At 40.6% G+C, this 253,773-nt stretch overlaps 2 protein-coding genes and 1 long non-coding RNA gene across 8 annotated transcripts; 2 read left to right on the top strand and 1 right to left on the bottom strand.

Moving 5' to 3' along the window:
- Window positions 1-34,093: 34,093 nt before the first annotated feature.
- cenpe (centromere protein E) lies at window positions 34,094-203,199 on the top strand. 6 transcript variants are annotated; one of them, XM_073024413.1, is made up of 53 exons: window positions 34,094-34,408; window positions 38,438-38,541; window positions 40,966-41,055; window positions 43,083-43,201; window positions 43,679-43,795; window positions 44,024-44,105; window positions 45,402-45,469; window positions 47,310-47,360; window positions 57,556-57,607; window positions 58,091-58,178; window positions 68,230-68,356; window positions 75,122-75,241; window positions 75,817-75,966; window positions 80,696-80,816; window positions 83,556-83,709; window positions 87,090-87,210; window positions 89,950-90,177; window positions 90,599-90,673; window positions 92,501-92,629; window positions 94,381-94,488; window positions 95,649-95,826; window positions 101,113-101,267; window positions 103,996-104,199; window positions 104,798-104,975; window positions 106,247-106,386; window positions 107,006-107,197; window positions 109,622-109,747; window positions 112,208-112,348; window positions 113,303-113,560; window positions 113,764-114,021; window positions 122,308-122,565; window positions 128,397-128,657; window positions 130,241-130,501; window positions 131,225-131,485; window positions 139,873-140,133; window positions 140,848-141,108; window positions 142,273-142,452; window positions 144,397-144,618; window positions 153,811-154,041; window positions 159,931-160,146; window positions 160,466-160,687; window positions 169,083-169,340; window positions 170,406-170,585; window positions 172,527-172,748; window positions 173,701-173,931; window positions 178,200-178,415; window positions 178,735-178,956; window positions 181,633-181,836; window positions 196,815-196,924; window positions 197,020-197,117; window positions 198,486-198,651; window positions 199,630-199,994; window positions 202,628-203,199. In XM_073024413.1, the coding sequence occupies exons 1-53, from the start codon at window positions 34,311-34,313 to the stop codon at window positions 202,723-202,725; spliced, it is 9,036 nt and encodes a 3,011-aa protein (XP_072880514.1). In that variant the 5' UTR covers window positions 34,094-34,310; the 3' UTR covers window positions 202,726-203,199. The 6 variants fall into 6 exon arrangements, with proteins under 6 accessions (XP_072880514.1, XP_072880551.1, XP_072880531.1 ...); XM_073024430.1 differs by having other exon boundaries at window positions 34,095-34,408; window positions 106,247-106,377; XM_073024439.1 differs by having other exon boundaries at window positions 34,095-34,408; window positions 113,474-113,560.
- Window positions 203,200-221,854: 18,655 nt separating this feature from the next.
- LOC140737569 (uncharacterized) lies at window positions 221,855-230,884 on the top strand. The gene is made up of 2 exons (XR_012101193.1): window positions 221,855-222,070; window positions 230,705-230,884. It is a non-coding gene; the product is annotated as an uncharacterized lncRNA (long non-coding RNA).
- LOC140737561 (serine protease inhibitor Kazal-type 1-like) lies at window positions 230,726-246,165 on the bottom strand. Its single transcript, XM_073064003.1, has 4 exons — window positions 246,094-246,165; window positions 234,011-234,045; window positions 233,794-233,909; window positions 230,726-230,811 (listed from the first exon to the last, which is right to left on the bottom strand). The coding sequence occupies exons 1-4, from the start codon at window positions 246,098-246,100 to the stop codon at window positions 230,745-230,747; spliced, it is 225 nt and encodes a 74-aa protein (XP_072920104.1). The 5' UTR covers window positions 246,101-246,165; the 3' UTR covers window positions 230,726-230,744.
- Window positions 246,166-253,773: the final 7,608 nt, after the last annotated feature.

The raw sequence follows: 253,773 nt of genomic DNA, 5'->3' as shown, positions 1-253,773 counted from the left end.
CCCCGGAGACATTTGTGTGGGAGGCAGTAAAGACATACCCTGAGACAGATGGGGAGTCAGGTGAGGAGGAGAGCCAGGACAGGTGGAAAGGAGCAGGAAGAATGATGCCGTTGTTAGTTAAAGGATCAGGACAAGTGCAGTATATCCCTTGGGGATCCCAGGACCTAGAAGGGCTGAAAAACACTCTGCCCAATCTACATGAAGGAGCAGGGAAATGGATTAGAGCCTTTGAAGAAGAAACGGCGGGATGATTATTGGCTATGGGAGATTTGAAGGCACTGTTGATGAGGTTGATGGGAACCTCCAAATTTAACGAACTAATGGAAATGGCTGGCAAAGTAAACTCGAACGACCCAAGAACTGATGGAGACGGGTTTGACAGAGTGAGGCAGAGGGTATGGCAGGCCCTCAGGAAGCTTTATCCACCCACAGTGGACCCCAAAGCCTTAAAAGGGCTGACACTGACACTGGGAGACACTGAAAACCCAGCAGCCTACGTTGAAAACCAGTTGAAAAGGTGGAGACTGGAGACTGAGCAAGAGGTGGAGAATAGCTTATTTATGACCTCACTGTTCCGACATAGCATTTTGGACGCAATGCCGCCACAAGTAAAATCCAAACTGGAGGAGGTGGTTGGGCTAACGTCAAAGACCCCACAAGAATTTAGAGACCACGTAGTCCATGCGGTTGAGAAATACCGGAAAGACAAACAAAGGTTGGCTGAGCAGCAGGAAGAGGTGCAAAGAAAGTTAATACAAATGCAGCTCAAAGAACTCAAAAAGAAGGAGAAAGAGAAAAACAAAAAGATGCTGCCAACAACCACCGGTTCGAGTACAGCCATCAAGCTGGACAAAGCACTGCTATATGGAGGGACCGATCATACTGTAAGACAAGGGCTGGAAAACCCCATGCCAATAATTATCTTTGAGGGAGCATTCCCACAAATGCCCTATCAGGAACAGACTAAATTCAAACAGCCCAGACAGGACTGGAAGTCCCAAGGAGGGGGACAGAGAAGCTATGGGCAAAGGGGAGGCAGATGAGGAACCTATTGTTCAGGTTATTTTAGAAGGGCAACTGACACCAATAATGATAGATACTGGAGCCACGTACACTTGCGTACAGCCACAGTATGCCCTTCACCTTCCCATGTCAGGAAAGTTTATTAAGACGGTAGGGTTCTCGGGGAAAACACAGTTAACACAATGCACGGCTACAGTGCGGTTGAGAATGGGAAATAAGGAAATTGTTTTGCCGGTGCTAGTATTTAAAGGAACTCCGATTAATTTGTTAGGCAGAGATGCCTTGTTGAAACTGGAATTAAAATTAGAATGCACCAGAAATGGGCTGAGTGTGAAAAGAGCAGGGGCTCAATTGATAGTGCGAGAAGACAAGAAGGCCAATGTCTTTTGGATAGGAGACATCGCAGATCAGATTCAGGAAACCTGGGAAAAATGGAAAAAGGGCGTGCAGGCTATATTACCTAGGGCTGTAATGCCCAAATCTGAGCTACATTGTACAGTGATTTTTGACGAGACTCAGAACAGGGAGTTAGAGGAGAAATGGCACCTGGAGGCATGTACCCAGCAGCACCTGGAAGGGGAGGCTGTGATAATTGGAAAGCAAGGGGCAGCTTTACAAGTTAAGTGGAACACCTTTTTAGAAAAATGGTACAGGATACTAGAGGCTGCGCCCCACGTAACGTTGTTGGTAAATAAGGGATATCAGTCTAAAGACTTAGGACCTTTAGTTAAGAGTGCTGAAACCGTAACAGTGTTGAGGAAAATCACGCCAGAGGTGTGGATATTAAAATAATGGTAAGTGTAGATATGGTAGGGACAGTGAGAGAGGTCAAAATAACTCCCCAACCACACATGCCCGTGCTGGGAAAGGAAAGAGGCCAGCAGAAAGATAGAAGGTTAGATGAGTTGCCGTCTATTCTGTGGTCACAGCATGACACGGACGTAGGGAAAATAAAAACTGCTAGTCCGGTGGAAATAAGGCTGAAAAGGGGAGCAATTCCACCCAGGAGACCACAATACCCTCTAAGACCAGAAGCAGAAGAGGGAATAGCGTCGACAGTGCAGGGGTTGCTTGAAATAGGAGTGCTTAAAAGAACAAACAGTTCATGCAATACCCCGTTGTTGCCGGTATTAAAAGCAGATAAATCTAAGTGGAGATTGGTGCATGATTTGCGAGCGGTAAACGATGTGGTAGAGGACTGGCCAGCGGTAGTCCCCAACCCACACACGCTTTTGACTAATGTTCCACCAGAAATTACTTTTCAGTGATTTGTGTTCGGCTTTCTTCAGCATTCCTCTAGCCGATCAGTGTTAGTATCTGTTTGCATTTACTTACAGAGGTGCTCAGTATACCTATACCAGAATGCCGCAAGGATTTAAACATTCACCACACATTTTTAATCAGGTATTGAAGGCAGACCTAGAGGGCATGCCATTGGAAAGTACATTGTTACAATATGTGGATGACCTGTTGATTTGCTCCCACAGCGAGGAACAGTGTGAGCAGGACACTATAACTCTGTTAGAGAAGCTAGCGCACGGAGGACATTAAGTATCCAAAAAGAAACTGCAATTCTGCACACAGCAAGTGGAGTACTTAGGCAGGGTAATATCCAAGGGAGTGAAGGCGATAGCACCAGATCAGATTGAGGCAATAGCTAAGGCCCCAAAACCCCAGACTGCAGGGCAGATGATGACATTTTTGGGAATGGCAGGGTACAGCTCAGATTGGATAGGAGAATATGCTGAGATTATGGCACCTTTAAGAAAGATAATGAAAGAAGCAGGACATACAAATTTGAAGAACGGCTTACAGTGGAATGGAGAGGCAGAGATAGCTTTATACAGAGATGCACTACCAGTAATATAGCCGATTTTGTCCCTTTGGGCTATGAAGGAGAACCCCATGATTGTGTAGGGAAGACGATGGCATTTGCCAAATTGAGAGCAGATTTACGGTCAGAACCACTAGAGGATATAGATAAAAAGGTTCTGTTCGTAGATGGCTCTTGTTATAGGGATTATGATGGAAATCACGCAGGGTTCTCAGTAGTGCAGCAGGATCAGTCGAGCTATAAGATTATTAGGATGGAGTCCTGTCCCCAACCGTGTTCCGCCCAACTAGCGGAAATCAAAGCCCTGACAGCTGCGTGTGAAATGATGGAAGGGGAGAAAGTAGACATCTATACTGATTCGGCATATGCTCACGGAGTATGCCATTTGTTCGGGGTAGTGTGGAAGCAGAGAGGTTTAAAAAAAAAGTAGCGGAGATCCCATACAACATTGTCAGCAAATTCTAGACTTGATAAAAGCCATAATGAAACCTAAAGCATTGGCTATAGTAAAATGCCAGGCACATAAAAAGGGAAACGATGTAATAACAAAGGGAAATCAAGCTGCGGACGAGGCAACCAGAAAAGCATCTGGATGTACATCAGCCGTCATTGCCTCCCAGGTAAGCCTAGCTTCAGAACCTGAGGTAGAGGACCTAATTGAAATACAAGGTAAGGCAACTTTGGCAGAACAGACAATGTGGAGACGAAGGGGGGCCAAGCAGAACCCGGAAGGCTTGTGGAGCACGGAAGACAGTTTGTTGGTAGCACCCACCCTTCTACTGATGTTTCTGATTTCAGAAGCGCATGGGATTGACCATTGTGCAAGGGGGGAAGTGATAAAGCAAATAAAGAAGGATGGTTTTTGGTCACCTTATTTACAGGCTTCAGTGGACTTTGTCTTGTCACAGTGCGAGGTATGCGCACAAAATAATGTTCGGAAGGGAATTACAACCCCAATAGGTCACATTCCTGTACCTGAAGGACCATTTAAACATCTAGTGATCGATTACGTAGACATGATAAAGACAGTGAGAGGGAAAAGATACATGCTGGTAGTAATTGATAGATTTAGCAGATGGGTGGAGGCGGTACCTTCAAGAGATTAAGGGGCAAAGACAGTGGTAAAATTTCTGATAAATGAAGTGATCCCAAGGTTTGGAATACCTACAGAAGTTAGCTCAGACAATGGTTCAGCTTTTATCCAGAAAGTGGTCAAACTGGTACTACAGGCGCTGAGGATAAAGCAAAGGTTTGGATGTGTATACCACCCTCAGTCGCAGGGCATGGTAGAGAGAATTAATGGAACCCTGAAAGCCAAACTAAACAAAATTTGTGCAAACACTAAACTTAATTGGGTCGATGCTTTACCGTTAGCATTGATGAGTTACCGCATGCAAACTAATCGAATGACATGCCTGACACCGAATGAGATTGCTGCAGGCTGGGAAGCTATCATACCTGTGATAGGGGTAAGCAAAAATGTTGAATGGATAAACTATATATACTACAATCAACAGAGATTCATCAACTACACCGATGATGCACTGGAGACCTTAAGGCAACAGCTAGATGCAACTAGCAGGGTGGCGTGGCAAAACAGGTACTGAATTGGCTTTTGGCAGAGAAAGGGGGTGTGTGAGTATGTTTGGAGAACAATGCTGCACTTTCATACCGAACAATACTAGCCCAGAAGGGTCTTTCACCAGAGCAATGAATAAATTAAAGGATCTGCGGGGTTCGGACATCAGTTCTTTGATTGGTTAGAAAGTAGACTCAGAGGATGGGGAGCATGGCTGACTAAAATAGCAATAACTGTCGGTATTATATTGTTGAGCTGTGCGCTTCTGCTGTGCTGTTTTCTTCCTTGTCTCAAATCTCTTGTAGTGCGTGCTGCAACCAAACAATTTCCAATGCTCACGGCAATTACTGAAGCAAGCTTAGTGGAGAAAGAAACACCGAAAATGTATCGTTACAGTCTACAACACCTGCAGGATGAACAAGAGCAAAACGACAGTGTGGGAGTAGATTGTAAGGGCTTCTGAGTCTTTTTCCCTGTCTCAGATACGTAGGGACAGGTTTTTGGCTCAGCGGCCCAGGGTAACAGGGAGAGAATACTTTGAGGTCTTGGCGCAGAAAATTATAGTTTAACCCGAGATTTGGGAATAAGTGCTTGAGTTTATTGGGGCTTTTGTGCGCAGACTCTTTGTCTTCTTTTTCTGTGTGAGACCCTCTGGGTCTCAAAGGGGGGATATATTGGAGTATAAAAGTATAAACTTTAACTATGAAGTCAGTTATTTGCTATGAATGTACTCAATTTAGTAGAATGAAATCTTAGGAATGTAGAGGTAACTAAAGAGCTAAAGAAATGTAGATTAGAACATTGCTCAGTTCTGAGTTTCCTATTTGCTATGCAGGTACCCAATTTGGTAGGAGACTGCAGTCTTAAGATGACAATGGTGTGTTAAAGAAAGGTAGCTAAGAGATGTAGATTAGAACATTGCTTAGTTCTGAGTTTATTATTTTCTATGCATGTATTCAATTTGGTAGGAGACCGAAATCTTAGGAATGTAGAAGACAATGGTGTGTTAATGAGAGGTAGCTAAAGAACTAAAGAAATGTAGATTAGAACATTGCTCAGTTCTGAGTTTATTATTTGCTATGCACATTGTACGTGCAGTGCAGCACGTGTAAAATGCAACTAGAGATTGCTTTAAAAAGCTGCTGTGTCCGAGGACCGGTGGGCAATCAGCGACTAGCTCAATGACTGTCTCAGCTTTGATTTGCAAATTAAAGTTTAACCCTTCTTGAAGAATCTTCTGCGTCTCCTGGTCATTTGTAAGGCACGAAAAACCACGACATGAGCCGGTTCGAGTGCGCTGGGAAGTGGGTCACCACACTACAGTCTTTTCCGAAATTATGTCCAATGGACGTTACGGAAATTTTTTTAGCTCTGAATCCTTGCCAGAAGGGTTTAGTAGCCATCATTTATAATATGATCATGAAAATACAGCCAGGAGTATCAGAAAAAATTAAGAAGGAATGGGAAAAAGAACTTCACTGTCTTATACCCACTGAGCAGTGGGAGAAAATTTTACAATCAGTCCATTCTTCTTCTGTTTGTGCTAAACATGCCCTAATACAATTTAAGGTTGTACATAGGGCTCACATGTGCAAGGATAAACTTGCTCGATTTTATTCTTATGTTAATCCAACCTGTGACAGATGTCATTCTGAAGTCGCTTCATTGACCCACATGTTTTGGTCTTGTCCTTGTTTGCAAAATTATTGGAAAGATATTTTCGGTATTATTTCAACAGTTCTGAATATCAAACTGCAACCGCATCCTATTCCTGCAATTTTCAGTTTACCAATGCTGGATAATAGTTGTTTATGCCCCTCAGCCCGGTGGATAATTGCATTTGTTACATTAATGGCTAGAAGATCTATCCTATTGAACTGGAAAGAAATTAATTCTCCAGTTGGAGGATATTTCAGTGGTTTTCTCAAACTAGTTCTTGTTTGAGTTTAGAAAAAATTAGAAGTGTTGTCTTTGACCCTTCAGTTAAATTTGAAGAGACTTGGAGACCATTTATTCAACATTTTCATATGAACTAAACTGACGTTTCCTAAACCTTACTTTTATTATCCTTAATTATTTGGATAGAGGTGCAGAGTTATTGACGCTACTGTGTATATTTGACATAATGCAATGGCCCATGTCAGTTAGGTTTTTTTTCTTTTTGGGGGGGGGGTTTCTTATTTACTCTATTTTTCGTAATTACTATGGGTTTGGGAGGTTATTATATATGGATTATCATCTATTTGTATTTATACCTTAATCTATTAATGATGTACTCTCAAGCTCTCTGTATTCATGTTTCATTTATGTCTGTTTAAAATTAATAAAAAGATTTAAAAATGAAAAGAAAAGAGAGGAAAGAAAGAACAAGCAAAAGGAGAAAGCTATGTACAAGTAGGGAGTGATTTTTTAAAATAACATATTCATTGATTTGTGAGAATAAAATCAGGCCTATGAGGTGTTATGTAGTTAAACCATTTTTCCCAGTATGAATCAAATTGTTCCAACTTATGATTAACAGATGCTGCTATCTTTTCCATTTTGCAAATGTCCATATTTTCTGGGAATGCCCCATTATCAAAGACTATTGGAGTGGGATACACAAATCCCCATAAGACACCTTTAAATGTGAAATACCCTTAGAAAATAAGACCATATATTTTGGGTATGTACCTCAAGAATGGTTGAAATGAATATACTGCTGGTGGCTGGTAAAAAGACTCTTACCAGGAAATGGTTATCACAGGAGAGCCCAACCTCAAATGCATGGATGAACAAATGCAGGTTTAAAGGTGAAACTTGCAAATAATGCAACAATGTAGGGCACATACAAAGAGTAGGTTGGGTGGACAAAAATAAATGGACTGCACAGGGAAGCAATAAAAATAAAAAGTCAAGTTGCAGTTTCAAAAAGAGCGCTAACCTGCATGTGATTGATGAAAAGTCTGATAATGATGAGAGTGACATAGCACTGCATAGCCTTATGATTTACAATGTGAAAATTAACAATGGACAAGCAATATGGCTTACATCAGAAGTGAATAGCGATTTAATTAAATCGGAATTGAACACTAGCTCAGCTGTTTCAGTCATTAAACAAAAAAATTTTGAACGGCATTTTACAAATACTGAACGGAAGCCTGTAGATATTCAACTAAAACTTATACCAGAGAAAAGATAACTCCTGTAGGAATTATATCTGTAACTGTGAAATACAACACCAACAAGCCACATTAAGCTTGTATGTGGTAAAAACAGAAAGACCAGCATTGTGGGGACCATGATTGGCTGAGACAACTACAACTTAATTGGGGATCCATCCATAATTTACATGCCATATCCCCTGTAATGAAGCCATATGAAAGCAAATTATGAAAGGCACTAGATGATGTCTCAGCTGTTTCCATGCTGAACACCATGAACTGTTGCCCGAAAGAGGACAAACAAGTGTTGGTGCCAACCTCTCTGCCTCTGGTTGGAAAGCATATTGAACTAAGCAAGGACCATGCCTTTCACAGGAAGTGTGAAAGTGACGAAAGTAGAGGTCCAGCTACAACAGTTTTTGTAGGCAACCTACCTGAGAAAGCTCCTAATATGTTAATCAGGCAGTTACTTGCAAAATGTGGCTTGGTTTTAAGAAAAAGAAAGGGATCAAAGAAGATCCAGAGAGAGAAAAGGAGAAGAAATTTGTCTAGAGCTATCAGAAAAGATGTTATTTCACAAGAAATTCTCTGCAGTGATTAAATCCTTAAGCTTCAACAGGACAATTTTAAAAATTACTATGCAGTGGATGTCTGTATATAGCTGTTGTATTATATAGTATACTATGTACTGTATATAGTTGAGATGCATTCTGTTGGAGTTTATAACTAAGCAGGTAGGAGTGTTGTGTATTTAAAATTTCAGTAATATTTGAGTAATCTTCCATATATATTAGTTGATTAAGCCTTCTTGATCATTTAAATAATTCATCACAGCTTATATGTAAAAATGCATTAATTGCATATATCATCACAATTCCTCAAGGTAAGTGGGTGCCTCACTTAAATTGAAGGTGAAGTTACACTTTCAATCCTAGACTCCCATGTTTTTATTTGAATTAATTTAATGTTTTGAGATTACAAAACATAGCTGATTGGTTCTAATGAGATTCCCCACATTCTTCTAACTTCCAGGGAGTACAGGCCTAGAGTCATCAACTGTTCCTTGTACAATAACCCTTTCATTCCCAGAATCACTCTCATGAACCTCCTTTGAACTCTCTCCAATGCCAACACATCTTTTCGTAGTTAAGGAGCCCAAAACTGCTCACAATACTCCACGTATGACTTCAGCAGTGCCTTACAAACCCTCAGCATTACATTCATGCTTTAGTACTCTACTCCTCCCAAAATAAATTCTAACATTGCATTTTCCTTCCTCACCACAGACTCAACCTGCAAATTAACCTTCAGGGAATTCTGCACAAAATACTTCGAAGTTGCTTTGCACCTTGGAGTTTTGAATTTTCTCCCTGTTTATAAAATAGCCTACTCTTTTTCTCCTTATATTGTAGTGCGTGACCATACACTTACCAACACTGCATTCCATCTGCCACTTCTTTGCCCATTCTCCTAATCTGTCTATGTCCTTCTGCAGCTTTCCCACTTCCTCAACACTACCTGCCCCTCCACCTGTCTTCATATTGTCTGCAAGCATGGCCACAAATCCATCAATTCCATCATCCAAATCATTGACAAGCAATGTAAAATGAAGCAGTCCCAACACTAACCCCTGTGGAGTACCATTCGTCACTGCCTAATCAGAGAAGAGTCTCTTTATTACCACTCTTTGTCTTCTGTCAATCAGCCAATCTCCTAAACAAGAGAAAATCTGCAGATGCTGGAAATCAAAGACCCACTAAATGCTGGAGGAGTTCAGCAGGCCAGGCAGCATCTATGGAAAAGAGTACAGTCAATGCTTCAGGCCGAGGCCCTTCATCAGGACTGGAGAAAAGAGTTAGAAGGTGGGGTGAGCCTATAATTTCATTTCTTCTGCCTCTCTCCCTTCTAGAAGAGTGGAGTGACATCTACAATTTTGCAGTTCTCTGGAACTATGTCAGAATCTAGTGATTCTTGAAAAGGTATTATTAGTGCCTCCACATTTCTTCAGCTTCCACTTTCAGAACCCTGGAGTTTACACTATCTGGTTCAGGTGATTTATCTACCTTCAGTCCTTTCCATTTCTCAAGCACCTTCTCCTTAGTAATAGTAACTGCACCCACTTCTGCCCCCTGACACTCTCGAACTTTTGGCATACTGGTAGTGTCTTCCACAGTGAAAGTTGATGCAAAATACTTACTCAGTTTGTCTACCATTTCCTTGTCCCCCATTACTACCTCTTCAGCATCATTTTCCAGTAAATTTTCATTTACTCTCATCTCTCTTTAGCTTATTTTCATACTTCGTATTCTCTTCACATGTTTTTTTTTTCAGTTGTCTTCTTTTGGCTTTTAAAAGTTTCCCAAGAAATAAACAGTTGACATTTCAGACAGAGATCTGAAGGGTCTCAGCCCTAAACGTCGGCTCTTTGTTCATTTCCATAGATGCTGCCTGATCTGCTAAATTCCTACGCTATGTTGTATGTATTGCTCTGGATTTCCATCATCTGCAGAATCTTTTGTGTCGATGATTTACAAACACCAGATCAAATACAAGGTACAGTAGATTAGATTATGAGGACACTCAGTCCTCGTTTATTGTCATTTAGAAATGCATGCGTTCATTAAGAAATGATACAATGCTCCTCCGGAGTGACATCACAAAATAAAAGAAAAGGACAAACCAAGACCCACACTGACAAAACCACATAATTACAGCATATAGTTACAGCAGTGCAAAGTAATTCGATAGACGCAGACCATGGACGCGGTTTAAAAAGTCTCAAGTCCCGATATACTCCAAACGTCCCGATATCAGGCAGCAAATGGGAGAACTCTCCCTGTCATAAACTTCCAGGCACTGACAATGCCTCGGAAGCACCCGACGACAGCAGACTCTGAGTCTGTCCGAAAACTTCGAGCCTCCGACCAGCCCCTCCGATACAGTCTCCCGAGCGCCATCCTCTGCCGAGCGCCTTTGACCTCGCCCCGGCTGCCGAAACAAGCAAAGCCGAGGTCTCGGAGGCCTTCTCCTCCGGAGATTCCGGACCGCACAGTAGCAGCGGCAGTGAAGCGGGCATTTCAGAAGTTTCTCCAGATGTTCCTCCACGCTCTCATGTCTGCCTCCATCAAATCAGGATTGTGCACGGATCCCTACTTAACACGTAACAGATATCCATTCGCTGGAGAGGCCGCGCGCGCTGCGTCATGCTGCCATCTGCTCCTCCTCGCAGTACTAGGAAGGTTGATGATGTGAGGTCAGTGAACACCATCTAGATAGACTATAGTGATGAATTGCACAAGCAGGCTGACTCAGAAGTTTAAGGTACATGACATTCAAGGTGAGCTGGCAAACAGGATCCAGGATTCATTTTCTAACAGGAGGCAGAGGGTGGTGAAAGGTTGTTTTTCACTGGTCTGGGACCAGAGGTGGACTTTAGGTATTGTAATCTGTGTTATAATAGTGACTTGGATTTCAATGTTGATTAGTAAATTGCAGATGTCATGGAAATGAATGCTGATTTGGAGGGTAGGTTGTCTAAGGCTACAACAGGATTTGGATTAGATGGAGAGTTCAGCAGTCTGTTGCTGAAGGAAATTAATCCCAACACATATGAGTTCATGCATTTTAGAAAGTCAGATCTAGGTAGAACATTACAGCAAATTGGTAAACAGAGTTACCATTGTTACATATACTCAGAGTACAGTGAAAAACTTGATTTACATGCTGTTCGTATTAACTGTTTTAAATGAACGGACTGGATTGTATTCAGAGATCCATCCTCATATGTGAATGAACATGCCAAAGTTACCACCAACTTCACTAAGACCTGTGAAGATGAGTGTGTTCCTTCAAGAACATATTGGACATACCCAAACCTCCTGACGAAGGGTCTCGGCCCGAAACGTCAACAGTGCTTCTCCCTATAGATGCTGCCTGGCCTGCTGTGTTCCACCGGCATTTTGTGTGTGTTGTTTGAATTTCCAGCATCTGCAGATTTCCTCGTGTTTGCTCAGAAGAGATTTGCAGTCTGCTGAGGACTAGATCTGTGGCAATCAAGACTACTGATCTAGAATGCTACAACAAGTCCAGGTAGGACCTACGGAAGGTTATCTTCTGAGTGACATTAGAGATGGAATCAGATGCATATCAGCTCTGGCAGGATTTGCAGGCTATTACAAGGCAAAACCTAACATCATTAATGGCTGTGATGTTTCACTCCCAATGAGCTGAATACCTTTTATGCATGCTTTGAAATGAAGAATAAAGCTGAAGTTGTGCAAATCCCTGCAGCATCTGGTGACTGTGATATCTGTCTCAGAGGCCGACATCAGAACATCTTTCTCGTGGTGAACTCTCACAAGAAGGTGTACCTAGCAGGGTACTGAAAACCTGTGCCAATGAACTGGCTGGAATATTCAAGGATATTTTCAGTCTCTCACTGCTGCAATCAGAGGTCCCACCTACTTCAAAAGAGCGTCAATCATACCAGTGCCCAAGAAGAACAGGATGAGCTGCCTCAACAACTATTGCCCAGTAGCACTCATATCTACTGAAGTGTTTTGAGAGGTTGGTCATGATTAGAATTAACTATTGCTTAAGCAAAGACCTGGACCCGCTGCTATATGCTTACTGCCACGATAGATCTAGAGTGGATACAATCTCACTGGTTTTCCGCTCGGCCTTGGGCCACCTGGGCGGCAACTTACCTACATCAGGCTGCAGTTTGTTGATTGCAGCTCAGCGTTCAAAACCATTATCCCCTCTGTACCAATCAACAAGCTTCAAAACCTAGACCACAGTACCCCCTCTGCAACTCAATCCTTGACTTCTTCATTAAAAAACCCCATTCTTTTCCTCACTTTCAATCAACACTGGTGCAACTCAAAAGATGTGTTCTTAGCCCGCTGCTCTATTCTCTCCACACCCATAGCTGTTTGAGTAGAGACAGCTCAAACACCATCTATAAATTCAAAGTTCAAAGAAAAATTATTAGCCAAGTGCGTATGTGTCACCCATGCTACCCTGACAGTCATTCACATGCAGGCATTCACATGAAGAAATATAATAGGATCAAGGAAAAACAATCCACAATACTGACAAGCAACTGAAGCAGAAAAGAGGACAAACGGTGCAAATATAAAAACAAATAAATAAATAAACAAACAAACAAACAGTACTGAGAACACGAGCTGTAGAGTCATTGAAAATGAGTCCATAGGTTGTGGAATCAGTTCAGTGTTGAGATGAGTGAAGTTATCCACTCTGGCTCAGAAGCCTGATGGTTGAAGGGTAAAACTGTCCCTGAATCTGGTGGTGTGGGACCTAAAGCTCCAGTACCTCCTTCCCAATGGCAGTAATGAGAAGAGGACATGTCCTTGATGATAACACTCACATCTTCAGTGATGAAATGCTTTGAGAGGTTGGTCATGACTAGACTGAACTCCTGCCTCAGCAAGGAGCTGGACCCATTGCAATTTGCTTATCGCCACAATAGGTCGACGGTAGATGCAATCTCAATGGCTCGCCACACGGCCTTAGACCATATGGACAACACAAGCACCTATGTCAGGGTGCAGTTCATCGACTGTAGCACAGCATTTAATATCATCATTCCCACAATCCTGATTGAGAAGTTGCAAAACCTGGACCTCTGTACCTCCCTCTGCAAGTGGATCCTTGAATTCCTAACCGGAAGACTGCAGTCTGTGTGGATTGGTGATAACATATCCTCTTCACTGGCGATCAACACTGGCACACCTCAAGGGTGTGTGCTTAGCCCACTGCTCTATTCTCTGTATACTCATGACTGTGTGGCTAAGTTCAAATACCATTGATAAATTTGCTGACAATACAACCATTGTTGGTAAAATCTCAGGTGGTGATGAGAGGGCATACAGGAGTGATATATGCCAATTAGTGGAGTGGTGTCACAGCAACAACCTGGCACTCAACATCAGTAAGACAAAAGCTGATTGTGGACTCCAGGAAGGGTAAGACAAAGGAACACATACTAATCCTCACAGAGGCGGAGAGAGTGAGCAATTTCAAGTTCCTGGGTGTCAAGATCTCTGAGGATCTAACCTGGTCCCAACATATCGATGCAGTTATAAAGAAGGCAACACAGTGACTATACCAGGCTGCATCACTGTCTGGTATGGGGGTGGGGGGGGGTGGCTAGTGTACAGGACCAAAAGAAGCTGCAAGGGTTGTCAATTTAATTGGCTCCATCTTGGGTACTAGCCTACAAAGTACCCAGGACATCTTTAGGGAGCGGTGTCTCAGAAAGGCAGCGTCCTTTATTAAGGACCTCCAGCACCCAGGGCATGTCCTTTCCTCACTGTTACCATCAGGTAGGAGATACAGAAGCCTGAAGGCACACACTCAGCGATTCAGGAACAGCTTCTTCCCCTCTGCCATCCGATCCCTAAATGGACATTGAACTCTTGGACACTACCTCACTTTTTTAAATATATTATTTATGTTTTTTGCATGATTTTTAATCTATTCAATATACTTATACAGTACTGTAATTGATTGATTGATTTATCTATTTATTTTTTCTTTTCTTCTATATTATGTATTGATTTGAACTGCTGGTGCTAATTTAACAGATTTCATAATACATGCTGGTGATAATAAACCTGATTCTGATTGATTTGTTATGGTAGTGCTCCACAGAGATGTGCTCAATGGTCTACAGGGCTTTTCCTGTTAAGGAATGGGTTGTATCCATCACATGTTGTAGGCTATTCTGTCACTTGGCATTGATGCTTCCATAACAGTCTCCACCATGCATCTATTTGTCAAAGTTTCAGATGACATTCCAAATCTGAATAAACCAGAAAAAATAGAGGTGCTGCTGTGCCTTCTTTTTAACGGTTCTTGATTGGTTGTCCCAGGTCAGATCCTCTGAAATGATAATACCAGTAATTTAAAGTTTCTGACCCTCTCCACCTCCAATCCCCATTGAGTACTGGCTCATGAAACCTCCAGTTTTCCCCTCCATTTGTTGTCAATGAACAGCTTTTGCTTTAGCTGATGTTGAGTGAGAGATTGTTGTTGTGGCACCATTCAACCAGATTTTCAATCTCCCTCATCTTTGTAAGTAATTCATCACCTTTGATTTGGTCAACAACAGCGGAAAACTTTACAATGGCATTTGAGCTGTACTTAGCCTCACATCAGTGCTAATGTGATCATGGAGGAGATGTTGTTACCAGTGTGCATTGCCTGAGGTCTGTGTTGTGTTCAAAACTGAGGGAGAGTGTAGTGCACACCAAGATGCCAGCGTGCAGGATACTCACTGAACTTTATTGATCCCTGCTTGTCCAGCATGTGAACTCCTCCCATGTGGAAGTGGATAACTGAGTGGCACAAGAATAGCACTAATAACGACCACAGCAGCTCCCCTTCTTGAAAAAAGAAAAAACTAGGTATGTGCTTCTTGTCCATAGAACTCCATTGAAATTATTGTCACTGAAACTGACTGATTCTGTTCACTTTACTTATCTCCTTACATAAATATAAAAAGGAATGGTGCCAGGGTACAGGATGTCTCGGATCGGGTGCAGAGTATCCTGAAGGAAGAGGGTGAACAGTCAGAAGTCTTGGTACACAGGTAGAAAATGCGAGGAGGTTCTGAAGAGAGAATTCAGGGAGTTGAGTAGGAAGCTGAAAAGCAGGACCTCCAGGGTAGTAATCTCAGGATTGCTGCCTGTGCCACATACTAATGAGTGCAAGAATAGCATGATCAGGCATATTAATGTGTGGCTGAGAGACCGGTGTAGGGGGCAGGTCTTCAGGTTCCTGGATCATTGGGGCCTCTTCTGGGGGAGGTACGACCTGTTCAAAAAGGACGGGTTACACCTGAACCCAAAGGCATCCATTATCCTAGCAGGCAGGTTTAATAGAGCTGTTTGGGAGGGTTTAAACTAATTTGGCAGGGGGATGGGAACCAGAGTGATAGGGCTAAGGAAAGAGAAACCAGAAATAACTCAAAGATAGTGTACAACAGAGACAGGAGATGAGGAATCATCACAGCCAGTGGGATGAGTTACAGGACAATAGAGGCGTGGTGCAGTTAAAACAGAAAGCAACAAATACTGGACTGAAATTATCATACATGAATGCACACAGCATAAGAAATAAAACGGATGATCTTGAAATTCAGCTACAGATTGGCAAGTATGACGTTGTGGCCATCTCTGAAACTTGGCTAAAGGATGGCTGCCATTGGGAGCTGAACGTCCAAGGATATACAGAGGATCAGAAAGGTAGGCTAGTAGGTTGAGGGGGTGGTGTGGCCCTGTGTATAAGAAATAATATTAAATCATTAGAAAGGAATGACATAGGATCAGAAGGTATAGAGTCTCTATGGGTTGAATTAAGAAATGGCAAGGGTAAAAGGACTCTAATGGCAATTGTGTACAGGCCTCCGAACAATCAGCCAGGATATGGATTTCAAGTTACAGCAGAGGATAAAAAAGGCATGTCAGAAGGGCAATGTCAAGATAATCATAGGGGATTTTAACAGGAAAGTGGATTGGGAAAACCAGGCCAGTAATGGACCTCAAAAGAGAGAATTTGTAGAATGTCTAAGGGATGGCTTTTCAGAACAGCTTGTTGTTGAGCCCACTAGGGGATTGGCTGTGCTGGATTGGGTGTTGTGCAATGATCTTAAGGTGACAAGAGAGCTAAAGGTTAAGAAATCCTTAGGGAACTGTGATCACAATATGATTAAGTTCACTTTGAAATCTGAGAAGGAGAAACTAACTTCTAGTGTGTTGGTATTTCAGTGGAATAAGGGAAATTACAATGGCATGAGAAGGGAACTGGTCAAGGTTGACTGGAAAGGGACACTAACAGGAAGGACAGCAGAGCAGCAATGGCTGGAGTTCCTGCAAAAAATGAGGGAAACGCAAGACAGATATATTCCAAATAAGAAGTTTTTGAATGGAAGAAGGACATTGCCATGGCTAACAAGAGAAGTCAGAGCCTAAGTAAAAGCAAAAGAGAGGGCATACAAGGAAGCCAAAGCTAGTGGGAAGATAGAGGATTGGGAAGCATTTTAAAATGGGCAGAAAGAATCTAAGAAGGTCATTAGAAAGGAAAAGCTGGATTATAAAGGAAGCTGGTGACTAATATCAAAGAAGATACTAAAAGCGTTTTAAGTATATAAAGAGTAATACAGGGTTGAAGGTAGATATAGGACCAATAGAAAGAGACACTGGAGATATTGTATTGAGTGACAGAGAGATGGCAGAGGAACTGAATGCGTATTTTGCATTAGTCTTCACATTGGAAGACATTTGCAGTATACCGGACATTCAGGAGTGTCAGGGAAGTGAAGTATGTGCAGTGAAATCTACGACTGAGAAGGTGCTCTAGAAGCTTAATGGTCTGAGGACCCGATGGAATACACATTAGGACCTGAAGGAAGTAGCTGGAGAGATTGTGGAGGCATTAACTATTTTCAGACAGCCTTTGACAAGGTGGTTAGCAAGATAAGAGCCCATGGAATTACAGGGCAGTTACTAGCTTGGGTAGAGCATTGGCTGATTAGCAGAAAACAGAGAGTGGGAATAAAGTTATCCTATTATGGCTGGTTGCCGGTTTCTAGTGGAGTTGCACAGGGGTCGGTGTTGGACCACCTCTTTTTATGATGTATGTCAATGATTTGGTCTATGGGATTAATGGATTTGTGGCTTAATTTGCCGATGATACAAAGATAGGTGGAGGAGTGGGTAGTGTTGAGGAAACAGCCTGCAGAAAGAAAGATAGTTTAGGGGAATGGGCAAAGAAGTGTCAAATGAAATGCAATGTTGGACTGTGTATGGTCATGCACTTTTGTGGAAAAAATAAACGGGCAGACTATTATTTAGATGGTGAGAGAATTCAAAATGCAGAGCTGCAAAGGGTCTTGGGGGACCTTGTGCAGGATAGCGTAAAGGTTAACCTCCAGGTTGAGTCAGTTGTGAAGAAGGCGAATGCAATGTTGGCATTCATTTTTAGAGGTATAGAATATAAGAGCAGGGATGTGATGTTGAGGCTCTATAAGGTACTCGTGAGACCACACTTGGAGTATTGTGTGCAGTTTTGGGCTCCTTATTTTAGAAAAGATATACTGACATTGGACAGAGTTCAGAGAAGATTCACGAGAATGATTTCAAGAATGAAAGGGTTGCTGTATGAGAAATGTCTGGCATCTCTTGGGCTGTACAATATTCCCTGGAGTTCAGGAGAATGAGTGGGGATCTCATAGAAACATTCAGAATGTTAAAAGGCCTAAAAAGATTAGATATGGCAAAGTTATTTCCCGTGGTAGGGGAGACTAGGACAAGAGGGCACGACTTCAGGATTGAAGGGCGTCCATTTAGAACAGAGTTGCGGAGAAATTACTTTTGTCAGAGGGTGCTAAATCTGTGGAATCAGAGAGTGGCTGTGGAGGCCAAGTCTTTGGGTGCATTTAAGGCAGAGATAGATAGGTTCTAGATTAGCCAGGGCATCGAAGTGTATGGGGAGAAGGCAGTGGAGTGAGAATGACTGGAAGAATTGGAACAGCCCATGACTGGGTATCAGAGCAGTCTTGATGGGCCAAATGGCCTACTTCTACTCCTATATCTTATGGTCTAATTGCCAAAATTATAACTGTCTTTCTCTTCATTTTTTATGGGCTGTCACTCTCATCGTTTTCCTCCATTTTTTTACCAATTTTTTTTTTGCAATAACAGTTTCAATTTGTGAAATGATTTCAACATTAGAACTCTTTTTAAAAAACACAAAATTGAATGGAGGTCAGGACTCTGCCTCTTTAGTCACTTGCCCTGAGCTATAAGGTTATGGAGTATATTTCTGTGGTGAGACAGATAAGCAATCTGATCTGGTATAGGCTCCTGAAAGTGTTGAAGCTAATGGAGATTTTTGAACAGGTGTGTCCACCTCAGGTAAGTGGTTCTGGTCATAAGGATCAGGCCACTCTATCCCTTTCACTACATTTTTAGGACTTTGAAGGCACACAAGCACACGGCTGTTCTGCCTGATTGCCCCTTGTGATGTCCTGATCGCAAACTATCATGGTGCATGCTGAGCTATTGTTGGACTATTGTTCCTTTGGTGAAGTGGTCTGAAACGCAAACAGTTTAACTACTCCTGAGCAGGGACAAAGATTTTGCTCTGTATCTGAGATCATTTTTGTATGCTTTGTTGTCTCAAAATCTCTTACGTTGTCCAAGTCTGGTAAGCAAGCTTGGAGTTGTTCTCGGTCTCTGGCCCATTTGTAGCTCCGGTGGACTGTAGCCATTCTCAAGAGATGTGGAGTGATAAGCTAGCAGTGCTTTGTGAGGGTCTTTTGCCTTCAGTAGGAGACTATAAATAGTTTGCACTGCTCTTTCAGCTTCTTCGTTTGCCTGCTTGTTTATTTATTATTTTCTTTATTTGGACTACAAAAGTCTTTTTTCTCCCTGAGAGTTTGACTACTGTGTCTGTATCCCTGTGCACTTCCCCAGGCTGGTGGCTCACAGAATATTACAATGTATCCACTTTTGGGTGCAGCTCCAAGGTGCAGCCCTGGCCAGTTCTTAGCTCATGCCTTATGATGCATACAATTAGCAACCAGCATAGTCAGTTTAGGATAATTTTCATAGATATATACAAACTAAAACAGTATTACTGTAAATTCTTTTTTGTTGGAGATTTCAATAAAGTTCAGGAATATCCTGCATGCTGGCATCATGGTGTGTGCTTGGTCTGTACCACCAATTCATCGCTGATCAATTACTTCTGATACCATGTTGTGTTTGTTATTGAGGGATAGTGCAGAACACACCAGGATGTCAGCATGCAGGATATTCCTAAACTTTATTGATCCCATACTTATACAGTATGTGAACTCCTCCCGTGTGGGAGCGACTAACTAAGTGCCGTAGGAATAACATTGATAACTACCATAACAGTCTGCAAGTGAGGAAATCAAGAATTAGTTGTACAAGGAGCTATTGAGGCCTAGGTCTTAGAACTTATTAATTAGTTTTGTGGGGTTGATAGTGTTGAATGCTGAACTGTAGTCAATGAAGAGCATCCTGATGTATGCATCTTCACTGTCGAGGTGTTCCAGGACTGAGTGAAGAGCCAACGAAATGGCATCTGCTGTTGATCTGTTCTGATGCAAACTGACGCGGATCCAAGTCACTTCACCAATGACACAACTGTTGTTGGCAGAATCTGTGATGGTAACAAGGAGGCAAACAGGAGAGAGATAGATCAGCTGGTTGAGTATGTGACAACAACAACATCAGTAAAACCAAGGAACTGATTGTGGACTTCAGAAAGGGAAAGTTGGAGAATATGAACCAATCCCCTTCGAGGGGCCAGTAGTGGAGAGAGTGAGCAGTTTCAAGTTCCTGGCTGTCATCATCTCTGAAAATCTATCGTGTACCCAAAATGTTGATGCAGTTATGAACAAGGCATATCAGTGGCTATTATTCATTAGGAGTTTGAAGGTTTGATAAGACACCAAAGATTCTAGTAAATTCCTACAGATGTTCTGTGGAGTGAGTTCAAAATGGTTTAATCATCGTATAGCATGGAGGTGCCATTGCACAGGATTGGGAAAAGCTCCAGCATTGGCATTAACCTCTCCACCACTGAGGATACTTTCAAAAAGCATTGCCTCAAGAGGTGGAATCCATCATTAAGGACCCCCACCACCCAGGATATAAGACCATAATACATAGGAGCAGAATTAAGCCATCTGGCCCATTGAGTCTGCTCCACCATTTAATAATGGCTGATCCTCTTTTTTCTCCTCCTCCTCCCCGACCTTTACCCATAACCTTTGATTCGATGTCCAATCAAGAATCTATCAATCTCTGCCTTAAATACACTCAATGACTTGGCCTCCACAGCTGCATGTGGCAACAAATTCCACAAATTCATCACCCTTTGACTAAAGAAATTTCTCCACATCTCTGTCCTAGACTCTCCCACCATCCCTTCCACATCTACTCTGTCTAGGCCTTTCAACATTCGAAAGGCTTCAATGATATCCTCCCTCATTCTTCTGAATTCCAGCAAGTACAGACCCAGAGCCATCCTTATATGATAACCCTTTCATTCCTGGAATCATCCTTGTGAACCTCCTCTGGACCCTTTCCAATACCAGCACATCTTTCCTAAGATGAGGGGCCCAAAATTGTTCATAATACTCAAGGTGAGGCCTCACCAGTACCTTATAAAGCCTCAGCATCACATCCTTGCTCTTGTATTCTAGACCTCTCAAAATGAACGTTAACATGGCATTTGCTTTCCTCACCACCAACTCAACCTGCAAGTTAACCTTTAGGGAATCCTGCACAAGGACTCCCAAGTCCCTTCGTATCTCAGATTCCTGGATTTTTTCCATTTATGAAATATTCCATACATGTATTTTTCAACATTGTATTTCATTTGCCATTTTCTTGCCCATTCTCCTAATCTGTCTAAGTTCTTTTGTATCCGTAGTTTCTCGCATGCAGAACAACTACCACACAAATTTGTGATACACTGAGATAGGATGCTTTTTATAGTGCTTCCATAAAAACAGGTGAGGGTCAAAATGGCCGCATCAAATTTCTTTAGCTTTCTGAGGAGGTACAGGTGCAGATGAGCTTTCGTAGCCATGGCATCTACATGGTTCGACCCAGTACAGGCTATCAGTGATGATCACTCCTAGAACTCCTAAAACCTCTCAGAACTTAGGACCTCAGCACATTGATGTAAACAGGACCATGTGCACCTTCTCCGTCCTTAAGTCAATGAGTAGCTGTTTTGTTTTGCTGACACTGATGAAAAGGTTGTTGTCATGACACCATGTCACTCGGTTCTCTTATATTCTTCCTGCCCTCAGTCTCATCAGTATTTAAGATTTGTCCCACTCTGGTGGTATCATCTGCAAACTTGTAGGTAGAATTAGCATTATTTGGATTAAATATTAGGATGTCACGGATTGCTATAAACAGAATGACATCAGGTTTAAGTCCATAGAAACATGAAAATGGCAATGCAGGTACTTAGGGTGGTGGAAAAGGCATGTGATATTCTTGCTTTCATAGATCAGGTCATAGAATACAAAAGTTGGGATGTTCTTTTTCAACTTTTCAAAACAGTGGTTAGAGCATATGTGGAGTATTCTGTGCAATTCTGGTAGCCACACAGTTGGAGGATGTGACTGCACAGGAGAGAGTGCAGAAGGGATTCACCAGGGATGAGGTTCTTCATCAAGTCCAGTCGACTGTTTTCATTTCCATAGATGCTGACTGACTGACCTGCTGACTTCCTTTGGTATTAAGTTTGTGGTTTACCAGTATGTTGTCTGGAACACAGGACTTGAGTTAAGGGGACAGATTGTTTCCCTGAAGCAAAGGAGGCTGAGGAATGATGAATGAAAGAAGATGAAGGTGGGAACAAATCGGCGTATAGGAGGGGAAATTGAAAATCTGGCTGTATGATGCCTGAATAATAACCTCTCGCTCAGTGTCAGCAAAAGCAAAGAGCTGATTATTGATTACAAAAGGAGGAAACCGGAGGTCCGTGAGCCAGTCTGCATCGGGGGATCAGAAGTGGAGAACGTCAGCAACTTTAAATTCCTCAGTGACATGATTTTTGATTATCTGTTCTGGATCCAGCACATAGCTGCATTACAAAGAAGGAATGGCAGCACCTCTACTTATTAGAAGTTTGTGAAGGTTTGGCATGTCATCCGAAACTTTGGAAAACGTGCAGAGTATCCTGACTAGTTGCATTATGAACAAGAGAAAATCTGCAGATGCTGGAAATCCAAGCAACACATACAAAGTGCTGGAGGAACTCAGCAGGCCAGGCAGCATCTATGGAAAAGAGTACAGTTGACGCTTTAGGCCAAAACCTTTTGGCATAACTGGAGAAAAAGGAGCTGAGGAGTAGATTTAAAAGGTGGAGGGGGGTGCTGGCGGGAGGAGAGAGAGAAACACACGATGATAGGTGAAACCAGAAGGGAGAAGGATGAAGAGCTTGGAAGTTGATAGATGAAAGAGACAGAAAGCCATGGAAGAAAGAAAAGGGGGAGGGGTACTAGAAGGAGTTGATGAGCAGGCAAGGAGGTAAGGTGAGAGAGGGGAAAGCAGATGGAAAATGGTGAAGGGGGACGGGGATGGGAGGCACTACTAGAATTTTGAGAAATCGATGTTCATGCCATCAGGCTGGAGGCTACCCAAATGGAATATAAGGTGCTGTTCCTCCAACCTCACAACAGTGGAGGAGGCCATGGATAGGCGTATTGGAATGGGAATGGGAAATGTAATTAAAATGGAAATGGGTGGCCACTGGATGGTGCTGCTTTTTCTGGTGGATGGAGCATAGGTGCTCGGCGAAGCTGTCTCTCACCATTCCCTGCAAGAAAGCAGAAAGTGGTGGGGGGACTGGGGGAAAAGATGTGCTTGGTGGTGAGATCCCATTGGAGGTGGCGGAAGTTCCGGAGAATTGTATGCTGGACGCAGAGGCTGGTGGGGTGGTGGGTGTGGACAAGAGGAACCCTATGCCTGGTAGACTGGCAGGAGGTTGGGGTAAGAACAGATGTGTGTGAAATGAAGAGCTATGATCAAAAGCAGCGTTAATGGAAGAGATGCGATTGAGGGTAGACATTGGTGCTACTTCCTGCACCCATGCAGAAATTGTCTTCATCCACTTTACCTCCAAGTCCCCCCACCCTCAAATTTACCTGGCCCATTTGGAACACCTCCCTCCCCTTTCTCAAACTCAACGTCTCTATCTCTGGAGACAGCTTATCCACTGATATCTATTATAAACCCACGGACTCTTGTCAGCTACCTAGACCATACCTCGTCCCACCCTTTTACCTGTAAAAATGCTATCCCCTTCTCTTGATTCCTCAGTCTCTGCTGCATTTACTCTCAGGATGAGGCTTTTCAGTCCAGAACGAAGGAGATGTCCTCATTTTTTAAAGAAATGGGCTTTCCTTCCTCCACCATCGACATTACCCTCAACCACATCACCTCTGTCTGCTGTTACCCCATCCTCCCACCACTCTACCAGGGAAAGGGTTCCTCTTGTCTTCACATACCACCCCACCAGCCTCTGCATCCAGCATACAATTCTCCGAAACTTTCACCATCTTCAATGGGATCCTACCACCTGGCACATCTTTCCCTCCCCCACCCCCCACCACCACTTTCTGCTTTCTGCAGGGTTCGCTGCCTATGCAACTCCCTTGTCCATTCATCACTCCCCACTGATCTCCCTCCTGGCACTTATCCTTGCAAGTGGAACAAGTCCTACAGCTTCTCCCTCACGACCATTCAGGGCCCCAAACAGTCCTTCCAAGTGAGGTGACACTTCACCTGTGAGTCTGTTGGGGTCATCTACTGTGCCCGGTGCTTCCGATGTGGCCTCCTGTACATCGGTGAGACCCGATTTAGATTGGGAGACCACCTCGGTGAGCCAGAAAAAAGCAGGATCTCCCAGTGGCCTCCCCTATTAATTTCACTTCCCATTCCAATTCTGATATGTCTATCCATGGCTTCCTCCACTGTCGTGATGAGACCACACTTAGGTTGGAGGAAGAACACCTTATATTCTGTTTGGGTAGCCTCCAACCTAATTAGTGTGGACATTAATTTCTCAAACTTTTGGTAATGCCGTCCAACAACCCCGCCCCTCTCCATTTCCCATCCCCTTTTCCCTCTCTCACCTTATCTTCTTGCCCATCAATCACCTCCCTCTGGTGTTCTTCCCCCCTTTTCTTTCATCCATGGCCTTCTGTCTCTATCACTTATCAACTTCCCAGCTCTTCTTACTTCATCCCTACCCCTTCAGGTTTCACGTATCACCTTATGTTTATCTCTTCCCCCCCCCCCAACCTTTTAAGTCTACTCCTCAGCTCTTTTTCTCCAGTCCTACCGAAGAGTTTCCACCAGAAACATCGATAATACTCTTTTCCATAGATGCTGCCTGGCCTACTGAATTCCTCCAGCATTTTGTGTGTGTTGGTTGCATCATGGCCTGGTATGGGAACACGAATGCCCAAGAATGGAAAAGCCTCTGAAAAGTAGTGGATTCAGCCCAGTCCATCATGGGTAAAGCCCTCCCCACAACAGAGCAGATCTATAAAGAGTGCTGTCGCCGGAAAGCAACAGTCATCATCAAGGACCCCACCATTTTGCCTATACTCTCTTCTTGTTGCTGCCATTCAAGAACAGCTACTTTGCCTCAACCATCAGGCTTTTGAACCAGAGGGGATAACTTCACTCACCCCAACAGTAAACTGTAGACTCACTTTCAAGGACTCTACAACTCACGTTTATTTATTTAGGTTTTTTTTCTCTTTGTATTGCACAGTTTGTTGTATTTTGCTCATTGATTTGTTTGTCCATCTTTGTTGTTTGTGGTTTTTCATTGATTCTATTGTTTCTTTGTATTCATTGTGAATGCCCACAAGAAAATTGATCTCTGGGTAGTCTGTGTACTCAGGGTAGTTTCTCAGGCTATGTACTTTGATGCATATAAAATAATAGATAGGGTTGATGATCAGAATCTTTTTCCCAGCATATAGACTCAAGGTGAGGGGAAGGAGTTTTAGAAGGGAATTGAAGAGGAACTATTTTTTCACAGGTTGTGTATCTAAACTCAGAGTCAGATGAAATCACTACATATAAAAAGACATTGAGACAAGCTTTCAGGTAGACAAGCCATAAGAGAATGTGGACCTATTGAGGGAAATGAGATCGGGTGAGCTTGGACGTCATGTACTGAGGAGTCTTTCTCTGTGCTCTACAGCTCAATGTTCTAAATTAATCAAACAGCTTACATTTATGCGAAGATTACATCTTTAAGTAATGCTTGAAGATTGTGCATTACTTGGCATCAGTGAATAACACACCAATTGCATGATCTGCAAAACCTCCCAAATGAGCGTACACCTTGTATCACATTGATTGCAAAATCCCACCATACCAGATCATTCTGCCTTGTAAATTGCACCCCCCCCCCCCAGGTGAGATCATAACCAGGCAATATAAAATCATGCCAAGTGTTATATATCAGAACTGAATTAGATTGCATTAGTACTTTGTTTCAAATAAAGATCCACTTGCAGATTGTTTGTTGGTCTAGGATAGCATCTGCCAGCTTTTATGTGTTCATCTAAATTGTGGTGTACATAATTGCCGTAGCTTCTGTGGGGTCTGTGGTTTTTACTGCTTGAAAAACCTCACTAATATATTAAAGGCAGTAAACTCTCAACCCACAGCAATGTATTGAATTGGGGACACAAAAGATTGTAGCTGCTAGAGTCTGGAGTAACATAATAGGTGAAGAGTTTGAGAGAGCCATGGTTTTCAAGGGATATTGGAAACTTGGCTAGGAAAAAGAGAGATATCTACAATAAATATAGGCAGCATGGAGTAAATGAGGTGTTCGAGGAATATAAAGAATGTAAGAAGAATCTTAAGAAAGAAATTAGAAAAGCTAAAAGAAGATACGAGGTTGCTTTGGCAAGTAAGGTGAAAATAAATCCAAAGGGTTTCTACAGTTATATTAATAGCAAAAGGATAGTGAGGGATAAAATTGGTCCCTTAGAGAATCAGAGTGGACAGCTATGTGTGGAGCCGAAAGAGATGGGGGAGATTTTGAACAATTTCTTTTCTTCGGTATTCACTAAGGAGAAGGATATTGAATTGTGTAAGGTAAGGGAAACAAGTAGGGAAGTTATGGAAACTATGACGATTAATGAGGAGGAAGTACTGACGCTTTTAGGGAATTTAAAAATGGTTAAATCTCCAGGTCCTGATAGGATATTCCCTAGGACCTTGAGGGAAGTTAGTGTAGAAATAGCAGAGGCTCTGACAGAAATATTTCAAATGTCATTAGAAATGGGGATGGTGCCAGAGGATTGGTGTATTGCTCATGTGATTCCATTGTTTAAAAATGGTTCTAAGAGTAAACCTAGCAATTATAGGCCTGTCAGTTTGATGTCAGTGGTGGGTAAATTAATGGAAAGTATTCTTAGCGATGGTATATATAATTATCTGGATAGACAGGGTCTGATTAGGAGCAGTCAACATGGATTTGTGCATGGAAGGTCATGTTTGACAAAACTTATTGAATTTTTTGAAGAGGTTACAAGGAAAGTTGACGAGGGTAAAGCAGTGGATGTTGTCTATATGGACTTCAGTAAGGCCTTTGACAAGGTTCCACACAAAAGATTAGTTAGGAAGGTTCAATCGTTAGTTATTAATATTGAAATAGTTAAATGGATTCAACAATGGCTGGATGGGAGATGCCAGAGAGTAGTGGTGGATAACTGTTTGTCAGGTTGGAGGCCGGTGACTAGTGGTGTGCCTCAGGGACCTATACTGGGTCCAACGTTGTTTGTCATATACATTAATGATCTGGATGATGGGGTGGTAAATTGGATTAGTAAGTATGTAGATGAAAATAAGGTAGGTGGCATTGTGGATAATGAAGTAGATTTTCAAAGCTTGCAGAGAGATTTAGGCCAGTTAGAAGAGTGGGCCTCTATATTAGATTGACCCTATATTAGATCGCTCTTCAGGTAAAACCCCTGTCACTAATAAATCAGTCCTACTTTTTAAATCTTTTCTATTTCAATGTGGTATTCTCGATGTGTGGCATTTTTTGCACCCCCAAGAAAAGGAATATTCATATTTCTCTCAGGTTCATCATGTGTACTCTCAGATTGATTTTTTTTTATAGATAGAAACTTGCTTCCACTGGTACGATCCTGTGATTATAAGGAGATTGCTTTGACTGATCATGCACCGGTGCTTCTGGCTTTAAGATTACCTGTTTACTCTGTACCAAATAGAAGTTGGCATTTTAACTTATCATTGTTATCTGATAAAAATTTTCTAAAGTTTTTGGAAAACCATATTACTTTTTTCTTTAAAGAAAATTTTAAAGGAGATACTGCTGGTACTATAGTCTGCGATACTTTTAAAGCATATATTTGTGGAGAAATTATCTCTTACTCTACCTATATAAAGAAAAAAGCTGACAAAGGTCAGACCTAGCAGTGATATTAAAAGATCTTGATTGAAAGTATGTCCTATCTCCAGATCCAAGTATATATAATAAGCATATTGAAATCCAATCCAAGTATAATCTTCTGCTAACTTACCCAATTGAACGACAGCTGTTGAGAGATAAAACTCAATTTTGCATTCACAGGGATAGAACAGGTAGATTATTAGCCAATCACTTAAAATCTTTTACAGTTAATCATCAAATCACAGAAATTTTTAAAGATAATGGTATTAAGATATCCAACCATTCAGAAATTAACAACGTATTTAAAGACTTTTACCTTAAGTTGTATCAGTCTGACTCATCTTCAGATGATACCTATATAAATGCTTTTTTCAGTAATATCAACATTCCTACATTGTCTGCTGATAGCCTAATACAGTTAGATCAGCCTATTTCCAATGAAGAAGTGGCTGAGGCTATACGTGCTTTACATTCTGGTAAGACCCCAGGACCTGATGGCTTTCCTGGGGAGTTTTACAAAACTTTCATTACGTTACTTACACCTTATTTATCCTCTGTTTTATCAGAGTCCTTTAAATCAGGTAAACTCCCTCAATCTTTTTATGAAGCTTTTATTTCTCTTATTCTTAAAAAAAATAAAAATCCAGCTGAATGTTCTTCATACAGACCGATTTCTTTATTAAATGTTGATGCAAAAATTTTATCCAAAATCTTAGCTTGAAGACTTGAAAGTATTTACCATCTATTGTATCACATGACCAGACAGGATTTATTAAAAATTGTTACTCAAATTTTAGTATACGTCGGTTATTGAATGTGATATATTCACCATCCATAAAAAAATCAGAGTGTATATTATCCTTAGATGCAGAAAAAGCCTTCGATAGGATTGAGTGGAATTATCTTTTTAAGACTTAGAAAAGTTTAATTTTGGGCCTAATTTTATTCGTTGGGTTTGTTACGAATGAGGAGCAACCCTGAGGGGCAGAAGGGTGCAAAGTCGCCCCCCCCCCTTTTTGAGAATCGCAAAATCGCTACTATTTCGGGTCTGATACCAAGGAAATGAGAGAGAGAGACAACGCCGAGATACACAAAAGTGGAATGTCTCCTCCTAACAAAAGCGGAACGGAACCACTGATTACTGCTATTGTCTCTTGGAGAAGGATTGTGTATTGAGTACTGTTCTATTCATTGAAACCCCTCAGGGGGCAACCAGAGTGGTCTGGTTGATGGGTTGCATCATCCCAACCTGATTGACATCTGAGACCCCGTGAGTGAGGATAAAAGTAAAGTCTGGGGAACACCCCTCAGACGCACCAGGAGAGATGCTATGAGACCGGTGGGGGCTTGTGTGTGTGTCCACCCTTGCCTGGGTGATGAGTCCACCACGGAAGAACAGTCTAGCTAAAGGACGGAGGGGTCATACGTGAATGGCCACAACAACAACGCATCGACGGATCAAGATCGTAAAAGGAAAGTCGGCAAGTGAATAGCTGTTACTCTCTCTCTCTCTCTCCAACAATTGCAACAATGACCAACAACTACCGCAGCCTGCATGAACTGAACTGAACTTTATATTTCCATCGGACAATTCATTATCCCCTAGACAACGATAGAGCTTATTTTTTATTGATTATTATTATACCCGCACTTTTAAGTTTAGTATTGATGACGTATATTATCTGTATATTTGCATTGATATTATTTTTGTGTATTTTTACTAATAAATACTGTTAAAAATAGTATCATCAGACTTCAACAGATACTCCTATCTTTGCTGGTAAGACACCCAGTTACGGGGTTCGTAACAGGTTAAATTAATTTACTTGTCTCCTACCGCTCAGGTTATTACTAACTCTCAAATTTCTGAGCCCTTTAAATTACAGCGGGGAACTAGACAAGGTTGCCCTCTTAGTCCTTTACTTTTTGCTTTAGCTATAGAACCCTTAGCAATAGCATTTTGAGAATCTAAGGACATTTCTGGTATACTAAGGGAAGGTATGACTCATAAAATTTCATTATACGTTGATGATATTTTACTTTTAATCTCTAACACTGAACCTTCGGTTCTTTCTTTAATTTCCCAGTTCAGCTCTTTTTCAGGATATAAGCTGAACTTACATAAAAGTGAGCTATTTCCTTTAAATGACCTAATGTCATCAAATGCCAAATTTCCGTTCCAAGTTGTTACAAGTCAATTTATGTATCTAGGTGTAACAATTACTAAAAACTTCAAGAATTTATTTAAAGAAAACTTAAACCCCTTATTGAATTATGTGAAAAAGACGCTTTCTAAATGGTCTCCTCTTTCTTTATCCCTAATTGGCCGAATTAATTTGATTAAAATGAAGATTCTTCCTAAATTTTTATATCTCTTTCAGGCCTTATCTATTTTTATTCCTAAGACCTGCTTTGATTCTTTAGATTCAATTTTAACATCTTATATTTGGAATAATAAACAAGCTCATTTAAGTAAAGTTTACCTATAAAGAAATAAAGAGATTGGTGGATTAGCCCTACCCAATTTTAGGTTTTACTATTGGGCTGCCAATATAAGGAATATTACTTTCTGGTCCTATTATATTTATCGTAAAGATTGCCCATCATGGGTCTCCTTAGAAGTTAATTCTGTAAAAAATTCCTCTATTGTCTCTCTTCTTGGATCATACTCTTCTTTTTCAGCAAATAAAACAACAGATAACATAATTGTTAAGCAAACTTTAAGGATTTGGGCTCAATTTAGGGAATTTTTTGGTTTAGCGAATTTTTCATTATCATCTCCCATTTTCCTTAATTTTTTTTTATCCCTTCCATGACTGACAAAGTCTGTAAGGATTGGGATGAACTAGGTATTAAGTGTTTTTGGGACCTGTTTATCTCAGGATCTCTTGCTTCATTTGACCAATTGTCAACAAAATTTGCAATCCCAAAAACACATTTTTACAGATACCTTCAAATTAGAGATTTCTTATGTTTCCAATTAACTATTTTTCCTATAGGTCCTGATAAAAATTTACTGGACGATCTTTTAAATTTAAAACCTTTTGTTAATGGTTCTATTACTGGTATCTGTAACTTGTTGATTGATTCTAGACAAGACTTTTTAGATAAAATAAAAAAAAGCTTGGGAGGATGACCTAAATTGTCAGATTTCCGATGATAGATGGAATAAAATTCTTAAATGGGTTAATAAATCATCTTTCTGTGCTCATCATTCTCTTCTACAATTTAAAGTGGTTCATAGAGCTTACATTTCTAAACAGAAGCTGTCCAGTTTTTATCCAAATGTTTCTCCACTTTATAATAAATGCAACTTTGCTGATGCCTCTTTAATTCATATGTTTTGGTTTTGCCCTAAAATTGAAAAGTTTTGGCAGGAAGTATTTCATACCTTCTCACAACTTTTTAGGGTCCAATTTGACCCAAATCCCCTTACTACCTTGTTTGGTATTTTTGCAAATGAAGATATAACTTTAAATACTCCTAACCTACAGGTTTTAGTTTTTACCTCTCTTTTAGCAAGAAGAGCAATCTTGCTTAAATGGAAGGAGTCTACCCCTCCTACACATCTTCAATGGCTACGTGATATTATGTCTTATTTAAATTTAGAAAAGATCTGCTGCTCAGTCTTAAATTCGAGACAATCTTTTTATGATATCTGGGGACCTTTCCTAAATTACTTTTCCAATTTATAAAGTTTAACAGTGCACAGACTTTTATGTCTATTTTTATCTTCTCTTCTTAAGTGAATATGTTTTTTTCCTAATTATCCATTATCATCCATCAGCTTTTTTCTTTGGTAGTTGGTAGGGGGTTGACTTTTTTTAATATAAAAAAATTCTTTTATGATGTATGACCTATCTTTAAATTTTTGATTACAGAGTGGTATACCTTTATGTGTTATGCTATAACATTTTGATCAATTTTATTACAATATATGAATGTACATAAGTTATGTTGAGATGTATCTATGTGTTGCACTCTGTAAATCTTGTTTTTTTTTCTTCTGCATAAAAATATTGTAAAAAGAAAAGAAGAGTGGGCTGAACGATGGCAGATGGTGTTTAATGCTGATAAGTGTGAGGTGCTACATTTTGGTAGGAATAATCCAAATAGGACATACATGGTAAATGGTAGGGTATTGAAGAATGCAGTAGAACAGAGTGATCTAGGAATACTGGTGCATAGTTCCCTGAAGACGGAATCTCATGTGGATAGGGTGGTGAAGAAAGCTTTTGGTATGCTGGCCTTTATAAATCAGAGCATTGAGTATAGGAGTTGGGATGTAATGTTAAAAGTGTACAAGGCATTGGTAAGGCCGAATTTGGAGTATTGTGTACAGTTCTGGTCACTGAATTATAGGAAAGATGTCAACAAAATGGAGAGAGTACAGAGAAGATTTACTAGAATGTTACCTGGGTTTCAGCACCTAAGTTACAGGGAAAGGTTGAACAAGTTAGGTCTTTTTTCTTTGGAGCATAGAAGGTAGAGGGGGGACTTGATAGAGGTATTTAAAATGATGAGGGGGATAGATAGAGTTGACGTGGATAGGCTTTTTCCATTGAGAGTAGGGGAGATTCAAACAACAGGACATGAGTTGAGAGTTAGGGGGCAAAAGTTCAAGGGTAACACGAGGGGGAATTTCTTTACTCAGAGAGTGGTAGCTGTGTGGAACGAGCTTTCAGTAGAAGTGGTGGAGGCAGGTTCGGTATTGTCATTTAAAGTAAAATTGGATAGGTATGTAGACAGGAAAGCAATGGAGGGTTATGGGCTGAGTGCGGGTCAGTGGGACTAGGTGAGAGTAAGTGTTCGGCACGGACTAGAAGGGCCAAGATGGCCTGTTTCCATGCTGTAATTGTTATATGGTTATAATAAAATTAGAGAGTCAAAATTAGGTCCTGCTGAAGGGTTTCAGCCCAAAACATCGACTGTACTCTTTTCCATAGATGCTGCCTGGCCTGCTGAGTTCCTGCAGCACTTTGTGTGTATTGCTAGGATTTCCAGCATCTGCAAATTTTCTCTTGTTAGGGACATAAAAGACTAGTTGTTAACATCTACAGCAATACATTACATTTGAGTGAGTGAGTGTGTATGTGTGTGTGAGTGTGTGTGAGTGAGTATGTATGTGTGTGAATGTGTGTGAGTGAGTGTGTATGTGTGTGTGAGTGTGTGAGTGTGTGTGAGTGAGTGAGTGTGTGTGTGAGTGTGTGTGAGTGAGTGAGTGTGTGTGTGTGAGTGTGTGTGTGTTTGTGTGTGTGTCTGAGTGTATGTATGTGTGTTTGTGTGTTTGTTTGTTTGTGTGTGAGTGTGTGTGTGTTTGAGTGTTTGTGTGTTTGTGTGTGAGTGTGTGTGTGTTTGTGTGTGAGTGTGTGTGAGTGTGTGTGTGAGTGTGTGTGTGTGTTTGTGTGAGTGTGTGATTCTGTGTGAGTGTGTGAGTGTGTGTGTGTGTGAGTGTGTGTGTGTGAGTGTGTGTGTGTTTGTGTGTGATTGTGTGTGAATGTGTGTGTGTGTGAGTGTGTGTGTGTGAGTGTGTGTGTGTGTGTTGCTTTTTGCGTGTTACCGTGAAAAAATAGCAAAGGCAATAATCATGAGGTGTACACAGTTCTCAAAGGTTCATTTACCCTTGTTACATTATAGTTAGTTTGTTCTACTATTCCTAAACTACTTTGATTTGGGTGTTGTGAGGTCAACCTCAAACAGTTAAGGCTTGCATTTAGATATTGGATGGAGATAGAATATTTACTGTTGGAATTATTGTCTGGATCAGGGGGAAAAAAAGAGACTGTGGAAAGACATGGACGGTTAGTTTGCGAATGAGCTAAAGTGTTGAGATTAAACAGTGGGATAAAAATTGGCAAAGAAATAATCTGCACCACAATAAATCATCGCCAGCTCCGCCTTCCTTTGGTTGCACCTCCTGGCTCGCGCCGGTGACGTCATCAACAGCAGTTGACCAATCAGGTCGAATCTGGGAAATTCAAACTGGGTAGAGACGGAAAGGGGTTATCACGCCGCTCTTCTAGTCCCGCTGCCGGGAGGCCCCAGACCCGAACCCGGTCCCGGTCCCGCTGCCGGGAGGCCCCAGACCCGAACCCGGTCCCGGTCCCGCTGCCGGGAGGCCCCAGACCCAAACCCGGTCCCGCTGCCGGGAGGCCCCAGACCCGAACCCGGTCCCGGTCCCGCTGCCGGGAGGCCCCAGACCCGAACCCGGTCCCGGTCCCGCTGCGGGGAGGCCCCAGACCCGAACCCGGTCCTGCTGCCGGGAGGCCCCAGACCCGAACCCGGTCCCGGTCCCGCTGCCGGGAGGCCCCAGACCCAAACCCGGTCCCGCTGCCGGGAGGCCCCAGACCCGAACCCGGTCCCGGTCCCGCTGCCGGGAGGCCCCAGACCCGAACCCGGTCCCGGTCCCGCTGCGGGGAGGCCCCAGACCCGAACCCGGTCCCGCTGCCGGGAGGCCCCAGACTCGAACCCGGTCCCGGTCCCGCTGCGGGGAGGCCCCAGACCCGGACCCGAACCCGGTCCCGCTGCGGGGAGGCCCCAGACCCGGACCCGAACCCGGTCCCGCTGCGGGGAGGCCCCAGACCCGGACCCGAACCCCTTCCCGGTCCCGGTCCCGCTGCGGGGAGGCCCCAGACCCGAACCCAGCCTAGAGAGCTGGGAGGCTAACGGTTAGGCCCCGAACCCGAGGAGCGATATGGATAAAAGGCAGGAAAGCGCGGGTGTGAAGTGCCCTGGAATGGTGGAGGAGAGTGCGGTGCAAGTGTGTGTCCGGCTGAGACCTCCCAATGCCAGGTGAGTAGGATCTTATATAACACTGAGAAATAGCGCTGATGCCGAGCCTTGAAAACGGGGACTCGGTTTAAATAAAGCCAAGAGGTGCTGGAATTCCAGAACAACGCACACAATGCTGGAGGAAACAGGTCGGGCAGCACCCAACAATCAACGTGTGACGCCGGATTCCCGACTGGAAAGGAATGGGGTCAGCCTAATAAGAAAGCTGGGGCAGGGGGAGTAGTGCAGGTGAGGGGTAATTGAATGGGCGGGGAGAGGGAGGTGATAGGTGGGAAAAGTTTAGGGCTGACGAAGATGGAATCTGATAGAGGAGGAGAGTGGACTGGGGAGAAAAGGAAGGTGGAGGTAATATTGGGTAAAGAAATCAAAAGGAGAGGGGAAGAAATTACCAGATTAGAGAAACCACTGTTCATGCCAACAAGCTGGAGACTATGAAGATGGAATATGAGGTGTTCCTACAATCTGAGAGTGATCTCATTGTGGTGGTGAAGGAGGGCATGGATCGACATGTCAGATTTGAAAGAATTAAAATGGGTGACCACCTGACAATCCTGCCTGTTGAGGCGGACAGAGCAAAAGTGCTCAAAGAAGCCACCCCCTAATCTATGTCAGTTTTCACTGATGTAGAGGAGGCTGCATTGCGAAGATGGGATATAGATGTGAAGGGTTGCCTCACCTGGAAAGACATTTTGGGGCCCTGAATGTTGGTGAGGGAGAAGGTGTAGTACTTGTTCTGCTTGCAGGAATAAGTGCAAGGACGGAGATCAGCCTGAGTAGCCTTTAGGACATTGAAGCAAGGGGAGCAGAGAACAGGATCATGAAAGTAAGGGATAAATGGGGTGAGGGTATAGAATGAAAGGATGGCTTGGGAACAGGGAAAAAAATACAAAGGTTGAACCCAAAACAGGATGATAGAAACACTCAGGACACTCCTTTGATAGAGAAACAACCAGTTGCGGTTTCCTTGAGTTAATGTACAGATTTTGCATAGCGTTGTTTGTGTTGATTCTCGATCCCATGCAATTTTCTGTTTCGAACATTGTGAAGGATGACTTTAGTCTCTTTGTCTGGGTACCTTTAGTTGAACAGCTCTTGCACCACCTGTCCTTCATAGAACACTTGATCCAAAGCACTTTTGGTGACAAGTCATTTAGTTGATAGATTGCCCAAAATGACATTAGAGTCCTGCAGGAAAAAGAGAGGGTGAATTCTGTGACATTATTCCCCAAGAGGATTGTCAAAGTCATTTGGCAGAATGCCTGATCAAAGCTTCAAAACAACCACTAAGACTTTGAGAGGCCTTCAGTCAGTTCTATCCTGCATGTTTTCCATGCTAGCCACACCATATTTTCCATTGTGACAACAGGACAGGAAATGAGATTGACTATCACAAGAAGCAACTGCTATTGGAAATTATTAATATAGCGAAAACAGCAAAAAAGCTCCGAGCAAGATGTGATTGATGACATACTACTTCAAAAAGGGCCATTAAAGATACAGGACTATGTACAAAGGGGCAAGATAAAGTTTGGTACAGCCCGTCCAATGGCTCTGGAATGTCAGAATTTGGGGTTCTCCTACCATTGCACATTAATTAGTTAAAATCTGTGTTAAGCTTTCCATGAACTTGGACAGCACAGTGGCCGGTTTGTAAAGCCACTGCCACCGCTCCAGCAACCTGGGTGCCATCCTGACTTTGTGTGCTGACTGTGGGAGTTTCTCACTGTGACCATGTATGCTTCCTTTGGATGTTCAGGCTGCCAATTTCTTTTCATAGACTGTAATTGAACAAAATCTCTGCCTAGTGCAAATAATTGCATCCTGCAAATCTTCATTTTCATTATATTGTTTAAGATGATTGTTGATACCTTAAAATTCTTTGTAGTTCTTAATTTGATGAAGTAGTGAAATTGTTTCATTTTCACTCCTGAATATTTCTGGCATCTCCAAGCCTGAATGTTTGGAATTGCAATGAGCTAAACAGTTCTGAGTAGCCTCACTCTTTATTTCTCACCAACTATCAGTGACAAAAATCACTTTTTTTTAACCCAAGCATGTGCTATTTTAAAAACTGTTCTCTCTGAGCACAGTGTAGGACTAACCGCCATACAAGTGCACGTGACTGACACCAGTTAGAATCCATTCAAGGATAGTCTCCTCACCCAGTTAAGTGGCATAGTGTCCCAAATAAAGGGAATCCCCCAACTTTTGCTTTAGATGTTTCCTTTTAACCTGCAAAGACCACCATTTTTGTAATAGTTTTTTACATTTATTTCTTCATGAAATGCTTCTGGATGCTTTGTGTTTATTTCTCTAATATATAGATAATTATTGATATTTGAATAGAGTCTATCACAGATTGTGTTACAAAGTTCTGTATAAATTAAGTTTTCTTTGGTTGCTTTTCTGTCCATGCCTCAGTTTTTGGTCATGCCATTTCCCATTATTGCCCCATGACATAGCAGACTCTTTTCCTTCCCTGCCATTTCCAAAAATTTCATTCCCCATGGATTTCTTCATCCAGCATCTTCCTAATAACCATCAATGGTCTATTTAACCAAACCCCTGAACTTGCAACATTACAGTCATATTTATTATTCATTAGCCTGAACAAATGAATGCTCTTGGCCTGAAATATTGCTATCTATTCCTCTCCATAGATTCTGACTGACCTGTTTTGTATGTGTTGCTCTGTTGAATTTCTTGCATATAAAGATACTGCTATTCTTTAGCTTTGCTCAACTAGAATCTAGAATCTCAAATTTTGGGATCGAGAATTTCAAGTTGTCCATGAATCAGCCTATTCTTGGCCCATGGAAGTTATTGCTATTGCTTGATTTTACTTTCTACTTACATGGTATGAAAGTAAGAAGACAATGGACAAATAAAGGGGTAAGCTAAAATGTCCCTCAATCCTTCACCATCCTTAGTTGATACTGTACATTTTTACTAAAACACACCACCACTTCCTTCCAATATTTTTGTATTCCAATATTGTCAAAATGTTATCACTCTTAGATAAAGGTGCTGTTTTTTCTTTGCATAGCAATAAGTTATTAGAATAATGGCACTCTGGGTTGAGGAGGGCAATGTGATTACCCACTCTACAAAAGAAGGTCCTTCCAGGGTTATGCTGTCTGGAATTTGCCCAGTAGAAGTGTAATTTTATAGCTGAATATTCCAGATCGATCTGGTTAACGATGATGGAAAGAAATGTTTCTCAGCAGATGGCCTTGGATGACTTAATCCCTATTTTCTCTATTAGGTTTGATGCCTTAGTTAATGTAAATCTGATCATTCTTATGAAACGTAGAATGCAAGTAATAATACTTTATTAAGCCCGAGTGGGAAATTCTTTCTATAGAGCAGCATTATTTAAAAACACATTTAGCAGTGTACAAACTTGACTATTAATAAAGTACAGAATAATAATATACCCAATAATAATTTACCAATGTGCAATAATAGTGTACAAAATAATAAAACAGACCATCGTATGTTGATGTGTGCTCTCCTGTTGCATAGAGATAAACTGTTGCTTCTGCTTATTGCACTTGGCAAGAAAGATTTTCTGTAATGATTCTTGAGACAGCCCAGCTGAATGAGTCTGTTCAAAAGGGGGCTCCACTGCTTATTCAGTAGGTCATGGAGAGGATGTGCCAGATTGTCCATAATGGATAACGGTTTGTATAGTGACCTCCTCTCCACCATTGACTCAAAGTTATCCAGGTTGTAGCCAAGGACAGATCCAGCCTTTCTGGTGAGTTTATTTAGTCTTTTGACATCACCAGCACCGATACTGCTCTCCCAACATAAAGCCCAGCATGTGATAACAGTGGAAGACGACTGGACAAAGAGATAAGTGGTAGAAAGAGAAGTTTGAATTTTATCTACAGGTTACCACTGTAGGAGATTTTTAACAATGAGATGTTCTCTTGTTAATATTCACTGTATGAATTGTATTTCTTTACTTGACTAGTAATGATGATCAAGTCTTCCTACAATCTTAAGACTCTTATCTTCCATCAGAGAGAAATCTTTACAAGGAGGATCTGGTACACACCCAGAAGTTCATTGGAAAACTGAGAACCAAACTATTTCCCAGATTAATGGGGGCAAATCATTCAGTTTTGGTAAGTTCCTGAGATAATTTTGTTTTTTAAGGGAGCAGTAGCTTGCTAGCTCTTAACTCAGTAATTTTCTGATTAGTGAATCTAAACACAGGAGATGCTGTTGGTAGACAGCAAAGAGTGTCAATATAACTACAAAAGAAATTGCATTTTCAGTGCAAAACATTAAGATTATTCAACAGTAATGCAGGAAATGTTTCTCTAATTTCATGGTAGTGCATTATCAGACTAAAATAAGACCATTGAATCGGATAATGACATTATTGGGGAGTGATGTGCTAATAACACTAGTCATAGAATCCTACGGCACAGAAACAGGCCCTTTGGCACATCTAGTCCATGCAGAACCATTAACCTGCCTAATCCCATCCACAAATTTATCTAAGTTTCTCTTAAATCTTGAAATTGAGCTCGCATCTACCACTTGCACTGTCAGATTGTTCCACACTCTCATCACCCTCTGAAGACTTGCTCCCCTAAACATTTCACTTTTCACCCTTAATCCATGAGTTCTAGTTGTAGTCTCACGCAACCTTAGTGGAAGATTTCATGGAGGTATACAAAATTATGAGGGATGCAGATTTACCCTATCAGCATACCTCCATGAAATCTCCCCTCAATCTTATATATTCTAGGGAATAAAATCAAGCTGTTCCTATAACTCAGGTTCTCAAGTCCCAGCAACATCCTTGTAAATTTTCTCTGCATTCTTTCAGTCCTATTTACATTTTTCCTGTAGGTAGATGACCAGAATGCACATGATACTCCAAATTAGGCCTCACCAATGTCTTATACAATTTCAACATGCCATCCCAACTCCTGTACTCAATACATTGATTTATGAAGGCCAATATGTCAGAAGTTTTCTTTACCACCCTAACTACCCTTGACACCACTTTCAATGAATTATGGACCTGTATTCCAGATTGCTCTGTCTACCACACTCCTCACTGAGTAATACACCCTGGATGGTCCTTCAAAAGTGCAATATCTTTCACGTGTCTGCATTAAATTCCATCTGCCATTTTTCAGCCCATTTTTCCAGTTGGTCAGATTCCACTGCAGTTCCTGCCCTCATCAACTTTCTGGGTAGCTTCCTCAAAACTCTACAAGTTTGGTTAGACACTATCTACCACACAAAAAAGTAATGTTGATTATTCCTAATCAGTCACTGTCCAACCAAATATGTGTCTATCCGGTACCTTAGAATATCTTCCAATAACTTCCACTACTGACGTTGGGCTCACTGGCCTATAATTTCCCAGCTTATTCTCAGAGCTTTTCTTAAACAATGGAGCAACAGTAGCTATCATCCACCACCTCACCTGTGGCTAAAGGGATTTTAAAGATCTCTGGGGTTCTTGGAATTTCTGCACTAGCCTCCCACAGATTCCAAGGAAACTCCTTGTGAGGTGCCTAGGATTTATCCACCCTAATATCCGTCAAGGCAATAAATACTTTTTCCTCTGTAATCTGTTTTTGCTTCACTTCCATAGACTCTGTCTCCCAAGTGAATGCAGATGCAATCTCGATCTCCCCCATCTTTTTTGGTTCTGTGATTAGATTACTATTTTGATCTCTCAGAGAACTAATTTTGTCCCTTGCTATCCTTTTGCTCTTAATATATCTGTAGGAGTCCTTGGGATTCTCCTTCACCTTGTCTGCTAGAGTAATTTCGTGCTGCCTTTTTGCCCTCCTTATTTTCTCCTTAAGCTTTCTTTTGCATTTCTTGTACTGCAGGTACCTCATTCGTTCCTACATGCCTAAAACTATTGTGTACCTCCTTCCTTTTTCTTAACCAGGATCTTAATATCTCTTGAAAACCAAAGTCCCCTAAGCCTGTTATCTTTGCCTTTTATTCTGACAGGAACATTTCCTCTCAATTTCACTTTTGAAGGCCTTCCACCTACCAGGTATACCTTTGCCAGAAAACATCTGTCCCCATCCACACTTGCCAGATCCTTTCTGATACAATCACAATTGGCCTTTGTTCAAGTTAGAATCTCAACCCGAGGACCAGACCTATCCTTTTCTGGAATTACCTAGAAATTAATGGCATTATGATCACTAGATGCAGTGTTCTCCTACATAAATTTCTGTCAGTTGCCCTGTCTCATTCTCTAAAAGAATATCTAGTATTGCACACTTTCTCATTTAGTCCTTTAGCAAATTTGTAGAGATTGCAGACTATATGAGAGTCCCAATCAATATGTGGAGAAATTAAAATCACCTATTGTCACAATTTTACGTTTCTTGCAACAGATCTCTCTATGAATTTGCTCCTCTAAGTCCTGTGGACTGTTGGTGTAATAGTGGTAATAAATTGGCAGTGATAGATTACTTAGTTAGCTGACTTTGTCTGAGATGTAATGGAATTAGAAAATTTTTGCTGATTAATAATTTTTTTGCTGAACAATTATTTTCCAGACCGTGTATTCCATGAAAATGAGACAACACAAACTATTTATACTGAAGTTGCACATTCTATAGTGTGCTCTATAACTGAAGGCTATAATGGTAAGTCTAATAAACATTCTAATGTTCAACCTACAGTCTGTTATTACTTGACTTCTACCCCTTCGTGGTTATAATTTTATCATTAGTTTTGAGGCTGGACTCTAACCACTTGTTTCAGTTTTTGGATAAGATGTCTGGAATTTTGATGAAACATAATGACAACTCAAATCCTCAATTTGCTGAGGTGAGGGGGAATCTTGTCAATAGATTTGATGCAATCATTTACATTATAACATACTTCTATTGTGTAGGATATTTAAAACATTTTCAAAAAAACTTAGGAGCATCAAGCTGAAATCACTGGAATAAAGTTCAGAACTGTAAATTTGTTTACAAAGTACCATACTGTATGCAACCTTGAGGCTGAAGTCTTGGCAGTGGAAAGAAAACCACGGGTACAAGGTATTGGAAGAAAAAACAATCTTTGGTATGATATTGATGTTCATAAGTTGTTTTTGTTCACCTTTTCACCATTTCCTTGGATCTTTTGTTTAGTGAACTGTTCAAATAAGGAAAACTGATAACATTTAAAATGAGACTTCCACAGCTCCTGATGAACCTGTGCTTTCAGTCTTTGAGGCCAACATGAGAGGACGGTGAACCCACGGAAAGTATCCACTCCAGGGGGTACCTGGCTGAATATTTAAGACCTGTGCTGATCAACTGGCTGAAGTGTTCACCAATATCTTTAACCTCTCACTTCGGCAGTCTGAGGTCCCAGCCTGCTTTAGGCAGGCTTTAATTATATCAGGGCCTAAGGAAAGCATGGTAACCTGCCTTGACTTATTGCCCAGTCCAATGTGATGAAGTGCTTTGAGAGGGCGATGAAAAATATTAACTCCTGTCCTAGAAGCAATTTGGATCCAGTCCAATCTGCCTAGCGTCACAACAGCTCAATAGCAGATACCATTTCATTGGCTCTTCATTCAATCCTGCAACATCTGGACAGTGAAGATGCACACACCAGGAAGCTCTTCATTAACTACAGTTGGACATTCAATACCCTCAAAGGTAATGAGCTTCAAGTCCTGGGCCTCAATGAATTTCCTAATTCCTTACTTGCAGACCCCAGTCAGTTCAGATTGGCAGCAACATCCTCTCCACAATCTTCCTCAGCACATGTGTACCACAAGGCTGTGTGCTTAGCTCCCTGCTCTGTTCACTATATATTTGTGACAGAAGCTAAGCACAGCTCCAATGCTGATAACACCACTGTCATTGGCTGTATCAAGGGTGGCAATGAATCAGCATATAGGAGGGAGATTGACAGTGTCACAACAATAACCCCTCAGTATATATCAGCAAGGAGATGATTATTGATCAGGAGGAGGAAATCTGAGGTCATTAAGCCAGTCCTCATTAGGGAATCAGGTGGGGAAGGCTCAGTAACTTTAAATTCCTTGCTGCTATCATTTCAGAGGAACATCCTACAAAAGGTAGTGGATATAGCCCAGCCCATTTGAGCACGGCTAATTGGAGAGCTGTTGCGGGAAAGTGGTGTCCATCATCAAGGACCTCTACCATCAAGGCCATATTCTTCTTGCTGCTGCCATCAGAAAGAAGTTACTGGAGCCTCAGGACCTGGACCACCAGGTTCAGGAACAGTTTTTACTCAACCATCAGACTCTTGAACGAGAAGGGATAATTTCGTTCAAACTTCACTCACCCCATCATGGAACTGTTTTCACTGAACTGGATTCACTTTCATGCACTCTTCATCTCATGTTTTCTGTATTTATTGCTTATTTAATATTTTTCTTTGTATTTTCACAGTTTGTTATCATCTGGACATTGGTTGTTGCTCAACCCGTGGCTGTAGTCTTTCATTGATTCTATTGTTTTCCTTATTTTCTGTTAATGCCTGCAAGAACATGAAACTCAGGGTTGCATATGGTGAAGTATATGTACTTTGATAATAAATTTACTTTGAACATTGAGACTGGAATAGGTTAAGGTGCAAAGTGGTAATCATTGTAGAAGATGGGTTTGATGCTACTTTTAAATATTGTCTGCGTTTTGTTTATCAGGCACTATTTTTGCATATGGACAGACCTCATCTGGAAAGACTTATACAATGATGGGAAATGCAAATACTCCTGGTCTTATTCCTTTGGCAATCTGTAATTTATTCAAAGTTATTAATGATGTAAGTAACATTGTGCTTTTAAATGCTGACAGATGAAAATTTATTGTTTGTATTTTAAAATTATAATTTAAAGATTGCGGAAGACTTCACTGTGATTATGTACTATTATGCCTTGTACTTTTGTAATGGATTTGCTTGAATATCCTATGTTTATAACTCCCAAGTATTTAGATTTAATGCTCTTGTTTCTTTGCCAGTTGCAGAAGTATTTTCAATTTTCAAAAACTTTCTATGCATAGCACAGACTGGCTGCCAGTTCTGTATAATATGACTGCAATTTACAGCACTGATCTGTAATGTCCAGATTTAAATTAAAAAAAAAAGTTGATTAGCTAGAATCCCAGGAAGATTTGTAACAAATTGCTTCACTATTTCCAATTTTCCTATTTGTTATTTTGCTTCTTGTGCATTGAGGAACTGGATGTTTTTCTTTTCACAGCTGACCTGCACTACTAATTTGTTTTTTTTAAATCTTAGATGCAAAACAGAGAATTTCTGTTGCGTGTCTCTTACCTAGAAATTTATAATGAGTCTGTATCAGATTTACTTAGTGATTCAAAAGGAAAACCTCTGGAAATTAGGGAAGATATGGAAGTAAGTACATCTCATTGTAATTTTATGTGCTGCTTGTAAATCTACCAGTATTCACTTTTATTTGCACATTGAGCATTCCATGCAAAAGCTTGCACATAAATTTCCTCATTTCAGTTGGAGACCTGAGAAGCTTTGTGTAACTGTTATGAAAATTTTATTATCTTATCTTATAAATGAAATAACATTAAGTCTCTTTCTCATGTCAATTTTCAAATGCTTATTTTTCAGAGAACCATTTATGTTGCTGAGCTAATTGAAGAAGTTGCTGTAACTTTTGAGGATGTAATGAAGTGGGTCAAAAAAGGAGAAAGTAAGTTTAAAGTTGTAATTACACTTTTGTGTAGTTAAACTTCATGTGTATATGTGGTTGTAAATTTAATCTAACTTGTGTGCTTAAGCTCATCTATCTGTCAGATGCATAATCCTACTTTACACCACCAAGGTAATACTGAATGATCTAATACTGGTCCTTTAGGTGGGATGTTACATTGATATTACATTTATCTATCTGGGTGCAAGTAAGGACTCTCATCATCCCATTCAAAGAAAAAGAAGCTTATGGTTAATACATCTCCCTTAAATGAATGACACCAAGATGCATGTTAACTGTATAATTAATTTGTAATGATACTATGCTATTTGCAGATAAATTGTTTGTACAGAAATGACGAAAATATGCATTAGTTCCAAACTTCTGCTCAGATACCATTTCTTAGATATGATTTGCTTTGGTTTATGCTCAACTGAAAGATCTGAATTATCACAAGTGTCCATTGTTGGACAAATGTTGGCCTGCAAGTGGAGATTCCCGATTCATCAAGTAACACTATTGAATATTTCTACCTACCCAAAGGGTTGTAGTAAAGCAGAACAGGCTTTAGTTACCTTCAAAGCTCAGACTAAATGGTTGTCACAATTATCTATAGCTAATGCAGCCTGCATATTGCAAATAACATTCACTCGTCTGTCAATCGCACAATAACCAACACATGTTATGGCAGAACAACCTGTTATTCCATTTTAAACTATGCAAATTTAATTGTTGAATCCAAGATTGTTCCCTGCGTAGGCTTGTTCTAATATTTTATGTTTTAGATGTGTTTGAAGCATATACTCGAGTATTTGAAAATAATACTTCTTGGAAATTATATCCTCTATAATATAGCTTCTATTTGACTTTTTTCCTTGTGGAATCAATTATGTTTGGACTAAAAGTTGTTTCATTTTCTGTCAGTCTTTCAAATTCTGTGTCGAGATGTTCCAAAAATACAGAACTCAACCCAATGTTCTTATTCATTGTCATATTGTACTGTGCTGTAGTGTTCTTGTTTTTGATGTTTCTTTTCAATGATATTTCCTACATTTACTAAATCTTTTACTCCAACTATTTATTTTTGTGTTGCATTTAAGCTGCTTTAATTCACTATGAAGGATTTCTATGCTCATGACATTAACAAATACTGTGCATATTGCTATGATCTATTTGAAAAGAGAATCATTTGGGGGGAAAAGCAACATTTTTAATAGCTAGCTGCAATATTGTGAATTGATATTCTATTTCCAACGGAACTGTTTTGTCAATTTTAAAATTTTCTTTTCTTTGTAGGAAACCGGCATTATGGGGAAACAAAGATGAATGAACGTAGTAGCCGATCACATACAATTTTTAGAGTGGTAAGATAATATTATCTACAATCTAGATTTGTTGGTTCAGTTGTGGAAAAGAATATGCGTTGTAAGTCAGAGTTCTATTGATTATTGAAATCCATTTGAAATGTGATTGTAATTCTAAAGTAGGACATGTCTGAAGCTGAATGGTGCAAACCAAATTCAATAAAATGATCACTGATTTTATATTCATAGTTCTATGAATGGCAGGTGGTCTACTAGAGCAAGATACAAATATCAACAATCTGGGATGTAAAAATAATTATGCTGTCTATTTTTAAGAACCTGAAACAAAAGGATTAGTTACGGCAATGTTTCAGTTGAAATATGCTGAAATGTTTACTTTTGAATGAATTAGAAAAGATGATTTAAATATTTGTAATGACTAAATAGAATTTCTCTGTCCATTTACTGCTGACCATGATACACTTTTCTATTGTTTCTGCTGTGTAGATGTGTTAATGTAATCATAAATAATATTTGACGAACTGATTTGCTTACTGCTCTCTAGCAGGTAATCTGAATCTCACTTATTTCTCTAAATGCTCTAGAACAGTGGTGTCAAACTCATTTTAGGTCATGGGCCGGATTGAGCAAAATGCAGCTTCATGCGTGCCGGATCAGTCGGACGCGTGCGAACGCAGCTTTCGTTGCCTCCGTTTTTTCAGCCTGCTCTCATGTGTCTCAGTCTCTGCTATAACTACAAAGTGTTTCACTTTACAAATTCCGTTTCTTATGAAGAAGACTGCCGAATAAACACTAAAAACCCTGAAAACCTGGTACCTGAATAAACTCAGCATTAGCCATATCATACGCCATAGGCGCTTCAATTACTGGGGCCAGCTTTAATAGTAATTAGATATTATCTCGCGGGCCAAAGATAATTCCACCGCGGGCCAAATTTGGCCCGCGGGCCTTGAGTTTGACATATATGCTCTAGAAGGTTTTAACACAGAATATGGCTTTATTTTTAATCTATAACTGTCTTGCGCAATTTAGTAGAACTTTATGTCGAGTGCATAGTAGTTTATGGTACTACTTTATGTTTATAGTACATACATGTTTATAGTTTATGTTTGTGGTGTTTATGTTTATAGTACATAGTAGTTTATAGTAGTTCCAAGCGAGCCATCCTTACATTTTGTCTCAGAAAAATTAGGGCACTTTGCTTCTATAGTAATAAAAAAAATCCCACTTGTTTGTTATTCCTGACAAGATGGGAAGACAATACTATAAAATACAGAAGTGATTCAACGCTGGAAATATGATGCAACGCAAGTACTGCAAATGCCTTTGACTGGCAGCATCAATGAACCTTTTATTTTGATCTTGTGGTGTCCCAAAATTTTAGTGTTTTAGTATCAATTAGCATTGATGATTTGGATTGGTTTTTTTTACTTGGGATAACCATCAAACTATGTTTCTGACTTGTTAGGAATGTATAGGTAGTCTACTTTAACTGAATTGATACAATTTATGCAACATCTTTCAATAATGGCCACTAATTTTAAACAGAGGCTTTTGAGGAAACCCTATCTTTAAAAAGTACAACTTCTGTTAACTGAGAAACGATGCAATTGTTGCTAAACCATGCTCATGTTCCAATGCCATGAATACGTTACAGGTGTATCCATTTTACTTGAAAGGAGAAATAATACAAATTAATACTAGATTTTCAGATAGAGCTAAACATTCTGATTGAAGTGTTATTCTGCTGTGGAATTTTAGATTTTCATACTGTCACAGAAGGGTCTGGAACCTTCTCTAAAGACATTTGTATATAAGGATAAATTGAGGATTGGTTGTTTTTGAAGTGCTCTAATTTAATGACAATCTTCCATTTCAGATTGTGGAAAGCAGGGATAAAAATAATGAAGCAGTTAAGGTTGCACATCTGGTGAGTTCTCTACCATTTTCTGAACTTAATAGCTCTGCATTTTGATTCAATTGTTTTTATATTCTGGTTTAACCAGAGATGTCATTTTCCTTTGGGCCAATATATTTCTGGTTGGAGCTAGCGTTCAGCAGACCACTCCATTCCACATGAAATCCAGCAGTTGTGTCTGAAATCTGGGGTTGCTGGGCTTTCTTGCCATTACCTTCTATTATTAAGCCAACTCTGACTTGATGTGAGGTTGGACATTATTTTCTGTTTTCATTTATAAATTGTATGTTACTGGTGCATTTTCTAAAATACTTATTTCCCTTATTTCCATTCTCAAATTCTTTAAAACTGATCTAAATGATGCCTTGAATGTCAGGGCTAAGTCCAGGAAGATCTGCCTTTCATCTTACTTAGTCCATATTAAAATTTTTTCATTAGCTGTTATCAGGTTGTTAAGATTGATTTTTGGAGTTCTTTTCCATCAAACTTGTAAAGCTAAAACATGAGTGTGTGACCCAGCAGAAAGTGTTGGTTGTTGTTTTCTGACAATGACAAACTTGTGTGGGAGGAGTTTTACAGTGAAAAATCCGTTGCACTGTGACAGCTCCACTCACTTGGCCTCAAATCTTGGTCCAATGGTACGAAAAATCATCATGACTGGAGACTTCCTCGGCTGCAATAGTGCCTTGTCTTGCTCTTTGCTCTCCATGAAGCATTGCAGCATCGCCTTCTTGGCCATTAGATCTTGTAGTTGATCTCATCCACCCAGGGTTTGATGTGTCAGGAGACAATTTGCTCACTGCAGGATATACACCTCCTGACTAGCTCTTTTAGTCATGGCCACTAACCTTATCTGTTTCTGTTCAAAACAGAGCAAGACTCGTCAATACTGAATGTCAGAGGTGTAAATCACTTGTGGCAGTTAGACTCCTGTGTTATAGGGGACCTTTGCCGCTTTTGTCGGCATATTATAAGCCACTTATCAGCCCAGGCCTGAATGTTATCCAGGCCTTATAGACTATCTTAAGAATAAAAAAAAAAGCAATTGAGTGAAGTTGGAGATGAACTTGGATGAATGTGAGCTCTGACAGAGTTTGCAGGCCATCACTTCCTACAAGGCAAAACCTTTGATTCCCAGATGATCTCAACGTCTTTCATGCGCACTTTGAAAGGAAGAATAAAACTACATCTGTGCAAATCCCTACAGCATCTGGTGACCATGTGATACCTGTCTCGGAGGCTGACGTCTGAACATGTTTGGAGAGGGTGAGCCTTCTCAAGGTGTGAGGCCCTGATGGTGTACTTGGCAGGGCACTGAAAACCTGTGCCAACTAAGTGTTGAAGGATATCTTCAATCTCATACTAATGCTGTCGGGGTTTCAACCTGTTTCAAAAAGGCTTCAATCATATTGGTGTCCAAGATGAGCAGGGTGAGCTTCCTTAACAACTATGCCCAGTTGCATTCATCTATGGTGATTAAGAGCTCTGAGGAGTTGATCATGGCTAGAATTAACTCCTGCCTAAGCAAGGACCTGGACTCTCTCTGCAATTTATACGCATAAGAAAGTTTGCAGATGCTGGAAAGCGCACACAAAATGCTGGAGGAACTCAGTAGGTAGCATCGATGGAAATGGATAAATAGTTTTCAAGATTGAAAAGGAAGGGGGAAGACACCAGAATAAAAAGGTGGGGGAAGGATAGCTTGAAGGTGATAGGTGAAGTCAGGTGGATTATAAAGATAAAGGGCTGGAGGATAAGGAATCTGATAGGGGAGCAGAGAGGACTATAGGAGAAAGGAAAGGAGGAGGGGATGCAGAGTGGTGATAGGCAAGTGAGGAGAGTTAAGAGGCCAGAGTGGGAATAGAAGAAGAGGGGAGGGGGAGGAATTTTTTTTACTGGAAGAAAACAATATTCATGCCATCAGGTTGACTTAATATAATGTGTTGCTTCACTCTGAGGGTGAATTTAGAGCAAAATTGCTGTCCCAGAGGGACATAAGGGGCTGCTGTATACTTGGCTTCATGAAAACATGGCTATCCCCGGCCATTTTAGACGCATTGCTGCAGCTCAATGGCTTATGATTCTCTGCAAAGGCAGGACAGCTGAGGCTTTTAAAAATAGATGACATGGAGTATGCGTTATGATTAACTCATGGTGCATAAATGTGGTGGTTTTGTCTTTGTCCTGCTCACCTGATTTGGAACAAAACATTTAGCGATCAAATTGTCATCTATTTTATCTGCCAAGGAAATTTTCTGCCATCCTGGTAGCCGTGTACATTCCACGTCAGGCCAAAATCAAGCACACACTAGAGGAACTGAGCAACGTAATCAGGACCAGGAAGGTATGGTTGAGGGAGGCGGAGGGATGCTGACAGGACTGCCTTGAGTGGACAATATTCAGGGATTCATCTTAGAGTCTGAATGAGTATTGCACATTTGTCACTGATTTCATCATGACTTGTGTGGATGAGTATGTGCCTTTGAGAACATACTGGATATACCCAAACCAAATGTTGTGGATGAACCAGGTAATTTACTCTGCTGAGGGCTAGATCCTGTGCCATTCAACACCGGTGATTAGAATGATACAAGAAGTTCTACAGAAGGCTATTTTAAGGGGATAACAATTCTAGTCCGAGGCTGAATTGGATGCATGTCAGCTCTGGCAGGGTTTGTAGGAAGGTGGAGTGATGATGGCACTAAATGATGACTCCTTTGCTTGCATCTTTGGCAGCAGCTCTATTTCCAGCTTTACTATCTTTATTTTCCCCTTTCAGGGTTCTTTTGAAGACCCTGAACTGGAGTTACACGCTGACTATGGTTCTTTGTGAGAATGGGACCCGCTCTCAGGGTTTCATAACCGGCCGTTGTTGTTCGGCATGCCAAGGGCTCGGCCTAAGAGTCAGGCTCAGATTGGGATGCCTAGGATCTTGGGGCTCTGGAGACGGGTGGATTGAGGGTCAGTGTTATGACAGGAGATCGGGGGAGTCAGAATATCTGCAGTTGTGTGCCCAGATTTTTGGGCACAGAATTCAAGAAGCAACGTGGTGGACTTTTAACATCGTAAACCAGCGAGTTGTGTGTTATGTCTCTCTGCTTGCTGGGAAAATGGAGACAGCTCTTTCTGCCTTATTGGGAAAGAGAGAGCCTATGGTATGTCAAATACCGGGTGAATTGTGAAGACTTTGTGGTAATTGCAAGTCTGTGTTTTTGCTGTTGCTTATGCTTGAGTCCTTGGTGGCAGGTGCCGGTGTTTTTTTTGCCGGTGGGGAGATAGGGGATTGTTGCTTGCTGTCATTTGTGTGCGGGGGGGGGGGTGGTCTTTGGGGTTCTGACATTTGACTGTCATTTGTTCTTTAGGGCACTTCTCTGTTTTCGGGGATGGTTGCAAAGGAAAAGCATTTAAGGATGTATATTGTATACATTTCTGACATTAATTTGTACCTTTGAAACCATTACTTCCTACAAAGCAAAAGCTTAACACCATGTATGGCAGTAATGCTTCACTCCCAGATGAGCTGAATGCTTTCTATTCATGCTTTGAAAGGGAGAACAAAATGACCCCTTTGCGAATCCCTGCCGCATCTGGTGACCCTGTGATCTGTCTTGGAGGCCAATGACAGAAAATCATTTAAGAGGGTCAACATTCATTCATAAGGCGTCTGGCCTGATGGTGTACCTGGTGAGGCTCTGAAGCTTGTGCCAACTAAATGGCAGGAGTCTACAAGAGCATCTTCAATCTCGCTGCTGCATTCAGAGCTACCCACCTGCTTCAGAAGAACAGCTGTCATACCAGCCCCTAAGAGTGAACTGCCTCATCAATGATTGCCCTGTGGTACTTCAATCTTAAATACATCTAGCTCTGTAGATGCTGGAATTCCAGAGGGACACAGACAATATGCTATAGGAACTCAATAAGCCTGTCAGCATCTATGGAAATGAATAAATGGTTGACGGTTCGGGGTTACCTAGATGGAATATGAGGTGTTGCTGAGACTGGCCTCACGGCAAAAGCAAAGGCCATGGACTGACATGTCAGATTGGGGATAGTAATGAAACTATTTGGCCATTGGGATATTTTGCGCTTGGTGGTTGCAATGGATGCGCTTGGAAAAAGTAGTCCACCAATTTACGTCAGTCTCATTAATGCCGAGGAGGCCGCATCGGGAGCACTGGATACAAAAGACGATACCAACAGATTCATAGGTGAAGTGTTGCCTCACCTTGAAGAATTGTTTGGGGCCTGAATGGAGGTGAGGGAGGAGGTAAATGGGTACACAAAAATACAACTGCAGATGCTGTGGATCAAAGATTACGTACACGACGCTGGAAGAACTCAGCAGGTCAGGCAGCATCCGTGAGAAAAGAATAGCTAATGTTTCGGGCCGAGACTCTTCATCAGGAAGGGTCTCGGCCCGAAACGTTGACTACTCTTTTCTCACGGATGCTGCCTGACCTGCTGAGGTAAATGGGTAAGTGTATTTCTGTTGCTTGTAGGAATATGTACCTGGAGGGAGCTTAGTGGGACAAATTAGTTATCTTGAGGGATGAATGGACAAGGAAATCATTTAGGGAACAATCTTTATGGAAAGTTGTGGAGGTGTTGGATGTGGAGGCTCATGGGGTGGTAGGTGAGGAAAAGAGGAACTCTATCCCTGTCAAGGCGGAGGGAAGATGTGGTGAACATGGATGTCTGGGAAATGGAGGAGGTGTAGGTGAGAGCAGCATCAATGGTGGAAGAAGAGAAACCTACTCTTTGAAGAGGGAGGACATCTCTGATGTCCTGGGAAAGAAAGCCTCATCCTGGAAACAGATGTGTCAGAGATGATGGAACTGAGAAGGGATTAGTAGTTTTACAGGAGATTGGGTATAGTCAATATAACTGAGGGAATTGGTTGTTTTATTAAAAAATCAGTAGACAGCTAGTTGCCAGAGGGATCGAGAAAGGGGAGGAAGGTGTCAGAAATGGACCAAGTGAGTTTAAGGGCAGGTTGGAAGTTGGAGGCAATGCTGATGAAATTGATGTGCTCAGCATGGGTGCATGAAGTAGCCCTAATGCAGTTGTCAATGTAATGAAGGAAGAATTGGGAATTATACTAGTGAGGGTTTGAAACATGGACTGTTCTACAAACGTTTGTACATCACCAATGAAGATGCAAGCATAGCTGGGCCAATGAGGGTGCCCATGGTTATCCCTTGAATCTGAAGAAGTGGAAAGAGCCTAAAGAGAAATTGTTGAGAGTGAAGATTCAGATTTCCTGTGTTAAAGTGTTTTGAGAGGTCCTAAGCAAGGACCTAGACACACTTCAATTTGCTTATTGCCACAATAGGCCATAAGACAAAGGAGCAGAAGTCGGCCATTCGGCCCATCGAGTCTGCTCCGCCATTTCATCATGAGCTGATCCAATCTCTCCTTTAGTCCCATTCCCCCGCTTTCTCACCATAACGTTTGATGCCCTGACTATTCAGATACCTATCAATCTCTGCCTTAAATACGCCCAATGACTTAGCCTCACTGCCGCCTGTGGCAACAAATTCCATAGATTCACCACCCTCTGGCTAAAAAAATGTTTTTGCATCTCTGTTCTGAATGGGCGCCCTGCAATCCTCAAGTCATGTCCTCTCGTACTAGACTTCCCCACCATGGGAAACAACTTTGCCATATCCACTCTGTCCATGCCTTTCAACATTTGAAATGTTTCTATGAGGTCCCCCCCTCATTCTAAACTCCCAAGGAGTACAGTCCAAGAGCGGTCAAATGTTCCTCATATGTTAACCCTCTCATTCCTGGAACTATTCTAGTAAATCTTCTCTGAACCCTCTCCAATGGTCTACAACAGGTCTACAGCAGATGCAATCTCATTGGCTCTCCACTTAGCCTTGGATCACCTGGTCAATAGCAATACCTACATCAGGATGCTGTTTTGACTACAAGTTCAACACAGTCATACCTTCAGTTCTCATCAACAAGCTCCAAAGCCTGTTACTTTAAATCCTGTTACTTCCTCTGAAACTGGATCCTTGACTTTCTCACTGAGAGACCAGTCTGTGCAGATTGGAAAGAACATCTCGCTGATAATCAACCCTGGCGCACCTTAAGGGTGTGTGCTTAGCCCCCTGCTCTACTCTATCAACACCCACAGTTGTGTGGCTGGGCTCAGCTCAAACACCATCTATAAATTTCTTATTATAATTTACAGTGTATTTTATGTATTGCCTTGTTATTTTGCCGTTTAAAAAAACAAATTTCTTGACATATGCCAGTGATAACAAACCTGATTCTGATTCACTCAGGCACAGACTGCTTTATTTTCTGAGTAACTGTGAGGTGATTGAGGATTATGCAACCATCAGCAAGTACTTCCACGCTCTCTTAATCTGGGAAGGAAGGTCATTAATAGTGTTTCCTGATCATAAGGGGGCCTGGCACACTGAATTGAGGTGCAGTAATACTTTGTACATAATCACCATAAGACATGGAGTAGAACTAGGCCACTCGGCCTGTCGAGCCTGCTCTGCCATTCCATCATAGCAGCTTTATTATACCTCTCATCCCCATTCTCCCGCCTTCTCCCTGTAACCTTTGACAGCTTGACTAACCAAGAACCTATCAATCTCTGCTTTAAATATACTCAGTAAATTTTCTTTCACAGCTGCCCATGGCAATGAATTCCACAGATTTGCCACTCCCTGGCTAAAGAAGTTCCACCTCGTACATGGACGTTCCTCTGTTTTGAGTCCGTGCTCCTGGTCCTAGACTCACCTGCTTCTAGGAAACATCCTCTCCACCTCAACTCTATCCAGATTTTTCAATAGATTTCAAAGAAATCTTACCCCCCCCAAACCCATCCACCCACGCAATTCTTCTAAACTGCAGCAAGTAGAGGACCAGAGCTGTTCAACACTCCTCATATGTTAACCTTTTCATTCTCATTATAATTCTTGTGAAACTCCTCTGGTCCCTCTCCCCTCACTGCTTACCTTAAATAAGGGGGCCCAAAACTGCTCACAATTCTCCAAGTGCAGTCTGACCAATGCCTTGTAAAGCCTCAGCATCACATTCTTGCTCTTGTATTCTCGTCCTCTCGAAATGAACGCTGATATTGCATTTGCCTTCCTTACTACCAACTCAACCTGCAAGTTAACCTTTTGGGAATCCTGCAGGAGGACTTACAAGTCCCTTTGCACCTCTGATTTTCAAAATTTCTCTCTGTTTAGTAAATAGTCTCTGCCTTTATTGCTTCTACCAAAGTGCATGGCCGTACACTTCCCTACACTATACTCCATCTTCCACTTCTTTGCCCATTCTCCCTATCTGCTCAAGTGCTTCTGCAGCCTATCTGCTTCCTCAACACTACCTGCCCCTTCAGCCATCTTTGTATTGTCTGAAAATCTGGCCACAAAACCATTAATTCCATCGTTCAAATTGTTGTCGTATAATGTGAAAAGTGGTACCAATGCTGACCCCTTTGAAAACTACTTGTCGTCGGCAGCTAGCCAGAATAGGCCCTCTTCATTCCGACTCTTTGTCTTCTGCCAAAGAGTCAATCTTCTATCTATGTGAGTATCTTTCTTGTAATACCATGGATCCTTATCTTGTTAAGCAGCTGCATGTGCAGCAGCGTCTTACAGGCCTTCTGAAATCTAAGTACACAGCATTCACTGACTCTCCTTGTCTATCCTTCCTGTTATTTTCTCAAAAAATGCCAACAGATTTGTAAGGCAAGCTTTCCCCTAAAGAAAACCATGCTGACTTTGGCCTACTTTACCATATCCTCCAAGTGCCCTGAAATCTTATCCTTAATAATGGACTTGAACAGCTTCCCAACCATTGAACTCAGGCTAACTGGCCTATAACTTACTTTCTTCTGTCTCCCTCCTTTCTTGAAAAACATTTGCATTTTTCAAGTCCTCCAGATCCATTCCAGAAACTCGTGAGTCTTGAAAGAGATTCATTTGCAATCTCTTCAGCTACCTTTTTCAGAATGCTGTCACGTCGTCCATCGGGCTCAGATCTTTCAACTTCCCAAGCACCCTTAGTAATAGCAATTAAATCTCTCTACCCCTTGACACTCCAATTTCTGCTATACTGTCTTCCACATGAAGATTGACACAAAATTCGTCTGCTATTTCTTTTTCCCCTATTCCTGATATTCCAGTGTCATTTCCCTGTAGTCCAATATCAACCCTCTTTTATATATCTGGAAAAAAAAATTACATGCCCTCTCTTTTGCTTTTATGCTGTCTTTGTTTTCTCTTGTTAGCCACAGTTGCCTCATTCTCACTTTTAGAATAATACTACTTCAGGATGTATCTATCCTGTGCCTTCCAAATTGCCCCCAGAAACTTCAGCTTTGCTATTCTGTCATCATCCCTGCTAGTGTCCCCCTCCATTCAACTTTGGCCATCTCTTCCCATGCCTCTGTAATTCCCTTTAATCGCCTGTAATGCTGACACAGCTGACTGTTTCTTCTCCCTCTCAAACTGCATGGTAAATTCTATTATATTATAAACACTGCCTCCTAAAGGTTCCTTTACCCTAAGCTCCCTAATCATATTAGTTCATTACACTAAATCCAATCCTGAATTGCCTTTCTCCTAGTGGGCTCAACAATGAGCTGCTCTAAAAAGTCCTCTTGTAGCATTCTGCAAATTCTCTCTTGGGATCCTGCACCAACCTGAATTTTTTTTAATTTTTTACCCAATATATCTGCATACTGAAATCCCCCATGATTATTATAACATCGCCCTGATTACATGCCTTTTTTACTTCCTGTTGTAATTTGTATTTCAAACCCTGATTGCTGTTCAAGGGCCTGTATATAACTCCCATCAGGGTCTTTTTACCTGTGCAGTTTCTTAACTCTACCCAGAAGAATTCTACATCTTCTGACCCTATGTCAACTCTTTCTAAGGATTTGATTTCATTTTTTACCAGCAGAGCCACCTGACTCCTGCCTACCTACTTGTCCTTTTGATACAAGGTATATCCTTGGATGTTAAGCTCCCAACTATGATCTTTTCAGCCTTGACTCAGTGATGCTCGCAACATCATATTTGCCAGTCTCTAAATGCACTACAAGGTCATCTACCTTATTCTGTGTACTGCATGCATTCAAATATAACATGTTCAGTCCTGCATTCATCAGCTTTATTGATTTTGCCACCATGTTACACTTCACCTCATCCAACTGACTGCAATTTTGCCCTGCCTGTCCTAACCCAGTCTTACTAAACACTGTGTCAACTTGTATACCAACAGCCTCATCTTCAGTCTTATCATTCTGGTTCTCATCTCCTTGCCAACTTAGTTTAAAGCCTCTCCAATTGCCCTAGCAAACCTCACCACAAGGATATTGGTCTCCTGCAGGTTCTGGTGTAACCCATCCTTTTTGTACAGGTCCATACCTTCCCAAGATGACATCCCAATGATAAAAATCTGTAACCCTCTACCCTGCACCACTTCTCAGCCATGCATTCATCTGTATTATCATTCTATTCCCGTCCTGACTAGTACTTGGCACTGGGAATAATCCAGAAATTGCTGCCTTGGAGGACCTTTCTTCAGTCTTTTCTTTAACTTCCAAGACTCGTGCAGGACCTCTTCCTCCTTTATTCCTATTATTACTGCACCATGACCTCTGGCTCCTCATTCTCCCTCTTGAGAATCTTTGCAGTCTTTCTGTGACATCTGGATCATAGCTCTTTGGAGGCAACATCCCTTCCTGACGTCTGTTTCACAGCCACGGAATCTGTTTGTCTCCCTAACTATTGAGTCTCCTATTACTACCGTCTGCCTGACTTGATGCTTCCATGCTGAGCCTTGGAACTGGCTGTAGAACCATTGGCCTGGCTGTTGCTACTGCTCTGCCCTCATAGGTCATTCTCCCCCCCCCCCCCCCCCCGTATAAAGAGGGGGTATTCTTGTTGCTGTGTGATATTTTGTGGATGGGATAATTGAGCTTAAATCATCTTATCCACAAAATATCATGAGCTCAATCTGCAGATTACATATAAAGAGAAGAGGATATTGTCACAACTAGTCAGCTGCAGTTGAAAGAATTTTTTAATCATTTGCAAACTGAATATTGAATGAGCACTTGTAACTTCAATTGATCACATTGGTGAATAAACTGCTTTGTTTTTACCATTGTATACTGTCTGCAGCACTGAATTGAGAATTAAATAGGGAATTTCTTTCATAGAATTTGGTCGATCTGGCAGGCAGTGAACGAGCCAGTCAAACAGGAGCAGAAGGTACTTTGTAAAATTTTAGTAGTATACTGGATAATTTACCTCCATACTCCAATTTACTTAGTATTATCACATTTTGTAATATTTTAAACAAGTAATTGTATATTTCTGCCTCTGAGTCTCGCTACAAATATCCCAAGTATTATGTGTGAAATTTAAAATTTAAATTTTATATGAAAACATTGTTCTTGAAATTGTATAAGTTTTAATCCAAGCCAGAGAGAATCATTAGTTAACTGGACTTGGTCTTTATTTTTATTTTTATTGACATTCTTTGTTAATTATTTCCCCCAGGTATTACGAAAAATTTATTGCTAACGTCCAATCTGAAGTTGTATGTGTATTCCCCATTCCATTGCAGTTTCTCCTGCAGTTTTCATTAAGCTTCTTTGTATTGCTTTTCACTTTTTGTATGAAGCTTATTGTTACTTCAAACTGCTTGCTCATTTTCCTGTGATGAACAAATGATTTCTCTTTATGATGTAGGTGTCCGTTTAAAGGAAGGATGCAACATCAACCGTAGTTTGTTTATACTTGGTCAAGTTATTAAGAAGCTTAGTGATGGACAATCTGGGTAAGAAACATCTCAATTTAATATAATGTAGATAATATACAATGGCATGCAAAAGTTTGAGCACCTCTGGTCAAAATTTTTGTTACTGTGAATAGTTAAGTTAGTAGAAAGTGAACTGATCTCCAATAGTCATAAAGTTAAAGATGAAACATTCTTTTCAACATTTTGAGCGAGATTAGTGTATTATTTTTGTTGTGTACAATTTTAGAGTGGGAGAGAAAAAGAAAGGAGCACCATGCAAAAGATAGGGCACCCCAAAGAGATTTGAGCTCTCAGATAACTTTTACTAAGGTATCAGACCTTAATTAGCTTGTTAGGGCTATGGCTTGTTCACAGTCATCATTAGGAAAGGCCAGGTGATGCAAATTTCAAAGATTTTTCAATACCCTGACTCCTCAAACCTTGTCCCAACAATCAGCAGCCATGGGCTCCTCTTAGCAGGTGCCTAGTACTCTGAAAATTTAAATAAACGATGCCCACAAAGCAGGAGAAGGCTACAGGAAGATAGCAGAGCGTTTTCAGGTAGCTGTTTCCTCAGTTCGTAATGTAATTAAGAAATGGCAGTTAACAGGGACGGTGGAGGTTGTCGTGGTTTCTTGAAATAACCAGGAGACGCAGAAGATTCTTCGAGAAATTTAAGCTTTTATTTGCAAACAAAAGCTGAGACAATTAATGAACGTGTCACTAATTGTCCACTGAGCCTAGTTCATAGTATTCTTTATAGTTCTTTCTTATCTCAGTTACATTAGCATATACTTGTTCTAGTGCCTTGACTGGTTCTCATACCATCACACCATCGCATTATCCTGTCTAGTCTACTCCTTGGAACACGTGTCCCCCTTCCCGGCTTTGACTAGTTTTCATACCATCACACCACTCCACGACCCTGTCTACCACTGTTATCTCTACATGCTTACTTTCACTGTTAGCTACATTCTTAAGGCACTGAGCTTACTTTCACTGTTAGCTACATTCTTAAGGTTAGCTACATTCTTAAGGCACTGAGCTTACTTTCACTGTTAGCTACATTCTTAAGGCACTGATGCATTCAATAGTACAGAGACAATACAGAGATTACATTCTGGCCAATTTATTGGATACATAGCAAATAGCAAACACAAGGCTGGCCACATAGTTCTGGCCACACAGCAAACGTTGCAACTTTATTCTCCAATAAGGTCAAGTTGAGGCCTGGAAGACCAGGAAAACTTTCCGAGAGAACTGCTCTTAGGATTGCGAGAAAGGCAAATCAAAACCCCCCGTTTGACTGCAAAAGACCTTCAGGAAGATTTAGCAGATTTTGGAGTGGTGGTGCACTGTTCTACTGTACAGTGACACCTACACAAGTATGACCTTCATGGAAGAATCATCAGAAGAAAACCTTCCCTGCATCCTCACCACAAAATTTAGCGTCAGAAGTTTGCAAAGGAACATCTAAACAAGCCGATGCATTTTGGAAACAAGTCCTGTGGACTGATGAAGTTAAAATAGAACTTTTTGGCTGCAATGAGCAAAGGTATGTTTGGAGAAAAAAGGGTGCAGAATTTCATGAAAAGAACACCTTTCCAACTGTTAAGCATGGGGGTGGATTGTTCATGCTTTGGGCTTGTGTTGCAGCTAATGGCATGGGGAACATTTCACTGGTAGAGGGAAGAAAGAATTCAATTAAATACCAGCAAATTCTGGAAGCAAACATCACACCGTCTTAAAAAAAATACTGAAGATGAAAAGAGGATGGCTTCTACAAAAGGATTATGATCCTAAACACACCTCAAAATCCACAATGGACTACCTCAAGAGGCACAAGCTGAAGGTTTTGCCATGGCCCTCACAGTCCCCCGAGCTAAACATCATCGAAAATCTGTGGATAGACCTCAAAAGAGCAGTGCATGTATGATGGCCCAAGAATCTCAAAGAACTAGAAGCCTTTTGCAAAGAAGAATGTGTGAAAATCCCCCAAACAAGAACTGAAAGACTCTTAGCTGGCTACAGAAAGTGTTTACAAGCTATAATACTTGCTAAAGGGGGTGTTACTAAGTACTGACCATGCATGGTGCCCAAACTTTTGCTTCGGGCCCTTTTTTCCTATTTTGAAACTGTAAAAGATGGAAATAAAAAATAATCTTGCTTAAAATATTAAAGAAATGCGTCATCTTTAACTTTATGCCTGTTGGAAATCAGGTAATCTTTTACTCATTTAGCTATTCACAGTAACAGAAATTTTGATCAGGGGTGCCCAAAATTTTGCATGCCACTGTATTTACTATTTAGATGACAATGTAATGATAAAATGTCCTACCCATCATTCATTGGTTCCTTTTAAACATTTTACAAATTAAAAACCTCAAATCCCAATGAGGAGCATTAATACAGTGCAAAATGAAGCATACAATAACAATATGCTACAAAGGAAGAGAATTTCACAAAAAAGCACCCAAATTAAAGACAAGCAAGCCTAGTGTCCTCCCCAAGCCCCACAACACAAGAAAAAAAAACAACTCCAGACCGACCACAACACAATACAAAGAGTACAGGTCAGGACAGTCAAACTCCCAGACTGTGAATACACTTAGCAATAGAGGACAACAATGCCCACTACCAGAAAAAAAAAGGGAGCTGAAAGCAAGGGACCGAAAAGAAGAAGAAGAAAAAAAAACCCTAGTCAAGAGGAAGGCCATGAAAGCACTCGACAAAAGGTCCCCAGACCCTATGGAACTCCAGATCCGAATCAAGAACCGAACAATGAACTTTCTCGAGGTCCAAGCAGGCCATAATGTCGTTAAGCCACTGCGCATGAGTGTGCGGGGCAACATCTCTCCATCCAAGGAGGATCAAGCGTCTAGCCAGGAGAGAGGCAAAGGACAGTATTCGGCACCCGGTCGGACCCAGACATAAATCTGTCTCGCCCCAAAAACCGAACAGAGCAATCAAGGGGCTTGGCTCCAGGTGCTGATCCAGAATACCCGACAATGTAGTGAAGACATCTTTCCAGAATTTCTCCAAGCTAGGACAGAGCCAGTACATATGGATGAGAGAGGCCACGCCCCTCTTGCATTTATCACAGAGCGGACTAATGCCAGGGTAGGATCGAGATAGTTTAGATTTAGACATATGGGCTCTATGAACAATCTTAAACTGTAAAAGGCAATGGCGAGCACAAAGAGAGGTTGAGTTAACCGATTTGAGAACTGAGTCCCAGCTCTCCTCGGATAAGGAGATATTTAAATCCTGCTCCCAGGCCATTTTAATTTTATCCACAGGGGCCTGTCGTAAGGCTGCTAGTTTATCTCGGATAATTGATATTAAACCTTTACCTAGTGGATTAATGGAAAGAAATAGGTCCATAGCATTTTTCGCAGGCATTTCAGGAAAGTTAGGAATTAAAGGAGCAATAAAGTGTCGGATTTGGAGATATCTGAAAAAGTGAGCGTTAGGCAGGTTGAACTTAACAGAGAGCTGCTGAAAAGAAGCGAAGCGATTATCAATGGAGAGATCTTCAAAATGTCTAATGCCCTTCCTATACCAAACATGGAATGCTGAATCGTACGTAGTAGGTAAAAAAAGGTGATTATGTGCGACAGGGCTAGAAACGGAAAACCCCTGGAAACCATAGCATTTCCTGAACTGAGCCCATATACGCAAAGTGTGTCTAACAAGAGGATTAGCTATTGATCTGGGCAGACTGCTAGGGAGTGCAGAGCCAAGAAGTGCAGATATAGATAATTCTTTAGTGGAGCTCAACTCCATTGCCACCCAGTTAGGGCACTCGGGTTGGCCGTGGAAGAAAGACCAGAAGGTAGCACAACGTATATTAGCTGTCCAATAATGTAAGCGAAAGTTAGGTAAAGCCATGCCACCCTCTTTTTTAGATTTTTGGAGGTGGATTTTATTAATTCTAGAGCGCTTATTCTGCCACAGATATGACAAAATAATAGAGTCTAAGGAATCAAAAAAAGATTTAGGAATAAAAATTGGGATAGATTGAAATAAGTATAAAAATTTGGGGAGAACATACATTTTAACAACATTAATACGACCTACCAAAGACATAGATAGAGGTGACCATTGTACCAGACTCTGTTTTATAGCATATGAAAGATTGACAAAGTTTTCCCGAAAGAGATCTTTAAACTTCCTTGTGACTGTAATTCCAAGATAAGTAAATTGATTATGGACTACTTTAAAAGGGAGATCACGAAATATTAGTTCTTGTGCTTCTTTATTAATTGGGAAAAGTTCACTCTTATGTAAGTTGAGTTTATAGCCAGAGATCTGGCTAAACTGGTCAAGAAGTGAAAACATTAGAGGTAAGGATGTAGACGGATTTGAGAGAAAGAGTAATAAGGCATCAGCATAGAGAGAAACTTTATGCTCAACACCCCCTCTCCAAATCCCGGTCAATTCAGGACAGTTTCGAAATGCTATCGCCAGAGGTTCTATAGCCAAATCAAAGAGAAAGGGACTTAAGGGGCATCCCTGACGGGTGCCACGTTTGAGATTAAATACTTGGGATTTCTGAAAATTATTTAAAACAGAAGCAGTAGGACACAGGTACAGCAATTGGATCCAAGAGATGAAACTTTGGCCGAGGTCAAATTTTTCTAAGACTGCAAAAAGGTAGTTCCACTCTATACGATCAAATGCTTTCTCCGCATCAAGGGAGATAACACATTCAGGAATCCCAGTTGGAGCTGAGTATAAAATATTAAATAGACGCCGAATGTTTAAAAAAAGGGAGACGGTTTTTAATAAAGCCTGTTTGGTCATCAGAGATAATGGAGGGAATAACGGTTTCTAATCTATGAGCCAACACTTTAGCTAAGATCTTTACATCAACATTGAGCAGAGAGATCGGCCTGTACGAGGAACACTCTGTTGGGTCTTTGCCCTTTTTTAAAAGAAGAATAATAGATGCCTCATTGAAAGAGGGTGGCAATTTGCCGTAATTAAACGAGTCAGATAATACTGAAAGTAACTGAGGAGAAAGAAGTGAAGAGAATGATTTATAAAATTCTACAGGGAACCCATCAGGTCCAGGAGATTTCCCTGAGGACAGTGCAGAAATTGCAAAAGATATTTCTTCTGATGATATAGGTGCATTGAGTTTGGCTTTGAAATCAGATGAAAGTGAGGGGATATTCAGATTCTGTAAAAATTGATCCACAGAGATATTGTCATTCAGAGATTCAGAGGAATAAAGCCGAGAATAAAAATTTTTAAATGCGTCATTAATTTCTAAATGATCCGATGTAAAGTCTCCGTTCTCCTTCCGGATCTTTGTAATATGTTGTTTGGCTTTGGAACGCCTCAGCTGATTGGCTAGGAATTTACCAGACTTATCCCCATGAATGTAAAAGCGACTCTTGCTTTCGAGAAGTTGGCGTTCGACAGGTTGAGTGGACAGAAGGTTAAATTTAGTTTGGAGTTCAACGCGCTTCTTGTATAATTCAGGGTTCTTAGTTTGGGCATATATTTGATCCAAATCTTTAATCTGGTTAATGAGGTCTGCTCGATCTGCATGGGATCTTCTGTTGAGATTTGCTGTGTAAGAGACTATTTGATCCCTCAGATATGCCCCCATGGCATCCCAGACAACCTGGGATGGCACTTCAGGTGATGTATTAGTGTTAAAATAAAAGGTTATCTGATCCTTAATAAACTTTACGAAATCATCATCCGATAATAAAGTCGAATCAAACCGCCCGTGCCCACTCCTCTGAGGGAGACCAGGAAAGTTCAGAGAGAGGGCAATCGGGGCATGGTCAGAAATCAGCATACTCTGATAGTCACAAGAGTGGGCAAATGGGATAAGTTGGTTATCGAGTAAGAAATAGTTAATTCCAGTGAAGGCATGGTGAACATGTGAGAAAAAAGAACAATCTCTCTCCGTAGGACGGAGGAAACGCCATATAGATAGATAGATACTTTATTCATCCCCATGGGGAAATTCAACTTTTTCTTTCCAATGTCCCATACACTTGTTGTAGCAAAACTAATTACATACAATACTTAACTCAGTAAAAAATATGATATGCATCTAAATCACTATCTCAAAAAGCATTAATAATAGCATTTTTAAAAGTTCTTAAGTCCTGGCGGTTGAATTGTAAAGCCTAATGGCATTGGGGAGTATTGACCTCTTCATCCTGTCTGAGGAGCATTGCATCGATAGCAACCTGCCGCTGAAACTGCTTCTCTGTCTCTGGATGGTGCTATGTAGAGGATGTTCAGAGTTTTCCATAATTGACCGTAGCCTACTCAGCGCCCTTCGCTCAGCTACCGATGTTAAACTCTCCAGTACTTTGCCCACGACAGAGCCCGCCTTCCTTACCAGCTTATTAAGACGTGGGATACCAAAATTAGAGAGAAACGATTGAATAGCTAAGGCAGATCCAGTAGGTGATCCGGTAACAGAGGACGATCGATCCAGTCTAGGATCCAACCAACAGTCGAAGTCACCACCCAGTACAAGAGAGCACGAGTTCAAGTCTGGCAGTGAGGAAAAAAACCGCTCAAAAAAGTCAACATCATCAAAGTTGGGGGCACACAGGCCCGCCAGCGCAACTCTAGTGCCACATAGTTCACCAGAAACAACAACAAAACGGCCATTTGTATCAGATATTTCACTATGGAGTTCAAAAGGAACACCTGAGTCAACAAGAATGGAGAACCCCTCCCCCCCAGCCCTAGCGGCAAAGGATGAACGAAAATGCTGATCCGCCCACCCCGACAGAAGCCGGGAGCCATCAAAACAACGAACACGAGCCTCCCGAAGGAAAGCAATGTCAGCTCCGAGCTGCCCGATATGTGAGAATACCCTCCTCCCTCCAACAGGGTGACTCAATCCCCCCACATTCCAGCTCACGAACTCAAGTGCACCAGCCACCATCAACTACCAATGCATAAAAGGCAGCAGGCATATAAAAAGTCAAGCAGTACAACAGCAGTCTGGGAGCAGAGATGCAAACACAGATTCGTAAAGTCAAAATATAAACATGTCCTGAGCAATAAAGAGAAACAATAAATACAGTGAGTGATGTTGGAACTGGAAAACCCACCCCACCCACACAACCCAAAACCAGACGGCCACCAAAACGAGCAGCTAGCTCCACCAAAAAAACCAACCCAAATACAACTTCCAGATCTGTGTCATTAACAAGTTCCTTTTCTAATGACAGTTTCATTTATGTGTGCCCTGTCCAAAGTCTGCTTTTCCTTAAGTGGCCTCGTGGGAAATTAACAGTCTCTCCCTCTGGCAATACCTGTCATGCTGAGATTGTTTTCAGAAGGTTGTGTGTCTGACCATTCTGAACTTGTGCCAGATGTAACTCACTCCACAAAAATTGTTTTCAACCTGACAAGTAAACATCCAAATTTCTTTTAAGGAACATTAAAGCATGTGGGAATAATGATTATATTGCTGTGTTTTACTACTTCCCAGAACATGAACAAAGTAGAATATTTATAAACTACATTGCAATGCACTATTGATCTACATGTTGCTCTAAATCAAATTGCGGGGCTCAAATAAAATAATTTTAAATGAGATCTGAGTTGTTTTATTTTTGCCAATATTTTCAAAATGGCTCTTATTTTGATATTTTGTTTTCTAACTGTTTGAAAGCGGTTTTGAATTCCTTTAAGATTTCGTCTCGGAGGTTTCCCAGCGCAACCACCGTCTCGTCCGACGGGGTCATAGTTTCTTTTCTCCCGGATTTAGAACTCTTGCTAGACATTGTAAGTTAGATATATTCACAGGCAAGTAAGAGATACCGAAATAATTCCTAACTAAGGTTTAAGAAATGGAGACATTTAATGCAAAGGTAGCGACAGTAACGGAACAAAAGTTCGGAGCAGCTAAACAATCGCCATCTTACCGGAAGTCCCCTATTTTGATATTTTGTTGATAATTTCTTCAATCCTTTCTGTAAATCGATGTCCTTTTGTTTGTCTAGGATATGTATGCAGATTTAAAATTCATGACGATTTCTGAAATTGCACAGTATGATAGTACAGTAATAATGTACAAGGCACTGGTGAGGCCAAATTTGGAGTATTGTGTACAGTTCTGGTCACTGAATTATAGGAAAGATGTCAACAAAATAGAGAAAGTACAGAGGAGATTTACTAGAATGTTACCTGTGTTTCAGCACCCAAGTTACAGAGAAAGGTTGAACAAGTTAGGAGCGTAGAAGGTTGAGGGGGGACTTGTTAGAGGCATTTAAAATTATGAGGGGGATAGATAGAGTTGATGTGGATAGGGTTTTTCCATTGAGAGTAGGGGAGATTCAAACAAAAGGACATGAGTTGAGAGGGGTCAAAAGTTTAGGGGTAACATGAGGGGGAACTTCTTTACTCAGTGTGGTAGCTGTGTGGAACGAGCTTCCAGTGGAAGTGGTAGAGGCAGGTTAGATTTTGTCATTAAAAAAAAATAAAAAAAAATTGGATAGGTATATGGACAGGAAAGGAATGGAGGACTATGGGTTGAGTGCAGGTAGGTGTGACTAGGTGAGCGTAAGCGTTCGGCACAGACTAGAAGGGCTGAGATGGCCTGTTTCGGTGCTGTAATTGTTATATGGTTATATATTTTTCAGTGAGCTAACAAAGTTGGAAGGCCATGGAAAGTGGGAGGGTAAATCATCTGGATTTCCAAATCAGATAGCAGCTTATCAGTGTTTTACAGTATCTTGTAAGTAATAAATTCCTCAGGTTGTAGTTACTTCTGTTTTTCTTTGGCCCCACCCCTCAAATTTCATTGAGCTTCAGTGTAACAAAGGCTTCATGTGTCATTGACACCCGTGAACATCTGTCCAACCTGCTTTCCTGATCTCCAAATTGCAGGTGCTTCATACTCCTCACCTGTGGTTCCACGTTCACCTCCATTCCCTCCCTGGAATGCACCATAAATTTAAGTACCTCTTTTCCTCCCCCCCCCCCCCCCCCATCCCCACCCACCCAGACCTCCTCCATGCACATATAAATTATTTTGCAGTGGTGCTGTTGCTCACATTTGGTTGACTGTAGAACATAATATTTCTGTGAAGATACTTAATCTTCCCATTCTTTTTTACTTCGCATAAACAATGTTACAATTTTCTCAGTCCTATTTCCCATTTTGCAATATTTGGTTTAATAAAGCAGCCTTTTAACAAAGTAAAAATATTTTTAAACCAGTAGACATTAAGTGCAATAGAACCAAACACTTTATCTGCCTATCCATTGTTACCCTTTTGAATAACTGCTATATGAAAGCAAGCACCCTTGGGGTTATGGTATTATGAGAGTCTGAAGAAAATGTGTAAAACACCTGGTTTAATTTTCATGTGACATTCATTAGATGACTGAGGCCAAAATGATAGGAATAATTAGTGACTATCCATTACCCAAGATTACGGTATTGTTATAAAATGGAAGGAATGGTGTTATAAACTACAATCATACTGGATTCAGCAAATTGATTTCTATAGGTTACGCAGGGTCTGTATGGAGAAAGGAGGTCTGATCTTATTGCATCACTTCCTGAGTTTGCTCTTGATTTAGACAGTCTATACCCTGCCGAGACATGGAGTATTTCGACAAAGGCAGAAAAGCAGAGGAGATTGCTTATTTTGCCCGCTTTGACCTGGCTTACCCCTAGTGTGCACAGTTTCCTGTATGAATACTGGATTTTACTGAAATATTGTCTGGAATTCAGAGTGAAAGCATCTGAAATCACCAGAATAAGTTGCGAATTGAGCTAGGATGTTTGTTCTTCTCGGGGTCTCCCACCAAGCAATAATCCATATGTACTGAAAATTCTCAGTGCATTATGGAATGTTCCAACATGGATCTCCAGCTAATGCAAAGGTGACTCCTTGCTCTGTGATGGAAAGGACCAGGAATGAGTTGACAATTGCTGCCTTAATTTTATGTGATTGCTGGTCCAGCAACCTTTGAACATGAAAAGAAGGGGAATGGCAGAAGCTGCGCTAATGAAGCAGTTCACATGATCTGGTTGTGTGCTTTCATTCTTATTGCTTGCTCATTTTAATTCTCTTTATATTTGTATCAGATTTCTAAATTATAGGGACAGTAAACTGACTCGAATTCTGCAAAACTCATTAGGGGGCAATGCAAGAACATTAATTATTTGCACAATTGCTCCATGCGCCTTTGAGGAAACTCTCAGTACTCTTCAGGTAAGATGATCAACTTTACTATTCTGTAGTGAGCTCTTTCAAATAAATCTAGTGCATCTGATCTTTTAAACTCTTCAAAACTGTCTACTTAGCAGTTAGGGGAAAATACAATTAATACTACAGTATGAAAATACTTGCGGATATTGATATGACAAGTTTAGTCTTTTCTGTCCCATCGAGAATTTGTTAATATTTACTATCAATAACTTGTGATTCTGCTACTGACTGATAATGAAATGAGCAATAATGATAACAGCCAAGAATGTTACACATTTTTTGGTAACAGCATATTTTAAAATGACTGTAATTTTTCATTAATTTCAACTCTTATAACCATATAACAATTACAGCACGGAAACAGGCCATCTTGGCCCTTCTAGTCTGTGCCGAACGCTTACTCTCACCTAATCCCATTGACCCGCACTCAGCCCATAACCCTCCATTCCTTTCCTGTCCATATACCTATCCAATTTTACTCTAAATGACAATACCGAACCTGCCTCTACCACTTCTACTGGAAGCTCATTCCACACAGCTACCACTCTGAGTAAAGAAATTCCCCCTCATGTTACTCTTAAGCTTTTGCCCCCTAAGTCTCAACTCATGTCCTCTTGTTTGAATTTCCCCTACTCTCAATGGAAAAAGCCTATCCATGTCAACTCTATCTATCCCCCTCATAATTTTAATTACCTCTACCAAGTCCCCCCTCAACCTTCTACACTCCAAAGAATAAAGACCTAACTTGTTCAATCTTTCCCTGTAACTTAGGTGTTGAAACCCAGGTAACATTCTAGTAAATCTTCTCTGTACTCTCTTTATTTTGTTGACATCTTTCCTATAATTTGGTGACCAGAACTGTACAGAATACTCCAAATTCGGCCTTACCAATGCCTTGTACAATTTTAATATTACATCCCAACTCCTATACTCAATGCTCTGATTTATAAAGGTCAACATACCAAAAGCTTTCTTCACCACCCTATCCACATGAGATTCCACCTTCAGGGAACTATGCACCATTATTCCTAGATCACTCTGTTCTACTGCATTCTTCACTGCCCTACCATTTACCATGTATGTCCTATTTGGATTATTCCTACCAAAATGTAGCACCTCACACTTACCAGCAATAAACTCCATCTGCCATCGCTCAGCCCACTCTTCTAACTGGCCTAAATCTCTCTGCAAACATTGAAAACCTACTTCATTATCCAGAACGCCACTTACCTTAGTATCATCTGCATACTTACTAATCCAATTTAGCACCCCATCATCCAGATCATTAATGTATATGACAAACAACATTGGGCCCAGTACAGATCCCTGAGGCACACTACTAGTCACTGGCCTCCAACCTGATAAACAGTTATTCACCTCTACTCTCTGGCATCTCCCATCCAGCCACTGTTGAATCCATTTTACTACTTCAATATTAATACCTAACGATTGAACCTTCCTAACTAACCTTCCGTGCGGAACCTTGTCAAACGCCTTACTGAAGTCCATATAGACAACATCCACTGCTTTACCCTTGTCAACTTTCCTCGTAACCTCTTCAAAAAATTCAATAAGATTTGTCAAACATGACCTTCCACGCACAAATCCATGTTGACTGTTCCTAATCAGACCCTGTCTATCCAGATAATTATACATACCATCTCTAGGTAGCCAGAGCACCACTGTAATATTTTCTGTGACAAGCAATGCAACACCTCCCCCTCTTGTCCTTCCGATTCTATCACACCTGAAGCAATGAAATCCAGGAATATTTAGTTGCCAATCACACCCCTCCTGCAACCATGTTTCACTAATAGTTACAACATCATATTTCCAGGTATCAATCCATGGTCTAAGCTCATCCACCTTTCTTACAATGCTCCTAGCATTAAAATAAATGCATTTAAGAAATTCTCCACCTCTTCCTCTCTGTTTATCTCTAACAGTACAAAGAACTTTACTCTCTTCTTTTTCTTCCTTCTCCCATACATCTGTTCCTACACTCTGGTTCCCCTTCCCCCCCATATCTAGTTTAAATCTACTGGAGCCTCTCTAGCAAACCTACCTGCTGGAGTATTTGTCGCCCTCCAGTTCAGATGTAAACTGTCCTGTTGGAACAGGTCCCACCTTCCCTGGAAAATTGCCCAATTATCTATAAATCTGAAGCCCTCCCTCCTGCACCATGTCTTCAGCCACGTGTTGATCTGCACTATCTTACTATTTCTTAACCCACCTGCAAGTGGCACTGGTAGCAATCCTGAGGTTGCTATCCTGGAGGTCCTGTCCTTTAACTTGGCACCTAGCTCCCTAAACTCGCCTTTCAGGACCTCCTCACACTTCCTACCCACGTCATTGGTCTTTACACGGACCACGACATCCAGCTGCTCACCCTCCCTCTTGAGAATATTGAGAACTCAATCCGTGATATCGTGGACCCTGGCACCAGGGAGGCAACAGACCATCCGGGATTCTCGATCTCTTCCACAGAACCTCCTATCTGTCCCCCGACTGTCGAATCCCCTATCACTACTGCTCTCCTCTTTTCCCTCCTCCCCTTCTGAGCTGAGGGTCCAGTCTCGGTGCCAGAGATGCAACCACTGCAACTTGTCCCTCGTAGGTCGTCCCCACCAACAGTATCCCAAACGGTATACTTATTGTTGATGGGAACGGCCACAGGGGTGCTCTGCTCTTCCTGTCTATTCCCCTTCCCTCTCCTGACAGTCACCCAACTACCTGTCTCCTGACTCCTAGGGGTGACTATCTCCCTGTAACTCCTGTCCATTTCTGCCTCTGCCTCCCGAATGATCCGAGGTTTATCCAGCTCCAGCTCCAGTTCCCTAACACGGTTTGTCAGGAGCTACATCTGGATGCACCTTTCACAGGTGGTGTCATCTTGCCAACATAAATAAAACTTTCCTGATGTAACAAAATGTAACCTCTTGTGAAATGTGATGAGCTGAACAAATCTTTTCCAGGATTCTTTTCGCGTGAAAATTTTTTTTTAAGGCCTAAGGCACTGTTTTATCCTTGTGATAAATCTGTCCTGTTGCTCAGGAACTTTTTGAGACCTCTGTTGGTCGGGGTTGACCATGGATTTTGCGTCTATGTTTATGGTGCAGCGCTGCCAGTACACGTGCCAGGGCAGTACAATATGGAGAGCAAGCTGTTGCCTCTGCAGCAGGCTTCTCTTCTCCACCCAGCTGATAAATCCTAAGGAACGGCAGATTGGCACTAGTGGTGTCGCAGGAATTGACAGTCTATGTTGAACTCGGTATAGGACTGCCTTACGGAGTCCAGCTCCAGATTTTACTCTGGGATTTGCTCCTGAAGCCTTCCCCTTGAGTGGATATAACCATAAGGCAGCAGAGCTTTGAAATCAGAGTTTTCTTTCTGCTAGATGAGTTGTTAACCATGGCTGATGAGCCCACCTGCCCAGAATGTTTAGTTTTAAGATGATGGTAACCCATCTTTTTCCCTTTAAGTGGGGAGCTATTGTAGTCTGGCACACTGACCTCTACCTGGCCGAGGCACAGCGACAACTCTCTGATACCTCCTCTTATTTATCCCTTGATCATGACCACACTAAGGAGCACCAGGCCACTGTCTCTTATACCATCACCAACCTTACCAGCTCTGGGGATCTCCCATTCACTGCCACCAACCTCATAGTTCCCACACCCCGCACTTCCCGTTTCTATCTCCTACCCAAGATCCACAAACCTGCCTGTCCAGGTAGACCCATTGTCTCAGCTTGCTCCTGCCCCACCGAACTCATTTCTGCATACCTTGACACTGTTTTATCCCCCCTTGTTCAATCCCTTCCCACCTATGTTTGTGACACTTCTCACGCTTTGAATTTTTTCAATGATTTTAAGTTCCCTGGCCCCCACCGCTTTATTTTCACCATGGACGTCCAGTCCCTATATACCTCCATCCCCCACCAGGAAGGTCTCAAAGCTCTACGCCTCTTTTTGGATTCCAGACCTAACCAATTCCCCTCTACCGCCACTCTCCTCCATCTAGCGGAATTAGTTCTTACTCTCAATAATTTTTCCTTTGGCACCTGCATGGGTCCCAGTTATGCTTGCCTTTTTGTTGGCTTTGTGGAACAGTCCATGTTCCAAGTCTATACGGGTATCCATCCCCCTCTTTTCCTTCGCTACATCAACAACTGCATTGGCGCTGCCTCCTGCACGCATGCTGAGCTCGTTGACTTCATTAACTTTGCCTCCAACTTTCACCCTGCCCTCAAATTTACCTAGTCCATTTCTGACACCTCCATCCCTTTCTCGATCTTTCTGTCTCCGTCTCTGGAGACAGCTTATCTACTGATATCTACTATAAGCCTACAGACTCTCATGGCTACCTGGACTATTCCTCTTCCCACCCTGTCTCTTGCAAAAATGCTATCCCCTGCTCACAATTCCTCCGTCTCCACCGCATCTGCTCTCAGGATGAGGCTTTTCATTCCAGGACGAAGGAGATGTCTTCCTTTTTTAAACAAAGGGGCTTCCCTTCCACCATCAACTCTACTCTCAAATCCATCTTTCCCATTTCCCACACATCTGCCCTCACCCCATCCGCCCGCCACTCCACTCGGGATAGTGTTCCTCATGTCCTCACCTACCACCCCACCAGCCTCCAGGTCCAACGTATAATTCTCTGTAACTTCGGCCACCTCCAACGGAATCCCACTACCGAGCACATCTTTCCCTCCCCCCCCATTTCTGCTTTCCGCAGGGATCGCTCCCAACGTGACTCCCTTATATACCGGCTGGGTAGCCTCCAACCTAATGGCATGAACATTGACTTCTCTAACTTCCGTTAATGCCCCTCCTCCCCTTCTTACCCCATCCCTGATATATTTAGTTTTTTTTTGTTGTTTTTTTCCCCCCTCCCCTTTTTGTTCTCTCTCTGCCCATCACTCTGCCTGTTCTCCATCTCCCTCTGGTGCTCCCCTCCCCCTTTCTTTCTCCCATCCCATGATCCTTTCCCTTCTCTAGCTCTGTATCCCTTTTGCCAATCACCTTTCTGGCTCTCAGCTTCACCTCACCCCCTCCAGTCTTCTCCTATCATTTCTCATTTTCCACTCCCCCTCCTACTTTCAAATCTCTTACTATCTTTCCTTGTAGTTAGTCCTGACGAAGGGTCCTGGCCCGAAATGTCGACAGCGCTTCTCCCTAGTATAGGTGCTGCCTGGTCTGCTATGTTCCACCAGCATTTTGTGTGTGTGTCCCATCTTTTTCCCTGTCTAGTCTCACTAGAAATGGTTCCACTGGGCTTGGTATCTATGCCACATGTGAAGGCCAGGAGCTGGACTTGGTTGTCAGAGGCTATTTGTAACATACTCCATTGAGACCATTTAATAGGTTGTGGGAGCTTATCCATTTCCCGCCTCCCCCACCAGCTGTGACAACCTTAAGGAACCTGCTCAGTGATTTAACTTGATGCAAATGTCAACATTTTTACAGTCCCATGTGACTTGATGTGGTAAGACTGACAAATAACGTAGGCTGGGCTGGAACTGAAAGAGAAGCAGCATTATATTTTCACTGATTAGCGTGTGTTTTGACATTTAAGGGACATTTCTTTGATGTTGCACCTTGTGGTGGCAAAATTAACTCAGTTTTATGTACGAGAGCAAGTTACACTCACTTTTCAACTAATGCACACTAAGATTCATATGATCCCTTCGTTAATAAATTTATTAAGAGAAAGGGAATATAACATGGGTGTGATGTTGTATAATGAACTAACAACTGCTTGTATTGCACTTCCACTTGCTTTCTTATAAGAGTTCTGTATTGTTCGTCTATACTTGACCTTCCCATACTATCTTCCATCCAAATGAAATGTCATTTTTGGTCCTCAGTTATAGATTCCCTTTATTGTGATTAGACAATGTCCTTGGTTATCTCTTCATTTTCCAAGTTCTTGCTCACCTCTTTTTTTCTTTAAATCACTACCTTTTGTATCATTTCTTGTTGATGGCTGTTGAATATTAACTTGATCCTCTTAACTGCAAGAGAACTTTTTGCTGTAGAATGAGATATTAATGTGGGAATGATATCTACTTTTCAGACCTGTTTGACATTCCTATTACAATGACAGCCATAAAGAGCAAACTGATGGATTATTTAAGGGGTGTGCAATGAGTTACTCACCACCGAGTCTGCTTGATTTCAAGACTGTAAAGACAAAAGCCTTGTCCTTAAATCTTTGAAATGCTCCAATCTCTTTTGATTATTTTTCATCAATAAGACTTCAGTATTTTCTTTATTTCATTTAAATATTTAAAAGTCTTGATTTATACTTGTGTAGTGTTTATATTATTCTCTCCTTTTAGAGTATTAATGAACGGCATTTTGTTTTCCTAGCTCTTTGGCTGTAGCTGAAAATTTAGCTTTTCAGTTCTCTGAGGTTCTTAATCTGGGTCTTTTATGTATTCTGTGGTAGGTGTGGGACCAAAGAGGAGGAAGAAGATTTGGAGCCTGATTATGTCTTTTCAGTTATGTACTGTATTGAAAACAGGGGAAAGAAACAACAATGCTTTGCATGCTCCTAACTCTGCAAGGTTGCAGAATATTATTTTAACGTAACTATTTACAGAGCTATACAAATTGGTTTAGATCTTGTGAAATCCTGCTTGCATTTCTCATCAATAAAAGTACTTAATTTGTGTTTGAACAATTTTGTGAGGGCATGAAAATTTCCCAGTTAACAGAAACCGGCCAGTTACTAAATGTGTAAATTATTCTGTCCTATTAGTTTGCAAGCACTGCCAAATTCATGAAGAACACACCTCATGTGAATGAAGTGTTGGACGACCAAGCAATGTTGAAACGCTATCGCAAAGAAATAATGGATCTGAAAAACCATCTGGAGGAAGTAAATCATTCAATATTTTATGGAATTATGTTATTTTACTTGTTTTTCTTTCATTTACACTCCATGAAGCTAGAAATGTCTTTGCGATCTTGAAAAATAATTCTATTTTTAACACAATTTGGAAATGATAACCAGAACAAAATTTGTGAGTGAAATGCATTTTTTTGCTCAATGGCCATCATCTGAACATTAACTGCTTTTATTCCATCTAATTGGGTGATTTTTGGATGATTTATTGGGTGATACAGCGTCATGTCATAGGTTTACCTTTTGGAGTACATTAGCTTTATATTATATATTAAAATTATACTAACTTTAAGGTTTATGTTTTTACACAGGCCTATAGTCAGCTGTATAGTACAGGATCATGTGTGTTCCAAGGGTGATTGTAAAATACCATGATTGGGCAGAAAATTACTTCATCTAATCTTTGACAGAGGTTCAAATCCAAGACTTTTATTTGTGCAAAATTGATTTTTGCAATGCAAAAAAATGATGCCTGGAAAGAGTATGATACAACACAAGATAAAATTGAACATTACAGAAAGTAGCAAACATAAAATTATGTTTTTCAGCTTACTTCAGAAACTCGTGTTCATGAAATGGAGAAAGCTCAGCTTTTGTCAGAAAAATATCATCTTCAGCTGGAGCACGAACAAAAAATAAAGAACTTGACAAGAATGCTTGTCAGAGTCTCGCCTGATGAGGACCAACTTTCTGCAAAGGTAAGCCAAATATCTATTGCAACAATCAATTTGTACTTGGTGAAATTAATTTCAGTAACTTCTGTGATTATGTATCAGTGCAATAAACTTAGGGACCACATAAGTGGAGATTTTTTTTGTATTGGAAGAATTAGTGTAAATTCTATTTAATTTTTTTGTTTCCAACATAAGTACAGTTAACTTTAATCTTTAGAATGTTGGAATTAGAAGTTTAAAGGCACTATTTGGTGAAGAATGGGTCGTTAACAAAATATATTGTCTATGAAGTCTGTGAACAAGGCACAATTCAATCAACTCTCAAATAATCAATTAACAACTGTTAAACATAATGACAATTTAGTTCTCCTTTACACTTGTGTACTAGAAGTTACATTAAACAGTTGTGATTCTTGAAAGAGAGAATGGTTATTTCTTTGATTATTCTGTAAATGGTGCTGAAATTGTATGTGAATTGGATTTTTTTTGGAGCTACACTTAGAATATGCCCCAGAAGTAAAGCATTTCTTTTAATTTTCATCTCAGTTTTTGCATTCCATATTGCTGGAAGGCTATGCTGGAAATTAAGACAATGGGATAGCAGTGACTGGAGAACAATACCATCAAGTGTTTTAATGGGATTAAAAGATTGAGGAGAAAGATTGGTGGAAAAAGAAATGGGTCAAATTCAGATCTGAAATGAGATAGTACATCTGGTAGGAAAAATTAGATTTTAGAACAGCAATTAATTAGAAACAGGAATTGGTTGGACAAGGGGATTACCATCCACTTGTAGGACTCCCAATTTCAAGAAGAAATTGGATGAATACTTGGGGAGGTGGTGGAACAGGCTTCAGCAAAAAAGCTGGAGCTTGTGACGGACCAGAGTAATATAGAGACTATGAGCTATATGACTTCCAATTACATTTGGTAATTCTGTACATTTGTGTTTGACTGGCACATTGATAATTTGGAGCATAAAAAAGAGATCATCTCAATGGGTTATGAGACGTCTGTGATGGCAAATGGGCAGTCAAAGTTTCAGTTTGAGGCATCAAGACAAGGAGAATAAACTATAAAGAGATCAAGAGCAGGGTGGGGGTTTGTGTGGTGAGGCAGTATCTGGTAAGTATTGGTGGATACAAGTGAGAAAGAATTGATAAGCAGATGTGCCAGGCGAGGGGATGGGATGGGACACAGGAGGTAAGGGCTACCTGAAATTTGGAAGACTGTAGAAAATTACAGATTATAGGTGGAATATGAGGTGTGTACCCCTTGTGTCTTGCCTTGACAGTTGAGAAGGGAGAGCATGGACAAGTCAGTGTGGGAATGGGAAATGAAATGGCAAGCAAGTTGGAGCTTGAAGATTAATGTGGATTGGGCCTAGGTGTTCTGTAAATTAGTTACCTATTCTGTGCTTGGTTTCACTGATGTTGAGGCCACATTGGAAGCACCAAATTCATTGGAGGAGGTGCACATGAGTCTTTGTCTTAGCTTTAGGATGTTCAGGTCCCTGGATTGTAATGAGGTAGAAAGTGCAAGAACAAGTGTTACAGGGTTGGATTGGGATGGATGGAGATGGGTGAGTCGATCAGGAAATTGTCAGTGCATTGGCCTTAATATTCCATGTTGTCTTGTCTGGATATTTGAATATTGAGTTGAAAAATTGCACCTCACTCAGTTTATTTGAGGTGGTGGTGGCATGAGACTGCAGTTGACTACAGAGCTAGCATGGTTTAATAGGAGCTTAATTAGAAAAAATCATGAAGGCCAATGATGAAGCATTTAGGCTGATCACTTTGCTATATGAATTGGTGAGGGAGTTAGGATGGATTTGTAATACTCTGCTTTATTTGCTTATTCTTGTTGAGTTATTCAAGGTGCAATCTGGAAATGTTCAAGTTTCAAATGATTAAATTTGCATTGGTAAGATTTGATTTCATTTCCACTCCTTTTATATCCACGCTATCTTCATAAATTTCCACAAGTATTTTTGCACAATAGATTGAAGAATCTGTATAAGAATACAAGAAGCACTGGTGTTCTTTCCCGTGCCAACCAAGATTCCCCACCTGAGCCTGTCCCCCTGCCTGTGTTTGACTCATCTCCCTCTCTTCTCTCTGCTGCCACTGGGTGGGAGTTGCAAGAGTCTTCAAACTATCTTCCAAACTGGATTGGAAATTGGTTAAGTAGTAACAGAATAGTAGTTGAAGGGAACCTACTCTACTCAGATGTGATATGAATACACAATACAAGAAGATGGGCAAAGTTCACCACCTGGCCCCTCAAGCATGCATTGCTTTTCATGACCATGGCTGATCTGCCCCAAGCCTCAGCTCTTCTACTGTGCCATTCCCCCCATACTCCTGAATTCTCAGATTTAACTTTCAAACATTTATCATCCTCAATGGTCTAGCCTCCACAATCCTCGATACTACAGAGTTCCAAAGATTAAACCATTAATTGTAAGAAGAAACTCCAATCTTCCTCAGATTAAAATGATTATCCCCTTTAACCGTGTCCCCTTTTACGGTTCTCTCCTAGTGAAAATGTCTGAGCACCTATCCTGTCTTGCTCTTTCAGGATTTTAAATCAGGGAGGGAAATTTTGGATTAGGTTTCCAATGGAAAAGAATCCCCTGAAATGTAATCCTCGTGAAACCGTTAAGCACCCATCGTAATCTCGTTAAAACATAACACAGGGTGGCGGGATCAGTACGTGTACTCAGTATTGAGTTTGCAACCACCATGTATAAAAGATTAAAACGAATGCGATATGAATGTTCAAGCTGAAGGTTGTTGAATTTGCTAAAGGAACGAATAATTCTGCAGCTGCTAAGAAGTTTAGTGTAAATGAAAAACGTGTGAGAGAGTGGAGAAAGGCAGAGGACACACGGAGGGAAATGCCAAAAATGAAATGTGCAAACCGCGGGAAAACATGCCTGTGGCCAGAACTGGAAGAAAAAGTTTTAGAGTGGGTGGATCACCAGCGATCGTCTGGATGCATTGTTACCAGAGAAATGATTTGAGTTCAACCATTGAAATGGGCCAAAAAACACCTTGAGATCAGCGAAAATTTCAAAGCTACGCGAAGTTGGTGCACCCGATTTATTAATAGACGTGATCTTGTATTGAGACAAAAAACAAAGATTCCTCAGAAAATTCCCGCGGGGTGTTGTTGTTTCGAGAACGCTGCTGGATGGACAAAACAGGTTGCTTGAAGTAGGTTAAGGTGTGTGGCGTCGACGTCCTGAAGGTTTCGGGAAGGAAAAGTCGCTACTTGTCTGGGCGTGTTCAAAGTGCACTTGTCAGGTGAGACAAAAGCAGCATTGAAAGCTGAAAATACGGACATTGCAGTCATCCCCAGTGGTTTGATGTCTGTGCCACTAGATGTGAGTTTAAACAAACCATTCAAAGAATTCATGCATCGACAGTGGAACGAATTTGACTCAAAAACAGACAATAAATACGACCTGTCTTCCGTGTATTTGTTTTTCCAAAGTTGGCACCCTCTGTATAAGCCGGCCTGTGGCGACCCACTTTCTGCGCAGGCGAACCGGCTCACAAACAGCCAGCGCGCGGGGGGAGACTTTGGTAATGCACCCCTGACGTCATTTCCGCCCGGAGAGGGCGGGCGCTAGGGATTAAATGCCAGCGCCGCGAAGTTTGAATAAACTAGTCTTGAAACGACTTACCGACTGCGTGTCGTTATTTCAGTGCTGTATGTAGCACATCGCTACAGGCCCTCTAATTTTAGGACCAAAACTTAGGGCCAAATTCACAGCTTATACACCGGAATTTACGGTACTTATACCAGAGTGCATGACCGTGCATGTCCCTACACTATTGCATCTGCCACTTCTTTGCACATTCTCCGAATCCTCCAAGTCCTTCTGCAGACTCGCTGCTTCAACTGCCTGCCCCTCCACCTACCTTTCTTTTATTCACAAATTTGGCCACAAAGCCATTGATTCCGTCACATAAATCATCGACATGTTGTGTAACGTGCAATGAAAGGATCCCAACACCAACCCCTGCGGAACACTGCTAGTCACTAGCAGCCAACTGGAATGGCTTCCTTTATTCCCACTTTTTTTCTCTGCCAGTCCGCCAGACCACCTGTCCATGCACATATCTCTCCTGTTATACCATGGGCTCTTATCTTGTTTAGCATCTTAATGTGCAACACCTTGTCAAAGAATCATTGCTAACATTCTTAGCAGCTCCTTGTAAAACAACCTTCTCATTCCATTGAGTTAATTCTTGAAAATGGGAATGGAAACTGCATGGGTGGCCTCGTCAGTACCTACACAATGGTAGCAATAATCTTCTGTTTCTCAACCCCAGCTCTTTTTTTGTCTTCCTTTTCCATTACAGGATCATTCCAGGCCCCAGGAATAATCCTCTTCTATTGCTATGCTTGCATTTAATTTTTGAATGTCCTGTGCTTTGTATAATGTTTATATTTGAGAGGTTATCAGAACTGGGAGGTTAGTTACTTTAATACAGCTTTCTACCTGAGTTGTCAAAAGAAGCCATATCTTGATCTATTTTTATATGTCCTGCTGGGTTTCATGCAGTCATGAAATGATTTTAGCAAAGTTTATGCAAAACATTGGAAGCCAAATACAGGATTGAAGAACTGGGTCAGTAATAAATGCAACGGAGACTGATTTGTATGGATGCTGGGAGCTGATATATAGGTCTGCATTCATCTCAGAAGTATGCTGTACAGGTTGTTTCTGTCTCTTAAGGCCAGAAGAAAAAGGAGATTTACCTGGGCTCCTGGAAAAGTGCGAGCCAGTTTGACTACTGCGACAGATAACGCTACAAAAATGATAAAACTGGATGAAGCCTTTCAAGAGCTAGATGAGTGTAAGTTGAAAATATGTTTTCAAATAAACCCCAAAATCCTACTGAAATTTGGTAGTTTGGTTAGTTATGTATTTGAGCAGTTAAATGTAAGAGAAAAATGTAATCATGTAAAACATTAGTTACCCTTGTTGGAAGAATGAACAACTTGGATTTAAAATGAAGTCAGAACTACCTCAAAAATTTCAAAAGGTGTAAAAATGCTTCTAAGATTTACCTCTGAAATATAGACAACCATGAGTGAGAGAACTGTTACTCTACTTCTTATGGAACAAAAAAAGAGCCTTTTTATGTTCATATAGACTATCATGTATCCAGATTTGTATTATTCCCATGCTCCAGCTCTTGGCCTGTAGCCTTCTAACCCTCAGCTATTTGCGTGCTTATGGAGATACTTTTTAAATATTAAAACTCCTATCTCTCCTTCTCCCTCAGTTCCAGATTCCAATGATCTTGGTCAAATAGTTCTTCCACTAGTTAAACTTGTATCTTCTAGCACCAGCATTAGATTCACTGGCTACAATTACTGCCATGTCCCTGCTACCTTCCTTGAATAAAGATAGCAAACTTTCTATCTTTCAGTCATTTGAGTCCTCACCTGTGACCTCTGAAGATATTTTTAACATTCCTGAGACCTGCACCTCCTAAATTGGATGGGGATAGATCTCCAAAATCCTGGACATTTATACACCTTTAAGCTTGTTAAGATGCTTTTAAATCATAACATGCTCTTTAATTTCACTCCTCCCATCCTTGAATTCTCCAACTAAAAGTCCTCTCAGTGAAACAGATGAGAAGTACTGGTTTTAAGTCACCACCACTGACTTGGTCCTTTGTTGGTCTCTATCAGACCTGCCTCTTTCCCTAAAACGATTTGGTGTTCTTTAATTTTGTCTGCTAATGATATTTTCTGTATTCTCTTTGCACTCTGAAGTTTTCTTTTGTGCCTCCTTGAAAAACTTCCCTGTTTACAATTTTCCATACCCACAACATACTTTTTTTTTCTTTTGTTTGTCCGCCCCTCAGTATCACTTGATATCCAGATTACTTTACCCTTCAGCCCTGTTTAGATTGGACCATGTTTAGCCTTGAACTTATTCACTTTTGAAGGATTCTGACTGTAATCTTCTTGCAGTCCATTTTTGCCGGTTCTTATTTTTAAGATTTTAAATCCACTTTCCTCAATTTAAGGGCAATTTCTAGTCCATCCTTTTCCTTTCATTCAATTACTGTCTTAAAAAAAAAATTTATGATGACCATCTCCAAAAATGTTGCAAACAGAATATTCAAATCACTTGACCAGCTACTACATTGTCAGAGATTATCCTCATTAATGCCCTTGTCCAGTAGGATTACCTATGTATCAACTCAAAATCTCCAAGGTGCACTTAAAATGATTCCAGAATTGAAAGGCTTGTCTTATGAGGAGAGTTTGATGGCTCTGGGCCTCTACTCATTGGAATTCAAAAGAATGAGGGCAGGTACCTTATTGAAACCTACCAAATGTTAAAAGGCCTCAATAGAATGGATTTGGAACGGATGTTTCCTATAATGGGGGAACCTAAGATCAGAGGACACAGCCTCAGAATAAAAAGGCATTCATTTAAAACGAAGATGAAGAAGAATTTCTTTATCCAATGAGTTGTGAATCTGTAGAATTTGTTGCCACAGGCAGCTGTGGAGACCAAGTCATTGGATATATTTAAGGCAGAGGTTGATAGATAAGCCTCAATATTAGATCTGTTTGTAGGAAATTCGTACAAAAAAAAAACAGTAACGGATTCAGATCAATACATCACGGGTAGAGTCCATCTACATGAAGTACTGTCATAGGAAAGTAGCTTTATTAACTATTTCCATGAAACTGCAGCTAATTGGGGCCGCCAGTTAATTGGGCCAAAAGGTACTGATTCCGCCGTATCCAATTAACCAGAATTCATTGTATACCAGACCATCTTCACTTTAATTTCAGAATAAACCTGTTAAAATGTGATTTTTATGTTTTAGCATTTTGCTGTATAGGAAGTCCATTTATCTAAAGGAGATTGATAGGCAATGTAAGAGCTTTTGAAATTTCTCTATTAGTTTTACTCAGCAACCTTACTCAACAAAATACTGGAAGCACTTATCAGTTTTGGAAGGGTGTCTAGTGAGGAAAAGAATAAAAACATTTATTCCATAGGGTAATATACTCTGGCTTCTAAAACATGCTTCATAACCTGAGTGCTTCTGGCATCTTCTGCATTTCTTTAAAGTTTTCAGCATCTGAAGATTTGTGTTTCAACCAAGAATGGGTTCTCCCTCAATAAACAAAATTAAATTGTTTCTCTCTGATGTTAGTTTCCAGTGATTTGGAATTTGATTTTTTGAGTATCTTTCTGAAGTGCAAAATTCTGGATATGATGTTTCTTGACGTGGTGATTTCTAAAATGTCTTTCTGCTCGATTTACCTAACCTGTTATTCAGCCATGTCTCTACAACATTCCTTCATCTTCCTTGATTTGTCGTCGTTTAGTTTGTGACACTTAACAATCTACACCCTACAGTGCTCATAAGGATTGTTACATGTCACACAGAAGAACTCTACTAACCTGAATAATCAGATCCTCTTCGGTACCAGCTTCTCCTGTTCTGTCATCTACTCTTGCTTTCCTTGTTTGGCATCATTAGTGACCCAGTAGTTGTAAAAGGACTCAGATTATTTTTGTTATAAACATTGAGTTTTGATTGTTTTTGATGCAGTGCCTGAAGAGATTCCAGATGATCAGCAGTCTGATGTGATGCCAGGGTGCAGTAGTCAGATCACAGTAAGACGAGGAGGAAGCTTGGGTTACCAGGTGCCTTCATTTGAGGATTCTCTATACTTCCGCGATCAAAGCCAAATCTCATTTACTGGGTAAGATCTTTAAAACAATAGTTCTTTTTGGTGGCCATTTATATAATTATCAGATGTTATCGTCTTGATACTTAATAGACTTATCTTTTGATGGTACTGAAGTTTATGCTCTTGAATTTGATCTAGTCATGTCTGTTCTTCCTATTAACCATAAATACATCAGTGGAAGCAGGAATATTCCATCAGGCCTCACATGCGTGCTCTGCCATTAGGTGATTTATGGCAGGTAATCTTCATCAGCTTTACATTTCTGCACTAACTTAATTTTAATTGATTTCCTTTATATCAAAAGCATTTAACTTTGCATACTACATTCTGAATGACATTTCTCTTTAAAACCCTTGGTTTTAATCGCTCATCATCTTCACATCAACCCTGCCCATAATAATTTTGTATATTTCAACAAGTTAATTCTTTTAAGTCCTAGCGAGTATTGGTATAGTCTGCTAAAACTGCGATCCCAGAAATCATTCTGGTGTGCCTTTGCTGTACTCTAGCAAACATTTGCATCTTTCCTTAAGAAGGAAGATCAGGTGTGTACAAAATATTCCAGATATGTTTTCACTAGGACCTTGTACAGTTGAGCAATGCCATTATTCTTGTACTCAAATCTTCATGCCAACCACATATGTCTTCCAAATTGCTTGCTCTATTAACCAGTTAATCTGTGTAAAGTCACCATTGAACAATTGATATCTTTCAGTTTCTCACATTTTAAATCATGCATGTGGCTATTTCTTTTCTACTAAAAGTGGATGACCTCAGAATTTCCCCACTTATTCCCACTACCGTGTCCCTATCCATTTATGTAACTTTTCTGTATCTCTGAAAGCTGTCATCCCACAATCATTGAGTCATCAACAAGCCTAGATATATTGCACCCAATCCCTTCATCCAAATCATTGATAGAAGATCATTAGTCACATACAATTTATTCCTAAATTTTCAGTCTGTTAAATAATTTTTGCCAGTATGTTACCTCAATGTTAAGTTGTTCAACGTTATTTCACCCTTATGTAATCTATATTGGCGATGAGTCTTATTAGTTTTTACATGTTGTGTTAATATTTTCTAAATAGATCCCGGCAGTTTCACTATTATTGATGGTTGGCTATCTGGCCTATAGTTTTTGTTCTCCCTCTTAGAGTGGGATTTCATTTGCTATCTACCAGTCATAGGAGCAGTTCCAGAATCTGTAGAATTTTGCAAGAGGATAACCAGAGAACCACTGTCACATTTTTTTCAAACTATTAGGATGCAAGTCATCAGGTGTAGGGGATTGTTGTCATGGCCAAAGGAGTGTAAATAGATTTGGGTATTTTTGTCATGTATTTATATGTGATGATTTCAATGTTTAAACAGACCGTTAATTATAATTTGGCATCTATTGACGAGTCTCACTGCCAATGTGTAGTAGCATCCAAAAAGACACTTTTTTGAATTTCTATCAAACATTTTGCTTAAGTTTGCCTTGCTGCTTTAAGTAACTTCAGAAGAATTATGGGGGACCATTAAGTCTCTACACTTTGGATTTTAATTTGGAATTACTACAAAAAGTCTTTTGAAGTTGGTATGTTAATGTTGACATTTAATCAAAGTATTTAAGTAAGATATTCAGTCTCCAGGTTGTTTAACCATTCCATTTTGATGAATGCGGTGAGCTTCCTCAGTGACTATTAACTAGTGGCACTCACATCTACCATAATGAAATGCTTTGAGAGGTTCAGAATGGCTCAAATTAATTCTTGTCTGAGTAAGGACCAGGACCCGCTGCAATTTGCTTACCGCCACATCGGGTTTTAGTGGACATAATCTCACTCTGCTTTGGAGCACATAAGCAACAGCAAAACAGGCTGTTGCTACTTGAATAAAACTCAGCATTCAATGCCTCAGTGTTTAGCCAGAGAGCTTCTAAGCCTGGGCCTCTACCTCCTTCTACATATGATTCTCAGCTTCCTCATCTAGACACCACAGTTAGAATGGATCAATGATAACATCTCCTTGAGAATGATCAACACAAGTACATTCAAAGATGTGTGCTTGTTCACAACTCTACTCTCCCTACACTCGTGACTGGCTGAGCACAGTTGAAACACCATCTATAAATATGCAGATCACATTATTGTTGATCTCAGATGGTGCCAAAGAGCCGTATAGGTGTGAGATAGGTTGTCAAGTTGATTGGTGACACAACAATATTGCACTCTAATCAGCAAGACAAAGGAATTGATTGTGGACTTAAGGACCGGGAAGTCGGGAGAAAACGTACCAGTTCTCATTGAGTGTTCAGCAGTGGGAAGGGTGAGTGGTTTCGTGTTTCTGGGCTTCAGCATTCCTGGTGATCTTTCCTGGGCACAATATTTACATGAAATTTTGAAGAAGGCATGCCTTTGTTAGGAGCCTGAAGAGATTTGGTATGTCATCAAAGTCTCGTACAAGTTTCTATATATGTGTGGTGGAGAATATTGTGACTGGTTGCATCACTGCTTGGTATGCAGAATTGTAAGAGGCTGCAAAGGGTTGTAAGAGCTCCATTTGAGGCACAACCTTCCCCACCAGCAAGGGTATATTCAACAGGCATTGCAAAAGGAGACATGGTTCTTAAGGACTCTCACCATCCAAACATCTTGTTACTCCCATCAGGGAGAAGGTACAGGTGTTTGAAGACCTGTACCACATACTCAACAATTCAGAAACAGCCTTTGCCCCTCAACCATCAGATTTCTGAACAGCCATGAATGCTATTTCATGCCTTTTTTATTACTTATTTTGTAACTTATAGTAATTTTCCAAAAACAAATTTCACATTTAAGATGTGATAATAAACCTGATTCCGTCTGTAAGACTTTTACTGAGTCAGAAATGAGCAATATCAACAATTATCATAAACGTTTATTTGTCTTTCCCTGTACCGAATTATAAATTTGCACATGCAATGGTTGGATTTGGCCTTAAAGTTAGATTATTTGATGGCATTTTTATTAGTGTCAATAGAAAAGATTGCTTTGTTTCTTTCTGAAGCAAATCTTGGCCTCTGCTGTGAACTCACAGCTTGTTCTCTTAATGACAATGGTGTTAGTTTGCTTCCTGAGTTTCATGGCTATTTGAATTGACCAGCTGCAATCCTTTTCCATAACTTTTGGAAATGTTTACATTTCCGTAACTATACTGTTATGGAAAAGTCTTCTAAAAAATTTTATGGGTGTATTTCCATAAGTTGACTTTCTATAAGTCAGATCTTCAATAGTGCACGGACACTCTGAATTGATTAAGCTTAATTAAAACATTACTGTGACCTTGATTTGTGCATGTTATCGATCATCATCATGATTGCGTGAAATTTATTGTCTATTTTTAAATATATCAAATTTATTCCTTAGTATTCTGTATGATGAATCACCAAAAGATGATTTGAAAAAAAGAATTTTGGAGCTGGAAAATGAGCTGGGGAAAGAGCTGGACTTGACAAAAGAGAAGGAAAAGCAAAATGTGCACTTAAAGGTCAGTTATTAATAAAATATTCTTGACCTGATATATTAACCCTTTTTCTCTCAATAGCTGCTACCTGATTTAGAGTATTTCCAACAGTGCCTTTTCTTATGCCAAATGATTTTCCCTTCCAATCACTCATTGGCAATTGGTAAGTAGCCTGAAGCTGTTTATATTTGACAAAGTGATTCCTTGGTCTTGGTTCACTCTTCTTTGAAATAACAAATTGAATAAAGTGCGTCAATTAGCCAAGTGGTATGAAAAACCTGGTCAATTCTTAAACAAGGTTGATAAAGATGGTGAGTGTATATAGTAGACCTCTCTGCCTATAACATCTGTCAGGACACTTTTTTGTATGCTAATCAATTAAGAATCCAGACAACCTAACAATAGATAACAATGGGATGTGGGAGGACACAGGTGCAGCTGGGAAAGTGGGTGAACTACTTAGACAGTACAGAGTTGGGATTGAAACTAATGTGTATGGAGCTTTGATGCAGCACCTCCACTGTGACTATCTCATAAAAACGTAAGCAAAATACTGTGTTGAACTTTGATGCAAATCTTATACCATATCTCGTCATGTTTAAGTTGTGTTTGAAAACAATTCAAGATTGTTTAATGTCATTTCACTACACAAGTGTAATTGATAATGAAAAATGTGTTGCTCTGGATTTGATGCAGCATAATAAAAACGACTAAAGTAAAAACCACAACACAGTCGGCCCTCCTTATCTGCGAGTTCCGCGTGCACGAATTCAACCAACCGCGAATCGAGAAAACCCGGAAGTGCTCTTCCAGCACTTGTTGTTTGAGCATGTACAGACTTTTTTGTCTTGTCATTATTCCCTAAACAATGCAGAATAACAACTATTTACATAACATTTACATTGTATCAGGTATTATAAGTAATGTAGAGATGATTTAAAGTATACAGGAGGATGTGCGTAGGTTATTGTGGATCAGAATCGAAAAAAAACGAAAGTTCTCTTACTAAGGAAGTCGGAACAGGTACGTCCGGTATTATTTAGTGTCAGTTAGTCAAACATTTGTCATAGTATATAGTATATATTTTACCTTTCTATGCATATAACACACTTAAGAAACGTATGTATTTCAATAATTAAACCACTGTATTGCTTAGTATAATTGTAGCTTTCATTGGGGCGGGGCCTTTCTCATTTTATCCTTTAAAGTTGTTCCGATCGTTGACCGACTGTAGCCTAATGCTTTTCCAATGACCAATGGTGTTTCACCTCTTTCCCATCGTTTTATTATTTCCACTTTATTTTCAATCATGATTATTTTCGTGAACAGAAATACTGTGGATTCAGAGCTCCGCCAGGTCCTAAAGACCATCACACTGAGAAAGGTTAAATAAGGGACTTGAGCATCCACGTTTTTTGGTTTCCACAAGGGGTCCTGGAACCAAACCCTCGTGGATAAGGAAGGCCAACTAATATAAAAAATTAAATACATACGGTTGCTTGGTTGTATATCCATAAAGTGATGCTAGGCACAGGAATGTCTGGGGTACATGAGGTGACTGATGGGAAATGATGAAGTAGAACGATTGATATCATTTACTTGGACTTTTAGAATGCTTTAGACAGGTTTCCCCATGAGAGATTAATAATCAAATTGTAGGAGATAGAGATTCAGGGTAAATAGGTGCAGAATTGGCTCAACAGAAAACAGCAAATTATGGCGAGAGGATCATTTTCACACCTAGAAGAAGTTACAAGTGGGGTTCTGCAGGAATCTGTTTCAGGGCCACTGCTGTTTTTAATTTACATTAATGATTTGGATAAGCACATAACAAACAGAACTAGTAAAGTTTGCCACCAAGTTAGGGAGATGGGCTGATAACATTCAGGCAGAAGAATCAATATAGTTAGATATAAACAAAATCCAGATGTGGGCAGATGAATAGCAGATGAAATGTAATATAAGTAAATGTGAAATATACATATAGGAATAAGAAATATTGTATATAAATATATAATGGGTCTAGAGTTAGAAAGTGCACTGTATGAGAAGGATTTAGGTGTTCTGGTAGATTCATCACTATAAACATCTAGACAATGCACAGAAGCGACTAGGAAGGCTAATAGAATGCTGGGCTATATTATGTACTCATTAGAGTTTAACGCTTTCCTTAAGCTGTATAATGTGCTTGTGAGGCCACACCTTGAATACTGTGTACAATTTTGGACTCCATGTTGTGAGAAGGATTTGAAAGCACTGGAGAGAGAGTCCACAGAGGGGCAACTTGACTCTTTCCAGGTCTGCAGGGTATGAGCTATGAAGAAAGGTTGAAAGAATTTAGTTTTTTTAGCTTAAGTAGATGTAGAATGAGAGGAGGCATGATTAGAAGTGTTTAAAATCATTAAAGGTATAAGTAAGATGGATGGTAGCTGCTATTTCAAAATTAATCCATCAAAGGACGCAGAACCATAGGTGGAGACTGATTAAGGGAAGAGTTCAGACTACGTCAGGAAGCATTTCTTTACACAGCAAGTTGTGGACACATGGAGCAAACTACCTAGTTATGTAGTTGAAAGTAGTAGCTTAGAGATTTTAAAATCTAAACTCGATAGTTATTTTAACACGCTATGTGACTAGGAATTTGGCAAGCTTTGTTGGGCTGAATGGCCTGTTCTTGTTTTAAAAAAAACTTAATAGTGCTTCAAATAAACTTCCAGATTTCAGCTTTTCTGAATGAGTGTTAGTAATATGTTTGCTTTACAGTGTGATGTAGAAAGTTTGAAGATGGAGAACGATAAGCATAAAGAGGAGATCCGACAATTAAAACAACTCCTGGAAGAGAAAGAGAGGACTGAAAAATACTTCAAAATGGAAAATGACAAACAAAATGATGAAATCGAAGAACTGAAAAGGCTGAGAGATGGCTATGAAGAGAGGCGTGAAATTGAAGAGTTTGAATTCTTGGAAAAAGTTGTTGAGAAAGAAGAAAAGGTATTGAGCAAATATGTGCAGTGAATTTTGAAAATACTTGTCTTGTGTTGGCTGAGAAATGTATCATGAAAGTCAATGGCTAAGAAAAGTCCTTTTCTGTTAGCAAGTTTCCATTAATTTGTTTAATGAAAATTAAGTTGCATAATTTACGTGTTTGTTTTCTCTTTGCTTATGCACTTTGTATATTATATAATGCACAAAGAGAGGATCACTTGCATGATTCCAGCGTCTGTTGATGAAAGTTGTTATATTTTGGATTAATGTCAATACAAGGTGGAATTTAGATAAGACATTTAAATGGAATTTGAAGAAGATCATATTTTTGATAGCTGTAGCCATTATTTCTAAAGCCATAGCAGCCTTATTTATTTATTTATTTATTTCTCTCTCTCTTCCCCCCCCCTCCCCCACCCCACCCCAGGCACAGCAAAAACATGAAATTGCAAAGTTAAAAGAACTGGTTCGCAATTCTGAGGTTTACAACCAGGAACTGGAGGCATGTTCATCTAAATTTAATCATTCCATTAAGAATTTTGCTCATGGGAAAAATGTAAATATGGCATGAGTACCGTAGATTCCGGACTACAGAGCGCACCTGATTAAAAGCCGCTGGCTCTAATTTTAGAAATAAAATCAATTTTTTAATTGTAAAGGCCGCACCGCTACTTTTAAATATACATACGTATCGGTAACACAAATTACGTTGCATATACTTTTTTACTGAACAGCACGAACAACATTCCAATATCTCCTAGCGACTGGTAAAAATATATATACTGCAGCCTACCAGGAAAAGTTATTGATCGCCTTTAACTTAAAAGCAGCGTTTTCGCTCGGGTCTGACGCGCTTGCGTAACGCGATCGGGTCTAATCGGGTCTGACGCGCTTGCGTAACGCGATCGGGTCTAATCGGGTCTGATGCGCTCGGGTCTGACGCGCTCGGGTCTAATCGGGTCTGACGCGCTTGCGTAACGCGATCGGGTCTGACGCGCTTGCGTAACGCGATTGGGTCTAATCGGGTCTGACGCGCTCGTGTCTAATCGGGTCTGACGCGCTTGCGTAACGCGATCGGGTCTAATCGGGTCTGACGCGCTTGTGTAACGCGATCGGGTCTAATCGGGTCTGACGCGCTTGCGTAACGCGATCGGGTCTGATCGGGTCTGACGCGCTTGCGTAACGCGATCGGGTCTAATCGGGTCTGACGCGCTCGGGTCTGACGCGCTTGCGTAACGCGATCGGGTCTAATCGGGTCTGATGCGCTCGGGTCTGACGCGCTCGGGTCTTGCTTTTCTTCGAGTATTTTCCATGTTGATGAGGGTGAGTACAAATGACTGATTTACAATAATTTAATTGTGAAAGTGCGCTTGATTTATCGTACAATTTCATTGGACCTCTGTGAACTACTCATCAATTTTATTGGTCTACTGTTACGAGGCAAAATGTTTACGAGGCGACATGAAAAAAAACCATGTATTAGCCGCTCTGGATTAAAGGCCGCAGAGTTCAAAGCTGTTCAAAATGTGGGAAAAAAGTAGCGGCTTATAATCCGGAATCTACGGTAGTTCAATAATATTAGAATTTACTTCAGTTTAGTTTAAGAAAAAACTCAGCTTTGGTTGTTCTATTTGTCTAGAATCATTCAAATAGTCGGATGTCTTCCCCCACGTAACACAGCATTGGTTAATTCTGCTGAGAAATGTAATGTAAAAGAGTTGCAAAGTGTGATATTCAGTTGTTTGTTTCCATGTGCTTTAATAAAACTCAGAATCAACAAATTATGACAGCAATCCTTGTTAAATTGTTAGATAATCCAAAGGATCTTTGCTGTTTGGACTGGTCACAAATTTGTCTGAATATTTTGTTTCGTGGTCTTTGCACCGGTTTTTGCTTATTTTCTAAATTCATCTCAGATCAGAACTTGTACTAAAGGAATAAAAGTGTGTCTCCTATCTCCTATCAGATTCACACTCTCATCTGGATTCCTCTATCGCCTGCTAGCTCAACTCTTCTCCTTCCCTCTACTCTTTTACTTTGGCTTCTCCCCTATTTCTTTCCTTTCTTGATGAAGGATCTCTGCCTGAAATGTTGGTTGTTCATTTTGTTCCCTAGATGCTGCCTAACTTGCTGAGTTCCTTGACCATTTTCTTGTTTTGAACTGGATTCCAGCATCTGTAGTCTCTGTCTCAGTGTTGAAGGCCTTACCTCGCGATTAACATTCTCAAAAAAAAACATAATTTTGTTTATCTTGAAGTTCAGTTGTGATGTTGATGGTGCATGTGTATTTTGAACAGGTACTGTAATGGGAATTTCAATTTCTTAATAGGCTGAACTGAAAACTAAAACTGACCGATTGAAAGATCAGGAGCAGAAACTTCTTCTTCTTCAAAAGCGACTGGATGAACTAAAACAGTTGTCAGATGGCCAAGTGGATCTGGAGACATTAATAGATCAGGTATGGATGTGATATCTACTTGCTGCATGCTGATTTTATTTGGCTTACTACATTTCTGAGGTTCCTTGTTGATAATAGAATTTTACTTTGTTGATGAGTATTATACACAATAAATATTTAGCTGCAATACCTTGGCTGTACAGCAGAGCATAACATTAAAAATAGTACAGGTTGATTGGAAGGCTTCTCTGCAATTCAATAAAAATCATGATTTTCTGCACTATGTATAGTTCTCCCTTATTATTCCCATCTGTTCTGTTGTTCGTCCTTCGGAGTCGAAGACGACCATGACTTCTGTCAGGTAGAGGGTTTGAGACTGTGGGTCCGGAGGTGACTTGGATTCTAATATCCAATAGTTCTTTAATACCTTAAATGTATTTCAAAGTTCAGCTTTCTCTTGGATAGAGAATTCTGAAAATTGTATCATCCAAAGTAAGGGAATTTCTCCTCTGTCCTAAATGGCTATCATCTTTTGCTGCTGGTTTTTGATTCACTGATAGCAAAACCTTGATCTTGGCAAAATTCCTATTATGCTTTCTCCCTTTAAGGCTATTAATAGCATGTTAAGGCCACCCTGAGCTCCAAATTGCATGTTATTTCTGTTCCCCTTCCTAGTCTTGCAGAGTCCTATCCATCCTCTTCTTTATTCGCTACTGAGCTGAAGCCCAATGAAATTTAGAGGAACTATCTAAACCAAATTTAGAGTATTCCATTTCAGTAGTCTTTAACCCAATGGCATGAGCTTTGAGTTTTCCCATTGTAGATAACTCTCTCTCGTGAGTTTTCCTCTCCCCCCCCCTCTTTTGATCCAGTGCTCCTACCTCCTGCTTTTGCCCCCTTAACCACTTTCCTCTACCTCTCCTGGTTCTATCTACGTAATTCACCTACAGGATTTCCACGCCCCCCCCCCCCCCCCCCCAACCTGCCGCTCACTGCAATATACTTCGAGGTTCCAATTGTCACCTTATCAGATTCCAGTATTTGGTAGTCCTTTGTGTTCCTGCTTATTTCTCTCCAGCAGTTGTCTCTAACCTTCACAGTCCCCGCATCCCACCTTGCTCAATCTGACTCTCAGCTTTTTTTCTTAGTTTGCCTCCTATTATCCACCTGTCACTGTCTGCCCACTCCATTCTCCCAACACAGACACAACCTGCTTATCATCTTTGTACCCTCTTTGGTCCACCATTTCCTCAGGCTTCTATCTTGGTGCTTCCCCTCTCCTCTATATACTGGCTATCTAGACTCTTAGTCCTGACATCAGGTTACAACCTGAAACATTAACAATTCTTTCCTCATATGCCATTTCCTCTCCTGTCCCACTGAGTTCCTTCCTCAGTCTCTGCAATAACCATCATACATGTTTATTTATATTGCCAAGAATGCCGTTGGAATCCAACTGACAGCCTCATCTTGCTTTATTTTAATTTGGCTCTAGTTTCTGGTGCATCCTTGTGCTTTGCTGCTTTCTGATGCACTCTGATTATGGTTATTCTTGTCACTGTCCTGCTCAGTTGTGTGTTTTTTTTTCATCTCCCTTTGCAATTTGTCTGATTTAAACCCCATCTCCTAAACTACTATCAAAGTGTAGACTTTGTCTTTTGAATCTAGCTTCAGCATTCCACTCTTAGTCAAATTTTGTTAATTAGAGCAGTAAAATTTTGCTCTACACTAATATTTACTTTGTGTTGGAAATGGATTAATAATAGTTTAAATTGTACATTTTCTTTTGCTTTCTGCTGGCATGATTTCAGAACAAACATCTACAACAGTCATTGAACGATGCAGAAGTTGTGACCTGTGATGCAAAGAAAAAGTCTGCTATTCTGAGGAGTGAAAATCTGGAGCTCAAAGAAACCATGGTAATGGGAAAAAAAATCAGTGTAGCACATTGCAAGATGAATTAATATGCTGTCAATAATCAAATGATTCATTTTCATTTGGTTTTCTCCATATTCTTCGTGGAATAGAGAAAAATGTAAAATGTGGAGAGGTTGAAGAAAGTAGGGTACTAAAGAGTGTTGGACAAAAGTCAGTAATGAATGTAAGAGAAGATGGGGAGAAGGTGGAAGCTGAGTCAATGTAAAAGGGGTAATTGGAAGAGGTGAAGAAGAACAGAAGCAAATGGTTAAGAGAATTAATATGTAATAATGGAGCTTGAGAAAGATCATTGTAAGTGGTTTAGATGGAAATTGGATGAGTCAGGCTAATGAATTGAAAAAAAAATTACAATTTTTAGATTTTGTTTTGACCACTGCATGCTATCATAAGGTTAAAAATTCCGATCATATAACCATATGCTTTATATTTTTTTAAAAACTGGAGTAAAACAGCAGCAATCTGCTAGAGGACCATTAAGAAATCCCAGGGACTTGACATTTTGCTTATCATGTGGTGAAAGAATTTGGCATACTTGCCTTCATTGATCAGAGCTCTTAGTATAAAAGTCAGAAAATGGTGCAACTGCATTGCAGGAAGGATTCTGAAGAAAATACAGAAGAGGTTTAGCAGGATGTTGTCTGATTAGCAAGTGTTAGCTATAAGGAATGGCTGACAAACTTGGATTGCTCTCTCTGGAGTGAAGGGGATGGACCTGAGGGGTAACCCGATAGAAGTATATCCTAGGTTGTAAAAGTGATTACCCTTTGTGCACTTCCACAGCCAATTAAGTAATTTTGGAATGCTTTGTGATTGTGATTGATGTAAATGCAAAACCAAGTAATTTAGGATGAAATAGTTATACTGCATATATCTTTAGATTCACCATTTTTCTTGCCATCCTGATTTAAAACAAATAGTTCTTTAAAATTTAAAAATTGTAAACTGTTGTGCGTTAGGAAAATGAGTATAGTAACATGGTTATAGACTTCATGGTATGTATATTATTTCTGAAGACATGAAAAATCAAAATATCTGATGCCAGTTTTAAGTTACTTCCAAAGTGAAATAACGATGACCTAATATAAGTAGATTTCAATTCTAATCCTGTTTTTCTTGTCTTTTTAACCTGTATCAACTGAAGAATGAAATGACAATGAAATATCAACAGATGGAAAAAGATGTCCAATTGTACTGCAAAAAGCTAGATACTGAACAGTCACGCTACAAACAAATGCAATCTGATTTGCAGAAAGAGTTGAAATTTGTTTACAGTGAAAATATCAAACTAACATCTCTTCTGGATGGGAAAGTTCCTAAAGGTATTGTTCTGTCATATAGTACTTGACATTTAAAGAAAATATTTGGCTATGGTTAACAAGATTGAAGTGGAGATTTTCAGACTTTTGGATGGAGAAAATAAATTCCTCCTCGCATCTTAAATAGGGATCCACTTATTCTGGAAATACATTCAGTGACAACTTTATAAGGTACAGGAGTGGAGCCCATTGTGGTATTCTGCTGTATGTAGCCCATCTACTTCAAGGTTTGATATATTGTGCATTCAGAGATTCTCTACTGCACGCTATTGTTGTAAAGTGTGGTTATTTGAGTTACTGTCAGTTTGAACAAGTCATTATCAAGTCATTTCCACCTACAGAGCTGCTGCTCATTGAATCTTTTTTGTTTTTCGCACTATTATCTGTGAACTCTAAAGACTGTGTGAAAATCCCAGGAGATTAGCAGTTTCTGAAGTACTCAAACAACCCCATCTGACTCCAACAATCATTCCACAGTGAAAATCATTAATTCACATTTTTTATTTATTTTTATCTTATTGCAATACAGTGTGGAATAGGCCTTTGTGGTCCTTCAACTCACACTACCGAGCAGTCCCTGATTAAATCCTAACTTAATCACGGGACGATTTACAATAACCAATCAGCCTGCCAACTGGTACGTCTTTGGACTGTGGGAAGAAACCAGAAAAGCCAGAACAGCCGGAGGAAATCTACATGGTCACGGTGGAGGGGAGGTGGAAGAACGTGCAAATTCCTGGCAGGCATTTGGGGGTGGGGGAAGGGGTGTGGGAGAGAGAATTGAACCCGGGTTGCTCATACTGGAAAGCATTGAGCTAATTACGATGCTACCATGCTGCCTTTTTGTGTGTGGTGCTCAACATTTCCAGCATCTGCAGAATCTCTTGGATATATCAACAACAGCGCCTATAAAAGGTATTCACCTCCCTTGAAAGTTTCCATGTTTTATTGTTTTACAACATTGAATCACATTGGATTTAATTTGGCTTTTTTGACTCTGATCAACAGAAAATCTCTTCCATGTCAAAGTAGAAATAGATCTCTACAATTGTACGTTCTCTGCACTGCCTCCAAAACGCCTTATTGCTTGAAACGTGGAGACCTGACTGACACAGTACCTGAGATGCAACCTCAAAACTTCCCCACATTAATACCTCATACCTCTTCAGTGCCGTCTAGTTAGTACATGAAATCTCTGAAAGATTGATCCTCTGTTAAGAGTAATCCTTTTGCCTCCCAAGATGCTGGACTCTTGAGCAGCCTGCCAGCCTGTTCTGGTTTGCTGTCAGTGATGTCACCAAAGCAAAACATCCTCTGAAGCAGTAATTAAGCAGTTCAGTGCTGAGGAAACAATCCACAGTGCAACATACTCTGTTAATTTGGGTGTTGAATAGTTTGCAGTTCCAAAGCTACATGGGTCTCAGTCTGTCTTTGTCAAGGGAATGTCCCTTTAAATTATGAGAAAAGTAAAAATGTCATGTGATCTATTGACATTTATTCACAGTGGTCATTGTTTAAAATTCTAAACTCTAATTCAGGTTAGAATGGATGAAGCTGCTGAGGTGGTTTAAAATCAAACTATTTTATAAGCAGCAGTAATCACCTAAATCTTGAGAATGAGGAAAAAGAGGATGTTTTTCTACATAATGCAGAAACCAGAGCATCAAAACGCATTTAAGTTAAAACCACAAGACCATATGATATAGGAGCAGAAGTAGGCTATTCGGCCCATCGAGTCTGCTCTGCCATACAGTTGTGGCTGATCCAATTCTTCCAGTCATTCCCACTCTCCTGCCTTCTCCCCATACCCTTTGATGCCCTGGCTAATCAAGAAGCTATCTCTGCCTTAAATACACCCAATAAGTTGGCCCTCACAGCCGCTCGTGCTGACAAATTCCACAGATTTACCACCCTCTGACTAAAGTAATTTCTCCGTATCTCTGTTCTAAATGGATGTGCTTCAATGCTGAAGTTGAGCCCGCTTGTCCTAGAATCCCCTACCATGGGAAATAACTTTACCATATCTAAACTTCAGGCTTTTGACATTCTGAATGTTTCTATGAGATCCCCCTCCCCATTCTCCTGAACTCTAGGGAATACAGCCCAAGAGCTGCCAGACGTTCCTAATATGGTAACCCTTTCATTCCTGGAATCATTCTCGTGAATCTTCTCTGAACCCTCTCCAATGTCAGTATATCCTATCTAAAATAAGGAGCCCAAAACTGCACACAATACTGCAAGTGTGGTCTCATGGGTGCCTTATAGAGCCTTAACATCACATCCCTGCTCTTATATTCCATACCTCTAGAAATGAATGCCATAATTGCATTCGCCTTCTTCACCACTGACTCAACCTGGAGGTTAACCTTTAGGGTATCCTGCACAAGGACTCCCAAGTCCCTTTACATCTCTGCATTTTGAATTCTCTCCCCATCTAAATAATAGTTTGCCCATTTATTTCTTCCACCAAAGTGCATGACCATACACTTTCCAACATTGTATTTCATTTGCCACTTCTTTGCCCATTCCCCTAAACTATCTAAGTCTCTACAGGCTCTCTGTTTCCTCAACACTACCCACTCCTCCACCTATCTTTGTGGCAAATTTCCATTAATACCGTAGTCCAAATCATTGACATACATTACAAAAAGCAGCAGTCCCAACACCGACCCTGTGGAACTCCAATGGTAACCAGCAGCCAGCCAGAATAGGATCCCTTTATTCCCACTCTCCATTTTCTGCCGACCAGCCAATGCTGCACCCACGCTAGTAACTTCCCTGTAATTCCATGGGCTGTTATCTTGCTAAGCAGCCTTATGTGCGGCACCTTGTCAAGGGCCTTCTGAAAATCCAAGTACACCACGTATACTGCGTTTCCTTTGACTACCCTGCTTGTAATTTCCTCAAAGAATTGCAGTATGTTTGTCAGGCAGGATTTTTCTTTTAGGAAACCATGCTGTCTTTGTCCTATCTTGTCATGTGCCTCCAGGTACTCTAATCTCATCCCTAACAATCGATTCCAATAGCTTCCCAACTACTGATGTCCGGCTAGCAGATCTATAGTTTCCTTTCTGCTGCCTCCTACCTTTTTTAAATAGCAGAATGACATTTGCAATTTTCCAGTCATCCAGTACAATGCCAAAATCTATCGATTCTTGAAAGATCATCATTAGTGCCTCTGTAATCTTTCCAGCTACTTCCTTCAGAACTCTATCAGGTCCAGGAGATTTGTCCACCCTCAGACTATTAAGCTTCCTGAGCACCTTCTCAGTCGTAATTTTCACTGCACAAACTTCACTTCCCTGACATGCTTGAATGTCTGGTATACTGCAGACGTCTTCAGTTCCTCTGCCCTCTCTGCATCTCTCGTTACAATATCTCTAGTGTCATTTTCTGTTGGTCCTATATCTACCCTGAACACTCTTTTACCCTTTATATACTTAAGAAAGCTTTTAGTATCTTCTTTCATATTAGTTGCCAGCTTCCTTTAATAATCTATCTTTTCCTTCCTACTGACCTTCTTACTTTCCTTCTGCAAGTTTTTAAAAGCTTCCCAATCCTCTATTTTCCCACTGGCTTTGGCTTCCTCGTATGCCCTCTCTTTTGCTTTTACTTTGGCTCTGACTTCACTTGTCAGCCACGGTAGTGTCCTTTATTCCATTCAATATTTTCTTCTTATTTAGAATATAGCTGTCTTGCACTTCCCTCATTTTTCGCAGAAACTCCAGCCATTGCTGCTCTGCTGTCCTTCCTGCTAGTGTCCCTTTCCAGTCAACCTTGGCCAGTTCCCCTCTTATGCCATTGTAATTTCCACTGAAACACCGACACATTGGAATTTAGTTTCTCCTTCTCAGATTTCAAAGTGAACTCGATCATATTGTGATCACTGTTCCCTAAGAGTTCCTTAACCTTAAGTTCTCTTATCACTTTCAGATCATTACACAACAGCCAATCCAGCACAGCAGATCTCCCTGGTGGGCTCAACAATAAGCTGTTCTAAAAAGCTATCCTTTAAACATTCTACAAATTTGCTCTTGAGGTCAAGTACTGGCCTGGTTTTCCCTATGCACTTTTATGTTAAACTGTCCAACCATTATCATGACATTGCCCTTCTGACACACCTTTTCTATCTCCTGCAGTAATTTGTAATCCACATCCGGCTGCTGGTTGGAGGTCTGTATACAACTGCCATTTAGAGTCCTTTTACCCTTGCTATTTCTTTACCCAACCCATAGTCATCCTATGCCATCCTTTTCTAATGATTTAATATTATTTCTTGTACACAGGGCCACACCACCCACTCTGCCTGCTAACCTATCTTTCTGATCCTCTGTATATCCTTGGATGTTCAGCTCCCAATGGCAGTCATCCTTTAGCCTAGTTTCAGAGATGGCCACAACGTCATACTTGCCGATCTGTAGCTGAATTTCAAGATCGTCCATTTTATTTCTTATGCTGTATGCATTCAAATACAACAATATTAGTCCAGTATTTGTTGCTTTCTGTTTTAACTGCACCATGCCTCTATTGCCCTGTAACTCATCCCATTGGCTGTGATGATTCCTCATCTCCTGCCTGTTCTTTCTATCATCTCTGTTGCACACTATCTTTGATTTATTTCTGGTTTGTTTTTCCTCAGACCTATCACTCCGGTTCCCATCCCACTGCCAAATTGGTTTAAACCCTCCTGAATAGCTCTATTAAACCTGCCTGCTAGGATAATGGATGCCTTTGGGTTCAGGTGTAACCTGTCCCTTTTTGAACAGGTCGTACCTCTCCCAGAAGAGGCCCCACTGATCTAGGAACCTGAAGCCCTAACCTTTTCACCGGTCTCTCAGCCACACATTAATATGCCTGATCATGCTATTGCTACACTCGTTAGCATGTGACACAGGCAACAATCCTGAGATTACTACCCTGGAGGTCCTGCTAATGAGCTTCCTACCCAAGTCCCTGTATTCTCTCTTCAGGACCTCCTTTTTTTTTTAACCTGTGTCATTGGTACCAGCATGTACCAAGACTTTTGGCTGTTTACCCTCTTCCTTCAGAATACTCTATGCCCAATCCGAGACATCCTGTACCCTGGCACCGGGAGGCAACACACCATGTGGGTGTCTTTATCAGGTTGACAGAACCTCCAGTCTGTTCCCTCACTATGGGATCCCCTATGACTACCGCATTCTTCATCATTTCTCTCCCTTCTGACCTGTGAGAAGATTTTAATATTTTTAAAGAGAGATCATTGTGTTGTGAAACTGTAAAGCAGGTTATATTTTGTGATTGACTTAGATGTATTGGATCGTGTTCAACTGGAAAAGAGCATTGCTGATCTTAATCAACAGTTGGAGAAAGCAGGAAAAGAAAACATCAGTCTGCAACAAGAAGTGGCCTTTTTATCTCAAAACAATTTGTTGCCAGAGAAAATAGATGAATTAGAAAAACAGGTAAAACATTTTCTACAGCTAAACATTCCCTCTTTACCTTTTGCCTCCATACTGGAAGAATACTTGGAAGGGCATCTCGTCCTTCATGTCCAAAAGCCCAGTGAGTTTTGAATTGCAACGACTATTATTTTGGTAACTATTGTTTCTTTTTAAACTGTCATATGCCATTAGAAAAATATAATTCCTCAGGCAGTCATGGATAACATTTATTAAATTATTTTTCTTTTACTTCCTTCCCACCCCATCTCAAAAACTTGTTTGAATAATATAATTTCTCTACTTCCTGTGAGCTATTTGTGTAATCCACCTTTTCCCCATTTGGCTTTGGCATGCTTATTTTATTGCCTGTGAAAAAGGGTGGCTGTAGTTATTGTCATTTGCAGGTTTATAAGTTCCTTTTTGAGCTATTTTACTATTTTAATATGGCTAACATTTTGTGATTTAGTTTGTATCTCTTGGATTGTAGTTTTTGCTACTATTGAGCAGTCAACTTTCGCTTTTCAACTTACAGATTTCGCCTGAAGCTTATTTGGAAGTCTTTTGTTAAACATTTGGAAAAAATCTGTCAATGTAATGTCACTAACTTCTTTTGCTCTTTAACCAGACGAATTGACAATATTGAGATATTTAAACATTCTAAGTTCCAGTAGTGATTGTGGGTGTGTAAAGATGGACATGCATTTAGAAAAATGTGAATTTGGAATACAGATGACCTTGTACAGCTAGCTGGAAGGAAGTCTTTGGTCATTGATTTAACTATGATTTGAGTTCCATTTGATGCATAACTGGAAATGGAGATAGCCAGCCTTAAATTGAAGGAGGCAGGTACCAGGGTGACTGTCAGGAGAAGGAAAGGGAATGGGCAGCCAGTGCAGAGTGCCCCTGTGGCCGTTCCCCTCAGTTATAAGTATATCTGTTTGGATGATGTTGGAGGAGGGGTGGGGGTTGACCTACCCAAGAGAAGCCATAGCGAGCAGGTACAGAGACTGGCTCTGCAGCTCAGAAGGGAAGAGGAGTGCAGTAGTGGTTGGAGGATGGATTTCATAGTTAGAGGTACAGATAGGAGCTTCTATGTTTGTGAAAAAGAAACAGAAATTTCTTTTTGCCTGCCAGGTGCCAGGGTCAGGGATGCCTTGGATCAGGTTAACAGCATTACAATTGGGGAAGATGAGCTATATATTGGTACCAACGATATAGGTAGGAAAAGGGAGGAGGTCCTGAGGAGAAAATATTGGGACTTAGCTGAAAAGCAAGATTGTGGAGATGTTAGAAATGATCTTTAAGGAATCACTGGGTTGGTTCCAAAGGGCTGTAAAATTACAAAAGTCACTTCACTCTTTAAGATGCTAGGGAGGCAGAAGAAAGAATATTAGCCTGACTTCAGTGGTTGGGAAGATGATGGAGTCCATTATTATGGATGAGGTTTCAAGACACTTGGAGGCACATGATAAAATAAACGAAAGTCAGCATGGTTTTCTTAGTGGAAATCTTGCCCAACAAATCTGTTGGAATTCTTTGAGGAAATAACAGACAGAATGAACAAAGGAATCAGTGGATGTTGTTTATTTGGATTTTCAGAAGGCCTTCTGACAAGGTGCTGCACATGAGGCTGCTTAACAAGACAGCCCATAGTATTACTACAAGAAGATTAGCATAGAAAGAAGATTTTGGCTGATTGGCAAGAGGCAAAGAGTGTGCATAAAGAGAACCTTTTCTGGTTGGCTGCTGGTGACTTGTGTTGTTTCACAGGGATTGTTGGGACCGCTTCTTTTCACGTTATATACATCAATGATTTGGAAGACAGAATTGGTGGCTTTGGGGCAAAGTTTATAGATGACATGAAGATAGATGGAGGGACAGGTAGTGTTGAGGAAGCAGGGATTCTGCAGAAGGACTTGAACAGATTAGAAGAATTGGCAAAGAAGTGGCAGATGGAATACAGTGCAGTGAAGTGTATGGTTGTGCACTTTGGTACAAGCACTCAAGGGATGGACTATTTTCTAAATGGGGAGAAAGTTCAAAAATGCTTGGTTAACTTGCAGGTTAAGTCAATGGTAAGAAAGGCAAACACAATGTTAGCATTCATTTTGAGAGGATTAGAATATAAGAGCAAGGATGATTGCTGAGTCTTCATAAGGCATTGGTCAGACTACATCTGAAGTACTGTGAGCAATTTTGGCCCCTTGTCTAAGAAACTATTTGCTGTCATTGGAGAGTGTCTAGAGGAGGTTCAGAGAATAGTTACCGGAATGAAAGGATTGACATATGAAGAGTGTTTGATGGCTCTGGGCATGTTCTCATTGGAATTTGGACAATGAGGGGAGAATCTCATGGAAATCTATCAAATATTGAAAGGTCTGAGTAGTGGATGTGGGGAGGATGTTTCATATAGTGGGGTAGTTGTGGATTAGAGTAGGATTAGTGTAAAAATGAGTGCAAATGGTTGGTGTAGACTCAGTGGGCCAAAGCCTGTTTCTGTGTTGTATCTCTGATTCTATGGCTGAGAGGTTTTGATATTAAAATCTTGTAATGCAGTAGCATGAATAAAAGCTTTGCAGCAAAGATAACCTTCTGTTCATGTCACTTGGCTAGTGAAGGCTCTGGACTACAGAAAAAGGCTAGAGAAATTTGGAGGTGAAATGGAGTGTGTTTTAAAAAAAAAAAGTTTATATTAATGTGGCTATCAATGATGTGGGAGAAAGTTCATCTGCCATAAATTTGCATCTAGGTTTTAAAGTTAACAGAAGAACTGAATGGTGTCACCTCTGAACGTGATAACTTATTAGTTGGCAAAGAAGAAAATGATAACCAACTTGCAAACTTGCGGGGAGAAGTATCACTGATTGTTCAAGAAAGGGACAAACTCCAAGAAGCAGTGAACAGCCTTCAAAATGAGAGGATTCATCAGGAAAATTTGAATGATGAACAGCAGGTAAAACAAAAACACTGAGGTTGTTAAAAGTCCCTTTTAAACAGCTCATCAGGGACCCTTGTGCATTCCTTCTAAGGGAATTAAGAATATTTTCTTCAACAGAGTAGTCCTTTTTTTGATGCATTGGAAGTTGCGTCAAGTATTAAATGTTTCCCACCTCTGTATTTTAAAAAGTAAAAATAAATCATTTCCCTGCCAATTAAACTCATCGCTTGGCATCCACCTGATGTTTCCTTGGCTAACTTGTTAATGACTTGTAATTGATATTTTTGTTTCCTTCCTACTAATTATAATATAAGCTACAATATTGTAATTGATTTGTAAATTAATTGTTGATCAAGGTCCATGAATGGTGTAGAGGTCTTGCTCATGCTAAATATGGATTAGTTCAAAAAGGCAAGTTCTAAATCTATTAATACACGGATTAATTCTTTAAACACCTTTTTGTTGAGATATGATGACAAAATGCATGTTGGCATAGTAACTTAGCACTCTGCTCACATTTCAAGAAAATGGGGTTGAAATGGAAACTGATATTTTTTGCACCATCACTGAAACTTAACATGATTGCTCCTGTATTTCCTTGTGCTTTCTACAGAACAAAATACAATGTAGAATGGAAAGCTTCAAAACAGAATTAGAATTGTACTGCAGACAACTTGAAGAAGAGAGAGCTAAATGTTTACAACTTCAGCATAACATTGAAGACAAGGAAGGAAAAGTTAAAGAGCTGGAACAACAGCTAACACATGAGATTGCAAAGCAAAATGAAATAAGTGAGATTAATAATATTTTATCAGTTGTTCTGGTTGTATTTATTTTAACTTTGGATCCTGTTAATCAAAGCAATACAGAAATTAAGTTTTGAAAATTTTACATTTACCAATAAATGAAGTCAATTAATACTTAAGAAAATTATCATTGATTGAGGTGATAAGTGAAGTTCACAATTTGTCCCTAGTATCTGAAGAACATTATGCTTTCTGAGAGTCATTGATTTAAACTTTAATGATTTTCTAATGGCAAAAGTTTAATTATAGATGTTCAGATGATTTCTACAATTTTAATTTGAAATAAATGTTGGTCGAGTTGCACTGAGAGCTGTAGCTTGCTAAGTGATTTAAAAGTTTGACTACATCGATCAAAAAGGAATAGAAATCGGCCCATGTTGGAAACTGAGCTTGCTTGGTTCAAAGCTGGTTGGAAGCAATTGTTGCTATATGTAGGTCCAAGTGCCTGGTCAATCTTGTGCTCTAACCAACATTGTTTTTGCAGGATTGTAGCCAGGACTAAAGTAGAATGTGCATGAGAGAGCTGATTCAACTGGGCACAAGTAACCATGGGGAGGAATTAGGATAGTTCTCTTGTCCTGACAGCCTCCAGTTTCTATAGCATCAGACTGAGTTGCAGATTTAGATAATTTTGACTCTGAATCATGTGTATACCTTAAAAGGGGCATAATTCCTTGTTTAATATTTCATTTCTGAATCTCAACTCCATGGCATTGAGCTCAATTTAACAACCCACTATAGTGGTGTGATGTACTCTATTTTCTGTTGCATGGAAGTTACGTGCCAACACAAGTAGTGGACATGTATTTGGGTACAAATGATTTTATGCTAAAGTTAGAGGTACCAGCTAAGTTTGGATTCAAGTGGAGACACTGTCTCTTTGACAAACCCGCCATTAGTAATCATTAAAGACGAAGACGTTCAATTATTGAAGTCACCTCTTTAACTTAAACTGTTTCAGCAAAATTGTTATTACTGGCATTCTTTCTCCTGCTTTTTTTAATTCAATTTACATAATTATGGAATAATGTATTTACACCAAAAATCTTTTGCACCTAAACAAATCAAAGATATTAATGTAACAGTGAATCACTGTTTGAGTTGTGCAGCAGCAATAGAGCATATAGCAGACTGTTTTGTTATTTGTCACTTTCATTAGAATTGAAAATCACAAAATGTTAATATAGATTTTGTTATATGGGCATTTTTTTGTCTTTGGAAACGCAATCTGTTATTGTTTGTTTCCCTTTTACTAGATGATAAACTTTCTAAAGCATCAGAAGATATTAAATTACTTAATGAAGTGAAAGAAGAGCTGATGACTAAATTACAAGTTTTAACAAAAGACAATGAAGAATTGGCAATGTTGCAACCCAAGTCCCAAAAGGTTAATCAAGTAATGTTAAAATGCTGCAACCTTCCTGTATGTTTTTCAGCGATGAACATGACTAAATTAAAATTTTACTTTAAATCTCAGCTTGATTAATGTTTCAGTAAAGTGTTGGTAGTATACATATTTTTTTTGGGGTTAATGGTTAAGTTAAAGATGAATTTTACATCCTAGTGATTGAATTAATTTCCTGACTGAACTGATTGCTGAAGAGATAGATTCTTATAATCCTATATTAGCATGAAAGTCAAGAATAAATGTTGTCTTTTGGTGCACAGGTTTAAAGAGCATAAATTCAAATGTGATCTTGATTGCAGTCTAATTTTGCTTATTTACTATTTTAAATGTATAAATTCTAAATCTGGTTGAAAAATGAGTAGTTGAAGTATGGTATTTTTTTCTGCTGGGTCTAAGTTGGGGATTTACAGCAGTATTTAAAAGTGTAGATGAATCTTAGTGTTCTTGCTGCCAAAACATATTTCAAACTTTTTAGTTATTTTCTGTTGGCTTAAAGTGAGTTTCCTATTCTGGTGTTCTTGTTAATGTGCAAAAGTGATCAATGAAATGTCTATTTGTTACCAAATATTTGAAGGATGGTGTTTGAAATTTTACATTTGGTGACTAGGACGAAGACCTTCTAAATGTGAGCAGTGCGGTTGAAACAACTGAGATAAAGAATTTAACTGAACAGCTTCTCATTCTTGAGGAAAATTGCAAGACTATCAGTGAAGAGAAAGAGAACCTATATAAAGAATTGTCGGGTCTTCAGGCTGAGAGGGATCAATTGAAATGTGATCTTCAAGATAGTATTGAAATGGTAATTTAAATTGGTTTATTATTGTCACATATACCTCAGTACAGTGACAAACTTGGGTTTGCATGCCATTCATTTCGTCACATTGCTGCGCCGAGGTAGTGCTAGAAAATAAAAAGCTAAATAGAGTTATAGTTGCAGAGAAAGTGCAGGGTAGATTGTTGAAAGGTTCATTTATTATCACAGTTTGTATCTATATACAACTCTGAAATTCATCTTCTCCAGATAGCCTCAAAAGCAAAGAAAGAACATGAAAGTTGTTCAGAGAGAAACATCAAACCTACCTTCCCGCCCCAGCACAAAAACCTAACAGAACACAAATGTACATTAACTCCCAAACCCCTCCCCTCACACAACAAACCAGATGAATGGCCAATAAAAGACACAGAATACTTTAAAAAAAAAAAGTCTGGAAAAAGTCCATGGCCCATAACTGTAATAGTCCAATCCATAAACACAGAAGCATGATGCATCTTCCAATATCATTGACATTCATCAAAAGAGAGGTACACCACGAGGCAGAGGCCTACCTGCCAACCACATAGAGATAGGCTGCTCACAAACTCCTCAGTGGGATCAAAAGGAAGGCCTTTGGTGCTGAACGATTACTCTCCTTTCACATTCACCTCTGTCTTCCTTGACACTTTAATTGGTGCTTAATGAATGCTTTAATCAGTGAAATGTAGTTGGACATCTGCTCACACCCCATCTCAGAAGTTTCTTTGCATTGAGGCTGTCTGAGCTCACTTTCCGGAATCTTCTCGGAGACAGTAAAGCGCTGGATCACTCAATTGATCTCCAAACTGTAAGTTGCTGGCTCTAACAGTCCCATAGATTCAAGGTGAAAAACAGGCGTAAAAGAAATAAAAAGACATTTTTGTAGTCTATCTGGAAGATGTTAACCAAGGGAGTGTTGTACGCTGGTGCGATTGTGAGGTCAAGAGTTCATCTTGTGCTACAAGACCATTCAGTAGTCTTATAGGGTAGAATTTGTTCCTGAGCCTGGTACTATGTGTTTTCAGGCTTATGTATTGTGTATTCTTCTGTCCAGTGGGAGTTGGAGAAAATTGCAATACTGGGATTTTTGATTATGTTCACTACTGTATGGAGACAGTGAAAAGTGTAGATTTGAGTCGATGTAGAGGAGGCTGGTTTCCATGTGTGCTGAGCTGTGTCCACATACTTTGCGATTTCTTGCAGTCCCATATAGAGCAGTTGCCATAATAAGCCATGATGCATTTGGATATGATGGTCACTTAGAGTTTTATCATTCAACAGATTATTATCTTAATATTTCTTAATTTTGTTAATCTTGTATCTTAATGTTATATTAATATTAATAGTATCTATATGGTACAATGCTGTTTGACACACTCAAATTTTCAGACTTAGTTTTATTATGCAAGTACTTTGAAATAAGACCGATGATCCTTCCAAATAATGTTTTAACACTTTCTTCCTTCATTTAAAGTTCATGATTTGATTTGTTCCATTGTGAGTTTTTTCATGTTATCAATATCTACAAAAATATTCATAGGTCAGGATTCTCAGTATATCAAATATTTCATCAGTGTTGCACACCTTTGGAGTGTGCTGAATGAATAAAATGCACAATATCAATTCAATTTACCTTTGTTTTTTTAAACTTGGAAGTAGCAACTACATTTCTATAGATAGACAAGTAGCTACAAAAAAGTATGGTTCTGGTAAATGGAAATTACGATGACTTAGTGTTAAACTTTTGAAGTAATATTTAAAAAGAAACAAAGGCTGTTTGGCTGACAATAAAGCCCTTCACAGCAGTTCCTGAAATTATACCACATGAAGTTTAAAAATTAATAGTTTTAAAATGGCCGTTATGATATCTTTGCTCTTTGGACAGTTATCTAGGACAATTTTTGCTAATGTTGGTGTTAAACGAATGTTAAAATGAAGAGGAGTCACAATTGTCAAATATTTTTTTCCTATTTCATTTCTTATGGAACATAAACTGCCTTACTTTGTCTATCCAATATTATACAATCTTGCCACCACCCAAAAAAGAAATTAGAATGCCTGGATGATAGTTCACTTTTCATTAAGCATGCATTTATCACTGAAGCATTTCTTGTATGTGGAGAACTGTTTAGTCACCTATGAGAATAGAGAAATTTGAGGGATGAATGAAATGGATGTATTTAAATTATGATCGCAGAACTCTCAAAAAACTTAATTCTGTTTGTTTTCCTATTTACTGTGTAATAAGCAAGAATATGTGGGAGGAGAGGGGAAGGAGCCTAATTTCAGAATTTGCCAAACTTCTAATAACTTTTTTGAACTCTCTAATAGTTGTTTTTGATGTTACTAAATAAGGTATTAGTTTTCAGATGTCTTGGATCAATATACATGAAGTGAACCCATGTTGTTTAATTTGTATTTTTGTACAAGTCTATAGAGAATCAAGCAGAATTGAGAAGGCTACATGACAAAGTGAAACTGCACCAAGATGTGGCGGTAGAACTAAAGAAAAGTCTGGCTGACAAAGAGTTCTTGATAAATGAAGAGAAGAAAAAGGTTTGCATACATTTTTCTATATTTCTAGAAGTCGAAATTTTGTACAAAAAAGTCACTTGGCTTGATGAATCCATTATTATATTCACCTGCCAGTAAGCAATATGCAGTCCCTGTTCCCGTATATCTCACTACTTCTAACTAGCTTGCTAACTCTCAAAATCTGACTTTGCTTTACTTGAGTCATTAATTTTGGTAGCATATTACTTAATTCCCTCTTTTAAAAATAGCTTTCTTCTGTTTGAAATCTATTATTTACTTTTACTACAATATTTTTCTATTATTCTGTCCTATTCCATAAAAACAAATAGTTTACCAACTCTTTCTCTTTATATTGAAACAAAAAAATTCAAACTTTCTGTGTTGATATTTCTGCATACAGTGCAACTAAGACCCTTACACCTAGAGGAACTCTCATGTAAGCTCAATAGAACACCATTCTCAAATTTTCCTTTGGACAAATTTTGTATTTATCGATTGACCAAAATCAAATCAACACAATGAGCTCCCACAACTTCCCATATTTTACAGTTGACATTTTTACCTTTGTATTTTAGTGTTAATTGGCTGTTAAATCATTTCAATTATGTTACTGAACACAGCTTACATAAAATTTGCTGTGTTATGATCACTTTAGCAAATCTGGCCAGAATTTATTGATCACATGTACATTGAAGCATGCAATAAAATGTGTTGTTTTAATTAACAACCAGTAATTTAAGCATGTGCTGAGGGCACCCTACAAGTGTCCCCACGCATTCTGGCACCAAAATAGCATACGCACTATGTTCAGCAAACAACAGCAACAAAACATCAAAACAAATCCCTTTCTTCCCTCCATCACTCCACCATCCTCTCACTTACTCATACACACGGACTATCCTCCAACCTCAAGGCAGGAGAGGCCAGGCCTCCAGGCTCCATTGGATTCATGGATTTGCAGATGGTGGCCTCCGACTTCCCCAGTGGACTAGCAGATTCAGGGCTTTTGCCATCGGGCTTTGGCTTCCGATCAATCTTTGGGCTTTTATCTTCAGTATCAACCCCATGACTTGCTGAGTTTAGCAAAATTTTCAACATTTTCCCATATGTCATTCTATTCTTACTTGGTTATCCAATATTGTTACAAGTTTCATATTTGGCCAAATACATGGGGAACTGTGTTTTTGTTCAACTATTTTGTCTGAAATAGTGATATATATATATTTTCTATATTATTAAAGCCTGACATTGGTATAGCTCCAAAGAACCTGGACCATTCCTGACCTGTAGTATGTGTTTGGCATTTGTGTTCTCCCTATGACTGTGTGGTTTCTGCTGGGTGTTCTGGTTTCCTCCAATGTCTCAAATGTGCTGTTCAATTAATTATAGAAGTAATCCTTTGCAGTTAAGTAGCAAAAATTAAAATGGGAGTTGATGGATATGAGAGAAAAAAATTGCAGGGCTAGAGAAATGAGGATTGGGATGGATGAAATTGCTCTGTCAGGGATTGGATGGACATAGTAGATTGAATGTCCTCTTTGTCATGATCAGTTTATCAATAACCTTTTTCTACATTCTCATGCTTCCCCCCCCACCCATGCTCAACCAGTCTTTTGTGAAAGGAGAAACTAGCACATGAATTCTGGAAGAGTTTTACAAAAAATTTTTGGAATGTGTACAGTTAATTACCGACAAAACTCAATTATTGTTGTTTAATTGCACAAAATGTCAAAATTGTAACGTTGCAATATCTAATTGGAGTCACTGCTGTGCGGAAATGAACGTTTCTCTTTTTTCCCTCTTAGCACAAGAAAGACTGAAGATTCTAGTGATTGAGAATGGATTATTCATTCTCAGTCACTGGAATTTTCAGACATTTCTGCTGATGACAGATTTTCAGAATCTTAATCAGATTTAATATTACTGGCATATGTTGTTAAATGTTGCTTTGTGGCAGCAGTACATTGCAATATATACTACGCAGACAGTGGCTATAGTACAAATTAGGAGTTTGAGGAAATTTGGTATGTCACCAAAGACATTCGCAAATTTCTACAGATGTACAGTGGAGTGTATTCTTACTGACAGCATCACTCTCTGGTATGGAGGGCCTGCTGAATGGATATTGAACCCAAGAACACTACCTCACTGCTTTTATTATTTTATTTTTACACTATTTAATATATACATTGACTGATATTCACATTTTTTCTCTTACTGTGTATTGCAATGTACGACTGCCGCAAAAACAACAAATTTCATGACATGCTGGTGATATTAAACCTGATTCTGATCCTATTAATTTAATTGCCATTTTTAAGCTAAAGTTGTTCTCAACACTTTATCAAGTATTTGTTTCTGGATAATAGATCTGATCACGTTACGTAATGTAATTCTGCATCCAATAGTACTTGAAAGTTGAATTTTAAGATTAATTTTTTGGGTTGATCGGAAATTGGATTGTTCATCTCGTCCATACAGGCCAGTGAGGCATTGGATCGTGCACAAGAGGAAGTGCAATACCAGCAGCAGCTAGTGAAGGAACTAAAAATTGAAATTCAGGAAAAAAAAGACCTATTGTTGAACATTCAAACAAATAATCCTGAAATAGTTGATAAAAAGGTGAGCTGAAGGAGAAGTGTTAACTGATTCAAGTGCTACTTCTCCGCTGTTTTACTTTTAGATCAGAAGTTTTGTAAAATGCAATACTTTTTACCCCTTTTAAAATCTGGAACCCAGGTAATGATGCACACTTGGTCTGAGTTGAAATACATTTAATTTGAGGTGCAGCAAAATTTGAACTCAGTGTACAATTGAAGATGGTGAATACCATTGTTTTCACTTTAGATCTTTACCTGCCTTTTTGTGCATTGTAGGAATACAGCTCTAAATATTTTTGTGAAATTAGAATACAGCTCTACCTCTTTTAGTGCTAATTTCTGCTGGTCTCAGTTCCTTTTCTGTTCCAGTTCCCCATATTGCTCAGTCTTTTAATATTTGCCAATCTCTAACTTAAGTATATCCAATGAACTGTCCTTCACCACCCTTGGGCAGAGAATAGCTACTCTCCCTGAGTAGTTTCCATGCACCTCATAATTATTCCAAAGAGAAGGAATGTGTTACCCTGGTCGAATGTGATGTTGGCATGTAAATTTTGAATAGGAACAAGAGCTAACTGAATATTTCCAAAATGTGGTGTCTCAACCTGCTTTGGAAGATGAGGTGCATGTACACAATTTGGAACAGAAAAAGATAAATATTCAAGAATTCAACCATTATGTCCAACAAATAGAGGAAGTAAATCATCAATGAAGTGAAAAAAAAAAGAACTTGAGGTGTTTCTACAGGATGCCAAAATACAGAAGAATGAAAAATTAAGAGAGCCCAGAAAGAGAATAGAGGTGCAATTTATGAATTCCTAATTAGATGGTTATATTATATAGAACAGCTTGTAAGAGAATACTTGTTAGTGAGTTTGCCATGATTTACTTTGTCTTCAAACCTATATAGGATAATCTTGTGAAAATTTGACTGAGCTATGGCATCTAATTAGTGATCTAATATTTTTATTCTAAGCAGAAGGTAGCTGATGAACTCTATTGTTTGGAGGCTGAGCGTAAAGCATTACTCACTGAGATAGAGGAGCTGAGAGTTCGTGCTTTCAAAGACCAGGAAGCAGAAGTTCAGAAAGAGCAGTTAAAACAGCAGGTCCAGCAACTGGAGAATGACAAATTAACCTTATCACAGCAGAAAGATAATCTCCTGGAGACACTGAAATGTATCAGAGCAGAAAAAGATGAAATGAAGAAAGTACTGGAAGAGAAAACTGAGGTGGTGAGTTGTGCATTTTAAATCGGTATCCAGAATAGATTGTGAAGAAGTTTCTGCATTGTCGTTTACTTTAGTTTTGTCCGCAATGTATAGAAAAACTAATGAACATGATTAAGATCTTTACCTGCCTTTTTGTGCATTGTAGGAATACAGCTCTATCTTAATATTTTTGTGAAATTAGAATACAGCTCTACCTCTTTTATTAGACACAAAAGCAAGGTGAGGAACTTCTTCACACAGTGTCTCAGCGTGACATGTTGCTTGCTGAGATCGAAAGGCTGAAAGATCATCTTTCCAAAGAAAAAAAAGCAGCAAGTTTGGAAGATGAATTCAGCCAGAAGCTCCAGCATCTAGAGAGTGAAAAATCATCCTTGGTAACTGAAAGAGACGAGCTCCTTGAAAAGCTCAGATGTATTGAAGTGGAAAAGGAAGAAATGAAAATACTGCATGGAAATGCTGAAATGGTAAGTTATGATTTTATAGTAATTCCTGTTATGCGCATACTGAATGGGTTCTAATGAAATCTTTGCACTGTCAATGAATTTATAATCCAGATTTACTTAAATTGCTGCCAACATATTTATAACAATAATTCTACAACAATATGTGAAATGTTATCAACTAAAGAATGCTAATTAGCTGCTTCAGTAATACTCAGTGGCCCCTTTATTATCCAATCAGTCCATCATGTGGCAACAACCAAATGCATAAAAGCATGCAGACACGGTCAAGTGGTTCAGTTGTTGTTTAAGCCGAACTTCAGAATGGGGAAGAATGGTGATCCAAGGTGACTTTGACAGTGGAATGATTGGTGCCAAATGGGCTAGTTTGAGTATCTCAGAAACTGCTGTTCTCCTGGGATTTTCACTCACAACAGTCTCTAGAGCAGGGGTTCGCAACTTGGGATCCATAGACCCTGGGTTAACAGTAAGGCTTCATGGCATTATAAAAGGTTGGGAACCACTGCTCTAGAGCTTGCAGAGTATAGTACAAAAAGCATCCAGTGAGTGACAATTCTGTTAATGAGCAAGGTCAGAGGAGAATGGCCAACTGGTTTAAGCTGACAGGGAGGTGACAGTAACTCAGATAATCACATGTTACAACAGTGGTGTGCAGAAGAGCATCACTGAGCATGCAACATATTGAATCTTGAAGTGGATGGGCTATAGCAGCAGGAAGACCACACAGGTTTCCGCTCCTCCATCTAATAAAAACCGTGAGACACAGTAACAGAATTAGGCTGTTCTGCCCATAGAGTCTGCTCCACCATTCCACCATGGCTGATTTATTATCGTCCCTCAACCCCATTCTCCTGCCTTCTCCCTGTAACCTTTAACACCTCGACTAATGAAGAACCTATGGATCTCCGCTTTAAATATACATAATACAATATATATATATATACAAGAAAAAAAAACAAAAGGCGCCAACTTATCAAAGTTCAGTCAGTTAGTGCACTCGTTGGAGCTCAACCAGCGAACCATTCGACCCCTCGTCGCTTGCCTCCGACTTCCACGTCTTCCACCTCGGACTCCCCGGTGGTCTTCCGAGTGCACGTCCACCTTCCTCGGCGTCTCCCTCCCGACTCCCTTCACCCCCAAGCCCGCGCAACCCCTCCCCTAAGTTCCCAGCCTCACAAAACACAATAACATTCCCCACTGATTAACAAATGAATACAATTACCATGTCAGCCATTCTAAAGTGAAACAACGGCGAGAGAAACATTTAACAGACAAAGAAACATCCCTACTCGTAACAAACCAAAGAAGCCCTTTTTAGTAACATACACAGGACATTGTACATTCTCTCCCCACCAGCAAATGTCATGCCCTCATGGCATTACTAGAGTTCCCCAAAGCTTCTTGCAACACACAAAACCCAACCCAGGTGCAGAAAGCAGTGACATAACTACCCAGAGCAGTAGAAATCACACTCGGTTCTCCTGGTACCACATATGTCAACCGCTCCGGGGGGCGCCTAATCCTCTGAGATCTCCATACCCCTTCTGCCCCACTGGGCTCCCTCTTCACCTGCAAACCCACTGTCTCGGACATCCCAGGTCTTCCTGACAGACCCTCACCCCCTTCCTCTCGGGGGTTCTCCCTCACCTGAGATCTCTCTGGCTCACGCTCGGGCTCCACCCTCTCTCCCACCAATGTTGGCTGCCTCTCCATCTGACCCTCAAGACCTTCCCTCCTCTCACCCAATTCAGTATGGGAAGGGCCAGGAGCTTCCTCTCCTGGTACTGGAGCACCAGCGAATAGGAACAGGGGCCACTCATCTGAGTCGTCCTCTTCCGAATCGGTAGCCATTCCCGGGTAAGGGACCCATCCCCGCTCTTCAGCAGCGGGCTCTTCCCTTTCTCTGCACCCTCGCAGAGTCCTTGTACTAGGCACAACTTCCCACTCTGGCTCCGTATCCACCTGCACCGCTTGACCCAGCGGCAGCAGGTGATTCCGATGGAGTACCTTGATAGGCCCTTTCCCATCCTCAGGTTTCACCCGGTAAACTGGCAGGTTCGGCATCTGGCTCTCTATTACATAGGGGCTGGCCGCCCATCGATCTGCCAACTTGTGCTTACCAGGGAGTCCCAAATTCCATAAAAGGACCCGGTCGCCCGGCAATAATTGAACAAACTTCCCCTTTCGATCATACCGCATCTTATTCCTCTGATTTTGTTTGGTAGCCGCCGCCTCGGCCAACTCGTACGCCCGCTGTAACTCCCTCTTCGTGTCGGACACATACTTTAGATGGGACTTCCCGGGTAATTCACCCACTTCACCCCCAAAACACAAGTCAATGGGCAACCTCGCTTCCCGCCCAAACATCAGATAATAGGGCGAATATCCTGTAGCATCATTGCGAGTACAATTGTAACAGTGAACCAATTGTCCAATATGACGACTCCATCTACTTTTCTGCCCAATCTCCAGCGTCCCGAGCATATCCAACAGGGTCCGGTTGAACCTCTCTGGCTGCGGATCTCCCTGTGGGTGATAAGGGGTAGTCCTGGATTTCTCAACCCCAAGCATAGTCAGTAATTCATGGATAAGGCGGCTCTCAAAGTCCCACCCCTGATCGCTATGGATTCGCCTGGGAAGGCCGTAATGAACAAAATACTTCTCCCATAACACCTTCGCCACTGTCGTCGCCTTCTGATCCTTAGTGGGAAATGCCTGAGCATAGCGAGTGTAATGATCGGTGATGACTAAGACATTCGCGGTGTTGCTGGTGTCAGGCTCAATCGACAGAAAATCCATACATACCAGGTCCAGAGGTCACGCACTCTGCAAGTGCGACAGTGGAGCCGCCAACGCGGGCAGGGTCTTCCTCCGGATGCAACGACTGTAGCCCCTACAGTATTCTTCGACTTCCCCCCTCATCTGGGGCCAGTAGAACCGGTCTTTGAGTAATCCATAGGTCTTTTCCACCCCCAAGTGTCCAGAATCATCATGTAGGGCCTGGAGTACAGCCTGCCGATACTCCTCCGGCAGGACAAGTTGCCAACAGTGGGGTTGGTCCGGAGGCGCCGTTACCCGGTACAAGATTTGGTTCTTTAACTTCAACCGAGACCACTCCTTCAACAACAGGGGCATGAATGGGTGTTTCGCCTTCTCAGCCAACGCCCCATCCCCCCTCTCGACCGCTCTCCACACTGTGCCAATGCCCGGGTCATTTTGCTGAGCAGCTGCCACTTCCCCCGGACTCAGTTCCGGCAACTGTTTAGTCCGCAGTGCGATCAGGTCACAGTAAGCTAGGGGTATGGCGTCGTCAAAACCCCCCAAATGGTCCACGGCTCGTTCCAGCCTCCCTCTTCCCTCGGCCTTCATGGTGATAGCAAACTGACACATAGCCTTCACTCCAGGGGCAGGGACACTCTCCCACTCCTCGTCCCTCTCCTGTTCCCCCGGCTCCCGACGAGACAAAGCATCCGCATTGACATTCTTGCTTCCGGGCCAGTACCTCAGGCTGAAATCATATACCGACAAGGCCGCCAGCCACCGATGTCCTGTGGCATCCAGCTTCGCCGAAGTTAAAATATAAGTGAGAGGATTGTTATCCGTTCTCACCTCAAACTTGGCTCCGTACAGGTAATCGCCCAACTTGTCCACCACCGCCCACTTCAGCGCCAGGAACTCCAACTTGTGAGTGGGATAGTTTCTCTCCGATGGCGACAAGCTTCGGCTGACAAAGGCTACCGGCCTCAATGCTTTGCCATGCTCCTGGTACAGAACAGCCCAGAGACCCTCTCGGCTGGCATCCGTGTGCAGCACATATGGCTTCTGGGGATCAGCAAAAGCCAACACCGGGGCCTGGGTCAGTGCCCTTTTCAAAGATCGGAACGCCTCTTCACATTGATCATCCCATCTCGAGCCAAAAGGTTCCGCCGGGTTCCAGTATCCTCCAACGTCCTGCCTCTGGTCCCCCGTCCTTTTCTTTCCCACCGGGGGATAGTCACACAACAGCTGAGTCAACGGGTGACACACTTTGGCGTATCCTTTCACAAATCGCCGGTAATACCCACAGAACCCCAAAAATGAGCGCAGAGCGCCCACTTTCTGGGGTCTCGGCCAGGTGGTCACGGCCTCTATCTTGGTTGGATCAGTAGCCACTCCCTCTCGCGAAATGATATGGCCAACGTAGCTAACCGACGACTTGCAGAACTGGCATTTGTCCAGGGAAAGCTTCAACCCTTCTTCATTAAGCCGGCCCAACACCTTCAACAGCCTCTCCTCATGTTCCTCCAAAGTCGATCCAAACACTATCAAATCATCCAGGTACACCAGCACCTCTAACAGATTCATATCCCCCACAGTTCTCTCCATGAGCCTCTGGAAGGTGGCTGGGGCTCCCGATATGCCTTGGGGCATTCGTTCGAACTGAAAGAACCCCAGCGGGCAGATAAACGCGATCTTCTCTTTATCGCCTGCACTCATCGGGATCTGGTAATACCCACTTCTTAAATCCAGCACACTGAACCACTTCGCACCGCTCAGGCAGGCCAGCGCATCCTCGACTCTTGGGACAGTATATTGATCAGGGACAGTTCGCTGATTCAACGTCCTGTAGTCAACACACATGCGCACTCGCCCATTCTTCTTCCGTGCCACCACTATTGGGGACGCATAAGGACTTCGGGACTCAGCTATGATTCTGGCCTCCTTCAACTTGCACAAGTGCTGCCGCACGTCCTCAACATCGGCCGGAGCCAGCTGCCGGGATCTCTCTCGGAACGGGGTGTCCTCCGTCACCCGGATGGTGTGGCAAGTGCTTTTGGAGCAGCCAACATCAAACTCGCCCCGAGAAAAAACAGCTTCCATCTTCAGCATCTTCTCCACTAGCCTGTGTTTCCACTCCGGCGACACAGGGGAATCCCCGAAGTTAAAGACTTCAGCGGTCAGCTCCCTTCTATGCTCTGATCCCTCCCCGTTAGGGGTCCTCACTGGTGCGCTAGACATTACCATCACCGGGAACAGATGTGCCAGTGGCATTCCCCTCTTAAAGGTGATTTCTCTTGCCGTGGTGTTCCTGACACTTACAGCTATACGCCTCGCATGTACCACCCCTGGTCTCTGCACTTCGGGCCTCACCAGCGCCCCCGCCGGAAATCGTGTCTCCCCTTCAAGATCGTCCAGGGCGTCTACTAACAGGGCTTCGCCCGTCGGCACTCCTGGGAATCTGGGGGTCCCCATCACTAGTGCTACCTCCCCGGGTTGGATCACCTTGGGCCTCGCCTGCGTACACCACACCGTCCCTCGTTTACACTCCGGGTCCAGTCCTAGGGAGGCAACCCCTTCTTCGAACACTGCTCGAAACACTGGATGCACCGAGAGGGTCTCCAGAAAGTCTTCCCCCGCTTTCTCCTTACAAGCTCCCAGGAGCCGTCGCACAACGGGGGAATTAGTCCCCACCAGGAGGGCAGCACCACCAGTTTCCACCGGGTCAGGACACACCAACACCAACGTCTCAATAGCTTCGGACACTCCCACATCGCCCTCCGAGAACTCCAATCTCACCGATAGGTACCCATCGTACGGGTAGTCACCCTCGCTCACACCCCAAATCTGCAGGGCGTCAAATGGGGTTACGGGCAAATGCTTTAGATATTGGTTGTAGAAAGACCGGTACAATAAGGTCACCTGCGATCCCGTATCCAGAACGGCTTTTGCGTAAACTCCCTCTATCCCTAGACCCACACTGGCACAGAGTCCTACCTGCCCATCTGGAATAGAGGCGTGGGCACCCGGTGGTCCCCTGGCTGATCTCTGGGAACGTGTTCCTCCAGAGGCTCCAGTCCGTTCCCTCACTGAGCCTCTCCTAAGTTTCCCGACACCTCCCCCTTCTTAGTCGCAGGGGGGCTTGCCCTCCGCGGAACTCCTTGTCTCTCACAATCCCACCTAAAGTGTCCCTCCTCTCCACAGCTATAGCACACCCTCGGCTGCCCACAGTCCCTCCTGAAATGTCCCTCTTTCCCACAGTTAAAGCACACGCTGCCTGCCGCCCCTCCTCTCCCAGGACGACTCCCGCTCCCAACCCACTGCACTGGTCGCCCCTGAGAGTGGGTACCTCCCCTGTCCCTCCCCTCCAGAGGGGGTTCTCTACCCCCCGGTGGGTTGTCATTCCTCCACCCAGCCACCACTTCCTGTATCGCTGAGGATCGCTCCCGTAGGCCCGCGCCCCTTTTTTGCCCCAACGCTCTCTCTTCCTCCCGCACCTCTCTAATCAGTGGCCCGAACGATGGAGGAGGGCCTTTCCTATAAGCCTGCCGGATAGTCCACGCCACCTTGTCCTCCTCCAGAGAGCCACTGAATAACTGACTCATCCTCACGCTAGCCACATCATGCGCCTTCACTACCTCCCAGCGCCGCAGCCCCGAGAGCATCCCCTCCATCCAAAATATGTACTCGGAGAGCTTTTCCCCTCTCCATTGTTCCAGGCGTTGGAACTCTGCTAAAAGCAGCCAGGGTTCCCCTGACAACCCAAACGCTCCCTCCAAAACTTCTATACATTCCTCCACTGAGGCCCCAGACTTTTCAGCTTTCAACTCCCGGACTGTTTTGGCTGCTAAACCCCTCAAACTTCCCACCAATCGCTGCCTCTTCTCCTCTTCCAAGCCTGGCCACTCCTCTAACGTCAAGGACGTATGCTCGATCCAGGTCTCATAGTCCACCTCCCCGTCCGGAGTCGAATTGGCTCTGGAGAACACCTCTAGCTTCAACCGTGGCCTCTCGGCCACTCCCACCAGGGAGTTAAGTGCGGCTGCCAGCTCCGAGGCTTCCTCCCTACCTGGGGGGCAGGGCCTAGTCACGACTCCCTCCTCCCTCCTCCCTTTGCTCGTGCCTGCCACCTCTCTGGGGTTTTGCTCTAGCTCTAGCTCCACCTCCGATGTCTCCTCCGCCTCATCCTCGGAGAAGGGGTGGAGCCCCCACGGCCCCTCCTCCCCCGGAACACTGACCGTCGCCGGCAGTTCCAACGTCCTGACGTCAGCACTCGTACGAACCAACACCCAGCTAGGCTCCACCTCTTTACCACACCGTCTAGCTACCAATTCTACCTGCCCCATACCGTTCACCAAACTTAACCCCCGCACTACCGCGTCTCCCGAAACTCGAAAATCCACTCCACTCACTACACACGCGTACTGTACCGGTACATCTTCAAATCCGCACCAGCGAACAATCTTATCTCTGTCCATCTCCGCTCTGCTGCCTGCGCGATTCCACAGCCCCCTGACAATCCAATCGCGGGCGAGCACCCCACAAATGTAACACTTACCCAAAAGGCTGGTATATGTCTAGGGGAAAAGGAGATCCAGCCACTCACCAACCCCGCCTCCCGTACACGCAGGTGCTGTGAGAATCGCGTTTATGCCTCGCGCCCGCCAACAGTATCAAACCCACAACAAATACCGGTATGAAATACACTTTAAAGAGTTTACTAAAATTAAGAGTTATGCAATACAATATATATATATATATATATATATATATATATATACAAGAAAAAAACAAAAGACGCCAACTTATCAAAGTTCAGTCAGTTTAGTGCACTCGTTGGAGCTCAACCAGCGAACCATTTGACTCCTCGTCGCTTGCCCCCCGACTTCCACGTCTTCCACCTCGGACTCCCCGGTGGTCTTCCGAGCGCATGTCCTCCTTCCTCGGCGTCTCCCTCCTGACTCCCTTCACCCCCAAGCCCGCGCAACCCCTCCCCCAAGTTCCCAGCCTCACAAAACACAATAACATTCCCCATTGATTAACAAATGAATACAATTACCATATCAGCCATTCTAAAGTGAAACAACGGCGAGAGAAACATTTAACAGACAAAGAAACATTCCTACTCGTAACAAACCAAAGAAGCCGTTTTTAGTAACATACACAGGACATTGTACACTTGCTTCATTGAAGAGTTGAGAGCTCAGGCTTTCAACCAAAAGCAGGAATAGATATAAATTTATCTGCTAGTTTCTGGAACTGCTGGTTGAATTGCTCCTCTTAAATTTCTAAAAGGAATGGTGAGCTCCAGGAGATATTGAAGAATGTCAAAATAACAAGGGATGAAATTGAAGGGAACTTTGAAAGAAAACTGAAACAGTAACTTGTTGTATCCCGTGGTTAAAATGATAATTTCCTGGCATATGCTTTTAATTTATCAATCAGTGTTAGCCCAGAATATTCTGTTGAATATACTTATGAAAACATTAACAAGGCAAGCAAATGACGGTACACAATTTTTTTTATTATTAGGTGCAAAAGCAGGCTGAGGAACTTCATCTAAATTCTCTGCTTGATGTACAGCTTGATGAAATCAAAAAGCTGAGAGCTCAGGTTTCAAAAGAACATGAAGCAGTAATCCAGGAAGATGAATTTAACCAGCAGTTCCAGCAACTAGAGGAGGAAAAATCCTGTTTGCTGAAGGAAAGGGATGAACTCCAGGAGATGCTGAAATGTGTCAAAGCAGAACAAGATGAGATGAAAAAATTCCTACAAGAAAACTCTGTGGTGGTGAGTCATATTTAACAAGAGACCATAAGACATAGGAACAGAATTAGGCCATTCGGCCCATTGAGTCTGCTCTGCTATTCCATCATGGCTGATCTCGGATCCCACTCAACCCCATACGGCTGCTTTCCTGCAATATCCTTTGATGCCTTGACTGATCAGGAAACTATCGACTTTGTCTTTAAATAACCCATGGCCTTATCCTCCACCGCAGTCTGTGGCAGAACATTTCACAGGTTCACTACTTTCTGGGGAACAAAATATCCTCCTTATCTCTGTTCTGAAAGGTCACCCCTCTGTTATGAGGCTGTGCCCTCTAATTCAAGATACCCCCACTATGGGAAACATCCTCTCCACATCAACCCTTATCTCCCTAACCAGTCCTTTCAACGTCCAGTAGGTTTCAAAGAGAATCCCCCCCCTCCACCCATTCCAGTGAGTGCAAGCTCAATGCTGCCCAACGCTCCTTGTATGTTAACCCCTTCATTACTGGAATCATCGTCATAAACCCCCTCTCTAATGACAATACACCTTTTCTGACATATGGAGCCAAAACTGATGGCAATGCTCCAAGTGCAGATTGACAAGTCTTACAAAGCCGCAGCATTATCTCCCTGCTTTTAACTTGTATTCCCCTTGAAATAAATGCCAACATTGCATTTGCTGCTTTTACCACAGACTCTGTACATCTGATGTTCGAACCTTCTCCCTATTAAGATAATAGTCTGCGCTATTATTATCGTACATTTTCAACACTATATCATCTGCCACATTTTGCTCTTTTTTCCATTTTGTCTAAGTCCTGCTGTAATCACATTGCAGTAATCACTCTGCCCAAACTACCACTCCACCTATCTTCATATCATCCACAAAGTTTGCCACAAAACCATCAATTCCATTATCCAAATCATTGACAATCAATATTGGCCCCTGAGGAGCACCACTGGTCATTGGCAGCCAACCAGAAAAGGCCACCTTTATTCCCCCCGGCTGGCAGCCATTCCACTATACATGAGAATATCTTTCCTGTAATGCCGTAGGATTTTATCTTGTTAAGCAGCCTCGTGTGTGGCAGATTATCAAATGCCTTCTGGAAGTCCAACTAAAAGACATCCACTGCCTCTGCTTTGTCCTCTGCTTGTTACTTCCTTGAAGAATTCTAACATATATGTCAGCAAGATTTCCCTTTGCAGAAACCATGCTGACTTTGACTTATTTTATCATTAGTCTCCAAGTACCCTGAAACCTCATCTTTGATAATGGACACCTATACTTCCCCAACCACTGAGGTTTGGCTAACTTGCCTATAATTACCTCTGTTTTGTTTTCCTCCCTTAAAGGGTGGAGTGACATTTGCATCCATTATCTCTTCAGCAACTTCTCACAGGACTCTGGGATGTAGTCCATCTGGCTGAAGTGACTTCTCCATCTTAAGACATCCGGGCTTGCCTAGCACTTTTTCCTTTGTAACTGTAGTGGCACTCACGGACCTCTAGCAGACTGCCAGAAAGAAAGTGCACACTGGAAGACTGGTGCAAAGTACCCGTTAAATTCATCTGCCATTTCTTTGTCCCCTGTTACTACCTCATCAGCATCATATTCCAGTGGTCCAATATCAGCTGTCACCTCTCTTTACTCTTTATATAACTGGGGGATAAAACTTTTGGTATCCTGCTGTATATTATTGCCTAGCTTTCTTTCATATTTCATCTTTTCTCTTATAGTTTTCTTAGTTGTCCTTTATTGGAGTTCAAAAGCTTCCTGATGGCCCAACTTCCCAGTCATTCTTGCTACCTTGTATGTCCTGATCTTGACTTTTATGTAGTCTGCAACTTCCCTTGCCGACCAGTTTTGCCCACGCTTGCCAATAGAGAACAATTTCTGTAGGACAGATCTATCCTGCACCTTGTGAACTATTCCCAAAAACTTAAGCCATCTCTGCTCTGCCATCATCCCCAGCAGCATCCTCGAAACCACCTGGACAAGCTCCTCTCTCATGCTCCTGTATTTCCTTTTATTCCATTGCGATGCTGATACATGTAACTTGTGCTTCTCCCTCTCCAATACAATATGAATATGATATAGTTGGGATCACAGAGACATGGCCAAGGATGGGAGCTCAACATCCAGGGAAATTCAATATTCAGGAGGGATAGACAGGAAAGAAAGGAGGTGGGGTAGCATTGCTAGTTAGAGAAGAGATTAACGCAATAGAAAGGAAGGACATTAGCCTGGATGATGTGGAATCGATATGGGTAGAGCTGCATAACACTAAGGGGTAGAAAACGCTGGTGGGAGTTGTGTACAGGCCACCTAACAGTGGTAGTGAGGTTGGGGATGGCATTAAACAGGAAATTAGAAATGCATGCAATAAAGGAACAGTAGTTATAATGGGTGACTTCAATCTACATATAGATTGGGTGAACCAAATTGGTAACGGTGCTGAGGAAGAGGATTTCTTGGAATGTATGTGGGATGGTTTTCTGAACCAACATGTCGAGGAACCAACTAGAGAGCAGGCCATTCTAGATTGGGTATTGAGCAATGAGGAAGGGTTAGTTAGCAATCTTGTCGTTCGAGGCCCCTTGAGTAAGAGTGACCATAATATGGTGGAATTCTTCATTAAGATGGAGAGTGACATAGTTAATTCAGAAACAAAGGTTCTGAACTTAAAGAAGGGTAACTTTGAAGGTATGAGACGTGAATTAGCTAAGATAGACTGGCAAATGATACTTAAAGGGTTGACGGTGGATATGCAACGGCAAGCATTTAAAGATCGCATAGATGAACTACAACAATTGTTCATCCCAGTTTGGCAAAAGAATAAACCAGGGAAGGTAGTGCACCCGTGGCTGACAAGGGAAATTAGGGATAGTATCAAGTCCAAAGAAGAAACATATAAATTAGCAAAAAAAAGCGGCACACCTGAGGACTGGGAGAAATTCAGAGACCAGCAAAGAAGGACAAAGGGCTTAATTAGGAAAGGGAAAAAAGATTATGAGAGAAAGCTGGCAGGGAACATAAAAACTGACTGTAAAAGCTTTTATAGATACGTGAAAAGAAAAAGATTGGTCAAGACAAATGTAGGTCCTTTACAGTCAGAAACAGGTGAATTGATCATAGGGAACAAAGACATGGCAGACCAATTGAATAACTACTTTGGTTCTGTCTTCACTAAGGAGGACATAAATAATCTTCCAGAAATAGTAAGGGACCGAGGGTCTAGTGAGATGAAGGAACTGAGGGAAATACATGTTAGTAGGGAAGTGGTGTTAGGTAAATTGAAGGGATTAAAGGCAGATAAATTCCCAGGGCCAGATGGTCTGCATCCCAGAATGCTTAAAGAAGTAGCCCAAGAAATAGTGGATACATTAGTGATAATTTTTCAAAACTCCTGAGATTCTGGATTAGTTCCTGAGGATTGGAGGGTGGCTAATGTAACCCCACTTTTTAAAAAAGGAGGGAGAGAGAAACCGGGGAATTATAGACCGGTTAGTCTGACATCGGTGGTGGGGAAAATGCTAGAGTCGGTTATCAAAGATGTGATAACAGCACATTTGGAACGAGGTGAAATCATCGGACAAAGTCAGCATGGATTTGTGAAAGGAAAATTATGTCTGATGAATCTTATAGAATTTTTTGAAGATGTAACTAGTAGAGTGGATAGGGGAGAGCCAGTGGATGTGGTATATTTGGATTTTTAAAAGGCTTTTGACAAGGTCCTACACAGGAGATTAGTGTGCAAACTTAAAGCACACGGTATTGGGGGTATGGTATTGATGTGGATAGAGAATTGGTTGGCAGACAGGAAGCAAAGAGTGGGAGTAAACGGGACCTTTTCAGAATGGCAGACGTGACTAGTGGGGTACCACAAGGCTCAGTGCTGGGACCGCAGTTGTTTACAATATATATTAATGATTTAGAGGAGGGAAATAAATGCAGCATCTCCAAGTTTGCTGATGACACGAAGCTGGGCAGCAGTGTTAGCTGTGAGGAGGATGCTAAGAGGATGCAGTGTGACTTGGATAGGTTAGGTGAGTGGGCAAATTCATGGCAGATGCAATTTAATGTGGATAAATGTGAGGTTATCCACTTTGGTTGCAAGAACAGGAAAACAGATTATTATCTGAATGGTGGCCAATTAGGAAAAGGGGAGATGCAACGAGACCTGGGTGTCATTGTACAGCAGTCATTGAAGGTAGGCATGCAGGTACAGCAGGCGGTGAAAAAGGCAAATGGTATGTTGGCATTCATAGCAAAAGGATTTGAGTACAGGAGCAGGGAGGTTCTACTGCAGTTGTACAAGGCCTTGGTGAGACCGCACCTAGAATATTGTGTGCGGTTTTGGTCCCCTAATCTGAGGAAAGACATTCTTGCCATAGAGGGAGTACTGAGAAGGTTCACCAGATTGATTCCTGGGATGGCAGGACTTTCATATGAAGAAAGACTGGATCGACTAGGCTTATACTCACTGGAATTTAGAAGACTGAGGGGGGATCTTATTGAAACGTATAAAATTCTAAAGGGATTGTACAGGCTAGATGCAGGAAGATTGTTTCCGATGTTGGGGAAGTCCAGAACGAGGGGTCACAGTTTAAGGATAAAGGGGAAGCCTTTTAGCACCGAGATGAGGAAAAACTTCTTCACACAGAGAGTGGTGAATCTGTGGAATTCTCTGCCACAGGAAACAGTTGAGGCTGGTTCATTGGCTATATTTAAGAGGAAGTTAGATATTACCCTTGTGGCTAATGGGATCGGGGTTATGGAGAGAAAGCAGGTACAGGGTTCTGAGTTGGATGATCAGCCATGATCATACTGAATGGCGGTGCAGGCTCAAAGGGCCAAATGGCCTACTCCTGCACCTATTTTCTATGTTTCTATATTATGATCACTGCCTCCTAAAGGCTCCTTTACCTTAAGCTCCCTAATAAGATCTGGGTTATTAGAAAACACCCAATCTAAGATAGCTTTCCCCTCGAGCTGGCTTGCACTTGAGCTGCTCTAAAAAGCCATCTTGTTGGCATTCAACAAATTTCCTCTCTTGTGATCCGACACCAACCTGATTTTCCCAATCCCCTTGCGTATTGAAGTTCCCCATTATAATTGTGTTAATACCCTTATTATATGCCTTTTCTAGCTCCCTTTGCAATCTCAACCCCTGGTCTTGGCTACTGTTTGGAGGCCTATATATGATTTCCATAATGATTTTTTATTACCTCTGCGGTTTGTTAACTCCACCCTCAAAGATTTAATGTTCTCTGACCCTATGTCACCTCTTTGTAAAGATGTAATTCCATCACTTGCCAACAGAACCACATCACCACCTATGCCTTTCTACCTGAACGTCAAAATAGATCCTTTGATGTTGTGCTCCCAACCATGTCCTCCTCCCAGCCATGACTCAGTGATGCCCACAACATCATACTGACCAATCTCTAATTGTGATACGAGTTTGCCCACCTCATTCTGAATGCTACACACATTTAGATATAGAACCTTCAGTCCTGCATTCTTCGCCCTTTTGAGTTTTGTTGCTGTGGTGCAATTTAACTTTTTGCTCTGTCTCCGTTTGTACACAATTATTGGCTTATTCTTCATACATGCATGTTACATCCATCATCTACTTGTAAACCTGCTGGTTCATCCTCAGCTCTATCATCCTGGTTCCCATCCCCTGCTTGGAGTAAAGAGTCTTTGTGTCTCTAATCAGGTTTACAATCACTGATGTATGCCATTAAATTTGGCCTCTGGCCTCACATCTATTGGACCAACTTATGAACATGAGAAAAATCTTCATTTACGTTTTGTCTAATCGAGAAATATTTTCAAATTAGGCACAAAAGCAAGAGGAGGAGCTTCACCATACAGTCTCTCAATGTGACATGTTGCTTGCTGAGATCAAAATGCTGAGAGCTTGCGTTGCAAATGAGGAGCAGGTAGAAATTCGGGAAAAAGAATTCAACCAGCAAATCCAGCAGCTGAAGGATGAAAAATCCTGTTTGCTGAAGGAAAGGGATGAACTTCAGGAAATGCTGAATGTTGTCAAAGCAAATCAAGCTGAGATGAAAAAAGTCCTGCACGAAAACTCTGTGGTGGTGAGTCATATTTAACAAGAGACCATAAGACATAGGAGCAGAATTAGACCATTTGGCCCATTGAGTCTGCTGTACCATTCCATCGTGGCTGATCTCGGATCCCACTCAACCCCATTCTTGCCATATCCTTTGATGCTTTGACCGATCAGGAAACTGTCAACTTCATCTTTAAATAACCCATGGCCTTCGCCTCCACCGTATTCTTTTGCAGAACATTCCACAGGTTCACTACTTTCTGGCAAAAAAAAATTCTTCCTTTTCTTTGTTCTGAAAGGTCACCCCTCTATTTTGAGGCTGTGCCCTCTAATTCAGGATGCCCCCACCATGGGAAACATCCTCTCCACATCGACCCTTATCTCCCTAACCAGTCCTTTCAACATTCAGTAGGTTTCAATGAGAATCCCCCCCCCCCCCCACCCATTCCAGTGAGTGCAAGCTCAATGCTGCCCAATTATGTTAACCCCTTCATTACTGGAATCATCGTCATAAAACCCCTCTCTAATGACAATACACCTTTTCTGACATATGGTGCCCAAAACTGTTGGCAATGCTCCAAGTGCAGCTTGACAAGCTTGTGTTGCGAGTTTGCCCATCTAATTCTGAATGCTACACGCATTTAAATACAGAACCTTCAGTCCTGCATTATTCGCCCTTTTGAATTTTGCTGCTGTGGTACAATTTAACTTTTTGCTCTGTCTCCGTTTGTACCCAATTATTGGCTTATTATTCTTTTTTTTCCAATCTTTTTATTAGTATTAATAATATTATGAACAAAATACAATTGATATATTAATAAAGGGATTACAAACATACAAATTCCCATTACACATGAAAGAATACATAAGCAATGAATACAGTATAAATAAGTTTTCCCGAAACATGAACCATATAGTATATATATATGAACAAGGTAAATCTAGATATTTCATAATATATAATATAAAAAAGAAAAAAATATATATATGCAAAATTGACTAACCTACTAATCTAATATCTAAGGAAAAAAAAGGAAGCAAAAAAAGAAAAAAAAAAGAAAAACTAAAAAAGAGAGAAAAAAAAGGGCTGTTTATAATATCTCACAAGAATACATAAACATCAATGTCGTCAACTCCGATCCTCTCAACATAAATACGATTAAAGCTGAAAAAACCAATAAGCTTGGAACAGGGTCGTATTACATCATATGGAAATATTGAATAAATGGTCTCCATATCTTTTCAAATTTAAGTATCGAATACACCACTTCTAATTTTTTCTAAATTTAAACATAACATAGTTTGAGAAGGCCAATGAAATACAGTGGGAGGATTAATTTCCTGGCTTATTATTCTTACATGCATGTTACATCCATCATCTACTTGTAAACCTGCTGGTTCATCCTCAGCTCTATCATCCTGGTTCCCATCCCCTGCTTGGAGTAAAGAGTCTTTGTGTCTAATCAGGTTTACAATCACTGATGTATGCCATTAAATTTGAATTTATCAGCCTATTTCACTCTAGTCTCGCACCTATTGGACCAACTTATGAACATGAGAAAAATCTTCATTTACGTTTTGTCTAATCGAGAAATATTTTCAAATTAGGCACAAAAGCAAGAGGAGGAGCTTCACCATACAGTCTCTCAACGTGACATGTTGCTTGCTGAGATCAAAACGCTGAGAGCTTGCGTTGCAAATGAGGAGCAGGTAGAAATTCGGGAAAAAGAATTCAACCAGCAAATCCAGCAGCTGAAGGATGAAAAATCCTGTTTGCTGAAGGAAAGGGATGAACTTCAGGAGATGCTGAATGTTGTCAAAGCAAATCAAGCTGAGATGAAAAAAGTCCTGCACGAAAACTCTGTGGTGGTGAGTCATATTTAACAAGTTACCCAAAGTAAAGCGTCTTTCAGTCTTTAATAAATTTCTGAATTGGAATCGGGTTCCTAATCCTTGACTTGTGTCATGAAATTTGAATTTATTAGCCTATTACTTACCCAGTTTAGCCTGGCACCTCTCGGATCGACTAAGGAGCATGGTGTTGGTTCTCTGTTATTTTTCCGACCCTTGTGGTTCTTCTGAGGATCAAGAATGGCAGGCAGTCTTAATTCTTAATGATACTTTATTTTAAAGTTGAAATATACAAATACTAAGCAATCAGAGTAAGGAGCTGAAAAACAAATCAAAGAAATCAAATTTCAGAAAGATGAAATCTCGAAAATCCATCACCTTTATAATTGAGATAAGAGAGAATTCCTTAGATAATTACAATCTAATCAAATGATTGCCCAGTTACATCAGGTGGGTAATATGCTAACACTTAGCCAATGAAAAATGAGAATGTTTATAACCATTAATTTAACTGCTATGTCACTTTCTGCCATTAATTGGGGACGAACCACCACATATTGTGAAATGTACATGAGTTTTTTTATATATAAAAAAAAGATTAAATGGCAACTTGTGTCTTGCATTGATTAATCTAATATCTTATAAAAAATAACAAAAATAAAGTGGTTTCCTCTACTTGGGGAAAAAACTCTTCATTTACATTTTGTGTAATCCAGCAAAGTTGATCAATTTTCAAATTAGGTACTAAAACAAGAGGAGGAACTTCACCACACAGTGTCTCAGCGTGACCTGTTGCTTGCTGAGATCGAAACGCTGAGAGCTCGTGTTTCCAAAGAGGAGGAGCAAGAACTTCAGGAAAAAGAAGTCAGTCAGCGGTTCCAGCAGCTGGAGGATGAAAAATCCTGTTTGCTAAAAGAAAGGGATGAACTTCAGGAGATGTTGAAATGTATCAAAGCAGAACAAGGTGAAATGAAAAAAGTCCTGCAAGAAAATTCTGAGATGGTGAGTAATATTTCATAAGTTACCTGGAGTCTGTGTATCTTTTGATGATTTTCAGAATTGGAATCAGGTTTCTAATCACTGACATACATTGTGAATTTAGAATTTATCAGTCTGTTTTACTTTAGTTTAGGGTGGCATCTATAAGGCCAACTAATGAGCATGGTGTCAGATCTGTTAGGCCTTTTCAGGGAATCAAGAATGGTGAACAGTCTTAATTCTTAGTAATAATTTATTTTAAAGCTTAAAAATACAAATAATAAGAAAGATAAGCAAATTGCTGAGAAACAAAGCAGAAACAAATGTAAGGCAAAAAAGGCAATGACAAAGAGAAAAAGATAGTGTTTCTGAAAAATTAATCACCTTTATAATTGAGATGAGACAAAATTCTTTTGATAATTATAAACCAATCAGTGGTTGTATGATTTCATCACGTGGGTAATCTGCTAATAATTAGCCAGTGAAAATTGAGAAAGGTGATAAACCGTTTGTTTAACTGCTATACTGCTTTCTACTAACAGTTCGCCCTTTGATTCTATAAGGGACCTGGCAGAATCACATCTGAAAATTGAGTGGCTCAAAACTTAAAAGTATTTGCATCACAGTTATCAAAAACTACTACTTAAAAGCATTGTGAGCCATTTTAACTGGCACATATGAATAAAGGAAATAGGCAAAAATATAATAACAAGCGTCAAAAGGAAGTCTGTAATGTCAAATAATTATATTTGTGCTTGAAGTCTTCCCAAAGTATGTCTTAGTCTGGAGTCACTTTAACTCATTTTCAGTGGCTGGGATGTATTCACTTTTACCTTTTACCTTAACTGCTGAATTGGTAATCAACAGTACTTTGTAAGGATCCCCCAAGCTCCCAGGAGTACCTTATGTGGTTTCTTGGCCAGGGATCAATGTGTGGGGTCCTCCTTCCAATGGACAACTCCATTCAGCAGAAACCTGTTGAGAAGGCGACTGACCAGCTTCGTTTAGTTTTACACAATTATCAGCTAAACTAACATGTATATCAAGACTTTCTGAGCCGAGAGCTGCCGGTAGTAACAGATTGTTCCACTTCAGCAAGACTCAATTTTGTTTTCTTGTTTGGGATTGACTTGATGCTGTATAAAACCAAAGGAAGAGTTGTAGGCCATGGTACTCCCTCCTCATGACACTTACTCAGCAGATGTTTGATGATGCCATTCATTCTTTCAACTTTCCTGATAACTCCAGATGATGTGGGCAATGAAAATGTTCATCAGCCAACATAATTCTTGACAAACAGTTCCTTAGTCAGGGTCAATGTGGCATGGCAACCTCCATCTGGGAATACAATCCTTAATGAAAGTTTTGGCAGTGTGTTTGGCAGCAGCTTTTCTTTCTGAGATGGCTTCCTCCCATCTTGAAATTTTGTCCACTATTAGTAAGACATCTGAATAGCCTTAGCATTTCGACAAGGTAATGTAGTCCGCTCAGGTGGGGCAGGAGTACTTAGTTGAGATAGCTTCTCTGTTGATTTGGTGTTTGTTTTCAGGCATGTCATAATCTCTCCACTGTTTGTTGAACTTGCATCCTGAACTTTTTTATTCTATCACTACTGGGAGAATCTGCCAACCATCTTTTGCACTCCAGTGTGTCCTAAGAAGTTTATCTGCTGTGCCAGATTCAAGATTCAGAAACTTTATTGTCATTCTAACCGTACATCAGCTCTGCAGGGTAGAATGAGACCGCGTTTCCCAGGGACAAGTGCAATCATAACATAACAAACGCAACACTAAATAATACACAACAATAAATAGTAAAACACGACAGCCACATGTCGGTTAAAATCAAGTTATAAGTGTCCAGTGCAAGTTAAAAGTGTCCAAAGCAGAGTCAGGTAGAGCAGCTATTTAGCAGTCTGACTGCCTGTGGGAGAAAGCTGTTTAGTAGCCTTGTGGTTTTGTTTTGATGCTCCTGTAACGTTTACCTGATGGCAGAAGAACAAACAGTTCATGGAGAGGGTGTGAGGGGTCTTTAATGATGTACCGTGTCTTCTGGAGGCATCGACTCTGAAAGAGGTCTTGGACAGAAGGTAGGGAGACCCCAATAACCTTCTCTGCTCCCCTAACCACCCTCCGCAAGGCTCTTTTGTCGGCAGCACTGCAGCTGGAGTACCAGGTTGTGATGCAAAAGGTCAGCACAATCTCAACCACTCCTCTGTAGAATGTAGTTAAGATGTTAGTGGGGAGTGATGCTTGTTTAAGCTTCCTCAGAAAGTGCAATATCTGCTGGGCTCGTTTCACAATCCCAGTGGTGTTCCTGGACCAGGTGAGATTGTCCGAGATCTGCACCCCAAGGAACTTGATGTTTTCCACTCTCTCCGCTGTGGAGCTGCTGATGCTGAGGGGTGTGTGTTCAGGCTGAGACCGTCTGAAATCGACGATCATCTCCTTGGTTTTGGTGACATTAAGCATCAAGTTGTTGTCACTGCACCATCTCTCTAGGTGTTTGACCTCCTCCCTGTACATTGTTTCATCATTTTTGCTGATGAGCCCCACCACTGTGGTATCATCAGCAAATTTAATGATCAGGTTCCCCTTGAATCTGGCTGCACAGTCATGTGTTAGCAGTGTAAACAGCAGTGGGCTGAGCACACAGCCTTGTGGGAATCCAGTGCTCAGTGTGGTGGAGTCAGAGATGTTCCTACCAACACGGACTGACTGTGGTGTCTCTGTCAAGAAATCCAGAATCCAGCGACACATGGCGGTGTTAAGGCCAAGCAGCGACAGTTTCTCCACTAGTCTCTGCAGGATGATGGTATTGAACGCTGAACTGAAATAAATGTACAGGATTCTGGCATAAGTGTCTTTATTTTCCAAGTGAGAGAGAACTGTGTGCAGTGTGGTGGATATTGCGTCCTCCGTAGAGCGATCTGGACAATAAGCAAACTGTAGAGGATCCAGCGATGAGGGGAAGCTGGCTGTAATATGAGGCTTGACAAGCCGTTCAAAATATTTCATCACAATGGGGGTCAGAGCGACAGGACGGTAATCATTCAGACAGGCTACAACAGATTTCTTTGCTACAGGGATGATTGTGGAGGTTTTGAAGCATCTGGGGACAATGGCTTGAGCACACGTCCAGGGATGTTGTCGGGACCTCCCGCTTTTCGTGGGTTGACCCTGGCAAGGGTCCTTGCCAGATATGGAAGCGGTTCAGCTGGAGCTACCAGTCTATGGCTAGTGTTGTATTTCCCTACTCCATCGTTTAATAACCCCCCATTCTTCATCCAATACCACTTTACTGCACTTGAGCACTGATTTTGCACTTGAATATCTTCCATGTTTGTAACAGTGTTTAACTTGGTTTCAGTTATCGGGTTTTCTTCCATTTCTTGTTTTTATTTATTCCTTCTTTCGCTGCCCTTTTGCTGTTTGATGTGCAAATGCATTTCCACTGCTTTCCAATGTGGTCATTTTGGAGTGACCTTAAATGTTTTGAAATTGCAGCTTCTGATGGCAGTTGAATGACCTCCTTAATTTCTTATAGCAATTCGCATTAGGGTTCGCATTCGCATTCCTAATTGGAGTTCTCACAGCTGGAAGGAATCCTCTTTATTTCCATAAATCTCCAAAGTCATGAACTAAATAATCCGTGCAGGTATTTGCTGATCTTTCTGCTAGCTTACAGGCTTCAGTCAAAGCTTTCAGTTCTGCCTGTTATGTAGAGGTACCAGGAGCCATGCTTCCTGAGGCCATCACTTCATTTTCTGTGACAACAGCCCAGGCAGCCATTCAAATTTCTCACTCAATGGTTGAGGAGCCATCAGTGTACCGAATCTGATTCGGGTTCAATAAAGGCACTTCTTTATGGCAATTTGTATCTTCTTGGCATGTTATTGTTCTTGCAGTCATGATAATCATAATCTTCTGTGTTCACTGACACCAGTGTAGCTGTATTTGTTGGACTTGTTGAATGATGATATTAGGTGCTTCAAGAACAGTGGACTACTTGGAACACCAAGCAGTTGTCACTTGAGAGGCCCTGTTCATAGTCAGAGTATGCACTGATATTGACATTGAACATTTAAAGTCTGATCCAGCACGATGTTTGAAACGGTCATGACTGCCAGGTAAGTTTGCACTGCTCGTAGACATGAACCCCATCCTAAGGTTACATTGTCTAATTTGGCAGAGTAATAACCAATAGGTTGCTGTTTGTCTCCATGAGTAAAAACTGCCGTCATATAATCATGCTTCTCGTTGACATATGGATAAGTGGTCTTCCCGTACCAGGATTCCCAATGCAAGTGCAGTACTTAATATTGTCTTTGAAGTTTGAAAAGCTTCTATGTGATCTTCATCAAGAGTCACAGGGTCATCAGAGTGCTCGCTGCTTTTCAGTAGACTAGTGAGGGGTTGAGCAACTGCAGCATATGAATCGACCCATGTTCTGTTGTAGTTGCACAAACCAGGAATGATTGAATGACTGTTGTAGGTGATTTTACTGATTTAACAGCTTTGCAAGATCTTCAATGATTTCTCATTTGCCTTGGGAGAATTTCTGTCCCAAGTATATCATTTCCTCTTGTTGCAATTGTGCCTCGTCCAAATTTGTTTTGAGTCCCGTGAAGGCTAGATAATCGAGCAAGTACAAAGTACATCATGTTCATTCCTAACTAATAAATTAGCATATTGCTCTGAATTCCAGTTCTACTTTTTAGTTGATTAGCAGGTGTAGACAGTTGGTATCCTGACTTTGATACCTTGCTCCACTTGTTTGACGATTAACACCAGATCACGGTAGGGAACTGCAATTTCATTCGAATTTGCTCTTGTCAGTTTCACCATTTTGGCAACAGCTAATTTCGAGACATTGACGAAAGTTGACCTGGGAGAGCAATATCTGGATTCTCCCATATAATCTTCATTATTGCTGATTCAAACTGTCCGATAGCTGTCTTCATATTCAGAAGCATCATCTGAAGCCTTTTGTTTACAATCAATCTGTGTTGGGTGTTGTTGTTCTAATCACTTCTTAATTATATCCCAATCATCTGGTAAATTCTGTTTATCCTTTACCCTCCTTAACTTTTGATTTATCTGCTGAGTTGTTGGCATGGTAGCTAAAATTTGAATGCCATCCTATGGATCCAATTTTTTTATATATATAATTAAATAAAATCATCATTCTTCCAGGTTCCTCCCTTAGGTTTTACTGGGCCAGGTCTTGCTATTGCTGCCAGAGCAATGACCTCATTACTGTCATCATCACCTAAGCCTCTAGAAGTCTCTGAGTCAGTATCCCTTTGCAATTTTTTGGTGTTCTGGAGGTCAATTTTGGTTGCATTCTAACATAAGTAAAATCACTGTTAACACCGTGCTGTTCCTTGGAGTTGCCAAGGTGTCGCCGTTTCTGGGTACACGTCAGTGTTGGCTGCTTTTCAGTGTGATTGACATCACTGCTGACACTGCCCACTGGGTTGACTGCACTGCCCACTGACAGTCTTTCCTGCACAATAGTGAGATGCCTGGTTTCACTTTGCAATTCAGATTAGAGCTTCAGGCTATGGACGTATTTGCATGTTCTTTCACCTGCTCTGTTAACGCATAGATCTGCATTTTTTTGCTGATGTATTATCATTTTCATAGTGCTCTTTCAGCATGCTAGGGTTTTTCCCTTTCTCCTTATTGGTTAGTTAAATCATTCACTTGCTGACACAGTCCACAGATTTGATCCTCTAAATCAATGTGTTTGCCACTTAAAGCATCTATCTGTTCTACGCTTGTGATTGTTAAGGTCGCTAGCTTCCAAGCTGTCTACTTAGTTCCCCACCACAGGTTTCTGATCACATTATATATCATTTCAACATCGCTTGTAAGCCAATTCTCACTAGACGTAGTACTGATAGCACATTTCTTCCGTACTACTTTACCAATTGACGCTTTAGGATTTCAGTTAACTGTAACCTCTAAACTGGGAATTCAAGGGATTCACTGGTCTGTTTCAAAACTTTGGCCATTGTATTAAATTTGATCTTAAGGAGTTCTCTTCACTTTTATAACCATATAACAATCACAGCACGGAAACAGGCCATTCAGGCCCTCCTAGTCCGTGCCGAACTCTTAATCTCACCTAGTCCCACCTACCCGCACTCAGCCCATAACCCTCCACTCCTTTCCTGTCCATATACCTATCCAATTTTACCTTAAATGACACAACTGAACTGGCCTCTACTACTTCTACAGGAAGCTCATTCCACACAGCTATCACTCTCTGAGTAAAGAAATACCCCCTCGTGTTTCCCTTAAACTTTTGCCCCCTAACTCTCAAATCATGTCCTCTCGTTTGAATCTCCCCTCCTCTCAATGGAAACAGCCTATTCACGTCAACTCTATCTATCCCTCTCAAAATTTTAAATACCTCGATCAAATCCCCCCCTCAACCTTCTACGCTCCAATGAATAGAGACCTAACTTGTTCAACCTTTCTCTGTAACTTAAGTGCTGAAACCCAGGTAACATCCTAGTAAATCATCTCTGCACTCTCTCTAATTTATTGATATCTTTCCTATAATTCGGTGACCAGAACAGTACACAATATTCCAAATTTGGCCTTACCAATGCCTTGTACAATTTTAACATTACATCCCAACTTCTGTACTCAATGCTCTGATTTATAAAGGCCAGCGTTCCAAAAGCCTTCTTCACCACCCTATCTACATGAGACTCCACCTTCAGGGAACTATGCACTGTTATTCCTAGATCTCTCTGTTCCACTGCATTCCTCAATGCCCTACCATTTACCCTGTATGTTCTATTTGGATTATTCCTGCCAAAATGTAGAACCTCACACTTCTCAGCATTAAACTCCATCTGCCAACGTTCAGCCCATTCTTCTAACCGGCATAATTCTCCCTGCAAGCTTTGAAAACCCACCTTATTATCCACAACACATCGGCATACTTACTAATCCAATTTACCACCCCATCATCCAGATCATTTATGTATATTACAAACAACATTGGGCCCAAAACAGATCCCTGAGGCACCCCGCTAGTCACCGGCCTCCATCCCGATAAACAATTATCCACCACTACTCTCTGGCATCTCCCATCTAGCCACTGTTGAATCCATTTTATTACTCCAGCATTAATACCTAACGACTGAACCTTCTTAACTAACCTTCCATGTGGAACTTTGTCAAAGGCCTTGCTGAAGTCCATATAGATTACATCCAATGCCTTACCCTCGTCAACATTCCTCGTAACTACTTCAAAAAATTCAATAAGGTTTGTCAAACATGACCTTCCACGCACAAATCCATGCTGGCTACTCCTAATCAGATCCTGTCTATCCAGATAATTATAAATACTATCTCTAAGAATACTTTCCATTAATTTACCCACCACTGATGTCAAACTGACAGGTCTATAATTGCCAGGCTTACTTCTAGAACCCTTTTTAAACAATGGAACCACATGAGCAATACGCCAATCCTCCGGCACAATCCCCGTTTCTAATTTTAGACATTTTAGACATCAAAAATCTATAATATCAGGATAAAACCACAAAGTAAATTTATTCATCCAATATTTTAGAACTTTTATTGGGCTGTTGTCTGACAATATATATTAGCCTTTGGGTTTCTCTGATAGTTTATACTGGCCTCCCAATCATGAAAATTTTAATTGTATCTGTCACAGGTAAAGTAAAATGCCACCTCTGCTCACTCTTAAATTCCCTTTAACTGATGTACTGAAGGTATTTATTCTTGGACAAATAAGGAACGGAGGAAGCTGGCTTACCTCCCAGATGCATGCTTAAAACTTCCTTCCTTTGTCCAGTTTTCTTCAAGTAATCACCCCATGTTCGAGCACCAAATTAATTTTTTATTTGTTATGTTTCTGATCCTCTGGAATCTGGGAGTCAAGAATAGCAATCAGTCTTAATTCTTAACAATCATTTATTTTTAAGTTTTAACAAATGTACAAATACCAAGCAAACTAAGCAAAGAACTGAGGTGAATGAAAAGTAAAGAAGGCAAAGATCAAAAGAAGAAAAATGGTGCTTTGAAAAATCCGTCACTTTTATAATCAAGATATGAGAAAAGTCTTTAGGTGCTTATAAAATAATCAATGGTTGCACAATTACTTAGCTAATGAAAAATGAGAAAGATGATAAACCATTAATTTAACTGTTAGACCTCGTTTTGCCAGGAATTGAGGATGAACCACCACATACTGTGAAAAATACATGAGTTTATTAAAAGACATAAATGAATAAATGACAATTTGAGTCTTGTATTAATTCATCTAATATCTTATAAAAAGTAATTAAACAAGTGGTTTCCTCCAATGGGACAACTCATTTACATTTTTTGTAATCTAGCAATGTTGATCAATTTTTAAATTAGACACAAAAACAAGAGGAGGAGCTTCACCGCACAGTCTCTCAGCGTGACATGTTGCTTGCTGAGATTGAAAGGCTGAGATCCCGTGTTTCCAAAGAGGAGGAGGTAGAAATTCGGGAAAGAGAATTCTATCAGCAGTTCCAGCAGCTGGAGGGTGAAAAATCACATTTGATAAAGGAAAGGGATGAACTCCAGAAGATGCTGAAAGTAATCAAAGCAGAACAAGATGAAATGAAAAAAGTCCTGCAAGAAAATTCTGAGGTGGTGAGTTATTTTTAACAAATTACCTGTAGTCCTTGTGTCTTTAATGAACTTCAGAATTGGAAACAAGGATCTAATCACTGTTGTACATCATGAAATTTGATGATGTGCTAGTTAGCCTGACATTTATAGATTCAACTAATGAACATAGTGTCAGTTTACTGTTAGTTTCTGATCCTTTGGACTCTTCTGGGTGGCAAGAATGGCGAGCAGTCTTAATGCTTAACACCATTAATTTTAAAGTTTAAAGAAACATACAAATAGTAAGCAAACGAAGTAAATTGCTGAGAAACATAGCCAAAATTAATGTAAAGCAAAGAAGATGATAAAACGTGAAAAAGATGGTGCCTTTGATAACTCTATCACCTTTGTAATTGAGATGAGAGAAAATTCCTTACATAATTATTAACCCACCAATACTTGCACAAATACATCACATGGGTAATGTGCTAATATAACCAATGAGAATGATGATAAACCATTAGTCTAACTGCTATACCTCTTTATGCCAGTAAGTGGGGACTAACCACCAGACACTATGGAAAAATACAAGCATTTGTTTAAAAAATATATATAAATGATAAAACTACAACTTCAGCCTTGCATTACTTCATCTAATATCTTATAAAAAATTATAAAAAAGTGGTTTCCTCCAATGGGAAAAATCTTCATTTACATTTAGTGTACTCTAGCAATATTAATCAATTTTCAAATTAGACACAAAAACAAGAGGAGGAACTTCACCACACAGTATCTCAGCGTGACATGTTGCTTGCTGAGATTGAAAGGCTGAGATCCCGTGTTTCCAAAGAAGAGGAGGTAGAAATTCGGGAAAAAGAATTCAATCAACGGATCCAGCAGCTGGAGGATGAAAAATCCTGCTTGCTAAAGGAAAGGGATGAACTTCAGGAGAAGCTGAAATGTATCAAAGTCGAACAAGAAGAAATGAAAAAAGCCCTGCCAGAAAGCTCTGAGGTGGTGAGTCATACTTAACAAGTTCCTTGGAATGAAGAGTCTTCATGTCTTTAATGTATTTTAGAATTCGGCTGCGTGGGATGTTCATGTATTCTGATGCTGTGTGCTCTAGACCTAGATTCGCCCATTATAGTAAACGTTGTTTCCATGTCTATTCTGTCTCACCCTATCAAAGGTTCTTGTGACTACAGTGGAATCCTCCTGTAATGATTGATATGCTCTTGGGGGTGTTCCTGCTTTATTGTTTTGAAATGTTTATCGGGTTCTAGTTTATTCCCTGCACTGGGTACAGCCTTTTTCAATTTTGGAGCACTCTATAACCATTAAATTAATTTGGTAACCTACTTTATCTTCTTCAAGCATCTTTGGCAGGCACAGTTGTCTAAACTAGTAGGAGTGTATGGCTCTTGTAAAAGCTAATTGTAATCAGAATGTATAATCTGCTTCTGTGTAGCATTGCATTATCTTATGCTTTCTGCCAAAATAAAAGGTAATTTTCAGCAAATATTTTAGCAGAAAATTCTTTGTGCACTGATGTTTGCCACATAGATTTCTTGAGACAGCAATCTTCCTCCATTTTACTTCTTTTCCCCATGGTTGTGCATATTAATTTCTCTCAAGTGCCAATATCATTCCCTTTTTGAGACTACTGATTGACTAAAATCATTCAAGTTATTTGTAATAAATTAGTCAAGAAATGTATCGACTTTAGTCATGGTGGGTAATACAAGCTCACGGAAATCATGAATAACTCATCAAAATCACATGAACTTAGCAATTTCTTTTGTCTTCAGCATCTTGCAGAAAATCACACCTGCTGAAATAATGCTCAAAGTGAATATTTTCATTTTAAGTCTCATTTTTTTTAAAAGGTTGGCCACTATGTATGAAATGCATCTGTATATCTTTTTCAAAACTTTCCATGGAAGTTACTGTAACCTTGATTTGAAAACTATCCAAATTAATTTGTTTGAATTTGGCCACAAGCTTCTATGATACTGAAATATCCAATAAGTGCAAAATCATTTCACATTCCTTTTTTCACCTCCAGTCATGAGATGGTGGCCCATGTATTAAGTTCTGATTTTTTAACTTGGTGTAGAAATATTGGGTGACAATTTAATGGTGTTTGAATGAGGTTGTAAGTGTGTAAGTTTTGGTCAACAGCTTATGATGGAGGAAAGAAGAGATGAAGAACTTAGTAAAATGGACACGAGCCTTGAGAAACAAATTGTTGCTTTGAAGGACAAGACACTAACAGAATCCCTTACTCCAGAAAATGAGGAAATTCAAGCAGAAATTAATAAGCTTTCTAATCATCTACAGGAGAAAGATAGTCTTTTGCAGGTAAGCTTTAAACATTACTGTTCTATCAGTAGAAGTAACCTAGAAACAATGTATTTAATACTAGTCTGGCCTTTTAAAGTTCAAACATTTTTATTGATATTTTGCAGTTTCCTTTGAAACCCCTAGCACTGTAGAAATTATGTAAAGATCCTAAACTGATTAGAAATGATTTAGTAGAATGGTAACACACACAAAATACCCACTGATCTCCCTCCCGGCACTTATCTTTATTTTATTATATATACATTTTTCTTTTTTTTTCTTTCTGTCCCTCTCACAATAACTCCTTGCCTGTTCTCCATCTTCCTCTGGTGCTCCCATCCACCTTTCTTTCTTCCAAGGCCTTCCGTCCTATGATATTCCCCCTTCTCTAGCTGTGTATCCCTTTTGCCAATCAACTTCCCAGCTCTTAGCTTCATCCTTCCCCCTCCTGTCTTCTATCATTTTGGGTCTCCCCCTCCCCCTCCCACTTTCAAATCTCTTACTACCTCTTCTCTCAGTTAGTCCTGACAAAGGGTCACGGCCCGAAATATCGACTGTACTTCTCCCTATAGATCAGGGGTGTCAAACTCATTTTAGGTCACGGGCCGGATCAGTCGGACGCGTGCGAACGCAGCTTTCGTTGCCTCTGTTTTTTCAGCCTGCTCTCATGTGTCTCAGTCTCTGCTATAACTACAAAGTGTTTCACTTTACAAATTCCGTTTTTTATGGAGAAGACTGCCGAATAAACACTAAAACCCCTGAAAACCTGGTACCTGAATAAACTCAGCATTAGCCATATCATACGCCATAGGCGCTTCGATTACTGGGGCCAGCTTTAATAGTAATTAGATATTATCTCGCGGGCCAAAGATGATTCCACCGCGGGCTGGATTTGGCCCGCGGGCCTTGAGTTTGACATATATGCTATAGATGATGCCTGCCTGGCCTGCTGCATTCCACCAGCATTTTGTGTGTGTTGCTTGAATTTCCATCATCTGCAGATTTCCTCGTGTTTGCTAGTAGAGTGGTTGTGGTCACGTGGCTTGTGAGCACCCTGTCTGGGAAACTGGTTGGATGTATTTATGGGGGTGCAGGCATCTACTGTGGAAATGTGGTTTTCCAGTGTACGGAGACAGTGAGGCCAGCTGGCAGCTTCTCTTCACAATGCGACTCATCTCCTTTCATAGCTGTTTCTGAGATCCTCTCCCACATTCTGTTTTTGTTTATTTTCAACTTGGGAACAGTTCCGGTTACAAACCGTTCTCAGGAATAGAAGCCAGTCATTACCAGGACCACCTGCATTTCCTGTAACAGAAGGCTGTGAAATAATTTAAACAATACCTCTCGTCACTGATGGTAGCAGCTAAATTAGACAATCCCTTTCTACCAGTTTGCCGTATTTCAAAAAAGTGGCTCACTAAAATTTGTTCTGAGACAATCAGACATGGTGATTTAATTCTGTTTTGTAAATAAGGATGAAAATCCCATGTATGCATAGAAGAAAATGGAGACCACTGTCTAAAATAACATTTAATTACAAGAATTATATGAGCAGAAGTAGGCCATTCGGCCAATCGAGTCTACTCCACCATTCAATCATGGGCTGATCCAGTTCTTCCAGTCGTCCCCAACCACCTGCCTTCACCCCAAACCCTTTGATGCCCCAGCTAATCAAAAACATATCTGTCTCAAATTGTAGGCTAATGACAGGTTGATGAAGTGCAGTTTGGTCAGAGTAATGGCAAATGTAACACTTCATTTCAGATGAAATTCAGTGCACCAAGATGGGGGAATTTAAATGGGTATTGTGAAATTTTAACATATTTCTGTGCTTCAGCAACGTGTGTCCTTGCCGTGCATTCCTGCCGGCATTGATGCCATTTCATGTTTCCGTCATTGTAAACCTATTTGAGAAAAGGTATACAGTGTGTTGGACTGAAATTTATTTTTATTATTATTCAGGAAATAATTCAAAGTTTATTCCAAATGGAAAACGAGTACAAGATTGAACTAGCTAAAACCAACCAACAGCTTTCAAGAGAGGGGGAAGAATGGAATGAGCTACTGGTCAAATTTTGTTCCATGTTCCCTGAAGAGTCAACAGAATCAATAAGCATTAAGAAACTACAGGAAGAGAATCAAAAAGTATATGAACAGCTTGTGTTGTGGAGGATTCATTTTTTGGTAATTACAACCTTAACATGCAATATTTCAATGAGTAGGTTTTGCTGCATGGTTTAAATTTATAAACACGCAACATATATATTGGAATTTTGAAATAATATGAGAACATTCAAGGGAACAACTGACCCAGTGGCATTTTCAGAGTGGAATATAGAATTGTCATTTTGTATTTATTCTTTCTTTTCAAATCTTTTTATTAATTTTTAAGAAAAACATAAGAAAAATATTAGTACAAAACATTTGAGAGTACATAATAGATTAATTAACAATCAAATATGTATTAATCAATACATAGAGTCTCTCAAACTCATAGTATAATGTAAAGGAATTAAGAGAGAAAAAAAAAGAAACCCCCCCCCAAAAAAAAACAACTAAAAAAAACTAAAAAAAAACTAACCAACATGGGCAATCGCATAATGTTAAATACATACAGTAGTGCCAATGACTCCCAACCTCCATCCACACAATTCAGGATAGTAGCAATAAGGTTCAGGATCAGACCATTTAATTCATATGAAAATGTTGAATAAATGGTCTCCAAGTTTCCTCAAATTTAACTGAAGAATCAAAAACCACACTTCTAATTTTTTCTAAATTCAAACAGGAAATAGTTTGAGAAAACCACTGAAATACAGTTGGAGGGTTAATTTCTTTCCAATTCAGTAAAATAGATCTTCGAGCCATTAGTGTAACAAATGCAATCATTCGTTGGGATGAAGCGGATAAACACTTATTATCTATCATTGGTAGACCAAAAATTGCGGTAAAAGGATGTGGTTGGAGATTAATATTTAAGACTCTTGAAATAATATTAAAAATATCTTTCCAATAGTTTTGTAAACAAGGACAAGACCAAAACATATGAGTCAACGAAGCTATATCAGAATGACATCTATCACAGGTTGGATTAACATAAGAATAAAATTGAGCAAGTTTATCTTTAGACATGTGAGCTCTATGTACAACCTTAAATTGTATTAGAGCATGTTTAGCACAGATAGAGGATGAGTTTACCAATAATAAAATTTTTTCCCATTGCTCAATAGATATAGGGCAATGCAGTTCTTCCTGCCATTCCTTAATTTTTTCTGATATATCTGGTTGTACATTCATAATCATATTATAAATGATAGCTACTAAGCCCTTTTGACAAGGATTAAGAGCTAAAATTCTTTCTGTAATGTCCAATGGACATTCTTTCGAAAAAGACTTTAGTTCATTATATAAAAAATTTCTAACTTGTAGATATCTAAAAAAAATGGGTTTTAGATAAATTATATTTATTAGATAACTGTTCAAAGGACATAATGTTATCATCCAAAAACAGATCACGAAAACATGTTATACCTTTTGTTTTCCATAAAAAAAAAGGCTTGATCTATAGATGATGGTCGAAAAAAGTAATTAGATGTTATAGGACTTGACAGCATAAACTTATTCAAACCAAAAAATTTACGAAATTGAAACCAGATTCGTAATGTATACTTGACTATAGGATTAGTTATCTGTTTATTCGTTTTGAATAACGAAAATGGAAGTGAAGATCCTAAGATTGAGATCAATGAGAAATCTTGCACAGATTTACATTCCAAATTTACCCATTGTGGGCCAGCAACTGTAGTCGATTCTTGTATCCAAAATATCAAATACCGTATATTAACTGCCCAATAGTAAAATCTTAAATTTGGTAGAGCCAAACCGCCCTCCTTCTTAGGCTTCTGTAAATATTTTTTACCTAACCTAGGATTTTTGTTCTGCCACAAATACGAAGATATTTTAGAATCAACTATATCAAAAAAAGATTTAGGAATAAAAATTGGTAATGCTTGAAATAGATATAGAAATTTAGGTAGTATCATCATCTTAATGGCATTAATTCTACCTACCAAAGACAAAGATAGTGGGGACCACCTATTAGCAAGTTGCTTAATTTGATCTATTAAAGGCAAAAAATTAGTTTTAAATAAATCTTTGTTTTTTAGTAATTTTAATACCTAAATAAGTAAAATAGTCTGTAACAATTCTATATGGTACCTGATTATAAATTGAAGTATGCATATTTAATGGAAAAAGTTCACTCTTATTAAAATTCAATTTATATCCAGAAAAATTACTAAATTGAGCAAGCAAAGAAGAAATAGCAGGAATAGATCTTTCAGGGTCAGATATATATAATAACAAATCATCCGCCTATAATGATACCTTATACATCGTCTCCCCACGGGTAATACCTAAAATATTGGGTGATTCACGAATAGCTATAGCCAAGGGTTCCAAAGCAATGTCAAATAATAAAGGGCTTAAAGGACAACCTTGCCTTGTACCCCGAAATAACTGAAAAAAAGGGGATCTTTGATTATTAGTGAAGACCGAAGCTAAAGGTTTCTGATATATTAATTTAATCCATGATATAAATTTTGAACTAAAATTGAAATGTTGCAAAGTATTAAATAAATATGACCATTTGACTCTATCAAATGCTTTTTCGGCATCTAAGGAAATGACACATTCTGGGATTTTAGATGAAGAGGTATAAGCAATATTAATTAATTTTCTAATGTTAAAAGATGAATAGCGATTTTTAATAAATCCAGTCTGATCCTCAGAAATAATCCGAGGCAATATATTTTCTAATCTAATAGCCAAAATTTTACTAAAAATCTTAAAATCCGTATTCAGCAAAGATATAGGCCGATAGGATGCACATTCAGTGGGGTCTTTATCTTTTTTAAGAATTAAGGAAATAGAAGCTTCATAAAAAGATTGTGGTAGTTTACCTATACTTAATGCATCTTTAAGAATTTTACAAAGCCAAGGAGAAAGTATAGAAGAAAAGGATTTAAAAAATTCTGCAGAAAAACCATCTGGACCCGAAGCTTTACCCGAGTTCATTAAGAAAATAGCCTTTTCTATTTCAGACTCCGTAATAGGTGTGTCCAAAAATACACTATCCTCAACAGTTACTTTTGGAATATTCAATTTCCTTAAGAATTCACTCATTATAGAAGAGTCTTTAGTACATTCTGATTGATATAAAGAATTATAAAAACCTTGGAAGGCTTTATTTATCTCTTTATGATCAATCGTCAAAGTACCATCTTGTTTGCGAATCTTAGTAATTTGTCGCTTATCCGAAACAATTTTCAATTGGTTAGCTAGTAGTTTACCAGACTTATCTCCATATGTATAAAATTGAGCTTTCGATTTAATTAACTGACTTTCAATCGAGGAGGTTAATAATAAACTATGCTCCATTTGAAGTTCCACCCTTTCTTTATAAAGTTCTTTACTAGGGGTCAATGAGTAAATCTTATCAATTGCCTTAATTTTATCAACTAATGTTAATATTTTAGAATTAGTTCGTTTCCTAACTCCGGCAGAATATGAAATAATCTGTCCACGAATATATGCCTTAAAAGTATCCCACAGAATTCCACTAGAGATGTCTGCTGTAGAATTTATTGAGAAAAACAAATCAATTTGCTGTTTAATAAAGTTAACAAAGTCAGAGTCCTGCAGTAAAACAGGATTAAACCTCCAACCTTTAGTACTAATATATGAATCCGTCACCTTAATAGATAATTTCAAAGGTGCATGATCAGATATAGCAATAGAGTCATATTTGCAATCCATAACGTCTATAAGTAAATGCTGATCAATGAAAAAGTAATCAATTCTTGAGTAATTATGATGCACATGGGAAAAGTATGAGAACTCTTTGTCATTAGGGTGTAGAAAACGCCAAATTTTACAAATAGCTGAATCAATCATAAAAGAATTAATAAGAGAAGCCAATTTGTTCGGAAAAGTTTGAGTGGGCTTGGATCTATAAAGGGTTTAGACAACAATTAAAATCCCTGCCCATTATCAATCTATATTGATTCAGATTAGGAAAGGATGTAAATAAGCATTTAAAAAATTCAGGACAGTCAATATTTGGAGCATAAACATTAACTAAAACAACTTTTTGATTAAAAAGTAAACCAGTAATAAGCAAAAATCTACCTTGCGGATCTGAAATTGTTTCATGATGTATAAAAGCAGTTGATGAGTCTATAAAAATAGAAACACCTCTCACTTTGGCTTGCGAATTTGAGTGATACTGTTGGCCCTTCTAAAACCTAAACAACCTCTGACTATCCACCTTCCTTACATGAGTCTCTTGTACAAAAATAACATTAGCATTCATTCTATGGAATACTTTGAATACTTTTTTCCATTTGATCGGATGATTTAAACCATTAGTATTCCAAGAAACAAAGTTAATAGTCTTATCCATATTGACAATATATATTACAGTTAACATATAGGTTTGAAAGAAAAGTGAACTCATGAACCCGGAAGAGGGAAGTAAGTTCAAAGGGAAACCGGAAGTCACAGCACTGCAGCCATTTTTGTAGTTTCATATAAGCCCATGAAATAAAACTAAGCAAAAAGCAAGCAAAAAAAAGAAAAATCCCCCTCCCACCACCCTCAAAACCCCAGGAAAAAAGCCAAACAGAGGCAAGCGAGCGATCTAATACTAAAATTACCCCCTTGTCTCAAGACGGCAACTCAAACGTAACAAAGTTAAAAAAAATACAAACAACCCACATTATAAAAAAGGGTTGATATAGCAAAAGTTAAAATATAAAATTAATGTTATAAATGTATATAAACAAAAGGGTTAAAAAAAATTAAAACAATAAATGAAAGTTTAAAACTTTCAAACACATCAAAACAGTTATGACGCTACAAACACTGGAGTCTGTCGGGAAGAAGAAACGCCATTTTATTTTTTCCCAATCTTAATATTCAAATGCTAAAAGTGTAAAAAAAAGAGCGTATATCGATTTAAAAAAGAAAAAAAAAATAACCCTAATAGGTCATTTTCAACGCTAATCGATTAATAATATATAAAAATATAAAATCATAATAAGCCCAGTAAAAAAAAGAGAGCTTTAACCGTATGTAAGAAATACATGTGAACCGTATCAAAAAAAACCCCCCAAACGTCAATCTATAACAGATCCAAATCTATAGGCTAAATTACATTGGTCAGCCCGATCAAATGTCATTGTTCCAGGAAACCTTGAGCATCCGCTGGCGATTTAAACAGCCGAAAAGATCCATCTTGAAGGGTGACTCTCAGGTGTGCTGGAAACAGCAACGCTTGCTTGTAGCCTTTCTGGTGAAAATTCGACATAACCGATCTGAAAGCCAGCCTAGTCCGTAATACCTCCGGGCTATAGTCCTCCAGAATGCGAAAATTAAAATTTTGATAGGTTATCATACCTTTTTTACGAGCCGCACGAATCAGACGTTCTTTGATATGAGGATAATGGATTCTAAGAATTACGTGCCGCGGTTTCAGACTTGAATCTGCCTGAAATCTGGACACCCGATGAGCCCGATCGATAATTGGGGGATTATCCAGGACTTCTGCGCCCAGGACATCCACTAGAAATTTAGAGAAGAAAACGGTCAGATCACCGCTTTCAAATTTTTCCGGGATCCCAATTAACCGAAGATTTTGTCTTCGAGAACGATTTTCCAAATCAGTAATTTTAACTTTATAACGATCCATCTGTTGGATCGTCGAAGTTTGCTCTTCTTGCATTTTTTCGATTATACGATCCTTCTTACGAGCGGCTTCTTCAAGAACCAAAATGCTTGCTTGTTGTTCTTTTGATTCCCGTGAAAAGGTCAGGAACTTTTCTTTGAGTGATTTCAAACGTTCGTCATACTGTGAAAATCTTCCAAGTAATTTTTTCTCCAGATCTTCAAATTTAGCTTCTATAAACTTCACAACAACTTCTAAAGTTAACGGTTCTTTTGTCTGTTTCGGTTCTTTTGCTTTAGACATTTCAGCAAGTTGAGAATAATTCAAATAGTTTAAAAAGAAAAATTCTATATGTTTAGACCCCTTTAAAATAAGTTTAAGGGGTGTTTGTAGGTTAAAAAAACGTAAAAGGATTGGAGCAAAGCCTAGATGCGGTTTACTCCATGAGCGCCATCTTGAGACCCGTATTTATTCTTTATTGGAACAGAACAACCCTGGACCTAAAACATTTTTTATTTTTTTATCACTTTTTTATTGCAACACCAACAAATTACATTCAGTACAACCAGTTGCTGATTACATTTTGACTGTTTAACCCAGCCATCCCCCCACCACCCCTCATTCTCATCCTCATCCCCTCCATCCCTCTCCCCTCCACCAACCAACTGAATAGTAGTGCATACACAGACAGAGCATTCCTATTTTAACAGAAGATCTTTTAAGTTAGTTATCAAATTTGTCCACATTAAGATTGTTTGGTCATCCATCATTTACTCTTGCTGATGATAATTCCAGGTAAGAAATGTCCAAAAAGCTCTGAAGCCAGTGAGTACTTGAAATATCATGGGAGGTTTCCAACGCTGGACTACGATCTTCTTAGCTGCAGTCAGACCTGCCAGCCAGACTTTGCATGTTTTTTCCGTAAGGGAAAGGTGGGAGTCATCATTTAGAAGGTGTACAGTGGGGTCCATTGGTAATTGTACCCCCGTTAGTTCTGTAAGAGTACTGATAACCTTCCCCCACAAACCAAAAACCCCTGAACATTCCCATACAACATGTATAAAAGACCCACGGTTCCGTGGGGGCAAAATGAGCAATATGGGTCAGAAACCAATCCCATTTGATGTCTAATTCTCGGTGTTAGACATGCTCTATGACAAAATTTCAAGTGTATATACCGATGATTTGGGTTTTTCGAAGCACCGGCAGCATTATTCCAAATCGCATCCCAGTCTAAGTCTTGTCCCAAATCAGATATGTCCCTATCGCAGGCTTTCATTCCTGATGTGGGCATATATTTCTGGGAGTCTAATTTATCATAGATATATGACACTATCTGTCTTGGAGCACTCTGTATCCAACTTAAAATGGGATGGTCCTTTAAATCTGACCCCCAAGGAATCCCGTAGGCTGTACAAGCTGATCTTACTCTGAAGTAGAAGAAAAGAGAGTGTTTATCAATATTATATCGAGATACCAGTTCTTGAAAGCTAAGGATGGTACTTGCCCCATTAATATCTTGAAGAATAGTAATACCTTTATCCTGCCAAGTTCTGTTAGTGAATGGTTTCCCCCAGACAGAAAATGATTATTGTTCCATAATGGAGATGATTTGCACGATACACTATTAAATTTTAGGTATTTTTCTGCTGCTCTAAACACTTGTAGCATATTGGTTAAAATTGGACCGTAATACTTGTATACAGTTCTTTAAAGTAATTCTTGAATGTCTTGTTTATTTCCTCGGTTGAAGATACTACTCCACGTTTAGCATATCTAATTGCTGGTATGGACCTTTTAGCTTCCTGTTGTGTGAGCGTTAGTGCCAAAAGATGGCTTGGTCTGCTGCTTTCTGCATAATGTTTACATTTGGTTATATGGATCATATATTCTGCCCTGCTTCTTCATAAATAATTTAATTCTGCTTGTTTTCTTTCGTTATGGTGTATCTCCTTTTGAGATCATTCTCCAAAACCTTACATCATTGTTCTAGGGTGGAAGTCCTTTGATGCTTTTATGTAGGTGGGAACTGAACCATATGGCGTTATTTCATAAGAAACCCTTGATTGAGGCCCAAATCACTGTCACATCCGAGACACTATTTTTATTTAAATTTATAAATTCTGTCAGTTTTATTCTCAGTTGTGTTAGAAATTCATAATTTTTAGAAGGGTGGAGTTAAACCTCCACCTAGTAGCTTTATTTTTGTTTTTTGCCATAATTAAAAGTAGATATAACTGGGTTGTGATCAGATAGATGTCTGAGCAAAAATTCTATTGAGTGTACCAAAGGCAGCAAACCAGAGGATATAAGAATGTAATCTATCCGAGAGAAAGTATTATGTCTTGTGGAGAAGGTATAGTCTTTAACAGATGGATTATGCACCCTCCACACATCAGTTAAATTTAAATTCGTTAGAAAAAGGTTAAGTGCTTTGGAAGCAGATTCTAGAAAGCTTGATATAGTTGAGGTAGATTTATCGAGGTTATTGTTTACCAAAGCATTCGTGTCCGAACCAACATATAGTTGGTAGTCACTTCAGTAATTATGAGGTAATTGAGGGAAAAAAATTCGGCCTCGAATATAGTTGGGGCATATAGGCTAATGAATGCAACTTTTTTACCTTGAATGGATGTACAGCAAAAAGCTAGACATCCTTCATTGTCAGAGCCAGTTACTTCAATTGATACATTAATACTACATCTCATTAATATCATAACTCCTTTCGTACGAGTACTATAAGTTGATGCTACAGCGGGTTTATAAGAGCTGTTTTGAACCCTGGGAATGTCATTAGGTTTAAGATGTGTTTCCGTAACAGCGCGATATCTATTTTCTTCCTGCGTAAGAAATCCAAAATCTTTGAACGCTTGTAGGGAGAGTTTAGTCCTCTAACATTAAATGATACAATAGTAAGATTTTCTAATTTACCTGTGTTGCTCATTTTCCCCTGGATCTGTTGTAAGTTGGTGGTGGAGCCCTGAGTTACCCCCTTCCCAGCCCCCTTCCCATCACCCCTCCCATTCTGTTTACTTTGTAACATCTGTGCTTGTCATTTAGCAATGTCAGACACTGAACATTAACTGCCCCCTCTAGCACCAACAAATTAGAAGGGCAAAGCGGTTCTCAAGACAAAGAGAATTTCTTGTCATCAAAGAGACAAGAAATAAAAAAAACTTGGTCAAACCCATTAAACTGTATAATTAAAACCATTTCCCTCTCAAATATAGTATAACACATAATCAAGACCCCCAGCAGCTCTCTTGCAGGAGACTGTTGCTTTAATAGACCGTTGCTTAGCGATGACGCCAGTGACGTCTTACCTCGTGCCCAGGAATGTAAACAAGTCTACTTGGAGACATAACCCAAAATGAACATGTAGAACTAAAGTTATTCAGAACAAGCTGCTGTTCTTCAGCTTCATTCTTGATGAAGTATGACATTTGGGTGTGTTGAATATCACCTTAGAAAGTAAAAGATAAAAAGTATATTCAGGGCGGACTTATATCACATTACCATGTTATCCTGGATCTAAAACTTTGAATTGTTTTTTCCGGAGACTTTTTCCAATGTATTACCCTGAAGTCTGTTAATTTCCTCCTGTTCATTTCTGATCATGTCCTTGTTTTCCTTTCACATTTTATCAACAGAGAGTGATGAGTACTGTTCCTCAGAACAAAAAGCGGTATCAGGTCCAAATAACTGAATGTGACTTGTGCCTAGCAGATGAGAAAAAAAAGAATAAGGAATTGTGTATACAGTTGCAGTCTTTGAAGAACCATGTTTCTGACTCTCCTATGCTGGAGTTAACTTCGGAAGAGAAGAATCCTGAAATACTACGACTTTCTACTTTAATTAATTTCAAAGAAAATCACTTGATGGTTTGTATCATTTATTATTTTGAATAAATTATCAGTGTATTAGAAGGCTGTAAATTCAAGCCTTTGTTTAAGGCTTGAGAACTGGACCAGCCTCAACACGCATCTTCTATGGTATTTGTATCTGCCTTGTTATAATTTTTGAAGAGCCTGAACTTTATTCATACTGAAAGCGGTATTAATGTATTTTCAGTGCTTGCTTCATAGGGTTATTTCTTGGATACTTTACTGGAAAATTAAGTGAATAGCAGTATTTCAGATTTCTATTGCAAGTAACCCGTGAGAATCTTTTTTTAAAGGATAGCTCAGTAAAATTTCTGATATTTGTAATTAAAATTAATCTTGTACAAGATAGGTGAGTAAGAATGAGACATTCATAACAATAGTCATTCAACTGGAATGTTTAAAGTGCTGAGCTCCATGCAAAGGCATTTCAGGATTTGAGGTTGATCTTTGTGCAAGTTAAACAACCATACAGGATCTGTTTTAATCCTTGAAGTAATGTACATTTTTGTTGTCTTAATACTCGTGGTGCTTAACTCCATTTCTCCTAATGTGCACAAGCCTACTCAGCACATCAGAATTTATCATAGTTTACTGCTACTTCCCTGAGTAATGAAACTTGTAAACATCACTTCAACAATTTATGTTTTTATTTTTAACCTTCCTTTTAGTTAATTTTTAAATAACTTTATCAACTTAATTTTTGATACTTTGAATATTTGTTGCTAAAATTTGCTGTTCAGGATTAAACACAGTTTGAATGAGAAGATCCAGAGCACTCAGATCTGTAGGTCCAGTTTTATATTTGATCCTACTACTTCTGGACTACAGATCTGTAAAGTTTGCTGAGATTGTTCTTCCTGATTGATTGTTATCCAGTTGCATTTACTAAAAAGTAAGTGTCCTGGTGTAAAATAAGATCTTTGGTCAAGTCAACCAAGATCTCCAGTTCATGTATGATTTGATGGTGATTGCTAAAAAGAGCTGGAGCCTTTGCATTTGTACCACAGAAATAAATGGAGAAGGGAGCCTGTAATATTTTGGTGATTTTTTTCTTGTTTTATTTCCTTCCCACACATCCCCAGCAGAACAATGTTTCATCAAGATTGTTCCCAGGGGTGATACAGCAAAGGGTAGTGATTGTATCATGTCTTTTTGATATGAGGAAGTAGTTGATTTGGAACACTCACTTAACTAAATAATTGAATTGTGGGTCATTCTTAAATATTTTCTGAAATACTTTTGTGAAATTCCGGCAACAGTGTAATAGGAGTCTATTTTGTGTCATTGGGTTTATGCTGTTAAAGTAGCTTGCATGCCTACTATCTGGACGCATGAGTTGAGTGTATTGAATATATTTACATTGCTCAGTTTACTAAAATAATCACTTCTATCTGCAAATTTGATTTTATACACTTTTGCTAGTGATTCCAAAATACTAAAATTGAACTAAATTTTGAAAATATCCTTGTCCTTCATCTGTTGATTTCATTCTTGATACATACCATCATATCTGTGACATGTCTTTACGTGGTGATCCGCAAGAGATTTTGTTCAAATTTGTTATTTATTAATCTTGCTGTTTTTCTTGTGTCCTTTGTCTTTGTAATTTTCAAGCTTATCTTGGATTTGAGATTTATTGTAACCCTTTTCTTTTTACAGTTGTATCTCAATATTTTTTCCTTTTGAAATCCATGGATCCCTAATTTTATCTGTTCTGAGGGGATTTCTATGTTCTTTGACTTTAAAACTTATGCCTGGAAAACCTGTCACTGTTTGGTTGTCATCTTAATAATTCTGTTAAATCAAGAAAGGAAGAATCAATGTTGGTTTAATAACTATTGTTAAGAAACTTTCAAAATCGTTCCCAACAGATGTGTCTAATTTATTTTTAATATTTTTTTAGAGCAAAAGTATCTATCTAGTTTTTCTGAACCAATATAACTTGCAGAGAAAGTACCAAAGTAGCACTCAATTTAAAAATGCTGGAAAAATACAGCAAGTCAGACAGGATTTGTGGAAAATGGTTAAAAGACTGGTCATTGGAACAGAATTTTGAGGAGTCTTCAATGTGAGTAAGTTAACTGTTCCTTTCACAGATGCTGCCTGACATACTGAGCTTTTCCAGCATTTCTCCGATTTAATTTCAGATTTCCAGCATCTGCACCTAATTATTTTTAATTAATCCATACTGATGCGAGAAGGGAAATGTGCATTTCAACGAAAGCATTTTCAAAATAAAAATTCAACATAAATTTCTGGATCAACACATGAATGGAATAAATTATTGTTTTATATCAGTCATCATTGACTGCTAGCATAATTCTCCATTATGATTTGTCAGTCCATCGCAATTTACAAAAGCTTTCATAATATGAATCTATTTTTTAAATGAGTGAATAAAAACTGCAGAAATATTGTTTGGATTGTTTCAGAATTGCTTCAAGAATTCCAACTAATTTATTTCTGATAATGTTTCAATATATTTTCTTTTATATCCTTTCAATATCTCCTATATTTCAAATGAATGCCTAGTAGTATATGCATTATTTTGATGAAGTTGGATTCTTGACTTGGCATACCACTTGTGTAACCAACAAAGCCGTGAACATGGGAAGGGGACTTATCACAATTTGAACTCTCCATTGGACTCTGAACTCTTTGACTGGACGGACTAGTCAAAATACTTTTCCTAATTGAAAGTAGCTTTGTCATTTCTGCTGGTAGTTGCTGACGTTTGCCCCCTTAAATTCAGTCTAATATGCCTAATTCTGTTAGATTTTGTTTTGATAATGTTTTGCTGAGTTGAGTCAGAATTTCCTCTGTCAAGTTTAGTATTGATAACAGCTGCTTATGAAGCTCTATTTTGGGAAAATAGGGATGTGGAACAGGCAGACCACAATCTGAATGCTGAAATAGCCTTCAAATGCTTCGACTACCTTTTATGCAAAGCTTTAATTTGGTTGTTGATATCCAATTCCTTCAAATATTTATGAGATCTCAGTGACCAGTTATTAGGTTCTTTCTATCTGTGTCCTCATTCTGTTTTATTGACCAATCAATAGAGCTTTTAAAAACTTTGCAAGTGATTCAAGTTTTATTTAAATTCTGAATGGGCAATGGTTTTAAAAAGATTTAAATCTTTTACTTGTAGTCGCATGGATGAGCTACAACAATTGTTCATCCCAGTTTGGCAAAAGAATATACTAGGGAAGGTAGTGCACCCGTGGCTGACAAGGGAAATTAGGGATAGTATCAAGTCCAAAGAAGAAACATATAAATTAGCAAAAAAAAAGCGGCACACCTGAGGACTAGGAGAAATTCAGAGACCAGCAAAGAAGGACAAAGGGCTTAATTAGGAAAGGGAAAAAAGATTATGAGAGAAAGCTGGCAGGGAACATATAAACTGACTGTAAAAGCTTTTATAGATACGTGAAAAGAAAAAGATTGGTCCTTTACAGTCAGAAACAGGTGAATTGATCATAGGGAACAAAGACATGGCAGACCAATTGAATAACTACTTTGGTTCTGTCTTCACTAAGGAGGACATAAATAATCTTCCGGAAATAGTAAGGGACCGAGGGTCTAGTGAGATGAAGGAACGGAGGGAAATACATGTTAGTAGGGAAGTGGTGTTAGGTAAATTGAAGGGATTAAAGGCAGATAAATCCCCAGGGCCAGATGGTCTGCATCCCAGAGTGCTTAAGGAAGTAGCCCAAGAAATAGTGGATGCATTAGTGATAATTTTTCAAAACTCCTTAGATTCTGGATTAGTTCCTGAGGATTGGAGGGTGGCTAATGTAACCCAACTTTTTAAAAAAGGAGGGAGAGAGAAACCGGGGAATTATAGACCGGTTAGTCTGACATCAGTGGTGGGGAAAATGCTAGAGACGGTTATCAAAGATGTGATAACAACACATTTGGAAAGAGGTGAAATCATCGGACAAAGTCAGCATGGATTTGTGAAAGGAAAATCATGTCTGATGAATCTTATAGAATTTTTTGAAGATGTAATTAGTAGAGTGGATAGGGGAGAGCCAGTGGATGTGGTATATTTAGATTTTTAAAAGGCTTTTGACAAGGTCCCACACAGGAGATTAGTGTGCAAACTTAAAGCACACGGTATTGGGGGTATGGTATTGATGTGGATAGAGAATTGGTTGGCAGACAGGAAACAAAGAGTGGGAGTAAACGGCACCTTTTCAGAATGGCAGGCAGTGACTAGTGGAGTACCTCAAGGCTCAGTGTTGGGACCCCAGTTGTTTACAATATATATTAATGATTTAGACGAGGGAATTAAATGCAGCATCTCCAAGTTTGCGGATAACACGAAGCTGGGTGGCGGTGTTTGCTGTGAGGAGGATGCTAAGAGGATGCAGGGTGACTTGGATAGGTTAGGTGAGTGGGCAAATTCATGGCAGATGCAACTTAATGTGGATAAATGTGAGGTTATCCACTTTGGTTGCAAGAACAGGAAAACAGATTATTATCTGAACGGTGGCCGATTAGGAAAAGGGGAGATGCAACAAGACCTGGGTGTCATTGTACACCAGTCATTGAAGGTGGGCATGCAGGTACAGCAGGCGGTGAAAAAGGCAAATGGTATGTTGGCATTCATAGCAAAAGGATTTGAGTACAGGAACAGGGAGGTTCTACTGCAGTTGTACGAGGCCTTGGTGACACCGCACCTAGAATATTGTGTGCAGTTTTGGTCCCTTAATCTGAGGAAAGACATTCTTGCCATAGAGGGAGTACAGAGAAGGTTCACAGATTGATTCCTGGAATGGCAGAACTTTCATATGAAGAAAGACTGGATTGACTAGGCTTATACTCACTGGAATTTAGAAGACTGAGGGGGGAATCTTATTGAAATGTATAAAATTCTAAAGGAATTGGACAGGCTAGATGCAGGAAGATTGTTTCCGATGTTGGGGAAGTCCAGAATGAGGGGTCACAGTTTAAGGATAAAGGGGAAGCCTTTTAGGACCGAGATGAGGAAAAACTTCTTCACCCAGAGAGTGGTGAATCTGTGGAATTCTCTGCCTCAGGAAACAGTTGAGGCCGGTTCATTGGCTATATTTAAGAGGATGTTAGATATGGCCCTTGTGGCTAAAGGGATCAGGGGGTATGGAGAGAAAGCAGGTATAGGGTTCTGAGTTGGATGATCAGCCATGATCATACTGAATGGCAGTGTAGGCTCGAAGGGCCGAATGGCCTACTCCTGCACCTATTTTCTATGTTTCTATGTTTTCCACCTTCGTCAACAAAATCTATGGGGAAAAGTTAAGAGCCCAAATAATTTAGTATTAGTATTAACTTTGAAGAAAGTATTTTTTCCCTAGAGTGTCATTAAATGTTAACATAAGATCTTGTTAATCAAGTGGACTGTGACAGTTATTTACACATTTCATATGCATCACTGCATGGTCCTCCATCAATTCAAAACCAGCAATAAAATGTATCTTTTCACAATTTAACAATTTTAAAGTTTGACTGTAATACCTGTTAATGGAATAATAATTAATGAATGAATGAATGAATGAATGAATGAATGAATGAATGAATAAATACCCCTTGTAGTGGTGATAATTAAAACTTCACGTGTGAAGCAACAGTAATGCCCTGTACAGCTCATAATTCTTTTCAACTCTGATACTGAATTTTAATTTTCCAGCATCTGTTGTATACACTGCTGTAATGTTCCTGGTAAACAAAATTTTGTTAATAAGCAGAACAAGACTATTTTTCCAATTGAAGAAATTGAATGAAAGATTGAGTGTCCAGTCACCTTCATTTTGGGCCATTCTTACTTTAAATAAATAATAGATTCTGCTTTGTACAATCTTATTTAGATGATTTACATTTATTTTTACATACTCTCTGATTCAGAATGCCCAGCAGACTTTATCAGATTTGAAACTAAAATATGAAAACCATCTGAGAAGCACAAAGAATGGATTATCGTCCAAGGCAGAAGCTCGAAAGGTTCTACAGGAAAGAATTTCTAATACATCTTTTACAAATGCTTCAAAGACAATTGAAGAAATTGAAGATAGAATACGGATACTAAATCAAGACCTTCAACTTCAAAATGAAACAGTCCAGGTATATATTTTTCCTCTTTAAATGAGCAACTCGTCAGTATATGATATTTCAAAGGTACAATTTTGTGTCAGAGAAAAGTATACAATATACATCCTGAAATGCTTTTTCTTCGTAACCATCTATGAAAATAGGAGTGCCGCAAAGAATGAACAAGAGAAATATTAGAACCGCAAAGTCCTCCCCCCAGCTCATTAGTTTAAGCCAATTACGAATGGTGGATAAACCACTTAAAGTTAATTATTTAACTTGATTTCACTTTGAGAATCATTTTGAAGTCTTTAAGTTGCTGAAGGTACATTTCTCTTTCCCATACCTGCAGAATGAAGCTACATTTTCCAGGTCAAAGCAGAATGGATATGTAATGTACATCAGGAATACTTGGAATCAGGTGGATAATCAGAAGAAAGAGAATGAGAAGCTGCTTTTGGAAATTGAAACTGTCAGACAGCAATCTTTCAACAAAAATGGCTCTGATCCAGTATTAGCCATGGAGAACCAGAAACTGAAGGAAAAAATGAAGACAGATGAACAATTGTTTCAGGTATGCAAATTCTTTGTACTGAATTACTTTTACTGGTTTAAAAAAGGACACTGAAATTTAATATTACAGTAATTTTAAGGTCATGGGTATAGCTGCACATTATTTGATAACTGTAAGTTGAAGATCTTGGAGGTCAGTTTCTCAAGTAACCCCTCCACAGAGCATTTTGATAGTGTAGTATTTTCGTATCAGAACAAGAATATAGTCATTCTAAAATGCAGTTGAATTACGTTGCAGAGACTGGAGTGGATTGGTCCTTCTTCCAGAGGACAGTATATTCAGAATCTTCATTGCCCTCATTTACCAGGAAGAGATGAGAAATTGACAATCTATCTCACTACTTAATGTAGATTAAAGATTTTTTTGTAAGGTCATTATCAATCAGGTTGTGTGCTTTGAGGCTGGTGATGGGTGTGGCATTCCAGCAGGAAGATTTCTTGACAGCTTTGTGCTGTTGAGTGATTAGTTGTTTTTAAGATGGACAGAATCAACTTGCTCAGTGAGTTTGGATTATAACAGAATATTTTCATAGAAGGTGGATATCGTCCCCAAAATGGGGTCCTGCTGGGGAATCTGCAGTTGAATATGACTGCTTTGTGTGTGTTAGTAATTCATATTGTATGAATGGATGGAAAAGTGAATGTTTTCAGATAAAATCTGGAGCTTGGCAAGACTGCCTGCTGTTTGTCTTGTGTATTGCAGAAAGGGAATGTAAGGGGTATCCTAGGAAATGGCAGCCCTCAAAACAGGCCTCCCTGTTTATGGACAGTATCAGTGTAGTCTTCTGTATTCAACTTTTGTCTGCAGATGGAGCATCTGTGATCAGATTGAACTTGCCCCTGACAAAAGTGAATCACAGCACAAACAAAGCCTCATTTTTAGAAACTGGTATGACTTGTTATTTCTTCGCCATCAAGTGACATTACTTCAATGAGCTGATGATGTGATTGTGAGCAAAGTACCTCATCTTAGTAGAATTTATCTAGGTTATTCATAGAACATTGTATCACAATGCTCGTGGAGCAGAATGTGTGGTATTTATCCTAAAGGTAACCTCTTCCCGGATGCATTATTTATCAGTGCCTGTAAAAAGAATTAATTTCCCTTGGAAGTGTTCATTTTCGGCGGTTCCGGTAATGTCTTCGTCGAGAATGGCAGCTTAAGTCTCCTCCGGAAAAACGTGTATTAGCCCCATTAACCCGTCAAATATAATATTTTTTGAAAAATATTTGAACTGAAAAGAGGGGCAATAATGGAGAAAAGGAATGGAAATAAAAAAAAGCGACAACGCGGAGCCTGCGTCCGAGAGGAGTGCAGTGAGCGGCTCTCCGACCCGACCGCGTGTGAGCGAGGCGGCCGCCGGGCCTCGTTCAGACGAAGCGGCAAATATCTTTGAAATCCTGAAAGAAATAATGGAGGTCCAGAAAGATGTAAAGCAGCAGCTCCATGATATTAAGGCAGAGCTCGCCAGCGTTAATCAAAAAATAGAGGTGGCAGAGACTTGAATTGAGAAGGTGGAAGATCACGTTCAAAACGTGGAACGGATACTGAGCAAGACAATAAAAATAATACATCACCAAGAAGGTAAACTGCTTGACCTGGAGGGAAGATCACAGTGGAAAAATGTCAGAATCTACAACATTCCCGAAGAAGTGGAGGGCTCGTCTATGACGGAGTTTGTCGGAAAGTTACTGCGGGACGCGCTGGATGTTCCCCCGGCTATGAAGCTGTAAGTCGAAAGAGTCCACCGCGCATTAGTCCCAAAACCTACCCAGGATAAAAAGCCATGCTCAATAATAATTAAATTCCTTCGGTACAGTACCAAGGCGGAGATTCTACGAAGGGCCTGGGGTAAGAAGAGAGTATTTTTAGAGGATAATTTAATATATTTTGACCAAGATTATCCCCCCTGCGGTCCTCCAGAAACTCAAAGAATACTCTGAAGTAAAGTGAGTACCAAAGCAAAACAAGATTAGATTTCAAACTCCGTACCCTGCTAAACTTCGAGTGTTTTATGACAACTGGATGTGGTTGTACCAGAGGGTGGAAGAGGCGACTACAGACATGAAGGCCAGAGAGTTGCCTTTTTACGTCACCAAAACGAGGGAAAGCCTGACTGAGGAATTATCCCGCTCCGCTTGGGAAATAGTGCGAGAGTCGAGAAGGCAGGAGACGGGAGGAGGCTGAGAGAAATATATCAGGAAGAGACCGGGAGTTTCCCAAAGACAGTCCTCGCCCCCTTCAGAAGAGCCATAAAGGTTGGCTAACTTTAAAAATGTTGAGAAGCTAAACGGAAGCAAAAGTACACGGTGATGTACATATCTCGAGTAATACTTATTATAATGTGGATTTTATATTACTTAGTTGTTATTCTTTATTCTCTCACTCCTTTTTCTCCACCAAAATGAGAATATATATATATGTGTATGTAATGTGTCTGTATGTATGTATATGCGTGTGTGTGTGTGTATATATATATATATAAATAATATGTGTGTGTGTGTGTGTATATATATATATACACACACACACACACACACACAGGAGCAGTACACAGGGAAATCTTTTCTGTGTAATGGATTTGTTCACTGACTTTTATGAATACTGCAATGGGGGCCCGCAACTCACAAGTAGGAGGGTTTATCCCCCACAGCTAGACATTTCCTCTAGCTCAACGCAGGGTTATCTACTAGAGACCTCAGCCTTGTAATCACACGTTCATTGCTATTTTTGTTGTTATTTGCGTTTCTTGGTTCTTATTTGTTCAGGGAGTAGATCGATTAAGTTTTATTCTAATTTCAATGGTACATTGACAGATAAATACAGATGGCTAAGGACAAGGTAAAATTCATTTCTTTTAATGTCAATGGGCAATGTCAATCCAATCAAACGTAAGAGAATTTTATCCAATTTGGAACAATTTGATTCATACTGGAAAAAATGGTTTAACTACATAATGCCTCATAGGCCTGATTTTATTCTCACAAATCAATGAATCTGTTGCAAAAAAAAAAATCACTCCCTACTTGTACATAGTTCTTTCCTTTTGCTTGTTTTTTCTTTCCACTCTTTTCTATAAGTGTATACCCCAGATAAATACTTTGTGGAGATTTGTGATATATATGATTATATGATATATATGTACAATGTCTGAAATATATCTTATGGAAATGTTTGTTTGATGAACTTCAATAAAAAAAATAAATTATAAAAAAGGAAGTGTTCATTTTCTGTTGGTTTTCAACATTGAATTACAGTGGATTTAATTTGTCTTTTTTTGACACTGATCAACAGGAAATAAAGTTCTTTCGTTTCAACATAAAAACTAAATCACTATGAAGTGCTCTAAATTAATTACAAATATAAAACACAAAATAATTGATTTCATAAGTATTTACCCCTTCTAATATGACACCAAATCTTCACTGGTGCAGCCAATTGGTTAATTGTAGATCACCTTTGTGCAGTCAAGGTTTTTCAATTGATTGTATTAAGAATACACCTGTGTCTGGAAGGTCCAACTGCTGGTGTGTCAGTATCCTGGTAAAAACTACACCATGAAGATAAAAGAACTCCAAGAAACTCTGCAAATAAGTCAGCTTACAGAGAGGAGGTGCAGTGGCTAACGGACTGGTGCAGAGCCAACAACCTGTCTCTTAATGTGAACAAAACAAAAGAGATGGTTGTTGACTTCAGGAGGGCACGGAGCGACAACTCCCTGCAGAACATCGACGGCTCCTCGGTAGAGATCGTAAAGAGCACCAAATTTCTTGGTGTTCACCTGACGGAGAATCTCACCTGGTCCCTCAACACCAGCTCCATAGCAAAGAAAGCCCAGCAGCGTCTCTACTTTTTACAAAAGCTGAGGAAAGTCCATCTCCCACCCCACGTCCTCATCACATTCTACAGGGGTTGTATTGAGAGTGTCCTGAGCAACTGCATCACTGCCTGGTTCGGAAATTGTACCATCTCGGATCGCAAGACCCTGCACCGGATAGTGAGGTCAGCTGAGAAGATCACTGGGGTCTCTCTTCCCACTATCACGGACGTTTACACTACACGCTGCATCCGCAAAGGAAACAGCATTATGAAGGACCCCATGCACCCGTCATACAATCTCTTCTCCCTCCTGCCATCTGGGAAAAGGCTCTGAAGCATTCGGGCTCTTACGACCAGACTATATAACAGTTTCTTCCCCCAAGCTATCAGACTCCTCAATACCCGAAGCCTGGACTGACACCTTGCCCTACTGTCCTGTTTATTATTTATTGTAATGCCGGTACTGTTTTTGTGCACTTTATGCAGTCCAGTGTAGGTCTGTAGTCTAGTATAGCTTTCTCTGTTTTTTTTATTACGTAGTTCAGTCCAGTTTTTGTACTGTGTCATGTAAACCATGGTCCTGAAAAACATTGTATCATTTTTACTATGCACTATACTAGCAGTTATGGTCGAAATTACAATAAAAGTTGATTTGACTTGACTTGACTTGAAAAGAACAAGTTGGGAGATGGATACAAGAAAATTTCCAAGTCACTGAATACAGTTGTCAATCATCAAGAAATGGAAAGAACACAGCACAGCTGTAAATCTGCCTAGAGCAGACCATCCTCTAAAACTGAGTGACTGTGCAAGAAGGGGACTGGTGAGGGAGGACACCAAGAGACTGATGACAACTCTGGAGGGGTTACAAGCTTCAGTGGCTGAGATAGGTGTGACTGTGCATACAACATCTGTTGCCTGGGTACATCACCAGTCACCACTTTATTGGAGAGGGGCAAAGAGAAAGCCACTGTTGGGGGCGTGGGGAGAGAAAGCACATGAAATCTCGGCTGGAGTTTGTCAGAAGGCATCTTGAGAGTCCGAAGTCAGCTGGAAGAAGGTTCTATGGTCGGATGAAACCAAAACTGAGGCTTTTGGGTATCAAGCTGATGTAAGCCAAACTCTGCACATCATGAAAAATGCACCATCCCTGCCATGGAGCACGGTGGTGGCTGCATCATGCTGTGGGGATGCTTCATTGCAGCTGGCTCTGGAAAGCCTGTGAAAATAGAGAGAAAAATGAATGCAGCAAAATACAGGGAAATCCTGGAGGTAAAATGGGCTGCAGTCTGCAAGAGAACTGTGACTTGGTGGAAGAGCGACCCCAAGCAGAAAGCTGAAGTTACACAGGAATAGCTTTAAAACAACAAAATTAATGTCCTGGAGTCGCCAAGTCAGTGTCCAGACCTCAGTCCAATTGAGAATTTGTAGCTGGATTTGAAAAAGGCTGTGTGCTCATGATTCCCATGCAATCTGACTGAGTTTGTTAAAGAACAATGGGAAAAACTTGCAGTGTCCAGATGTGCAACAGTACCGGAAGTTTGAGAAATCGATATGTCGGAATGGGAAATGAAATTAAAGTGGCTGGCCACTGGGAGAGCCCATTTTTTTCTGGCAGACGCTCAGTGATACGATCTCCCAATGTACTCAGGTCTTACAGATTATACAGGTGGCTACACTGGGAACACTTCATACAGTATATGAGCCCAGCAGACTCGCAGGCGATGAGTCACCTCACCTGGAAGGACTGTTTGGGGCCCTGAATGGTAGTGACTCACTGTTACACGAGAGGCCACCTCTACTGTCCATCCATGTCCTCCTCTACTGTTGTGATGAGGCCACGTTCAGGTTGGAGGAGCAATACCTTGTGTTCCTTCTGGGTAGCCTACAACCTGATGGTATGAACATCGATTTCTTGAACTTTCGGTAATTGCCCCCCACCCCCATTCCCTTCACGACTCCCATTCCCGTTTCCTCCTTTCACCTTATCTCCTTGCCTGCCCATTGCCTCCCTCTGGTACTCGTCCCCTTTTTTCCTTCTTCCATCTTCCTTATGTGCTCTCCTATTAGAATTCCCCCTTCTCCATCCCTGGAGATCAACTTTCCTGCTCTTTACTTCACCCCACCCCCTCCTGATTCCACTTATCACCTTGTGTTTCTTCAGTCCCTCCCACACCTAGATCTGACTCCCTGTTTTGTTTTCTCCAGTTGTGCTGAAGGGTCTCTGCTCATCAGGTCAACTCTACTGTTTTCCATAGATGTTGCCTGTCCTGCTGAGTTCCTTTAGCGTTTTGTTTGTGTTGCTTGGATATTCATCATCTGCAGATTTTCTCTTGTTTGTGATTCCATTTCCTATCTGTTAGTTTTAGGTCAACTTGTAATCAAATTTAGTTAGTTTTCTATCACAATACAATTTCCTTACCCTTTACTGGCCAGAGTTTATCTCAGTCTTCAAAGTCCCTGTTGTCCTTTCATTTGACTTTTCAGTTGGCTCCCTGTGGGTCTCAGACCCTGTCTTGCACTTACTATCTTGCCCCTGTCCAGGAGCTCGGATGGTCACCGACCATGTGGGCCCCTTGTCTGCACCGGTCTTGTGTTAAATATTCCCCATGAGCATTTCCCAAGTGTAATTCACAGTATGACACTTCGTTTGACCCTGTATAAAAGGGGTCCCATCCTCATTGTCAAATTGTTAGGAAAATTAATTTGCTAAGGAAATTCAATTAAAGTTGGTCACTAATAAATTGGACATAGACTTCAAAATGACTAGGGAGTACCTTTATCGTGAATAAGAGAAAAATGATTCACTGGTGCAATCGTCAAGTCTTCCCAAGGACACACAGTCAATTACATCAGTCAAAGCTGTTTTTTAAAAAAAAAAGTCAGTCCTGTGCATCTTATCAATTCCCATGAAAATGCCAGACAGTCTCTCTTCTGCCCATAACACGCAGAGATGGGATGTTAGAACATCCTTGAAGTTTAAGATAGATTATTGCAAGTATGCTGAGAACCCAGGCTGAATGGTGAGTCTTTTTTTAATGATGCACAAAAGTTCATTATATCCTTAAAGTACAAAAGTATAATTTATTTTGTTAGCACCAGACAGATGAAGGAAAACCAGACACACTTTTTAATTGTCAGAAACTTGACAGTCCAGAGTCCTCCGTACAACTTATGACCTTCACCATCTTCATCTTGTTTATGTGGCTGTGCTTTGCACCAAAGCCAGCACTAGGCATATTGTTAATTAAAGTAAGGTACAGGGTGTTAATAACTCAAATATTTTAACCTTTGTTCAGAATTTTCTTGCACAGTTAGTTAAATCAGTCCACAGGTTGCATCCTCTAAATCAAATGCTTCCCTTTTAAAACATCTATCTGTTCTTGTATCTTATTACTTTTGCATCTGTTAAGATCACTAGCATCCACAATGTCGTCTTAGTTCCCAACCACATATTTCTGAGCATATTATATATCATTTCAACATCGCTTGTAAGCCAATCCTCACTAGACATAGTACCAATAGCACTTTTCTTCTGTACTATTTTACCAATTGAATCAAGTTTCTATCCATCACTTAAGTAATCGCGTAAGCTTTCAGTTAACTGAGCTGGGAACTTGAGGAAGGAATTGACCAGTCTGTTTCAAAACTTCAGCTGTTGTATTAAATTCAATCTTCAGGAGTACTCTTCACTTTTAGATGTCAAAAATCTCACAACCCTGTTGTGACTATAATATCAGGTTATAACCACAAAGCACATTTATTCATCCAATATTTTAGAACTTTTATTGGGCTCTTGTCCAGCAATGTATATCAGCCTCTGGGTTTCTCTGATAATTTATACTGGCCTCCTGGGTTGCACTACTATGAAAATTTTAATCACATCTGCCACAGGCAAAATAAAATACAGCCTCTACTCCCTTTTAGAAGATGTACTGAAGATATTTATTCTCGAACAAATAAGGAACAGAGGAACCTGTCTTACCTTCCTGATGCACACTTGAAACTTTCTTTGTCCAGTTTTCTTCAAGTAACTGACCCACATTCAAGCACCGTATTGTCAGAACCGTATTATTTTTCTGATTCTCCAGGTTCTTCTGGGAGTCAAGAATAGTAATCAGTTCTGCTTAACCATCGTTGATTTTAAAGTTTAAACAAATATACAAATACCAGGCAAGCTAAGTAAAGAGCTGAGAAATAAAGCAGAAATGGATGTAAAGCAAAGCAGATGATTGAAAAGAGAAAAAAGATGGCACCTCTTAAAAATCCATCACCTTCATAATCGAGATGTGAGAAATTTCCTTATAATTAGTCATTAACCCACCAATGCTTGCACAATTACATCACATGGGTTATGTGCTAATATAGCCAATAGTGTTACTACTTTACCTCTTTCTGCCAGTAAGTGGGGATTAGCCACTATACTCTGAAAAATACAAGCGTTTGTTTAAAAAATATAAATGATTAAACTACAATTTGAGACTTACATTTATTCATCTAATATCTTAAAGTAATTTAAAAGCAACTTCATTTACACTTTGTTTAATCTAGCAATATTAATGAATTTTCAAATTAGGCACAAAAACAAGAGGAGGAACTTCACCACACAGTATCTCAGCGTGACATGTTGCTTGCTGAGATCGAAAGGCTGAGATCCCGTGTTTCCAAAGAAGAGGTAGAAATTCAGAAAAAAGAATTCAATCAACGGATCCAGCAGCTGGAGGATGAAAAGTCCTGCTTGCTAAAGGAAAGGGATGAACTACAGGAGAAGCTGAAATGTATCAAAGTCGAACAAGAAGAAATGAAAAAAGCCCTGCCAGAAAGCTCTGAGGTGGTGAGTCATACTTAACAAGTTCCTTGGAATGAAGAGTCTTCATGTCTTTAATGTATTTTAGAATTCGGCTGCGTGGGATGTTCATGTATTCTGATGCTGTGTGCTCTAGACCTAGATTCGCCCATTATAGTAAACGTTGTTTCCATGTCTATTCTGTCTCACTCTATCAAAGGTTCTTGTGACTACAGTGGAATCCTCCTGTAATGATTGATATGCTCTTGGGGGTGTTCCTGCTTTATTGTTTTGAAAGATTTATCGGGTTCTAATTTATTCCCTGCACTGGGTGCGGCCTTTTTCAATTTTGGAGCACTCTATAACCATTAAACTAATTTGGTAACCTGCTTTATCTTCTTCACCCATTTTTGGCAGACATCTATCTAAATTGGTAGAACCATTGGTCGGAGTGTATGGCTCTTGTAAAAACTAATTCTAAGCAGAATGTATAATCTGCTTCTGTGTAGCATTGCATTATTTTATGCTTCCTACCAAAATAAAAGGTCATTCTCAACAAATATTTTAGCAGAAAATTCTTTGTGCACTGATGGTTGGAACTGTTTCCCACATAGATGTCTAGAGACAAAATCTTCCTCCCTTTTACTCCTTTTCCCCATGGTTGTGCATATTAATTTCTCTCAAGTGCCAATATCATACCCTTTTTGAGACTACTGATTGACTAAAATCATTCAAGTTATTTTTAATAAATTACAAGAAATATATCGACTTTTAGTCATGGGCAATGCAATTTAATTATAATCATAAGTAACTCAATCAAAATTACATGAACTTATTAATTTCTTGTGTCTAGCATTTTTCAGAAAATCACACTCGCTAAAATAGTGCTCAAGGTGTACATTTTCATTTTAAGTATCATTTAAAAGAGTATGGTTGAAGTGTGAATGTACAAAATCATTTAACATTCCTCTTTTTCCTCCATTCCTGAGATTGTGGTTCATATATTAAGTTCTGATTTTAACTCAGGACAGACATAATGTATGACAGTTTAATGGTGTTGCAGTTAACTTCTACTTTGTATGGGATTGTAAATATGTAAGTTTTGACTAACAGCTTAAGATGGAGAAAAGAAGAGATGAAGAACTTAGTAAAATGGACACAAGTCTTGAAAAACAAATTTTTGATTTGAAAGACAAAACACTAACTGAATCCACTACTCCAGAAAATAAGGAAATTGAAGCAGAAATTAATAAGCTTTCTAATCATCTACAGGAGAAAGATCGTCTTTTGCTGGTAAGATTTAAGCATCAGTTCTATCATTAAAAGTAACTGAGAAATAAACATGCATGGGATACTAGTCTGGAGGTAGTTACTGGTCTTTTACAGTTTATGCATTTTTATGGATGATTTACAGATTCCTCTGAAACCCCTAGCGCTGTAGAAATTATGGGAAGATCCTAAATTGATCAGAAATGATTTAGTGGAATGGTTATGGTCAAGTGGCTTGTGAGCACCCTGTTTGGGAAACTGGTTGGGTGTATTTATGGAGGTGCAGGCATCTACTTGGTTTTCCAGTGTACGGAGACGGTGAGGCCAGCTGGCAGCTTCTCTTCACAATGCGACTCATCTCCTTTCATAGCTGTTTCTGAGATCCTCTCCCACATTCTGTTTTTGTTTATTTTCAACTTGGGAATAGTTCAGGTTACAAACTGTTCTCAGGAATAGAAGCCAGTCATTACCAAGGACCACCTGCATTTCCTGTAACAGAAGGCTGTGAAATAATTTAAACAATATCTCTCTTCACTGATGGCAGCAGCTAAATTAGACAATCCCTTTCTACTAGTTTGCCGTAAGCTTGAGATGATCTTCAACAGTAACAGAAGGACTCTGGGAGTACTTTGATAGTTTGCAGTATTTCAAAGAGGTGCCTCACTTCAATTTGTTCTGAGACAATTGGACATGCTTAATTAATTCTGTTCTGTAAATAAGGATGAAATCCCATGTATGCATAGAAGAAAATGGAGACCACTGCCTAAAATTACATCTAATTGCAGGTTGATGCAGTGCAGTTTGGTCAGAGTAATGGCAAATGTAAAACTTATTTCAGATAGAATTACAATTCATCTGGATGAGGAAGTGGAGGGATGGGTTAGTAAGTTTGCTGATGACACAAAGGTTGGAGGTGTTGTGGATAGTGTGGAGGGCTGTCAGAGGTTACAGCGGGACATTGATAGGATGCAAAATTGGGCTGAGAAGTGGCAGATGGAGTTCAACCCAGATAAGTGTGAGGTGGTTCATTTTGGCAGGTCAAATATAATGTCAGAATATGGTATTAATGGTAAGACTCTTGACAGTGTGGAGGATCAGATGAATCTTGGGGTCCAAGTCCATAGGACACTCAAAGCTGCTGCGCAGGGTGACTGTGTTGTTAAGAAAGCATATGGTGCAATGGCTTTCATCAATTGTGGAACTGAGTTTAGGAGCTGAGAGGTAATATTGCAGCTCTATAGGACCCTGGTCAGACCCCACTTGGAGTACTGTGCTTAGTTCTGGTCGCCACACTACAGGAAGGATGTGGAAACCATAGAAAAGGTGCAGAGCAGATTTACAAGGATGTTGCCTGGACTGGAAAGCATGCCTTATGAGAATAGGTTGAGTGAACTTGGCCTTTTCTCCTTGGAGTGACGGGGGATGAGAGGTGACCTGACAGAAGTGTATAAGATGATGAGAGGCATTGATCGTGTGGATAGTCAGAGGCTTTTTCCCAGGGCTGAAATGGCTAGCACGAGAGGGCACTGTTTTAAGGTGCTTGGAAGTAGGTACAGAGGGAGATGTCTGGGGTAAGTTTTTTTACACAGAGAGTGGTGAGTGCGTGGAATGGGCTGCTGATGATGGTGGTGGAGGCGGACACAATAGGGTCTTTTAAGAGACTCCTGGATAGGTACATGGAGCTTAGAAAAATAGAGGGCTATGGGTATCTTAGGTAATTTCTAAGGTAAGGACATGTTCGGCACAGCTTTGTGGGCCTAAGGGCTGTAGATTTTCTATGTTTCTAGATGGTGGAATTTAAATGGGTATTGTGAAATTTTAACATGCTTTAATGCTTCAGCAACGTGTGTCCTTGCCGTGCATTCCTGCCGGCATTGATGCCATTTCATGTTTCCGTCATTGTAAACCTACTTGAGAAAAGGTATACAGTGTGTTGGACTGAAATTTATTTTTATTATTATTCAGGAAACAATTCAAAGTTTATTCCAAATGGAAAACGAGTACAAGATTGAACTAGCTAAAACCAACCAACAGCTTTCAAGAGAGGGGGAAGAATGGAATGAGCTACTGGTCAAATTTTGTTCCATGTTCCCTGAAGAGTCAACAGAATCAATAAGCATTAAGAAACTACAGGAAGAGAATCAAAAAGTATATGAACAGCTTGTGTTGTGGAGGAGTAATTTTTTGGTAATTACAACTTTAACATGCAATATTTCAATGAGTAGGTTTTGCTGCATGGTTTAAATTTATAAACAAGCAACATACATATTGGAATTTTGAAATAATATGAGAACATTCAAGGAACAACTGACCCAGTGGCATTTTCAGAGTGGAATATAGAATTGTCATTTTGTATTTATTATTCTTTATTTAGAACAGAACAACCCCGCACCTAAAATTTTGAATTGTCTCTGTGTCCAGTCTCAATAGTTATGCATTTCTAACAATAAATTACTTTGGTAATTTAGTTACACAATATGGGTATATGCTATTTCCAAATTTTTAACTTCCAAATTGGTTACAACTGAATGTGATGTCACATCATTGAGAGTTTAGTGTCATAGTAGGTATTAAAGTGAAGGTGAGCTGGTGAGGGACGATCCCAGTGATTTCAGTATACAAACAGCAAACTGAAGTATAATTCATCAATCAAAACAGACATTGATTCATGATAAAGTGTAACTTCCAAACATAGACGCCTCAAATTTAGCTGGTGAAGAAATCTTATAAAATAAGAAACATTTGTAGGCACATTCTGTATCAAAGGTCCAATATGAAAACTGGGTTACCATTATATTAATACCATTTTGTAATCAAATGTGTTTGGAATTCTGTATAGATCTTTTCTGGTGTCTAGGAAGGTCCTGAAGCTAACGTCTGCTTGCCTATATAAGTTAGCTTACGACACATAAAAATGGAATTGGTAACTTTGGAAGATGGTGCAAAAATATCAATTGAAAGCATTTACAAATGTCGACAATTGTGAGCATCTGATTAATACTGGAAGTGTAAGAAAAGTAACAATATGGAAGGAGCCGATCTAACATTCTGGAATAAAATGTAATTCTGTGAAGTGTATTAGTTCCCTACTGTTCATTTCTGATCATAGTTTTGCTTTCCTTTCACGTTTTTTCAACAGAGAGTGATGAGTACTGTTCCTCAGAACATAAAGCGATATCAGGCCCAAATAACTGAATGTGACTTGTGCCTAGCAGATGAGAAAAAAAAGAATAAGGAATTGTGTATACAGTTGCAGTCTTTGAAGAACCATGTTTCTGACTCTCCTATGCTGGAGTTAACTTCGGAAGAGAAGAATCCTGAAATACTGCGACTTTCTACTTTAATTAATTTCAAAGAAAATCACTTGATGGTTTGTATCATTTATTACTTTGAAGAAATTATCAGTGTATTAGGAGGCTGTAATTTCAAGGCTTTGTTTAAGGCTTGAGTACTAGACCAGCCTCCACAGGCATCGTTAATGGTATTGGTGTCTAGCTTGTTATAATTTGAGTGGCTAAAATATTATTCATACTGAAAGTGGTATTAATGTATTTTCAGTGCATTTTTGTTGTCCTAATGCTTGTCCTGCTTAACTCCATTTCTCCTAATGTGCACAAGCCTACTCAGCACATCAGAATTTATTTCCCATCTATCATAGTTTACTGCTACTTCCCTGAGTAATGAATTTTGTAAACATTACTTCAACAATTTATGTTTCTATTTTTAACCTTCCTTTTAGTTAATGTTTAGATAACTTTATCAACTCGAGTTGAGAGTTAAGGGGCAGAAGTTTCGGGGTAACATGAGGGGGAATTTCTTCACTCAGAGAGTGGTAGCTGTGTGGAAAGAACTTCCAGTAGAAGTGGTAGAGGCATGTTCGATTTTGTCGTTTAAAAAAAAAATTGGATAGGTATATGGACAGGAAAGGAATGGAGGGTTATGGGCTGAGTGCAGGTTGGTGGGACTAGGTGAGAGTAAGCGTTCAGCTCGGACTAGAAGCGCCGAGATGGCCTGTTTCTGTGCTGTAATTGTTATATAGTTATAACTTAATTTTTGATACTTTGAAGATTTGTTGCTAAAATTCTCTGTCCAGGATTAAACACAGTTTGAATGAGAAGATCCAGAGCACTCAGATCTGTAGGTCCAGTTTTATATTTGATCCTACTACTTCTGGACTACAGATCTGTAAAGTTTGCTGAGATTGTTCTTCCTGATTGATTGTTATCCAGTTGCATTTACTAAAAAGTAAGTGTCCTGGTGTAAAATAAGATCTTTGGTCAAGTCAACCAAGATCTCCAGTTCATGTATGATTTGATGGTGATTGCTAAAAAGAGCTGGAGCCTTTGCATTTGTACCACAGAAATAAATGGAGAAGGGAGCCTGTAATATTTTGGTGATTTTTTTCTTGTTTTATTTCCTTCCCACACATCCCCAGCAGAACAATGTTTCATCAAGATTGTTCCCAGGGGTGATACAGCAAAGGGTAGTGATTGTATCATGTCTTTTTGATATGAGGAAGTAGTTGATTTGGAACACTCACTTAACTAAATAATTGAATTGTGGGTCATTCTTAAATATTTTCTGAAATACTTTTGTGAAATTCCGGCAACAGTGTAATAGGAGTCTATTTTGTGTCATTGGGTTTATGCTGTTAAAGTAGCTTGCATGCCTACTATCTGGACGCATGAGTTGAGTGTATTGAATATATTTACATTGCTCAGTTTACTAAAATAATCACTTCTATCTGCAAATTTGATTTTATACACTTTTGCTAGTGATTCCAAAATACTAAAATTGAACTAAATTTTGAAAATATCCTTGTCCTTCATCTGTTGATTTCATTCTTGATACATACCATCATATCTGTGACATGTCTTTACGTGGTGATCCGCAAGAGATTTTGTTCAAATTTGTTATTTATTAATCTTGCTGTTTTTCTTGTGTCCTTTGTCTTTGTAATTTTCAAGCTTATCTTGGATTTGAGATTTATTGTAACCCTTTTCTTTTTACAGTTGTATCTCAATATTTTTTCCTTTTGAAATCCATGGATCCCTAATTTTATCTGTTCTGAGGGGATTTCTATGTTCTTTGACTTTAAAACTTATGCCTGGAAAACCTGTCACTGTTTGGTTGTCATCTTAATAATTCTGTTAAATCAAGAAAGAAAGAATCAATGTTGGTTTAATAACTATTGTTAAGAAACTTTCAAAATCGTTCCCAACAGATGTGTCTAATTTATTTTTAATATTTTTTAGAGCAAAAGTATCTATCTAGTTTTTCTGAACCAATATAACTTGCAGAGAAAGTACCAAAGTAGCACTCAATTTAAAAATGCTGGAAAAATACAGCAAGTCAGACAGGATTTGTGGAAAATGGTTAAAAGACTGGTCATTGGAACAGAATTTTGAGGAGTCTTCAACGTGAGTAAGTTAACTGTTCCTTTCACAGATGCTGCCTGACATACTGAGCTTTTCCAGCATTTCTCCGATTTAATTTCAGATTTCCAGCATCTGCACCTAATTATTTTTAATTAATCCATACTGATGCGAGAAGGGAAGTGTGCATTTCAACGAAAGCATTTTCAAAATAAAAATTCAACATAAATTTCTGGATCAACACATGAATGGAATAAATTATTGTTTTATATCAGTCATCATTGACTGCTAGCATAATTCTCCATTATGATTTGTCTGTCCATCACAATTTACAAAAGCTTTCATAATATGAATCTATTTTTAAAATAAGTGAATAAAAACTGCAGAAATATTGTTTGGATTGTTTCAGAATTGCTTCAAGAATTCCAACTAATTTATTTCTGATAATATTTCAATATATTTTCTTTTATATCCTTTCAATATCTCCTATAATTCAAAGGAATGCCTAGTAGTAGATGCATTTACTAATCAGACTACATCAATCCCCCCCCCCCCCCAACTCGTGTGTGTGTGTATAGAAACAAAAATCCCAGTCAGAAAAAGCCTCCATTTACTATTACCCCACATGTCTTCCACCAATCTAAATTTGGATCTAGTTGACCCAGAAATCTCAGATCTATTTGTTTTAATATTCTGGACAAGCCTGCTATATCCAACTATAAAAACCTTGCACAAATCCTTGTAATGTTTAATCATGTCGCCATAACTTTTTTGTATTCTCAAAAATAGGCAATTGGAGTGATGAAGCCTGATCTCAACTCCCCATGCTGCTTTCACTAAACCAGTCCCTGGCTTTCCAAGTGAACATAGATCTTATGTTCCAGAATTCTTTCCCTCAATGTCGCAACTACTAATGCCAACCTCTTAGCTATGCTCCAGTCTCTTGGAACCCTGGCTGTTGTTAAAAAAGATTCAAAACTCTAGTCTCTGCTTCCCTTAGCTAGCTGAGATCTATTCTATACTATTCCACTCCTCAACTGAGTTGCATAGAGTCACTGTTCTTGCATCAGTTTATTTTGGTAAATTTTGTTAACATGGGAAGGGGATTTATCACAATTTGGACTCTCCATTGGACTCTGAACTCTTTGACTGGACAGACTAGTCAAAATACTTCTCCTAATTGAAGGTAGCTTTGTCATTTCTGCTGGTAGTTGCTGATGTTTGCTCCCTTAAATTCAGTCTAGTATCCCTAATTCTGTTAGATTTTGTTTTGATAATGTTTTGCTGAGTTGTCAGAATTTCCTCTGTCAAGTTTAGTATTGATGGCAGCTGCTTATGAAGCTCTATTTTGGGAAAATAGGGATGTGGAACAGGCAGACCACAATCTGAATGCTGAAATAGCCTTCAAATGCTTCAACTACCTTTTATGCAAAGCTTTAATTTGGTTGCTGATATCCAATTCCTTCAAATATTTATGAGATCTCAGTGACCAGTTATTAGGTTCTTTCTATCTGTGTCCTCATTCTGTTTTATTGACCAAACAATAGAGCTTTTAAAAACTTTGCAGGTGATTCAAGTTTTATTTAAATTCTGAATGGGCAACGGTTTTAAAAAGATTTAAATCTTTTACTTGTAGTGTTTTCCACCTTCATCAACAAAATCTGCAGGGAAAAGTTAAGAAACCAAATAATTTAGTAACTTTGAAGAAAATATTTTTTCCTTAGAATGTCATTAAATGTTAACATAAGATCTTGTTAATCACGTGGACTGTGACAGTTATTCACACATTTAATATGCATCACTTCATGGTCTTCCATCAATTCAAAACCAGCAATAAAATGTATCTTTTCACGATTTAACAATTTTAAAGTTTGACTGTAATACCTGTTAATGGAATAATAATTAATTAATTAATTAATGAATGAATGAATGAATGAATAAATACCCCTTGTAGTGGTGATAATTAAAACTTCACGTGTGAAGCAACAGTAATGCCTTGTACAGCTCATAATTCTTTTCAACTCTGATACTGAATTTTAATTTTCCAGCATCTGTTGTATACACTGCTGTAATGTTCCTGGTAAACAAAATTTTGTTAATAAGCAGAACAAGACTATTTTTCCAATTGAAGAAATTGAATGAAAGATTGAGTGTCCAGTCACCTTCATTTTGGGCCATTCTTACTTTAAATAAATAATAGATTCTGCTTTGTACAATCTTATTTAGAAGGTTTACATATATTTTTACATACTCTCTGATTCAGAATGCCCAGCAGACTTTATCAGATTTGAAACTAAAATTTGAAAACCATCTGAGAAGCTCAAAGAATGGATTATCGTCCAAGGCAGAAGCTCGAAAGGTTCTACAGGAAAGAATTTCTAATACATCTTTTACAAATGCTTCAAAGACAATTGAAGAAATTGAAGATAGAATACGGATACTAAATCAAGACCTTCAACTTCAAAATGAAACAGTCCGGGTATATATTTTTCTTCTTTAAATGAGCAACTCGTCAGTATATGGTATTTCAAAGGTACAATTTTGTGTCAGAGAAAAGTATACAATATACATCCTGAAATGCTTTTTCTTCGTAACCATCTATGAAAATAGGAGTGCCGCAAAGAATGAACAAGAGAAATATTAGAACCGCAAAGTCCTCCCCCCAGCTCATTAGTTTAAGCCAATTACGAATGGTGGATAAACCACTTAAAGTTAATTATTTAACTTGATTTCACTTTGAGAATCATTTTGAAGTCTTTAAGTTGCTGAAGGTACATTTCTCTTTCCCATACCTGCAGAATGAAGCTACATTTTCCAGGTCAAAGCAGAATGGATATGTAATGTACATCAGGAATACTTGGAATCAGGTGGATAATCAGAAGAAAGAGAATGAGAAGCTGCTTTTGGAAATTGAAACTGTCAGACAGCAATCTTTCAACAAAAATGGCTCTGATCCAGTATTAGCCATGGAGAACCAGAAACTGAAGGAAAAAATGAAGACAGATGAACAATTGTTTCAGGTATGCAAATTCTTTGTACTGAATTACTTTTACTGGTTTAAAAAAGGACACTGAAATTTAATATTACAGTAATTTTAAGGTCATGGGTATAGCTGCACATTATTTGATAACTGTAAGTTGAAGATCTTGGAGGTCAGTTTCTCAAGTAACCCCTCCACAGAGCATTTTGATAGTGTAGTATTTTCGTATCAGAACAAGAATATAGTCATTCTAAAATGCAGTTGAATTACGTTGCAGAGACTGGAGTGGATTGGTCCTTCTTCCAGAGGACAGTATATTCAGAATCTTCATTGCCCTCATTTACCAGGAAGAGATGAGAAATTGACAATCTATCTCACTACTTAATGTAGATTAAAGATTTTTTTGTAAGGTCATTATCAATCAGGTTGTGTGCTTTGAGGCTGGTGATGGGTGTGGCATTCCAGCAGGAAGATTTCTTGACAGCTTTGTGCTGTTGAGTGATTAGTTGTTTTTAAGATGGACAGAATCAACTTGCTCAGTGAGTTTGGATTATAACAGAATATTTTCATAGAAGGTGGATATCGTCCCCAAAATGGGGTCCTGCTGGGGAATCTGCAGTTGAATATGACTGCTTTGTGTGTGTTAGTAATTCATATTGTATGAATGGATGGAAAAGTGAATGTTTTCAGATAAAATCTGGAGCTTGGCAAGACTGCCTGCTGTTTGCCTTGTGTATTGCAGAAAGGGAATGTAAGGGGTATCCTAGGAAATGGCAGCCCTCAAAACAGGCCTCCCTGTTTATGGACAGTATCAGTGTAGTCTTCTGTATTCAACTTTTGTCTGCAGATGGAGCATCTGTGATCAGATTGAACTTGCCCCTGACAAAAGTGAATCACAGCACAAACAAAGCCTCATTTTTAGAAACTGGTATGACTTGTTCTTCTCCCTTTTCACCGTCAGGTCACATTTTTGAATTGGCTGAGAATGTTTTTTGCTGTTGCTGAAGCACGAACCAGGAATATGTCTTTGAGGTGGCTCAGAAATTGGGGATGTGGTGCAATTCTTCCTTTTGTGATTAAAAAAAATATGGTTCTTGTGTGCAAAGAATCACTGGCTTCCAGCTCCAACCACTGGTCCTTCTCTCTGGCACTAGCTTTCTGTCATTCTGCGCCTCTTCTCTATCCACCACATACCTGAAAGTCCTTCCTTGCCACTCCCCTTCTCTCTCTGCTGGTCATCTTGCCTCTACACTCTGTGTCAGGTGAGGCTTTAGTCCTGAACATCAACAGTTTCGTTCTTCCCACGAGTGCTGCTCGACCTTCTATGTTCTTCGATGTTAAAGCTTATCACCATTGGTTGTGTTGATTTTGCGCAATCTGAGATGTCCTCTCTGTTACACCCTTCCTGCAGAATAACAACCAATCTTGTGTCGTCCCAGTTATGACAATCTTTCAGCTGAAACATTAGCTTTTGTTCTCTTCCAACAGATGTAGCAGGACTTGTTGAGTATTTCTGCTATTTTCTGTTTTTTTTAAATTTAAGTATCTTAGCCTTCATTTGCAAAGTCAGTTAAGCTTCAAAATCAGGCTTTGTTCTACAATGGAGACATAAAGTGCAAGGATTCGGCCTGTAAAATCAACATCTACTCTCCCCTCACTAATGCTACTCCAGCCCGATTGTGTTGTATAGGCTACTTATGAGGCTGCATCTGGAATACTGTGCACATTTTTGATCACCTTACCTTTTAAAAAAAAAATAGTATATGGTTGTGTTGGAGGTAGTCAAAAAAGACTCACTAGACTAATTCCTGGGAAGTTGAGGGCTCCTCTATTTAGGAGTTTAGAACAATGAAGGAGTGACCTTACTCAAATATATATGATCCTAAAGGGACCATATACATATACTTTCTTTCTGCATTTGGGAATCACAACTAAGATGCTGGGCATTTCATACTGCGGCATATAATAATTTTTTCTCTCTCAGAAACTCTTCAGTCTCTGGAATTCTCTGCCCTTGAGGCTTCTAGAGGCCAGATTGTTAGATAATATTTAAGGAAGAGATTGATAGATATTTGTAAGGGTTGAGGGTTATGGAGACTTGGACCAGAAAAGGATTTTGATTCTGGCATAAAGCAGCCATGAATTTTTTGAAAGGTGGAGCAGACTTGAATGGACTTACTCTTCCTAATTGATTTCCTTGAGAGTTGTTCTATATGGCTGTTTAACTTAGGACTTCCATGTCTCCGAGATGCTTTTCTGAGACTCCCAAGTTGTACAGGAAGATGACCAGCTTGGTAAAACCTGCCTTTTGGTCTATAGAAACTGTACTGGTGTTCCAATATAAAAGTGTGCATAAATGATTATTGCTGATTAGCTCATTCCAGGATCTGGGACTGTGTTCTGGTTACTTGAGCAAGCTTGCACCAGCTGCTGCAGTTCAAGGCATGCGTGCCATTGAACACTTGCGGAGTTGCAGCCAAGGTATAATTCCCTTACTTAACACTCGTGAGATGTACATGAATGTAAAATTGATTTTGTGTTGCTCTGAATCTTGAATGGTGCCATACAAACATTTTGCTTTATATTTCAAAGGTTCAAAGGTATGATTTAATGTAGATATTATGAATAAAATACAAGTTATTTAAAGCATCTTGAAATGCAGTAACTTGAAATAGTTTGGGAGAGTTAAACTTATCAGTTAACTATACAATTTCAGACAATGGGAATAAACATTCAAGAATTAAAAATGGCATTGACCACAAGCCAGGACACCAACAAACTGCAAGAAGGTAAAATCAAGCAATTGCAGACAGAGCTGAGCTCCAGAACATCAGAGAACAAGCTTGAAGATCTTCAGACTTCCTTATTGAAGAAAGACAACCAGATTAATGTTTTGGAAGAGGCTCTAAAGCAGTTGCAGGTATGAGGCTAAAAATCTATATGTACACTGTACAGAATATATGTACTAGTTTTGTTTGGTAATTTGTATTTAGTAATAGTGTGCACAATTCTCCCTAATTGTAGGATGTAAGCATTGCTTGTGAAAGCAGTGTTTATATCTATTGTCTATGTCTGAGTTGGGGGTGCTTTTAAAAAAAAAAATCATATCACTGGAGCCCATGTGGTAAGGACACTCAGATATTTGGGAAATAGATCTATGATTTCAACCATTAGAAATGCCAATGGTACTTAATGTTCTATTTTCTATGACTTGTGTTGTCAAGATGAGAATACTTCCATGACCCTTCTAATCTCATTTTTGATGGCGAGGATATAAAGCTTAGATGGTATTACTGACAAAACCTTGGCTATTTACTTCAGTCCAGGTTGGGGTGATGTTGATTTTTGGAGGGAGTGAATGTTTTAAAGTAGAAGTTGGCTTGCAAATCAAATGGGCTCTGAATTGAATGAAGTTTAAAAACAGCATTCATTTTAAATAGAAAAAAATGAAGAAAGTTATTGGGATTGAAAAGCAATAAATCCCCAGGAACAGATGACCTGTATCAAGATGATTAATGTACTGGAAAATGTCTTCCAAAGTTTGTGCTTCTGGAATAGTTAATACAGATTGAAAATAGCAAAAGTAACCTCACTCTTCAGAATTGAGATGTTGAAACTGGACATTTTGCCTGACAACTAATAGGGAAAATATCAGGAAACAGCAATTAAATATCATTGGGCAGAATTTATGTTCATTTATGAAGGAGAAATAGTTTAATATATCTCTTAGCTATTCATCTGAAGCCCCCTCACTATGGGAAAATTGGCTCATTTGCTGGCTCTGCTACAGCTGCTAGAATCAGTGGTGAGAAGACCACATTTCTTAACAATATACGTCCAGGGTCAGTATGATTTGGGTCCAACCAAACAGGAAAGTTGGGATGTTTCGATTACCGTAGATTCCGGACTACAGAGCGCACCTGATTAAAAGCCGCAGGCTCTAATTTTAGAAATAAAATCAATTTTTTTATTGTAAAGGCCGCACCGGATTTTAGGCCGCACCGCTACTTTTAAATATACATACGTATCGGTAACACAAATTACGTTGCATATACTTTTTTACTGAACAGCACGAACAACATTCCAATATCTCCTAGCGACTGGTAAAAATATATATACTGCAGCTTACCTGGAAAAGTTATTGATCGACTTTAACTTAAAAGCAGCGTTTTCGCTCGGGTCTAATCGGCTCTGACGCGCTTGCGCAATGCGATCGGGTCTAATAGGCTCTGACGCGCTTGCGCAATGCGATCGGGTCTAATCGGCTCTGACGCGCTTGCGCAATGCGATCGGGTCTAATCGGCTCTGACGCGCTTGCGCAATGCGATCGGGTCTAATCGGGTCTGACGCGCTCGGGTCTTGCTTTTCTTCGAGTATTTTCCATGTTGATGAGGGTGAGTACAAATGACTGATTTACAATAATTTAATTGTGAAAGTGCGCTTGATTTATCGTACAATTTCATTGGACCTCTGTGAACTACTCATCAATTTTATTGGTCTACTGTTACGAGGCGGCATGAAAAAAAAACATGTATTAGCCGCTCTGGATTATAGGCCGCAGAGTTCAAAGCTGTTCAAAATGTGGGAAAAAAGTAGCGGCTTATAATCCGGAATCTACGGTAATAGAACCCCAATTTGAGCGAACACTGTGTAAATACTGCCTATATGCAATTATCCATCGGCAAGAAATAACAGATCATACACTGTATACAATTATAAAGAAAATTTATTTGCTAATTGCCTAATTACAATTAAAGCAGTCTAAATGTGCACCTCATTGTCCGAAAAGATGGGTGTCAGAAATTTATTATCACCAATTACACTTAAAGACACAGGCCCCGGTATTGAGTTTAATTACTTTTATTATGTGACCATGGAGATCCCACCAGGAGACTCTACTTAAGTAAGTACAAGCATGGGCTTTTATACCTAAAATACATGCAGCTCGGCAGTTCTCAGGGGTCAAGAGTTCTTGCTTAGACTTATTGACAAAGTTCATGATGCTTCCATGCCTTACACAAATTTAGACATGGGGTCCCCACAATCACAGTCAATTCCCCATTAATTAAAAGAAACTAAGCAGTTAGTCCTGTAGCCTTGAAGGCCAATAGTTCTTCCTTGCACACAACATCCATGCTTATCAGTTCTTCATGTACTAATTAGCAACAAATCCTGTTAGTAAAGTAGACAGACAGAATTCATTTGCTTTTTACCCTGCTCTGCTCATGATTTTGTTAAGCCTGAGAATTAAGGGTTAGTTTTCTTCCACAGTCACCTCCTTTTTGATAATTAGATCAGCTTTACTCCTCCTCACCTTCCAAATAAGAGATTTCATAACTTGAGGGGCAGAGGGCACATGTCTAAACAAGTATCTCCATCATACTCAGGATCAATGGGTTCCAGCTTCATCTTTGGAAGCATCCCTGTGGTTCCATGCCGGGGTTGGGGTACCAGGGCACACGTAAATCTAAAGGTCCCTACTACCACTATACCAATGCTGGTGTTAATGCACAATGCTGCACCATTGTCCACCACCTCCTAAGAGATTCCCAAAAGGCCATCACACTCTGGGTGGATTATAGTTGTGGAATTCTTCTCCTACCTTTCACACTCTTCTGAATAATGGTCCACCTGATGGATTATGATCTTGGACTCATCGGGAATAATGACACAGCATTCCTGTCCTATGATAGCACAGGTTCCACCTTTCTCAGCTAGTATGAAGTCCAGAGACATTCTATTTTGCAGGGCTACCATTCTTATGGCTACTACCTCAATGGTTAGTTCCTTAATCTGCTGCTGAGTTTCCTACAGGGCCAAAGAGCTATCATTGGCCATCTTATCAAGGGCTGAGGCCGTTTGTTTCAATTCTTGAGCTGCTCTCTCTGCCCCGTACATAGAAACGTAATCATCCAGAACCTTTCAGCCTCAGTGATAGCTCTCTTAATCTGGATGTTGGGATACAAGTTTAAGGATTTTAGGTGCCACAAAGGGAGCCACATAACAGGCTCCTACCCAGTTTTGGGGCAGCCAAGGTTAGGCTCAGTAACTGCAGACAAAGTAAGTACCGTTATAGGGAATGACCTGAATGCCATATTTGCAAAGGATCAGTGGCATTTCCACTTGGATTTCGATGGGTGGCACCTCTCTCAGGTGTACTGATTGCAGCCTTTTTCCTAAAGAATAAGAGGTTACTTCCAAGTGGGTCATTGGAGTTGTTACGGATTCAAGCAACAATAAATATATGAGTGAGGCAGGGGTTTTTATAACAAATAACACGTTTATTAAACACTGAAAAACAAACCCCCAAAAGTAAACAAACCACTAACGTAACCGGAAATCAGCTGCTGTGCGGCAGCTTAAACAGTTCTTAAAGCGATAAAGCTTAAACAGTTCTTAAAGCGATGTTGCAAAAACACTTCTTCAAAGTAGTATTGCAAAAGTTCAAAATGCTTACAGTCCATTTAAGGAGAGACTTTTTAAGACTATTTAAATTTTCTTTCACGTCGTGTTGCAGTTCCCATTCGAACTACTTTTCCCACGAAGAATTTACGAAGGTGAAATGTAACGGCTTAAAGGCACTGACCTTTCCTTTACAACACTGTACTCAATCCTTTCTGCTATTCACAGGGATTAACACGAGCACAGTCAACGAATTCCTTCCGAATGAGGATCAAACAAGGTCGAACCCGTTTCACCGTCGAAATCGACTTCCCTCGATCTTTTAACTCCCGAACTCCGATCTTCACTCTCCACTGATTCTCAACTAGCAGTATTATAAAGAAACTGCTGGCAATGACCTTTTAAACTTTAGGCATTAAATAAAACTCAATTTTTCAACCACACTATGTCATACCATTAAATCACGCAGTGGCATGAAGTCAACATGGCAAATCCAGCCACGAACTGCCCCTCCTCACAGGGAGGGGTCCACCTTTTATACCCTGTAAAAATAAAACAAACAAAACCTGTCACATGACCTCTACTGGCGGGAAAATGACGTCACTCCACCATCACAAGACCATTACCTCAAGTCCAGTATAGCTTCAACACCTGTCACGTGACAAGTACACCACAGTCACGTGTCACGCGTTCATAACAGAGTGAAGGGTTTGTAGACTGGCTGATATCAACAGACCTCAGTTTCCCCGACCCCAAGAGGTGGGTACACTTTACACACAATTCTCCCACAGGGAACTGCTCAATAGTAGGAATAAGGGGAAATGGGACACGTTATACTTGGGTTGATAGGAGCCCTTAAAGTTCTCCAAACTATATCCTTCCTTTGTCCATTTCTCCTTGTTTTGTCATATCTATGTTTCAATCCTGTCCTTCCCAGTTTTCCCATTCAGCCACTTTGTTCTTCTTGGGGATACCTCCCTGCCCCTGCTATGGTGAGGAATGCAAGTGCATATCCAGCAAGCAGAAGCATTCAAGCGCACAGCAAATTCATAACTAAGAGATAAAGTTATTTTGCAGTGGGGCCTCATTTATATATTAGGGGGCCTGTACCTGCAAGAATCCAAGTAAAATAATAACTTGGATTTTTTTTGTTTTGGGTCACCACTTCTCCTTCACCATGACTGAGCTTGCACCGCCTTCTGTGAATCCAGTTGGGCTTTTTTTCCACCTTTTACTGCAGTGCTCGTCACCAAAATCACGTGATAGGGCCTCTTCCACCTAGCAGAAAGAGTCTTTCTTAAGTGTTTTTACATATACATAGTCTCCTGGTTTAAAGGGATGACTATTTTCTTCCTTGGCTAAGGCAATGCACCTGCCACTCACCCCTGATTCAATCTTATGGCTTTATCCAAAAACTTAACAATTTCAATAGTTTTCTCATCAGTCCAGGCCAAAGAGGCTTGGGAACTTGTTAAAGGAGGTCGGCGTCCAGTTGGCATTGGTCGTTCTATTAATACTTCAAATGAGGTTAATTTAGTTGTCCGATTTACTTGATTTCTTAGAGTATATAAAGTCATAGGAAGGGCCTCCGGCCACTTCAGTCCAGTTTCCTGACATGTTTTAGCCAATGTACCTTTTAGTACTCCATTCATTCTTTCCACTAACCCAGAGGATTAGGACTGATACGGAAAATGTTACTCCCAAGTGAAGCCTAATGCTTGGTCCAATTACTTGATTAGTTTACCTGTGAAGTGAGTCCCTCAGTCACTGTTAAATTTTTTATGGCACCCCAAATCTGGGAATAATGTCCTTCATCAATGTCTTAATCATCATTCGTGTATCAATCTTTCTAGTGGTAAAGGCCTCCACCCACGTATATATCCACTATTGCCAACGGGTATTTATATCCCTCATTGGCAGCCATGTGTTCAAAGTCTGTCTGCAGATTTCACAGCTTCACTCAGCCTGTTTTGCAATTACTGCCAGCCCTGATGCAAACTATTGTTGTCTTTGATGTTACCCACCTTTCCTACGTGACCTTTCCCTTGCACTAACCGAATAAGGGCATATAGGAAATTTCTGGGACACACTGGGCGATTGTCTGGATGCCTCCGTACCCCTTCAGAATCCTTGAAGTATTGCTTGTCCTTCCATACCCCCCTCTCTCTTCTTTGGAAACCCTAGGCAGCAAACAAATCCTGCAGAGTAGGAGCTGTTGGAGTGCATTGCACTCGCATAAGCATCTGCAGCACTTTTTCATCAATGGCGGCCTTTTTAGGGGCTGCATCAGTGGGATCATTACCCTATGCTATGGGGTCTGGAGTATTAGTGGAAAGTAGTTAATGACAGCAATTTGTTTTGGTAACTGCATTGTTTGCAATAAATTCTTAATAAGGTGTGTATGTTGTATAGATTTCCTTGATAAAGTAATAAACACTCCATGTTGCCAGAGTAACCAAAAGCACATCTAGAGTCTGTATGAATATTTACTGCGTATCCCTCTGCCAGAATACAGGTTCATGTCAGTGTAAAGACGTGTCAGAGCAGATGTTCTTCAGGCGAAGGCCCCTGCCTCTAATGTTTCAAAAGAAGTCACTCTTGCATATCCTGACAGTGTAGTGTAGTGTAGTCATTAGGCTTACAAGAAGAGCCATCCATAAAGAGCATCAAGTCTGGGTTCTCGAGGGGCACAGTGGAGAGGTTGGGTCAGGGTGACGTGATAGTTTCAACCACTTATACACAGTAATGAGGTTTGAGGGATCCACCATAGGGACCAATGTAGCTGGGTTGAGAGCTGGTTCTCTTTGAAGGTTAAATTTGATTGGCTGAGCAGCATGACTTCACACCCTGTTCAGCAGGCTATGGTAAAGTGTTGTGTAGCTGCCACGTTAGAAGCAGCATCACAACATTAGGTGTCGGCATAGTACAAGTGTGGTCTAGTACAAATGGTGCAGTCTTTTCAACCATCACTGCTGTAGGTGCCACTATCCTCAAAAATCCTGGCATTCCTCTAACTACTGAGGGCTATAGTGTGGAATAGTACACTGTAGGTCTTTTAGACCCCCATGTTCCTGGGGCAGTACCACACTGACAAGGCCATAAGACATAGGAACAGAATTAGGCTGTTTAGCCCATCGAGCCTACTCCGCAATTCCATCATGGCTGATCCCGGACCCCACTCAACCTCATAAACCTGCTGTCTCGCCATATCTTTTGATGTCTTGACTGATCAAGAAATGACCAACTTCCGCCTTAAATATACCCACTGACTTGGCCTCCACAGCTGTTTGTGGCAAAGCATTCCACAGATGCACTACTCTCTGGCTAAAAAAATTCCTCCATATCTCTATTCTAAAAAGTTGCCCTTCAATTTTGAGGCTGTGCCCTCTAGTTCTGGATACCCCCACCCTAGGAAACATCCTCTCCCCATCCACCCTATCTAGTTCTTTCCACTTTCGATAGGATTCAATGATTCCCCGCGCATTCTTCTAAATTCCAGTGAGTACAGGCCCAAAGCTGTCAAACGCTCCTCATATGTTAACACCCTTCATTCCCAGAATCATCCTCGTGAATGTCCTCTGGACTGTCTCCAATGACAATGCATCCTTTCTGAGATATGGGGCCCAAAACTGTTGCCCAAGTGCGGTCTGACTAGTGTCTTATAAATTAACCTTCTGGGAGTTGCACAAGGACTCCTAAGTCCCTCTGCACCTCTGATGTTTGAATCCCCTCTCCATTTAGTTAATAATCTGCATTATTGTTCCTTTTACCAAAATACATTATCATATTTTTCCCAACACTGTATTCCATCTGCCACTCTTTTGCCCATTCTTTCAATTTGTCCATGTCCTGTTGCAATTGCATTGTTTCCTCAGCACTACCTACCGCTCCACTTATCTTTGTATCATTTGCAAACTTTGCCACAAAGTCATCAATTCCGTTACCCAAATCCTTGACATACAATGTGAAAAGTAGCGGCACCAATACTGACCCCTAAGGAACACCACTAGTCACTGGCAGCCAACCAGAAAAGGCCCCTTTTATTCCCACTCGCAGCCTCCTGCCTGTCAGCCATTCCTCTATCCATGCCAGTGTCTTTCCTGTAACGCCATAGGATTTTATCTTGTTGAACAGTCTCATTTGTGGCACCTTATCAAATGCCTTCTGCAAATCCAAATAAATGACATCCACTGCTTTGTCCACCCTGCTTGTTTACTTCCTCGAAGAACTCTAACAGATTTTTCAGGCAAGAATTCCCTTTACAGAAACCATGCTGACTTTGACTTATTTTATCATTAGTCTCTAAGTACCCCAAAACCTCATCTTTAATGATAGACCCCAACACTTTCCCAACCACTGAGGTTAGGCTAACTGGCCTATAATTTCCTTTCTTTTGCCTTCCTCCCTTCTTAAAGAATGGAGTGACATTTTCAATCTTCCAGTCCTCTGGGACGATGCTAGAATCAAGTGATTCTAAAAAAAATCATAACTCTTTTCAGTTCCTCAGCTCCTCTCTCATGCATTTGTAATTTCGTTTATTCCATTGCGATACTGATACATGTGGCTTGTGTTTCTCAGTCCCCAACTGCGGTATGATTTCAATCATATTATGATCATTGCCTCCCAAGGATTGCTTTACGTTAAGTTCCCTAATAAGATCTGGGTTTTACACAACACCCAATCTAAGATGGCCTTTTTCTGAATAGGCTCAAGCATAGGCTGCTCTAAAAAAACCATCTCATAGGCATTCAACAAATTCCCTCTTGCGGTCCGACACCAACCTGATTTTCCAGTTTTCCCTTGCGTATTGAAGTCCCCCATTACGGTTCTGTTATTGCCTTTATTACATGCCTTTTCCAGCTCCCTTTGCAATCTCAACCCACATCTTGGCTAATATTTGGAGGCCTGTATATGATTCCCATAATGGTTTCTTAACTCCACCCACAAAAATTTGACATTCTCTGACCCTTTGTCACCTCTTTCTAAAGATGTAATTCCATCTCATCAACACAGCCACACCACCACCTATGCCTTCCTGCCTGTACTTTCACTACAAAGTATATCCTTGATGTTAAGCTCCTAACTGTGACTTTCTTTCAGTCACAACTCGGTGATGCCCACAACTTTGTACCGACCAATCTCTAATTGCATCATGAGTTTGTCCACGTTATTCTGAACGCTACATGCATAAATACAGCACCTTCAGTCTTGCATTCTTGGCCCTTTTGAATTTTGCCTCTGTAGTACAATTTAACTCTTTGCTCTGTCTGCATTTGTACACAAGAATTGGCTTGTCCTTCCTTGCACCGTCATCTAATTGTAAATCCAATTGAGAATTTGTCATTGGACTTTAAAAGGGCTGTTCACTCATGATCACCATGCAATCTAGCAGTTTTGTAAAGAAGAATGGGGGAAAATTGCGGTGTGTTGATGTGCAAAGCTGATAGAGACCTATCCATACTGACTCAAGGCTGTAATTGCTGCCAAAAGTGCATCTACTAAATACTGACCTGAAGGGAGTGAATACTTTTGCAATTAATTATTTTTTGTTTTATATTTATAGTTAATTTAAATCTCTTTGTAGAGATCTGTTTTCACTTTGACACGAAAGAGTTTTTTTTTCTGTTGATCACTATCAAAAGAGCCAAATGAAGTCCACTGTCAATCAATGTTGTAAAACAATAAAACATGAAAACTTCCGGGGGGGGGAGGGGGGGGGGGTGAATAATTTCTCTGAGCACCGTAAGTGTCACTGTGGGCTTTGAAGAGAATGCAGAGAGGTTGCATGAGAATGATTGAGTATATTCCGATGAAATGTAATTCATCTTTGAGTCTGAGTGTGCCACAGCTGTTGCTGATTGCTGTGTGGATGAGTGTGTGCCTACGAGAGCTTACTGTACATACCCAAATCAAAAGCTGTAGATAAGCAAGGAGGCTTGTAGTCTGCTAAACGCTAGATATCTGCCATTCAAGCCTGGTGACCCAGTTCTGCAAAAGAAAAACCAAGACTTCCAGAGGGCTATTTCAAGAGCTAACAAATAATTCCAAGTGAGGTTGAAGGTAACATCAGATGGACATCAGTTCTGACAGAGTTTGCAGCCCATCACTTCCTGCAAAGTGAAACCCAACATTATGAATGGCAGTGGTGCTTCACTCCCAGGTGAGCTCAATGCCTTTTATGCTCACTTTGTGATCTCGGAGGCCAACATTGGGGCTGCCTTTCAGGAGGGCGAACATGGAATACTTGGTAAGGCTTTGCAAACTCGTGCCTACGAACTGGCGGTGGTGTTCAAAGACATTGTCAACGTTTTGTTGCTTGAGCTGGAAGTTCTCAGCTGCTTCAAAAGGACATCAATAATATCAGTGTCCAAGAAGAGTAGAGTGAGCAGCCTTAACAACTATTATTCAGTAGCTCCCACATCTATGGTGAGGAAGTCCTTTGAGAGGTTGGTCAATCTACTCCTGCCTCAGCAAGGACCTGGACCCACTGCAATTTGCCTATTGCCACAATAGATCTATGGCAAATGCAATCTCATCGGCTCTCCACCTGGGGCTTGGATAAGCTGGACAATACGAGGGGTGATTGATAAGTTTGTTGCCTAAGGTAGGAGTCAATTTTAGAATACCTAGCACATTTATTTTTTCAACATAGTCCCCTCCTACATTTACACACTTAGTCCAGCGGTTGTGGAGCATACAGACCTTGGACCTCCAGAAAGAGTCCACAGTAAGTGTGATTGATAAGTTCGTGGCCTAAGGTAGAAGGAGATGAGTTATTAACTTCAAACTTTCTGAGGAGAAGTCCATTCACCCAGGTGCTCAGAGTGCTTCAGAGAAAGTGCAAGTTCCTCCTAAGCAGGATGATGAAGCATAAATGAAGGAACTATGTGGTACATCTAGTCCAAACCCATTGTGTTACATCCTGGGGAAGTAGCTAGCGTGATGGGAAACCCCAAATTCCCCAGATTGCCCAATGCTGAGGCCCTTCTGGTGAATGCTCCGGAAGATCATGAAGTAGAGTCACACTTACCTGCTGGAGTGCTGGTGAGACCCGAACTGTAGAAACCTTCAGCTGTCCACACAAACATAATGACAGTGATTGTCAGGAACACCTTGGAGAGAGAAGTCACTCTCAGGCATAGGATGTCGATGGCACATCTTTTCCCAGTGACCATAATGTCTATTGCTTTTTGGTGAGAATTCTTGATTGGGAAATTTAACAGCTAAGTCATTCAACTTTAGTGACTCAATGATACCAAAGGGATGGAAAAGGAGACTAACAGAGATGATGTTGAAGCTCAAATATGTCTTTTCTACTGATGAATTCAATATGGGTTGCTCCAAGAGTACTCACCAAGTAATGGACCTCCTTCCGTTACATCATCAAAGTAACAGAAAATGGTCTCGACAGTTAGCACCAGCAGAGGTGGAAGCTGTTCAGCATCTGCTGAAACTGAAGGAAGCTGGAATTATTACTGAGTCGAGCAGTCCCTATTCGTCACCCACAGCGATGGTGTATGGAACAACTTGATTTAGTATGTATGGATTTCCTCTCCGTAGACCTTGATTACAGCAATGCTGCGAATGTCCTGGTCATCACAGATCACTACACTAGAATTGTTCAAACCTTCCCCACTAAAGACTGGAGAGCATCCATAGTTGCCAAGGTGTTATGGGAGAAGTATTTTGTTCATTATGACCTCCCAAGCGGACACAGTGACCAGCAAAAGGGATTTTGAGAGTCAGCTCATTTCGTGAGTTACGTTCTTGGAGTCAAGAAGTTATGGACCACGCCATTTCACCTTCAGAGTGATCCTCAGCCCGGAAGGTTCAATGGACATTGCTAGACATGTTTGGAACCCTGGATGCCAACAAAAAAAACAAGTGGTGTCAGTATATTGGGCATTTGGTATACTGTTACAACTGTACACAGAATGAAGCCACTGGATATTCGTTATACTATTTGTTCGGGCATGAACGAGATTACCTGTAGATCACTGTTTTGGAGCCAGCAGTGAAGACTTGCCGCCAAAGACACATCTCAAGTATGTGTAACATGAGGAAAGAACTGCAAAAAGCTTATGCGCTAGCAGCAGTTTCTACGACCAAGCAAAACCAAAGAAACAAGAGGAGATGTGATCAAAAGATTAGGTTCTCTCATTTGACACCTGGAGACAGTTTTAATAAGCAATCAGGAAAGCACAAGTTGGCTGACCTCTGGGTAACTACGCCTTATGTAGTGGAGAGCCAGATGCTAAATGTGGGAATGGTCCTGTCAAAATTCTCTGTTGGAAACTCCTTCTACCCCTAGGGCAGGAAGTACGTGTTGACCCAGAGCCTGACATGGAACCTATGTCTGGAAGAAAAACTCTGCACAGGAGAACAGAAAGGCATCCAACTGACAACTGTGTGATTTCAATGGAAAGACCTGAAGAGGGACCAGCCAGTGAGTACTGTGTAATTTGGGGATGAAGCAGAACAGTTAAAAGAAGTGCCTGAAGCTGACAATGAGATAAGAAGGTCTCAGATTTGAGAAACCCCTTAGACAGGCTAGGGAAACTGTTGCATCCATCCCAATAGTGAGATACATTACTGCCATTTACAAATGAATCGGGGGTCTGAAATCACAAAATTCATTTGAATACTGTGTTATTAATAATGGTCTAATGGTCATTAGGCCAGCTGGTGGTGCAGTGACATCAGCGCCAGACTCCGGAGCGAAGGTTCCCGAGTTCGAATCCAGTAGAGTCGCTCCCGAACACGCTTTCCATCCGTGCTAGGTTGAGTATTCGAGCTTGCAACTCGGCCTTGTAAAAAAAAAACCAACTCTGCTGTGAGAAGGACATGGGGGACCACTCACAGAATCTTTCCTCCAAGACAACCACTTGGGGGAAAAAAAAGTGGTTGTTGAGTCTCTGGCAGAGTATGGCACAGAAAAAAAGAATGGTCATAATAACAGTCATTTTGTGAGGACATGACTATTTTTGGTGGGGGCAGAGGGGGCAGATAGACATCTTAATACCCTGGTTAAAATGTCTATCGTTAAGCCGTGAAGTATTTTATTTTTGCAGATTTCTGTGAAAGCTGTGTGTCCTAATGAGAAGGCTTTGTCTTCGGCTAAAGATAAGAGCCATGTTGTCCAACTTTGGAATATTGTGTTAGCCAATCAGGATGGTGAGAAGGAGTGAAGGTTCTAGAGAGATTTTGATAAACAGCAGTCTGGTTTGGGGTCTTTTGGTGGGAGATGCTGTGAGGAGAGGATCGTAGAAGACTCCTGGAGGAGCAAATCTGAAGGGGAGACCCTGATACAAAGGATGCTTTGCGAGATGGAGTCCAAGAAGGGAAGTTCTACCTGCAATTGGTGATGAGAATTCAGTGCTGTGAGTAAAGTGGTATACCCGTTCACTACCTGAGTAAGCTCTAATACTTATGCACATTTAACTATAATGAGCCTCCACGACCTGGATCAACATATTGACGTCATGTAGAGGCTTGCGTGCTTCAAGGACTCATCAGGCGATGCCAGCTTGAGGCCATCCATGTTGGAACAGCTGTGAACGAGACTGATCTAACCCCAGCTCCTGAATGGACAGACTCGCATCTGCCCCTCCTGGGCCACACTTCATCATGAATCAAGCCAACTTTTCAAAGTGCAAAGCCGAGGTCAAGAGCTGGAGGAGTGGCTTAACAAAAACGATTAGAAGTGTGAAGAGAAAAACACCTGCTATACGAAACAACACAAACTGTAATGGGCACTTTTATTTCATTTCTCTTTTTTTCAATTAACTGGTAAAGCTGAAATTAGTAAATATACTTATAATTCTATGCTGGTGTGCAATCTGTTGTTTCTTGGTGAATTATGATTGTTAATCAGCAGTTTTTACACAGGATTCGCTAAAATCAAGGTGCCGTTAATAGGAATTCCCCCCCCCCCTCTTTCCCTCTGCATCTGCAGATTTTCTCTTGTTTATATATAATCCATTGAATGAATTTGCTTATCAGCTCAGAAAATTACACATCTCACATCTGAGCTACTTCATGATGTTTGGCATAAACCAACAGGATAATAAGTGATTCTTTTTTTACTCATGAAATACTTGCAGTTTTCTATTTTTTCAGGTAGATGTCAGTATTATTGCAATGCTAAAGTGGATTGCCTCCATATAATGCACAAAAAACAAAGTGGCTTCGTTGTCCCAGCCTGAAGTTATAAAGTGCAATGCAATTGAAATATTCAGTGCCATCTATTATAAGCAGGATCATCAGAACTTGATGTAGTTTAATGGTTTTCATTTTTATTAACCTGGACCATTCCTGTAGTTTATGGAATAGGTAGGAAGTCAGCTGTGTTTAGAGGTTAACTATGAAGGAGTTAAATATGAAATCTTTTCCCTGAGACTTTAAAATAGTCTGTTATTGAGAATAATGAATGTCATAAGATAACCTTTCAGCTGATTACGGCTATTTATGCCTTTTTCCCCTTCTGTTCACATTTCACGGTCAACTGCACAATATAATTATTGCTTCTTTCTCCAATTTCAACACACTTAAAATTTTCATCTACCACTTAAAGACAATGGCTCAAGCAAAGCCATTGAGAAAGACAAAAGATATGTAGTATACAAGTAGATGATTTCTAATCAATTTGGATATCTCAAATATATACATTCAATAGCAGTTATTTTCAAGTCTAGAATAGTTGATCTTTATGCAGGTTTTGCGGAAGTTAGAAAATACAACTATTTATATTATGAACACCTTTTGTGCATCAATATACTGTAACTTAGTAAGTGCCCATGATATTTTCTCTTAATGAGAGAATCCTTTTCAAAATAAACTTGATTAAATTTTTTTTTAAACTGGGAGATTCCATAATCTGTCCCCATTTGGTGGTACGGTGTATTTTCTTGTACAATCTCCCTTTCATGACACAGGAGAAAAGTGCAATTTTACCCCAACAGAGTAACATTTTTTGAGATAATTATGTATCACAATGTTGGCCTCCTGACCTTACAAAGTCATGCAACTAGATTTGAGAAGATAATGTGAAACTACTCAAAGTCCTCAAGAACTGATCACTTTTTAAAATCCCTGCATTTGATCTTATCTCTGTTTAAAAATTCTGATTCTAGAAGAAATTTGCTGGATGAAAAGGGATAACCAAGGTCTAGCAATGTGAGCTAATCCGCTGAGTGTCTCTGCCAGTTTAATTAGTGTTTTTCCTCTAGATTACCAGATCTGTAGTCTCTTTGTGCCTTCAGCTATCTCATTCTGTTCATAATTGTTGAAAATTTAAAACTGTTTAGATTGTTTCAAATTTGAGAATAATGGTAACAGCACCCAAGCCATTGAAATAGAAGACAATCATCCTGATATTGTTTGAAAGCCATAGTATTTATCAAAGTGCTATGAAAATTACATATGCAAGTTCAATGTCTACATTATACTGCAAGGAATTAATCAGCATTTTTTTTTCATTATTTGTCTGATGTGCAGGCTAAGCTGGATGTAGGAGCTCAACCTTATGAAGAAATGAAAGAGCTGAAAAATCGCTTGTTTATATTGGAGATGGAGAGGGTTAAAGAAAGCAACAATTATGAAAAGCAGTAAGGATATCTTTTAAAATTTTGAACTTTTGAACTAAATTTATCAGATATTTTCACTTAATTACCTTGAAAATGAAACAAATTGTCTGTTGTAGGATTAGTTCTCTAGCAGCCAGCCTGGAGCATAACAAAGAGCTGTGCCGACAAACCAAGGAAAAGCTGCGACGATATCAACAAGAACAGGATACCACAAGTCAGTTTCTTAATTACCTACAAACTGGGCAAAATTGCTAACACTTATGCATCTTTTGATTTTAATTTTATGTACTGAAATGAGAATCAACTGCATGTAGGTTTGACGTACACAGAATCTTTCAAATCTAGGCAGCATAATGTAGCACTTTTAAAAACATCAGATTGTAGAATATAGGTAGTAAAATTTGTGCCGTTAATTCATTTGAAATTCCTTATTGTGGATAGGGGAGTTGCAAAACACCAGAAATACAAAGCTGGTCAGATAGCAATGACAGCACAGTGGCACAGACAGTGGTGTTGCACTGAAACTGCAGCTGTCCGATTCTGTCCTACTCCATAGTATGGTCTGTATGGCACTTGCACGTTATCCTTGTGGCTGCTTTGGTTTCCTTCTATATTCCCATGAGCTAGTTGGTAGGTTAATTGGTTACTATACCATAGATGGGTGGAGAAAAATCAGATGAGTTGATGGACAGGTGAGAGTATGTGTTACAAGAAGGTAAATGGGGGAATGGGATTGATGAGTTGATGTTTGGGATCAGTGACCTTCCATCAGAATGCTACTTTTTCTCTCTCCTGAAAGGATGTAAAAGAAGCTTACTGAAATCTGCAAAGTTTATATCTAGAAGGTAGATTGGAAAACAGATTTTCAGACCAGCAAGGTTAAAAGGGAAACCCACTAAAGATTTTCAAAATATTAGGATTTGAATAGAAAACTGGGAAGAAAAAGTAGTTACTATTGAACCTGACTTAATATCGTTCATAGAAAAGAGAATTTCTCTAAAATTTTTCCTTAGAAGCCTATTAATCTATCAGTGGAGACTAGTTTTAAAACTGAGTCATCTGTTTCATATCCTTAAAAACCTTTTGAAAATCCAAAAAAATTTGAAAAAGTAATGTCATTCATGTCATTGTCGATATTGTCAAGGATGGTTGCTACACAAAATCTTCCATAATTTATTCATCTGTTTATTTATTAGGGCCTGGGTATTTAAGTCATTTTAGGTAAATGTTTTTACTTTGAAGACAAAGCATGGGTATTACAGATAATTAAGAATTGAACAGGAATGTGCATTGATTTTTGGAAGTACAAGAGGGCAAGCTCATTTTCTATCTGTCTCAGTCTCACCAGGGATATGAGAATTTGCACTCTTTGTATATGTCTGCAAAGTTGTGACATCTTTCAAATAGTTATTGTTGAATTGACTATATAACTGTTTTGTTCATATATATTCATGTTAATTGCTCGCAATTTGGTCAAATCTACTCCCCTTCCCTAGGCAAAACATTGTAACTAATTTGCAGTAGCATTGTTTGAAATATTTAACCTTTGTCAATAATTTTTCATTTTTAATATTTCCTCCAGTTATGTTTGAAAGTAATAATGAGAAACGTTCTACTGATGAATCTCTAACATGTGGTGGTGGAAGTGGAATAGTTCAGAATGCACTGGTACTTGTATTAAAGTCTGAAAAAGCTAAACTTATTCAAGATCTAAATTGCGTCAAAAAGGAAAATGCACGCCTTGCAAGGTAAATTCTTGCATTTATTTAAATTACCTTTTATTCTGTTGATTCTAAAATAAACACTAGCCTTGTAGTTATATGCGTTGATCATTAGGTAGAATATCCATATATGAGCCTTGAACTAAAGTTTAACAACATCTCAATACCCAGTTTGTTTCCACCATTTAGAAGGTACAAATGGTTGAAATACTGTCTACTTGTCTAAGTAAGTGCCTATCTAATAACATTCAAGAAATTTGACACCATCCAACATACAACAACCTGCACTTTTGGCGCTTTCTTCACGATCCTAAGCATTTGTTTCCACTACCTTAGTTTAGTATCAATAAAATACACTGCAAATGCTTGCCCAGGATGCTCAAAAAACACCTTCTGCACTAAATTCTGATTAAATTGCATGACAAAGACAACAATTTGTCTTTATCTCTCTATTCTACTATCTGTAAGTTCTCTTGCAAGCTGCACACCATCATAGCTCAAAAGTCAGTATTCCCATCATTAATAGGTCAAAATCTTGAAACAGCCTATCTACTATCACTCTGGGAGTACTTTACCAGAATTACATCAGCAATCCTGGAGTACGATTCACCATCATCACCTTGAGTGGTTAGGAAAGTGCAGAGTGCTTAATATTCTGATTTGTGCCCAACTGGAAAATCTATAAATCAAAATGTCTTTGTATTAAAAGTGCTAATTTGATATAAAATATAAAAATTCAGGATCTTAAGACTTCTAACCATCAATCTCATTTGACTTAAACATGCGTTTCTCATTGCCCTCTGGAAGTTCTGAATTATGATTCTTTATGAACTATCATGATACAAAATATCATGAGATTTAGTGCTCTTCTGCTAAACTGCACGCTTTGGTTTCCTATATTATAGTTTAAATATTCAAGTTAAAATTTCTGTGTAGTATTGTGAACTTGTGATCTTCAAGAAAAATTATCTGCAAATGGTTCAGACTTTTTCTTTCCCTTTTTAGGACCATGTCAGAGTTAAAATATGAAAATGCTAGATGGAAAGACAGGGCATTAAAGCTTCAAGGGAAGGACAGAATATCATCAGAACATCAACGTGAAAATGATCCACCTACTTTGACTCCATGTCCAGAAGAGGACGTAACTCTTTGCTCATTAACGGAACAATCAACAGTGCCAAAAAAAGTTAAAACTTCAGAATTTCTTCTTCCTGCAATCAAAACTGGTGCCAAACAAGATGAAAATTCACTCACTTCAGAAAAAATGCTAATTCTTGATTCACCTAAAGCATCATCATTTGGCACAGAATCAAAGTGGCTATTGCCTGGCTCCAAAATTTTTGATAACTCCCAGCTAGGTTTTTCAGAAGGTTAGTACCTTTGCCTTTCAGATGGTTGAAATGGATCTGCTGATGTTCTAATTTGGTAATTGCTGAGATATAGTCAACTAATTTCAGATTTGACTATGGGTCAGTAATGAACTTCCCCCTCAGTCCTGAAGAAGAGTCTTGGCCCGAAACGTTGACTGTTCATTTCCATAGCTGCTGCCTGACCTGCTTAGTTCCTCCAGCATTTTGTGTGTGTTACTCTTAATGTACTGTTTGTGGATAGTATCTAGAATACAACAATTTGAAGCATGGAGGAGGGGGAGGTTGAAGAAATTTGGTCCACAGTATCTATAAACAGGGTACTCGGGAGGAATTTTAGAATAAATGTCCTTTGTCGACTATATAAAATTCTCTGTTTAAGGGTGATGCTGTATTACTTTGTCACCCATGGTAATATAACAACAGTGTGCTATCTATAGACTCTTTGCTGGAATGCACTAAATTATCAAGAGATTACCATACCTCCTAAAATTAGTGTACAATATTGATCTTTATAGCGTGGAGGAGTCATTTGAAAACATTAACTCCATAGTTAACGTTTGAAAACTAACTAATTTTCTTCTCCAGAACAGTAATTAGGATGGAGCTGCACTATCCTGAACCAATGTATAGAATGAAAATTGCTTCCCCCAATTTAGAACAATGAGCTTAAAATGTAATTTAGCTACTGAGGAACATTAGATCAGCCCTAAATTTCTTGCAATAAGAGACTTGTTTTTATATGGAGCCTGGAATTCCTGTAAGCTTATTTGATTTCCAAGGGTTAGTAATTATGTAATACACCTCAAAATCTGAAATAATGATTAGTTTCAACACTCCCAAGAATGTTCTATCATTTTAAGTTCTGGAGCAACTTGTACAGTTCCTACCTTTCCCAGAAGTGTTCTAGGTAATCCAGAAATCTAAATTCCCTCTTCTGTACATCTCAATAGCATGTATTCATTCATCTGACCCATCTTCATTTTCCTATACTTACGAACATGCAACATCAGAGGTATTCCAGAGATTACAATCTTTGGTCCTGCTTTTTAATCTACTACCTAACAAATTTATCATACCTCATTTCCCCCTTTAACTGGCTATTGTTCACTTTAGAATGTCTGCAAGGATCTAGTGACGTCATTGGCCCTTGCAGCCAAGTGGTAGAAACCATCTGGATTTGTGCAAACAACTACAAAAGTGCCTTGAGTCTCTTACCACTTCCGTTGCTCTCCTCTTGTGCACATTAGACACAGTGTGTGGCTTGATATTAATTTTGGCTGTAGTCCCCAAAGGAATATTCATCCCCACCATTTTCCAACTTGGCAAAGAAGACCTGCCTGCCTACTCCTCTGTTTTGCCAACTCCATTTCCTGAGTTGCAGGGTGACCATCTTTTTAAAAATATGCTCTCCATGTAACTGGAATCCCCACAGATATATCATTAGGCCTCCAGGTGATATTCAAATTTCAAAATCCAGTGTTTCAACAGGTCAAACCTTGCTTCAGACATGGTCATCCAATTTCCAAAGAATATCTAGACAATAGCACAAGTTGGATGCTGCACAACACATGGGAACAGGAGAATAAGTAGGGTGCATGCCTTAGATGCAGAATAAGGGTTAAAGTGAAGCAATAACTCCAGTGTCAATTGAATGAACTGCATGTTCAGTTAATGCTCTATTTATCCTGTGTATCCAATGATGGATTTTGTAACTGATGAGAAGCAGTGTAAACTAAATTGCAGAAATTGGCGAGCAAGATTTATACTGCAATTTCAAAGAAAAATGGATCTAGGTGATTAAAATGGAGAAGGGTGTAGGAAGAGAGATGAATTGGATAGCCCCATAAAAGGGTCAGCTAGAGCATAATGAAGTAATGGCTTACTTTGCTTTAATTCTATGAAATGAGGAAGAAGGTAACCCAGGGACAATTACTTGGCATAAATGGCTTGATGGAAAGTAATTAAATAGGCGATACATGTTTTAGAGCAGCTTTAACACAAAAATAACCTATGTAGGTGAAAAGTGAAGTCTTATACACTACCACATAATTCTTCGTTCACTACTTACTTTTATACCTTAGAGTAATTTTTATTCCTTACACTGTACTGCCACAAAAATCAACAAAGTTCACAACAGGTGTAGGTGATAATAACCTGATTCTGATTTTTCTTGGACCTGAAGCAACTCAAAAGAAATGAACACTCAAAGTCTGAGAAGGATAAGCATTGGACCAGCAAATAGGCTTTATTAGTATTATGAACGCTAAACCTAATGGGCAAGGACTAATTTTTGAAACAGAATTTGTTCCTCGGTAAAGTGGAACAGAATGTTTAAACAGTGAAATAGTACTTGGAGAAAAATACTAGGCTGCAATATACAATATATAATTTTAAAGTGCAAACAGATAGCAAAAATATTGAGGTAGTGTTCATGGGTTAATTGTACGTTCAGAAATCCGATGGCAGAGGGAAAGAGGCTGTTCCTAGGAAAAATAAATGTGTTTCTTCAAGCCCCGTACTACCTCTCTGGTAGTAATAAGAAGACGGCATGTTCTGGGTGGTAGAGGCCCAAAGTGATGGATGACACCTTGAGGCATGACTTTAAATTAATTTTCCATTTTTTTTGTCTTTAGCTGAAAGTCCTCAACGAAAACCTAAATCTGATGAAAATGAACGTGTTGACTGGTGGCCCAAACCCTCTGCTTCAGATCCTCAATGTAAAATGCAATGAAAATTGACCAATGGAGAGTATGATTAGATGAAAATCAATCAGATGGATTCATTGTTGTTCTGTGGAAAGCTATTGTGCTGCTCTCTGAACAGTTATTTGATTGACAATTTGCTTGAGCCTTACAACTCCGATGGTCAATTGATAAACTGGGTGATGTAGTAATAGGGCTTTTCTTCTAACTGTGGTGAACAAGACTACAAAATGCTGATTTTGGATGCCTACATTTGGAATACCTTGTTCCTGGCATTGGTATTTCTGGTTTCTGATTTTGTATTATTTTCAGCAAATGCATAAGTAGCAACAGTACTTGCATCAAATGAACAAAGATAATAGCTTAATTGTGTGGAGTATTTTCTGTATCAATGCTGTACCAATTTATGTAGCACCAATTGAACAACTTGCTTTGATAATATTATACATATGTACACATTTATACTAAAGAATCTATTGAAAATAAAATTTGTCAGTAAGTAGTGTGAGATAAAAATTGCATTTTCTTTATAACTAACCATCGAAGTCTGCAAGCATCCAGGTTGGAAGCTAAATACAAAGCACTGCTAGGTATTAGTCATGAGGAACTCACCATTATGTAATGTAAAGTAAATCTTGAGAAGGATTTCCTTCATAGCTGTTGGAGATTCAGCGGACTGAAGAGGATGGAATGGAACAAATAACTAAGAAAGAGCAATGGAAATGTGATAGAGGGAATACCAAAGCAAGACTAGAAACATAGAAAACCTACAGCACAATACAGGCCCTTTGGCCCACAAAGCTGTGCCGAACATATCCTTACCGTAGAAATTACCTAGGGTTACCCAAAGCCCTCTTTTTCTGAGCTCCATTTACCTGTCCAGGAGTCTCTTAAAAGACCCTATTGTACCCACCTCCACCACAGTCGCCAGCAACCTATTCCATGCACTCACCACTCTGTGTCTTTTAAAAGAAAAACACTTACCCTGACATCTCCTCTGTACCTACTTCCAAGCACCTTAAATCTCGTGCTAGCCTTTTTAACCCTGGGGAAAAAGCCTCTGATTATCCACATGATCAATGCCTCTCATCATCTTATTTACCTCTATCAGGTCACCTCTCATTCTCTGTCGCTCCAAGGAAAGAAGGCCGAGTTCACTCAACCTATTTTCTTAAGGCATTCTCCCTAATCTAAGCAATATCCTTGTAAATCTCCTCTGCACCCTTTCTATGGCTTCCACATCCTTCCTATAGTGAGGCAAACAAAACTGAGTACAGTACTCCAAGTGGAGTCCGACCAGGGCCCTATATAGCTGCAACATTACCTCTCGGCTCCTAAACTTAATCCCATGATTGAAAAAGGGCAATGCACTGTATGCCGCCTTAATCACAGAGTCAACCTGTGTAGCAGCTTTGGGCGTCATATAGACTCTGACCCCAAGATCTCTCTGATCCTCCACACTGCCAAGGGTCTTACCATTAGTATTATATTCTGTCATCTTATTTGACCTACCAAATAAACAACCTCTCACTTATCTGGGTTGAACTCCATCTTCCACTTAGCCCAGTTCTGCATCCTATCAATGCCCCACTGTAACCTCTAACAGCCCTCCACACTATCCAAACACCACTAATCTTTGTGTCATCAGCAAATTTACTAACCCATCCCTCCACTTCTTCATCCCAGTTATTTATAAAATTCACGAGTAGGGGTCCCAGAACAGATCCCGGAGGCATACCACTGTTGACTGAACTCCATGCAGAATGTGACCCGTCTACAACCACACTTTTCCTTTTGTGGACAAGCCAGTTCTGGATCCACAAATCAATGTCCCCTTGGATCCCATGCCTCCTTACTTTCTCAATAAGCCTTGCATATGGTACCTTGTCAAATGCCTTTGCTGAAATCCATATACACTACATCTACTGCTCTTCCTTCATCAATGTGTTTAGTCACATCCTAAAAAAAACTCAATCAGGCTTGTAAGGCACGACCTGCCTTTCACAAAGCCATGCTGACTATTGCTAATCATATTATGCCTCCCAAATGTTCATAAATCCTGCCTCTCAGGATCTTCTCCATCAACTTACCAACCACTGAAGTAAGACTCACTGGTCTATAATTTCCTGGGCTATCTCTACTCCCTTTCTTGAATAAAGAAACAACATCCGCAACCCTCCAATCCTCCGGAACCTTTTCTGTCCCCATTGATGATGTAAAGATCATCGCCAGCGACACAGCAATCTCCTCCCTCGCCTCCCAAAGTAGTCTGGGGTACATCTAATCCGGTCCCAGTGACTTGCCCAACTTAATGCTTTCCAAATGCTCCAGTATATCTTCTTTCTTAATATCTACATTCTCAAGCTTTTCAGTCTGCTGTAAGTCATCCCTACAATTGCCAAGATCCTTTTCCATAGTAAATACTGAATCAAAGTACTCAGTAAGTACCTCTGCTATCTCCTCTGGTTCCATGCACACTTTTCCACTGTCACACTTGATTGGTCCTATTCTCTCACGTGTTATCCTCTTGTTCTTCACATACTTGTAGAATGCCTTGGGGTTTTCCTTAATCCTGTCCGACAAGGTCTTCTCATGGCCCCTTCCGACTCTCCTAATTTCTTTCTTCAGCTCCTTCCTGCTAGCCTTATAATCTTCTAGATCTCTATTATTACCTAGTTTTGTAAACCTTTCTTCTTGTCTAGATTTACAAGTCTTTGTACACCACAGTTCCTGTACCTTACCATCCTTTCCCTTTCTCTTCTTTTTGTAATTTATTTTTTTATTGAAGTTCATCATCAAACAAACATTTCCATAAGATGTATTTCAGACATTGCACATAAATATCATATAAGCATATATATCACAAATCTCCACAAAGTATTTATCTGAGGTATACACATAGAAAAGAGTGGAAAGAAAAAAACAAGCAAAAGGGAAGAACTATGTACAAGTAGGGAGTGATTTTTTTTTACAACAGATTCATTGATTTGTGAGAATAAAATCAGGCCTATGAGGCATTATGTAGTTAAACCATTTTTCCCAGTATGAATCAAATTGTTCCAGCTTATGATTAACAGATGCTGTTATTTTCTCCATTTTGTAAATGTCCATTGTAATTTCCATCCATGTATTTAAAGTTGGGCTCTCCTGTAATAACCATTTCCTAGTAAGAGTCTTTTTACCAGCCACCAACAGTATATTCATTAAATATTTATCTCTTTTCAACCATTCTTGAGGTATATATCCAAAATATATGGTCTTACTCTCTAAGGGTATTTCATATTTAAAGATGTCTTGTAGGGCATTGTGTATCCCCCTCCAATAGTTTTTGATAACAGGACAGTCCCAAAAAATATGATAATGATTTGCATTTTGATTTCCACAATTTCTCCAGCAAACAGGAAGGTTACTATCATAATGGGATTTCTGATCAAGTTTTTCCATTCAAACTCCCTCCGTTTCTGTGAGCTGGTACACTTCCATTGATATCTCCATATTGTTGTCCATTCTTCCTCAGATATAATTATCCCTCCTTCCTTCTCCCATTTTGTTTTAATGTATGAAGTCGAATGTGTTTTAAGATTTGACAACCCCTTATGCATGCTTGAAATGATTCTACTACCATTATCTGAATTATATGCTTTTCTAAAGAGCTCTATCAAGCATGTACTTGCCTTGGTTACATTTTTAAGCATCTTATTAACATGTCGCATCTGTAAATACCGATAGAAATCTTGTTTTTCTAATAAGTGTCTCTCTTTAAGCATTTCAAAACTGAACAGTGTTCCTTCTTTCATTATGTTGCAAATAACTGTTATACCTTTAGCTGTCCAGTCCTTCAATCTAGCATCCAATTTATTTGGCGTAAAATCCGAGTCATATGCACACCATTTTAGAATTGCAATATCTCCCTCTAGATTATATTCTTTTATAGTAGTTTTCCATATTTTAAGAGTCAATTTCACTCATGGGTTATCAATAGTATTTATGTACCTTTGCAGGTTGTTATCAGCCAAAATTGCTTGTATGGGGATGGGAAGTGCCCACTCCTCAATGTTTTTCCATTGAGCGTTATATGATGGGTTGCACCAACATATCACAGCTCTCAACTGTGCTGCAAAATAATAATCTCTAAGAGAAGGTAGGCCCCATCCTCCCTTTTCCTTTGCTAACTGCAAAGTTTTGAGATGAACTCTAGGCCTTTTACCCTGCCAAACATCATTGAATTGATTTTGATTAATCTCTATTGGTAGGGTCTGAAAGAGATATAACAGTCTGGGCAGTATATTCATTTTAATAGACTCAATCCTTGAACTGAGACTGAAAAAAGGAATCGGGTTCCATCTTTCCACACCTTCCTTAATTTTTTTATATAAAGGCTGATAATTACATTTGGATAATTTTGCCAAATCTTTTGGCATAATGATGCCCAAATATTTGAAAGACTTTGTGTGCCATGCCCAGGTGTATCAACTTTCAATTTCTCTTGGTGGGCAATAGTAATATGTAAGTAATTGGGTTTTATCTATGTTGATCTTGTATCCTGATAATTGACCATATTGTTCAAAGGATTGCATCAATTTAGGTAAAGAGTATGTTGGTTGCCCTAGATAGATCAAAATATCATCCCCATAACAAGCCAATTTATGCTCTGTCCCTTTAATAGTAATTCCCCAGATATCTTCATTTTGTCTGATATATTGAGCTAATGGTTCCAGATATAACGCGAAGAGTAGTGGTGACCATGCACAACCCCGTCTTGTGCCCCTTTCTAGGGTAAGACTATTTGATAAATATCCATTGATTTTAATCCTAGCAGTAGGATTGTCAGATAGTGTCTGTATAGTTTTAATAATTGTGCCTTGGAAACCAAATCTATGTAAAACTCTGTAAAGAAAATTCCAATTAACCGAATCAACTGCTTTTTCAGCGTCCATGCTTATCACTATTGCTTCGATTTTTTTTTTTGGTATATGATCCATAATGTGAAGTGTCCTTCGTATATTGTCTTGTGTCTGGCGTTGTCGTATAAAACCTGTCTGATCATTACGTATCATTATGGGTAGAAACTCCTCTAATCATTTGGCCATGATGGAGGTAAATAACCTATAATCTACATTAAGAATGGATATTGGTCTAAATGACCCGCATTCCATTTTATCCTTGCCTTCTTTCGGTATAGCTGAGATTATCGCTTCCTTCCAACTGGGTGGCATTTGTGCCTTTTTTAGAGCCCAGTTCAGTGTGGGGAGTAAAACAGGAATTAATTCATTTTTAAATTCTTTGTACCACTCTGCCGTATACCCATCTGATCCTGGTGACTTGCTTAATTTAAGCCTACTAATTGCAGCTTTTAATTCAACTTCAGTTATGTCAGCAGTCATCGTTCTACTTTGTTCTTCACTTAAAGTGGGTAACTCTAGAGAATTCAAGAAGGTGTCAATTTGGGTTATGCTTCCCCCTGGAACTTTGGAATATAGAGTTTTGTAGAACACCTCAAAACCTTCTTGAATTTCACTTAGCTTATTTTTTATCATTTTCATTCTTGGGTCCCTAATTGGACAGTGTTTTGAAATTTGGTGCAGAGTCAAAAACTGACAATGTAAATATTGTTAAAGGTATTGGAAAGGGGACAGTGTCTGTGCCTTTGCATAAGGTGATTTTGAATTATGGATTGTTATCAGGACCTGTCAAGATAGGGGTACAATCTGAATTACCGATGAAGAATGTGGATGTGCTATTGGGCAATGACCTTGCAGGTGGTGATGTTTATCCAGCAGTACAGCTAACAAGCCAGCCTGTTGACAATGGCTCACACATGGATACTGATATTTACCTGCATGCGCAGTAACCCACAACATGGCTAAAAGGTCTGCTCACGTAGGTAGTTCTGGACAGGATTTTGATGCCAATGATAGCCAAAATAGGTGTTCAGATCATAATGATTTATCAGAGACTTTTTTAACGACCATGCTTCAACAGGATTTGAATAGCAAGGCTGATGAGAAAGTTTATCTTCGTCGAGGAAAGAACTTATAGTGGAACAGAACCGAGATCCTGAGATTGCGGCTTTAAAAGAAACAGCTCTCTCCAAGGAGGAGGTTCAGAGGGAGTCAGTGGGCTATTAGCTTAAAGACGGGGTGTTAATGAGGAAGTGGAGACCACCTACTGTACCTGTAAGCGAGGATTGGGCCATTGAACAAGAAGTTGTGCTCCCAAAAGTTTATAGGGCTGAAATTCTAAACATGACTCATAAAATGCCTTTAGGTGGACATCTTGGAGTGAACAGTGGACAGTGAACCAGATTATGAAAGAATTCTACTGGCCTAATGTAAGGAAAGATGTTGTGACCTTTTGCAGAGCCTGGCACACTTGCCAAGTTGTGGGGAAACCTAATCAGTCCAACCCCGTAGCCCCACTTCGGCTGATACCTGCTTTTGGTAAACCTTTTTCCAGAGTCATAGTGGATTGTGTTAGCCCATTGCCAAAGACTGCAGCTGGCTATCAGTATCTGTTAACCATTATGTGTACTGTGTCTAGGTTCCCTGAAGTGATTCCTCTCAGAAATATTAAGGCTAAAACTGTGCTCTCATCAAGTTTCTTACTATGGTTGGTCTGCGCAAAGAGATTCAATCCGACCAAGGCAGTAATTTTACCTCGGGGGTATTCCAACAGATAGTTTGTGCCTTGGGAGCTAAACAAATTGTATCATCTGCATATCACCCAGAATCCCAAGGAGCATTAGAAAGATTTCATTCTACCCTCTGAGTAGGAAATCTTGTATTGAGAATGGGAAAGACTGGGATGAGGGTGTGTATTTGCTTTTGTTTGCTGTAAGAAATTTGATCCAAGAATCCTGGGGGCTTTAGCCCATTTGAAATTATATTTGGTCACAAAGTGATGGGACCTTTGACCTTGCTCAAGGAACAGTGGTCTGATGAGACGGTACAAGTCAGCTTGTTGAGTTATGTTTTGGAATTCAAAGATAGACTTAACAAGGTTTATGACCTTGCAAAGCAGAATTTGCAGAGTTCTCAGAAGCGGGTGAACCTCTGGTATGATCGATGAGTGCAGGAACAGATTTATCATGTAGGAGATAAGGTCCTGGTCCTATTTCCAGTTTTGACCAAACCCCTCCAAGCGAAGTTTAGTGGACCATACCAGATAATTTAAAAAATTTGACTCGCTGAATTATGTTATTGGAACACCCAATCGTAGGAAGGCCACTCAAGTGGTCCACGTCAATATGCTAAAGCCGTATCATGGTTCAGAGACGGCACCTGTGGCTATTGTTATGAAAACAAATGGGGACGTGGAGACTGGGAATGTGGTGCCAGATAATTTTAACAAGCCGAATATGGTTCCTACTAGGCTGATGAATTCTGTTGTTTTGGGAATCATTAACGATAAAGTAAAACATTTGGAGCCTGGGCAGCAACAACAATTGAAGGGAATAGTTTTTAAGTATGAGAATTTGTTCCCCAATGTACCAAAACAATGTGCAGCTGCTGTGCATGATGTAACTGTAGGTCAGGGCTGACCCAGTTAAGCAGCACCCTGACAGAATGAATTTAGAAAGAGTAAAGTAGCTGAACAAGAAATTGTATACATGCTGAAGAATGGTATAATTAGGCTATCTACATCTGATTGGACTTCGCTCTGCATTATCGTGCCAAAGCCTGATGGCAGCATGGGGTTCTGTACTGATTACAGAAAAGTAGATGCCAGTGATGAAGCTGTGGGGCAGTATTGTTGCAAAAGAGTGGTGATGATATTGAACTTTTCTAAGAAATTTACTGAGCATCTGAAGAATTATTCCACTTTTGAAAAAGAGTTATTATCACTCATTTTGGCCTTACAACATTTTGATGTCTACATTTGTCCTGCGCAGAAACCACTTGTGATTTTCACCGATCATAATCCTTTAGTGTTTCTGAGTAAGATGAAGGATAAAAATAGAAGGTTATTGAACTGGTGTCTGATCTTGCAGGAATATAACATGGAAATAAAACATGTGAAAGGTACTGACAACATTATAGCAGATTGTTTGTCCAGGTGTTAAGGTAAAGTCTGTGTACATTTCTGTAACTTGTTACCTGGTAACTACATATGTATTGCTTTACGCTTTGTAATCTATAGATGAAAAAAAAATTTGCTTATTGATCAAAATTTTTCCCGAAAGGAGGGAGGCGTGATGGCATCTTAAGTTTTATTCATTATGGACTGTGCCTTTAAGAACCTTGTCTGTGAGAGAGAGAGAGAGACGAACGACAGAAGAAGACTGGCTGCAGCGCAAGCAGCTTGTTACAGAGAGAGAGTGACAGAGGAGGAGCTACATGATGGACAACTGGTGTTTAGTACAATGGTATTTAAACAGGTGTTACTGCTTGTTTCACAGGACACGCAGACGCACAAAGGCTGGTGGTGGAAATTGCCACTGAACTTTTAAGTACCCACAAAGAGTGGGGCTGAGGATCGATTAAAAGGAATCGATCTTTGACTATTAGTGCGTGTAAGGGCAACCCTGTGGAATCTACCGGTATGTCTAACCCTTGCCTGGGTTGGTAGATTATCACTTGAAGACAGCGTTCTTAAGTTGGTCACATTTGGCTGACTTGGAAGATTTGGAGGACATCGAGGAGGATCGACGACACCAGTTTATTCAGATCACAAGTAACTCTCTCTCACTTCAATCCCATGCATCTGAACTGAACTGTTCTTACATACCATCGTAAGATGGTAACTCTTGCCACCTGAGCTTGAATAAGTTTGGGAACTTCATTTTTGTTTTACACCTATATATGTATAACACCATTAACTCTTGATTTACCTGGTTTAAGTTACAATATGACATAGTTACTAATAGAACAGTGTTTTGTTAACAGCAAAACCAGACTCCGGGGTGTTCTGTTGCTGCTGAGACTTCTACAGGGTTGAGTGTGTAACACTGCCAAGATTTTCCCTTGGGGAAACCCTGCTGACTATGGCCTATTTTATCATCTGCTTCCAAGAACTCTAGAAACATTCTTAACAATTGACTAACATCTTCCCCACCACTGAGGTCAGACAAACTCTACTATAATTTACTTTCTTCTGCCTCATTCCCTTCTTGAAGAGTGGAATGACATTTGTAATTTTCTAGTCTTCCAGAACCATTCCAGAATCTAGTGATTCTTGAAAGATCATTTCTAATGCCTTCACAATCTCTTCAGCCACCTCCTTCAGAACCCTGAGCTGTACATAGTCTGGTCCAGGTGACTTATCTACCTTCAGACCTTTCAGTTTGCTAAGAACCTTCTTCCTAATAATGCTAACCCCACGCACTTCATGACCTCTGACTCATGGAACTTCCACCATACTGTTAGTGTCTTCCACAGTGAAGGCTGATGCAAGGTACTTATTCAGTTCATCTGCCATTTCCTTGCCCCTCCCCTATTACTTCCTTTCCAGTATCGTTTTCCAGTGGTCTGATATCCACTCTCACCTCCCTTTTACACTTTGTGCATCTGAAGAAACCTTTGGTATCCTCTTCAATATTATTGGTTAGCTTGCTTTCTTCTTCCATCTTTACCTTCATAATGTTTTATAGTTGCCTTCTGTTGGAATTTAAAGGCTTCCCAATCCTCTGACTTCCCACTAAATTTTGCTCTATTTTATGTCCTCTTTGACTTTGACTTCTCTTGTCAGCCACCGTTTCATTATCCTGCCTTTAGAATATTTCTGCCTCTATTGTCTCTAGTGTCTCAAAGGCAGAAAGAACATCATCTCCAGAAAGTGCCTATGTATCTGATGGGAAAAAGGAAGATCTGCTAATTATCTGAAATAGGTGTGTGTTGTCAAGAGGGGTACTTTGCAGGTCAGTAACCCTCTCAGTATACTGTTCAGGCAACCTGGTCCAAGTATACTGTCTACCACTGTATGTAAAAGCAACAAGCACTAACTACCCTTATAATGATATTGTTGTATAGAGGGTAGAATAGCATTGGCCTTCAAACGTATTTTGTGTGGCAGGGGAATGTACAAAATCCCATGTGATTTTTGTGAATTGCCCACAGGGAGAGAGGTACCTGCAAAAGCAACAAGGGTATGGCAGAGCGGGGGAGAAAGCAATACAAACTCTGTTTTAACAAGGAAAGGGGCAAAGATTATACATCCAGCCTGAGTGAAATAAAACTGCAAAGATATACACTGTGTAGGGTTTAACTCCTTTAAAGTCTTAAGCATAGGTCTGAGTAGTTTAGGAGTTGCAGGGGAATTGATGACTATAGTGACATGAGGTGTTGTGTTTGGCATTTTAGGTCATTCTTTCTGTTCTTCTCACAATGACACTTCTGCCACGATGTCCTCTGGGCCATAACAGATGTGTGCAGATGAAGAAGTAGTTTCTGCTCCATTATGTACAGAGAGGACCTTTTGGCGAATGCTCGGCTGAGAGGTTTCAGTGTATCGGGTGGTGCAATGAAATGCATCAGTGGTTTTCATGTCAGAAGAAGATGTCATAAATAACAAGCATCACTAGACAGAGCAGATACAAAGCCATCAGTAAACAAATAAGACATAAGAGCAGAATTAGGCCATTTGGCCCATCGAGTCTGTTCCATCATTCAATCATGGCTGATCCTTTTTTCTCTCTCTTCCTCAACCTCATTTCCTGGCCTTCTCCCTGTAACCTTTGATGCCATGTCCAATCAAGAACCTATCAATCTCTGCCTTAAATACACCCAATGACCTGATCACCATAGCTGCAGGTGGCAACAAATTCCACAAGTTCACCAATGTCTGGCTAAAGAAATTTCTCCACATCTCTGTTTTGAATGGATGCCCCTTTCTCCTGAGGCTGTGCCCTCTTGTCCTAGACTCCCCCACCATGGAAAGCATCCTTTCCACATCTACTGTCTAGGCCTTTCAACATTAGAAAGGTTTCAATGAGATCCCTCCTCATCATTCTGAATTCCAGCAAGTACAGACCCAAAACCATCAAACGTTCCTCCTCCAACCAAGGAATAAATAAGAGTAAGGGCTCTGAACCAAATTCCAGCAATACAGCAAGACATAAAAGCAGTAAAATATATGGTTTCATGATCTATCCAGAAGATGACAACTGAAGGACCATTGTTCTCAGATGCCACCTTGGTCGGAAAGTTATGACTAGTCTTTCTTTCCATCTCTAGTTGGCCCACAACTGCCCCATTATTTGAACAGCCCTTGTCCTGGCTGATCACCCTGCTGCTGTACATCCTGCCCTTTGTAACTGTAATGTTTTCTTGTAAACAAGTCTTGTCTGTCCATATTAATAGGGAAAGTCATGATATTGGAAAGTTGCTGTTGCTGCCAATTCAAATTGGCTAAGTTGTATGCTTGTGCACTTTGCAGGTCTAGGCAGTTTAAGAATGCCTGTATTGCCAGAGCAGAGTTGTCCTGCAAGTCTAATTCAGCAGAAAACTTGCACGTGTCACAGAAATGGGAAATCAAGTTTCTCCTAGTTTTTATATGCACCTAGTGACCTCTCCAAAATCACTATGCTGATGGGCTGCCCTATCAATGGCAGCCTTACACTGTCCTTTTAACCATGTTTCCCTGGTAACATTATCAATGTCATTATAAATGTTAGCTATGTCAGCTATTGGAAAGCGGCCAGTGAGTGAGTAGGCCAGTGAAGGAGTGAAGATTTGAGGCTTTGATGAGAAGGACGAGCTTTACTCCAAGTGAGGTAAGGCCAGGTAAGTTCCTTTCAAAGGAGAAAGTTTCAAAAGTTGAGGCAAGTATTGGGTAGGTCATGGCAGCTGAGATCGACCCTGTGGTTTGTTCATCCTGCAGCATGTGGGAAATCAGGGATACTTCCAGTGTCTCTGACGACTATGTGTGCAGGAAGTGTGTCCAACTGCAGCTTCTGGCAGACCGCATTGAGCGTCTGGAGCTGCGATTGAATTCATACTGGAACATCCGCGATGCTGAGAAAGTCGTGAATAGCACGTTCAGTGAGTTGGCCACACCACAGGTAAAAGCTACACAGGCAGAAAGGGAAGGGGTGGCCACTAGACAGCGTAGCAGTAGGCAGGTAGTGCAGGAGTCCCCTGAGGTCATCTCCCTCCTAAACAGATATACTGTTTTGGATACTGTTGGGGGAGATGTCTCATCAGGGGAAGGCAGCAGCAGCCGAGTTCATTGCACCATGGGTGGCTCTGCGGCACAGGAGGGAAGGAAAAGGAGTGGGAGAGCTATAGTGACAGGGGATTCGATTGTAAGGGGAATAGATAGGTGTTTCTGCGGCCGCAAACGGGACTCCAGGATGGTATGTTGCCTCCCTGGTGCAAGGGTCAAGGATGTCTCTGAGTGACTGCAGGACATTCTGGAATGGGAGGGTGAACAGCCAGTGGTCGTGGTGCACATAGGTACCAACGATATAGGTAAAAAACGGGATGAGGTCCTACAAGGTGAATTTAGGGAGTTAGGAGATAAACTAAAAAGTAGGACCACAAAGGTAATAATCTCTGGATTACTACCAGTGCCACGTGCTAGTCAGAGTAGAAATAGGAGGATATTTCAGATAAATACGTGGCTTGAAAAATGGTGCAAGGGGGAGGGATTCAAATTTCTGGGGCATTGGAACCAGTTCTGGGGGAGGTGGGACTGGTATAAACAGGATGGTCTGCACTTGGGCTGGACTGGAACCAATGTCCTAGGGGGAGCGTTTGCTACTGCTGTTCAGGAGGCTTTAAACTAATGTGGCAGGGTGATGGGAACAAGTGCAGAGAGACAGAGGGGTGTAAAATGAGGGTAGAAGCAAAAAGTAGTAAAGTAAAAAGTAAAAGTAGCAGGCAGGCAAATCCAGGGCAAAAAGCAAAAAGGGCCACTTTTCAACATAATTTTATAAGGGCTAAGAGTGTTGTAAAAACAAGCCTGAAGGCTTTGTGTCAATGCGAGGAGCATTCGTAACAAGGTGGATGAATTGAATGTGCAGATAGTTATTACTGAATATGATATAGTTGGGATCACAGAGACATGGCTCCAGGGTGACCAAGGATGGGAGCTCAACATTCAGGGATATTCAATATTCAGGAGGGATAGACAGGAAAGAAAAGGAGGTGGGGTAGCATTGCTAGTTAGAGAGGAGATTAACGCAATAGAAAGGAAGGACATTAGCCTGGAGGATGTGGAATCGATATGGGTAGAGCTGCATAACACTAATGGGCAGAAAATGCTGGTGGGAGTTGTGTACAGGCCACCTAACAGTAGTAGTGAGGTTGGGGATGGCATTAAACAGGAAATTAGAAATGCGTGCAATAAAGGAACAGTAGTTATAATGGGTGACTTCAATCTACATATAGATTGGGTGAACCAAATTGGTAACGGTGCTGAGGAAGAGGATTTCTTGGAACGTATGCGGGATGGTTTTCTGAACCAACATGTCGAGGAACCAACTAGAGAGCAGGCCATTCTAGATTGGGTATTGAGCAATGAGGAAGGGTTAGTTAGCAATCTTGTCGTTCGAGGCCCCTTGAGTAAGAGTGACCATAATATGGTGGAATTCTTCATTAAGATGGAGAGTGACATAGTTAATTCAGAAACAAAGGTTCTGAACTTAAAGAAGGGTAACTTTGAAGGTATGAGATGTGAATTAGCTCAGATAGACTGGCAAATGATACTTAAAGGGTTGACGGTGGATATGCAATGGCAAGCATTTAAAGATTGCATGGATGAACTACAACAATTGTCCATCCCAGTTTGGCAAAAGAATAAACCAGGGAAGGTAGTGCACCCGTGGCTGACAAGGGAAATTAGGGATAGTATCAAGTCCAAAGAAGAAACATATAAATTGGCAAAAAAAAGCAGCACACCTGAGGACTGGGAGAAATTCAGAGACCAGCAGAGGAGGACAAAGGGCTTAATTAGGAAAGGGAAAAAAGATTATGAGAGAAAGCTGGTAGGGAACATAAAAACTGACTGTAAAAGCTTTTATAGATAGGTGAAAAGAAAAAGATTGGTCAAGACAAATGTAGGTCCTTTACAGTCAGAAACAGGTGAATTGATCATAGGGAACAAAGACATGGCAGACCAATTGAATAACTACTTTGGTTCTGTCTTCACTAAGGAGGACATAAATAATCTTCCAGAAATAGTAAGGGACCGAGGGTCTAGTGAGATGGAGGAACTGAGGGAAATACATGTTAGTAGGGAAGTAGTGTTAGGTAAATTGATGGGATTAAAGGCAGATAAATCCCCAGGGCCAGATGGTCTGCATCCCAGAGTGCTTAAGGAAGTAGCCCAAGAAATAGTGGATGCATTAGTGATAATTTTTCAAAACTCCTTAGATTCTGGATTAGTCTTTGAGGGTTTGGAGGGTGGCTAATGTAACCCCACTTTTTAAAAAAGGAGGGAGAGAGAAACCGAGGAATTATAGACCAGTTAGTCTGACATCGGTGGTGGGGAAAATGCTAGAGTCGGTTATCAAAGATGTGATAACAGCACATTTGGAAAGAGGTGAAATCATCGGACAAAGTCAGCATGGATTTGTGAAAGGAAAATCATGTCTGATGAATCTTACAGAATTTTTTGAAGATGTAACTAGTAGAGTGGATAGGGGAGAGCCAGTGGATGTGGTATATTTAGATTTTCAAAAGGCTTTTGACAAGGTCCCACACAGGAGATTAGTGTGCAAACTTAAAGCACACGGTATTGGGGGTATGGTATTGATGTGGATAGAGAATTGGTTGGCAGACAGGAAGCAAAGAGTGGGAGTAAACGGGACCTTTTCAGAATGGCAGGCAGTGTCTAGTGGGGTACCGCAAGGCTCAGTGCTGGGACCCCAGTTGTTTACAATATATATTAATGATTTAGACGAGGGAATTAAATGCAGCATCTCCAAGTTTGCGGATGACACGAAGCTGGGTGGCGGTGTTAGCTGTGAGGAGGATGCAGGGTGACTTGGATAGGTTAGGTGAGTGGGCAAATTCATGGCAGATGCAACTTAATGTGGATAAATGTGAGGTTATCCACTTTGGTTGCTAGAACAGGAAAACAGATTATTATCTGTACCATATATGTCAAACTCAAGGCCTGCGGGCCAAATCCGGCCCGCGGTGGAATTATCTTTGGCCCGCGAGATGATATCTAATTACTATTAAAGCTGGCCCCAGTAATCGAAGCGCCTATGGTGTATGATATGGCTAATGCTGAGTTTATTCAGGTACCAGGTTTTCAGGGTTTTTAGTGTTTATTCGGCAGTCTTCTTCATAAGAAACGGAATTTGTAAAGTGAAACACTTTGTAGTTATAGCAGAGACTGAGACACATGAGAGCAGGCTGAAAAAACAGAGGCAACGAAAGCTGCGTTCGCACGCGTCCGACTGATCCGGCCCGCATGAAGCTGCATTTTGCTCAATCCGGCCCATGACCTAAAATGAGTTTGACACCCCTGATCTGAACGGTGGCCGATCAGGAAAAGGGGAGGTGCAACGAGACCTGGGTGTCATTGTACACCAGTCATTGAAAGTGGGCATGCAGGTACAGCAGGCAGTGAAAAAGGCAAATGGTATGTTGGCATTCATAGCAAAAGGATTTGAGTACAGGAGCAGGGAGGTTCTACTGCAGTTGTACAAGGCCTTGGTGAGACTGAACCTAGAATATTGTGTGCAGTTTTGGTTCCCTAATCTGAAGAAAGACATTCTTGCCATAGAGGGAGTACTGAGAAGGTTCACCAGATTGATTCCTGGGATGGCAGAACTTTCATATGAAGAAAGACTGGATCGATTAGGCTTATACCCACTGGAATTTAGAAGACTGAGGGGGGATCTTATTGAAACGTATAAAATTCTAAAGGGATTGTACAGGCTAGATGCAGGAAGATTATTTCCGATGTTGGGGAAGTCCAGAACGAGTGGTCACAGTTTAAGGATAAAGGGGAAGCCTTTTAGGACCGAGATGAGGAAAAAATTCTTCACACAGAGAGTGGTGAATCTGTGGAATTCTCTGCCACAGGAAACAGTTGAAGCCGATTCATTGGTTATATTTAAGAGGGAGTTAGATATGGCCCTTGTGGCTAAAGGGATCAGGGTGTATGGAGAGAAAGCAGGTACAGGGTTCTGAGTTGGATGATCAGCCATGATCATACTGAATGGTGGTGCAGGCTCAAAGGGCCGAATGGCCTACTCCTGCACCTATTTTCTATGTTTCTATGTTTCTATTATTGTTTTGTGGCCAATCTCCCTGAATTGCGCAAAATGTTCTAGTTCTGAACTTGCTTCTTTCTGTCTCTCCTCTTTTCCTGATCTACTGTGCAAATTAGAACCATACTCCACTTTTTCAGTGTCCTCCACCGGTGCATAAGTGACTCTGAAAATGGGCTTACCATTCCTGGATAATTCTTTGGCTTGGGGCGGGTCCCCCTCTTGCTCCTCAGCTTTGGTTGCCTGAGCGATATGAGGGTGTTTGTCATATAGCTTCTGCTAACATTAAAACTTCATGCAGGCCTGAATCTGGGCTGGGTTCCGGCTGTCTTATACTAACTAGTTGGAAGTCATTTGGCCAGTCTTTGACTTCTTTTGTTTCAGAGGTTGATGTCGTTTAGCTCCCTCCTACCACTTATCATATAATCATAATCCCATGTAGTCTCTCCATTTTAAAATATTTGTTTAAAATTTTCAATTTTCTTCAAATCTAAAGACCCACCCTTGGGCCATTGTTCCTTGTGTCCAACCATACAAGTCACTGCTAAAAGGAATCACATACCTACCAAGTCCAGTTTCCAACCATACCTTATCAGCAGAGGAGACTGATGGCACCAACTGCTCTCCCAGGGATTTCTTCACTCATTCAACCTTCTGGTGCTTCTTAACCCTTTTCTTTTTCATCTTTTCCAAGAACTCTGTCCCCGTATTTCTCTTATCAACTTTACTATCATTACTTCCCATCCTCCTTCACTCTACTTACCTGGTCCTGCAAAGAAAAAGACAGTCAGTTGCAAGTGAAAATGTGAATGAAATGTCCTTCCGTTTGCCCCTTGAAGTCTTAAAACTTACTAATCACTAATTGGAGAACATCATGTGTCTTACGAGGATCCGGATCCTTACTTCACATAATGCAGCAGTCTTTCCTACTTGGTTTTGCCGATCCCATCTTTTCTACCTGATCATGCGCCAGTATTGTGGGGGCAGGGTGGCTGAAATTGGATCACGTAACAGAGGCGCTAACTCGAAGTCACCTTTGCGACCCTCAGTTACTCCATCAGCCGATCCTCTTTTGTAGGGATCTTGCTCGACTACGCTGATTGAAGGAATTTTTAAAATAAAGCTCGATACCAGAACCCTTTATTTTACCGTGATATCGTGGAGAGTTCACAAATGGAACTCTGAAGTATTGTCTTTATATCTTCGTAATAGACAAATGAGAAAAATCTACACCCCCTTTAGATGTCAAACACTTGACAGTCCACAGAGCCCTTTCATGACTTGCGACATAGTCATGTAGATCTGCAACTTAATTAAAAGAAAATACAGATTGTTCACAAGGCCGCTTCAGTGACACACATATCTTTTAGTCCTATATTCGAAATTTTCTTCCACATCCGGAAAGCCATCTCATATGTGAAGTGGCAATTCTGGACCAAACTTGAATCACTGAAGGATGTTCAACAATTGTGACAGGGCTTGAATGCTATTGTCTTATAAAAAGTAAAACCAAGCAACATAGATGAGTTCAATGCCTTGACTGACAGAACATGGAGGTATATTTACAAACTCCCACAGCCCTAACAACCCTGTGATTTCGGTCTTCAAGGCCCTCTCCAATGCCAGCACATCCTTTTTTAGATAAGGAGTCTAAAACTACTCATGATACTCCAAAGTACAGTCCAACCAGCGCCTTATAAAGCCTCAGCATCACATCCTCGCTTTTATATTCCAGCCCTCTCGAAATAAATGCCAACATTTAATTTGCCTTCCTTACCGCTGATTCAATCTGCAATTTAACCTTTAGAGTATCTTGCACAAGAACTCCCAAGTTCAATAGCAACTTGGATTTTTGAATTTCTCCCCATTTAGAAAATAGTACACGCCTTTAGTCCTTCTACCAAAGTGCATGACCATACACTTCCCTGCACTATATTTCATCTGCCACTTCTTTGCCAACTCTCCCAGTCTGTCAAAGTCCTTCTGCAGACCCCCTGCTTCCTCAACACCACCTGTCCCTCCATCTGCCTTTGTATTGTCCACAAACTTGACCACAAAGCCATCAATTCCTTCATCTAAATCCTTGAGATATAACGTGAAGAGAAGCAGTCCCAACACCAACACCCCGTAACTTCACTGGTCACTGGCAGCCAATCAGAAAAGACCCTCTTTATTCCCACACTTTGCCTCCTACTGGTTAGCCAATCTTCTATCCATCCTAGTACCTTTCCTATAATACCAGGGGCTCTTACCTCATTAAGAAACCTCATGTACGGCACCTTGCAAACGCCTTCTGAAAATCCAAATAAACACCATCCACTGACTCTCCTTGTCTATCCTACCTATAGTTTCCTCAAAGAATTCCAACAGATTTGGCTGCAAGATTTCCCCTTTAGAAAACCATGCTGACTTAGGCCTGTTTTATTATGTGCCTCTAAGTATCTCAGAAGCTCATCCTTAACATCTTCCCAACCACTGAAGTCGGGCTAACTGATCTATAATTTCCTTTCTTCTGCCTCCCTCCCTTCTTAAAGAGTGGAGTAACATTTGCAATTTTCCAGTCCTCCAGAACATTTCCAGAATATATCAATTCTTGAAAGATCATGACTAATGCCTCCACTTTAGAACCCTGGGGTGTGGTCCATCTGGTCCAGGTGACTTATCCACTTTCATATATACACCAGTAAAATGGCAGTGCATTCGGGTGCAGCAACTTCAGTGGGAGCAACCAAAAGTATCATTATGTTTTTTTAAACTTATTTTTTATGCTCTCAGCCCTCTGCTGGACATTAAGAGCTTAAAGCACTGTAGGTCTAGCCCATCAGTGTATTGCTTGCCACAGAGAAATTGAAGGAACTAGATTTAGTGCTGATTGTGTTGCTGCCTGCTACAGTGACGTATCCAAGTCAGTGGGCGAAGGCAGTGTGCAGTCTAACAGTGAGTGATTGTCTCAGTCACTTCTCTTCTGATCACAATACCCTGTTGGTATCTTCAGCCAATATGTATGAAAAAGTCACTGTATTGTTTGGAATGGTGATTGCTAAGAAGTTAATCCTGCAAATGTGGAAAATGGACTCTGTGCCTATGTACGATCTGTGTCTGAGAAAACCGGCAAATACTTTCCATTTGGAGAGAGTGAGACTATGTAATGAGGACAGAGGGGACATCTTTGAAAGGAGATGGGGCCCAGTGTTGGATTTTCTCACAGGGTGAGGACTGAGGTTTTTTGGTGCGGTGCACCTCTGCTGTGTATGTTTATTTTTTCCCTTTATATATTTTTTTCTTTTGCGGCTGTAGCGGTGTGCTACACGCAGCGCTGAAATAACGACACGCAGTCGGTGAGTTGCAGTTGCAAAAGAGGTTTATTCAAACTTTGCGGCCTCGCTTTAAAGCCTTCCTGTTCCCGCCCTCCCCGGGTGGGAATGCTGTAGGGGGCACGTATTCACAGTCCCGTCCCGCGCACGGGCTTTTCCCCTTGCTGGTGAAGCAGACTTGGCGCCCTCTTTGGGACCTGCCTCAATGCCGGCGCGCGCTGCTTTGTGAGCCGGTTCGAGTGCGCTGGGAAGTGGGTCGCCACATAACCCCCCCCCCCCAGAACCGGCGATACACCCCCCAATGTCCTCAGTCTGGGTCGGTCCCTGTTTGGGTGGTCTGCCTCTGCGCCGTGGTGCCTGAATCTCGACCGGCTGCGCCAAGTCCACTTGGGCCGGTTCGAGTGCGCTGGGAAGTGGGTCGCTACACTGCTCAATATTTAATTTGATTTTGCTATGGTTGTGGTTTTTGTGGTTGTGCTGTATTTTTTCCCTTTTTTTTCTCTCCTTTTCTCATTAGTTTTTTTGTTAGTTCTTTTTCCAAGTCTGTTCACATAAAACAATAAAATATATTTAGAAAAAACAACAATACCCTGTTGGACACTGGTAATACGAATTGCTGCAAGTCCAGTTCACTGGTTTATTGACAGGACTGTCATTGGGCAGCTGTGTGGCCTTGGTTATAGTGCGGACGAGGCCTCAAGTTGCAATGTCACGTGCTTACAGCCATCCAAAAGAAAGGTGTCGGAGTTGATGTCGAAGGCTGTGTGGCAAAGCTGGAGACAGTGCTGCCTTACATAGAGTTGACGTGGATAGGCTTTTTCCATTGAGAGCAGGGGAGATTCAAACAAGAGGACATGAGTTGAGAGTTGGGGGCAAAAGTTTAGGGGTAACATGAGGGGGAATTTCTTTACTCAGAGAGTGGTAGCTGTGTGGAATGAGCTTCCAGTAGAAGTGGTAGAGGCAGGTTCGGTATTGTCATTTAAAGTAAAATTGGATAGGTATATGGACAGGAAAGGAATGGAGGGTTATGGGCTGAGTGCAGGCCAGTGGGACTAGGTGAGAGTAAGCATTCGGTGTGGACTAGAAGGGCCGAGATGGCCAGTTTCCGTGCTGTAATTGGTATACGGTTACAGTATTTGATTGGTGCACTGTGTTCGACTATCATGGACTCAGGGACTTGGACTGATTTTTGTTGCATGACTGAATTAACGGTCACTGCCATCTTATATGTGTTATATGTGCTTTGTGCCCTGTATGACTGTTGGTATTGTGTTTGTACCTTGGCTCAGGTGCGACACGTAACACTGTAAATTGTGAAAGGTGAAATACTTAAGGGGATAAAGGGAGTTTCTTCATTCATAGGGTGGTCTGAGTGTGAGAAGTGGTGAGTGCTGGTTCATCTGCAGCATTTAAGTGAAGTTTGGATAAGTACATGGAGGGCTATTGTCACATGGGACTGGGCAATATCGCAGTTCTGCCCAGACTAGATGGGTCAAAGGGCTTGTTTCTCGGCTTAGTGCTCTATGACTCCATGACATGACATGGGGAGTGGTAGTGCACTTTGAAATGACAAAGATAGGTAGGATAAATGCCAGGGACTATAGGATATTTGATGTACAGTGGAACCTTGGATTGCAAGTCCAAAATTTCCAGAAAATGGTGACAATGGACAGAGTAATGAAGAAGACATTCATTAGGTTTGTTTTCACAGGCTGCGGCACTGAGTGTAAGAGTCAGGATATGTTGCAGCTGTGCAAGTGCATGGTCAGACTGTGCTTGACTTATTATGTGCATTTCTGGTGAATACTCTTCAAGAAGGATGTAGTAGGAATCGAGAAAATGCAGAAGAGATTCTTTAGCCTGGAGATATTGCCTGGAATGGAGGGCTATAGTTAAACAGAGAGATCAGATAGGGTGAATTTGTATTCACTGGAGAATATTTTTACTATACCTGATAAGTTATGCTTGATGAACATGTCAGAGCTTTCTGAAGAGGTGAACAAAAATATAGATGAGTGTAAGGCATTGGATGTTGTCCACTTGGACTTAAGCAATGCCTTTGACAACGTCCCACATGTAGGCTGTTTCTTCCACAATAACCTGCCATGTAAGGTTAGGTCCCATGGAATCCAGGGAGATCTAGTTCGGTGGATCCAAAATAGGCTTGGAGATAAGAAGCAAAAGGTGGTAGTTGAAGATATCACGGCTGTAGGGGTTGGTATTAGAAGCCTTGTTGTTCATTATTTACTGTACATACATTGTTTGGAAGAAAATCCACAAGGCTATCAGGAAGTTTGCAGATGACACTAAATTGGGTGTTGTTGATTATGAAGGTTATCAGAGATTACAGTGAATCTTGATCAGTTTAGAAGGTGTGCCAAGGAGTGGCAAATGGATTTCAATTCAAATCAGTGTGAGGTGATGCATTTTGGCAAGTCTAACCAATGTAAGACTTATACTATGGATGGTAGGGCACAAGTGAATATAATTGAACAGAAGTACCTTACAGTAGAACAACATTGAACAGTACAGTACAGGCTATTCAGCCCACAATGTTGTGCTGACCCAGCTAAAAAGCAGATTAAAAACATCCAAGCAGTAATCCCTCATATCTACACCGTGACCATATCCCTCCATCTTCCTTACATCCATGTGCCTATCCAAACATCGCTTAAAAGCCTACGATGTATTTGCCTCTACCATCATGCCACCGCTCTCTGATTAAAATCTTACCCCTCAAATCCCATTTGAACTTACCCCCACTCGCCTTCAATGCTTGCTGTCTGGTTTTAGGCATTTAAACCCTGGGAAACAGATACTCTCTGTTCACTCTATCTATGCCTCTCATAATCTTGTAAACCTCTATCAGATCTCCCCTCAGCCTCTGATGCTCCAGAGAAAACAACCCAAGTTTATCCAGCCTCTTGTAAAAGCACACTCTCTCTAAACCAGGCAGCATCCTGGTAAAACTCTTCTGCACCCTCTCCAAAATCTCAACATCTTTCCTATAGTGGGGCGACCAGAACTGTATGCCACCCAGGTCTCGTTGCATCTCCCCTTTTCCTAATCGGCTACCGTTCAGATAATAATCTGTTTTCCTATTCTTGCAACCAAAGTGGATAACCTCACATTTATCCACAATACTCCTGATGTGGCCTGACCAGAGTTTTCTAAAGTTGCAACATAACCTCCTGACGTTTGAACTCAGTGCCTTGACTAATAAAAGCAAGCATTCCGTAAGTCTTCTAACCACGTTATCGACCTGGGTAGACACTTTCAAGGAGCTATGAGCTTGGGTCCTAAGGTCTCTCTGCTCAGCAACTCTCTTAAGGATCTTGCCCTTAACAGTGTACTTGTATTTGCCCTACCAAGGTGCAACACTTCACATTTATCTGGGTTAAACTCCACCTGCTATTTCTCTGCCCATATTTGCAACTGATTTATATCATGCTATATTCTTTGCCAGTCTTCTACACTACCCACAACTCCACCAATCTTGGTATCATCCACAAACCTACTAACCCACCCATCTACAGTTTCATCCAGGTCATTTATATACATTACAAACAGCAGAGGTCCCAGCACAGACCTCTGCAGTACTCCACTAATTACAGACCTCCAGCTCAAAAAAGTACCTTCAACGACTACCCTCTGTCCTCAATGTGCAAGCCAGTTCTGAATCTAAGCAGCCAATTCACCAGGGATCCCACGCATCTTAATTTTCTGGGTGAGCCTCCCATGAGGGACTTTGTCAAACGCCTTACTAAAATCCATGTAGACAACATCCCTGGCCTACTCTGGTCAATCTCTCTCATCACCTTGTCAAAAAACTCAATCAAATTGATAGGGTACGACCTGCCCTGCACTAAGCCATGCTGGCTCTCCCTAATTAAACCATGAGTTTCCAGTCAAATACATTCGGTCATTTTATTACATTAAATGACTAGATACAAAGTTCAAAGTAAATTTATTATCGAAGTACATACTCTGTATGTCACCATATAAAACCCAGAGATTCTTTCTCTTGCGGGCATACTCAATAAATATAATAGAATCAATGAACAAGCACACCAACAGGACCACAACAAGTGTGCAAGAGACAATGAGCTGTGCAAATACAAAAAGAAAGAAGATTTTGCCAGTGGACTTACAGACTTACAGAAACAATTTAATTGAATTACTTGCTGGGATTTGAATTTGTCCATTAATGTAATCACTTCACAACCAGCACAGTTTAAGATTTCTTTCTAGATGTCAATATGTGTGGTAAGAGTTAATATTTCAGGATTTTGAAAGATATTTTAACCCAGACAGTTCATATGAAGAGGTGGAATTGGAGTTTTTCTGGATGGATGAAATTTCCCCCCACCCTGATTTTGCTCATATGTTCGAGAGATTATGAAATGCCAATTCATTCCTTATAATCTGCTCCTACCTCGACTTATCCACACCTTTGTTAAGCAGCCTTCTAGATTTTTCCCTCTATAACTCTGATTCCACCCAAAACTTTGCTGCTAGTGCTTTGACTAGCATCATCTTGTTCATTCACACCTCAGTGCTTGCTGACCAATGTTGACTCCTGTTGCCTAGCTTGTAAAACCCTTGTTTCCAATTCCACCTATGGCTTCACCCCGCTAAGCTTCTCTATTCTCCATAGCCTGCTAGAATCTCTACATTCCAGCTTTTTGTGACCTCAAAGCCTCCCACAAAATTGATTCATCATTACCAATGACCCCATCAACTATTGATCCTGTCAAACTCTGGAATTCCCTCTTTAAATCTTTCTATCTCTCTTTTGTTCTCCAATATACTCTACAAAATCTACATTTTTAATCAAACATCTAAACATTTGGCCTAGTAAGTTGACACATTTTTATTGATAAGGAATATTTTTCAATATTAAAGACCATATATTAATTACCATTTTTTACTCTGTGTTTTCCCATGGACTCGCACACTTTTGAATGGAAATCTGCTTGAAAGCTCCATTGCTACAGATTATTTTTAGCTTGACCTTGAACACCAGGAGGAGCACTTATGTTAAACATTGGCCCCCTCAGATGGACATGGTTCAACAAATCCGTGTCATTCAGAGAACATGTTTCAAACATTGTTATTTATGGAATTTAGCCAAATTTGTGGATATGTTCCTTATGTGAAAACTGTGACTATTCTTTAAAACTGTCTTAATATGAAAATAGAGCCGTACAGCAGAGAAAGAGGCCCTTCGGCCCACCTTGTCTGTGCCAACTATTATACAAATCCACCTGGCTGTATATGGTCTAAATCTCTCCAATTGCTGCCTTTCATGTGCTTGTTCAAATGCCTCTTAAACGTTGCTACAATATCTTCATTCACCACTTTCGCTGACAGTGCATTTCTTGCTGTTCATAAAATGCTTTGCCTCATCTTGTGATCCTCCTGAAGGAACAGGTAGACAGGATACCCATCACTACCTTGTCTGTTTTATGGAAAGACCATTGACAATGTAAGAAGGGAGGTGAGTTGCTGTGGGAAAGGGGGACGCTTACTGATTCCCCAGCCATGGGGAGAAAAAAATTGAACTTTTTTCCAAAGTAAAATTTATTATCAGAGTACAAACATGTCACCACATACAACCCTGAGTTTCTTTTCCCTGTGGGCATACTTAGCAAAACTCCCGAACAGTAACTAGAAACAGGATCAATGGACAACAAATGGTGCAATTGCAAATATAAATAAATAGCAATAAATAACAAGAGCATGAAATAACAAGAGAAAAAGTCCTTGATGCTGGATGCTGATGTGTTCAACGGTTGGGAGGGTTCTATCTGTGACGTACTACACCAAATTGATTACCTTTTGTAGGATTTTCTGCTCAAAGGCATTGGTGTTTCCATACCAGGCCATAATGCCATAGAAGTTTGCCAAGGTTTTGATGACGTGCCAAATCTACTTAGACTCCTGAAGAAGTAGAGTCACTGTTGTGTTTTCTTTGCAATTATATTTATATGCTGTGTGCAGGACAGGTCCTCTGAGATAGTGACATCTTCTTTTCTGTTCTAGTAATCAAAGATTTATAGTTCTAAGTAGATAATTGGAATTTGTGTCTTTCTGCCAGACATAGCTTGTTCTGCGAACCATTTGTTGCAGCATACAGCATGAATCCTTTTCTTAACCGTTAATTGAACTAGACTGGTCATAACTTTTTTTCTACCTTTGTTCCTAACAAAAGGTGTGTGACTTTGCTGCTACAGATCCTGGCTGCACATCTCTATAATGTAGCCTCACTCTAACTGCGCCTCACTAATCCGCTGCTGAAATGATGATCCATGCCTTTGTTATTGCCAGACTCACATATTGCAGTGCACCTCCTGACCATTTTTGTCCGCAAGTGCAAGTATCCTAAACATCAAAGTCTATTCAATTTTCACTCCTGCATTTGATTTCCTGGTTAATCCTGTATCTTAACACGTTGTAAAAATCCATCTCCATTTCTGCCACAACTTGTAGACCAAGTCTGCTTCACATCTTTATCTCTGTTCTTGTCAAGGACCACTTCCCCTTTTCTAGTCCATGACTCAGCAACTGCCCCTTTCCACATTTATCCTCGTTCATCTCTGTGGCAAACCCTGCTCTGTATTTTCCCATTAGTTTCTTTTGGCTAAGGAAAAGTGTAGTGGGAACAGATGCGTTATTCAAAATAGTACTGTCCCATCAATGTGAATTAACACGACCTGTTTGCACAGCCCTACCATTGCTGAATCTGAAAATGGATATGTTATAACTTTCATTCTTATGATTAAATCTAATATGGGTGCTCTCTGTTTCATCTGCAAAGTTAGTACTGCAAACCCTGAACTCCCCAGCCCTGTCCATCCTCCCATACCTTTTATGATTAAACCCATTATGGGTGCTCTGTTTCATCTGTAAAGTTAGTACTGCAAAACCTGAACTCCCCAGCCCTGTCCATCCTCACATACCTTTTATGATTAAACCCATTATGGGTGCACTGTTTCATCTGTAAAGTTAGTACTGCAAACCCTGAACTCCCCAGCCCTGTCCATCCTCCATACCTTTTCCAATTTTTGGTGACTCTTTATTTGCTCAAGCCCCAGGATTACAGTCTCCTTCTCTTCCCGCATTTGTCTCTTTTCCTATTTTCCACCTTAAGCACTGCTTGGTTGATCAAGATTTTTATCAGACTTTCATAGCTTAATTTGATATTTGACCATGAAATTTCATCTTTAGCTTGATGTCAGTTTACTTTTTGTTGCTCTGAACTCAGCAAGATTGCCTCGACTGATCTCGGAGTCCTTCTCAGATCTTTGACATGATTGAAATATGATGCATGCTGGATGTGGGACATTCACTAAAACAGATTAATTGTGCTCACATCAGCTTAATTTCTGACCTCATATCCCTTTCATCACCAAGACCAACAGTAGTTTTATTCATCTCCATCCTTTGCTCTGGGCTGGCTGGTGGTGTAGTGGCATCAGCACTGGACTTCGAGGCAGATGGTCCTGAGTTCAAATCCAGCTGGGTCTCAACCTGGGCAGCAGCAGTATCTGTGTGGAAGAAAGGCCTGGCAATCTACTTCCGTATCTAAACATGACAAACCTATGGTCCAGGAGGTCATGAAGTCATACTTGACTTAATGACTGAATAACAACATCCTTTGCTCTGCTCTTCTGCTGCTGAAGCCTCATTCATGTCATTGTTTCCTCTAGATCTGAACATTCCATTGCATTTCAGGCCAGCCATTCTTGTTTCCACCCTCCGTAAGCTTCCAGTTTCATATTTCCAGTTCAGCCTTTCCCTTGAGCACTCTGCCCTCTGATCCACATTGGCTTCAGATTCAACTACCTGCAAATTAAAACTCACTCTTCCTACTCTCTAGCTACCTCCAGCCCTATTTCACTAGGTAAACTTAGCTTTCCTCTAACTCCAGCTTATTGTGGAGTCACAAAACTGTGGGTGCTGGAATCTGGAGCTTTTTATATTCTAGCTCCAGAGCTAGACCTCTGGAGGAACTTAGCAGTTCAAGCAGCATCTGTGGAGACAAAAGGATAGTCACAGTTTTTGTCTTGATGCTGGATTTTGGCTCAATTTTGACTACCCCTTGTCTCTGCAGATGCTGCCTGACCTGCTGAATCCTCCTGGCCTATTTTGCACTGTCCACTCTCTCCAAGGATTCTGATTGGCTGCAGCATTGGTTCCCATAGTCTTGTACACTGATCTCCTCCTTAATATCTGGCTTTCACTGCCCTCTCTTTCCTCTAAGCCTTTATAATCAGCTACTTCTACTAAGCTTGACAATGTCTGCTTTAATAATATTTAAACTTACTCCTGTGAAGCACCTTAGAAGATGCCACCTTATCAAGGATACAACATAGGTCAGATTTTTGTTGAAGTAGCCTGCTTTCAAGTGTTAAAATGATAAACAATATTAGACTCCAATACAAAAAAAAACTTTAATGATTTAAAAAACATTTAGATATCATTTCCAGCAGTCAAATGTTTCAATTATCTCTCTTTTCATGACAGACCGCGCTTAAATACACCAGACAATAATGACAGTGGAAACTCAGTCTCTGCGACGTTGATTTCTGCATGGTCCAAATTTCTGAATCAAGATTTCAGCTCCGTCTTTTCTAGAATATAAAAATCATCAGCTGTACTGAGACTGTAATTCTGAAACATGATCAATTAAAACACAAAATGTTAGAGCCTGCCATTTGTTTTTCCAAATTGTGCTAACGTCAGAGATAAACCTCCTCAGGTCTCTTTCAAACATTATTTTTGAACTACATCCAAAGGGAGTGGAAGATTTTTTTGATTATACTACAAACTCCTTCAGAGTTTAGTCACTGGTGAATTTTTAGGGGAAATATATCTTGTATCTATATAGTCCAGTTCGTGAGCTCCCTAAGGCAGCCTACCATCAACTGAACTATGTCCAAAATGTAATCATGCTTTTGGTCCTACTTGAAGAAAGAGTGGTAAGGGGTCAAGAGAAGAAATGTTAGAACATATGTGGCATGACTGACAGAAATGGGTTAAATGCTCAGGAGTTGGTATTCAGGCAATAATTGTAGACTGTGCTATTTCAAATTGTGTCCCAATAGCTGCAATTGTTGAAGAATCAGGGAAAAAAAAGAATGAAAAGAACGATGACATCATTGTCTGAAAGAGGTTTCTGTTCTTGTCATACTGCATGGAACTGAATGTATACAGAGAACCTAAAACATTGCAGATGCTGAAAATATGAAGTGAAAACAGAGAATGCTGGAAACACCCAGTAGGTCAGGCAGCATCTGTAGAGAAAATTAAGTTAATATTTCAGGACAGAGAAGGTTGCTCATCTGCTGAGTATTTCCAGGATTATTAATTTTTTTTGTCTTACTGTACATAGTCCCCACATCCCACATCTCCCGTTTTTATCTCCTACCCAAAATCCACAAACCCACTTGTACAGGTAGACCCATTGTTTCAGCTTGTTCCTGTTCTACTGAACTTATATCTGTATACCTCAACTCTGTTTTATCCCCCCTAGTTCAATCCCTTCCCACCTACATCCACCACTACTCTCTTCCACCTAGCTGAACTTGTCCTCACTCTAAATAAATTCTCCTTTGGCTCCTCCCACTTCCTTCAAACAAAAGGGGTAGCCATGGGCACTCACATGGGTCCCAGCTATGCCTGCCTGTTTGTCGGCTACATGGAACAGTCTATGTTCCAAGTCTACAGTGGTGACTGTCCCGCACTTTTCCTACACTACATCAACAACTACATTGGTGCTGCTTCCTGCACCCATGTAGCACTCGCCAACTTCACCAAGTTTGCCTTCAATTTCCACCCTGCCCTCAAATTTATCTGCTCCTGTCACAATCTTGGATTTGGCAGCGCAGCAGATACGGCAATCGCGCTTGTGAATATGCACATATCAGCTAATTATTATTTCACTGTGATAGTATTTAACTTCATTCTTTTTGTCATAGTTCTTGTCAAGACTTGAACTTAGCACAGCAATGTTTCGCTGCCTGCTTGCATTCAGCCTCACCTGAGACACTGGACTGTCGAGTCAACTGATTCTGAAGACTAGCGATATTTGTTTTATATTTAGTTATTCCTTTCAGCCACAGCATTGGCTTTGTTTTCCATTTGAGAGTTTTAGTTAACAGCCCTGTTTGGCCTAGTGTTTATTGTTTTATTTTCCCTCTAACTCTGTTTGCATTAAAGTCTGTGACCCGCTTCAGTTTCTCTCGTTCCACACTTGGGCCATATCCGAACTTGGTGACAGGTCCATTTGCAACACCTCTTCCCCTTTCTTGATCTCTTTCTATCTCTGAAGATAGCTTATCTACTCGTCTATTATAAACCCACGGATTCTCACAGCTACCTGGACTATACTTCCTCCTTCCTTTTTACTTGTATAAGTACCACCCCCTCTCAATTTCTCCGTCTCTGTTGGATCTGCTCTCAGGGTGAAGCTTTTCATTCTAGAATTGAGGAGGTGTCTTTCCTTTTCAAATAAAGGGGATTCCTTTACCATCAATGCTGCCCTCAACTTCATCGCTTCCATTTCATGCATGTCTGCTCTCACCCCATCCTCTCATCACCTTACCAGGGATAGGGTTCCTCTTGTCCTCATCTACCACCCCACCAGTCTCTGCGCCCATCACATAATTCTCTGAAATTTCTGCCATCTCCAACAGGATCCCACCACCAAGCACATCTTTCCCTCCCCACCCCCCCCCCAACTTTCTGCTTTCCACAGGGATTGCTCCATACGCAAGCCCCTTGTCCATTCATCCGTCCCCACTGATCTCCCTCCTGGCACTTACCCTTGCAATCGGAACAAGTGCTACAGCTGCCCCTACACCTCCTCCCTCACTACCACTCAGGGCCTTAAACCTGAGGTGACACTTCACCTGTGAGTCTGTTGGGGTCATTTTAAGTGTTTGGTCCTCCTGTACATCAGAGAGACCCAATGTAGACTGCGAGACCATTTTGCCAAGCATCTATGCTCCATCTGCCAAAACAAATGGGATCTCCCAATGGCCACCCATGTTAATTTCACTTCCCGTTCCCATTCTGATATGTCCATCGATGGCCTCCTCCACCATTGTGATGAGGCCACACTTAGGTTGGAGGAACAACACCTTATATTCCGTTTCACAAATCAACTTCCCAGCTCTTTACTTCATTCCTCCCCCTCCGGGTTTCACCTAACGCCTGATTTTTCTCTCCTCCCTCCCCTCACTTTTCAATCTACACCTCAGCTGTTTTTTCTCCAGTGCTGCCGAAGGGGTTCGGCCAGAAACGTTGACTGCAAGGAGGACATCAGTGGGGAGGGACGAATGGACAAGGGTGTTGCATAGGGAGTGTGGGGGGAGGGGAATAGATAATTGCCATTACCTTTTAATCACAGATTAATTCAATTATTTGAATATAAATTCCTTTGCTGCCATCATGTGTTTCTGGATCAAAACCTTAGTACTCCATTCACAATGTTGTCAATTCATATCCCATTAATAAATAACTGGCCTTGTAGAAATTATTCCCATCTAAAATGTAACAACAGCTTACGTTTCTGAGCATGACTTCTTTCTTATCCCCAAGGTGATACTCACTGAGTTGCATTGCAGAGGTGGCATTCATTGTCGTAGGTTATGCCATCAGTTCCACACACTGGTATATAGCTCTTTGGGCATACTTGGAACAACTCTCTTAGCTGCTCACAAATTGGCTGAAACACAGAATGTAATCACTTGATGTCACTCAAAGCTCCAAAGCAAAAGCAAAGTAACCAAAGAAGATTCAGTCAGCATGTACAAAGTCAGAACTCACTTCAGTGGCTTCATCTGAAAATGGGAATTCTGCAACTGAAAGACAAAAAAAAACTTTAGTTTTTTTTTCTTTTTAGATGCTGTCTGACCTGCTGGGTATATCCACTGCTCTCACTTTGTATTTCCAGCACCTGAAGTATTTATGATTTTCTGCATGTACCCAGCATGCAATGTGAAAATAACAAACCTCTTTTAGAAAACGTTCCTTCCGCGTGAGGTAATTCTAGAGCTTGTGTTCAAGGACTGAGTCTATTAACCCATTTGGAATCAAAAGCAGCATTCACTCTCAGAAAAACTATGGATGTTGACTCAATCAGGACTTTCATGATAGTTGGACAAGTCAACAATTTTCAATATTAACTCTCCTTCCCTCTCCACAAATGCTGCCTGACCTGCTGAGTATTTTCAGCACTTGCAGGAAATTTTACTTCAGACATTCCAAAGCAAGGATAACAAAAGGTGAGACAAAGGTAATAAAAGCTCAGGAAAAATACAGGTGAATTTACTGAAATTCTACCCGATAATAATTCTTCAGTAGTTTCTGTTTCAAAATTAAAGGATTTTCAACTGACCCTTCTTAAAAACTCAGTCTTACACCTGAGTAACAAATGCCAAGTATTCCTCCAAATCAGAATCAAGTTTAATATCGCTGCATATGTCATGAAATGTGTTGATTGTGGCAGCAGTGCATTGTAATATATAATAATAAAAACTATAATTTACAATAAATAGAAACCTACGTAAATGTATGTAAAATTAAGTAGTGCAAAAAAGAATTAGTGAGGAAGTGTGCGTAGGTTCAATGTCCATTCAGAATTCTGAAGGCAGAGGGGAGGAAGCTCTTCCTGAAACATTATGTGTGTGTCTTCAGACTCTTGTACTACCACCTTGATGGTAGAACGAGAAGCTGGCATGTCCTGGGTGATCAAATGATGGATGCTGCCTTTTTGAGTAAATTTCCTTTTTGAAGATATTTCTGATGCCAGGGGTGCTAATGCCCATGATGGAGTTGGCTGCGCTTACAACTTTCTGCAGCTTTTCCTGATCCTGTACAGTGGCCCCTCCATACCAGTTAGCATGCTCTCCACAGCGCACCTGTAGAAATTTGGGAGTCTTTAGTGACGTACCAAATGTAGCTGCTATTGTGCATTCTTTGTCATTGCATCAATATGTTGGACCCAGGACAGAACTTCAGAGATGTTGGCACCCAGGAACTTGAAATTGCTCACCCTTTCCATTGCCGATCTCTCAGTGAGGACTGGTGTGTTTTCCCTCAATTTCCCGTTCCTGAAGTCCACAATTAATTCCTTGGTCTTACTGTTGTTTAGTCCCTGATGTAACCTGGTGCATGCAGTGCTCCCTGCATGGGCTCCACAAGGCTCAAGACATCTGGAGCAACAGAATCTGTTCTTATCTCAGCTTCCATTTCCTTCCATTCACCCCTGATCTCTCCCAAATTCTGTCCCTTCCCACCTCATTACCAGTCAGTCCAGCATTTTCCAACTATAATGCTGTTAGTGAGGAAGTCCAGCCCTCAGAGTTCAGCTGTACCTTTAAAGATCCAAAGATAGGATTTTACAAATCTGATTGAAATGGCCTCACACTCCCCACCCCTTCCCACCTCAGTCACCCTTTCCCACCCTTGACCATTCTCCATAATCTCTCCAAACCAACCCAGCCTGCTATCTCCCCAATTATTCCTACCCTATCCCACCTTCTACAACTACCCCACCCATATCTGCTCCTTAATTTCCATTTGCCCTTCTCATCCTATGGTTTAGAGCTTGTACCACACAGCGATAGAAACATAGAAAACCTACAGCACAATACAGGCACTTTGGCCTACAATACCCACAGCCCTCTATTTTTCTAAGCTCTATGTACCCATCTTGGAGTCTCTTAAAAGGCCCTATTGTATTGTCCTCCACTAGCAGCCCATTACACACATTCACCACTCTCTGCATAAAAAACTTACCCCTGACATCTCCTCTGTACCTTCTTCCAAGCACCTTAAAACTGTGCCCTCTCATGCTAGCCATTTCAGCCCTGGAAAAAAGCCTCTATCTACACGATCAATGCCTCTCATCATCTTATACACTTCTGTCAGGTCACCTCTCATCCCCCGTCACTCCAAGGAGAAAAGGCCAAGTTCACTCAACCTATTCTCATAAGGTATGCTGCCAAATCCAGGCAACATCCTTGTAAATCTCCTCTGCACCCTTTGTATAGTTTCCACATCCTTCCTGTAGTGAGGTGACTAGAACTGAGGACAGTACTCCAAGTGGAGTCTGACCAGGATCCTATACAGCTGTAACATTACCTCTCGGCTCCTAAACTCAGTCCCACAATTGATGAAGGCCAATGCACCCACACAGTCAACCTGCTCAGCAGCTTTGAGTGTCCTATGGACTCGGAACCCCCCAAGATCCCTCTGATCCTCCACACTGCCAAGAGTCTTACCATTAATACTATATTCTGCCATCATATTTGACCTACCAAAATGAACCACTTCACACTTATCTGGGTTGAACTCCATCTGCCACTTCTCAGCCCAGTTTTGCATCCTATCAATGTCCTGCTGCAACCTCTGACAGCCCTCCACACTATCCACAACACCCCAACCTTTGTGACATCAGCAAATTTACTAACCCATCTCTCCACTTCCTCATCCAGGTCATTTATAAAAATCACGAAGAGTAAGGGTCCCAGAACAGATCCCTGAGGCACTCCACTGGTGACCAACCTCCATGCAAAATATGACCCGTCTACAACCACTCTTTTCCTCCTGTGTGCAAACCATGCCTCCTTACTTTCTCAATAAGCCTTACATGGGGTACCTTATCAAATGCCTTGCTGAAATCCATATACTACTCTACCTTCATCAACGTATTTAGTCACATCCTCAAGAAATTCAATCAGGCTTGTAAGGCATGACCTGTCTTTGACAAAGCCAAGCTGACTATTCCTAATCATATTATACCTCTCCAAATGTTCATAAATCCTGCCTCTCAGGCTCTTCTTCATCAGCTTAACAAACACTGAAGTGAGACTCACTGGTCTATAATTTCCTTGGCTATCTCTACCCCCTTTCTTGAATAAAGAAAAAACATTCACAATCCTCCAATCCTCTGGAACCTCTCCTGTCCCCATTGATGATGCAAAGATCATTGCCAGAGGCTCAGCAATCTCTTCCCTCGGTTCCCAGAGTAGCCTAGGGTACATCTCATCTGGTCCTGGTGACTTATCCAACTTGATGCTTTCCAAAAGCTCCAGCACATTCTCTTTCTTAATGTCCATATGCTCAAGCTTTTCAGTGCATTTTAAGTCATCCCTACAATCACCAAGATCCTTTTCCATAGTGAATACTTTACTTCAGTATTCACTAAGTACCTCTGCTATCTCCTCCAGTTCCATACACACTTTTCCACTGTCACACCTAATTGGTCCTATTCTCTCATGTCTTATCCTCTTGGTCTTCACATACTTGTAGAATGCTTTGGGGTTTTCCTTAATCCTGCTCACCAAAGCCTTCTAATGGCCCCTTTTGCTTCTCCTAATTTCATTCTTAAACTCCTTCCTGCAAGCCTTATAATTTTCTAGATCTCTATCATTATCTAGTTTTTTGAACCTTGCATAAGCTTTTCTTTTCTTTTTGACTAGATTTACAACAGCCTTTGTACACTACGGTTCCTGTACCCTACCATCCTTTCCCTGTCTCATTGAAACATACCTGTGCAGAACTCCACACAAATATCCTCTGAACATTTGCCACATTTCTTCCATACATTTCCCTGAAAACATTGTTCCCAATTTATGCTTCCAAGTTCCTGCCTGATATATTTTCACTTACTCCAATTAAAGGCTTTCCTAACTTGTCTGTTCCTGTCCCTCTCCAATGCTATGGTAAAGGAGATAGAATTGTGATCACTGTCTCCAGAATGCTCTCCCACTGAGAGACCTAACACCTGACCAGTTTAATTTCCCAATACCAGATCAAGTACAGCCTCTCCTCTTGTAGGCTTATCCACATACTGTTTCAGGAAACCTTCCTGAACACACCTAACAAATTCCACCCCATCTAAACCCCTCGCTCTAGGTTGATGCTATTCAATACTGGGGAAATTAAAATCCCCCATCATGACAATCCTGTTATTACTGCACCATTCCAAAATCTGTCTCCCTATCTGCTCCCCGATGTCCCTGTTACTATTGGGTGGTCTATAAAAAACACCCAGTTGAGTTATTGACCCCTTCCTGTTACTAACTTCCACCCACAGAGACTCAGGAGACAACCCCTCCATGACTTCCTCCTTTTCTGCAGCTGTGACACTATCTCTGATCAACAGTGCCACACCCCCACCTCTTTTGCCTCCCTCCCTGTCCTTTCTGAAACATCTAAAGCCTGGCAATCTAAGTAGCCATTCCTGCCCCTGAGCCATCCAAATCTCTCATAGCCACAACATCATAGCTCCAAGTCCTGATCCACGCTGTAAGCTCATCCGCTTTGTTCTAATGCTTTTTGCACTGAAATAGACACATCTCAAGCCATTGGTCTGAGTGCATCCCTTTGCTATCACCTGCCTACCCTCCCTTTCTCACTGCCTACAAGCTTTCTCTATTTCAGAGCCAACTACCCCTTCCTCCATCTCTTCAGTTCGGTTCCCAACCCCCAGCAATTCTAGTTTAAACTCTCCCCAATAGCCTTAGCAAACATCCCTGCCAGGATATTCATCCCCCTCGGATTCAAGTGTAACCATTCCTTTTTGTACAGGTTACACCTGCCCCAAAAGAGGCCCCAATGATCCAGAAATCTGAATCCCTGCCCCCTGCTCCAATCCCTCAGCCACGCATTTATCCTCCACCTCATTCTATTCCTATTTTCACTGTCGCGTGGCACAGGCAGTAATCCAAGATCACTACCTTTGAGGTCCTGCTTGTCAATTTCCTTCCTAACTCCCTGTAGTCTGTTTTCAGGACCTCCTCCCTTTTCCTACCTATGTCATTGGTACCAATATGTTCCATGAACTCTGGCTGTTCTCCTTCCCACTTCAGGATATCACGGATGTGATCAGAAACATTCCAGACCCTGGCAACTGGGAGGCAAACTACCATCTGTACTTCTTTCCTGCGTCCACAGAATCGCCCTAACTATAGAGTCCCCCATCACTGCTGCCATCCTCTTCCTTTCCCTACCCTTCTGAGCCACAGGGCCAGACTCTGTGCCAGAGGCTGTTGCTTCCCCCGGGTAGGCCGCTCTCCCCCAACAGTACTCAAACAGGAGTACTTATTTTTCTTTTTTTTCTTCAGCAGTTTGAACGGGTCATGACTGCGCAAGCGCCTGAAAGTTGGCTCGTGAGGCAGCGGGAGAGTTTAAAAAGTGAGCACATTAATGGAGCGGGTGATGGAGTAGTGGGAGACAGAATAGGCAGGCTTTGGCTTGAGAGGGTTTGGCGAGCAGAGGCTGAGAACGAGCTTGCTCCCAGTGAGGTAAGGCCAGGTAAGCTCCTTTAATAACTCTAATTAACTTAGGAATAGGTAATGGAGGCAGCAGTTAGGGCAGTCGACTGCTCCGTTTGCAGTATGTGGGAAGTCAGGGCGAGCACGATTGTCCCTGATGACTACACCTGCAAAAGGTGCATCCAGCTGCAGCTCCTGACAAACCGTGTTAGGGAACTGGAGCTGGAGCTGGATGAACTTCGGATCACTTGGGAGGCAGAGGCAGAAATAGACAGGAGTTTCAGGGAGATAGTCACCCCTAAGAGTCAGGAGACAGGTAGCTGGGTGACTGTCAGGAGAGGGAAGGGGAATAGACAGAATGAGCAGAGCACCCCTGTGGCCGTTCCCATCAACAATAAGTATACTGTTTTGGATACTGTTGGTGGGGACGACCTACCAGGGACAAGTTGCAGTGGTTGCGTCTCTGGCACCGAGACTGGACCCTCAGCTCAGAAGGGAAGGAGGGAAAAGAGGAGAGCAGTAGTGATAGGGAATTCGATAGTTAGGGGGACAAATAAGAGGTTCTATGGAAGAGGTCGAGAATCCCGGATGGTCTGTTGCCTCCCTGGCTCCCTCCCTGGGGGGGGGTGTTTAAACTAGATTTGCAGGGGGAGGGGAACCAGAGTGTTAGAGCAGATGGTGAGGTGGAGGAGGATAAAGGTCATGTGAGAGCTGCAAGTATAGTGCATGGAGTAAAGCCAGATCTAATATATAGGGAGGCTTTGAGGAAAGAGAAACAGAATATAGGGTGTAAGGGTAGTAAGGCAGAAGGGCTAAAGTGCATGTACTTCATTGCAAGAAGCATCAGGAACAAAGTTGATGAACTGAGAGCTTGGATACATACATGGAATTATGATGTAGTGGCCATTACGGAGACTTGGCTGGCACCAGGGCAGGAATGGATTCTCAATATTCCTGGATTTCAGTGATTTAAAAGGGATAGAGAGGGGGTGTAAGGGAGGAAGGGTGGCATTACTGTTCAGAGATGCTATTACAGCTACAGAAAGAGCAGATAATGTAGCAGGATTCTCTTTTGAGTCAGTATGGGTGGAAGTCAGGAACAGGAAGGGAGCAGTTACTCTACTGGGTGTATTCTATGGGCCCCCTGGTAGCAGCAGAGATACCGAGGAGCAGATTGGGAGGCAGATTTTGGAAAGGTGCAAAAATTACAGGGTTGTTATCATGGGTGACTTTAACTTCCCTAATATTGATTGGCACCTGATTACTTCCAATGGTTTAGACGGGCAGAGTTTGTTAAGTGCGTCCAGGATGGATTCCTGTCACAGTATGTTGACAGGCCGACTAGGGGGAATGCCATACTTGATCTACTATTAGGTAACGGACCAGGTCAGGTCACAGATCTCTCAGTGGGTGAGCATCTGGGGAACAGTGACCACCGCTCCCTGGCCTTTAGCATTATCATGGAAAAGGATAGAATCAGAGAGGACAGGAACATTTTTAATTGGGGAAGGGCAAATTATGAGGCTATAAGGCTAGAACTTGCGGGTGTGAATTGGGATGATGTTTTTGCAGGGAAATGTACTATGGACATGTGGTCGATGTTTAGGGATCTCTTGCAGAATGTTAGGGATAAATTTGTCCCAGTGAGGAAGATAAAGAATGGTAGGGTAAAGGAACCATGGGTGACAAGTGAGGTGGAGAATCTAGTCAGATGGAAGAATGCAGCATAGGAAGCAAGTTCAGATGGGTCTATTGAGGAATATAGGGTAGCTTAATAGGAACTTAAGAAGGGGCTGGGAGAGCAAGAAGGGGGCATGAGAAGGCCTTGGTGAGTAGGGTAAAGGAAAACCCCAAGGCATTCTTCAATTATGTGAAGAACAAAAGGTTGACTGGAGTGAAGATAGGACCGATTAGAGATAAAGCTGAGAAGATGTGCCTGGAGGCTGTGGAAGTGAGTGAGGTCCTCAATGAATACTTCTCTTCAGTTTTCACCAATGAGAGGGAACTTGATGACAGTGGATGTGATTGACATGGATTTTAGTAAGGCATTTGACAAGGTACCACACGGTAGGCTTATTCAGAAAGTCAGAAGGCATGGGATCCAGGGAAGTTTGGCCAGGTGGATTCAGAATTGGCTTACCTGCAGAAAGCAGAGGGTCGTGGTGGAGGGAGTACATTTGGACTGGAGGGTTGCGACTAGTGGTGTTCCACATGTGGGTGTACATGTCCACAGATCCCTGAAAGTTGCCTCACAGGTAGATAGGGTATTTAAGAAAGCTTATGGAGTGTTAGCTTTCATAAGTCGAGGGATAGAGTTTAAGAGCCGCAATGTAATGATGCAGCTCTATAAAACTTTGTTTAGGCCACACTTGGAGTACTGTGTCCAGTTCTGGTCACCTCACTATATAGGAAGGATGTGGAAGCATTGGAAAGGGTACAGAGGAGATTTACCAGGATGCTGCCTGGTTTAGAGAGTATGGATTATGATCAGAGATTAAGGGAGCTAGGACTTTACTCTCTGGAGAGAAGGAGGATGAGAGGAGACATGATAGAGGTATACAAGATATTAAGAGGAATAGATAGAGTGGACAGACAGCACCTCTTCCCCAGGGCACCACTGCTCAATACAAGAGGACATGGCTTTAAGGTAAGGGATGGGAAGTTCAAGGGGGATATTAGAGGAAGGTTTTTTACTCAGAGAGTGGTTGGTGTGAGGAATGCACTACCTGAGTCAGTGGTGGAGGCAGATACACTAGTGAAAGTTAAGTGACTACTAGACAGGTATATGGAGGAATTTAAGGTGGGGGGTTATATGGGAGGCAGGGTTTGAGGGTCGGCACAACATTGCGGGCCGAAGGGCCTGCACTGTGCTGTATTGTTCTATGTCTATGTTTGTTAAGGGGAACATCCATTGGGGTACTCTCTGGCCTCTGACTCTTGCCCTTCCCTCTCCTGACTGTTACACATGTATCTGTCTCCCGAGGCCCCAGTGTGACTACCTGCCTATGGCTCCTCTTTATCGCCTCCTCACTCTCCCTGACCAGACGAAGGTCATTGAGCTGCATCTCCAGTTTTCTAACCCGGTCCCTAAGGAGCTGCAGCTCGATGCACCGGGTGCAGATGTGGCCATCCGGGAGGCTGGAATACTCCTTGATATTCCACGTGAGACACCCAGTACAGAACACCGGCCTCACAGAAATACTTCCAATTTCTATTCTCCACAAGTAACTTACCTCGCATCGACCCGTTATCGCCGAAGCCCTCCGACTCCGACTCCCTCTACTCTGTCATCCACTCTATAATGCTGTCTTCTTTTTAAATTCTTCCCGCCGGTCTAACTTGCCGATGTCCACGCACTTGCACAGTCGTGCCTCAATCAAACACTGAAGAAAATTCTCTCCCCTTTTAAATTCTTCCTGTTGGTCGAACTCACAATTTTGGACCAGCTGAAAAATGCATGAGAGGATGACAAGAGCAGCTTCCAGTCTCAGCAAATGGCTGGGAACACTACCACCTGGAAGTCACTCACCATCCTGACTTGGAAACATATTGCCGTCCCTTCATTGCGGCTGAGTCAAAATCAGGGAATTCCCTCCCTAACAGCACTGTGGGTATTCAAGGAGGCAGCTCTTCACCATCTTAAGGGCAACTAGGGATGGACAATAAATGCTGGCTTAGCTGGTGACGCGCACATCCCGTACATGAGTAATTTAAAAAAAAAAAGAAACCAGGAAACACACCTGAATTGTTTGGGAAAATACAGTTACAAATGCTAAGGCTCTTGATAACAGAAAATGTTGGTTAAATCTTGGTCAGACGCCATCCATCAACCGTCCTTGCCTCTCCTAGTGCTAGTGGATTCCGGCGCAGAGGGAAACTTCCTGGACGAAACCTAGCCCTCCAAGCCGCTATTTCTCTTAAGCCTCTCAGTATCCCCCCGGACGCCAGTGCGCTAGACGGTTGACTCCTGGCTCGTGTCACGCACTGCACAGAACCCCTGCTTCTCCTTCTTCCCAGAAACCCTCGGGAACAGATACGGTTCAATCTAATCTCCTCTCCTCAGGCCCCTTTAGTTCTCGGCCATCCATGGCTAGCCGTCACAACCCCCACGTCGACTGGTCCACCTGGAAGATAGTCAGCTGGAGCCCGTTCTGCCATTCCTCTTGCCTGCAATCAGCCCTTCCCCCAGTGGAGGTCACTGCTACCTCGTCCACCTCTGAGCCCCCTGACTTGTCCACTGTTCCCGTAGTGTATCATGATCTTGGAGAGGTGTTTAGCAAGCAACGGGCCCTTTCTCTGCCTCCACATTGCGCTTACGACTGTGTGATTGACCTTCTCCCTGGAACCTCATTACCCACCAGTCGGCTGTATAACCTGTCCCGTCTAGAAAGAGAAGCTATGGAGACGTACAAAAACGACTCCCTCGCGGCTGGCATCATCCGACTCTCATCTCACCCCCGTTTCTTCTTTGCAGCGAAAAAAGACGGCTTGCTATGCCCACGCATCAATTACCATGGCCTGAACAACATTACCATAAAAAAAAGTATCCTCTGACCCTGAACAACTCTGCATTTGAGCCCCTTCACGGAGCCACAGTTTTCTCTAAATTGGACTTGCGGAATGCCTATCACCTGGTCAGGATACGGGAGAGAGATGAATGGAAGACGGCCTTCAACACCGCCCCCCCCCCCCCGGCCATTTTGAATAGCTGGTGATGCCTTTCGGTTTGATCAACGCTCCTGCGGTGTTCCAGGCTCTGGTCCTTAGGGACTTTATCAACCTATTTGTCTTCGTTTATCTGGATGATATCGTAATCTTCTCCCGTAACCTCCAGGAGCACACCCTCATGCCCGCCAGGTTCTTCAGAGGCTCTTGGAAAACAAATTATTTGTTAAGGCCGAGAAGTGCGAATTCCATGCCCATTCCAGGGGGCAGGTGAGTGCGGATCCCGAAAAGATCCGTGCGGTGGCAGAGTGGCCCAAACCCACGTCGCTTAAACAACTGGAGCGATTTCTGGGATTCGCCAGTTTCTACCGTTGCTTCATTAGGGACTACAGCCGGGTGGCAGTGCCTCTTACTCAGCTCACCTCTCCTGCGACCCCCTTCCACTAGATCCCCGAAGCGGACTCAGCCTTCTGAGAGCTTAAGAGACGTTTCACCCTTGCACCCATCCTGGTCCAGCCTGACCCATCTCGCCAGCTCATAGTGAACGCCTCCGACACTGGGGTGAGGGCGGTCCTCTCTCAATGCTCCGTCCCGGACCAAAAGCTCAATCCCTGCGCCGCCTTCTCTCGCCGTCTATCCCCCGCTGAACGTAAATACGACATTGGGAACTGTGAGTTGCTGGCCATCAAACTCGCCTTGGAGGAGTGGAGGCACTGGCTGGAGGGAGCAGAACACCCATTCATTGTTTGGACAGACCGGAAGAACGTGGCATACATTCAGACAGCTAAACACCTTAACTCCTGCCAAGCCCGTTGGGCACTGTTCTTTGGCCGCTTCAACTTCACCCCCACCTACTGTCCTGCTTCCAAGAACGTGAAGACAGATGCGATCTCTCGTCAGTACGTCTCCGAGGAGGGTCCTTCCAATCCTGATACCATCCTTCCACCAGCCTGTGTCATGGCTGCCCTCACCTGGGAGATTGAGTCCGTAGTTAGAGAGGCCCAACGGACTCAACCTGACCCAGGCAACGCCCCCTCCCCCAATCGTCTCTTCGTGCCTGACTCTGTCCGCTCTCAGGTTCTTCAGTGGGGCATACTTCCCGGTTCACCTGCTATCCTGGAATCGGTCGCACCCTGTCCCTTTTGAAGTGATATTTCTGGTGGCCCCCATGGATGCTGACACTCCCTCCTTCGTCTCTGCCTGTACTGTGTGTGCCCGCGGAAAAGCCTCCCATCGGACACCTGCTGGGCTGCTTCATCCCCTACCTGTCCTTGGCCACCCTTGGTCCCCCATAGCTCTCGATTTCGTCACTGGTCTACCCCCTTCACATGCTAACACAGCTATATTCACCATTGTGGACCGTTTCCCCAAAGCCGTGCACTTCATAGCCCTTCCCAAACTCCCCTCAGCCCATGAAACTGCCGACCTTCTTGTCCAACACGTCTTCTGCCTTCATGGAATTCCCTCCGACATCATTTCTGACCGAAGGCCCCATATCATCTCCCAAGTCTGGAAATCCTTCTGTCAAGCCCTGGTAGCCTCAGTGAGTCTGTCTTCCGGTTGACGAACGGACAGACGGAGCGAGCCAATCAGGACTTGGAAGCAACAATGCGCTGCATTTCCTAATAACCCGTCATCCTGGAGCACACATCTCGTTTGGATTGAGTATGCCCACAACTCCCTGGTCAGCGCTGCCATGTCCCCTTTCGAATGTCCCCTAGACTACCAACCCCCTCTGTTTCCCGCCCACGAAGACGCCATTGCCGTACCTTCAGTTCGCGCCCATCTTCGCCGGAGCCGCAAGGTCTGGAGGGATGCTGGCTCGGCCCTGCTCCGCTCCGCTGACCGCAACCTGTGTATCGCCGATCGCCACCGGATTCCAGCACCCAACTATCAGCCTGGTCAGAAGGTTTGGCTCTCTTCAAGAGACATCCCCCTCAAAACCGAGTCCAAGAAACTCACCCTTCATTACTTCGGACCATTCGAAATCGAGAGCATCATCAACCCTTCGGCGGTCAAGCTCAAGCTACCCTGATCCATGCGCATTCATCCCACGTTCCCTTTGTGCCCTCCTGCCGAACCCCCTCCACCCGCCCGGGTCATCGACGATCACCCAGCGTACACCGTCCGGTGAATACTGGATGTGCGCCACCGAGGCAGGGGTCTCCAGTACCTGGTCGATTGGGAGGGATACGGTCCTGAGGAGCACACCTGGATCCCCCGCTCCTTCATCCCGGACCCTTCCCTCATCCGAGATTTCCATCGCGAAAATCCGGGCAAGCCTGGTGGCCCCCTTTGGGGGGGGGGGTACTCTCACGGTCCCGGCCGTTTATTACTCGTGTTCTCCTAATTCCCTTTTCCCCGTGACTTACCTGCTGCCGTGTGTGTGTGTGTGTGTGTGTGTGTGTGTGTGTGTGTGTGTGTGTGTGTGTGTGTGTGTGTGTGTGTGTGTGTGTGTGTATGTGTGTGTGTGTGTGTGGGGGGGGGGGGCGTGGCGTTCCTTTTGTTCTGATTGCGGTGCACCTGAATCTCCTCTAACCTGCAGCTTAAGTACTCCGGCTTTCCATCCATTCATCTCCAGATCGTTGCTTCAGCCAGGGTGGTAGTTCCCGTTCTAGCCGCTTAGAATTGTGAATTCTAACTTTTGTTTCCGCGCTGTTGTTTGCCTGTGGTAACTCTGTCTCTCCGTGTCAGTGTCCGGTGTTTGGGTTCACCCGTTCGTCACAACATAGAGAGTGTATTGACTGCAGGCATCACAGTCTGGCATGGAAACATCAATGCCTATCAACAGAAGATCCTATAAAAGGTTATGGATTTGGCCCAGTACGTCACAAGTAAAGCCTGTCCAACCATTGAGCATATCTGCATGAAACACTGTCACAGAAAAGCATTTTCCATCTTTGGAGATCCCACCAGCCGGGCCATGCTCTTCTCTTGCTGTTGCCAACAGGTAGAAGGTACAAGAGCCTCAGGACTTGCACCATCAGGTTCATGAATAGTTACTACTCCTCAGCTATCAGGCCCTTGAACAAAAGGGGATAACTACACTCACTTTCTCTTCCATTAGGATGGTCTCACAAACGATGATCACATCTTAAAGGCTCTTTATCTTGTTATTTTATAACCATATAACCATATTACAATTACAGCACAGAAACAGGCCATCTCCGTCCTTCTAGTCCGTGCCGAATGCTTACTCTCACCTAGTCCCACTGACCTGCACTCAGCCCAAAACCCTCCATTCCTTTCCTGTCCATTTACCTATCCAATTTTACTTTAAATGAGAATATCAAACCTGTCTCTACCATTTCTACTGGAAGCTCGTTCCACACAGCTACCACTCTCTGAGTAAAGAAGTTCCCCCTCATGTTACCCTTAAACTTTTGCCCCCAACTCTCAACTCATGTCCTCTTGTTTGAATCACCCCTACTCTCAATGGAAAAAGTCTATCCATGTCAACTCTATCTATCCCCCTCATAATTTTAAATGCCTCTATCAAGTCCCCCCTCAACCTTCTACGCTCCAAAGAATAAAGACCTAACTTATTCAACCTTTCTCTGTAACTTAGGTGCTGAAACCCAGGTAACATTCTAGTAAATCTTCTCTGTACTCTATTTTGTTGACATCTTTCCTATGATTCGGTGACCAGAACTGTACACAATACTCCAAATTCGGCCTTACCAATGCTTTGTACAATTTTAACATTACATCCCAACTCCTATACTCAATGCTCTGATTTATAAAAGCCAGCATACCAAAAGGTTTCTTCACCACCCTATCCACATGAGATTCCACCTTCGGGGAACTATGCACCATTATTCCTAGATCACTCTGTTCTACTGCATTCTTCAATGCCCTACCATTTACCATGTATATCCTATTTGGATTATTCCTACCAAAATGTAGCACCTCACACTTATCAGCATTAAACCCCATCTGCCATCGTTCAGCCCACTCTTCTAACTGGCCTAAATCTCTCTGCAAGCTTTGAAAACCTACTTCATTATCCACAACGCCACCCATCTTAGTATCATCTGCATACTTACTAATCCAATTTACAACCCCATCATCCAGATCATTAATGTATATGATGAACAACATTGGACCCAGTACAGATCCCTGAGGCACACCACTAGTCACCGGCCTCCAACCTGACAAACAGTTATCCATCACTACTCTCTGGCATCTCCCATCCAGCCACTGTTGAATCCATTTTATTACTTCAATATTAATACCTAACGATTGAACCTTCCTAACTAATCTTCCGTGTGGAACCTTGTCAAAGTCCATATAGATAACATCCACTACTTTACCTTCGTCAACTTTCCTAATAACCTCTTCAAAAAATTGAATAAGATTTTTCAAACGTGACCTCCCACGCACAAATCCATGTTGACTGTTCCTAATCAGAACCTGTCTATCCAGATAATTATATATACCATCTCTAAGAATACTTTCCATTAATTTACCCACCACTGACATAAAACTTACAGGCCTATAATTGCTAGGTTTACTCTTAGAACCCTTTTTAAACAATGGAACAACATGAGCAATATGCCAATCCTCCGGCACTATCCCCGTTTCTAATGACATTTGAAATATTTCTGTCAGAGCCCCTGCTATTTCTACACTAACTTCCCTCAAGGACCTAGGCAATATCCTGTTAGGATCCGGAGATTTATCCACTTTTATATTCCTTAAAAGCGCTGGTACATCCTCCTCTTTAATCATCATAGTTTCCATAACTTCCCTACTTGTTTCCCTTACCTTACACAATTCAATATCCTTCTCCTTAGTGAATACCGAAGAAAAGAAATTGTTCAAAATCTCCCCCACCTCTTTTGGCTCCACACATAGCTGTCCATTCTGATTCTCTAAGGGACCAATTTTATCCCTCACTATCCTTTTGCTATTAATATAACTGTAGAAACCCTTTGGATTTATTTTCACCTTACTTGCCAAAGCAACCTCGTATCTTCTTTTAGCTTTTCTAATTTCTTTTTGAAGATTCTTTTTACATTCTTTATATTCCTCGAGCACCTCATTTACTCCATGCTGCCTATATTTATTGTAGATCTCTTTTTCTGAGCCAAGTTTCCAATATCCCTTGAAAACCATGGCTCTCTCAAACTTTTAGCCTTTCCTTTCAACCTAACAGGAACATAAAGATTCTGTACCCTCAAAATTTCACCTTTAAATGACCTCCATTTCTCTATTACATCCTTCCCATAAAACAAACTGTCCCAATCCACTCCTTCTAAATCCTTACACATCTCCTCAAAGTTAGCCTTTCTCCAATCAAAAATCTCAATCCTGGGTCCAGTCCTATCCTTCTCCATAATTATACTGAATCTAATCGTATTGTGATCACTGGAACCGAAGTGCTCCCCAACACGTACCTCCGTCACCTGACTTATCTCATTCCCTAACAGGAGATCCAACACTGTCCCTTCTCTAGTTGATACCTCTATGTATTGCTGCAAAAAACTATCCTGCACACATTTTACAAACTCCAAACCATCCATCCCTTTTACAGTATGGGCTTCCCAATCTATGTGTGGAAAATTAAAATCTCCCACAATCACAACCCTGTGCTTACTCCAAATATCTGCTATCTCCTTACAAATTTGCTTCTCCAATTCTCGCTCCCCATTAGATGGTCTATAATACACCCTTATAAGTGTTACTATACCTTTCCTATTCCTAAATTCCACCCAAATAGCCTCCTTAGACGAGCTATTATTATTATTATTATTATTTAATCTATCCTGCCAGAGCACCACTGTAATATTTTCTCTTGACAAGCAATGCAACACCTCCCCCTCTTGCCCCTCCGATTCTATCACACCTGAAGCAACGAAATCCAGGAATATTTAGTTGCCAATCACACCCCTCCTGCAACCATGTTTCACTAATAGCTACAACATCGTATTTCCAGGTATCAATCCATGCTCTAAGCTCATCCACCTTTCTTACAATGCTCCTAACATTAAAATAAATGCATTTAAGAAATTCTCCACCTCTTACTCTCTATTTATCACTAACACTGCAAACAACTTTACTATTTTCATTTTCTTCCTTCTCCCATACATCTGTTCCTACACTCTGGTTCCCCTCCCCCCTTGTATCTAGTTTAAATCCGCTGGAGCCTCTCTAGCAAACCTACCTGCAAGAATATTTGTCCCCCTCCAGTTCAGATGTAAACCATCCCGCCTGAACAGGTCCCATTTTCCCTGGAGAAGTGCCCAATTATCTATAAATCTGAAGCCCTCCCTCCTGCACCATGTCTTCAGCCACATGTTGATCTGCGCTATCTTATTATTTCTAAACCCATTTGCACATGGCACTGGTAGCAATCCTGAGATTGCTATCCTGGAGGTCCTGTCCTTTAACGGCGCCTAACTCCCTAAACTCACCTTTCAGGACCTCCTCACTCTTCCTACCCACGTCACTGGTCCCTACATGGGCCACGACATCGGGCTGCTCACCCTCCCTCTTGAGAATACTGAGAACTCGATCCGAGATATCGTGGACCCTGGCACCAGGGAGGCAACAGACCATCTGGGATTCTCGATCTCTCCCACAGAACATCTTAACTGTCCCCCTAACTATCGAATCCCCTATCACTACTGCTCTCCTCTTTTTCCTCCTTCCCTTCTGATCTGAGGATCCAGTCTCGGTGCCAGTGACGCAACCACTGCAACTTGGCCCTGGTAGGTCGTCCCCACCAACAGTATCCAAAATGATATACTTATTATTAGTGGGAATGGCCATAGGGGTGCTCTGCTCATTCTGTCTATTCCCCTTCCCTCTCCTGACAGTCACCCAACTACCTGCCTCCTGACTCCTAGGGGTGACTATCTCCTTGAAACTCCTGTCTATTTCTGCCTCTGCCTCCCAAGTGATCCGAAGTTCATCCAGCTCCAGCTCCAGTTCCCTAACACGGTTTGTCAGGAGCTGCAGCTGGATGCACCTTTTGCAGGTGTAGTCATCAGGGACAGCTGTGCTCACCCTGACTTCCCACATACTGCAAACGGAGCACTCGACTGCCCTAACTGCTGCCTTCATTACCTACTCCTAAGCTAATTAGATTAATTAAAGGAGCTTACTCGACCTTACCTGAATGGGAGCAAGCTCGTCCTCAGCCTCTGGTTGCCGAAGCCTCTCGAGCCAAAGCCTTCCTACTCTGTCTCCCTCTACTACGTCACCCGCTCCATTAACCTGTTAGCTTTTTAAATTCTCCCACTGCCTCACGGGCTGACTTTCACGCGCTTGCACAGTCATGCCCCGTTCAAACTGCCAAAGAAATGACCCATTATGTTCCCATTATTTATTGCTATTTATTTGTATTTGCAGTTGCACTGTTTGTTGTTGTCTGTACTCTGGATGATCTTTCATTAATCCTGTAATAGTTATTATTCTATAGATTTGTTGAGTATGCCCGCAGGAAAATGAATCTCATCGTTGTTTGTGGTGACATATAGTGTATGTACTCCAATAATAAATTTTCTTTGACAAACAAGCAATGGGTCCAGCAGAACTCCAGTCACAGAGGCAGCCAAAGGAACACCTTGTCAGGCTCTGGGGATTTATCCACCCTGATTTTCCTCAGGACAGCAAACACCACCTCCCCTATAATTTGTATAGGGTCCATGATATTGATGCCCTTTTGCCTCACTTCTATTGACTCTGTCCATCTCCTGAGTAAATACAGTTGCAAAAAGTTTATTTAACTCCCCTATCTCTATTGGCTCTTCACATGGATTACCATTCTGATCTTCTGGAGGACCAATTTTGTCCCTTACAATCCTTTCACTCATAACACGTTTGTAGAACCCCTGAGGATTCTCCTTCACTTTGTTTGCTTGGCAACCTCACGTCTTTTTTTAGCCCTCCCGATTTTTTTCTTAAGTATTCTCTTGCATTTTGTATCCTCATTTGTTCTTGCTTGCCTCTTTTTTTCTTCTTAACCTCAATATCTCTTGAAAACCGAAGTTCCCTACCACCTGTTATCTTTACCTTTTATTCTGCCAGGCAGGCACAAGCTTTGTACTCTCAAAATTTCACTGTTGAACGCCTCCCACTTACCAAGTATACTTCTTCCTGTCCCACTCCACATTTGCCAGATTCTTTCAGATACCACCAAAACTGGTGAATTTAGAATCTCAGTGCATGAACCTGACCAATTATCTTTTGCATATTTACATTGAAGCTAATGGCATTGTGATCACTAGATGCAAAGTGTTCCCCTGCACAAGTTTCTGTCACCTGCTCTGTCTCATTCCCTAATAGCAGATCAAGTACCACACTGGCCTGGATGGGTATACAGATGAATTTTAAAAATCTTTTTCAGATTTACTTTCTCCCTGGTTACGTAGAATTTTTAAAGATGCTTTATTTGTAGGTAAATTACCACAATCCTTTTATGAAGCATCTATTTCTTTAATTCCTAAAAAAAAAATAATGATCCCACTGAATGTGCATCATACAGACCTATATCTTTATTGAATGTGGATTCTAAAATCTTTTCCAAAATATTAGCAATTAGATTAGTGAAGGTATTGCCTCAAATTATCTCCGATCAGACATGTCTTTTGAACAGTTGTCTAATAAATATAAGTTGCCTAAATCACACTTTTTCAGATATTTACAGATTAGAAACTTTCTGAATGCTAATTTACCTACCTTTCCGAATTTGCATCAAATTGAAGTTACAGGAAAAAAAAATAGGTTTAAACCCCTATCAGAAGAGTTTAATAGCAATTATTTATGATTTGATTACAAAAATACATCTAGGTACATCTGATAAAATTAAGAATGAGTGGGAAAGAGAACAAATATCTTTATCTATAGAGAAATGGGAGAAAATTCTTCAACTAGTTAATACTTCTTCAACATGTGCCAGACACGCTTTGATACAATTTAAGGTTGTTCATAGAGCTCATATGTCCAACAATAAGTTAGCTTGATAGATGTAAATCCCATATAAATCCTGTTTGTGATAGATGTAATTCTGAAGTAGTTTCCTTGACACATATGTTCTAGTCTTGTTCTCTTCTAGGAAAATATTGGAAAGATATTTTTGATATTATTTCAGTAGTTTTGCGTGTTGATCTACAACCTCATCCTATTACTGCAATTTTTGGACTACCAGTGATAGACTCCAGTCATTTATTCTCATCAACTTGTCGTCTAATTGCATTTGTTACATTAATAGCCAGAAGATCCATTTTACTTAAATGGAAAGATTCCAATCCCCCTACCACATTTCAATCGTTTCCCCAAATGACAGCACGTTTAAACTTGGAAAAAATTAGGAACGGTACTCAGGACCCTTCAGTTAAACTTGCAGAAACTTGGAGGCCATTTATTCAATATTTTCATATGATGTAAGTTGCCCTTTTCTGAATCCTTTTTTTAGTAATTCTTTGCTCATTTATAGAGGAGCAGAGTTAACGACAAATTACAATTTTAACTGATGAAATATAGCAGCCCAATCTTTGTTTGATTTTTTTAAGTTTAGCTTTTTTTTAGTTTAGGGTTTTTTTCTCTCTTTATAAAATATCTTTTTCATTGTTCGTTACTAAGAGATTGGGACATTTATTTGTTACTTGGAATCTGTGTTTGTACATGTTGACCATT

Source organism: Hemitrygon akajei, chromosome 2, assembly GCF_048418815.1.
Source record: "Hemitrygon akajei chromosome 2, sHemAka1.3, whole genome shotgun sequence".
NCBI classification, from domain to species: domain Eukaryota; kingdom Metazoa; phylum Chordata; class Chondrichthyes; order Myliobatiformes; family Dasyatidae; genus Hemitrygon; species Hemitrygon akajei.
Note: the sequence above shows the minus strand (reverse complement) of the source record. Positions and strands in the feature narration are given on the sequence as shown.

Excerpts from the sequence above, each read along its gene's own strand:
- cenpe (XM_073024413.1), top strand. The coding sequence starts at position 34,311 with ATGGATAAAAGGCAGGAAAGCGCGGGTGTGAAGTGCCCTGGAATGGTG. Across the intron at positions 112,349-113,302 it reads CTGAAATAGTTGATAAAAAG|CAGAAGGTAGCTGATGAACT; the intron begins GTGAGCTGAAGG and ends TTTTATTCTAAG. Across the intron at positions 113,561-113,763 it reads TGGAAGAGAAAACTGAGGTG|ACACAAAAGCAAGGTGAGGA; the intron begins GTGAGTTGTGCA and ends CTCTTTTATTAG.
- LOC140737561 (XM_073064003.1), bottom strand. Across the intron at positions 233,910-234,010 it reads TTTCAGATGAAGCCACTGAA|CCAATTTGTGAGCAGCTAAG; the intron begins GTGAGTTCTGAC and ends TCTGTGTTTCAG. Across the intron at positions 230,812-233,793 it reads CACCTCTGCAATGCAACTCA|AAAAGACGGAGCTGAAATCT; the intron begins GTGAGTATCACC and ends TTTATATTCTAG.